We start from the raw sequence: 288,358 nt of genomic DNA, 5'->3' as shown, positions 1-288,358 counted from the left end.
GAATAGGGAAGAATAATGAGACTATGTACTAGCCTTCTACCCTAATGTAGGTCCTCCATACCCTCCTATCTAAGATCATGTCGTCCGTAAGCTGTAACTGCGCCATGTACTGTCTAATCACCTCTCCCCAATACTTCTTCGGCCTACCCCTACCTTTTCTGTAACCATCCATAGCCAACCTCTCACACCTCCATACTGGGGCACCTGTGTATCTCCTCTTCACATGCCCAAACCATCTAAGTCGCATTTCCCGCATCGTGTCTTCCACCAAGGCCACCTTCACCTTATCCCAAATAGCCTCATTTCTAATTATGTCGCTCCTGGTGTGCCCACACATCCATCTCAACATTCTCATCTCAGCAATTTTCATCTTTTGAACGTGAGGGGTCTTAACTGGCCAGCACTTTGCCTCATACAACATATCCGGTCTAACCACCACTTTGTAGAACTTGCCCTTAAGTTATGGTGACACCTTCTTGTCATATAGTACTCCGGAAGAGAGCTTTCATTTCGTCCACCTTGCCCTAATACGATGTGTGACATCATTGTCAATCTCCCCGCTGCCTTGCATGATAGACCCGATATACTTGAAACTACTTCTCTTTTGGATAGCCCGGGCACCAAGCCTAACTTCCATGCCAACCTCCTAAGGTGTCTCACTGAACTTGCACTCTAAGTACTCTATCTTAGTCATATTCCGCTTAAACCCTTTAGACTCCAAGGTATGTCTCCAATCCTCCAGCTTAGTGTTAACACCGTTATGAGTCTCATCGATCAGGACTGTGTCATCCGCAAAAAGCATACATCATGGCACCTCACCTTGAATTTATCGCGTCATTCCATCCATCGCCAAGGCAAATAAAAAAGAACTAAGAGCTGATCTTTGATGCAACCCCATCACAACTGGAAAGTGCTCTAAGTCCCCTCCTACTGTCCTTACCCTAGTTTTTTCACCCCCATATATGTCCTTGATCACCCTAATGTACGCCACATATACACCTTTAGCTTCCAAACATCTCCATAGTATCTCTCTTGGAACTTTATCGTAAGCCTTTTCTAGGTCGATGAATACCATTTGCAAGTCCCTCTTCCTCTCCCTATACTGCTCCACCAATCTCCTCATAAGATGGATGACTTATGTAGTTGAGCGTCCTGATATAAATCTGAAATGGTTCTCTGAAATAGACACGTCTCTCCTCACCCTCATCTCCACCACTCTTTCCCACACTCTCATAGTATGACTTAGAAGCTTGATACCTCTATAGTTGTTGCAGATATTAATTTTAATTTGTTTTAACTTAATTAGATTCTCCTAAAGATAACCAATTCATGTTAATTTACTTTTTAAATGATTTTCTACCTTTACTTAGTCATTTGATAAACTTTTACTTTTTTTATATACATATATACTATTTTCAATGTTTAAGTTTCATCATTTTTTTCTAAAAAAACAATTTTAAAGTCCTCATTTCCTCTTAAATTAAAATTTTTCAAAAGTTAGTCAAATAATTTTTAAATCGTCAGACAACCGCATATTAGCGACTATTTTAAGTGGTAAAACCTTCTTAAAATAGTAATATGAACCTCTTATCTTTTTCTCTAAACTTTTAAGACTTAAATCTGTTAGTCTTTTAAATTAATTTTTCTTAATTTCTTTAAAAAATTAAGTGGCGACTCTTCTTTTACTAAAAATTATTTTTTTCTCTATAAAGTTGAAATTAATTTTTAAACCATCTTTTTCTGACATAACAGGATATCGGGGGTCGAGGTCGAGTGTCGGGGTATCGGGTTGAGGTCGGGTTGGGTTTCAGGTCAAGTCCCAAGGGTCGAATCTCAGATCTCAGGTCGGGAGTCGGGTCTTAGGTTAGGGTCGGGGTCGGGTCTCAGGTTTAGGATCGGGGTCGGAATCGAATCTCGGATCGGGGTAGGTGTAACACCCCAGATTTTTTTCGTCAAGACTCAAACCGTTCTTCTTATGCGTGTAGGATCAAACTCGATGACTTGTAATTATATATATGAGTTAGGATCAATTCCTAAGTATTTTAAGTGTATTATATGTGTTTTAGGATTATAAGGGATCTCTAACACTAAGCCGAGTCCAAAGAATTTCTATCGGCTAAATTTCCGAATGAGTTCGTATAAGTGTCAACTTCAAATGACCGTATCTCTTAGAATATAATTAATTGGGTGGCCCACGACTTATCAAATTAAAGATATTTGAGTCTTCTTTCCAACGCCACCAAGATTGTATTTTTTGGAGTTCGGAGTCAAAAGTTATGATCATTTTACTATAGACTATCACTGCAGAAATTTCAAGCCTGGGGCTCCAGTGGCGCCCGGCGCCACTATAGCGACCGAAACTAGCCTCAGTAGTTTGGCCCTTGACGCGACACGCCACTATTGCACTTACAGGTTTTTGGACGCATTTTGCAGATTTTTTTTGGAGCGAAGGGCATTATGGACCTTTCCCACCCATCCTATATCTAAAACTACCCTAGCTATCATCATTTCCGCCCCCCATATCAATTTCTAAGGGTTTTCTCTCCAAAAACACCCAAGAACTTGAGGGAAAGAATTGGAGAAGAGAAGGAGGGCGAGAAGAGAAGGAGGGCTAGAGTTTAAGTTCTTCAAGTAAGGCCATCAAATCTTTGAGTTGTTCTTCAAGTCAGGTATGTAAGGCTAAACTAAAATATGGATTGAGTTCTTCCATATGCCCCATAGATGTGTTGGATGAAGATTGTGAAAGGCTTGAACCTTTTATGAAGGTTTTCTTGAATTTTTTTTCTAAATTATAGAATACTTTTTTATATACTATTAATTGATTGATGATTTTCATGACTTGAATTACTAAATAGTTTTCTTTCATATTATTGACTACATATGAATTTTTGTATATAAATTCATATATATTGATGGTGTTCTTGAGTGGAGTTTTGTTAAGAGTATGGATTCATGTTTCATTCACATGAAAACCAAGATGAGATTTTCTTTTTGGTCATAATTTGTCCTGAGGTTGAGATGGATAATTATTGTATATATGTATTGATTGGAATGAAAAGAATGAATTGAGATAGTTATGAATGTGAATGGCATAAAAAGGAATGAAATATTGGTAGAGCTAGAATGTCATTTTTATTTCTATAAATAGAATATAGAATTAAATAAGAATTTTTGAGCAAGATGTGTGATGATGCTGTGAATGATGATGTTTGATGATGATGTGAATGGTGGTTATTTAACATGGATAGAATGATTGATGAAGAGGTATGTTGATGATGATGTTTGAGGTAAAATGGATTGGAATCTAATGTGACTACATGATATGTGATTTACATAATTTGACTTGATTGGAGTCATATGAGTATAAATTATTGTTTGAGAATGAGTTTTAAATAAATTATTTGTGAATATTTTTGTATAAACTATTTATATATTATTTTGAGTTTAAAGAATGATTACTTTTATCTTAGATTTAAAAAGAGTTTAAGCATGAGTTGTGTTTGAGAAGTCTCTAAATTATTATTTTTGAACATGAGTATTTTGAGTATAAAAGAGTTGAGCATTTTTATAGTAAAATGTCTATTTTAAGTTTGAGTTGAGAAGTTAAAATTATGTTTTAAACGCATCTAGTATTTTCTGCATTCATTGAGTTGGGATGGTATTAAATTCAAAAAGAAGAGTTTGGTAATTGAGATGAGTTGATTGTGAATGAGGGTCCAATGAGACCAGATTGAATGAGTTTTGAAAAGAGTCCAATGAGACTAAATGAGTTGATTTAAATTAAGTCCTAAGAGACTAAATGATTACTTTGAGTATTTTACTCACTTGATAGATATGAGGATATTGAGTCTTGGGAGGAGTATTGAGCACTGAATTGGGTAAGAGTATAGTCCATACTCGAACCAATAACTACGTCGCCAAACGTATGAGAAGATTGGACCGTTAAAGTCGGATGTTTCCTACATTACTGTCCTGATAGGATTTGATTGGTTATGGATCCATGATTGTTGATTCGTTCTTACCCTTGCAAGCTATGAATGGACGTGGCAACAACATCGACTTGTTGTACTATCACTTGCTCATATGGTGATGGTTGTCGGTTAGAGAAACTCCCAAATTGAGTGGATTGTACATGATATAATTGGTTTGATTGTGATTGTAGATGATTGAGTTGAATGGTAAACATTGTTAAATTCTAATTTGCATGTCTATCGAGTTGAGTCCTTTGACTTGATTGTTGAGTTGATTGTATATGATTGGATTGGATAAGATGATGTGGGATTGGATTGGATTAGATGATATGTGATTGGATTAGATTAGATGATATGTGATTGGATTAGATTAGATGCGATGTGATTGAATTGGATTAGATGATATGTGATTGGATTAGATTAAATGATATGTGATTGGATTAGATTAGATGCTATGTGATTGGATTGGATTAGATGCTATGTGATTGGATTTGATCGTATGGTATATGATTGGATTGAATCGAATTATATATGATTTGATTAAACTATATTGTACATGATTGGATTTGATTGGATGTTATATGATTGGTCTCTGTCTAAACTGTATTGTTACTTTAGATTTATGACACCTTGATTGAGTATCTCTTATCTTTATGACTTGAGATATTTGAACCAGTATTGTTTTGTTCTGTCATATTACATACTCGTACATTCCACGTGCTGACGTCCATTTGGACCTGCATCATTTCATGATGCAGAGACAGGTTTAAGAAATCATCAATAGACGCACCATTGAGGATCGATTTACACTCAGCTTATTGGTGAGTTCCCCCTACATTCGAAGGACACCACTTATGTTATTCTTGCGTTGAGTTTAGTCTTTTTCATTTTGATTTGAGGTAGCCATGAACCTGTCATTGGCACCAATTAGATAGTAGTGATAAAAGCTTCATAGACTAGATAGTGATGAGTCGATTAAGTATTTTAATTCCTTGAATTATTCTTGTCAAATTATTTAATGACTTAGATTGGAGATTGATTTGTTGGACCATGGCCTTTCTTTCTTGAGTTAAGTTATTGATTGGGATTGTCCACCTAATTATTTCTTTATTTTAAACCTTTCGCTGATTCATAGAATGAATGGATGTGTGATTGGATCAAGTGGTTCACTTGGGGATCATCATTGGTCTTCGAGTGTCGGTCACGTCTAGGGTACTCTTCCGGGGTGTGACAGTAGGGTATTGGGTCAAGTGTCGAGAGTTAGGGGTGTTCATGGTTCGATTTGGGTTGGTTATTGATTAAAATCATAACCAAACCAATTTAATCGGTTATTAAATATCTAAAACCATAACCAAACTAAGTAAAATAATAACCACGAGTTTGGTTATTGTCGGTTTGGTTCGGTTTGATTCGGTTATTCGGTTTATGACTTGCCGAGATAATTCAAATATTCTCTCTCTACATTCTTCAAATTCTTATGAAGCTCTTTTTTCCTCACGACCCACAGAGGTTCAAAACAGAAAATGAAACAACTTAAACATTTCGAAAAAAAAAGAAAACAATTTAAAATTAATTTAAAATTTGAAAAACTCCTTACAAACCTTCTCAAAATTTGACAATCTTATACTTGGGGTGGAGGAGTTGAGGTTGCTCTTGAGCCTTCACTGTTAGTCTATGACTCTGAGTTTGTGACTTTGTGAGAAACCAACGTGAGAGGAACAAAAATGTAAAAGGAAAACAGATACTAGGGTTTTAAAGTTTTAACTTTTACTTTATGTTGCTGAAGTGCTTAGTGCTTATTAGAAATTTAGAATTTAGAATTGGGCTTAAGAGTTAGGCTAATGGGCTTGGATTGTTGGACTTTGACCACTGTTTAGTATTTATTAGAATTTATAATTGGGCTTGAGAGTTGGGTTTGGATTGTTGGGCCTTAAAAATAAGTATATTAATATTAAATTAATAATTAAAACATATAAAATATCTTTAATTATTTATGAAAAACTAATATTATACATATAAATAATTATAAATTTTAAGTATATAATTATCGGTTTGGTTCGATTATTTATTCGGTTATTTTTTTCTATAACCATAACCAAACCAAATATTATCGGTTATTCAAATTTAAAACCAAACCAAACTGAATGTCGGTTTTTTTATTCGGTTTGGTTAAATTTTCGGTTTGGTTTTGATTTTAACCAAAACTGTGAACAACCCTATCGAGAGTTAGGAGTCGAATCGGGGTCAAGTCTCAAATCTGGTTGAGGGTCGGGGTCCCGTGTTAGGTTCTCGAGGTTGGGTTCTCGAATTGGAGTCTCAGATTGGGGTGTCGAGTCTAGGGTCAAGGTTGGGGTCAGGGTCGGGTTTTGAGTCATATCTCATGGGTCAGATATCGGGTCTTAGGTCGGGGTCGGGTCTCGGGTCGGGAGTCGGGTCTAGGTTTGGGGTAGGGTGTAACACCCCGTACGGTTCTAGCTTAGATTATTCTGAGAATCAAGAGAAATTTTGCGAAAAGTGAAACTAAGGAGCAGGTACGTGTCGAGGACCTGGCTAGATATTTTCGTTTGGGCAAAATTTTGAGATAGTAAAGGGTAATATATTCGCGTTGCGCAGAAGAAAAAATTTGAAAAAACAAATCTGGGGACCAGGTCAGCATCGTAGACCTAGGTGTTAATTTTTGTTCGTCATCTATTTTAATGAGGGGCATTTTGATTTTTTCCCCACCTTTCCTAAACTTAAGCCACTACATTTTGGAATCAAAATCCGATCCTTATCAGCATCCTAGGGGTATTTCATCTCATTAACAATTAGATTAATTAAGAGCAAAGATTGGAGAGGATAAAAGAATTAAGGTTCAATCGTTCAACTTTCATTCTTCGAGTTCGATTGTTCTTCGATTTCCAGGTATGTAAGGCTACTCATAACATTGGATTGAGTTTGTCCACGTACCCTATATCTTCATTGAGTCGAGTTGAGTTAGAGTTTCGAGTTTCCATGAGTTGAGTTTTTGAGTTATTTATTGAGTATTTGAGCTATACATTCATGTCTTCATTGACATGAACCTTAATTGAGATTTTATTTTTATTTTATATATTGATGAAGTTTTTAAAGCATGATTTGTGAACCTTTTTGAATGAGAATGAGTTAAGTCTGAGTTGAGTCTAAAAGGTTCTTAAACTTCTATTATTTTGAACATTAGTATTTCGAGTGTAAATGATTGTTTGAGATAGAGTTTTGAGGAGATACGAATGAGTTTAAAAGCATATTTTAAATGAAAAAATTGATGATTGAGACGAGGTTGAATTTGATGAGAGTCCAATGAGACTAGACGAGATGATTTGAATAAATTGCTCTGGTTGAGCATATGAGCACATTAAGTCTTTTGGAAATAGTATTGAGCACCGATTTGGGTAAAAATAAATAACAATCCAAAACTCATAAACGACGTAGCCAGCGTAGGATAGAGGCTCGCTTAAGAATATGCGATTCCTCCGGAGTGAAGTTGTTGGGGGCATTTAATTGAATTCAAGACAAGTTATTACAAATACAAGAGCGAGGCTCTGCCTCTATAGTCCCAAAAAGAGTACTTTTATTAATTGTGGATCCAATGAAGTTGATCATTCGTTACTCTGGTAAGGTATTGGACGGCTACGACAATGATAGTGCAAAGCGTTGTATCATCACTAACTCATAATTAATGGTTGTCGGATAGAGAAACTCTCTAAAATTGAATGGTACTGGCTGGAGAATAGAAAAGGGTAAAAGGTAAAAGGTGAAAGGAGAGTTGATGTTGGTTCTTTGGATAGGGACACAAGCTGATAAGGCATTTCAAGAAGCTTTACATCTAGATGCCACAAAAGTGAATGGTGATGGTGTTGCAAATATGAAAACCAGGGTTTATTTATCACCTTGGCTCTGGTATCTCAAAGTTAATGTGATAGAAGCTCAAGAATTGCAGATAGGCAACAAAAATAGGCAGTAGCCCTATTTACGCGAGGATTACACTAGGAAATATGGTTTTAAAGACTAAGAATTCTTTGAGTAAGAATGTTTGCCCATCATGGAATGAAGATTTGATGTTTGTAGTTGCAAAACCTTTTGATGATCAATTGGTTTTGAGTGTGGAAGATAAGGTGGCACCAAATAAGGATGAATTGTTGGAGAAGTGTGTCATCCCTTTACAAGATGTAGAAAAAAAAGAGTTGATTTTACCACTCCAATTAGTAAGTGGTATGGTCTTGAGAAGAAGGTTGTGTCTGAGAGTGGCAACAACAATATTTCCAAACAAAACAGCAAGGTTCATTTGAGGCTATCTTTTGATGGTGGATATTATGTTCTTGATGAATTAACACATTATAGTAGTGATCTCAAGGCAACTTCCAAAGAGTTGTGGAAACCAAGCATTGGGGATTTAGAACTTGGAAGTTTGAATGCTCAAGGTTTATCCCCAATGAAGAACAGAGAAGGCCGCGGAATAAAAGATCCTTATTGTGAGGCGAAATATGGTCAGAGATGGATTAGGAGAAAAACAATTATCAACAGTTTCAATTCCAATTAGAATGAACAGTACACTTAGGAAGTGTTTGATCCTTGCACCGTGATCACGATAAGAGTGTTTGATAATTGTCATTTGCAAGGTAAAGATAAAAACGACAAGGCCAAGGATTCAAAAATTGGGTAGGTTAGGATTAGACTCTCCACACTCGAGACTAATAGAGTTTACACTCATTCATATCCTCTCATAGTGCTGACACCAGCAGAGGTGAAGAAGATGGGTGAAATTCAACTGGCTATGAGATTTTCTTCTTCATCTTTATTCAATATGTTGGTTGTGTACTCTCAACCCCTATTACCAGCTCTTTATTACCTTCACCCACTGACTTATTAACATCCATAATCTAAGATACCAGGCTATACAAATTATTGGCACGAGGCTAAGTCGCAGAACCACCATTGAGAAGAGAGATGGTGGAGTACATGCTTGATTTAGGCTCAAATATGTGGAGCATAAGAAGATGCAAATCCAACTATTCTAGAATGGGTGGGATCCTAACAGGCCTAATTGCAATTTACAAATGGTTCTATTGGATTTGCACATGGAAGAACCCATGCGCGACAGTGCTAGTGCACGCCATATTCTTCTTACTTGTATGCTTCCCGAGGCTGATATTAAGCAGCATGTTCATTGTTGTTTTCTTGGTCGGTACATAAAACTACAGAATGAGGCTAAGAAAGCCACCACATATGGAAATCAAGTTGTCACGAGCTGAAAGAGTACCTTTGGATGAATTGGATGAAGAGTTTGACACTTTCCCAACGTCTCGAAACGTTGATGCTGTGAAAATGAGGTGTGACTGATTAAGGAGCATTGGATCAAGAATGTAAGCTGTGGCAGGGGATTTAGCCAATCAAGGGGAAAAGTTCTATAACTTGTTAAGTTGGAGAGATCCAAGAGCTACTACTCTTTTTCTTATCTTCTGTTTGGTTGCATCAGTAGTGCTATATTTCACTCCTTTTACAGTTTTGGTGAGCGTTATGGGATTCTATACAATGAGGCACCCAAGATTCAGAGAGAAGCTCCCTTCTGTACCCTTAAGTTTTTTCAGGAGGTTGCTTGCAAAAACAGACAGTTTGTTGTGAGGATTTGAATTTGTGGCCATGCTGAATTTGGCGCTGGATAAGGCTACGTACAATAAAAGCTCGTAGTTTGGCCCTTTCGCTAACCCGTGGAAGCTTTAGTGCACCAGGATGAATTTGGAGTTGGACTTTGAAAGCTACTTCCCTTTCATTAATTAGTTTATTTTTGTTGTTTATGTTAAATTATGGGAGTACTTACATTTTGTTCATTAGTTTAGCGATGATCTTCTCTTTACAATAATTTTTTCTATTGTGAATGATACTCATTCATTTCGAAAGAGAATGGCTTGTTTGAAATAATCTCTCTCAAAATTAAACTAATATGAAGTTTCATGCATTTTGTCTAATATGGTGGGATATTTGTTTCTTTTTCTACATTGAAAGTACTTATAGAACAATAGGGACATGCTGGGAGAGCATAGAATTGCTATAGTTTCTTTAATTTAGAGGACTCATTATTTTAAAAGAAATAACTAATAAGCCATCTCAGGAAAAAAAAAAGAATTAAGCAAAAGGGCAATTGTGGTTTCTATTTTTCTGGTTTTTTTGGGGAGGTTATCCTTGATGAAAAAATATCAGTGTAAATCTCAAAAAGAATAAAAATTATATTTGCTATTAATTTGATCGAAAAAATCTTATATATATAGAGAGAAGAGAATCCTAGCGGTGCAACCACAAATAAGAAATTTTATTTTTCTTTTAAAATAATGAAAAATGTTTAATTTTGGCTCCAGAAGCGTAGCAAAGTTTAGTATTTTAATTAGGTTTTCTCTGTTTCTCAATTATGTCTCCCAAAGCGTCCTTTGGTTTACAATCTTTATTAGGTTTCCCATGTTTCTCTTACCCCATAACATAACAAAAAATAAATAAATTGTGCCTTGCTTTACTGCTGCATTGAATAAGATTAAACTTAAACAATTCCACAGCCCAAACCATAACGTTGGTTGGATAATCCCTTTCTGAGTTGTTAACTTACCAAAATTTAAACTCTTAACAACTCAAACAATGGGTGTTCCACTACAACAATTCTCATCAGTAGCCACACACAAAATCATGTCAATTACTTTGTCTTTTCGTTCTTTATGGTCTGCCATCAATGGCTTTATATATAGGGATACAATTGTCAAAATTGCAGCATGCAATTCAATAACGAAGACAGATCTCTCTGCCTGACACTGCTGCTTGAGGCTTCTTTGTTGGCTTCGCCTTAATCCAACCAATTCACAAGGACAATAGAGAAGAAGAAAACCCCACACCAAGTTGAGACAAGTATTTTACCAAACTACAAACTTAAATAAATTTAATCTTTGCTAGAATTGTTATTTTCTTAAATAAGTGCTATAAAGTCTATTTTTGTATGAAATTACTATGGGGAATAAGGATCAGCACTTCGAATCCCAGTTCTTAGACATACTTATTTCAATGATTATTAGAATTCGAAAGAATTGAATAATCCATAGTGAAAGATATTAAAACTCGAAAGAATTTTCTGAATGTAATTGTTGTTTTACTTTGTTCTATACATGTCACTAGAGAGTTACTTGCCTATTGTGATTGATTTTCTCATTTTATATTATTATAGATAAGAAATCATAGGCAGTTCAAACATCCGTGAGTTTGGATATACAATTAATAATGACACATGACTGATCATTTAGCACTCCATGAGTTTTCGTCTATGGAAAAAAGGATATAGAGGTTGTTGCTTCTCATATACGTTACTTAACTCAAGAAATGAATGTTCGGTTGAAAGACATGTTTGATAGCGTACATTAACATTATAGTTGTTTTTGTTCCCAGTGAAAATTACTTTTTTGATTTTAATAGGATACTAACAACATATCAATATATGAGGACCAATCTGTACTGACAACATGTTCATTTTTCAGGTCACACTATAAAGTTTATGCTCATATTTTAACGGCATGTCATTGAATAGCCGAAACACTATCAAATTAGCTCCTGCGCATGTTGACGGCGTCACTTTCAGAAATAGAGATACATGATCTTAAGCAATGATGGACTCATTTTGTCCATATAAAAAGACAGGGATCATACAAGGATCGTTTGGTATGTAGATTAAGGATAATACTCCCAAGATAAAATTTGGAATAATTTTATTCCACATTTGATTTGAGGTGTATTAGCTAATGTCCGAATTAATTTATCCACCAGTTATACTATAAAATACAATGACGGGGTTACCATCCCATATACAAAGTGGGATAAAATAATTTTAAAGGTATGCCAACTCATGATTTTTTTAAAAAAATTCTCCTTCCTTTCCTATTCTTTGTATATTTGTACAATTTATCAAACTAGAATGTTCTTTTGATTCCTCAAAGCTCTCTTTAGTAAAGTAACGTTTATGTTTTAGTTTTAATTTTTTGAAAAAACAATAATTACAGTGCTATCATTTTTTTAATATATATATATATATATATATATATATATATATATATATATATATATATATATATATATATATATATATATATAGCTCTGTTCTTAATCACTTCTCTTTATGATAAAATGGTGGAGTTATTTCATTTAGATTAAGCCAGAAAATGTAAGATTACTTTCACTTTAACTTTGAGGTGCCTAAATCGAAACATAATGTATAGCAACTAACAAAGTGGTGGTGTCGTTTCATTTAGATTAAGGTAGAGAATATTTGTCACACTTTCACTTTTACTTCCAGGTGCTTAAATTGGAACATAATACATTGTGCCTAAATGGTTTTCTTTTAACAAAATTTAAAATACTACTTTTTGAATAGATATATTATCCGAGGATTATATTAAGGCTTGTGGTGAAGAAGCTAGAAAAAAAATGAAGAATTAATAATAAAATGTATTAAGGCTTAGAATTAAATTTTTGTAGGATTAAAAAAAAATTACAATTCGCTTTGGATAAATTATTGACAATTTAGTGTATTCACTTGAAAACAAAGATATTATCAAATAATCACGAGTAAGTTTAAGGTAGTTCACCATCGTGCGAAGCACAAATAATTTATCTAGTTAATCGTATATTAATTAGTCTTAACAACAACATTCATTTGCTCTTATTTTGGGTGAAAAAATATAACTAATTGTCAATATTCAAAAATTCAAATTTGTAGAATAAATTGTCTTTATGGACAATTCTTTATCACCATTATAACTATTAGTACTATTCTTGATTCTTGTTTTTTATTGAGTTGTATATTACTTATTTTTGTTAGTTTGCATGCTTCTAGTTTTTATATATATTAGATTAACTTGTTGAATTCTGCGGATACACCTTTATCGGATTGTGTTGACATACCTCAAGCTACAAGAATTTTTGTGATTTTCAACAATTTTATCACAATATATTACAAAATATTGGCTTTATACATCGATATCCCTTTAAATTCATTAAATTTTATTTAGAAATTGTTTGGTAAATGATATTAAAGAAAATATTTTTTATATACTAAAAGAGAAAAAAAATTATAATTTTAAATTAAAAGTAAAAAGAGATGAAACTTGTGTTATCTAAAAGATCAAAAAAATCGAATATTTATAAGGAGAGAATGTTTGTCTAAAGTTGGCAAAGGAAAGGGGTCGTTTGATATAAGTGAATAATTTTGGGATAAAAAAATAATTTAGGGATAAAAAAATTTATATCTTATTTGGTTGACAAATTTGGAATAACTTATCCGACCATTTATATCATAGTGGTGATGGGATAAGTTATCCCACCATTTATACCATAGTGGTGATGGGATAAGTTATCCTACCATTTATATCATAGTGGTGATGGGATAACTTATCTCATATACATGATGGAATAAGTTGTCCCATCTTATCACGGAATAGCTAATCTCAGATGATTAATTCAGGTATAGCTTGTTCCCACCAAACGACCCCAAAGTTATAACAAGATTTTATTTTTAACAAATTGTAAATTATAAAAAATAAATGCATATAACTTAGAGTCTATTTGGATAGATTTATTTTAAATAACTTATAAATTGAAAACTACTTATAAGTTAAAAAAAGAAGTAAGTGCATCCAACTTTTTTTTGGCTTATAAGCAGTTTTCAACTTAAGCGATTTAAAATAAGTCCATCCAAATAAATTCAATTATTTATTGGAGCTTATTTTAAGCATAAAATAATTTTAAATTGATCAATTAAACACTCAAAAAAATTGAAAATAGGTTATAAATAAGTCATCCTTATTTTTTTCTTCACTCCAATTTGATTGTGAAAATTATAATTTTTTTTGATATGTTGTTTATACAAACAGAAGTTGTTCAAGTAACCAAGAGATGTTGTTTAAACAACCTTAAGTTGTTTAGTTCAAACAACAGAAGTTGTTTAAACAACCAAAAATTATTTAAACAACCAGAAGATATTTAAATAACCCTAAGTTGTTTAGGTTTTTTTTATGATTCTTTAGTTAAAATAATGAGAATATTTTAAATATCAGCTAGTTGTTTGGAGAGATATGAAAATATTTGCTAATTATTTTGGAAATCGAGATATGAAAACATTTGTTAGTTGTTTAGAGAAATATTTAAACATCTGCGAGTTGTTTGGAGGTGATGATGACGTGGAGGAGGGGAGGTTGGGGGAGGATGGGGCTGAGGGGTGAACGAGGGGCAGAAAAAAAAAGAGATATCTTTTATAAATTAAAAAAACTTATGAGTTCTTAAAATATGTGCATTATTACTGATTAAAAAAAAGTCTCTTTTTTACTTCATTTTAAGATTTCGTCCTATTTTTTTTATTTACCATCTCAAAACTCTCTTTTAATTCAATCGTCATTTGTTTCATTCAACTCCAACAAAGACAGCCAAGGAGATGGACGAAGAAAAACCCCAAATTGGAGGAAACAAGGCCATGTCACGGCCGCATTTGGTGGTAGAGAAAGATTACACAGCTCTGAAAGAGCTCTTCAGTCATCATATTGAATCTTTTGATCATATGGTCGATAATGGACTTGAAACCATGCTCTTGAATATCAAGCCCATTGAAATTGTTGATTCCTTTTCCACGCTCAAGCTAAGAAATATCCTTTTTCTTTGAAGGGGTTTTATTCTTGCTTGCGTTACTCCTTTTTTAGTTGCCAATTTTATATAAAACATTGGATTTTTAGTATGTATTATTTTTGACTATTTTGTTGCTGCTATGAGTTGATTTTACTCTGTTTGTGGTCGCGTAGAAACCGAAACGTGAACATTGAACCGGGAAATTTTCTTTTTAAGATTTGGAAGCGTATTGGAGCAGGGATAACATGGTTGCATAGATGTAGAGGCATATCTCTGGTTCTATAGCTAAATTTGTAGTACAGGAAAAGGACGGACACCAAAAGAGATGGTCTTGCTTAATTACTCAAACACGAGTTGAAGAGTGGATTTTTGATGTCTCATTTTCGTTTGCATGGTGTAATTGAAGACCTAGGCGTTGTGCATTGAATCATGTTGAAGTTAGGATATAATTTTATTATCAGCAGTATTTGAAAACCAAGAGACTATTTAATTTGACATATATTTCAGAATTGGAGAAGATGGCACATACTGTGTATCAATTTATAGTAGTGAGTATGACGTGATAAATTCTGAAGAAAGTTTCAGCTAATTTCTGCTGAAAATGTTGCAAGTTAGTAAAAGCAAAATAGACGTGATGGGATAGTTGAAAAAAAGAATCCGATGATGCACCCCTTAATAGTGATTCTGATCACTACATGTGTTTTAAGCCAGCATCTCTAGGTCACAGAGGTTAAAGTAAGCACTCAATCATAGAACCACCAATACTGAATGTGTTGCTTCCTTTTTGCCTTTTTAATGACAGTACTGTTAATGCTTGCATGACCTTTATTTGTTCATTTTTCCTCTTTTAGTCAAAGCTATGTCACTTGAGAGCTGCTGATGACTCCAAAAAGTTAATTTCTCACAAGGAAGAGCCATCAGAAATGGGCGGTGAGAGCTGAAATTCTGATGATCCAATCTCTTTATCCTCACTTTATTCTGCTCCTTTTCTCTGCTAGTTTTGGGAGTCCTGCCTTTTTCCATTAGGAATTATAGAGCTTGTGAAGAATCTGTCATATTTTTGTGACTCAGAAATATTTTTTGGGTGTATTCACAGATATTTCATTCTTAAAGGGCTTGAGAGAGTCATTCGCCTTATAATTTTGCCAAAGCAAAACTATGTGAGTCTTCCTTTCTTATTTATTCTTCGGCTATGACAAAGTGTTAGGAAATTAAGATTTATCTAAGAAACTCCTACTTAATAGATATTTTTATTAGTAACCAAGTTTTTTTATTTAAAACCAAGTACCGGTCAGTTGGCCACAATAAGTGGTGGTTAGTTGGCCACAAAGAGTGGTGGTTAGCTGGCCACATATGTATTCTGTGAGTTTTTTTTTCCTGCTTGTTTTGTGGTTTATAGTCCTCATACACACACTATATATATGTGTGTAGCCTATGAAATGAACATCTTGAAATAAGAAGAATACTTAAAAATATTCCAACTTTCTCTTCTTCTTCCCTGCAGTGTGTAGCAATTTACAGCTACATTTTATTCATTGCTTCAATTTTCTGTTTTCTAATCCTTCTTTCCCTTCTTGTAACATGGTATCAGAGCCCATCTCTTACGGGATCTGAATTTGTTTTTTTTTGTTGATTGGCTCATCTTTTTTTTAAAGCTTTTTTCTTGGATTTGTTTGCTAGAAAACATGGCACCAGAAAATCAACCAACGACGGGTCCTCCGATTTTTTCTGGCGATAATTATCATATTTGGGCCATTAAAATGAAAGCCTATTTGAAGTCTCTCAACTTGTGGATGTCATTGAGAGAGGAGAACCTGTTGTCCAGCCATTGAGAGACAACCCAACTCTCAATGATATAAAAAAGTATGATGAGTTGGTGACAAAATCTCCAAGAGCTCTCACTTGCATACATTCCAGCCTTACGGAAGTGATGTTTACAAGGATTATGGCTTGTGAAACAACCAAAGAAGCCTGGGATAAGCTAAAGGAGGAGTATGAATGAAGCAACAGAGTTAAGTCCATTAAGGTCTTAGCTTTGAAGAGGGAGTTTGAGCTCTTGAAGATGAAAGATTCGGATAGTGTGAAAGAATACTCTTCCAAACTGATGGATATTGTGAACCAAATAAGGATACTTGGTGAAAACTTTCCAGACCAGAAGGTTGTAGAGAAGATCATGGTCAGCCTTCTGGACAAGTTTGAATCAAAAATCTCAGTTATTGAAGAGTCTTGTGACTTGACTACTTTTTCAATAGCTGAGCTGATCTCTAAATTGCAAATCCAAGAGCAACGGGTAACCATGAGAAACGAAGGGACAATTGAAGATGCCTTCCAAGTAAGGCATAAATTCAGGCAACAAAAGGAAGAAAAAAAAGTCTCTTTAGACCACTCTGAAGAAGTGAAATCTGATGGATACCAAGGTGAATCGTCGAGGAGAGGTAAATTTCCACCTTGTGGTATTTGTAAGAAGACAAACCACTTAGAGAAGAATTGTTGGCGGAAGTCCAAGAGGTCCCCTATTCAATGTAGATATTGCAAGAAATATGGGCACATTGAGAAGTATTGCAGGCAAAAGCAAACTCAAAGTGGTCAGCCTTCCCAAAGAGTAAATTTTGCGGAAGATCAACAAGTTAAAAAAACAGAGGAGGAGGTATTTATGGCTTCGCACACATCACATGTTGATCGATGCAATTGGTATGTCGATAGTGCGTGCACAAGGCACATGGCGATTGATGAAAATCTGTTTGTTAGCTTGGACAGGTCTGATAGTACCAAAGTGAAGCTTGGAAATGGTGCACTGGTGCAAGCTCAAGGTAGAGGGTCCATAAAATTTCCCGCGGATGAAGGTATGAAAATCATAAATGATGTTCTTTATGTGCCAAGCTTAACTCAAAACTTGTTGAGTGTTGCTCAGTTACTTCATAATAATTACTCACTTACTTTTAAGGATAAAAAATGTGTCATTTATGATCCTAAAGGTTTGAAGTAGCTAAAATTAGCATGATTGGCAATTCCTTTCCAATTTCATGCTATTCTGCTGAAAGTTGCTCTTTCAATGTTGAAATGAGTGATACTTGGCTTTGGCACAAAAGATTCGGTCATTACAACCTTAGTTCATTGGTATATATGCAATCCAAGGGTATGGTGCTTGATGTACCCAAAATTGACATGTGCCGAGATGGTTGTAAGTCATGTCAATTTGGTAAATTGCATAGACGATCCTTTCCTAAAGGAAGTCTTTGGAGGGCGAAGAAAAAGCTAGAGTTGGTTCATACAGATATATGTGGACCGATGAGGACGTCTTTTTTGAGTAGGAATAAATATTTTATTCTCTTTATAGATGACCTTACTCGAATGACATGGGTCTTTTTTCTAATTAGCAAAGTTCAGGTGTTTTCTGTTTTCAAAGAATTCAAGGCTATGGTAGAAAGGGAGAGTGGCTGCCGGTTGAAGTATATCAGGTCAGATAATGGAACTGAATATACTTCACATCAGTTCAGCAAGTATTGTAAAGACTTAGGTATTCAACAACAATTCACTGTAAGCTACACTCCAGAACAAAACGGGGTTTCTGAGAGGAAGAACAGAACATTGATGGAGATGGCAAGATGCATGCTGGCAGAAAAGAAGATGCCTAAATATTTTTGGGCTGAGGCAGTCAATACTGCAGTCTATTTGCTGAACAGGTTACCAACTAGAGCACTCCAAGACATGACACCATTTGAAGCATGGAGGAGTATAAAGCCGTCTGCTAGACACTTAAAAGTCTTTGGTTCAGTCTGTTATGCACATGTTCCAGATGCTAAAAGAGGCAAATTGGATAACAAGGCAGAACTCTTCTGTTGGGCTATAGCACAGCTGCAAAAAGGTACAAAGTGTATAATGTTCGTACGAAGAAGGTGCTTATCAGTAGAGATCTTGGGGTGGACGAGTCTAGCTACTATGATTGGGATTGAGATATTGTTGTGAAGAACCAAGATGGGAGCACTTTAGTTGCAGATCAAAATCTGCAGACGAATGATATTTCTTCCAGTCTTATTACTAGTAGGACACCTTTCAAATGTTGAATTGACAACTGATTCTCCAGTTTTGAAGACCAGGTCACTAGCTGAAGTTTATGAGCAATGCAGTTTTGCTCTTGTGGAACCATCTTTCTTTGAAGAAGCAGCAAGTCATGAAGCTTGGATTTCCGCAATGGAGGAGGAGCTTGCCATAATTAATAAAAATGATACGTGGGAGCTGGTTGATAGGCCCGAACAAAAGAATATTATTGGTGCTAAATGGGTCTATAGAACGACGTTCAATCCAGATGGATCCATCTTCAAACATAAAGCCAGGCTCGTAGTTAAAGGCTATTCCAGCAACCTGGAGTAGACTTTAGAGATACGTTTGCACCTGTTGCGAGGCATGAGACAGTAAGATTTTTAATTGCTCTTGCAGCATAGTACAAGTGGAAAATCTATCATTTAGATGTCAAATCTGCATTTCTAAATGGATTTCTTGAAGAAGATATTTATGTTGAACAACCTGAAGGTTTTATAGTTGCAGAAGATAAGGTGTATAAGCTTAAAAAGGCTCTCTACGGTCTTAAACAAGCTCCAAGAGCTTGGTACAGTAGGTTGGATACTCATTTGCTGTCTCAAGGCTTCAACCGAAGCCTAAATGAGCCTACTTTATACTTCAAAAGGCAAGCTGATAGAAAGCTAATTGTGATATCCGTTTATGTTGATGATTTGATGATCACAGGTGAAGATTCTCTTGCGGTTCAAGAAGTTAAAAATGCGATGCTAAAAGTTTTTGAAATGTCTGATCTAGGGGAGATGAAGTTCTTCTTGGGAATGGAAATTTCTCAATCTTCTGAAGGAATTTTCTTGTTCCAAAAGAGGTATGCCCTGAATCTCTTAAAAAATTTCAAGCTTGATAAGTGCAAACCTGTTGCAACTCCACTTGTTGTGAATGAAAAGTTAATGAAGGATGATGGAGAAGAACGGGCTGATTCAAAACTTTATAGGAGCCTTATTGGAAGCGTGTTATATCTGACTGCTACCAGGCCAGATGTGATGTTTGCAGCTAGTCTATTGTCCCGATATATGCAATATCCTAGCACCAAGCATCTTGGAGCTGCTAAAAGGGTGTTGAGGTATATTAGAGGGACAACTGATTATGGCATTTGGTATACAAGTGTGGAGAATGGATCTCTTATTGGCTATTCAGATAGCGATTGGGCTGGATGTGTGGATGATTACAAAAGCACATCTGGTTATTCCTTTTCATTTGGTTCAGGCATTTTTTCTTGGAGCACAAAGAAGCAAGATATCGTAGCTCAATCTTCAGCAGAAGCCGAGTATGTGGCCGCTGCATTTGCTACAAATCAAGGAATTTGGTTGAGAAAAATCTTGTTTGAATTGGATCTTTTGCCAAAAGAACCAACAGTATGTAGACAATAAATCAGCCATTGCTATGGCTAAAAATCCAGTGCAACATGGAAGGACGAAGCATATCAACTTCAGATTCCATGCTTTGCGAGATGCCGAGAAAAATGGGGAAGTTAAGCTGGTGCATTGCAGAAGTGAAGAACAACAAGCCGATATTCTAACCAAGGCTCTTCCCATCAATAAGTTTGAGTTTCAAAGGTCGTTGCAGGGAGTTTCAATGAAAAATCTTAAGGAGGAGTGTTAGAAAATTAAGATTTATCTAAGAAACTCCTACTTAGTAGATATTTTTATGTAGTAACCAAGTTTTTTATTTAAAACTAAGTGCTAGTCAGTTGGCCACAATAAGTGGTGGTTAGTTGGCCACAAAGAGTGGTGGTTAGCTGACCACATATGTATTCTGTGAGTGTTTTTTTCTGCTTGTTTTGTGGTTTGTAGTCCTCATACACACACTATATATATGTGTGTAGCCTATGAAATGAACATCTTGAAATAAGAAGAATACTTAAAAATATTCCAACTTTCTCTTCTTCTTCCCTGCAGTGTGTAGCAATTTACAGCTACATTTTATTCATTGCTTCAATTTTCTGTTTTCTAATCCTTCTTTCCCTTCTTGTAACACAAAGTTTTGACACTTGGATAATATACACTGGTTTCTCTACATTATGTTTTACTCCGCGGGGATATTCTTTTCATGTGATTCATTGGTTTCATTTAACATTTTATCACCCAGCCAATGAGTATGGCACGGAATTCATTTCGTGATAGGCGAGAAGGATATTCTGATAAAACTGTTGTTATGAGGTTCTTTCTCCGCACTCTTACTGATGACTAGGTAATTTAACAAGTTGCTTTTGGTTCTGCTTTGGTGCTTGTTTATGAAGAGATTCTATCTTGCTTGTGATAGTTCCTGAAGACTCTGTCTTACATGTCTGCCGTAATATATATGGTCTCTGGAAAAGGGTATTCTCAAGGACATTGTGTACTAGAAGTATTTATTAGAGATTCTTATGCTGACAAATATCTTAAAAAAGAAAGCAAGCAATGTGCTATGACTAACGCCAGTAAGACATCTGAACACAGAATACTTTCTAGCTATTTAAAACATCAAGTACAATAACAGTGAAGGATGAAGTGGTGAGATCCTATTCCGTCATGCTGATAGGATTGGTTGAATTGTTAGTCTTGCCTCTTCTGATAGGGTTCCAATGGTAACTACTTAAGGATTCCATCTACAGTAATTGTTTTGATCTGAGACTGCCTAAAACAATTCATCTAAAGGGAAAATAAGTACGAAACAGTTGCTTTACATTTATTCTGCACCAAGGAAATGTTCCTCTAGGAGTTGTATCATTAATTCAGTACACCTTAAATCTTTTATATATCAGTCAAAATTACAAAAGCTGATTTGAGGTTGCCTGATTGACCATATTGATTTTTCTGGCTCAAGGGGAGGAGAGTTTTGGATAAGTTTGATGCTTTCTTAATACTTCTTTGCTATCTGCTATACAGGAAGAATTTTGGTTATTTAGTCAGCAAAAATAAATTTGGATACAATAAATGTCAAAATGTTTTTCCCGTCTATTATATGATACTTCTTCAGTTCTTCTTTATTTGTGGGCCTCACATGTATTTTGGCACAATACTAATCCGTCTATTTGGACTTCAGATGTGTAAGAGAAGATCAGTCTGCAGTCTCACTTAAATTGTATTATCTAAACAATGGAAGTGCAAGACTTGGATTCTGGTGAGGAACTAAAACTTAGCATGATTGAACTGTCTTCTTGTATGATGTCTGAACATTCTTCTTGCTATCTGATTGCAGGATACAAGGAAGGGAATACTTGCTTCCTGTTGGTATCATATTAAAGGTAAACTGGGATTCTCTTGTCTTATTAGATTTCTCTTTGAGAGAATAGAATGTTTTGCTTTATTGAAATATGTGAAAGTTACAATCAAGTTTTACATAAAAAAAGCCAAGCATTACATTTATAACCATCCTTTCAAGTAATGGAAAAGTAACTAGGAATCATGAATTTTTTTTGTTCATGACAATTTGCCGAGTTTGATCTGACATCCAGGTGATTGTGATGTTCTAATCTGCAACAATTGGAATTGGAATCTTAGTTGTTAACTATTGAATATTCTAGAACATAAGGATTAACATACTGATATTCTAATAATTACTATATTATTAAGTAATGATTGTAATTATTGTTAATATTGCTGTTTATTCATTTTCTTGTTCATTTTTTTCCTGGCATTTTGAAATCCTTTTAATTTACAGTTCTATTTTTGATTCTATGCCATATATATCTGTTATTCTATATTTAATTCTGTTGAGTTGTCCCTCATCAGTTGTGGGATGTGTAATTTGTCTCTTTATATGGTCTTGGGCAATCGTTACTTCATGAGCTATCTTTCGAGGTTGAGTTAGGCCAAAAGTCCATTTCTTTACCATTTCAAGGCCTAATTGTTCTATAGAATGGTTAGTTATAACTAAGAGACATTATACAGGATGTAAAGGACACCTTAGATTTGATCAGTTCTTTGCATGAACTGTACTACTGCAAATACCTACCAGCACTTTATGCTGTTTCTGTTTGTAATAAGTGATCTTCTTTTTTGAAGCTGGGAGCTTTAGTCCATATAAACAGGTATACTACAACTGAAAGTGTAGTTCCCCTTCAAAAGCATTACAACTTACAGAAGAAAACTGTCTTAATCAAAACTGCTGCCTATAAACAATCTGGCACATCAAAGATGTCTTATGTTCTAGTTAATATATCTTGTTTTTACTGAAAATAAAAAAAGATCTAAGCAATTCATTTTGATCTTCTGTAAGTTGTTCTGCACATTCTCAAAACTCCTGTTGTTTCTCTCTTTCCAAATTGTCCACCAAATGCATGCTGGGACAAGTTTCCATCTCCTCTTTTTATCAGAAGCATTGCCATCTCTATTCCAGCTGCTTAGAACTCCTTTAATTCTCCCTGATTTCACCCATCTTATCCCCTTTAGACAGATGAACATTCTCCATAGTTGTTTGTCCATGTACCATGCAAAAATAGATGGTTGATTGTCTTTGCTTGCTCTCCACATAAAGTACATCTAGAGGCCAACTGACAACCTCTTTTGTTTAGGTTTTTATGAGTCAAAACTGCTTCTTTTGTCAACAACCTCATGACGTAGTTTACTTTGTAGGGTACCTTTGGTTTCCAGATCATCTTCCATGGCCAATCCGTCTCCTGTCTTGCAGTCTTGTTGAGGTCCCTGTATATTAAATTTACTGAGAATTGACCTTGTTGTCATTCTGCCAAATCAGCTAGCATTTCTCAGTGAGGTTGCTGAAGAAGGCTACTGAATTTTGGAAATCTGCCACTTTGTCTATCTCCCAGTCATGAAGGTTCCTTCCTAGGAACAAATTCCATCCTTGTCCAGTCCACATTGTAGCCACAATGGCCTGTTGTTGTTGACACAGAGTAAACAATTCAGGATGCAATTGTTTCATGGGGACTGCCCCATTCCATTTGTCCTCCAAAAAGAATGTCTTTAATCCATCTCCCACTTCTACCTTGGTTCTGAAATAAAGCACTGACCATAAATTTTTGATTGCCCTCCAAATAGTGTAGTTATATGGGGTGCTTACCATTTTAGTCATCCACTTATCCTCCATACCATACTTTGGTGTGATGACATCCTTCCAAAGCGTATTTTCTTCATTTGCAAACATCCACAGCCACTTCATCATTAGGCTTTGGTTTTGTTTCCTCAGGTTTCTGATGCCTAGACCTCTTGTATTCTTACTCACGGTCAGTTCCTTTCATTTAACTAGATGGAACTTCTTCTTATCACAGCCTTGCCATATAAAATTCCTTTTTTAGGGAATCAATGCTCTTAGATACACTGGTTGGCATAGGAAAGACATATATCATACATGAGGGTAATGCATCCATCACACTGTTGATTAAGGTTAATCTTCCTCCCAAGGACAAGTACTGGCTCTTCTAGTTGGTGAATCTCTTTTCACATTTCTCCAGGACCTCATTCCATATGCCTTTGGATTTGCTTTTAGCTCCCAAAGGCACGCTTAGGTAAGTAGCTGGAAGCTCCCCAACCATGCCATCTTGTTTTCTGGCCAAGCCCTCTATATCAAGCACGTTGTTGACAGGATAAATAAAGCCTTTCCCCAGTTTATGTGAAGACCATGAAGACCAGAGACAACTACAAAAATGACAAAAATAATCCTCCGTATCAGGATTTGTTCTGCCTTTGCTTCACTAAACACCAATATCATCTGCATATTGTAGATGAGTTATCTCCATATTGCATAATTCTCTTGCTTGGAACCCCTTGATCCACCCCTTTCACATTGCTGTATTAATTAGGTTGCTCATTCCTTCCATTGCTAAGAATAATAAAAAGAGAGAGAGACGGTCCCTGCCTCAGGCCACTCTGAGAAGAAAAGAATCCAGCCTCTCTAAGAAGAGAAGAATTTAGTAGGTGCTCTATTAACAAGTATAGAGAGAAAAAAAACAAGTATAGAGAGCCTAACAGTGCCAATACAATGCTTTATCTATCTGATCCACCTAGCCCCTAACCCATTCTTTCCAGCATGTGGGTGAGAAAGTCCCAGTTCTGAAAGTCATGTACATCCAACTCGCATACAATTCCTGGCTTGTTGCTCCTCTGTTTGGCCTCTTATGCATTCATTGGCTATCAAAACAACATCCATGATCTGCCGTCCCTCGGTAAATGCCATCTGATATCTATCCACTGGGCTATGTATCACCATCTCGAGTCTTTCTGCTAGAAGCTTTGCAATGATCTTGTACACCCCCCGATAAGGCTAATGGGTCTGAAGTCTTTTAATTCCTTGGCACCACCTTCTTTGGAATAAAAGATACAAAGGTTGCATTAAGACTCTTTTCAAAGGAACATCTTTCATGGAAGTTCTGAATTGCTTCAACCACGCTGAGCTGAGGATATCCCAACATTGTTTGAAATATTTCATTGAATAACCATCTGGACCAGAGGCCTTATCCTCAGCACATGCCTTACTTTTTTCTAGAATCTCTTGTGGTTCAAAAGGAGCCTCTGACATGGATCTGTTCTCTGCAATGATCTTGGGGCAGTTCACCATTTCTAATTGGGGTCTCCACACCTTTGTTTCTGCATATAAGTTCTCATAAAAGGCCACTATTTCCTTTTTGATTTCTTCTGGATCCTCTGTCATCACCTCCCCTACTTTCAGCCTGTCTATTGTGTTAGCTCTCCTATGTGCATTTGCAGTTTTGTGGATAAAAAGCATGGTCTTGGAAGCGCGTTTCTTTTGAGGTGGGAATAATTCAGGTTTGCCGAACCAAAGTATTCTCGGGTTAAGAAATATTATTAAATAAAGGATGGAACTTAAGATTGAGGATAAGAAATAAAGTAATAAAAGAAGCATCCACAACATTCCTATACTAATTAAAAACACAGCTAAGGCAACATCAAACGTTATCCCATGCAGGAAGCACTGCCAATCTGTTTTCATTGCGTTTTCTTATCCTCAAATCTTAAGCACAGTTGCAGTTTTATGACCGTATAAAAATAAAAATAATGAGACATAATTTAGATGGTTAAATTGTGGTACAGATGTAAATTTTCAAAATTAACCAGCTATATTATTCTCTGACTCTATCAGAAGCTGGAGTGGTGGCAGAGGATATCTATTAAATCGATTGCATTATTGTTAAGGCAGCACTATGAGGCTCACTTCAACACTTTTGAAATGTAGAAGTAAATAGTTGATGTTGCTGCATTGTATTTAGTTTTAACACAAGTTTTCCCTTTGAACTCTGCATTTGGTTTGCATAGTAGTTTGATCCAGCTATGCTTGTTTATTCTGCTAGATTTCTTACTGCATTTATCTGTCCCCAGGCCCTTGTTGACACCACTGATCACGAGATATATGTCAATTTAACATGTTGCTACAATGAGGAGTGTGACCGCGTAAAGGGATCTGTTGGCACCCAGCTTGTTGGTGAAAGAGCAAAAATTATTCTGGATGAAGTTCAGGCCTTATCTCTTTTTACCCGAGCACAGTGCCTGCGACATATTGGTATTTGTTTTGTTTTCTTTTATGGTTAACTGTGATCTTATCACATGACTGTCAACTGCATATGATCAATCTTCCACTTTTCAGGGGAGCATTTCCAACCTGTTATGACTGGAATGCAAAATGATTGTTACAAAACTGTAAGTGTTATCTTTGTTGTACTTGACATGATTTACTTCTAGTAGTCAGAACAGACATCTTTGTCTAGAGATAATACCCTTACATCACATCCTCCTCTCTATCTCACTTGGCAGGTTGCTGATGCTGTGCTTAGAGACTACATATTTGTCCATCTGGATAACAATCATGATAAATTCAATCTACTTATGTTAGTATTTTTCTCTCTGGCAAATTGTCTTGTGATTTTATGGTAACTTTTCCATCTACAGTTGTATGTTTTGGCTATTGATATATTGATACTCCTGCTTTATTTTGCTTTATGTTGCAGAAGCTTTTCTCTCTGATAGATCAGACTTCTGTCCTAGACAATCCAGACTCTCTGCAAAATCAAGAAGTTCTGCTGCCGGGTCACTTAATTACCATATATCTGAAGGTCCAAACTTTGAAATTACCTTTGTAAGGAATAATTGTCCTGTGACATTGAATGTAATGCTTATATAGTAAGTGCCTCATAGAAATGTGTATTGTCATTCTTCCTTGTGCTAAAAGAATCTTATATCCAGGATCAATTAAGTGGAGAGTTAAGTGATTATTTGATCAATCAACTACACCTCGAACCCAAACTAGTTAGCTATTGCTATATGAATCATCTGTATCAATTATGCTCTATTCAAGCCCATTTCAGTCCAGGACTGTAAGTGGATAGTTAGGCATCATCAAAGTGCTAAAGTTGTCTGTGACTGCTCATGGTTGTAGTACATGATATGGATGACTGTTTTCTTTTGCTTGCACAATGCACTTAAAAAAGAACGGGTGATGTTTTGAAGGACAATTAGCCTCTAGACTGTATTAGGTTTTGTAGTAATCGTTTGAACTTCGGGTGTAACATGGGATTATCAAAGAAATGGATTGGTACACAGTGTACAGTTAGATATCACTTCCTTAGTACTCTTTACCTGACTAAAACAGCACTTTAAAGATCTTCTCTTACATCTGAACTAGCAAGAGTTGTTTGCGAATATTCTATTCCTGTTTGGCACATATTGGGTCATGCCTCTACTTACAAAACTGCATTACTTCATGATCTAGTTTGAAGATCGGAAAGAAGATACAGAATTCTGGATAGTTTTCCTCACCGCCTCATGTGCTTATGTTGTATAAGTAGAGGAATAGGACATAAATTTGAGTGCTCCACTGGTCCTGTTCGGAAGTCTCAATTTTAATGCTTCTTGATCTTAGAAGGTGATCAGAAAATTAGCACAGTTCATGAACTTCTTCAATTTCCACTTGAATATTTTTTCTACTTTTGTTTCTTCTTTTGTTCCACCTTCTTGGTGCTTTTATTTCCATTATTCATTCTCTTATATTAGGAAAACATGAGGATGAGTATTGATTGTTTCATTCACTGGATATTTATGAAATCAGTTGCAGAAACTAATGACTTGAAATGTCTTAACTTGTTCAAGTTCTTTTAACTTTTATATGCTCAAAAATTAATATTATTTAATTATGAATAAGTTAATCTAATTGTATATGTTAATATATATCTATAAAATAGTCTAGAATAGTCGTCACCTGAATCTTTCAATATGTTGTCTTTTGAATTTGAGTTTATAATTTATATGATTTGTGATATATACCATGCTGTGATTGACCAGTTTCAGATTAAGTCTAGGTGAGTTTGTGTTATAATCTATATTGCTCGGACTCTTCAAAAATGTCAACGGGTGCGTGTTGGATTCTCCAAAAGTAGTGTATTTTTGGAGAATCCGATACGGGTGCAGCATCGAAAGTGAAGAATCCGCGCAACTTAGGTTATAATTCATAAAGCCAAGAAGGATGTGCTTATTAAGAGCAGAATCAGACTATGGCGATCTCAAATTTAAGAATACAATATTTTTCAAGACATAGACGGCTTCTTTATCGAGTAGTCCTACATATTGCATGTCCCTGTTCAATGCACCTACCATTGTTATAGGAAAGTTGGAAAGGTTGCAAAGAAGCTTTCTTTGGCATGCAATGGACTGGGCAAAGAAGTTGCACCTTGTTCATTAGGAAACAGCGATAACTCCTAAACGGTGGGGAGAGCTTGGGGTTAAAGACTTGAAGGTTTTTAACAAGGCTTTTAAGGAACTTGTTTTCTTGGAGAAAATGTTTGCCAAACATTTTGACCAACTATGTTTTCAATTTCATATTCACCCTACATATGCTCATGATGGTCTCCAATGATTAGGTGTAACCATGATCTCATTATTGACCCTAAATCCACAGTATTATATTCTTATTTTTCCTACTATTCCTCTCAACTAATGCCAAACAAATCTAACAATATACTTTCACTATTCAACCAATAAATTGAATCAAGTAATATACTAATATGCACTTTGCCTATTCTAGAAAACAATATGCAGAACGAGACTTGATGTTTAGACTTTACCTGAAGCAGTTTCGGTTCCTCTCCACCAGCGGCGCAGGTAAGTTTCTTTTCTTTTCTATTTTATGTATTAAAATTCATGAACCCTATCCTTTTATTTTAATAATTGGTATAGAGTATTAATTAAATTATCAACTTAGCACACTAACTAAATTAGTTATTTAAATTTACCCTCAACTAAATAATCATAGTTATCGAATAGTTCAAAATATCCATTAAAAATTTATGAAATGAGTCTTTTATGAAATAAAAAGCCGTAGTATTCAAAATGACCTAAAGGGTCGTTACACTTAATTTGTTCATAAGTACTACAATTCAATAAGATTTCTAAAGTCAACAAAAATTTCAAGTTCAAAGTTCTAAATTCAAGTTTCAAAATTCAAGTTCTATATTATATTCAAGTATCCTAAAATTCAAGTATCTAAATCCTTATTAGTTCCAAAGTCTAAAGTTCACAATTTATACAAACCAAAAAAATATTCTAAGTTCAAAAATCCTAAAGTCCAAGTTCATAACTTAAATATCTTCCAAACATCAAAAATTATTCAACCCAAAGTTTTTCTAACTAGAATATCTTCCAAACATAAAAAATTATAAATTCTAATTTCTAATTAGTTCATGTTCTAACCGTAATTTTATCTTCAAAAACACTTCAAGTCCAACTAACACAATACTCAATTCACAATCTAATTAAAAAAAAAAACACAATTCAAACTAAGGCCCTAAAATTTTCATTCACATTCTCACTTCAAGAACTAACCAACTTAACATAACATTTGAATATCAACAACACTTAAATTCCAACTCCAAAAAATATGTAATTCACAATTTAATTCAAAAAAAAAATCCCAACTCAAAGAAAAGACCTAAAATCTAATTTCTAACATTCACCAATTCAAAATCACATATACAAATTAACTATGTTAATAACATACATTAAACAAATTAAATAAAATAAATTAACTAACAAATCAACAAATTAATATTTTTTTTCAAAATTAAAACCCTAAAACTAACTAACCTTATTAACAATACGGAGAGAGAGAGGTTGACGGTGGGGAGGAGCGGCGGCAACAACGGCGATGGGGGAGGGATTTTTAGAGAGAAGGGGGAGGGTTTAGAGAGAGAGAGGAGCAGAATGAGAAAAAAGTCGGGCTAGCTGTTTTGAAATATTGCAGATGGAGCGACGGACAGTGTCGCCCTGTCCGTCGCTTTTTTTAAATAGTTGACCGCCTTTTGACCAAATAAGCGACGGACTGAGAGATGTTGTCCGTCGCTTATTTAAAAAAAATGATAAATAAAATATAATAAAATACGATGGACAGAGACGTAATATTTAAATTATATTTAATTATTTTCAATTAAAAGCGACGGACTCCGTCATTATTTTTATTTTATAATTAATTTTTAAATATATTTAAAAAAATCCGTCAAAAATAGCGACGGACATATAGTCCCTGTCCGTCGCTATTTATAAAAAAAAATTAAATTATTTTTTACAAAAAAAAGCGACGGACTGCGTCTCAAATTCCATTGCTTTTTTGAGCGACGCAGTCCGTCGCTATTATTTTCGTCGGTTTTTTACCAGTTTTTTAGTAGTGGGGTTAAAATCTAAACATAACTGCTAACTTAAATGAAGGCAAGTAATTTTTAAAGAAGAAACCTACTAGATCTCTATGTAAACTGTAGCAGACTAATTCTCATCATTTTAAACATTCCATGATCTTGGTTTTCAAGAGGATTAATACTAGCAACCACACAAATGGCGTAAAATGATGAATGCACGTATTCAATGATTTTCTACATATATTGACTTTTTGGCTGTGTAATGACTTCATTTAGTGTTTAATATAATGTTCTCATACTTTAATTAACGACGTCACAAATAAGTCTTACTAGACTGTCATGCTTAGAAACTTATATACATGATTATGAAACTACAATGCAGACATTTTCCACTTATAATTATACTCTTTGTTGCAAGATTTGATCAAAGAAGATGACAAATTATAAGCTCCCTAATGATATCAATGTTCATTTTCAAAAGGAGGCATAACGTACACTAATCAAGTGGATTCAGCTCAAGGCATTATGATGCTACAACAAGTGAATGGAACAAGTACCACAAACATTACTAGACCAAGTTGTATAAGAAAACAACTTGATGACATCCTTTCGAGAAGTCCCTTATTGTAAATGTAGATGATTAAGTAATTTAGTAGCTCACTTAATTAGCTATCTAAACTTTCAACTTGTCGGACATTGATAATGAATCGATTTCTCGCTTTGTAAATCTCCTCTCCTATTTTTCCTTCTTCTAACTTCCATTTTTTCTTTAAAAAAAGGGAAAAGGGCTTAAATATGTCATCGAACTTTGAGAAAAGGCTCATCTATGTCATCCTTTAAAAGTTTGGCTTATTTATGTCATTTCCATCTAAGTAAAGGTTCATTCATGCCATTATTTGTAAACTAAAAATATTTTTTATTTTGCAAAACTATTTTGTACGCGTGGTCAATTATGATTTGACCATGTCATTAACTAAATTATTATTTAAAATGAAAAAATTTAAATATGTCATCAAACTTTGAGAAAAGGCTGATCCATGCCATCCATCAAAAATTTAACTTATATATGTCATTTCCATTCTTTCGACTGAACCCTCAAAAGCAATAATATTGTTCTCATATGATTGACTAAAATAAAATTAATTAAAAGGGGAAAAAATTGACATGATTTAAAATAAAGGAAATTCATTCTTAAATGAAGCATAGAAAAAGTAGGCCCAAAGGCACACAACTTTTAAGAGAAAAAGCATTCCAAAAAAAAAAAAAGTGATAAAGTGAAGGGCCCAATCTCCAAGTTATGACTCAGAATTAATACAAGGCAGTGAAATTTTGTGATCAAAGAAAATGAGTATTTGGAACTTGGAAGGAGTACATAAATGCACATGGGAAGGGGACATAACTCACATGTAAATTAACATGGAGTTTTCTTTTCTTTGCTTCCTAATTTCATAGCATTTCCTGTTTTGGTTTTCTCCTTATCTTATCACTTCATAAGTCAAATTATTAGTAGCACAAAAATAATGAAGGCTTAATTAAACCATATTAAGTAGGAAAATATTGAAATTCAAACTTGTGATATTATGATTTGAGTTCAGTTGTATAAGCTATCTTGGAGAACTAGATGTGACAAATTGAGCTCACAAATACATGATCTATCTAATTTGTTTAGAATTTTATGAATCGTGCTTGAAATATTTTAAAATTGGATAAATAAATTTTAACTCACTCAGACATTATTCATTTTAAAATGATTGTCAGCTTAGCCTAATTTAATTCTCAATTTCGCTTTTTATCTTCGTTAAATTGCACGGTTTGCCCATTTCATCCATTTAGTAGGTTTTACACCCCGAATCCTATGTTTCTGAGTTCCGAATCTGATCTCAAATCTCTTATTTTTTGTCTTTTCTTGCATCGAAAATTAGTCTCTTTTCCTTTTATGAATTACATTAGTATGTCAATATGCGGATTAAATTGAACAAGTTCATGATCAACCTGATTTTAATCTAATCAAGTTCAACTCAATTCAGTTCATTTTAACCTATCCAATTTAAATCAACCTGTACATTTGACCACCCCCTACAATAAATTATTGATCAAGTTATCCATCTGATCAAAACCAAGACCTACTATTCTTCTGAGAAAACGGCAGTAAATTTTGGTATTTTTCATTTTACTTCTTTTTTATGATTATTTTTGGTATTGAATCTATTTAAATTTTATGAGATAAGTATTGAAAACATTTCTGAATTTTGCATAAATTAATAATTTTATTCATGAATTATTGACAATTTGAAAAATATTTTTTTACTTGACTAACTAAACTTAAATATACCCCAATCTGACACATTACATAGCAAGTGGTCTCAAACTCTTATGAAAGGATGAAACTCTTAATAAAAATATGAGAGAAGTGTTGAAAATAATTTTAAACTTGACGAGAATTTAAGAGTATATTTCACTCATGTTATAAAATTGGGATGTATTTAAATTTAATTAGTCAAGCTAAAAAATATTTTTAAGACTATTAATAATTCAAAAATAAAATTGATAATTTGCGTCAAATTTAGGTGTGCGTTTTCTGTATTCTCACTATATTTTAAACATATATTTTACACTATATAATTTATTCAGTCATCCACATGCCTTTGTTACTTTTGATCCATAAGATAGTGATTCTGACATTTTCATAACCGTCAAATCTATTGGCCTGACTTATGAGTTTCATTATTAGTTTTAAATAATACTATAAATTAGACAAAAGATAGATAGTGATGATTATTACTTTTATTATAATCACAAATACTTAAGAGTTACTATAAAATACTTTTGTGGCTTGGGTTACTAGTGTAAAATACTAGCATATTGAGTGTGGTTTTTTTTTTTCTTTCTAAAATGAAATTAGACAGAACTTTAATGTACACTAAATTTCCAACGGTATGGTATCTTCTTCATGACTTGCAGAGAACGTTAGAATTGGTCAGCTGTCATATGGATGGTCTTTACCCAGCATGTGATCAATATTTTTATGGTTTTCTAATTTTTGTTGCAGAAACAATTAAGAGGGTTGGAATTTATTGATTTATCAAAAAAATAAAAAATCAAAGAGTAAGAAGTATTTATCTTTTTTTATATATATAGTTTTCCGTCCAATGTCCGATACTGTATTGAAGCTCGATTATATTTAAATTTGTGTTGCATAAAGCTCCATTAAGGAGAAAGCGCTCTCTACTTAAAAAATATCATATTCAAAATTTGAACTCAAAATTTCTTATTAAAGTAGAAACAGTTCCACCTCATCGTTTTGGTTCTTTTGTTTTTGGAGCTTAATGTTCATTATTGCTACTCCCTCCTTCCCAAATTAACTCAACTTTGTTTTTATATAAATATGAATATAATAATCACAAAGTCTTTCTTATTATTGAATTCCTCTGGTTAAAAATAATTTATGTTTTAACCTATAAAAATTAGTATAATATAATTGACGTTTTAAAAATCAAGAAAGTATTTAATATTTTTTAACTTGCACTTGACACATTCCTAATTCAATATAAAAATTTAATGATAACTATTCCCTCCGTTCATTTTTACTTATCCACTATATTATTTTGATTTATTTAATAATACTTGTCTAATTTATAAAATCAATAAATAATTGTATAATTTGTCACCTCCGAAAAACTTGTCTGTTGAGCTTAAAAAGAAAATAAAAGGTAAAATTGAATGTCAGTTCCACAAATCACGCAAAATAAATTGATATCAATTTATCTCAAAATTTTAGAAACTTCAAACAATTCAAATTTCAAAATTTCTTCTCCCCAATCTATCCCAAATCGTAACAAATTTTCTTCTTCTTCTTCTTCATTCATTCTTTTCTTTCTAGTCACCAGTTATCAATTTTTTTATTTTTTTTTTAGCTTTTTCATCTACAAATTTCCGATACATATGGATGATGCTCTATCTTTTAGTATTGTGATTACCCAATTAGTTGAAGAAGGATGCAAAATCGACTGTGCAAAAAATGTCCAAAAAAAGGAGGTGAAAAGGTGGAGTTATTGGTAGCTCCTGTAAGGACTTTGAAATCGAAACATGGATGACACCATTGTTGAAAGTGAAAAAAATCTACGAGAGTTGATACAAAGCAAAGAAGAAAGTATAGAAGAATTTTGTCATCCAATTTTTTTGCTTTCAACAAATCAGATTGTTGATTTTTTTTCGATTTTTTGTTGTTCATCTTTTTGTGATAAATATAGGTTTAGATTTTTAATGTATCTAGTTGTTTTTCTTTCTTAAATTAATGTATAATTCTTTTATTTCAGTATTATGATACATTATATTTTTATCATGCACAATGTATTGTGTTCAAATATTAATTTTGATACATATCCTTAATTTATTAAAATACAAATTAGTATGTATCATGTTCATAGTTATGTCTTTGATACATAATTATTACAAACTAGAAGGTTATGTATCCATAGACACTATCAAATATAATTGTTGATACATAAACACTAATGTTTTTATAACAATATCAATTTGTATCATATTCACAGTTATGTATATGACACAACATTGATAGAACAATTGGTTGATTTTTTTTTCTTTTGATTTTTTGTTGTTAATCTTTTTCTGATACATATGAGTTCTGGAGATGATACATAAATTGAATTTATAATAAATGTATCTGATACGTAGAGAAAAGATTTGACTTGAAATCATTAATTGGAAAGAGAAAAAAATTGAAATTCAAAAATAGATTAATGATTGTAAATGTGGAGAGATTTGTGGCGTAAAAAAAAGAAGAAAAATCATGGGTATAGTATTTTGAATTGATGTATTCGGAACAGGGAATAATGGGAGAAAAAGAAGCAATTTTTGATATTTTTTAAAACGGTGGAGAAAATAAGAAAATATGATAAAAAAGGTGTGTAGTTAAGTAATTTTTCTTAAATAATTTATCATGATGTATCTATTTTACCGGTGTTAAATATTATTTATTTTTTAATATTTAGATGACTTGTCTTCAATAAGGACAATTTGATAAAATTATTTTTATCATTTACTGCTTTTTAATCTCTCTAATAAGTCAATAGTGAATAACAATTGTTGGCCAGATGAAGTATGTCATAATGCCAACTTAAAAGGGAAAATCATAATTAAAAATATTTTAATCAAAATCCTCTTGATTTTTAGGAGTATTAATTAACTTATCCTATATATGAGTTTCAAGATCCAATGGAACAATTGCTTGCTAGATCAAGTCATCACTATAAAGTACATTGTTCTAACACATATATTGAGTGCTCACAAATACTAATAAGTCTTTAATTTCCTCCTCATTTAAATACACCAATGATTAAAACTTGAAAGGTACTCCGTCTTTGGTTGCTTCTTACTAACTTATTCTTTAAAAAAGTTTTAAAAAAATTGTAATCCATAAGTTTCTATTTGGCCAAAAAAAAAAGAAAAGGAAAAAGACTCATAATCGTCGTATCATCTGAAAAAATTATATTAAAGAATAACTAGTTACTATTTTTGTTGATTAATGGATCATTATAAAATTATATGTATTTAAAAATTTGTAATTACAAACATTTATAAAAATAACATGGAGATATGTGATTTATCAATGTGTCGTTTTGGGATATTCCAATGTCTAATTTATGAACTGTGATTTATTAATTTGGTAAGATTGTATAAGAATTGAGAACATTTTGATAGTTTTCAATTTTCACAACTTGTGGAGTTTTCCTGGTTATGAAAAAAACACAACTTAAAAAAAAATTAAATTACACGTACAAATAAAATTTCAACTTTAAATTAAATCAATCTAATTTCAAATCATAATTCCATATTGTATGTTCAAACGGGCTCTAAGTGTTATTTTTTTTCATTTTCATTTTCCTCATATAATTCTTGTTTATCTGTTTGGATATATGTAACCTACTGAATAACAAGGAGGTGCTCTGTTTAATGCCCTTTAGATTTTTAATATATTCAATCATGCTAAAATTCTACAACTAATTAAATAAAACAAAAAACAGGATATATTGAAGTTAAATCGTGGCAAAAGCCATATAAACGTTTTAGAACGTGTTTGCCTAATGCTGACTTTAAGCCATAAAGTTCTTAAAGTCAGTCAAAAATGAAAAGTTAGGATTCCTAACTTTTTTTTTCCAAAGTGCTTAAAGTCATTTTCTTTGACCATGGAAATTACTTTTATATCTCTTGTATTTTAACTAAATTCCCAAACTACTTTTTTTTATTCTTTTAACACTAAAATTCACATCATAAGCACTTTTATCCAAACACTCAACTGCTTATTTATAAAAATAACTTTCAGCACTTCAAAGTTCTAAAAGCACTTCATACATAAAAGTTATTTTTTTTAAGCCAATCCAAACGGGTTCTTAGTTTTGGCCACATTCAAATTTTTTTTCCTTTTTTTCTCTTTTGGGGGTCTGATTGATAAAATTTATTTGCACTCAATATTTATATTAATTCAGTAGATGCACAATATGTGTTTATATATTAATTTTTAATATTTAATTATAATTAATTAATATATATTTTCATCTTATTAAATTAATTAATTATAATAAATTTACATGATTTGATATAGATCATTTATTTACCGTCCTTGTCCTCGTTCATTTGTTAAATTAAGGTCTAATTTATATCATTTTCTTCTAGAATTCATCATCTTTAATTGTTTGTTTTCTAAGTTGACATTGGGGAAAAAAATTAGAAGGTCATCATCATAAATGTCACTACTTAACAAATTTTTATTTTCTTGCGTTGAATAGAAAGCATACTCTATAAAAGTCCATAAATGAAATCATTTGAAATAGACATTGATCATACAAATACATATTTTTAGTAAATTGATCATACAAATACATATTTTTAGTAAATTGATCATACTAATTATTAGGTAGGGCTTTTAGTAGTAATTATATATAGGATTGATCATACGTAACAAATATAACAACTACATATAACATTTGATTATAACACGCCCTTCTAAATTATTAATTTATAGTACTATCAATTTTATTTATTTATTTATTTTAAAAAAAAGTTGTTAAACTAAGATCTTAGTCTACTCTTGATGTATCTGCTAATATATATATATGGTTGTTGACCTAGTCCATACCAAATCAACTATGTTTGGTAGTTCAGTAATTGTAAATTTAATTTCTTCAGCTAAATCAGAGAAATTATAGGACTTAAATATTAAAATTTCTGTTGTTGAACTCCTAGCAAAATCTATCGACTCACTACTTAATTTTCTTACATATTAAAATTCGAATATTTTGTATAGAACTAATTTTGTATTGGTTTCAATTCGAAAGATTTAACAAGAAAAGTATAAATGATGACTTATTTTAATGACACTGACTTAAATGTTAGGGCAAATTGGCTTCTCTGATTAATATTTTCTAGCTATTATTACTCATTAAGATTTTCAACAATAACTTAATAAAGCCGGGGTAGAAAAATTAAACTATTAAAATTATTATTATTATTATTATTATTATTATATAAATATCATATTTTGAACAAATTTCAAATATAGAAATGAGTATATATCAAATTGGTCTAGAAATCAATAACAAATCATTATTTTTGTAAAATGAGTTTTTTTAAAAAAATATTGTTCTTTTGATAAATTGATCTATTGTATTTGCTTTTTATGATATATGGAACTTATGTTTCAAATTCGAATTTATTTGAAGTAGATTTTAGTTGAATCATGCATCGGATTGTTGAAATTTGAAGAACAAATCAATTTATTGATTAGCCCAAAAACACACACATAACTGAAGTTTTAGCCAGTTTTTAAATGCATTTCCGTCAAAAATATCTGAATTTAGCCTTGACGAGTCAGGTTAAACTTCAATAAAAAAAGTTGGAATATTGGTTTTGTCAAGTTTACAATTTGAGTAAAAAAAGTATTTGAAGTTAGCCTTGATAAATCATTCCAAACTCTATGTAAAAATATCTAACGTTGGACATTCATGAGTCGACCACACTATAAATAAAAATATCTAAAGTCAAATGTGAATTTTTAATTTCAATCGCGTACATCTAAAGTTGATCCAAATAAATAAAATTACCCAAAATAAATTTAAAATGGGCATAAGTTATAAGTCTGCCCCCAAAAGCCAATAATAATTAATTTAATATATTTTAATCCATCCAAATTTAACCCCAAAATGACCATTTGCCAGCCAAGAATTCAAGGAGGTAATTAAGTATGCTATTTGAAAGCAGGGGATAGATAACCATCATAGAAGACAATTGTATGTAATTAAATAAATCCCAAAAAAGAATATCATTTAGTTAATTAAGTAAATTTATCGCTTAATCTTTCATAAATTGCTGGCTTAAAAATATTAATAAGACATATATGTAAAAGTTGGTGTGGTCGTTGGCCAGCAATTTGAAGCATCTACACACCAAACATCCACCTAAGAAAAGAGATTATGCATGAAAGAATTAGGTTTAGGTATCAATTATTTTAATTTGGAGAATATTATTGAACATTAATTTAATTATTATTTGATTAACAACTAAAAGCTACAGATTATTGAAGTGGTTAAGGAGTTGGGTTTGGCTCTAAAGTTCTAGCTTCCACCTCCATAATATTTAATTTTTTTCCCTAAAAACAAGCTTTAAGGCATAATTGGGTTGTACTTTTGTGTGGTTATATTTTTGTTATAAAACGAATGCAATTGTGAAAAAAGGCGTCAATTGTATATGACTGAGTTATTTGCAAAAACAATTATCTATTAAAATAAAAAAGTCTACTCCAAAATGTAACGGGATTCGACTGAACACAAAGATAAAGAAAGAAGAAGAAAGAAAAATTGACTTATGAAATTATGATCTAAGATAATTTTAAAAAATATATATATGGTTATACATCATCTTATTAAGTGTAAAATATGACATTTAAAGTTTTAAAAATTTAAATATTTGAATGTATTATTTTTAATATTAAAAATAAATAATGTCGCATAAACTAAATTGGTGGAAGTATAACATATCAAAAGTATTTTTCATATCGCATGCCTTCGATGTGACACTATTCACAATTTTTCCGCTTCAATTTATTTGACTAATTTTGACTTAACATGAGATTTTAAAGAAAATAAAGAACATTTTTGAATCTCGTCATATTAAACTAAAAATATGTTGAAAATATCAAAATATCTTTTAATCTTGTGATTTTAAATACATTACGTAAAAAATTAAATTAAAAAATTACTAAAAGAAAAAAGAAATACTTTTTAAAAATAGATTTTTTTTTAAAAAAAAAACAAAAAAACATGACAAATAAATTAAGACGAATGGAAATAATTGCTACTGCCAGCTCTAAAATGAATTTTAGTTCGAAATACACTTTTTCAATTTAGTTTATTTCTAAGGGATAATACTGCACGTCCAACGCACCAGTTCACAATAAGAAATGTAGGCCAATAATTATTCTTTTATTTTTTAAAACCTATGAAAAAAAAAGAAAATAGTCGAGAAAATATTTTTCCACAATAATTTTATCTTTTGTTAATTGCAATTTGCATGGACTGAATTAATTACATGCAAGATGTTGCCCACAACTGAGCTACTACTAATCTGTTTAATATCTTTTCTTCTAACTCAACATAAATCTTCTAACTAAAACCAATTGGAGAAAAGAAAAAAAAATTGATTGCTACTTTTATAAGATATTGTAATCTTTCAATCATGGGAATAAAAGGAAATAACTTCTAATGGTGTTATAATAATTTCTACATTTTCTTTCAGTTTAAGCAAATTTTGCAAAAAGAGAAACGTAAAAGTTAAAAAAAAAATAGTCTACTATTTGTATATTTCTCCAATTTCCATGCATTTTGGTCCCAAAAAGGCAGCATAATTTTACAATTTCATTGGAGATTGAGTGCTTCTTTAATGGATCTTCATGATTTTCAGTCATAATTTCTCAAATTTATAAAATTGTTTTTGCTTGAATACAAATCAAAATTATGTTGCAATTGACTTATAGCTAGAAGGGCAATTCACCATGTGGAAAATAATTGTGAGAAAGTAGCAAATCATTTTCCTTGCAACCTAATTCACATAACTAATTATACATTGCTTCTCTAGTGTTCTTTTTTTTAAAAAAAAAATCGTTTTCAAAGAAACATGAAATGAAAAATGGGGTCTCATGATAGTGATCCTTTTTTAAAAAAATATATATTTTAAGTACATTTCTGAAAGTAAACGCAACTGATAAATGGCTAAACTTATTATAGTATACATCTTTTTCCTATCAGTATAAATTTTAATTCCATCTGATTATTATTTATTAAATAGTTTTTTCCAACTATTATTTTTCACTTGGTAAAGCTCATAGGATGAATGATTGGCCATCACCAAGTTCCAAGCTAATTTTTGGTTGGATGAATACAATTTCTTTAACCTTACTCTCACGAGAGGTCTCGAATTTAATTTATTTGTCCTATTTTAATTTAATTTGACATAAAATTTAAGAAAATATAACAATTTTTTGAATTTTGTGATCTTAGTTTAAAAATATGTCAAATGTATTAAAATAATCCTTTTTTTTGTTATCTTAAACATGTAGAGAATATAAAGGATAATAGGACAAACAAATTAAAATGTAGAGAGTTGTCGAGTGTTTCTTCCTTTTATGACGAACGTAACATTAATTCGAATTAGTTGAAAATCAAAAATAAATAACGAACATCGGATTGGATGAAAAAAATAAAAGAATAATTATTGGCCTACATTTCTTATTGGCTTGTAACTGGGCAAGGCCAACACGGGAAATTGGTCAGCATAGGACCTACTGCAGTCCCTGGTGGAGCCTTAAAGCAGACAAAAAAGCTTCTGACTTTCAATAATTAAAATAATGACAGTTTCAATTAAATGAAACATCATTAGAATTCCTACATTAAAATAAAAGCAACTAAAATATAAAAAATATTTCATATTTGAGTTTTTAAGAAGTAAAATGGATTGTGCCTTTTTAGCTTAGTCTAATCAGAATCTTACTTCTAGATTAATCCATAATTATGATAAAGTTTGTTAGTATAAAAGAGATGACGGTTCCCCAAGGATATGTTTTACAACTAATTAAATTTATTCTTGATCCACATAGAAAGAACAATTATTAAAGGGTTTAAGCAATGAAGTTATTATTCGTTAATTATTACCCAGTCTTATGAAAGTAACACAAATGTCCCTACTCTTTTTTCTTCGATTGCAATATTACCATATCGAAAAACAACAAGGTAAAAATAAGATTTGCATGTATCTCATTTATTTTCTATAGTTTATTTGCGTTATTATACTGGACATGTGTTATGGATTTCTTTTATCAATAATTAAAAGAAAAGACACTAGGAATGTCACAATACACAGTGTAGAGTGTCCCTCCTTTGGCCCAAGAAAAAAATGAAAGAAGAAACAAGAGCATATGATAATTAAACACATGTAGAAGGAGACGTACACCTTGTTCTAATTAAACCCTCCCAACCAATTGTGTGACAGCATATTAATAATGTCACAAGACATAAAACTATGTCCCTATATATGATCAATTGAAGACTTTATACATTGTTTTCCACTATAACACTTAATGTTTGCTTCAAGCGCACACTATTCTACTACTAACAATTATTGCTTATAGCTTCTAAAGCTCGTATATATGTGATTTTTATTCATTATAATAGTAAAGTCGTAAAATTATCTTTTGTTATGTTAAAAAAAATTGAATTATGTTCACTATAACTCTATTAACATCAGATTCATAAAATTTACTTTCTGTAGTAGTAAAATCACCCTGATGAATAGTTTTATGTTATTAATATAATGATATCAATCGTGTGGATTTTGATTTACCAATTTGTGAAGCAAAGAAAAATCTTACGTAATTAGTATCAATTGTGTAAGTCGCAAAATAAAGTTTTCCCAAAGCATTGATATGCAACTATGGCCTTAAGGCTATCTCCAATCTATGTCAAATTTTACACCAAATGCTATATTGGGTGTAAAATTTGGTGCAGCAGATTGGAGTTGTTTTATACCAAATTTGATGTAAAATTTGATATTAGGATTGGAGATGCCTAAGAAAGGTTTTAATTAGCGCGGCCATAGAAATGTAAAAATTTGTTTTTATTAGTAATTCCAAGGCGCATACTCTGGGTTCATGGAGACAGATTACTATAGTTCATACACAGCCAACGCTGAAAATAATTAGTTTTGAATTGTGATTTTTGAATAATACAGAGTAATAAGCCCCACTTTTTGAACACTTCTTGTTGGTCTCAAGTGACTAATTTGTCCTACATCAACCAAAAACACTTACTAATAATTTGCAAAATACATTCAAAATTTAAGCCTTTCGCGTATATTTTTATCTGTTCAATATTAACTTGACGTATTTTTTTAAAAATCAATAAAATAATGATTTTATTATATTATTTTTTGAATATAATAAATTCAATACTTTAAAAAATATATTATGAAACTGACTATAATTAATATTAAAAATAAAATAAATAAAATATTTATTTTGTACCTTTTTCTTGAAATTGTAATCCCTAAATTTGCCTCATCTCCTGCCGTGCACCCTAAAACATAGACAAAACTGAATGCGGAAGGGGGCCCATTAAATGCACTGGATTTTTAATTCCAACGTGGCAGGATGTTGAAAGGTCACTGTCGTACACGCTGGCCTAAATGACAGCGTGTAAGATACTGTACTGTCTAGCTGGCATAAAAAAGGTGAAATACTACTATCAAAAGATCGTTTTGATTCGCACGCTAAATTATTTTAAAATTATAATCTTATAATATTTAAAATTAAATTTATAATAATTTTGATTAACAATATAAATTTATTTCAAGTCAATCAAACATATTATAAATTTAAAATTCTAATTTCAGTTCAAAATATCTCATTTTATTCCAATATACTATTGAGAGGTATGGTAGGTTTTGAAGGGTATTGGGCCATCATCGTCTGGGGTTTTTTCCTTTTACCAAAAGAGAAAAACAGGGTGGCAAAGGTGCAAAGGCGGCAGGTCACATGATACTTTTTCCCCATTTGTTTATTTGGCCAGCTGGCCACTTCATTACACGACACCAATTCTTCCTGGAGATAGTCATTATCCCATTTTCTTGGCCTTTGAACAATCATTTTTCAATTTTGAATAGTACTATATTACATTTTCTATATTTTTTTCTGTCTTAATTAATATAAAAAAAAATTGAATTTTGAGATTTAAATAGATTATATTTTTATTGTAAAGTTTTATATGTTATTATTTAAATATTTTAAATTATTACTTATTGTGATTTATAATTTTTTTAATGTAATTTCTTGATATGTAAATTTTAATTCAAAAAATTTAAAGATATCATACCCGAATTTTACAGTCTGTTTGACTTTTGAAATTCGAACTATCCTATATAAATTGAGACAAAAATAAATAAAAATATTTGTCAAATTATAAAATCAAGATAGAATTAATTAATTTTTTTATTTTATTCTTAGAACTACTTTTGAAAGTAAAAATATTGTAAAGTTTCAAAAAAATAAAATAATCCTCCGTTAGTAATTTTGGTATTGATGAATAAGACACGTAAATAAAGTGCATTAAAAAGAGTTAAAGAGTAAATTATTAAAAATACCGTTTTATTTATAATTTTTAAAGGCAGGTAAAGAAGAAAATAGACAAATAATATAAACGGAGAGAGTAATATTTGATGTTACAAAAATAAAAAATAAAATGGAATTGTTCGAAATGAAATATTTCCCTTCTTTGACGGGAGTATATACCTTATCCATATTTTGCTCTGTATGACTTTACGTGAGAGTGTTATTATTTCAAGAGCCAAACGAATATCTTTTAGATGATTATTTTGTTAAATCTTTTTAAAACACTTTTGGAAGATATTATACTAAATTTTATATTCAAAAATTATGTATTTTAACTTTTATATCTTCGTATAAATTGTATATATATATTTATAAATTTGTGGAATATACAACAATAATAGTGTAATTCTATAAAAGTAAAGTTTGAAAAGGGTAGATTATACGTAAACGTTATCCCTATCCTAGAGAGAGAGATTGTTTAATACATTTCTATCATATTATGATTTTAATATAATGTTAATAATTATAAAATATCTAAGAAAAAATATCCTAAATATGTTATAATATCTATATGTCTATAAAAAATTTATTAAGAAAAATTGTTAAATTAAATCTTTTAGAAATTTTATATAGAGAACATTCTTCTAGAATAAATTTTAATTTTCCTTGACTTAAAACTAAATACTCAAAATGCATAAAAAGTCCTGTAAATTGCAGATTTATTCTCTGAAAATGTAAAGAATCAAAATTTCATTTACTTATTAAATGGTACCCGCTAGTTCTATCTTATTTTATATGATTGACATTTTCTCTTTCACATATAACAATAAAAAAAAGAAATTAAATAATACACTATTTTATATTTGAAGATAATTTAGTTTCAAACTTTTTAATTAATTGTTATAATTTTTATAGCCACACATGTATCATGATATATTTATGACTAAAAATTTTGTATTTTTTCCATAAATTTTATACTAAATTATATTACATCACATAAATTAAACGGAAAAGGGCCAACATTACTCCTGAACTTTGAAAAAATAGTTTATTTATGCCATTCGTTCTACTTTAGGGCCAATTATACCCCTACCGTTATACTTTGGGCCAAATATGCCCTTGAGTATAACAGAATGCCACGTGTCAGTTTCTCAGTGGTCAACTTATTTCCCCTTTTAAATGTGTTTTTTTAATTTTTTTAAATCTGTTTTTAAAACCATTTTTTTAAAATATTTTTTTTAAAAAAAATCTATTTCGTTTTTTTATCTATTTTTAAATCTGCTTTTTAATTTATTTTTTTAAAATCTGTTTTTTATGTATTTTTTAAATATGTTTATTTTATTTTATTTTAAATTTGTTTTTAAAATAAATTTGCATTCACAGATTTAAAAAATATATATATTTAAATAGCAGATTTTTAAAAATAGATTAAAAATGGATTTAAAAAACATATAAAAACAGATTTTAAAAACAAATTTAAAATAAAAATTTTTAAATCTGTTTTTTATGTATTTTTTACAATATGTTTATTTTATTTTATTTTAAATTTGTTTTTAAAATAAATTTGCATTCACAGATTTTTAAAAAAAATAATTTAAAAAGCAGATTTAAAAATAGATTAAAAAATGGATTTAAAAAACATATAAAAAACAGATTTTAAAAACAAATTTAAAATAAAATAAAATAAATTGATTTTAAAAAATAGATAAAAAAACAGATTCAAACTCAAGGGCATATTTGGCCCAAAGTATAACGGTAAGGGTATAATTGACCCTAAAATAGAACGAAGGACATAAATAAACTATTTTTCAAAATTCAGAAATAATTTTGACCCTTTTCCGTAAATTAAAATATAGAAAATAATAAAGAAAATGTTGGGCGGTGCTGGAGGGATGGCATGGAAATAGTTATAAATCGGTGATGATTGAATTTTTAGAATATCTTTTGGTTTCCAAATGTGACAATCTAAAACAGTTGAATTTGAAAATCCAAAGTCCAGAACCCAAAAGAAAAAGCTCTAAATTCCCAACATTTATCATGCTGCTTCATGAATGTACATTTAGTTCAACACTTATTTTAGGGTGGAACCATCGGTTATCCTAAAGTTGGCACCAACTTTCACTTAGACATCTTAATTAAGTTTTATTTATTTTAGATACCTTAAATAAGATTCTGATGTGTTATTTTGACACTTTGTGCTGACTCAGTATAGCGTGTGTGCAACACAAATATTAAGCACGTTTGAGAAGATTTTTTATATATATTTTTTTTCTCTTTCTTCTTCTTCCTCACTCTTTCTCTCTGAAGCCTTACACCACCACCCTCCATTCAATTTTTTTCTCTTTCTCTCTGCCATCATAGACCCATCCTTCATCACCACACAAATTTTGAAAAAACTTATAATTTTTTGTTGAGTTTGTACACTAAATTTTTCCTTCTTTCTTTAAAATCAAATTTGATTTTTTTATCCATCATTCACTACTAATATCTTTTGCTGCAATTATAATAACTTCTCGTAAAAATGGAAAGAAAGGATAGAAGATGGAGGAAATGGGTTGGGAGAAAGGGAGATTATATATAGAAAATGGAGAAGAAGAGAAAATAAAATAAAATAACAGGAATGAAATTTCTGAGAAGAAAAAAATAATAATTTCAAAGAACAAAATAAGAAAAAGATGAAAAAGGAAAATTGAGAATGAAATTGCTGGAGATTCTCGTATTTTTGCTGGAGTTTGAGAAGAAGAAGATGAAGAAAGGGGGTGTGGGGCCATGAGATTAGAGATTGGAGGAAAAAAAGAATTAAAAGTGAAGTTTTACTTTTTCTTTTTTTAAAATCCATGTGTCACATACAGAGTGATTTATTTTTTCACCTAGAGGCGTTTGTCAATACGCACTTAAATTTATCTGAGAATATAAAAAAAGTGTCAAAATAACACAATGTGGCCCTATTTCCGCGATCGATAGCTCATTGAGATACATCACCCATAAAGAATTCATTCAAACCCTTTTTCATTGAAATATTACACTATATCTCTTTCTATATAAGGTTATAATTACTTTTCATGAATAATGAATGTTGAATTTATCTGTTTTTTTCATGAGTTTTCTTCACTATTTTAAAAAATAAAAATCATGATCCGACCACTACAAATAGAATGATAGTTTAAATGGATAAAATAAAAATTACAACATGAAACTCGAAAAAAAAAAAATTAAATTCTAAAATTTTGTTCTAAACCTCGGAACATGTGAAAACTCTTAAATAACTCGAGAGATATCGTTATCAAAGCTTTTACAAAATTATTCGTTTTTCACGAGTAATACTAGTCCAGCTCAATTAAAAAAAAGATTTAACAAAAACAATCATAATAAATTCTCTCATGGACTGAGATTTCATATTTTTTATTCTTATTCTACTTTTTGACCAAGAGCAATATCGTCATTTGACACGCCTATAATTATTTTCCAATTTGAAAAATCAAGAAGTTTGGCAAAAACACGTTACTCCCTCTATTCCAATATAATATAATAAATGAACTTCTGTCGCTTTTTTTTTGTTCCAAAATGAATAATTCCCCTAAAATTTAAAAACAAAAATATTGATTTTTTATTGATTTTTTTTTAATTATCTCTATCTTTAATTTTTTTAAAAAAAGAAGCGTAAAATGATAATATTGATAAATTATCTTTTAATCAACTTTCTTAAGGGTATGCCTGGGGTAAATTTATAAGCTAAAATATAACGTAGGTGAATTTATGATCTATTATAAAAATAGATATGTATTATATATGTATATTTACTAAAAATTAATGAGTATATATTATTTGCTGACTCTCATACTACAAGATAGTACACTTAATTGAACATTAAATGTCTGTTTGACTTAACTTATTTTAACTTATAAGTTGCTTTAAATAAGCTAAGTCAGACATATTTAATTATTTTTTTGGATTTATTTTAAAAGCAATTTATAAATCAATCCGAATTCTAAGTTATATATATATATATTTCTCTTTTGTATATTGTAGTAATGCACTCACATTCTAAAAATCTCAATTTCTTCCCGTGTGATATACTTCAAAAATTCATTATTTTGAAAATAACAGAATGATAAATAATTCTCCCCCTCCTCTACCCAACTTGTATAAATACCTTCAGCTCTTAAATTCCTCACTAAGAGAAAATTAAGACCAAAAGAAAAATAAAAATTAGCCATCTGACACTTTCTCTGACTTGTACCATTTTTCATCGAATACCAAACGCGCATTAATCATCGTATTTCGTGATTCCGCGGATCATTTCCACCATATTGTTTTTCCAGAAACTTTCTTAGAAAGTCTCTGAGATAATTTTGTTCTAAATAAACCAAGAATTCACATATATAAAGAAGGAAAAGGAAAAGCTCTGTTTTTGTGTTTCTTGAAGTAAGGGAGCCATTTTTGAAAATGGCAGTGTCAAAGACTAACAAGAAGAAGCAGCAATGTTACATAGCAGTACCATCTCAAATAATAAATTCACTTTCTTCTTCAGGGCTTCAGTCTCTGTTACTGTCACCCAAGAAAAAAAATCCATCTTTTTCTGTAAAGCTCAAACTTTTGCTCAATAATCCAAGATTTTGGGTTTTGTTTCTTTTTGTTTTTGGTTTTGTTGGTATGTTGAAGATGTGGTTAAATTTTGATACTTTAGTTCCTTTTGCTCCAAACCCATGTGGGATTTTTCAAGAAAAGACTTCATTTTCAAATGACCATCAAGTTTCTCAGCTCAGTATTGGAGGAGTAAATGTTGGAAAAGAAGAAAAAGAACAAGGAGATGAAAAGAATGAGTTTTGGAAACAACCTGATGGGTTGGGTTATAGGCCTTGTTTGGATTTCAGTTCAGAGTATAGAAAAACAAGCTTGGATATTGTAAAAGGAAGGACTAGGTACTTAATGGTGGTGGTTTCAGGTGGAATGAATCAGCAGAGAAATCAGATTGTTGATGCTGTGGTGATTGCAAGGATTCTTGGTGCTGCTCTTGTTGTTCCCATTTTGCAAGTTAATGTGATTTGGGGTGATGAAAGGTTTGAAAAATCATTCTTTACTTTCCAGCTCAGAAGTTTTGTTATTCCTGCCTAATTCTATGTATTTAGGCAACTTTTATTGAACTTGACTTCGCTTCTAATATTGAACAGTTAGTTAGTCCCTCTTATGGTTATTTCATCTATTTGGGAACAATAGAAATGTTTCAAGAGTTTGGTGGAAAACTGGTTATTTACATAGTATAACATTGTGTTTGCTTTTGGTGTTTGCTTGCAGTGAGTTCTCTGATATATTTGACTTAGAACACTTTAAGGAAGTATTAGCAAATGATGTAAGAATAGTTTCATCACTTCCATCCACGCATGTGATGACTAGACCTGTGGAGGAGAAAAGGACTCCTCTCCATGCTTCCCCTGAATGGATTCGATCACATTATGCCAGAAAGGTAAAGAAGAATCAATTCAATCAATCTATGAAGTTATTACTTTCCTGGTTTTGGTTCAATAACAAGGACCACAGCTTTAATGTTTGGTCCAGCAGCCTGAGATAATTGAAAGCAAGAAACCAGAAATGGGAAGTGAAAAATGATTAAATGGTTTTATTTACTTTGGTAGTTGAGGTTCAATGTATGATGGATGGTCTTTAGCATGTCCATGCTATTAGAAAAAAATCAAAATAGAAATTTCTATTGTGGTTAGAGAAAATCAAGATTGCTTGTGTATTTGGTTAATAGCAAAGTTGAGTATCTTTCAAGTTGGACAAGTTGGACAAAGTCTTGAAATTGACTATATGGCAGCTGGAATCAATTTCTATATTCTTGGATAGATACCTAAACCAAAAAATGCAAATACCAATTCAGCTCTTAAGACTTATTTATAAGGATATTTACTACGAGTTTTTCAAAAACAACCTTTCTACCCCACAAAGATAAGGCTAAGGGTATGTTGTTGTTGTTGTTAGTTTTATCTAAGAGGAGTGGTTGGTGAATTGAAGTTGAAACAAGTTTTGGGAAATTACAGAGGATCTTATTTTGATTGTTGAATTGTTCTTCTTGCAGCTTAGGAGGGATGGTGTTCTACTTTTGCGAAGCCTTGACTCGAGGCTTTCTAAGGATCTTCCTACTGATCTTCAAAAGCTTCGCTGCAAGGTAAATTTAATCCTCCTTGTTCTGTAAATGAGTTAAATTTACACCTCTCAAAGATACCACAATTCATTATATGGAATAATGGAAACTATCTTTTATAGGACATTTGCTTCGCGAGAAAGTGATACATGAATTGCAATAGACCAAACAATAATAACTAAATTATCTGATTTGTCATTGGATGTTTGTTTTTTGTCGTAGACATGGACATACCATGTAGTGCAATTTAGGATATGTCTCTTTTGATAAGTAGGGAAAAGTTTGTTCGCAATAATAACCTGGTCCTATTTAACTAACTTTGTCTAATGCTTTATTGTTATATGTGATTCTTCAAACATAACAGCTCTTTAAAATTTAGGAACTTTGCCCTTTTTAGTGTTGTATAACTAATTTATTCATACTAAATGCTAATTTTAATTGGAACCCCACCTAATTCCTTCTGTTGGCATTAGCATTCAATTTGACAAAATATTGATTTGTGATCTTTAGGTGGCGTTTCATGCTTTGAGGTTTTCGCCATCAATCTTAGAACTTGGCAACAAACTTACTGAGAGGATGAGGAGCAAGGGACCATATGTTGCTCTTCATTTGAGAATGGAGAAGGATGTGTGGGTGAGAACAGGATGTCTTCCTGGTTTAAGCCATGAGATTGATGAGATGATAAATAATGAGAGGAAGCGAAGGCCTGAGCTCTTAACTTCGCGTTCAAACATGACCTACCATGACAGAAAGCTTGCTGGTCTCTGCCCTTTGAATGCTTTGGAGGTCACAAGGTTAGCATATTAGCCTTCATGTATTTCCTTGTTTTGTTGATGCACTTGAAAATACTTCCCTACTTAACAAATTTACATTCTCTTATTAGGTTGCTCAAAGCTTTGGGAGCACCAAAGAATGCAAGAATCTATTGGGCTGGAGGAATTCCTTTGGGTGGGAAAGAAGCATTGCAACCATTGACAAGTGAATTCCCTCAATTCTTTAACAAAGAGGATCTTGCCTTGCCCGGTGAACTTGAGCCATTTGTCAAGAAAGCATCCCTTATGGCTGCTCTTGACTACATAGTAACTGAGAATAGCAATGTTTTCATGCCATCTCATGGTGGAAACATGGGCCATGCTCTCCAGGTATTGCCTCCCCTTCCACTAAACTTTACTTTCTTTAACAAAATTCTGCTATCTGAACGTATTCTAACTATTGGTTGTATTTTGTTTTGGCAATAGGGACAAAGGGCCTATGCAGGGCACAAAAAGACCATCACTCCCAACAAAAGACAGATGCTTCAACATTTTCTGAACTCATCACTATCTGAGACAGAATTCAACAGAATTATACTGGACTTGCATAGAGATTCCTTAGGACAGCCAGAATTGAGGAAAGCAGGAAGGGATGTGACAAAGTACCCTGTCCCAGAGTGCATGTGCAATGGTACTATGAACCATACGTCGATGTAACTCCGTATCGGTGATAAACATGTGATGAAGCACCCCTGCTGCTAATCATACAGTCTTACAACGTCCTAAGAATTTTGGATTAGACTCACTGTGATTCTGACGAGCAGACGGGGTTGCTTGAGGTGCAATACTATTTTTTCGACTATGTTCAGAGGCGAATCATTGGTGGTTATAACTTATGGTAACATGAGACTGATGCTGCAGAACTGGGAAGGTGAATCTTTAACACAAAAGCAACATTACAAGTCCAATTCCTATTTCTTACTACTATATGTTAATAATGTTTAAATGAACCACAGCTTCATTTTATTCATTTATTCTTTAGAAAATATCAATGTATTCTACCATAGTCAATGTATATGTAATATATATGTATTAATGTATATAATCATACAAATTTTTGAGGTATATATGCCATATTGATTGTACATCTTTCTGAGCTAGTTTATACATACTTTGTAAATCTATTATATTGTCAAACTCGAAAATATTCTTGAAATTGCTGCCAGAAACATAGCTAAACATAGCAGGAATCCCAAATAATAAGTTTGGTTGGTAATATTTGGTACGCAAAGAATTTATTTCTATTTAAGTTTCAGAAATCCTGTTACATTAAACAAGAAAAGAGTAAGAGGAGACAGAATAATTCACTTATTATTACATCCTGTTTAATGTTGTGTATATATTGGACTTCTCTTTCAGTCTAAAATCTAATGGAATTAATTTATTATTATTATTGGTCATCATTGCATATAGGAATTTAAATCATAATCCTTATGGTTCAGATAGACTTCCAGTTGTACATTATCAAGAAAATGGTATTAACAAACCAAAGAGCTTGGGAGCATGTTGCTTGACCTACTCTTGAGTTCCTATCTGAAAGGAAGTGTTGATGTTCAATTATGCTTGCAAAATCAATCTTATAATTGGATTTGAATTTAATTTGGTCTAATTATATTTGTTTGGTCAAGTAATTACTTGGTCAAAATGAAATTGAGTATAATTTAAAAGTATAATAACAATCTCCAATTCTCAAGAGGGGTCATAAAACACTATCAGAGTTGTGTAGAAAAAATATCAGTTAATCGATTATTGATTGTTATCAGATCGGTTATGAATTGGGCCTTAATATACATTGGGCCTTAACAAGTGGTGGGCTGGGCTTTAACATAAAACCCATTTTTTCCTGTATAGAGGAATCAACTGAAACACCTCATAGAAAAGGCAAGTCTTGCTCAAAAAGAGGATAAGAGATACAATAAATGATGGCATCAAACTACAACAGAAATAGGAAACACTAAGAAGACCCATCAACACAATATCCTTCCACCTCATTTCACAAAATTATCAATTATTCGATAGACGTATCGTGCCTCTTGATAAATGTTTAAGGATTAGTATATGCTTAAAGAATCTGCTACTGTCAAAATCTTAGTGTCACTTGTTGGCTCTTGAAAATAGAGCCAGAGTTGCCATGTTATTGGGATGCCATCCTGTTGAGTTCATGTTGGCTGGAGATTCTCCTCCAAATTTTGCCATAGCACCACGAAATGAGATCGCCTTTATTGTACTAGACTTTCACCGTGCAATCTGAAAGAGAATTGATATAGTTGCGCATCATTTAGCATACAGCAGTATCCAGCTTGGCTGCATGAAAGAGATGAGGTTTAGGGATCACAAATGATCATCCTGTTCGGTGAGGCTGGCCTATTGCAATCTGTTAGATGAAGATTTTGTCTCAACCAAGATAGGAGTCTCTTCAGCAGAATGTGGCCATAATGGTGAAAGAGCTACAACCTGCCCAATGATAATCAAGGTTGGTGACTCTAGCTGGTGAGATACGACGTCATCAGCAAGATTCTTCAGTTCAGCAAACACCTGAATAAATTACAAGGAAACTGTAATCAGCGATGCAATCCCATATTCTCCCCATGTTGAATGCTTAATTAGGCAGAAAAGAAACATGCCTCTATATACTAGCAAAGAATACCACACTTCCTTCAGTTGTTTCAGATATTACATCAATAATCAGTATAACTCGTCTAATCCTTGAATGTAAAGGTTGACCATCGTTCCTATCTTACCTCGCAATAAACATCACATGCAGAATTTGCTATTCTCTAAATCACTTTATAGCTTTATTTCTAATCACTCATCCAAGTAAGACATCTAAGAGGTCAACTTTCACTTGTTCTCCATTCCACTTTGTCTAAACAACCTTCCAACATACTTCTAGAATTCATATAAATGCTACTTTCACGACCATGCTGACTATAATAACCAATGAAGTTGGACATGATGTGAGAAAAGAGGTGTTAGTTTTAACACAGAGGTCATGGCTCCAATATTCCTAAAAACCAAGAGTTCTAACACCAATGGGGTGGCACTGAGACAAAGAAGATCATCACGAGCATTTATCCAAAAAAACAATAACATTGTTTGTTTATACCCGCTAAGGTCAAGCTTAACTCCATCTTCAAAGGTTCTATCAAATGGTTCTAATGATGCCAACGTACCCCCCAATGAGGGACCTAGGATCCTTGCACTAGTGTGTTGCAATATCTAGGCAACTTACAAGTGCTTTGTCTCAATGGGAAGGTCAACATCAGAAAACTCTCAAAAACTTGGGGAAAAGTAGAGGTCCTTTCGGCAGAAGGCTCTTTTGTTGTGACATTCATTTCTTCCTAAAACATTTTTGTAACCTTCTATCATCAAATAAATAGATCAAAATGAAGTAGCAATGTAGCATATCTAATTTCTCAGGAAGAGGGGTTGAAATGTTTCATAAAGCAAGAATACTCATTTAAACATCCTCTCCCTAAATGCATGTGTGTGAGTTGCTGTTCCAATTTCTCGCTTGCAGATATCAAATAACTATTGATTTGTTCTCGAAGGTAGCTGACAAAAGAAGCAATAACCTAGGCAAATAATGAAGGAAAAAGTGAAAGAGAAGCAGCTGGGCTCGCTTACCATGCGTTGTTGAGGTGTCGTTCCTCGCTCAATGGCAACAGCTGGTGTATCAGTTGGCAACCCGTGATGTAAGAGCTTTGAGGCCAGAGAAGGAAGAGTTGACAAGCCCATATAAACAACTAATGTAGAGTCGGGGTCAGCTGCATTCTCTGCAACAAAAAGTGGGTCTGTTCCTCCTTTTCTCGAGTGACCAGTGAGAAATCTAACACTATTTGCAACACCACGATGGGTTAATGGAATTCCCAACTCTGCCGATATCCCAGATGCTGCCGTAATACCTGAAATGAAATGACCAGAATGAGGCCTACCTCAAGTCGTGTATGGCAGAAACAGATTTCACTTTGACCAGTATTTCACACTTGTACCATCATGTATTAACTTATACACGACACATAACTAGTCTACTCTCACCTACAAAAAGTATACACTTGAAAATAAAGGTGAAGTTTGATAGAAAACTAAACCCTTTCATCAACAAAAAGGAACTAGCAGCAACCATAATATTGGTAAACATATAACTGGATAAGTGATTTTGAGTGTTGGCAGATATGTCAATAGTTGTCCCAAGGAGAAAACAGATTTTAGTTTACAAATTAGCTCATAATAAGTTAAGATATAGGATTCTCAAGAGAGAATCTATTAATTTCTTTCAGGATAACTAAAGAGGCCAAAATATAAGTTTTGGCATCCAAACTGATCTGAAAATCTAGAAAAGACAGATTATTTACAGGAAAAAGACGTGATTTACTTGAAGCTATAAGCCTATGCTTATTAAAGAGAGACGTGTTATTATGTTCCCTAAACTAATACTGAAGAAAATATACTTTATTTGACCAGTATGTACATACTACTACTCTAAACTGAAACATCTCTTCACAATTAAGAATATTATCAGTGAGATGACGTTTGCAAGCCAGCCAACTGAATGACACTTGGGAAGATTTAAATTCAGCAGTTTTATAGCTCAATCGAGTTCTTTGCGGGATTCACAAACTTATCATACCTGGAATAACTTTAACTAGAATTCCCTTTTGTTGAAGAAAATCCATCTCCTCTCCACCCCGTCCAAATACCTGATAATCCAACAAATGCTCCAAACTATCAACTTTGGAATTGTAAAACTCAACTGCATATAAATGTATAAATAAGCATAAACCAAACATCTAAGCCGGAGACATACCAATGGATCACCGCCTTTTAGTCTCACAACATTTGCCCCAGCTTCAGCAAAACTAAGAAGCAACTCATGAATTTCTTCCTGCGAAATGTAAAATACACAAAGATGTCATAAGCAAATTGCAAGCTGATTTGTTATCATGATGACATGCAGAAGACAAAAGTTCAGCTAAGAAGCTTGTAGCATTTAGATTTTCAACCATCAATACCACCATTAATACACTGACTAAATTATACCATTTGAGCCATGAGACTTCATATCTAGGCTAATTCAGGTATCAGCTAAAGGACAGAACAGCAGAAAGGCTATAGCTTTTCCACATTACTATAGAAGCCAATCTATCAGAATCCTCTGTTCCATTTCAGAACTATATATATATATATATATTCTTATTGAGAAACCCCAGCACTGAAGAACAATGGTTGGAAAGCCCCAATTTCTCAGCTAAAGTTCTTTATATTTTCATTCAAAAAGGAGTTCAGTTTCTAACCATCCCAAGCATTCTCTAAATGATTAAGTTCTCACTATTAGATGCCCAAATGCCACAAGTTTGACAACAAAAGCATCATTCCACTTTAAGGAAATCCATGCATCAAAGCAAGACTTAAGTTGTCTATACAAAATTCAACATCACTCAAATTTATGATGCATTTTCAGCTATAAATCCAGAATTCAGTCCACTTTAAGGAATCTAAAATCCCCAAACCAAACAAACATTTAAAAAACAACAAAGAAATTGCACAAACCTGAGTTCTACTATGGTAACCAGCAGTTTTACCAACATAAAGAAGTCTAGCATCAGGACCAACCAAATCCAAGACTTCATTAGAAACCAATCTATCATACAACAAAAGATCAGCATTCTGAATAACTCTCAAAGCCTTAACAGTCAACAATTCAGGGTCTCCTGGTCCAGTACCCACCAAGAACACATTCCCAGGCCCTTTTCTATCACACCCTCCTTCTCCTTCTCTCTTCTCCCTCAAAACCTGAAGCATTTTCTTCAGCTCAGGCAGCTGCAAAGTTATGTCATAGTCTCTAACATAACTGGGATCAGGCATAATTGGGCAAGAACCAGATTGCTCCAATTCATTCTTGTAAATCCAACTATCCCTTTGGTATCTCTCAATTGAATGCTTCTCGGTAAAAGGGGAAGAAGACGAATGTGATGCATAGTTGATACAGCAAACAGGATTAATACCGAAAGATTTGATTTTTCTCAATTGGGTAGCTCCAGAAGAAGAAGAAATTGTAGGAATTCTACTCACAAGAGCCATACCCTTTTCTTTCAAGAAGATGAAGGACACCCCAGTGGCAGTTTAAAGGTGTAAACTTTTTTTCTCTAAAATGTCGATTTCAGAGGGGAATATATATGTTAAGTGCATGTGTCGAAAAGGGGTATTTGGGTTTGAATCGGGGACCTTTAATTTCTGAGCTTTAAAGGGTCATGAGAAGGCAATTTTCAGTAGCTTTTGATGGTTTGAAAGGGACAAGCAGCCTTTTGGGGGCTTTATTTGATGAAAAACAAATCAAGAATGAGCCAACTTGGGGCGGCCCTTAATAGGTGAAAAATCTCCAAGTAGGATAAAGTCTTGACCTTTGGAAGGAGCTGTGGAGGAAATAGAAAAGGGAAAATGAAAAGCGGCTACATGGGAAGGGGTTGGAGGCGGCGGGGACAGGGGGTAAAGAAGGCAAATGTGTACTTGGTCTGTATGAACGCCTCAATTTCGACCAAATACATTCAATTAAAATTATGAATTATATGTCTAATTTAAGGTACATTTCTTAAATTGGAAAAGAGTAAAAAAAAAAAAAAAAGGAATGTTGTTGAATTATTGGAAATAAATCAAAAGTATCCTTCGTTTGATTTCTTTTGTTTAAGAATATTTCTGGAGTTATTAGAAATAGGAAAAGAATACCTTTATAAATCAGTAAATTGGTTCAATTAATTATGAAAAAATTACATAATTAGGCAAATATGTGATATGTATTTACAACATACGCTATACTTTGAAAAAATTATAATTTGTAGCTATAGTTAGAGTTTTGTGGATATTTTCTCTCTCCTATCTACCCCTCTCTCTGCACTCTCGCTCGACTCTCTCCTCTCCGTGTCCCCTCTCTCTTGTGTCTCTCTACCTCCTCTCTTCCAATGCAAATACAAATGATAACTATCAATTATATAAATACAAATGTTAACAGTTGATATACAAATACAAATGTTAACAGTTGATATACAAATACAAATGTTAACAGTTGATATACAAATATAAATGTTAACAGTTGACAAGAGGGAGTTGCTCGAATGGTAAGCAACCCTCACTTCCAATTCGAAGGTCGTGGGTTCGAGTCATCGGGGGAGCAAAAAGGTGGGAGCTTCTAGGAAGGGGTAAAAAAAATTGTTAACAAATCGTTAATACAATTGTATTCATTGATACATATACATATTTGTTACATATATATAATTATCCAACATATATACATATACAATTTACTTCTTTCCTCTCTCTCTTCCAATCTCGCCCTTCATTCCTTTCTAGCATGTAGCTAGAAATCGTAATTAAGCAAATTATAATTATTCCCCCTTCAATTATTTCTTGTATATTGTATTTTCTCCTACATTGAAAATATGTACCTTTTTTATTCTTGGGCTTTCTTTTCTGTAGAAGGTCCACACATATATGTGGAATCTAATTGTTACTCCTAATAAAGTGTGACAAAAATTCATAGAAAATTCGGATTCAAATTTTAACAGAGAAAAAAAGAGACTTATTTTCATCATGTGTATAACTTTTGAAGAGTCCAATCCAAAACGATACTTTTTAAGCACCATATATCAAAATCTGACTTTTTATAAAAATACAAATCAAAATGGAAATTTCGCCCACAAATGGGAAACTGTCCCTAACAATTTTAACTCCATTTATTCCACTTCAAAATATAACACAAATATTTTGAGGTATTTGGTCATAAATAGGCGTACTACAATTTTTTTGTATTAGCTTTTCATGTAAATGAATATCACTTCTTCAATAATAAATATGTGTTCTTATTCAATTCACAATTTCTGAATCATCTTTTATCTTCTTTTACTAATATTATATTTTAATCTTTGAAAATTGATAGCCATATCAGAACAATTTGAAAGACTTGTATATTTAATTGAACCGAATGTATGTAAATGCAAAGGGTATTGTAGAATAAAAAAATCGAAAACTTCAAGGAATTTCGGTCATAAATTTTGGAGTTGTGTGGATTCAAAGGTAAAAACTTTAAGCTGTTGACTTTAAACCATCTAGATATTCACTTGTTTCCTTGATCTGTATTTTTAGGAAGGATCTCTTTTGATATATCGGATCCAAATAATATTTATTTTGAGGTCGGACTAGTAAAAATAATCGAAAAATGGTTGAGTTACTTTTTTTGTTAGTATGTAAATCTGTTAGTTTATCCTTAGTAGGCACTTGTTCAGCATCCAATATTCCTTGATTAATCCTTTCTCCAAAATTGACAATCTATGTCAAAATATTTTATTCTCTCGTAGAAAACGAATTTTGCTGCAATTTGGATTGGATTGTTTTTTTTTTTTTTTTAATATTTCTCATTCGATGTTCGAAATTCAAAGTTGATTCTAATAAGCCAAGTAATATTTTGTGCACAGACTAAACTCTACATACCTAATATGTATCATAATAGAACAAGAGTTAAAGAAATCATAGAATTATGCATAAATATTAACATAAAGAAGGAGATGTTCATATCAACACATCAAAATGACTTTTGAAATGAAATAACAAATTAAATACATTTCAAGAGATTATATATCTTAATTTAGAGATAATTATGTGATTATAATTAGAATTAAAAGATAAGTGCCAAAAACATGTCAAAAACATATTTGAACTATTCTCATTTTTTAAGTTTCATACCTAAACTATTGGGAGTGTGAGTCTCATACCTAAACTATTACTTATTTGTTTGAAAAACACATTGCTCTCTTTTATTCCACTCTCATCATGGTGTGTACTACTCTCTCTCTCTCATTTTAATTTTTTTTGTCACATCACACTCCACATGGACAAAATATTCCATCTTAACAAAAATTAAATAAATTATTATAATTAGTTAAAATTAAAGATTAAAATATTACTGTCTCCTACCCAAAAAAATTATAAAATAAAATATAAAATATTTTTCTTATCTCACTCCACCATTTTCTCTCACCATACCCCCACCCCCAAATTTTTAGTTTTATTTTTAGTTATTAAATTTTTTTTATAAATTTTTTTAAAAAAATTCTTACTTAATCTCCTCCACCCCCCTCCCTCCCTTTTCAAATAATAATTTAGATATATTTTTATTTTTATTTAGAAAAAAAATTCTAGCGCGTCCCACCTAACCCTTCGCTTTCAATTTTTTTTTTTCGTTTTGTGTTAGATATATACATATGATTTTAGAAAAATATTTTTTTACTTACCGCAATACTTTTCTTAAAATAAAATTTTTATTTATGTTATATTCCGTACGCAAGTAGAAAAAAATATTCCCTTAAAAATATATGTACATATCTAACACAAAACGAGAAAAATATAAAAAAATAAATTATAAATTAAGAGCGGATGGTTAGAACTTAGATGGGGTGCGCATGATTTTATTTTTAAAAAAATAATAAATAATAACATTTTTTAGGATGGAGTAGGGGAGGGGGTGAAGTATGATTTTTTTAAAAATATTTTATAAAAGAAATTTAAAAATAAAAATAAAAATAGAAGGACGAGGATTGGGTTGGGGCGGGGGGGAAGGAGGTGGTGGAGTGCGTAAGCAAAATATTAATTTTTTTTTAAAAAAAGCAATTTCTTTTACAAAAATAATTTCTTTATTTATGGATAGAAATACTTTAGTCTTTAACTTTTAACTAATATTAATAGTTTATTTAATTTTTGTCAAGGTGAAATATTTTAACTATGTGAAATGCCATATGACAATTTTTTTTTCAAAAAATAGAGAAAGTAGAGAGAGTTATTACACACACCATTGAAGTGTGTTTCTCAAACTAATAAATGATAGTTTAGATATGAAACTCACACATTCAGATATGAAATTCAAAAAAATGAATTTGACACTTATCTCTAAAATTAACTATCTAAAGGTAGATATGAATAACGCTAAGACAGATGTTTGGTTCCATTTGCCAATACATTTTATTATTCTTCTATGACGTAGGTGTTTGTGTACAATTTTGCAAGTAATTAGTAGTCAATAAAGTCTTCTTTTTTTATTCCCTTTAAATTTTATATAATTGTGCAAACTTTACATCTACTTACTCACACTTCATTGTTTATGAATTAGTATATTTTGAGGTATATTATTGACTAAAAAGAAAAAAAACTTCATACTTAAATCATATCCCAAGTCATCATCATCCCCTTCCCGTATGGTCCTCTCCCTACTTAATTAACTCTAATCCTCCCTCCTTTATATTGACTTAACTTACTTTTAAGAAGAAAACAAATTTATGCATGTATTTTATTAGACTAATCTTATTATTGATATTTTAAAACATTAAATCTGACTACTATAACAAAATATAATAGAACTCTCTTAATTGTCTAAATTGAACAAGTAAATTGAAATATCTTTTTTTAGTATACTGACCAATTAGTAATATGAAACGGGGTGAGTATTGTCTAAATTATTCAGGGTAAAAAGATTTCTTTTTAAAATAGGTAATCACGTGATACTTGTTAGGACTGAAATAATCAAGTGTCATGCGGAAGCTACCAAAGCAAACCTCGATAGACCATGGATAAAAAGATAAACTAAAAATATACCAAAAGAGATACAAATATTTAACGTGGTTCGATCAATCGGCCTACATCCACAAAAGGAGATGAGCAATCGACTATATAAAATATGAGAGTACACAACATCGAGAAAAATAACCTCACACAATTCACTCGGAATAAAAAGTGGTTCACACAAGTGATAACGTATCACAAATTCCCCCTATACAAAATTCTGAAAAATTCCTAGGACTACGTTGTGAATGTTGTGTGTTAGAAAAAATGAGACTCTAGATATAGATTCATAAAGGACTAGCGAAAATATAGAAATTTTGTGTTTTTCTTTTAAAAAAAAGAAAAACTCAATTACACTAGAAAAGTCAGGACAAACACCCAATAAAATGTAGTTTCTATTCTCTCAGAATAATAAATCTAGTTAAGCTTATATGAGTATTTCATGTATTGAAATTCATCAAATGGTACTCTGTATTTCTTTAATAATTCAATTAAGGAAAAATTACATAATTACACTCTTTTATTTATCATATTTTTTATTACTCCCATCCATTTCAAATAAATTCAAAAATTCCTTCTTTCCATCTGGATACATTAATTCTGATTCATAAATTATACCTGCCGATACATAAAATCATAACTAATGTATCCGAATTACTGAATTAATGTATCCGAATTACCATGTTTTTAAGGAATTTCTGTAAATTGAAAAAGGATAGAAAAAAAATGGTAATTAAACCTCTAGTGATTGCTAAAAAATCTACCTAAATTAATCACTCAAATTTGTCAAACCAAATAATACAACAATATTTGTAAAAGTACAAATTAAATTCCCCTTTCTCTGCACAGCTAGCACTACAATACAGTAAGACAAATGAGAATCATAGATAGACCCTATTTGTTTTCCTTCTCTATAGAAATCCCAATTCAATAAAACCTCAACTAATTCAACTCTCCTGTTGATGAAATTCAATGTAGTAATAAGTTGCTCAAGAGAGCTAAGTATTATTATAAGTCCAAGCAACTTGGATCTACAGATATATGATATATTCTTCGGGAAATTAAACTTGTAAATATTATTTGAGTGACTTGATGATGTAAGAAATTATTAATACTACAAGCGCGAAATATGTGAGTTGATAGGGAAGTAAGAAAGAGGAATGGGAGCACTTGATGATGATTTCTTTTTGGTCTTTGCAGCTGATGATTTTGACTTGTTGGCATCATCACAAACTCTTGAAGGAATGAAGCAACTCAACAAACCTGAAAACAAAGCCATATTATGAGTGTTTTTTGTTTACTAATGATAATATTATAAACCATACAACAACTATTTATAGGGAAATTAAAATTTTAATATATAAAGGGTGGCTTAGCTTGTTTCATAAGCTTGGTGACCAAGTAAATTAAAGAATATAATATATATCACGAGGTCCATGTTTTTTTCATCCCTATGTACTACCTACCTTTCCATCAATTTTGATGATTAATTTGTCTCTCTCATCAATTTTCTACTAACTTACTAATTACATTATAGGTTAATTATAACAAAATTGACTCGGGAAGTGGAAAATTCCTTGAAACTCTTTGGTTATAATTAGTTACATACTCCCCAAATTATTTTTCAATATCTATTACTTAACATTAATTCAGATGGGCATTATAGTAAATATTTGTAGGAATGATTATTTCTTAATAAACGTGCAAGTTTAAAATGAATAAATAAAAATAAAAGGAGGAGTAATTAATTAAACTATCTTGTTTCTAATAATTTGGATATCAATTCACTTTTGTACTAAAGATGCCAATATGTGACACTTTTTGTAGAAGTGATAATTAGTTGGGATGTGCGTGCGTCGTTTGTTCGATTTTATGTATTATCGATTTAATTTATTAATTTTTAATTTTTGAATATGTTAAATTAATAATAAAATTAATAAAATATTATTGATCCTTAATGATTCAATTTTTTGTTTTAGTGACAATAAAAAAATACTCACAAAATAAATATATAATTTTTTCAACAATTACGCGCGATAGGAGAATAATGTAACTTTATATAGTGTTCATAAAATAGAAACAATAATGATTAACATAAAAAGAACTGTACAAGTGCAACACAAATAAAAAAACTAGGACAATAATGTGAATTGAAGGGTAGCCCAACTAAATTTTTTTGGCTTATAAACTGCTTTAAATAAGTTAAGTCAAACAGACCCAATTATTTTTTTGGGCTTATAATAGCCCTTCTTTCTATTCTGTTTTGTGCGTGTCAACTATTGATTCTATGCTCTGAATTTGTAGGACTTTGTGGGATGGGCCCGTGCATGTATGCTTGGGAGCACAAAGTGATTTTAAGTTAGCCAGTCAAACACTCAAAAAAATTAAAAATAACTTATAAGCAACTTATAAACTAATTCATACGGGCTCTATGTCCTTTACAAACTTGACTTATAATAAGCAATTCTATTAAAGTGAAATTTTCGTATTTAGTTATAGGCAAACTCTACCCCAACTTATATTTTTTTAACTTATAAACAGTTTTCAGCTTATAAGCTGCTTAAAATAAGTTAAGTCAAACAAATTTAATTATTTTTTGGACTTATTTTAAGCACAAAATAATTTTAAGTTAATCAGTCAAACACTCAAAAAAAACTAAAAATAACTTATAAACAACTTATAAACTAATCCAAACGGGCTCTAAATCTGGTACAAACTTGACTTATAATAAGCAATTCTATTAAAGTGAAATTTTCTTATTTAATTATAGACAAACTTGAGTTATATTGATTAACATAACGATAGATAACTTATTGTCAAACAATTGAATAATATAATGTTATAAAATTATGATAGTAGGTTGGCACTTTCTTCTCCCCATTAAAAAATAGAAGAATAAAAAAGACCACAATGATTTGCTGGTGAAGGACTTCAGGCATAGGTTGGATGTTAAAATCTGTCTTCTTCTCTATATTTTTTTTTTTTTTTTTGTGAAAGAAGGTTATAATTAGGGAAAAGAGCTTAAATTAATTGCGCTACAATAATTGATCAACTATAAAATCAAATCATAGATTAATACAAGAATATATATATATATATATAAAGTTCAAAGTTTAAATATAATAATCAATCATTACAACCTCAACCTACAAAACTTATCAATAAATGAAATTTAACAGCATATTCCAACTTCTAAGTGCAACTTAGGAGTTTGAATTCAATTCAATCCATCCATTTTCACAGCACTAATTAATCGCGATTAATTCAATCAACACGAGTTGATTATTACTACAATCGCGATAATTGTGAGTTGATAGGGAAGTAAGAAAGAACAATTGGAGCACTTGATGATGATTTCTTTTTGGTCTTTGTTGATGATGATTCTGACTTGTTATTATCATCACAAACTCTTGAAGGAACACTGAAACAGCTCAACAAACCTGAAAAAAATGTCATATTTTATGATTTTATTTTTTTTTGCTAATAAAAGAGATAATTCTTTTTTTTCTACTTAGAGCTAATTGAACCGCCAGAAGAACTATATATAGGGAAATTAATTAAAGATGTACAGTTTATGTGGCTTTGTTTTCCTTGTTGACCAAGTAAACAAATTAAAGAAATTGAGGTCCATTTTTCTTTATCAGTCCATATCATCCCTCTGGTGCTTCCTACTGCCTTCCCTGATTTTTTAATACTTTTTGGATATTTATGTAATGATATTTTTGAATTTGTTTGATTTAAGTTTGATTTGACGTATAAAATTTATGAAAATAAAAATGATTTTTGAATATTGTGGATCCACTTCAATAGCAAATTGATTATCTAGTATAAACTAATACATTATTGAATTTTTTTTCATTTATTCTAGTCTTGATGGATAAGGTTATTTGATATTTATTGTTGGTGAAAGGTGACAAGTATCAGTGGAATTTGTTAAAGTGCATTTAATTTCTCTATTTCAAAAATACTACGGCTATTTTAAAAGGAAAAATCTAGCCAACCATCCTAAAGACGAAAACAAAATTCGATCAGAAAAATTGACTTAAAACATTATTAAATCTATATCTTATTGTTTAGTGTATTTATTTAGCAGAAACATTTATTATTAGAAAACAATTAGCATTACTTAACCTTAATCCTTAATATTGCTAGGGGTTGAATCCCATATGCTGCAAAAGCAAACGTCGTTATTTATCTATTTTTTGTGCGTGACTTTAGGTAATAAAATATGTTGTTTTTTTTGTTTGTTTAATCTCAATAAATGAATCTCAGCCATCACAGTTTTCTTGGACACATGGCAAGTATTTAACAAATAAATAATTGGTACTTGTTAGATAATTAACAACTAAGGAAAGCACAAGGATGGAAAAACCTTGCGTAATTAACTGAAAAAACTTCTTATTTATAAGTATCTTATTTGAAAAAAAAAATCAATCTATATATAACTTTTATTGGGTATTGAGATGTATATTACTGATACATAAAAATATATGATATTAGTAATGTATAGAAATTTAATGCATGTATTAACTGGTAAAGTTGCTGCCATGTGACCAGGAGGTCACGGGTTCAAGCCTTGGAAACAGCCTCTGGCAGAAATGCAAGGTAAGGCTGCGTACAATAGACCCTTGTGGTCAGGCCCTTCCCCGGACCCTGCGCATAGCGGGAGCCTTAGTGCACCGGGCTGCCCTTTATTAATATAATTAAAGACTCAATTGCCCCTCAATATTTTTTACATATTTTCCATCATATTTATAGAAGATGTCTTTATAAATTAAACAAAACATAAGAAAATTATACAATACATACTATTTTTAATATATCAAATTAAAAAATATAAAAAAAAAATACGAGCATAATTAATAAAAATATTATCAATATATTATATTTAGCATTATTCTACTACACCATAACAAATGACATGTCTATTTTCTTGCTTGGCAAGGAGAATTATTACCTTTGTCTTTTTGTTGAATGTTTACGGCCATCTTTGACCAATTGATAAATTTTGTGCTCTAGCCTCCGAGGTTGAAATTAGATTATTTGACTGCTTTTTTTTGTACGCCATTTTCTTCTAATTAAAATAATACTCTATATCTTAATATATTTTTTCATTTTAAAAGAATGATCTAATTTAATTTAAACGAAATTAAAAAAAAACATTTTAATCTTATGTTTCTAAATTTAATTTATGTCGAATATATTAAAACGCTATTCAATTTTATGGCCTTAAAAATATTATATGAAAAGTTAAAAATTAAAATATTATCAAAAAAATAAAATTAAAAAATCCGCTTAAATAAATTAAGAAAAAAAAAAGATCATTCTTTTTGTAGTTTTTTACAATTAGTCTTGCATAGTGGTCTATGGTTATGAGACTTTGAACCAAATTATGCATAAGATATTCTCAGGTGTATCGTTAGATTGTAAGGTTTGGTGATTAATAAGATATCAAATGGACAGATTGAATTAAAATTAGACACGTTAAAATGAATTGAGTTAATAAATAATTAATATTGGCACATTTAAAAGTTATTTGAGATGAAATAGGTTTAAAATGGGTTAATTTAACCCGTTTAGTTTTTACTAAGTTTTAATTTTTTATTTTTTTTCTTATAATTTGTTTGAATAGCTAATAAAAAAATTTCTTATATTATGACTATCTATGAAATCAAATAAAAAATCTCTTTTTAAAAATATCTAGACAATTTCTCATGATGTCGTCTAGGTTGCATATCAGCTTAATTTTTATTAATTGAATTTAAGCGAATCAAAATAAATTGAATTAATAAAATAAGTGAGTCATTAATCCACTCAAATTTATAATTAACATAATTTTGAATAATGCCATCAGTCTGAGAGAAATTTTGATATAGTTTTAAGAAAAATAAACTTCATGCTGTGTGGATGGACATATCACCCAACACGATCACTAGTTACTAATAGCGGATAATCAAACGATATAAAGTGGACGCTTTTAGTCCGATAAGCTCCTTCGCCGGTAGTTTCGAGAGCTAAGCTAATTCCTTTCTTGTTTTGTAGGAGGCCATAACATCAAAAATAAGGAGGTGATAGTAATTGCCAATGAGCAAGTAGGGAGTGGCAACTAAAGAGGTAGCGAGACTATGCACGTGACATTAATTCTAGGAGAATCAACGTTAATATACGAAAAGAACATAAAGAATTTTATAAAATTTAGCACAAATTATATTGTACACACGCTTTTTAATTCGATGATAACTAGAGCTGTCAAAATGGGCTTGGCCCGTGAGGCCAGTTCAATCCAACCCTTGAATTAAATGGGGTTGGCTAAAAATTTTAAGCCCACTTGGGAACGTGTCACGATCCAAAATGGGTCATGAGTGGCACCCACACTTAACCTCCTAGATGGAGAACCAACGATACAACCCCAACTTATATTAGTTGTTCAACTTATGAAATACGATAATAATGCGAAAGCCTAACTTACGGAAGTAAGAAGTAACAATCCACTAGGGTCTATTAGATACGTTTTCTCAAAGCCAGAAAGTCATCACTTCAAGGACATCTAATTCTAAAATACTAAGTCTGAAAATATCAACACCAAAATAAATAAATAAATAATGTGTCTGAAAACTAAGGACATCATGCCATGCCCGAGAGAATCTAACACGAGCTAGAAGGAATAGCTCACCCTGGAACCTGATGTGCCGGACACTAGCTAGAGCTGAGGTCGAGTCGAAGTCAATGGAACACTCGCTGCACTTCACAAAATTAAACAAAAAAAATACAAGTAGGGGTCAGTACAGGACAACATATACTGAGTAGGTATCATCGGCCAACTCAAAATAGAAATCAATATGCATAAAGTAATAGCGGAAAATCAACCATAGCACTTAACAGGTGGCAACCAACGAGATTAAGATCAAGTGACAACACAATGAACAATTACATAACCAGTCAACAATATCAAGATCACACATGAAGACTCAGGCCCCCACATCACGCTCTTTTGGGAAATGAGTTATTGAAGATTGGGTAGCATTAAGTCATTTTAATTTATTTTCCTTCAATATTACCGTGCCGGAACATGACACCCGATCCAAATATACCGTGCTGGAACATGACACCCGATTCAAATACACCATGTCGGAACGTGACACCTGATCCAAATATACCGTGTCAGCTCATGACACCTGATCCAAATATAATTACTTTATCATTCTTTATTATTACATTCTACTTCATTAACAATCTTTCATCAGGCTTTCTTTATTCAAGGCATCACTTTTAATAGGGCAAATTCAAGAATATGGATTTCACGGTCATGGTATTGCAGACCAATCACAACAACATATCAACCATCCAAACCACAATAATTAAATGCATAGTAAACTTCACACATTATTCAATGACACTATCAATCACTATTAAGAGTCTATCTATGATAGAGAATAAACCATAACCTACCTCAACCGAAGAACCGAAGTCAAGCAAGCTAATTCATCAATGCATTTTCTTTCTTCAATGCCTCTGAACGTTTTCAATCTATCAAATATATAATATTCATAAGTAAACGAGTCTGTAGACACCTATATTACTATAACCAATTTCTTAAATCTCAAGTTAGGGTTAAGCCTCAATTCTCCCCAATAACATAAATCTAATGATATTCATATAATATAATACTCTATTATTTAATTACCTATTTCAATATATCAATACTTGAATCATAATGTGATAACTAACAAAATTAAAAATCGAACCCACTGATTTATGAAAGCAGTAACTACACTTCAAACATTGTAACCTTAATCCATTTGCCTAACTATTCCATGCATAATGACATCAAATGCCAATCATTGAATGGCATTAAATGTCTGTCTCCCGAGCTCAAGTAACCCACCAATAGCTAGTGCAGGTAATTCCAACAAATAATATATTGACATTGCTACTTAATTTTCTCTCCATATTATAATAATAATAATAATAATAATAATAATAATAATAATAATAATAATAATAATAATAATAATAATTTAGGTCACTTACCTTTAGGATATCAACTTATACAGAAATTGAAAGCTTTGGATGAGAATTTCTTTACCCGAGCCACAGATTTTCTCTGTTTGACACGTTCTTTTCTTCGTCCGTGGGAAGTTTCTTCACCCTTTTTTTTTCCTTTTTTAAGACTCTTATGTATTAAAAGTGACAAAATCTATTAACTTATTTTAATAAATATAGAATAAGTGGTATAGGGTATTAAATATATTATCACTTTAGCCAATTAATTAAATAAGTTATTTAAATTCACCCCTCAATTAAATAACTATAGTTATCGAATAGTCCAAAATACCCATTAAAAATTTACAAAATGAGTCTTTTATGAAATAAAAAGCTCTAGTACTCAAAATGACCTAATGGGTCGTTACAGAACGAGGTTTTTTTGTCCAGCCTCATTTGGCCCGCCAGCCTCATAGGCTCAATCCACGAGCCTCATAGGTCATCCCGTGGGTCATGAATTTTAAAAATATTTATTATATATATATTAATTTTTTTTAAGTAGTGTCTTATTTTGTCAAATCTTCGGCAACTAGTCAATTGAAGTTATTATAACTATGAATCTTTTATCTCTTTTACTTTTGTGTTTATGCCTAATTTTTCATTTATCCTTTCTTGTCTAGTTTATGAAAATGATCATGTATTGTATGTTGTTCTGATAAATCCTATGAATATTGACTGTTGTATTTTATCTATTTTGTTGTTTTGTAAGTATTCCACTAAAGTATGTGTAATTCATGGACGTGTGAATTTTTGACGTATTGGTGTTGTATTCATCAATATTCGATAGTCTTTTTAAGAGGTCAATATTGTCCATCTTTTGATTGAAGGGTCAACTCATCCCAATCCGTAGCCCGCTTAGGACTGAATTGAACTGCTATTTTATAAGCCTTTTATTTAAAAGGATTGACCCGTTCTAACTTATTTAACTCACTAGTCCTTTAAGATTGAATTGAGTTAAATTAGGTCATTTTATTTTGACAGCTCGAATGATAACTCCAAAACCAACTTTATTATATTTATTGCGTTTAAACGAATGATTCATAGCCCATGATACTGTGCAATTTGACATGTGTGACGGTCTTAAGGACTTAATCACGTGTGATATTATAAGTGCTTGATTTCCTCTTTAAAGACGGCAAGAAAAATCAATGTAGTATTCTTTAGCCCAATTAACTTCTCTTATCACTAATAAGCTCTTTCTTCCCTGGACGTAACGAATACATTATAAAATACTTTTTAATTGGGCCCGTATCCCATGATGACTAGTCCATATTACTAGATCATAATTCAGGACATTCTAGAATAGCCTCTAAAGGCTTTGTATTGTAGAATTTACATGCATTTATAAGTACTGCACCTTATTCCGAAACAAATTGGAATCGATTATTTGAAGTCGTAAATTTATATTTAAGTTCAATTCATATTATGCATATTTGGAGAAATGTATAAACTCATCCTATTCTTAAATATTGTGACTCATGAATTATGTGGACAATTAATCGTACTAGCATAGTTAATTGATTATCTCTGAACTTTTATCTTATTAGTAAAAGATTGATTCTCCTGAATTAGTGGCCAAGACATGAGGTAAGCACTTAAGTCATCCTTAAAAGAAAAATCCAATTTTTTTTGAAACTTCTCCACTAAATTATGAAAGTATTGCTCCCTTTATATATATATAAAGTATTCTTTCCCTAAAATTTCTCCAATTAAAAAAGGTTAAATTTATGAGACAAATATGGGAGAGGTGAAAGTTCATGGAATTTTTGCAGGGCCCTTTAATAAGAGAGTAGAATTAGCCTTAAAACTGAAGGGGGTAAAATATGAATATATTGAAGAAGATAGGTCCAATAAGAGTGTTGAACTTGTGAAATATAATCCAATTTATAAACAAGTTCCAGTACTTGTGCATAATGGGAAGCCAATATGTGAGTCACTAATTATTCTTGAATATATTGATGATACTTGGGAAAGTAATACTGTTCCTCTCTTGCCTAAACATCCATATCAGAGATCCATGGCTCGTTTCTTGGCTAAGCTCATTGATGAAAAGATGCATACATATTTGTTTCCCCACTTGCAAGCAATTTTTTCTTATTGTTATTTAATCAACTAATCTGGATTCGCGACGAGCAGAGGTAAAGGCTATGTGTGATATTTTTTAATTTTATTACGTTTGGTTAGAATATTTTCTCTACTAAAATAAATTTCCTTGCGAATAAAATATCTTCCTTAAGTTAAAAAAAAAAAAAAAAGTTTGACAAGTAACAAATCAAACTCAGTGTCTCTTCCCTACCTTTCAACTCCCACAACCCCGCCACCCCACCCTAGAGTATTTTCTTATATTAATATATAATGTTCATGTGATAATATTATTTTTTTTGCTTGCTAAACAAAAATAAAAAAACCACTTATTAAAAGTTTTAATAGCTCTACTTGTAATCCTTTCCCCTTTTCCTATCCCCAATTTTTTTTAAAAAGAAAACACTTATTTTTAAAGAAATATTTTATGTGGAAAACATTTTTCTTTGTACCAAACACACCCTAAATCCAACTAACTATTACTATACTTTGAAGTTTGAACTTAGAAGAGTTTATTTTTAATTTAAAAAGTGTACAAGTGTTTTGTATTTAACTTAGTTTATTGTCTACTATCAAAAATGTGTCCTCAGTTAATGGGTGCAATGTACAAAGTTTGTTATGGCAAAGGAGAAGAAAAGGAGAAAGGTTGTGATGAAACTTTTGAAGTCCTAAAATATCTTGACAATGAACTTCAAAACAAGAAATTCTTTGGAGGAGACAACATTGGATTCGTCGACATTGTTGCCAGTTACATAGCTCTCTGGTTTGGAGCAATTCAAGAATCAATAGGGCTGGAACTATTGACTGAACAAAAATTTCCCAAGTTAAACAAATGGATTGATGAGTTCTTGAGTTGTAGAATTGTCATGGAAAATCTCCCTACTAGAGAAGTATTACTGCCTTTATACAAAGCTCAATTTGAAGCAGCAACTCAAAAGGCATCCAAGTGAAAGGAAGGTGTGATATATAGAGTTTAAAATCTACTCATACTAATTCTATTCCTTGTAATTTATGTCATTAACAATAAAGAATTTTGAACATTTTGTTATAAATATATAGGCAGAGAGTTTGAGCAGCTCAAAAACACAGTGTTTAGGACCATCTTTGAACAATGATGAACATTTTGCCATTATCATATTCGTCACCACTTCCACCTTGTTCTCTATAACGTAAAAGTACATAATAACTTAGAAAAGAAAATAGCTGCCAAGGTTATACATCTTCATGAGCACTGCATCTCTGTACAATGTTTTAACTGCATTTCAAAGAACAAGATCACATTTAGATTTCGTTAGAAACCCCCTAGAAATATTTGTGCTAAAGACACCAAATTTAGAATATCCAAAAAAGTTTAAGACTTCTGCAATGCTGCAGAGTTATTTAATAGGATTTTACAGAAGGAAAAACACATCCTGATGCGTCAAAACAGCAATTTTCTATAATACATTATGTAAGTTTGTATATTTAGAGGCACAACAAGTCTATTTGAGTCTTGATAGTCAATGAAAGAGTGTTATTGAACGATTTCTTACAACTCTTCCCACTATGGAATGAGTATAAAGAATCAAGCTACAAGTCTCGATATATATGAAAAGCATTGATTTTTTTTTCTTTCAGTTTCATTGGTAACATATCATCTAAGGCTTTGCAATAAATCTACCTCTTAAATTTTTCTGCATTGACAGGTCAAAGACTAAGCTAATAAGAAGACTGACTTTAATTTGTTCAAGCAGTAGAAAGGGTGCAGTCAAAACTAGGACAAATTATACATCTATATGTAGTTCTACACAATGGCTTCAGCTTGAAAATTTCTCCTTCAGTTTGGAAGTCACTTTCAGAGGTATTTCACCATAAGGTTCATGTTGATTCGCACGTACAAGTCCACAGTTCTCCAACACCTGTAATTAATTTCCAGAAGGAAGACAGTAGGGATCTTATGAAATAGCCCCTAAAACGATACAAATTGTACCAAATATGATTGATTAAGCAATAAAGCAACCCATATAGAACTAAACAGAGAAACTTATATATACACCCCTTTTCTTGACTCACTTCAAACACGCACAAAGAGTTCAAAAGACACACTATACTGATATTAGAAGACCTCTAGGCTCCCAATATTTGAAAATTGACTTGCATCCCCAAGAGCAATTAATCATGGAAATATAGAAAGCTTACCAGAGTCTCATGAAACATTCGGGCACATACTCTTCTATTTTTGCCTTCTAAAATTGCATTTAAGCTGATATCTCCAGTCTCTTCTGAGATGGGTGTTACTGGTGACTGCCCTTTCAAATATTGAGCCACGGCTCTGTAATCATAGAGTTAAAAGACTATCCTGCAAAGTAAATCTATATTATGAGAAGAATGTTCATGAAGTATTTACCTTGTTCTAGCAGATAATGTGTCAAACTCTGGCGTTCCCCCTTGCTTACTTGACGAAGGAGTTCCCTGAAGTCCTGTTTAGCATATGGATATACAAGCTTCAGGCATATGTTACATCATTAAAGAAAAAACAGAAATACGATACTGCAACTGAAAGTGTAGTTCCCCTTCAAAAGTATTACAACTTACAGAAGAAAACTGTCTAAATCAAAACTGCTGCCTATAAACAATCTGGCACATCAAAGATGTCTTATGTTCTAGTTAATATATCTTGTTTGTGCTGAAAATAAAAAAAGAGCTAAGCAATTCATTTTGATCTTCTGTAAGTTGTTCTGCACATTCTCAAAACTCCTGTTGTTTCTCTCTTTCCAAATTGTCCACCAAATGCATGCTGGGACAAGTTTCAATCTCCTCTCTTTATCTGAAACATTGCCATCTCTCTTCCAGCTGCTTAGAACTCCTTTAATTCTCCCTGGTTTCACCCATCTTATCCCCTTTAGACAGATGAACATTCTTCATAGTTGTTTGTCCATGTACAATGCAAAAATAGATGGTTGATTGTCTCTGCTTGCTCTCCATATAAAGTACTTCTAGAGGCCAACTGATAGCCTCTTTTGTTTAGGTTTTTATGAGTCAAAACTGCTTCTTTTGTCAACAACCTCTTGACGTAGTTTTCTTTGTAGGGTACCTTTGGTTTCCAGATCATCTTCCATGGACAATCTTTCTCCTGTCCTGCAGTCTTGTTGAGGTCCCTGTATATTAAATTTACTGAGAATTGACCTTATTGTCATTCTGCCAAATCAGCTAGTCCTTCTCAGTGAGGTTGCTGAAGAAGGCTACTGAATTTTGGAAATCTGCCACTTTGTCTATCTCCCAGTCATGAAGGTTCCTTCCTAGGAACAAATTCCATCCTTGTCCAGTCCACATTGTAGCCACAATGGCCTGTTGTTGTTGACACAGAGTAAACAATTCAGGATGCAATTGTTTCATGGGGACTGCCCCATTCCATTTGTCCTCCAAAAAGAATGTCTTTAACCCATCTGCCACTTCTACCTTTGTTAGAAAACCCATAGAAATATTTGTGCTAAAGACAGCAAATTTAGAATATCCAAAAAAGTTGAGACTTCTGCAATGCTGCAGAGTTATTTAATAGGATTTTACAGAAGGAAAAACACATCCTGATGCGTCAACACAGCAATTTTCTATAATACATTATGTAAGTTTGTATATTTAGAGTCACAACAGGTCTATTTGAGTCTTGATAGTCAATGAGAGAGTGTTATTGAACGATTTCTTACAACTCTTCCCACTATGGAATGAGTATAAAGAATCAAGCTACAAGTCTCGATCTACATGAAAAGCATTGATTTTTTTTTCTTTCAGTTTCATTGGTAACATATCATCTAAGGCTTTGCGATAAATCTACCTCTTAAATTTTTCTGCATTGACAGGTCAAAGACTAAGCTAATAAGAAGACTGTCTTTAATTTGTTTAAGCAGTAGAAAGGGTGCAGTCAAAACTAGGACAAATTATACCTCTATATGTAGTTCTACACAATGGCTTCAGCTTGAAAATTTCTCCTTCAGTTTGGAAGTCACTTTCAGAGTTATTTCACCATAAGGTTCATGTTGATTCGCACGTACAAGTCCACAGTTCTCCAACACCTGTAATTAATTTCCAGAAGGAAGACAGCAGGGATCTAATGAAATAGTCCCTAAAACGATACAAATTGTACCAAATATGATTGATTAAGCAATAAAGCAACCCATATAGAACTAAACAGAGAAACTTAAATATACACCCCTTTTCTTGACTCACTTCAAACACGCACAGAGTTCAAAATGAATAAATGATATTAGTACTACACACTATACTGATATTAGAAGACCTCTAGGCTCCCAATATTTGAAAATTGACTTGCATCCCCAAGAGCAATTAAACTATACTGATATTAGAAGACCTCTAGGCTCCCAATATTTGAAAATTGACTTGCATCCCCAAGAGCAATTAATCATGGAAATATAGAAAGCTTACCAGAGTCTCATAAAACATTCGGGCACATACTCTTCTATTTTTGCCTTCTAAAATTGCATTTAAGCTGATATCTCCAGTCTCTTCTGAGATGGGGGTTGCTGGTGACTGCCCTTTCAAATATTGAGCCACGGCTCTGCAATCATAGAGTTAAAAGACTATCCTGCAAAGTAAATCTATAATATGAGAAGAATGTTCATGAAGTATTTACCTTGTTCTAGCAGATAATGTGCCAAACTCTGGCGTTCCCCCTTGCTTACTTGACGAAGGAGTTCCCAGAAGTCCTGTTTAGCATATGGATATACAAGCTTCAGGCATATTTTACATCATTGGAAAAAAAACAGAAATACTATACTGCAGACAGTAGTACATAAAATTGACCAACATTAACCAAATTAATGCAAACCCTTAAAACTAAAAGGAAAAAAAAGAGGTTTTTAGCTTTACCAATAGGAGTGTCGTCATCTTGTTCTAGAAAACTTAGATCCTGCATTGGCATTTAGCGATTTATCAGATGCAGAAAAAGGAAGAACTAAGTTGAATAGTCATATGGGGTGACAATTTGACCATAGCAGTGCACTAGGTAATGAAGCCTTGAATGAGAATAAGCATAAGAACATTCAAATATAAGCGCTTTACAAATCCTAGTCTAAAAACGATTAAAGATGTGTTAAGGGGTTAATGAGACTACTATGGATGATATAAATCTGCTGAAAATGTTATCCAGATAATTACCGAAGTAGATTCACTATTTAATTGGGAAGTGACCATGATCGAACATACCCCGGCAGAATTATCAAACTCAGGAATATCAGATAGAACGGTATCCTCCACATTTAGTCCTTCTCCAAACCATGTTGAAGGGGTCTCCATATCAGAACCAGCATGCCCAGTAGATGCTGCTGGGTCAGGCGTGGGCCGCACCCCACTATCTATGGTTCTTCCTATCTGACCTGATTCTGTCCCAAAAGTTGTAGTAGCAGGACTGAAGTCATCTCTTCTGCTTGGGGAAGGCATGGACATCTGTGGAGAGGAAATAAGCCTATTTGGTGAAGGCAAAATCTCAGACAACAAATCGGTGCTTGCAAGGTTTTGATTATCACGTAGTCTTTCAATTTCCATCGGAAGATCATTCCCAGATGGAGGGTATTGGTTATCGCTGGGTTCTGCATGATTCTCCTGTGAGGAAGCCATCTTGACTTTTGCTGAAATGAAGTCTTCCTTGTAGATATTGCGGAGATCATCGCATAATCCTACAGATTAACAGAAGCTGAATTTTAGGTGAAGAACATTCGACTCATAAGATAATGACTGTGAGACACCCACCGGTTATTAAAGGCTCAAAGAAAATTCCATCTTTTCTTAGTCTCTTGTTTTGTTTCCAGATGTCCAAAGAAGAACAAGGAACCTTCTTCTTTTCCCGCAATTTTATACCGATGCCCTGTAGTCTCTTTTTCATCTCACTGTATAGTTGAACATGATACATTGTCAAAATACGAATGGTTGAAGAAAATATATAGTTAATGATGATAAAAGATTAACATACTGATTTGGCACTACTATGTCCTTATCATAGATGAGTAGCTTTCGCTTTCTTCTTATTTTTAGTGCCTCGGGAGGTGGTGTTGAAAGAAGAGCTAAATCAGGTGACTGATGCCCTGAATATCCATGAAAGAAGAAGCTCCATGTTGGAATATAAACATGACAAATACATAATTTCAGTTTAAGAATAAGAACCCTGCATGCCAGCACCTACCAAATGACATCTGTGGATCAGCAAATTCGTGAGCCTCCACTGAAGTAGCTGACGGTGGTTCTTGTCGTTGTTGAGATGGGATTGAATGTCCTCCGGGGGCCAATATCTCTTCCACAACTGGGCCTGCAGTTTCCTTGTCTCTCATGATCTGTTCCTCCAGAATTCTATCTGGTTCCATCACATCATTCCCTCGGCCTGACCACAACGGAACATTCTCAAAACTATGATCTGGGACAGCATCACGCATGAGTTCAATTTCTGGAATATCTTGAGGAATGTCATCACGAACAGTTCCTTGGTTTAGTCCTTCCTGATTCTTAGGGGGAGAATGTTGGGGTTGAGCAGCAGTTTCGTCTGTCTCCATGGGCATGGCACCTAATCCAGAAACTTCACCTGATTTTGACAAATTCTTCATTGTGTCCTGTAAAAACAAACTCCTTGTCAAACTAGTGTTGCAGCGTAAGTGAATAAATTTAGAGTTCCCTGCTAATTATGAAGCAAAAGATAAACTCACCTCATCAATGAAAATAGCAACATACTGATCTTCATGCGATACAATTTGATCTATACAAAAGAAAATTTCATTACTGAAAGTTCAATTGAAAATGAAACAGAAAAAGATACAAAAGAAGAATTAAAGTAAACACAATACATACCTTCCAAAGTTATCTCTTCATAACTTTTAACATGAGTATCCTTAACCCTGGAATTCCAAATGCACATGTAACTAACTACAGATTATAGATGACAACTAAAAACATACTACAGAAAATTACCTATTCAGGTCAAGATCTTCATCAAAAACTAAGGCATCAAGTTCAAATGTTTCTGGTAGAGTGATAGAGTGGTATGGTGCATGAGTGGCATCTTCTGGCAGATTGACATTTGTGGATGAGAAGACCTTTATAACTCCCATTAGTAATGTTTTGCAGTCCTCGGAAAAGTATTCAACTTGCTTTGAGTATATCCGAACAACTCCAAGTAGAAGGTGGCCAGACGTTCGCAACGCAATAGGTACTTCAGGAGTCATGATGCGCTCTAGAAATAGATTTCAAAAAATAAGCAACAGTATCATGAGCAAAGACCTAAGAAATATCATATGCATATTAAAGCTACTGCTATATATTTGTGTAGAGCAACTTATACTTCCTTTCTGGCTTTTGTGAAATCATGCTTTAGTCAAAACCTAGCAACATCAGTGGGGGAAAAGCTTTGTATTTAATTCAAAAAATATCAACTTTAGCAAGACTTCTTTATGGCAGTGCTGTCTAGGCTAACTTATACGCACCTTGATTGTTCCACGAAGTACCTAAGAAAGCAGCAAAGACTAACTAATTGAAACAAGTACATTTGGCATATACCAGAAAACTTAGCAACATTTGTACCATTAAAAGTTTTTAAGGTTACATATGCACAAGATTTAGTGTCCCACATAAGATAAATCTACAACATTCCTAAACAATGTATGACTTAATAAAAATAAAAATATATATAATTTTGCCCCTAAATTATTCAAAAGGGCATATATTTGCCCTCCATTAGAATTTGGCACAAAAATACCCTTATCGTCAATCAAGTAGCTCAAAAATGTCCTCATAGTAAAGCCAAGTAGCTCAAACATATCCTCCCACTAACTATTTTACCCCAAAACTACATGAAATGGGACATTTTTGTCTTTCTTTCAATATAGTTCAGTCAATATCATCCAAAAAATTGTTGTTATGATTGGTATTGTTATTTGCATTATGTCCAAATTCTAAGATGACATACTTATTTACTTAACTTGTCGATCCCTTTTCCTTTACCCCCTGAAAGCTTACCCTATAAATGCCAACTTATCTTAATTAAATTTCGTTGCTTATAGTGAAATGGAAAGGGGGCAGTTTTTGAGCTATTTGATTAATGATAAAGGCATTTTTGTGCCCAAAGCGAAACAAAGAACACAATTATTACTTTTCAAATAGTTTAGACGCAAATATACTAATTTTATTTTCACAGCTAAAAAACAAACCATCATGTCCTCCTTCCCGTTATTCAATCATGATCATATGCGTGGAGCATGAATTTTACTCTTCATAGACAACTTTACTACTTAAACATCAAGATCAAAATGAAAATTCTCATTTTTGACCTTCTTAAAATGATCAATGAATAACTAACAACACAAGTGACAATACATTGTGCATAAGCACAGACTAATCCAAGTTTTCAACTATCACATTTAGAACGGAAGACAAAGTCTCCACTAAATTACAAATCGATTCAGCTTTGCAAATGACGAAACCTCCATTTCAAACCAAATCCCAATACACAATCAAAAATGCAATCTTTAATGTAAAAGAATAAATCTTTATCTCAAAAAAGGTCCTAATTGATATCAGCAAAACTAGAACTGCATAATAAACTACTTGAAATTAAGAAAAGAGAAAAACCTGCAGTAGGCAAATAAAAACCTATAAATTCTCGAGCAATAAACATAACATTGGATACATATAATTACATTCAATTAATACTCTGCAACAACGTATTGAATTATATACTCAAAAGTACATTTCAATCTAAACCTTCAACTAGCATGACTAAAACAGAGAGAACCTTGAACTACAAGCATTCATCTGTGCAAATAAAAAAATCCAAGCTTAATTAAAAGATTCAATAGATCAAATATTTATCTCATAAAAAGTCCCAATTGATATCAGCAAAACAAGAATCATATATCAACCAAGTGAAATTAGAAAAATCAATTTGTTTTCTTTTTTCAAAAATCTCAAGAAATAAACAAAACAAAACAATAAAGAAGCAGCCCATCAAACCCCATATAAAGAAAAGAGAAATCTTGGCAAATGGGACAAATAAAAAGGGGCAACTTTTTTCAAGAAAAAATAAAGACATTAGAAAACATACCAACAGTGGAGGGAATGTTAGTAGAAGTATAATGGGGTTTCTTCAACTTGTGTTGTAAATGTGCAGCGCACCATACTGTCCCTAATGGACCCTTTCGAGCCAAGAATGTGTGCGAATAAAACATCTCTCCGTCAAAGAATTAACAGCCAAGAATGGCCAACGGCGGCGACCACTTGGCTTCTCCGATGACTCTCTGCGGCGACCACTTGGCTTCTCCGATGACTCTCTTTGGCTCTTCAGTTCCCTCTGTATGAAAGAGGGATTTTGTATAGTTGATTGGGGTTTATCGTTCGAAATTTTTGAGGTTCTGAGGTAGAAACCGCGGGAGAAAGTGGCGCCAATGAGGAAAGATATCACTTTGACGCTTTTTGTTTCCTTAAAAGGACTGTTTGGTTTTGGTTATTTAAGTAATTGCCATTTGTGTTTTATTTGTGTTAATTCCAAATCAACATATTTTTCCCAAATTTAAAGAAAATGACTTTTCATTATAAAAAGTAAGAAAAATATTTTCCAAAATCATTTTAAACATAACACTTTAACTTCCCATTTTAACTTAAGTCACGGATCAGGTTAGGTCTCAAGTCGGAGTGGGATGTGTTGACACAATTTTGACCCTTCACAACGCAAATTAACTATCGAGTTTCTTTGAATTTTGAACATTTTTGAAAGAATTAGTTTTTATAAAAACAAAGATATTTTCATGTTATTCTTAACTTTTTTTTATTTTTTTATAAATTTTAGTATAATATACATATTTCTATATAACTATATCTTTGATTACTATTTATGTAGTTATTCGAAAATCATCTCACAAAAATTTTATTTAAAGTAAATACAATGCTAGTTAGATTAGTTTAATTATAGTTTGCATTTTTAAAATTTTTAGTTTTTTCTAAAAACAACAACAACAACCAATCTCCACATCGAAAATTGTATGAAAATTTAAAGGTTTTGGTTATTTACTCAATTGTCATTTCTGTTTTATTTGTGTTAATTCCAAATCTAACATATTTTTCTCAAATTTGAAAAAATGACTTTCTATAAAAAAAATATTTTTCAAAATTATTTTAAACATAACACTTTAACTTCTCATTTTAACTTAAGTCTCGGGTTAGGTCTGGGTCTTAGGTCGGGGTGTGTTGTCAGGGGTAGAGGTCGAGTGTTAGGGTCTCGAGTCGAGGTTGAGTATCAGGGTTTCGGCTTTACATATTTACAAAGGTGGACTCATTGCGCAGAAGAAAAAATTTGAAAAAATAAATCTGGGACCAGGTCAGTGTCGTAGACCTGGGTGTTAATTTTTGCTCGTCCTCTATTTTAATGAGGAGCATTTCGGTCTTTTTTCCACCTTTTCTAAACTTAACCCACTACATTTTGGAATTAAAATCCGATCTTTATCAGCATCCTAGGGGTATTTCATCTCATCAACAATTAGATTAATTAAGAACAAAGATTGGAGAGGATTAAGGGATTAGGGTTCAAGCGTTCAACTTTCATTCTTTGAGTTCGATTGTTCTTCGATTTTTAGGTATGTAAGGCTACTCATAAAATTGGATTGAGTTCGTCCACGTGCCCTGCGGTTTCATTCAGTCGAGTTGAGTTAGAGTTTCGAGTTTCCATGAATTGAGTTCTTGAGTTATTTATAAATTCTATTGAGTTTTTGCATATAATTACACATGTATTGATGATGTCTGTGAGTTGAGTATTTGAGCCATACATTCATGTCTTCATTCACATGAACCTTAATTGAGATCTTATTTTTATTTTATATATTGATGAAGTTTTTAAAGCACGATTTGTGAACCTTTTTGAATGAGAATGAGTTAAGTCTGCAGGGTTCTTAAACTTCTATTATTTTGAACATGAGTATTTCAAGTGTAAATGATTGTTTGAGATAGAGTTTTGAGGAGATATGAATGAGTTTGAAAGCATATTTTAAATGAAAGAATTGATGATTGAGACGAGGTGGAGTTTGATGAGAGTCCAATGAGACTAGACGAGATGATTTGAATAAATTGCTCTGGTTGAGCATATGAGCACATTGAGTCATTTGGAAGTAGTATTGAGCACCAATTTGGGTAAAAATAAATAACAATCCAAAAACCATAAACTACATAGCCAGCGTAGGATAAAGGATCTGCCTCTCTAATCCCAAAAAGAGGAATTTGATTAATTGTGGATCCAATGAGGTTGATCATCCGTTACTCTGTTAAGGTATTGGACAGCTACGACAAGGACAGTGCAAAGTGTTGTATCATCACTAACTCATAATTGATGATTGTCGGTTAGAAAAACTCTCTAAAATTGAATGGTATTGGTTGGAGAATAGAAAAGGGGAAAAGGTGAAATGCGAAAGGAGAGTTGATGTTGGTTCTTTGGATAGGGACACAAGCTGATAAGGCATTTCAAGAAGCTTTACATCTAGATGCCACAAAAGTGAACGGTGATGGTGTTGCAATTATGAAATCCAGGGTTTATTTATCACCTAGGCTCTGGTATCTCAAAGTTAATGTGATAGAAGCTCAAGAATTGCAGATAGGCAACAAGAATAGGCAGTAGCCGGAGATTTACGCGAGGATTACACTAGGAAATATGGTTTTAAAGACAGAATGTTTGCCCATCATGGAACGAAGATTTGATGTTTGTAGTTGCAGAACTTTTTGATGATCAATTGGTTTTGAGTGTGGAAGATAAGGTGGCACCAAACAAGGATAAATTGTTGGGGAAGTGTGTCATCCCTTTACAAGATGTAGAAAAAAGGTTGATTTTACTACTCCAATTAGTAAGTGGTATGGTCTTGAGAAGGAGGTTGTGTCTGAGAGTGGCAACAACAATATTTCCAAACTAAACAACAAGGTTCATTTGAGGCTATCTTTTGATGGTGGATATCATGTTCTTGATGAATTAACACATAATAGTAGTGATCTCAAGGCAACTTCCAAAGAGTTATGGAAACCAAGCATTGGGGTTTTAGAACTTGGAAGTTTGAATGCTCAAGGTTTATCCCTAATGAAGAACAGAGAAGGCCGCGGAATAACAGATCCTTATTGTGAGGCAAAATATGGTCAGAAATGAATTAAGAGAAGAACAATTATCAACAGTTTCAATTCCAATTGGAATGAACAGTACACTTGGGATATGTTTGATCCTTGCACCGTGATCACGATAAGAGTGTTTGATAATTGTCATTTGCAAGGTGAAGATAAAAATGACAAGGCCAAGGATTCAAAAATTGGGAAGGTTAGGAATAAACTCTCCACACTCGATACTAATAGAGTTTACACTCATTCATATCCTCTCATAGTGTTGACACCAGTAGAGGTGAAGAAGATGGGTGAAATTCAACTGGCTATAAGATTTTCTTCTTCATCTTTATTCAATATGTTGGCTATGTACTCTCAACCCCTATTACCAGCTCTTTATTACCTTTACCCGTTGACTTATTAACAGCTATAATCTAAGATACCAGGCTACACAAATTATTGCCACGAGGCTAAGTCGCGCAGAACCACCATTGAGAAGAGAGGTGGTGGAGTACATGCTTGATGTAGGCTCAAACATGTGGAGCATAAGAAGATGCAAAGCCAACTATTCTAGAATAGATGGGATCCCAACAGACCTAATTGCAATTTGCAAATGGTTCTATTGGATTTGCACATAGAAGAACCCATGCGCGACAGTGCTAGTGCACACCATATTCTTCTTATTTGTATACTTCCCGAGGCTGATATTAAGCAGCATGTTCATTGTTGTTTTCTTGGTCGGTAAATGGAACTACAGAATGAGGCTAAGAAAGCCACCACATATGGACCTCAAGTTGTCATGAGCTGAAAGAATACATTGGGATGAATTGGATGAAGAGTTTGACACTTTCCCAACGTCTCGAAACACTGACGCTGTGAGAATGAGGTATGACAGATTAAGGAGCATTGGATCAAGAATGCAAGTTGTTGCAGGGGATTTAGCTAATCGAGGGGAAAGGTTCTATAACTTGTTAAGTTGGAGAGATCCAAGAGTTACTACTCGTTTTCTTATCTTCTGTTTGGTTGCATCAGTAGTGCTACATGTCACTTCCTTTACAGTTTTGATGAGTCTTATGAGGTTCTATACAATGAGGCACCCAAGATTTAGAGAGAAACTCCCTTCAGTGCCTTTAAGTTTCTTCAGGAGGTTGCCTGCAAAAAACACACAGTTTTTTTTGAGGATTTGAATTTGTAGCCATGTTGAATTTAGCGTTGGATAAGGCTACGTACAATAAATGCTTGTGGTTTGGCCCTTCCGTAGACCCGTGTATGCTTTAGTGCATCAGGCTGAATTTGAATTTGGACTTTGAGAGTTACTTCCCTTTCATTAATTAGTTTATTTTTGTTGTTTATGTTAAATTATGGGAGTACTTACATTTTGTTCATTAGTTTAGCGACGATCTTCTCTTTATAATATTTTTTTCTATTGTGAATGATACTAATTCATTTCGAAAGAGAATGGCCTGTTTGAATCAATCTCTCTCAAAATTAAACTAATATGAAGTTTCATCCATTTTGTGTAATTGGTGGGATATTTGTTTCTATTTCTACATTGAAAGTACTTATAGAACAATAGGGATATGCTGGGAGAGCATAGAATTGCTATAGTTTCTTTAATTTAGAGGTTTCATTATTTTAAATTAAATAGCTAATAAACCATATCAGGAAAAAAAAAAAGAATTAAGCAAAAGGGCAATTGTGGTTTCTATTTTTCCGTTTTTGGGGGGGTTATCCTTGATGAAAAAATATCAGTGTAATCTCAAAAAGAATAAGAATTATATTTGCTATTAATTTGATCGAAAAAATCTTATATATATATAAAAGAGAATCCTCGCTGTGCAATCACAAATAAGAAATTTTGTTTACCTTTTAAAATAATGAAAAATGTTTAATTTTGGCTCCCGAAGCGTAGCAAAGTTTAGTATTTTAATTAGGTTTTCTCTGTTCTCAATTATGGCTCTCAAAGCGTCCTTTGGTTTACTATCTTTATTAGGTTTCCCTTGTTTTTCTTACCCCATAACATAACATAAAAAAATAAAAAAAATGTGCCTTGCTTTTACTGCTGCAGTGAATAACATTAAACTCAAACAATTTTGCACCTCAAATCATAACGTTGGTGGGATAATCCCTTTCTGAGTTGTTAACCTACCAAAATTTAAACTCTTAAAAACTCAAACAATGGGTGTTCCACTACAACAATTCTCATCACCAGCCACACACAAAATCATGTCAATTACTTTGTCTTTTCCTTCTTTATGGTCTGCCATCAATGACTTTATAAATAGGGATACAATTGTCAAAATTGCAGCATGCAATTCAATAACGAAGACAGATCTCTCTGCCTGACACTGCTGCTTGAGGTTTCTTTGTTGGCTTCACCTTAATTTAACCAATTCACAAGGATAATAGAGAAGAAGAAAACTCCACACCAAGTTGAGGTAAGTATTTTACCAAACTACAAACTTAAATAAATTTTATCTTCGCTAGAATTGTTATTCTCTTAAAATGTGTGCTACAGAGACTATTTTTTATGAAATTACTATGGGGAATAAGGATCTGCACTTCGAATCCCAGTTCTTAGACATACTTATTTCATTGATTATTAGAACTCGAAAGAATTGAATAATCCATAGTGAAAGATATTAGAACTCGAAAGAATTTTCTGAATGTAATTGTTGTGTTACTTTGTTCTATACATGTCACTAGAGAATTACTTGCCTATTGTGATTGATTTTCTCACTTTATATTATTATAGATAAGAAATCATAGGTAGTTCAAACATCCGTGAAAAATATCTGACAAAAAGTAAGCTTGAGGAAGGTAATGATACTTTCATGTTTGATTAGTATATTGTGTTGAACTTTTTCTTCTTTATTTGAGGTTGCTCATAGAAATAAAATTTATAATTATTGATTATTTTGTCGTCCACATATAGCCTTATTAATTAAGATTTTTAAGTTGTCACAACGTCTAACCACGAGATTATTTGATCAATCTTCTTGACTTCGTTTAATTTTAAGTTGGTTGTTGCATCAAAAGTATGAACATTTGATGCTTTTTATTTCTCAAAATAATGACACATGACTGATCATTTAGCACTCCATGAGTTTTCGTCTATGGAAAAAAGGATATAGAGGTTGTTGCTTCTCATATACGTTACTGTAACTCAAAAAATGAATGTTCGGTTGAGAGACATGTTTGATAGTGTACATTAACATTATAGTTGTTTTTGTTCCAAGTGAAATTTACTTTTTTGATTTTAATAGGGTACTAACAACATATCAATATACGAGGACCAATCTCTACTGACAACATGTTCATTTTTCAAGTCACATTGTAAAGTTTATGCTTATATTTTAACGGCATGTCATTGGATAGCCGAAACACTATCAAATTAGCTCCTACGCATGTTGACGACATCACTTTGAGAAATAGAGACACATGATCTTAAGCAATGAAGGACTCACTTTGTTCATATAAAAAGTCAGGGTCCATACAAGAATCATTTGGTACGTGAATTAAGGATAATACTCTCAAGATAAAATTTGGAATAACTTTATTCCATGTTTGATTTAAGGTGTATTAGCTAATGTCCGAATTAATTTATCCACCAGTTATACTATAAAATACAATGATGGGTTACCATCCTATATACAAAGTGGGATAAAATAACTTTAAAGGTATGCCAACTCATGTTTTTTTTTAAAAAAATTCCTTCCTTCCATATTTTTTGTATATTTGTACAATTTATCAAACTAGAATGTTCTTTTGATTCCTCAAAGCTCTCATTAGTAAAGTAACGTTATGTTTTAGTTTAAATTTTTTGAAAAATTAATTACTACAGTGTTATCATTTATATATATATATATACACACACATCAGACAAATTTAGCTAAATTGAGTATTTTTCCTTTATTACCTCCTTGTAGTTTAATAGGTTCTTCTAGTGGCATTCTCCGTCCTGCTGGTTTAATATTTTTCTTTTATTTCCGTGGCTTGTATAGCCAGGCTTTTCTTGCCAAATTTCCTGTGCTATATCCAACAGTAGGAGCTGAGCTGGTTCTTTGGAAAGGACTAGCACTATGAGTACTTGTTGCCTCATTCATTAATTTTTTGTAACTTAACAGGGATTCTATGTCCTCATTTCTAGAGGTTTCTTCTAAGCTAAAAAAAACTTAAACTGATATATGTCAAAGATCGATTTACAAGAAACAAAAAGCAAATAGTCATAGGAGACGCAAAGACAATGTATAAATACTTCAAACTTTTTTAGGAGAATCATGTAAAGCAGTATGGAAGTATATAAACAGACTTATCCCCAAGAATTCTAGAGCTTAATAGACTCAGGACCAAATCCATACAATTTCGCTAATAAAATCCATGTGTTGTTAACAGGCGAAAGCCCAAATACTGGATTCGTAGCTATACAAAGAAATGTTGTTATAAAATTAGAACAATTAAGTATTACAAATTGGATGCGTATTAAAGATTTTCTTAAAGACTATTTTTATTATTGCATAGTTAGTGGTAATACTTTTGATGAAAAACTAGGTAAAAAACTTTTCCATATATTACTCGGAGCCTTAGAAAGAGAAATAGAAGAAAGATGGTACAAAAGAGCAGGTGTAGAACAAAATACTACAGTTTTATGGTCGATAGGACAAAAAATACAACATGTAATAAAAATGTACTAATATACAAATACAAAAACAACTTAAACAAAATAAAATGAATTTCTGTAAATCTGTAATATATACTACTCAAAGTTATTATAAAGGACCAAGAAAGCAAAAGAAATATAAAAGACGATCTTCTTATAACCAACAGCCAAACAGACGTAAAAAAAATACTATTTAAAAATATCCTCACCAAAAAATCCATTCTTAAATAAAGATAGACATGTTAAAAAATACAAAAATGATTGAAATTATAAAAACAAATTAGAATGTTACACATGCGGTAGTATAGAACATTTAGCTAATATATGTCATAAAAGAAATAATAGTAAGACTAGAAACTCTTAATTAGTAAAAGAACTACAAGAAACATTACTAAATGTAAACGAATATATGTTAGATACTGAAAGCATATATTCCATAGTAAGTATTGAAATAGTAGATAAAACACAATCTGAATCCTCTGATACTGAAGAAGATAAGCTTATCGATGAAATAGGATTAAAAAGAGGAATGTTAAATTTAGAGAACTTACAATTAAGTACTATGATGAATACAGGGGAAGAATATAGTCTTAATTTTGAAAGACACAAAGACATAGATAGTAATCAATGTAGTATATGTAAATGGTATCCTAGTAAAATAAACAGAGCAAAATGTCAAAAATGTTACATGGAGGCCTGTATCACTTGCATAGAAGTTAAATTAGAAATAAAAATTAGTAAACAACAAAAGCATATGCTAGTAAAAGACTCGGTTACTAGTTTACGATTACTAACTTTAGAGACAAGATTAAACGAGTTCGATCAAAGATTAGTTACCCTTGAAAAAGGAAAACAAAAAGTAGACATAGATGAAACTCAAGGAACAATGCATCTAGCAACAACAACAACAACAACCCAGTGAAATGCATCTAGACGATATAGAAATTGAGCTCATGAATGTTGAAGGTACCAGCCTTATATGTAATGAAGACAACCAATTTAGAACAATAAAAGTATTAGCTAAAATTAAAATTAAAAACATAAAAATAGAAACATTAGCACTAGTAGATACAGGATGTACAAGCTGCCTTATAAACAAAAAAAAATATTACCAACAAAAGTTTTAAAAACTTTTTCAAAACCTATATCAGCAATACAAATGGACGGAACATATAATTTCTATAATCATTATATAGAAAAAGCCCAAATAAGCTTTCTTAATACATATAATGAATTTTACAAACCCACATACAACATGTATAAAATACTGGCAAAAGATTTAGACATCAAAATAGACCTAGTAATAGGATTACATTTCCTTATACAAAATAATGAAAGTTGTTTATTTTCTAGAGATAGAATAATGTTATTTAGGAATACAACTTATACTCCTGTACAAACTATAAATCCTCCTACAAAAGGAAGATCCCAAATAAAGACAACTCCTAAAATCGGTAGAGCAGTTTGTTGTACAGACTGCGGAGATAAAAGTAGTTGTTCTTCACAAAACCTGTTTGAAGAATATGAAGAGTATTTAGAACAACCATACCTAAAAGATATAGAAAAATATTACACTCTAATAAATATAGAAACTGAATTTTATAATTTTCAAAAGGGGCTAAATACAATAGGAACAATAAATAATCCTACGGATTTAGATAACATAATAGCAATACAAGACGAATTGAAAATAATTGGTGAAAAAACTTTAGTACATTGGGATTGTAATAAGATCACGTGTAAATTAGACATAATTAACCCAAAATATACTATAAAAACAACTGCTACTGAATCCAACAACGAAGACACAGAAGAATTTAGTAAACAAATCAAGGAATAATTAAAATTAGAAGTAATAAGAAGATCTACTTCTGAACATAGATATGCTGCATTCATGGTAGGAAACCACAGTGAACAAGTAAGAGGAAAAAAGCTAGAATAGTGATAATTTACAAAATATTAAATAATAATACCCAAACAAATGCTTATAAATTACCAGACAAAAATGAATTAATAAATAGGATACAAGATAAAAAATTATTTAGTAAATTTCACTGTAAATCTGGATATTGACAAGTAAAAATACACCTAGAAAGTGTAGAATGGACAACATTCACTTGTCCAGAAGGACATTTTGAATGACTAGCCATGCCTTTTGATTTAAAGACAGCACCGCCCATATTTCAAAGGAAAATGGACGATATGTTTGGAGACTATAAGACCTTTGTATTAGTCTACGCAGATGATATTCTAGTATTTTTGTAAAAAAATACAAGAACATCTAGGACATCTACAAATTGTTTTTAGATTATTTGTAAAAAATAGAATAATAATTAATAAAAAGAAAATGAAACTCTGCAAAACACACATTAATTTTCTAGGAGTAACATCAGGATATGGCAGAATAAAAGTACAGTCACATATAGCTAAAAAGATATTAGACATGCCAGATAAATTAGATAATACAAAAGAACTGTAAAAATTTTTAGGCCTTGTAAATTATGCTCGAAATTTTATTCAAGACTTAGAAAAAATAGCTGGGCCTTTAAATGCCAAGACAGGAAGTAAAGGACAAAAATATTTTAATGAAGAAGATATTAAATTAATAAAATAAATAAAAGATAATGTTAAAAATATACTAAACTTAAAAATTTCCTTAGAATCCGACTATCTAATAGTCCGAACTGATGGAAGTCAGTTAGGATGAGAGTTGTTTTAAAAATCAGACCTAGTAAATATAGCAGTAAAAACGAAGAAAGAATATGTGCATATCAGAGTGGTAAATATAAAGAAAAAAGAAATATGAGTAGTATAGACGCCGAGGAACTAACAATAATATATGGATTAAATAACTTTAAACTATACATATTAAATAAAGAAAAAATATTAGTAAGAACAGACTGTGAGGCCATAGTTAAATTTCACCAAATAATAAATAGTAAAGCTAGTAGCAAAAGACGATGGTTGAATTTTATGAATGTTATATCTATATATAACAATATAGTCTTTGAATATGTAAAAGGAAAAGACAATGAATTAACTGATAAATTGAGTAGATTACAGCTCAAAACTAACTAAATTAATTATATTTCAGCATGAGACCAATTGACCAATAGTTAGCAGACAAAGATAAGGGCATAGCCCAATCAGACTCATGCGCTCAGACATTACTAGGTAAGATTAACTTTAGACCCCAAGGTACATTAGAAATGATGGAAAGAATTTACTTTGGTAAGTATAATTTAATTTCTTATCCTCAATGTAACTTGTCTTTGATAATAATGTCAGACTGTAATATAGATAAAACACAGAAATGTTTAGTAGACAACTTATGGATAGCATATAATAAGCAAAATACTAAATATTTTATTGCGGCAAACAATGCTTTGTGTCAATATTTCTCAGACAAAAATAGAGAAAATAAATTTAAATATTACGTCGTTATACATGGTAAAACTAATTGTGTTTTTTAAACTTGGACAGAGGTAGTAGACTCAATAAATTGTGTAAAAAAAACCTCTTTTCAAAGGTTTTAATAATTTCACTGAAGCTCTAGACTATGCCAGAGGAATACTTGGCCCAGACTACTACATTTCACCAGCCCTCACACAAAGCCAAACCTCAACACCCCAATACAACATCCAAAAAGATACAGATAAGATAATTTGTTGTGATCATTCTTCAATCGTGATTGGGGCCTTTAAAAGACTAAACACAAAAAATGAGGCTCTCATTCAAGAAAACACGAGACTTGTGAAGCAGCTTGAAACTTTCCAAAGTAAGTTTATTCCTAAGACAAATAATACAGGTACTCAGACTGAAGAAATGAGTTATCCATTGTTATACCCCATTTTAACTCCAAGTCAAATGATATACAACTTACAGATGATTCTTAAAATATTTAACTTAAGGAGTCTCCACCTAATTATTTTTTAAGGTAAATTAGGATACCTAAATAATTAACTAATTTAATGTAAAAAATAAACTCCAATTACTTGTCTACTTAACTTATGTGATTCTAGGTAAGGGTTCTAATTATTCTAAAGGGAAGGGGTTAAGCATCCTTTAAAATTCGTTAAAAACGATTACCGACCAAACTTAGGTTAAATAATTAAAACTAGAAAGATTGCTCCAATATTTTGAAACAAAACAGACTATGAAATATTATACGAATAAAATACACAAAAATATGAGCTTTACGCATGAAATAAGTGCATGTTTTAAAAAAAAAATTACTAGTACTTTGACCTTAAAGAAAATATTGATCTCTTTTATATAAGAAAAAAAATGGAAAGCTACTATTATGATGACCCATTTTAAATAGAGGTTCCCAAACCCAAACTATAACGACCCATTAGGTCGTTTTGAGAACTAGAACTTTTTTTTATTTTATAAAAGACTCATTCCGTAAATTTTTAATGGGTATTTGGACTATTCGATAAGTACGGTTAATTAGTTGAGAGGTAAGTTTAAATAATTAATTTAGTTAATGGGCTAAAGTGATAATTTATTTTAAACCCTATACCATTTATCTCATATTATTAAATTAGGTTAAGGATATTTGACACTTTTAATACATAAGAATTTTAGAAAAGAAAAGAAAAAGGAGAAGAAAACTATTTGGGGTGGACGAAAGGATGGCGGCGAAAAACTCGGGTAAGTTGCTTTCTTCTGTGTTGTAGTACTTTGAGTTGTATTAAAATTGTTGTCAATAATTAGTATAATATTAGTTAAAATGTTAAATAATTGAGGTTGGATAGCAGTAGAAGTCATAGCACCTATATTTTGCATTGGAGAAAGTTAAAAATAAAATTAAAAAATTGATGGCCTAATGGTCAGGGCAATGATGATGTAGGAATTTAATAATAGTGCTCCTGTCTTCAATTGCCAGCAGGTAAGGTACTGCTTTCGTGCTTAACATTCTGCACTTCGTATCCGTATTGAGCACTAGTTCGTAACAGCAGTTTTTCTTTTTAATTTTGTTCTTTTAACTATCACATTATAATTCACGTTTTGATATATTGAGATATGTAATTAAATAATAGGTATATTGTAGTATATGATTCTAATTAGATTTATGTTATTGGAAGAAATTGAGGCTTAACCCTAAGCTTGAGATTGAGAAAATTAATTATAAATTCAAGTGAGTTGTTGGATCTAGGTTAAACATATAAATAATATTGGTGTATACGGACTAGTTTACTTATAAATATTATATATTTGATAGATTGGAAATGGTCTGAGGCATTGAAGAAAGAAAGGACAGTGGCGAATTAGCTTGCTTTACTTCGGATCTTCGATTGATGTAGGTTATGATTTTATTCTATATCATAGATAGACTCTTAATAGCGATTGATAGTCATTGAGTAACGTGTGAAGTTTACTACACATTTAATTGTTGTGGTTTGGATGGTTGATATGTTGTTATGATTGGTCTGAAATTCCGAGGCCATAAAATCCATAATTTTGAACTTGCCCTATCAAAAATGGTGCATTGAATAAAGAATGCTTGATGAAATATTGTTAATGAAATGGAGTGTAATAATAAAGAATGATAAATTAATTATATTTGGATCGGGTGTCATGTTCCGACACGGTATATTTGGATCGGGTGTCACATTCTGACACGGTATATTTGGATCGGGTGTCATGTTCCGACACGGTATATTTGGATCGGGTGTCACGTTCCGACACAGTAATATTAAAGGAAAATAAATTAAAATGACTTAATATTACCCAATCTCCAAAAACTTATTTTTTCAAATGAGTGTGATGTGGAGGTTTGAGTCCTCATGTGTGATATTGATATTATTGACTGGTTATATAATTATTTATTGGTTGTCATATGTTAAGTGTTATGATTGATTTTCCACTATTATTTTATGTATATTGATTTATATTTTGAGTCGGCCGATGATACCTACTCAGTACATGTTGTCCTGTACTGACCCCTACTTGTATCTTTTCTTGTTTTATTTTGTGGAGTGCAGCGAGTGTTCCACAGACTTCGAGTCGACCTCAGCTCTAGTCAATCTCAAGATCATCGGATTTCAGGGTGAGCTATCCTTCTAGCTCGTGATGGATCTCTCGGTTATGGCATGGTGTCTTTAGTTTTTGGACACATTTTGTTATTTGTTTATTCTGGTGTTTGATATTTCCAGACTTAGTTTTAGAATTTAGATGTCTTTCATGTGATGACTTTCAGGTTTTGGAAAAACGTATTTATTTGAGATTCCGCGTTATTGTTATATTTATTAGTTGGGGTTTATATCGTTGATTCTCCACCTAGAAAGTTAAGTGAGGGTGTCACTCATGACCCTTTTGGGTCGTGACAAACACCTATATAATATTAGTCATTGCATGAATGAGAACATATTCAAATCATATAAGCAAGTTTAACATGTAATAGTAATAATAATACTGACAACAATAATAGTAGTAGTAATAATAATAATAACAATAATAATAATAATAACCATAATAATAATAACAATAATGATAATAAATATAATAATAATAATAATAACAATGATAACAGTAATAATAATAATAATAGCAACAATAATAGCTATAATAATAATAACAGTAATAATAATAATAACATAATGATCATAATAAAAATAACAATAATAACGATAATAATAACAACATTAATAAAAAAATATAATAATAATAACGATAAATAATAATAATAATAATAACAGTGACAGTAAATAATAATATTAATAATAATAATAACAATAACGATAATAATAATAATAATAATAATAAACAGTAAATAACTATTACTACTACTACTACTACTACTACTGCTACTACTAATAGTAATAATAATAATAATAACAGTAACTAAAAATACTAATAACGAAAATAATAATAATAATAATAATAAAAATACTAATAATAATAATAATAATAATAATAACAGTAAATAAAAATATTACTACTAATAATAAAAACTGTAATAAAAAAATAAAATAATAATAATAATAATGATAATAATAACAACAATAATAACAATAATGATAATAATAATAACAACAAAATGCTGAAAATATAAGTAGGATTGACTCTGAGTGAGAACGTCTTGTTTTGTTTGTTATTCAAGAAGTCTAAAATATCGGCTCCATGTAAGGGAATGATGATTATATCGAGTTTCAAAGACTCAAATTTTCTTAGAGTCCCAAATCAAGACTCTATTTTTTGCTTCCAAAGTGTTCATGCAAACAAGAAGAGACTGAAGAAATTAGTAATATTATTCAACTTTAAGAGATAAATAAATGAATAAAAATAGATCAAGTGAAGTCATAAGATAATATATAGTTTTTTAAGGACAATATTTCATCATAACAACAATGAAAACAGAGGAACATAGAGTAAATATTACCCGTTGCAGGGCAGTGAACGGGAATGCTTCGATCACGAATCTATCCTTACTCTTTAAGTAAAATCCGATGAAATGGAGAGAAGAACTCAAAAATTCTTTTGAGAAAAATATCCAACTCTGTCTTTTGAAACTCTTTCCCTCTCTCCTTTTTTTGGTCTTTCTCCCTCTCTTCTTTTTCTTTCTTTTTTTGCTTTGGCTCTCTTCCCCTCCTTATATAAGAGTGAAAAGTTGAGAATTTTTTTTGGGGGTGAAAGAGTATAGTGGAGGTTTTTAGGGAAAAGAAAAGAAAAAAGATAGATTTTTAGGAAAAGGGGTTTGCATATTTCAGGGGAAAGATGAAATATGGGGTAGTAGGATAATTTCTTTTATTTATTTTATTTTTCATAACAAATGAAATAATAATAAGAATAGTAACCAATTAAAAAGGAGAGAATTTTTAAGAAAAGGAGTTTGCATATTTTAGGGGAAAGATGAATATGGGGTAACAGGATTGTTTCTTTCATTTATTTTATTTTTGTTATTTTATTTTTCATAACAAAAATAAAATAATAATAATAATAATAACCAATTATTTTATACTAATAAAATATAGAAAAGTTAAATGACTAGTCAAAAAATATTAAAATAACAAACTTATTTATTAAACCTAAATTTAAATAAAACATAAGTATTTTTAAAACTTTCTTTTCTTTTAAAATAATAATAAAAAAATAAAAATAAAACCTATACTAAAATGTGACTCTATTTTTATAATTTTTTCTTTTTTTTTTAATTCTCCTTTTCTTTTTATGGGATAAACTTACTAAAATAAGATAAAAACAAAAAAATATTTAATTTAGATATAAAAGAAATATTTAAGAACTAAAAATTGTGTAAAATCTCAAATTCGGTTAAAAATTACGTATCTACATATATTGAGCCCGTTTGAATGAGCTTAAAAAACATTTTTTATGTATGAAATGCTCTTAGAACTTAGAAGTAATGAAAGTTAATTTTATAAATAATCAGTTGAGTGTTTGGATAAAAGTGCTTATGTTGAAAATAATTGTTTGAATTTTAGGGTTAAAAAAATAAAAGGGGTAGTTTGGGAATTTAGTTAAAATATAAGGGATATAAAAGTAATTTTCATGGTCAAACAAAATGACTTTAAGCATTTAGAAAAAAAAAATAGAAATCCTAACTTTTCATTTTTGGCTAATTTTAAGAATTTTATGGCTTAAAGTTAGCATTAGGCAAACACATTCAAAAGTTAAAAAGTGGCTTTAAGTTGGTTTTGACCAACTTAAAACCCATCCAAACGGGCTCATTATCTTAAAATAATAAAGATGACAAAAATTATTTTTAAATAACTTGAAAATATTTCAAGATTTATAAAAAAACAATTATTTCAATTTATTTAACATTGAAGAGGGCTAAAATTAAAAATAAGATGATTAAACATCAATTAATTGACAAAATATTTAGTTAAAAAAATTAAATAAAATATAATAATAATAATAATAATAATAATAATAAATAAATAAATAAATTTGAGATGATTTGCGTAATAATTATATAAAATAAAAATATATATATTGTTCAAGAAATGTTAAAAAAATGCAAAAATTAGGTAAAAATAATAACAATAATAATAAAATCAAAAAATGTATATATATTTTTTGATTTTTGCAAGCTAATTATTTTAAAATTGTTTAAAATTGAGGAAACTCATTTTTATTTTATTTTTACGTTGTGGAGTGCCAAAATTAGGTGTCAACATCTATCTCAGTCAAAAATGGATGAAAAAGGTGTGCATTCCCCTCTGAATGCTAAGAAATCTTCTGTATCAGATCAAGATACAACTAGTCCAGTTCAAACGGTAGTCGATAAAGACACACCAAATTCGTTAATGGCTGTCACTTGCCAAAAAGTGAGGACGAGTGATATACTCATGAAGAAGATTACCAAAATCATTTCAACAAGACAATTACAGGAAGACTATGGCTCAAAAAAAGAAAAAATGACAAAATAGGAGCTATAATTAAGCAGATTTTAGAACGTTTTTTTACGTATCGCGGACAAGATAAGCACGTTATTAGTGAAGACGGTCCAAATCCAAATAATGACGGAATAAATTCAGACGAAGGTTCCAATACCTGTCCAATAAGAACACCAAGTTCAGACGAAGACTCTAGGAATAATAATTATCAAGATGCCAAGACCCATATGAAGATGATGACTCGGGAATGAACTTTGACTTCATCGCCTTACATAATTTAGATACATAATATAATACAAAGGCAATAATGACAAGAAGATAAATATCGATACTAAAAGAAGACCACGATAAAGACGTTTGTGGTTATTATACAAAAGTAAAAAAGTGTGTCATGTAGAATAAATATAACTAATTGCCAACATTCAAAAATTCAAATTTGTAGAATAAATTGTCTTTATGGACAATTCTTTATCACCATTATAATTATTAGTACTATTCTTGATTCTTGTTTTTTGTTGAGTTGTATATTACTTATTGTTTGTTAGTTTGCATGCTTCTAGTTTTTATATATATATTAGATTAACTTGTTGAATTCTGCAGATACATTTTTATCGGATAGTGTTGGCATGGCTCAAGCTACAAGAATTTTGTGATTTTCAACAATTTTATCATAATATATTACAAAATATTGGCTTTATACATCAATATCCCTTTAAATTCATTAAATTTTATTTAGAAATTGTTTGGTAAATGATATTAAAGAAAATAATTTTTATATACTAAAAGAGAAAAAAAATTTTAATTTTAAATTGAAAGTAAAAAGAGATGAAACCTGTTTATCTAAATGATAAAAAAATTCGAATATTTATAAGGAGAGACTGTTTGTCTAAAGTTGGCAAAGGAAAGGTGTCGTTTGGTGTAAGTGATAAACATAAATAATTTTGGGATAAGAAAATAATCCAAGGATAAAATTTTGATATCTTGTTTGGTTGACAAGTTTGTGATAACTTATCCCACTATTTATATCTTAGTGGTGATGCGATAAGTTATCCCATATATATGGTGGAATAAATTATCCACCTTATCTCGGAATATCTAATCTCAGATGATTAATTTTGGGATAACTTGTTCCCAACCAAACGACCCCAAAGTTATAACAAGATTTTTTTTAACAAATTGTAAATTATAAAAAATAAATGCGTATAACTTAGAGTCTGTTTGGATGAACTTATTTTAAGTAACTTATAAATTGAAAAATGCTTATAAGTAAAAAAAAGAAGTAAGTGCAGCCCATTTTTTTTTGACTTATAAACAGTTTTCAATTTAAGTGACTTAAAATAAATCGATCCAAATAAATCTAATTATTTATTAAAATTTATTTTAAACATAAAATAACTTTAAATTAACCAACCAAACACTCAAAAAAACTGAAAATAGCATATAACACAATACAAACGGGCTCTCGTTGTTGAAACAAAAATACTTTATATATTATGGGTCGCCTCTCTAAGTTTTTTTTTCAGTTTCTTAAACCCTAAACCCTAGCTGTCTGCATTTGTTTCATTCAACTCCAACAAAGACAGCCAAGGAGATGGACGAAGAAAGAAGCAAAATTGCAGGAAACAAGGCCATGTCACGACCGCATTTGGTGGCAGAGAAAGATTACACAGCTCTGAAAGAGCTCTTCAGTCATCATATTGAATCTTTTGATCATATGGTCGATAATGGACTTGAAACCATGCTCTTGAATATCAAGCCCATTGAAATTGTTGATTCCTTTTCCACGCTCAAGCTAAGAAATATCCTTTTTCTTTGAAGGGGTTTTATTCTTGCTTGCGTTACTCCTTTCTTTAGTTGCCATTTTTATATTAAAGATTGGATTTTTAGTATGTATTATTTTTGACTATTTTGTTGCTGCTATGAGTTGATTTTACTCTGTTTGTGGTCGCGTAGAAACCGAAACGTGAACATTGAACCGGGAAATTTTCTTTTTAAGATTTGGAAGCATATTGGAGCAGGGATAACATGGTTGCATAAATGTAGAGGCATATCTCTGGTTCTATAGCTAAATTTGTAGTACAGGAAAAGGACGGACACCAAAAGGGATGGTCTTGCTTAATTACTCAAACACGATACCGAACAGCTTGAAGATATGTGCCTTGTGTTAAAGAGTGGATTTTTGATGTCTCGTTTTCGTTTGCATGGTGTAATTGAAGGCCTAGGCGTTGTGCATTGAATCATGTTGAAGTTAGGATGTAATTTTATTATCAGCAGTATTTGAAAACCAAGAGACTATTTAATTTGACATATATTTCAGAATTGGAGAAGATGGCACATACTGTGTATCAATTTATAGTAGTGAGTATGACGTGATCAATGACGTGATAAATTCTGAAGAAAGGTTTTATCCTCTGAAGTCATTCACTTGTCAAAACGTATTGAAAACGGATTGCCAGTGCTAACGTTGCAAACGTTTGAGGTTGCCTTAGCTGTGTTTTTAATTAGTATAGGAATGCTGTGGATGCTTCTTTTATTATTATTTTTTCTTTCTAATCCTCAATCTTAAGTTCCATCATTTATTTTATAATTTTTCTTAACCTGAGAATACTCTGGCTCGGCAAACCTGAATTATTCCCACCTCAAAAGGAACGCGCTTCCAAGACCATGCATGATGCTTTATATCCTTTTGAGGTACAAATTTATGTTCTGTGTAGTTCTGTTAGTGGATTTACGGACCTGCAGCTAATCTATGGTCTTGTGTGTGTGAAACAGTGTAGACAAGCTAAACTTTCATATATGGGAAAGTTTTTGGTGGATATCTGTTTCCAGTATGGTGATGGAGCTGTAATCCGGGAGAAATTTAATTTTGGACAGTTCCCTATCATGTTGAAGGTGAGTTTTATATTTCCCTAAGTTTCAGCTAATTTCTGCTGAAAATGTTGCAAGTTGAGTAAAAGAAAGATAGACATGATGGGATAGTTGAAAAAAAGAATCCGATGATGCACTCCTTAATAGTGATTCTGATCACTACATGTGTTTTAAGCCAGTATCTATAGGTCACAGAGGTTTAAAGTAAGCACTCAATCATAGAACCACCAATACTAAATGTGTTGCCTCCTTTTTGCCTTTTTAATGACAGTACTGTTGTTAATGCTTGCATGACCTTTATTTGTTCATTTTCCTCTTTTAGTCAAAGCTATGTCACTTGAGAGCTGCTGATGACTCCAAAAAGTTAATTTCTCACAAGGAAGAGCCATCAGAAATGGGCGGGTGAGAGCTGAAATTCTAATGATCATCCAATCTCTTTATCCTCACTCTATTCAGCTCCTTTTCTCTGCTAGTTTTGGGAGTCCTGCCTTTTTCCATTAGGAATTATAGAGCTTGTGAAGAATCTGTCATATTTTTGTGACTCAGAAATATTTTTTGGATGTATTCACAGATATTTCATTCTTAAAGGGCTTGAGAGAGTCATTCGCCTTATAATTTTGCCAAAGCGAAACTATGTGAGTCTTCCTTTCTTATTTATTCTTCGGCTATGACAAAGTTTTGACACTTGGAAAATATAAACTGGTTTCTCTACATTATGTTTTACTCCGCTGGGATATTCTTTTCATGTGATTCATTGGTTTCATTTAACATTTTATCACCCAGCCAATGAGTATGGCACGGAATTCATTTCGTGATAGGCGAGAAGGATATTCTGATAAAGCTGTTGTTATAAGGTTCTTTCTCCACACTCTTACTGATGACTGGTTCATTTAACAAGTTGCTTTTGGTTCTGCTTTGGTGCTTGTTTATTTAGAGATTCTATCTTGCTTGTGATAGTTCCTGAAGACTGTGTCTTACATGTCTGCCGTAATATATATGGTCTCTGGAAAAGGGTATTCTCAAGAACATTGTGTACTAGAAGTATTTATTAGAGATTCTTATGCTGACAAATATCTTAAAAAAGAAAGCAAGCAATGTGCTATGACTAACGCCAGTAAGACATCTGAAAACAGAATACTTTCTAGCTATTTAAAACATCAAGTACAATAACAGTGAAAGATGAAGTGGTGGGAGAATGAAGTGGTGAGATCCTATTCCGTCATGCTGATAGGGTTGGTTGAATTGTTAGTCTTGCCTCTTCTGATAGGGTTCCAATGGTAACTACTTAAGGATTCCATCTACAGTAATTGTTTTGATCTGAGACTGCCTAAAACAATTCATCTAAAGGGAAAATAAGTACGAAACAGTTGCTTTACATTTATTCTGCACCAAGGAAAAGTTCCTCTAGGAGTTGTATCATTAATTCAGTACACCTTAAATCTTTTGTATATCAGTCAAAATTACAAAAGCTGATTTGAGGTTGCCTGATTGACCATATTGATTTTTCTGGCTCAAGGGGAGGAGAATTTTGGATAAGTTTGATGCTTTCTTAATACTTCTTTGCTATCTGCTATACAGGAAGAATTTTGGCTTGTTTAGTCAGCAAAAATAAATTTGGATACAATAAATGTCAAAATGTTTTTCCTGTCTATTATATGATGCTTCTTCAGTTCTTCTTTATTTGTGGGCCTCACATGTATTTTGGCACAATACTAATCCGTCTATTTGGACTTCAGATGTGTAAGAGAAGATCAGTCTGCAGTCTCACTTAAATTGTATTATCTAAACAATGGAAGTGCAAGACTTGGATTCTGGTGAGGAACTAAAACTTAGCATGATTGAACTGTCTTCTTGTATGATGTCTGAACATTCTTCTTGCTATCTGCTTGCAGGATACAAGGAAGGGAATACTTGCTTCCTGTTGGTATCATATTAAAGGTAAACTGGGATTCTCTTGTCTTATTAGATTTCTCTTTGAGAGACTAGAATGTTTTGATTTATTGAAATATGTGAAAGTTACAATCAAGTTTTACATAAAAAAGCTGAGCATTACATTTATAACCATCCTTTCAAGTAATGGAAAAGTAACTAGGAATCATGATTTTTTTTTTGTTCATGACAATTTGCCGAGTTTGATCTGACATCTAGGTGATTGTGATGTTCTAATCTGCAACAATTGGAATTGGAATCTTAGTTGTTAACTGTTGAATATTCTAGAACATAAGGATAAGTAATGATTGTAATTATTGTTAATATTGTTGTTTATTCATTTTCTTGTTCATTTTTTTCCTGGCATTTTGAAATCCTTTTAATTTACAGTTCTATTTTTGATTCGATGTCATATATATCTGTTATTCTATATTTAATTCTGTTGAGTTGTCCCTCATCAGTTGTGGGATGTGTAATTTGTCTCTTTATATGGTCTTGGGCAATCGTTACTTCATGAGCTATCTTTCGAGGTTGAGTTAGGCCAAAAGTCCATTTCTTTACCATTTCAAGGCCTAATTGTTCTATAGAATGGTTAGTTATAACTAAGAGACATTATACAGGATGTAAAGGACACCTTAGATTTGATCAGTTCTTTGCATGAACTGTACTGCTGTAAATACCTACCAGCACTTTATGCTGTTTCTGTTTTAATAAGTGATCTTTTTTGAAGCTAGGAGCTTTAGTCTATATATAAACAGGTATACTACGACTGAAAGTGTAGTTCCCCTTCAAAAGCATTACAACTTACAGAAGAAAACTGTCTTAATCAAAACTGCTGCCTATAAACAATCTGGCACATCAAAGATGTCTTATGTTCTAGTTAATATATCTTGTTTTTGCTGAAAATAAAAAAAGAGCTAAGCAATTCATTTTGATCTTCTGTAAGTTGTTCTGCACATTCTCAAAACTCCTGTTGTTTCTCTCTTTCCAAATTGTCCACCAAATGCATGCTGGGACAAATTTCCATCTGCTCTCTTTATCTGAAGCATTGCCATCTCTATTCCAGCTGCTTAGAACTCCTTTAATTCTCCCTGGTTTCACCCATCTTATCCCCTTTAAACAGATGAACATTCTCCATAGTTGTTTGTCCATGTACAATACAAAAATAGATGGTTGATTGTCTCTGCTTGCTCTCCACATAAAGTACATCTAGAGGCCAACTGATAACCTCTTTTGTTTAGTTTTTTATGAGTCAAAACTGCTTCTTTTGTCAACAACCTCATGACATAGTTTACTTTGTAGGGTACCTTTGGTTTCCAGATCATCTTCCATGGCCAATCTGTCTCCTGTTCTGCAGTCTTTTTGAGGTCCCTGTATATTAAATTTACTGAGAATTGACCTTATTGTCATTCTGCCAAATCAGCTAGTCCTTCTCAGTGAGATTGCTGAAGAAGGCTACTTAATTTTGGAAATCTGCCACTTTGTCTATCTCCCAGTCATGAAGGTTCCTTCCCAGGAACAAATTCCATCCTTGTCCAGTCCACATTGTAGCCACAATGGCCTGTTGATGTTGACACAGAGTAAACAATTCAGGATGCAATTGTTTCATGGGGTCTGCCCCATTCCATTTGTCCTCCAAAAAGAATGTCTTTAACCCATCTCTCACTTCTACCTTAGTTCTGAAATAAAACACTGGCCATAAATTTTTGATTGCCCTCCAAATAGTGTAGTTATATGGGTGCTTACCATTTTAGTCATCCACTTATCCTCCATACCATACTTTGGTGTGATGACATCCTTCCAAAGCATACAACAACAACAACAACGACCCAGTGAAATCCCACAACGTGGGGTCTAGGGAGGGTAAAGTGTACGCAGACCTGACTCCTTCCAAAGCATATTTTCTTCATTTGCAATCTTCCACAACCACTTCATCATTAGGCTTTGGTTTTGTTTTCTCAGGTTTCTGATGCCTAGAACTCTTGTATTCTTACTCACGGTCAGTTCCTTTCATTTAACTAGATGGAACTTCTTCTTATCACAGCCTTGCCATACAAAATTCCTTTTTTAGGGAATCAATGCTCTTAGATACACTGGTTGGCATAGGAAAGACATACATCATACATGAGGGTAATGCATCCATCACACTGTTGATTAAGGTTAATCTTCCTCCCAAGGACAAGTACTGGCTCTTCTAGTTGGTGAGTCTCTTTTCACATTTCTCCAGGACCTCATTCCATATGCCTTTGGATTTGCTTATAGCTCCCAAAGGCATGCTTAGGTAAGTAGCTGGAAGCTCCCCAACCATGCCATCTTGTTTTCTGGCCAAGCCCTCTATATCAAGCACGTTGTTGACAGGATAAATAATGCCTTTCCCCAGTTTATGTGAAGACCATGAAGACCAGAGACAACTACAAAAATGACAAAAATTATCCTCCGTATCAGGATTTGTTCTGCCTTTGCTTCACAAAACACCAATATCATCTGCATATTGTAGATGAGTTATCTCCATATTGCATAATTCTCTTGCTTGGAACCCCTTGATCCACCCCTTCCCCATTGCTGTATTAATTAGGTTGCTCATTCCTTCCATTGCTAAGAATAATAAAAAAAGAGAGAGAGAGGGTCCCTGCCTCAGGCCACTCTGAGAAGAAAAGAATCCAGCCTCTCTAAGAAGAGAAGAATTTAGTAGGTGCTCTATTAACAAGTATAGAGATAAAAAAAACAAGTATAGAGAGCCTAACCGTGCCAATACAATGCTTTATCTATCTGATCCACCTAGCCCCAAACCCATTCTTTCCAGCATTTGGGTGAGAAAGTCCCAGTTCTGAAAGTCATATACATCCAACTCGCATACAATTCCTGGCTTGTTGCTCCTCTGTTTGGCCTCTTATGCATTCATTGGCTATCAAAACAACATCCATGATTTGCCGTCCCTCGGTAAATGCCATCTGATGTCTATCCACTGGGCTATGTATCACCATCTCGAGTCTTTCTGCTAGAAGCTTTGCAATGATCTTGTACACCCCCCGATAAGGCTAATGGGTCTGAAGTCTTTTTATTCCTTGGCACCACCTTCTTTGGAATAAAAGATACAAAGGTTGCATTCAGACTCTTTTCAAAGGAACATCTTTCATGGAAGTTCTGAATTTGCTTCAACCACGCTGAGCTGAGGATATCCCAACATTGTTTGAAATATTTCATTGAATAACCATCTGGACCAGGGGCCTTATCCTCAGCACATGCCTTAATGTTTTCTAGAATCTCGTGGTTCAAAAGGAGCCTCTGACATGGATCTGTTCTCTGCAATGATCTTGGGGCAGTTCACCATTTCTAATTGGGGTCTCCACACCTTTGTTTCTGCATATAAGTTCTCATAAAAGGCCACTATTTCCTTTTTGATCTCTTCTGGATCCTCCTTCATCACCTCCCCTACTTTCAGCCTGTCTATTGTGTTAGCTCTCCTATGTTCATTTGCAGTTTTGTGGATAAAAAGCATCATGCCTGGTCTTGGAAGCGCGTTTCTTTTGAGGTGGGCATAATTCAGGTTTGCCGAACCAAAGTATTCTCAGGTTAAGAAATATTATTAAATAAAGGATGGAACTTAAGATTGAGGATAAGAAATAAAGTAATAAAAGAAGCATCCACAACATTCCTATACTAATTAAAAACACAGCTAAGGCAATATCAAACGATATCCCATGCAGGAAGCACTGCCAATCTGTTTTCATTACGTTTTCTTATCCTCAAATCTTAAGCACAGTTGCAGTTTTATGTCTGTACAAAAATAAAAATAATGAGACATAATTTAGATGGTTAAATTGTGCTACAGATGTAAATTTTCAAAATTAACCAGCTATATTATTCTCTGACTCTATCAGAAGCTGTAGTGGTGGCAGAGGATATCTATTAAATCGATTGCATTATTGTTAAGGCAGCACTATGAGGCTCACCTCAATACTTTTGAAATGTAGAAGTAAATAGTTGATGTTGCTGCATTGTATTTAGTTTTAACACAAGTTTTCCCTTTGAACTCTGCATTTGGTTTGCATAGTAGTTTGATTCAGCTGTGCTTGTTTATTCTGCTAGATTTCTTACTGCATTTATCTGTCCCCAGGCCCTTGTTGACACCACTGATCACGAGATATATGTCAATTTAACATGTTGCTACAATGAGGAGTGTGACCGCGTAAAGGGATCTGTTGGCACCCAGCTTGTTGGTGAAAGAGCAAAAATTATTCTGGATGAAGTTCAGGCCTTATCTCTTTTTACCCGAGCACAGTGCCTGCGACATATTGGTATTTGTTTTGTTTTCTGTCATGGTTAACTGTGATCTTATCACATGACTGTCAACTGCATATGATCAATCTTCCACTTTTCAGGGGAGCATTTCCAACCTGTTATGACTGGAATGCAAAATGATTGTTACAAAACTGTAAGTGTTATCTTGGTTGTACTTGTCATGATTTACTTCTAGTAGTCAGAACAGGCATCTTTGTCTAGAGATAATACCCTTACATCACAACCTCCTCTCTATCTCACTTGGCAGGTTGCTGATGCTGTGCTTAGAGACTACATATTTGTCCATCTGGATAACAATCATGATAAATTCAATCTACTTATGTTAGTATTTTTCTCTCTGGCAAATTGTCTGTGTGATTTTATGGTAACTATTCCATTTACAGTTGTATGTTTTGGCTATTGATATATTGATACTCCTGCTTTATTTAGCTTTATGTTGCAGAAGCTTTTCTCTCTGATAGATCAGACTTCTGTCCTAGACAATCCAGACTCTCTGCAAAATCAAGAAGTTCTGCTGCCGGGTCACTTAATTACCATATATCTGAAGGTCCAAACTTTGAAATTACCTTTGTAAGGAATAATTGTCCTGTGACATTGAATGTAATGCTTATATAGTAAGTGCCTCATAGAAATGTGTATTGTCATTCTTCATTGTGCTAAAAGAATCTTATATCCAGGAACAATTAAGTGGAGAGTTGAGTGATTATTTGATCAATCAACTACACCTCAAACCCAAACTAGTTAGCTATTTCTATATGAATCATCTGTATCAATTATGCTCTATTCAAGCCCATTTCAGTCAAGGACTGAGTAGGTTTTGTAAGTGAATAGTTAGGCATCATCAAAGTGCTAAAGTTGTCTGTGACTACTCATGGTTGCAGTACATGATATGGATGACTGTTTTCTTTTGCTTGCACAATGCACTTTAAAAAGAATGGGTGATGTTTTGAAGGACAATTAGCCACTCTCGACTGTATTAGGTTTTGTAGTAATCGTTTGAACTTTGGGTGTAACATGGGATTATCAAAGAAATGGATGGGTACACAGTGTACAGTTAGACATCACTTCCTTAGTACTCTTTACCTGACTAAAACAGCACTTTAAAGATCTTCTATTACATCTGAACTAGCAAGAGTTGCTTGCGAATATTCTATTCCTGTTTGGCACATATTGGGTCATGCCTCTACTTACAAGACTGTATTACATCATGGTCTAGTTTGAAGATCAGAGAGAAGATACAGAATTCTGGATAGTTTTCCTCACCGCCTCATGTGCTTATGTTGTATAAGTAGAGGAATAGGACATAAATTTGGGTGCTCCACTGGTCCTGTTCGGAAGTTTCAATTTTAATGCTTCTTGTATCTTAGTTATAAAGAAGGGGATCAGAAAATTAGCACAGTTCATGAACTTCTTCAATTTCCACTTGAATATTTTTTAGATCCTTTTACACTTCCTACTTTGATTTCTACTTTTGCTTCTTCTTTTGTTCCACCTTCTTGGTGCTTTTATTTCCATTATTCATTCTCTTATATTAGGAAAACATGAGGATGAGTATTAATTGTTTCATTCACTGGATATTTATGAAATCAGTTGCAGAAACTAATGACTTGAAATGTCTTAACTTGTTCAAGTTCTTTTAACTTTTATATGCTCAAAAATTAATATTATTTAATTATGAATAAGTTAATCTGATTGTATATGTTAATATATATCTATAAAATAGTCTAAAATAGTCGTCACCTGAATCTTTCAATATGTTGTCTTTTGAATTTGAGTTTATAATTTATATGATTCGTGATATATACCATGTTGTGATTGACCAGTTTCAGATTAAGTCTAGGTGATTTTGTGTTATAATCTATGTTGCTCGGACTCTTCAAAAATGTCAACGGGTGCGTGTCGGATTCTCCAAAGTAGTGTATTTTTGGAGAATCCGACACAGGTGCAACATCGAAAATGAAGAGTCCGCACAACTTAGGTTATAATTCATAAAGCAAGGAAGGATGTGCTTATTAAGAGCAGAATCAGACTATGGTGATCTCAAATTTAAGAATACAATATTTTTCAAGAGATAGACGGCCTCTTTATCGAGTAGTCCTACATATTGCATGTCCCTGTTCAATGCACCTACCATTGTTATAGGAAAGTTGGAAAGGTTGCAAAGAAGCTTTCTTTGGCATGCGATGGACTGGGCAAAGAAGTTCCACCTTGTTCATTAGGAAACAGTGATAACTCCTAAACGGTGGGGAGAGCTTGGGGTTAAAGACTTGAAGGTTTTTAACAAGGCTCTTTTGGGTAAATGGTTGTGGAGATTCGGGGTGGATGGGGAAGCCATATAAAGGGGTGATAACAGATAAGTATAGAGTAATGGAGGGGATGGAGAACCAATGTGATTACTATGCCTTTCGGTTGTTGTGTGTAGAGGAATATAATGAAAGGATGAGAAGATTGTAATAGAAACATTGGTTTTAGGGTTGGGGTTGAGGATAGAGTTAGTTTTGGGGGGCAAAAATGGTGCGGAAGTTTGGCACTCAAGGATGAGTTCCTAGTATTGTATAGAGCTTCTTGCCAGAGAGAATTGTCTGTTCATGAGCAATTTGACCGAGATTCAGAGATTTCTTGCTTTACTCCACATACAATGCTTTGAGTTGGGAAATGACGAAGTGTTCTCTGTCAGTCCTTCTATGAGAAGCTTCTAGTTAGGCGAAGGATAGTTTCCTATATGAATCGGTCTGGATACCTAAGATGCTGAGGAAGGTGTGCTTCTTTACGTGGTTGGCGAATAGAGGGGTGATATTGATGGCGAAGAATCTTAGGAAGAGTAAGGCTGTTTGCATAAGCTGGTGTTTCTTATGTAAGGAGGTAGGTGAGGACATGGATCATATACTATTGCACTGCAAAATAGCCACTAGGTTATGGTGGGATATCTTTAGTTGGTTTGGTGTATCTTGGGTTATGCCAAAATCTGTGTAGGAATTAATATTTAGATGGAAGAGTGGAGCTAGGAGGAAAAGGCTCAAGGCTTGAAATGTTACTCTTGCTTTTTTAAGTTTGGATCATTTGGAAAGAGAGAGATATGAGAGCTTTTGAAGGGGTGGAGATGAGCTTTGGTCAATTGAGAAGTAGTCTCTGATATTTTCTTTTGGTGCACCCATATACTTCCTGTTTGTATAGAGGATTGAGTGTCTTTTGGAGAGAACCACATTTTGCAGATCTCTCTTTTTTGGTATACCTCTTGTCTACGGTCATATGACCTTGTTATAGTCAATGAAATCTTTTACTTGGATAAAAAAAATAAAAATATGTCAAGCTACCGTCTAATTCTATCATTATAAGCAACTCATGTCTCTCTCTACTGATATATTCAATTTTATATGTTAACTTTTGTTATCTAGCAGCCTTTACAGCTCCACACCATTAATGAATCAGGAGGTCTTTCTTTTTCCATACGAGATTGTTATTTGCTTGGTGTTTGCAGTGTCGTGTGGGTTGTATTAACTGAAGATCAAACTTTTAGGGAATTTGCACTCTTAATTTTATCTTGGTGTTCTCTAACAAATTTACAGGAAAAGCTACAAGATTGGCTGCTTAAATTACAACGGTCACTTCAGGAAGAAACTGATGGTGAAAAGAAGAAGTTTGAGCTAAGTAGCTGTATGTTCAATCAGCCTATTTTATCTATCTTAGTTTGTATCACTTTCATAGATAGCTGTACGTGGCTATGCTACACCGTTGTATGGTGCAGGTCTATTCACAACATTTTGCTTCACCCTATTTGTGTTAAAAAGCCATAGCTTTGCTTAAGAGAGTCCAAATGACAGCCCCAGAAACTTGATTTCAAGGGTTACAATTTTCATTCAAGATTCATGTCAAAATTTGTTATAGATTGAGAGTTATGCTGGTTGAAGTGGAATTATTTGTTTCGTGATAGAAAATGTTGCTCTGCGCTCTAACTACACATTATTACCCAAGGACTAGACAGAAGACAAGCGTCACTATGCTATCTCGTGCAATTTCTAGTTGATGACCTGAAAGATGTCACTAGCTTCTTGCTATCTAGCATACCTTAGCCTTAGTTTAAGGGAAGCTTTGTCTACTGCACTGCTTTGATCTTCATTACTTGACGTCATTTGACTTTAAAAAATGCCTTATTTTGTGCTAAAGTACTCTTCTTTGCGGAATATTGCTTCCGACAATCATTACCTATGCAAATATGAAAATTAACGTAAATTTTCATGCAAAACACTCAAAAACCATCATATTTTCAAGTTAAAAATATATGGAATGATATATTTTTCGCCTGTCAAGTATATGTATTGCCCTATTGTTATTTTTGTCTGGGTGTGGTCACACTAGTAAGAAGTAATTACTGCTCTGTTCCAAACCAATTCGTTTCTTGTAGCGAGATTTTCAGTAATCCTCTTCAATTTTTAAATTTATGTCCCAAGAAAGCCTTCCTTTGTCCTATATTTTTTATTGACTCCTAGTTTTACAGTCTGTTAAAAATCTTGTTCTGTCTAGTCTGTTTGCTGGTTAGAGTCACAGGGGCATAAGAGATTTGTGTGTTTGGTATGAAGAAAAATGTTTTCCACGGAAATTGATTTCCTAGAAGTAGTTTTCTTGGAAAACAAGTGCTTCTTACTTATTTTCTAGTGTTTGGTAAATAATCAAGAAATATTATTCCAAGAACATTTATATGTTATCTGTCAAAATATTAGGTAGGTGGGATGGGATGTGGAGTGGGGGTTCCATTAGGGAAGTCATTTTCCTACACTTTTAAGGAACTTGTTTTCTTGGAGAAAATGTTTTCCAAACATTTTGACCAACCAAACATAGGAAAATTAGAAAACTTGTTCCAAAAAATGTTTTCCTCCATACCAACACACCCTTAGTGACTAAGAAGCTCCAAGTTTACATGTTTTTCTGTTAGTTTAATGTTGCAAACAGAAGTTCGAAAGTTCAGAAGATTTGGGGGGTCCTTTTCTTATTCTTTTAATCATCTCAGTTTTTACATATATGAAATCTTGGCATAATGGATTCTAGAACTAGGTTAGAATTTTGGATTGACTTCATCTGCTTTTATGGCATATTGCAGTGGCAGACGTCAAGAAGACTATTGATAGAAGTGCTCCCAAACAGACGGGCTTGGCTATTGAGACCATGTTAAAGACTGGGAGATTGGCTACACAATCAGGTCTTGATTTGCAGCAGGTATTTTGTTATGAAGCGTTTGTGTGAAGCACCAATAACTCTTTATCGAAAAACAAATGTGAATCACCAATAACTAGGAAATTTACATTGCAACAGATGTGTCTTCATACCAGCCTTTTTCTTATTCTTTGTATGGCAGATCTCAAACTTCCTTTTCTTCTGAAAGGAAAACTAAGGGTCTGTTTGGAAAGGCGGGCCTGGTAATTGGAATTGGTGTAATTACTAGGGTAATAATTACCAGCCTAGTAATTACATAACTTGGTAATTACAATGACCTATTTGTTTGCCACAATGTAATCACAAGTGTAATCATAAGGTTATATTAAATTTTAAAAATAAAAGTTAATTATCTAAAATTAAAAATTTATATTAGACAAATAAGGACCTTTATAAATGATATTAAATTAAATATTTAAGATATATGTTGTCTTTTGAAAATATGTTAACAATTTTTTTTCTTAACTAATATTATAAAAAACAATTAATTTATATTTTTTAAAATAGTATATTTTAATTAAATTAAAAGTACAAAATTTCTGTGAACATCATGAACTGCATGTTTGACAAAAAGATTAATATTATAAATATAATGTCATAATATTATTAAAACATGTGACAAAAAGATAATCTATCAAGTCTAACTAAAAAAAATAGCTTGCAATGTGAAATATGATTCAATATTTATAGAAAAAATGAAATTGAAAATATAACATAATATCTAAATTCAAAACGAAAAATTTAACAAAATATTCTTATGCCAAATTACAATATAACATACATAAATATGATTTAAAAGAAAAGGAAAATGTAAGTCTATAACATTATTCAACAATGAATTTTACTCCAATTTAATAATTTGAATACTAACAAATTATGCTAATAAACAAATAAACATAAAATAAATAAAATAGATAATACGAAAAATTGCATCTAATCACTTGGAGTAAAGGTTCAGAATGAGAAGCAAGTGAAATATAAATAATATAAAATATAAAAAATATATTTTTAGAAAATATTAGAATAATAAAAAATAAAATAAAAATTAAAATAGTAAAAATAAAAATAAAAATAAATTATACTAAAAAAATAAAAATAAAAATAAAAGGAAGAAATTAAAAAGTAACCAGCTTGTAATTGCACCATGTAATTACCAGCATTTCACAGCCTTACCCTAAGAATTGAAGTGTGTAATTGCCTCCTGCCAATTACAGCCAATCAAGTAAATTAAAAAGTAACCAGTTTGTAATTGCACCATGTAATTACCAGCAATTCACAGCCTCCCCCTAAGAATTGGAGTGTGTAATTGGCCCTTGCCAATTACACCAATTACCTGTAGATCAAGTAATTACAGAGTCAACCAAACATGCCTGATAATGTAATTACACCCAATTACACCAAATCCAATTGCCAGGCTGGCTTTCCAAATAGGCCATAAATTAACATTCTCTATTTCATCTAATAACTACGATAAGATATCATATAAAAGGGTAGGCTTATCAAATAAAATAAAAAAGACAACGTACAAGAATACTAACAGAAATAGTTAATAATAGGAAAAAGGTTCTCAAGGAAGGAAAAGCTAAATACTATTTCTTGTTTCAAAAAAAGAAAAGGAAGGAAAAGCTAACCAAACTATAACAGAAAATGGGAAAAAAATTCAATTGAATTACATCTGAAAATTCTGTTTTGTTCTACCCCAAAGCTAACATACATTCAATGTTGGATGAAAATACTTGACAAAGGAATACTCAGAGTGCGTTAGTGAAGAAGCTGCACCAAGTAGAGTAGAGTACCATTTCCTGCAGGACTTTGGTCAGTGGCACGAGCCCAGTTGATTAGGGGATGAGTTGGAACCATGTCACTAACAAAATCCTGATATTTAAGTGGAGAAGGGTAGAGGGCGGGTTCATTATCCACGGAGTTTCAAACTGTGCACCACTAATACTCCTGGGTTTCTCAGTTATATGAAAATAAGAGGTATATTGGAGTACCATGGTGAGCAAGAAGAACATGAGATTAAAGATATTCAATTTCTAGTGGTTTTCTACGTGTCTTGGTAAATCTTACCTAACAATTTATGAGAATAGGGGGTTATCTTTTATATCGGTGGCAAAATTGTTATTTCCCTTCATGATAAATCAACAGGGTTTATTATTGAGATTGTTTTTTTTTTCACTAAAAAAACAACTGTATTCTAATTGCACCAAATTATAGTTAGTACAAATGTGCAGACAGATCATGCTGTGAATGTGCAATTCAGGGTTAAACAATTTTTTCCAGTATATCAATATCAGTTCGTGATGCAACTTCTGCATGTGGAGCTACACAAGAGGAATCCTTGCACCTCAATTTCTTGTCCATAGCTCGGAGTTAGATTGAGATGAAGGCCCTCTCTGTGAATCTGTTATTCATGTAGTAGTTCAAATGATTAACAACAATGTGTTTGATAGGATTCTCTTCTTTCCTTGAGGGTTATTGGTGTTGGATAGAATAAAAGCAACAACTTGCAGGTACTTGTGAAACATTGAGCAGGTTTTTTTTGGGGTGGGGGGTTTGGGCGGGGGCGGGGAAGTTTAACAGTGAGTACAACAACAACATACTCACTGTAATTCTGCAAGTGGCGCTTGGGGAGGGTAGAGTGTATCCAGACCTTACCCCTACCTCGTGGAGGTAGAGAGAGAGAGAGTGAAAAAGTGAGTGACTACATGAAATACATAGATGGATAGCATCTTTGCTTTGGGTTATCTGATTAATTGTAAAAGAAATTTAACTCCCTTTTTAATTGCTTCTGCAAGTACCTCTAGTTAAGAAGGTTCTTCCCATTTTAGAGGAAATGAATTGTCGTAATTAATGATGGTACATTATTTTGTAGAAAGTGCACCTTTGTAATCATCTTCTCATGAGTATCTTGACTTGGTTGTTTTTTGGTTAGAGAGCTGGTATGACTGTCCAGGCAGAAAAGTTAAATTTCCTCCGTTTCCTTTCACATTTTCGAGCGGTTCATCGAGGTGCCTCATTTGCTGGTCTTCGTACTACAAGTGTGCGGAAGTTGTTACCTGAGTATGTTGTCTCTTTTTCTGTGGGCTAATTGCTTTATTTTCACGAAAAATCACTAAAGTTTCCATTCATATTTCCTGGCACTTCCCACCTTTTTTCAGATCTTGGGGTTTCCTTTGTCCTGTTCACACACCTGATGGGGAGCCATGTGGGTTGCTTAATCATATGACTGCATCTTGCCGTAAGTTCCTTTTTTTTTTCGGTTGGTGGATGTAATCTTGTTTTCTCTCTTATTTTCCTTAACCGTTTTCTGTTATGAAATGTTGCTCTTGCTCCCATTGTCCAAGGAACATTTTTTTTCTCCGCCCAGCTTGAGAAGTGACAGGTTCCTCATGTTCTGTGTCGACAATAAATTTTCTCCCCATCTTATTGATTCTGCTTGAGGTGAAATCCAGTCACCATTTTTTGACAGAGTTCATATTAACTGGTCCTTTCAGGGGTGAAGAAAACCTTTACATCACAAACGTTTTGTTGGAATTTTTCTCCCCTAATTTTACTCTTACTGCAATTTCCTATTATATACTGCTACAAACATTGCTCCAATAGCCCATTATTTGCTGCGCATATGTATAACTCCCTGCATCATATTCACATCACTAATTAAACAACTCATATCACACAGGAAATGTGAGGTCCTGATCTAATTGTGTTATCACATAGTGTCTTTGTTCTTTATTAGTCAAATGTTGAATTTTAGCACTAATGCATTCATATTTATGATTGTAGGTCCTAATCCTATCGCCTTTGATTAGTTTTGTCCACTTTATTTATAATACACAGCACAATATTAGCTCTCTCCTCTTAATACAATCATTCTGTCACCAGGCATAACCTCATACTATGATTCGGAGGGCAATGTTAAAGACTTCTTCAAAATGCGGATATCCATATTGAGTGTGCTGATTGCAATTGGAATGACACCAGCATCACCAAAGCTTGTGCAAGCTGGTCCTCCTGAATTGCTGTCTGTTCTACTGGATGGTCGTATTGCTGGCTATATGCCATCGGATTTAATTGAAAAAGCTGTTACCCACTTGCGGAGATTGAAATTGTCATCAACATCATCGGTTTGTTTCTGATTGACTTTTTTAGCAAAAGATCTTTTGCTTAGTGACTTATTATGCACCTACTGCACAGTAGATTCCAGTTGATTTGGAGGTTGGGTACATCCCTTTGAGCATGAATGGAGCATATCCAGGCCTATATCTGTTCACATCTCCTTCTAGGTTTGTTCGTCCTGTAAGAATTATCTCTGCACCTGCTGAAGAGGGCAATGATCTTGAACTCATTGGACCCTTTGAACAGGTGGGTTCTACATTTCTTGCTTTTCCTTTGCTAAATTTTATCTTTATGTAGCAACAAACATGAACGTGATGAGCTTTATTACTTATGAGAACCTCCAATATAGTGATTGCAAGGTTGTTTATTTGTAATGTGCAGGTGTATATGGAGATAAGCTGCCCGGATGGTGGAGATGGAGGAAGGAAAACCTTATTCCCTGCCACACATCAAGAAATTCATCCAACTAATATTTTGAGTGTTGTTGGCAATCTTACACCTTGGTCTGATCATAATCAGAGTCCACGTAATATGTATCAGTGTCAGGTAGCGAGTTAATTTGAAATGATTTGTGGATAATGTTATAAAGACTGCAGAGGTTCAATACATCATTGTATCTCATGTTTCATCTATTGTGCAGATGGGTAAACAAACAATGGGTTTCTCCTCACAAGCATTAAATTGTCGTGCTGATCAAAAGTTATATCACCTTCAGGTTTGTCCTGGTTATTATTTGCAATTCGATGCGTTCATGAGTTAGTTGTTGCCAGCCCTCAAGTTGAGTACAATGGCATCCTATTTTAACAGAATTCTTGAAATTTGGTGTTGATTTATATTGAGAATTTGGTGCTTGAGTCAACACTTTTGTGTAGTTTTTCTTGTGGAGGGGGGGGGGGGGGGAGGGGAGGGGCGGTTAGAAGCAGAAGGGCAAGAGGTGTATGTGATAAGGGGAAGGGATTGCAACATTCTGTTTCCATACAGCAGTGTACAGGAAATAGAAGAAATAATGGAAGCATGAATGGATTATGGTGTAGTAGCTATGCTCTGTATCATGTTATACTCGAAAGTGATGCTCATGTTCTTGCTGTTTCATCTGGTGACTTGGAGTATGACCAAAACTTCAATTACCTTTACTCAGAAAAAGAGTATGACCAAAACTTCAATTACCTTTACTCAGAAAAAGAGTATGACCAAGTGATGTTTGCTACAGTGAGTTGATTATTTTATGTGTTATGCATCTATGCTATTATTTTTTTTCATCTTGTTAAAGTGCATAGCAAGCAAACATTCAGCTGAAAGATTCTTTGGGATGGTGGGGAAGGTGGATCATTTTTGAATAGGATAGTTTTATGAGACTATCAGTCGATGCATGTTTAACATACTCAATAAAACATTCTTTATGGTGTTGTTTTTGCTGTTGTTGGATTACCTGTGTGAATATCTAGTTTCACATGCTCTGGTTCACAGGTGGTTTTCTCCACTGAATTTATGGGATCAATTTTTTTATTCGATGTCATTTCCTTGTAACAGCTGTAACTGTTAAGACTTGAGATTTTTTTTTTGGAACATTAGAAAAGTTGGGGTCTCCAAAGAGAGAACTCCTCCAAAAATTGGAGTATGCCACTAATTGCAGCATGCACACGGTATTCTTTAGTAAAAGGCAAAAGAATAGTTCGCTTTGTGCTCATTGCGTGCGACTTAAGAACTTATGTTGATAATTTTCTCGCTTTTGAGATATTATATTTTCTGTCTGATCTTTTTTTTGGGGGAAATTGCACTTTACAGACTCCTCAAACTCCAATTGTACGCACAAAAGCTTATGAGAAGTACTGTGTTGATGACTATCCATTAGGAACAAATGCAATTGTGGCAGTTTTGGCTTATTCAGGGTAAGAGTTCTGTACCATGCCTTGTTTTTTCTATCAGCGGAAACATAAAATACATATATGCATGTTCATGTTATGCAGATATGACATGGAGGATGCTATGGTCTTAAATAAATCATCTGTAGATCGTGGTATGTGTCATGGGCATATATACCAGGTATCATTTGACCTTTTAATAAAACCCTTTTTGGACTTTGGTTTGATTCAGATGACTTTTTTTATTCAACTTATTCCTCCCCCCCCTGCCCCCCACCCCCACCACATACAAACACATCAACTGAACTATGATTTTCCTTTTGACACTACATTGGTGGAGTTTTATGTTTTTGAGCACCAATGTTTTATCTATGACAAGTTTCCAGAAGGATGATAAGATATTTGGTCGTTACATAAAATGGGAGGAAAAACTAATGAACTATCGTACAAGGGTAAAACATTAAGTCCGCAAATAACCTTCGTTCTGAGACCACAAAACAACACCATGAAGTTTATGGTCTTTCTGTTTCTCTTCTTTAGTCGGGGGGGGGGGGGGTAGGAGAATGGAAAACAGATCTATGTGTTCTTTTTCCTATTTTGTTTTTTTGAGTTCTTACGTACTTGATCCCTCCCTTGCTAAGCTGCTTATCCTACTACTCTTTGTTGGGGCAAGTTTTCTGATCTTTCACGTGGACATCTTTTATTGACCAATGTGTGATCTTCTGATTTGCAGACAGAAACCATTGACTTGACTGAGCAAAGCGCCAAATCTGATCGTGCTCAGAGATTGTTTAGAAGAAGCAATTTGGATAAGTCGTCTCATCAGCTGATTGATTCTGATGGTCTTCCATATGTGGGGCAGGTAACAGGATGTCTTTCCTTTTTTCTATTTTTTGATGAATCAAGTTGCACCTGAATCAACACGATCATTTGATTGCAGAGGATTAATCCAAATGAGCCATATTGTAGCATTTACAATGAAATAACCAGTCAGACAACTAGCATGAAGTTGAAGGGTTCGGAGCCTGTTGTTGTTGATTATGTTGCTGTCGATGTGAAAAATAAAACAAATCTGCAGAAGGTAAGCAATTCCTAGATATATTTGACTTTGAGAAGATACATCTCTGTTGTTACTTTTCTGGGTTTCTTATCCACTTTGCTATTGTCAGCCTCTTTCTTAGGATATATAAGTTGGTGTGATTCTTTTATCTTTTGCTTTCTATTTCTTTTGAATTTCTATATATGAGTTGGTGTAGTGCTGTTATCTTCTGTTTTCTGTTTCTCTTGAATTTCGATGTATACATTGGCCTATGAGCTTTACTATCTAATGCTTTATTATGACAGTAGTCACACCTCAAAGCTAACCGTTTTTGTAAGTAAGGGTATTGCCAGAAGGTGCTCTTATTATACTAGATGTTCTTGCAAAAGTAAGGGTATTGCCAGAAGGTGCTCCCATTATTCTAGAGGTACTTTGCAAACTGTTTAAGGAAGAGTTCCCCTCTACAGAACTCCATTTGATCATGTGTGGATAGCAAGACGTGTGCACTACCAAAAAAAAACTACAGACAGCAAATTCCTATAGAATTGTAGTTTATTCACAAAATGGGTCCTATGGAACTTTATGATTGAATTTTTTATCCTTAAAAAGTTATAATATAGTTCATTTCACTCCGCATTGCTCACATAATGACGTGTGGAGTGATATCCCAGGTTTTGCGGCTTCTGCTCATTCTGCAGCTTCTTAGTAACTATTTAGAGTTCTAGGCATTGTCTAGCTCTTATACCAAATAGATTCAGCATCAACTGCCACAGTTTATAAGTTACTTTACAGTGGTTGAAGTGTTGAACTGCTATCTTTTTATGTAAGAAACACTGATTAATATGTATACATTTCCTTAGTATCAAATTCAGCAATCAAAATCTCCCTAAGCTTCTTCTAAGACCAGAGAGGTTTGCTTTCTTGTGTGCTTTGTTGTCATACAGCAGAAGCTGAAAAGTCCCTATTCTCTCTGTACATCCCAAAGACGTGCCTGTCATTTTAAAGAGCCTTAATCTAGAGTTTGAGCAAAACACACTCCATGTACCCCGTCGTACATAGACAATATTTTTCCTACTACTTCACATGCAAATTATTTTTGCTATAGTTGCATTCATTTGGCACCTTTGATGTATATGGAATGTTTGGCATGCAAGTTAATAAAAATTTGATCTAGATCCACAAGTTTGGCAATGAATAGAAAGAACGGAAAATGATCATATTTGCCCTTGTAATTATAGAAAAGGGTCATATTTATCCTTCGTCATACTTTTTTGATATATTTGTCCTTACCATCCAACTTTTGACACATATTTGCCCTTGGACAGTTAAGTATCATGCCACCACTTTTATTATCCTACGTGGCGCTTACATGAATATATTTTTATTATCCTACGTGGCGCTTGCATGGCTCCTACATTAATATATTCTATCTGATCCACTTAGTAAAACTCGAGCCACCCAATGTGAAGACCCATCAACCCCAACCCCAATACACCGGTTGATGGGTCTACACATTGGGTGGGTCGGGTTTTATTAAGTGGGTCAGATAGAATATATTCATGTAGGAGCCACGTAGGATAATGAAAATATATTCATGTATGAGCCACGTAGGATAATAAAAGTGGTGACATGATATTAACTGTCTAAGGGCAAATATGTGCACACAGTTGGATGGTAAGGGAAAATATATCAAAAACGTATGACAAAGGGTAAATATGACCCTTTTCTATAAGTACAAGGGCAAATATGACCCTTTTCCGTAGAAAGAAATCCTGATTCATGCCAACCTTTACTAAGCAGGGACCGAAGACAAACTGGATTAAACTAGATCAATATAAAACTTAAAACTCTATTGCAAAGTAAGATATGCTTAGCTCTCATCATGATCTTAGAGTTCTGAAACAGACCCATATGCTGTTAGCTTAAATACATCTTTCTTCCTGGTTGAATTTCTTAGAGTATGCGTTTATGAGCTATCCCCTTCATGTTCTAAAGTTGTTTAAACTGCTGAATTGAAGTGTCTAATGGTTAATTTACTATCTGTCAAGGCGGAAAATAAGGTTTTGTGATATTAGGATAAAGCATTTGGCAGGGGAACATTAACCTTAAATCTTTTGAAAAATGGGTTAGGAGAGTGTAAATGAATAATTTAGTCCATCAACCCTCCATAGGTGGATACCACCCATATTTAATAAAATATGCAGAAACCCTTATCAAGAAGTAGTCCATTCAAGTAGTAGTCCATTCATAATCGTATAATCCTATACTGATATGCTTAAAAAATGAATAACATCTGAATGTATTCCTTATTTGTTTGCAATCATACAGCTTACACTGGCCTTCGACCTATTTAGATGTCAATCTGAATTGCTTCGTCTGGTCAAACAACTTCGCTTATTTCCAACACTTTGCCCTTGGGGCTTCGGCATCATAGCAAAAGGCGCAACGTGTGATGTGTGAGTTAGACGCACATCAATTCTATCCCTGCTTCTGAGATTTCTGATCTAACATTGGTATGTAACTTAATGTTGTCCTCCCCCGCGCCTACCCAACTCAAATTTATACCTTCTCAATCTTTCTATGAATATTTTGCTGGATATCAGCAGCTTATTAAATTGTGTGAACTAGGAGGAGAATCTCCTGATTTTGACCAGGAGTTGCATTTTATAAGTTCTTTTTAAGGCAAAACGGGAACCTACTGGACAAACCTTTTAGTCAATGACATACGTCTGTGCAGGAAACTTCTTGAGCTATGGATAACTTCAATTGTTCCTTGGTCGCTGATGTAGTTTCCCTGGTCGTAGTGGTCCATCCTTCCTTGACAGGGTAAAAAAGAAAACCATAATCTCTAGCCACCAACAATCAAATACTCATGAACTCAATGTCAACTTTAATTTAGCATAGATCACTAGTAACTGAAGTCTCTGTTGTTTGCTATAGGATCTTCGTATTATTGCCTCGTCAATATCTCTCTTTATTTTATTGTATTAAGGTAAGTTGATGTTTTCTTGGGTATTCATGTCTGCCTTGGAAGATTTACAATTTCATGTTCTTCAGGTTTTCTTTGGTACTATTTACAGTCTTTTCTGTCTTCTAAAGTATGGGATGGTTCCTTTGATGCTGCAGTTGAAGGTTTATTCTGCCCGTCATTGTTACTTGTCAGTTTCTTTTTGTTGTTGTAATAACAAAAACTTTGCTAGTTCATGATGGTCAATCCTCTCTCAACTAAAAAATATACTCTGGTGTCATGACTTCAAAAAGGTTCAAATTATTCAACTTATGACAACATTTTTCATTTCTTCTGGGCAGGCGAATATACGTTTTAGGCGCTCCAGGAATCCTGTAATTGGTGATAAATTTAGCAGCCGACATGGGCAAAAGGGTGTTTGCTCTCAATTATGGCCTGATATTGATATGCCCTTCTCAGGAGTTACAGGAATGAGGCCAGATCTTATTATTAATCCTCATGCTTTCCCTTCAAGGATGACGATTGCTATGCTGTTGGAGTCAATTGCTGCTAAGGTCTGTTATCTCTTCCGCCGCTTATGGTGTTATTTCAAGCAAAAGTATGTGGTTACGAGGTTTTTGCTCTCCAGACTATAATATATTCAAGTAGTTTTTGTTGTAGTTTATATTTGTTTATTAGTTGTTGGCTTCATATGCTGAAGATATCTCTCGTTTATGGAATATATTTTTCATCTAGCTTGACATGGATGATCACAAGTTTTTTTTATATATATATGCTATCTCTGAACAGGGAGGTGCTTTACATGGGAAGTTTGTTGATGCAACGCCATTTTCTAACACAATGAAGGAAGCAGAATCAGAATCCAGTTCGCTGGTGGATGAACTTGGTTCCATGTTAACGTCTTGTGGCTTCAATCATCATGGTGTAGAAGTACTATATAGTGGAGTATATGGGACAGAACTGACTTGTGAAATATTTATTGGACCTGTTTATTATCAGCGTCTACGACACATGGTTTCCGATAAATTTCAGGTTAGTATCACCCTGCTATTAGAATGAATAATCCTGTTTATTCTTCTTGCCCCCCTTAGACCCTTTTACGCTGATCTATGTTTTCATCAAGGGTAGCAAACATTGACTCTGTTTGATGAATAACTGTTTACATAACCACCTCCTGTGCTCTACTCTGATGTGAACTGTTAAGTTTGAAAAACCACCTCCTGTGCTCTATTCTGATGTGAACTGTTTAAGTTTGAAAATTAAAAGCTAAAACAAGAAAAGAATGCAGTGTTCATGCTCAACATCGACTTACAAATGAAACCAAGATCACTATATGCTTCTTCTACCTAGTTTTCCTTTCATGCTTGAATAATTCATTTATTACATTATTAAATGTATCTTGTGCACTTTGGGGTTGACAGATTTCATGCTAATGGGTCGGTCTCTTTTGTCCCATTTAAACCCCCCCCACCCCCCCACCCCCCCCAAAAAAAAGAGAAAAAAAAACTGGTTCAGTTTGAAAAGTTGGACTACCAAGTATTCGTACTTTATATATCCTCATTCCTTGTCTGGTTAAATTGGATACTGAAATTGGCTTGTTTTGCTTTACAGGTCCGTTCTACTGGACAAGTAGACCAGATCACTCGGCAGCCTCTCAAGGGGCGAAAGCGTGGTGGAGGTGTCCGCTTTGGTGAAATGGAACGAGATTCACTCCTTGCTCATGGAGCAGCATATTTGCTGCATGATAGACTCCATACCAGTTCAGATCATCACATTGCAGATGTGTGCTCTGAATGTGGAAGTGTCCTAACATCATCATTAATTCAGCCGCCAAAACGAGCAGTGCAAGCGGATTTGAAACTGCCACCTGCTAGAGAACCCAAAAAGGTTACTTGTGTTGCTTGCCGTTCAAGCAAAGGAATGGAGACTGTTGCAATGCCGTACGTGTTTAAATATCTAGCGGCTGAACTGGCAGCCATGAACATTAAGATGACCCTCAAACTAAGTAATGGGGCTGGAGCTTGATACACGTTTCTGTCAGTTGAAATATTATTATGTCTATAAACAAGCAGGGAAGCTTGATTCCTATTTCATCTGTAACTGTACTTTTTCAATGCCCAATATGTCCAAAAAAGGGTTTGCAGCATCAGATAACTGGATTCTGGCAACTGTGGTTTGGTTTAGACGTCAGAAAGTCAGTTTCCTAGTGGGCTACCGAGAAAGAAAGTGCGCTGCAAACAAGACACGGTTCTTTCATCTCATTGTGCAGGAGGGTCAAAATATAGAGATGTCTCATCAGTAAGAATCCCGAGTTGTACAGGTTTGCTGTCTGGCTCGAGAGGTGCAACACCTTCCATTGCGACGATGGCCCTGTAAAGTGTAGAACAAAATATAAAACTGTGTTTTAATACTTTATTTGTTATAGCTTTTTGTACATTGTAGGGCTAATATGGTATCATTTTTGAGGCTCTATTGAAGCCAACGTTTTTGTTTATCACAGTATACTTCTAATTCACTTTCATGAGATCAGTTATTTCGGCCATACAGTAGCTTGTATATGTATTTACATTAAAAGCAATCTTCTTATGTAGTTGCCAAAAGCTAAATCAAGAGTAAATTCATATATTGTCTTGGAATTTTACATAAAACTGCAACTTATAAAAAGGATTAACCATGAAACTATTATTTTGCAAAATAAAAGTAGAGCTTGATTTTGAGCCTCTTGCATCACAGCATGCTATCTGTTCTGGCTGGTAATCTCTTGAAGAAGTTGCTGGGAACAGAAGGCATCTTGCTTCTGAACCTGGGATGCCTCAACATATATAATCCAGCAACTAAAGTCACCACTCTGAAGGGGGTCACATAAAGCATAACTGCAGCAAAAAGACTGAACATAATAAACAAGCTGGTTGCTCTTGGATCTCTCCAGCTTAGCACCCCCTGCAGCCTCTCCCCTTGTGTTGCTATGTCACCGACCACGGTCTGCAATCTCCCAGCCACACTTTTCAGCCTATTGTACCTCATTCGAGCAATGTCATGGGGCCTAGATGTTGGAAACGTGTTGAATTCTTCATCAAGCTCATCTGGTGCACTGTTTCTGCCCATGAAAGCTTAGTGTCCATGTGAGGAGGGTGCCTTGGCCGAAACCGATAGTTCCATAGTCCAATGAGGAACATGTAGAGAAACTGAGTTGGAAGAATCAACTCTGGATACCAGATCAGTACCAAGAAGAGGATGTGAACCAATACTGAGGTGACTGGATTTTTGCAGTGACATATATCACCAAACCATCGATTAACAGAGATTATGCCTGAAAGAAGTGACATGATCCTAAAGATATTAGCCTTGCTTCTTCTCATACTCCACATGTGGGAATCCACATCTAGCATGTACTCTACAACTTCTTTCCTGAGTGGTGGTTCAGCTCTAGCAAGCCTAACAGCAACAAAGCTCATAGCTTGGTATCTCAAGTTCTCTCCTTGGTCGACAGTAAAGGGATGAAGGTAGTTCATTTTGGTTAGCAAAGGGTGGCCATAAGTATATATCATGTTGGCTAAAGAGAGTCTTGTGAATCTTACTGCCAATTGGAGTTCCCCCATTTTCTTAACCCCTGACGGGTGCACAACAAGTAGGGCATAAGAATGAGTGTAAATTCGATGAGATTGCTATGTTGATAATCTTATACGTACCTTACCTATTCGTGAGTCTCGTGTTGCTCCAGTCCTTTGCTTCTCAACTCCCAAGTGGAAGTTATCGAAGACACCCAATGTGATAACTGTGCAAGGATCATAAACTTCCCAAGTGTATTGCTCATTCCATTTGGGGCTGAAAGTGTCGAGAATGGTTCTTGTCCTTACCCATTTTTGACCATATTTAGGCACACAATAGACATCTGTGCTTTCTCTGCTGTCCATCTTCATTGGAAGAAGCCCTTCTGCGCCTAATATGCCAACTTCCAATATTCCCACCGGCGGTATCCACAGCTGTCGTGCTGTTGGCCTTTGATCACTTATGTATATGGTTGATTCATCCAGCACATGATATCCACCTTCAAGGCATACTCTGAGGTGAACTCTGCTTGAAAACTTCAGCTCTTGCCTTCTGTCAACTTCCAAGGAACCAAAACCAAACTTTTCAAGGTTGAACTAGCGCGAATGAACAGGCCGGTGGTCAAGCCTCTTCTCGAATGTGTTGAGTGGGAAACTTATCCTTCCAAGAATCTCATCTTTCATAGGGTGAACACGGTCCTCAATGCTGAGGACTAGCTGCTCCTCGAAAGGCTCAGCAGCTAAAAAACCAAATCCTCATTCGACATTGGATTTGCTGCTGGAGCAGGGCATATATCGGTCTTGAGCACCTGATTTCCCACCTGGGCTTTCACAAAAACTTCAGGGAGGCGGCTCTTGTCATTCGGGATGATGTCTTGAGCTTCAATAACATTTACTCTCATGTACCAAAGTTTTGGAGAGACATAAACTTTGGACCTGAAGCTCATAATCCCCTTTCCATGAACAAATGCAGCATCTGCATGCCAAAGGTCAGCCCGGTGCACTAAAGCTCCCGCTATGCGTAGGGTTCAGGGAAGGGCATCTGAAAATCCTTTATCTGCTGCTTGTGGGGGTTGGGATCAAATTTCGGATTAGGTGTCGGGAGTCGGATCACAGGTTAAAGTCGGGGGTGGGATTGAGTCTCGGGTCGGGTGTCGGGGAACGGGGACGGTTCTCAAGTCAGGGTCGGGGTTGGGGGTCAGAGGTCGGGGTTTGTTCAGAGGTTGGGGGTCAGGGTCAGGTCTTGGAGCAGGGTCCGGGTTGGGGTCGTGTCTCAGGTTAGATTTCATCTCATGTTGGAGTCTTCGGTTGGGGTCGGGGGTCGGGTTGAGGTTGGGGTCAGGTCTTAGGTCGAGTATCGAAAAATATTTTTTATCCATCAACAAAACATGAGAAAATAAGTTAAAAACCAACTTATTTTTTAAGAGAACATTTTCTAGAAAAATCTTTTCCTTCGTACCAAACGCGCCCTAAATTAAAGGCAAATATTAATTAGATTTTCTACTTTCTATGTAGTGGAAAAAAGTGAATGTGTGAACATGAAAGGCATAATAAATATATTAACTTGTGTCTTAAGGCATCTCCAACCCAATCTCTATTTTGCTGACAATCAACTTCAACTAAATTCTCTATTTATTCTCTGTTTTACTCTTTAAAAAAGAATTTTCTCCCCTCTCTTCAATATTATATTATCATTTCTATTTCATTTGTATGTTCTTATTTCATAATATAAATCCTTTCTTCTTTTTCCAAATAATCACCCTATATAATTTCATATAATATAAAATTTATTCTTTTCAAATTCTTTTTTTATTATAAAATTATATTTTAATATAAATTTTCTAAATAACATATATTGCAAACAAATATTATATATTATACATATTACTGGACAATTCAAATAAAAGTGAAATCATTGATGGAATACAATTACATAATAAATATTCCACCATCTTAAAATTTATTTTAAATTATATATAAATACTCAACTTTCAAGATTATTACGCTGCTCCCATAACTTCTCTAGTAATGCATTACGGAGTTTAAAATGAGCATTTATGTATTGTATTTTTCTCTTGTATTTAAATTATTATGTTATATATTGTATTTTTAAATTAACATTTTCATCTTCTATCGAATTATTTTGTGTACTAATTTACTTCTATTATTTCATTTTGAACTATTGCATCAAGTATTTCCATACTCAGTAAAAAAATGTAGTTAAATAATTTATCACTATTACATAAAAATAAATTGTTTGAAATATCATTTAAATTTTGGGCATTCTTCATAGTGAAAAATAATTATAATTTTAAATGACATATTTAAAGTGGCAAAAGTTAAAAAAATTTAGAAAAATTGTTAATTCAGGATGGTAGTATACTTGTCGATAATATATTTTTAGATATTATATTACATTAGAAAATAATTGCAAATATTAAAGACTTAATTAATGGTCTTGTAAAATATAAATAATATTAAAATAATCAAAAAGTGAAATAGAGAGGTGGTTGGAGAGCCAACTCTTTATTTTACCCTCTAAATATAGAGAATATATAGTAAAATAAAATGTGGTTGGAGATGGTTTTACTCTCAAAATTTAAAGAGTAAAATAGGGTATGGTTGGAGATGCTAATGTGACAATTCACGTAAGATATAATTGAAGTGATTTGTGGGATACACGTGTACTTGTTCAACTTTATACGAGTTTACGTGTTTGCGCACACCCAAAATTGGAGGCATAAATGTCAGTTGAGTTCAAGTTAAAAGATACATTTATGTATTATACCTAAATATTTATGACAGAAAGATTATGATACTACAAAATAAGTTATATTGTGATTTTCAATTTTGACCCTCTATTTTAGATCCTCACTTTTATGAGTCAAATCATTTGTGTCTCGAGAGTTCTCTCCTTGACTACACCTCCTTGACGACGTAAGACTAAAAGGATAAATGACTATAGAATTACTTGGCCCACCACACACCTCAAAATCTAACCAAACAATGGGTTTTGGGTCAAAATATATTTGCTAAGTATATTCCTATTTCTCCCATTTTTTTAAAAATAAACATATATCTGAGAAGTGATTCTCTGATTTTAAAATTAAAAAAATATGTCTTATCACTCACTAATCAAATCAGAATTCATACTCAATCAAATATGTAATTAGAGAGGTCTTAATATGATTAGTGATCTAAATTAATTTTTTAATAAAAGGTCTATATATATTTATTTTTCTGTTCAAATTTTTGAATCATATCATAGTAACCTTAAAAAATTATATAAATTCTTTAACTTTACGCAGTATAGTAATATCATTGTTAATATCAATATCGATCATGATGAATTTAAATTAATAAGATGTTAGTCATTTATTTGCAATACAATCAGTCGGATCTTGTATAAATTTTTATTTATTATTATGAATATGTGAGTAGTTTAAATCAATATTCTAAAATAATATCAAATATAAAGAGTATTTTTTTTATTTTATCAAAAATTTATATTATTTAAAACAAAAATAAAATCATAAAACTCACTATTAATTAATTTTTTCGTGGGCCAAAGGCTTGATTAGCCTCCCTTCACTATTAATTCAAATTTTAATACCCAATTATCAGTTACTTCACTAATTCAAACTTTAAAACCCAATTATCAGTTACCAAAATATTAGGAGTCCATCCCTATTTGTATGAACTTCTAACTTTTCAAATGAACTTGATTGTTTACCTTCTTGAAAATAAACGCATAAGTTCAAGCTGTGTTCTTGCTACCATGTCAAACCAAAAGAAAAACCAAAACCACAATCCAAATCAGCACCAGAACAGAAACCAAAACCAATATCAAAATCAAAACCATAATTCATATCCACTAGAAAATGAAGATTTCAATCTAAAGGAGACAAAACCATCTCTTGGTGGTGGAAGAGTTACTGCAAATGACAGACTTGGTACAGCATTTGATCTTGTTGAGCAAATGCATTACTTATATGTAAGGATAGTGAAGGCAAAAGAGCTACCTTTAAAAAAAGATGGCAATAGCAATCATCACCCTTTTGTTGAAGTGCAACTTGGGAACTTAAAGGGTCTAACTTTGCACTTTGAAGATAAGTCTAGTCCTGAGTGGAACCAAGTGTTTGTCGTGTTGAAGGACCGGATTCAATCAAGAACTCTTGAAGTTTGCTTGAAGGATAAATCAAGAATTGGTGATAGTGATGGTGGTTTGATTGGAAAAGTAGTTTTCGAGATCAATGAGGTTCCGAAAAGGGTACCTCCAGATAGCCCTTTGGCACCTCAATGGTACTGGTTGGAGAATAGAAAAGGGGAAAAGTTGAAAGGAGAGTTGATGTTGGCTGTTTGGATAGGGACACAAGCTGATGAGGCATTTCAAGAAGCTTTACATCTAGATGCCACAGCAGTGAATGGGGATGGTGTTGCAAATATAAAATCCAAGGTTTATTTATCACCTAGACTTTGGTATCTGAGAGTTAATGTGATAGAAGCTCGAGAATTGCAGATAGGCAACAAGAATAGGCAGCATCCGGAGATTTACGCGAGGATTACACTGGGAAATGTCGTTTTAAGGACTAAGAATTCTCAGAGTAAGAATGTTTGCCCATCATGGAATGAAGATTTGATGTTTGTAGTTGCAGAACCTTTTCAGGATCAGTTGGTTTTGACCGTGGAAGATAAGGTGGCACCAAACAAAGATGATTTGCTGGGGAAGTGTGTCATCCCTTTACAAGATGTAGAAAAAAGGGTTGATTTTAGTACACCAATTAGTAAGTGGTATAGTCTTGAGAAGGAGGTTGTGTCTGAGGGTGGCTACAACAAAGTTTCCAAACTAAACAGCAAGGTTCATTTGAGGCTATCTTTTGATGGTGGATATCATGTTCTTGATGAATTAACACATTATAGTAGTGATCTCAAGGCAACATCCAAGGAGTTGTGGAAACCAAGCATTGGGGTTTTAGAACTTGGAATCTTGAATGCTCAAGGTTTATCCCCAATGAAGAACAGAGATGGCCGCGGAATAACAGATCCTTATTGTGTGGCGAAATATGGTCAGAAATGGATTAGGACAAGAACAATTATCAACAGTTTCAATCCCAATTGGAATGAACAATACACTTGGGAGGTTTTTGATCCTTGCACCGTGATCACGATAGGAGTGTTTGATAATTGTCATTTGCAAGGTGAAGATAAAAATGACAAAGCCAAGGATTCAGAAATTGGGAAGGTAAGGATTAGACTCTCCACACTTGAGACTAATAGAGTTTACACTCATTCATATCCTCTCATAGTGTTGACACCAGCAGGGGTGAAGAAGATGGGTGAAATTCAACTGGCAGTGAGATTTTCTTGTTCATCTTTATTCAACATGTTGGCTATGTACTCTCAACCCCTATTACCAACTCTTCATTACCTTCACCCGCTGACGTATTACCAGATCGATAATCTAAGGTACCAGGCAACTCACATTGTTGCCACGAGGCTAAGTCGAGCAGAACCACCATTGAGAAGAGAGGTGGTGGAGTACATGCTTGATGTAGGCTCAAACATGTGGAGCATAAGAAGATGCAAAGCCAACTATGTTAGAATAGGTGGGATCCTAACAGGCCTAATTGCAATTTGCAAATGGTTCAATGGGATTTGCACATGGAAGAACCCTTTCGTGACAGTGCTAGTGCACATCATATTCTTCCTATTTGTGTGCTTCCCGAGGCTGATATTAAGTAGCATGTTCATCATTGTTTTCTTGATCGGCACATGGAACTACAGAACGAGGCCAAGAAAGCCACCACATATGGACATCAAGTTGTCACAAGCTGAAAGAGTACCTTGGGATGAATTGGATGAAGAGTTTGACACTTTCCCAACGTCTCGAAACAATGATGCTGTGAGAATGAGGTATGACAGATTAAGGAGCATTGGATCAAGAATGCAAGCTGTCGCAGGGGATTTAGCTAATCAGGGGGAAAGATTCTATAACTTGTTAAGTTGGAGAGATCCAAGAGCTACTACTCTTTTTCTTATCTTCTGTTTGGTTGCATCAGTAGTGCTATATTTCACTCCTTTTACAGTTTTGGTGAGCCTTATGGGATTCTATACAATGAGGCACCCAAGATTCAGAGAGAAACTCCCTTCTGTGCCCTTAAGTTTCTTCAGGAGGTTGCCTGCAAAAACAGACAGTTTGTTGTGAGGATTTGAATTTGTGGCCATGCTGAATTTGGTGCTGGATAAGGCTACGTACAATAAACGCTTGTAGTTTGGCCCTTCCGCTGACCTATGGGAGCTTTAGTGCACCAGGATGAATTTGGAGTTGGACTTTGAAAGCTACTTCCCTTTCATTAATTAGTTTATTTTTGTTGTTTATGTTAAATTATGGGAGCATCTACATTTTGTACATTAGTTTAGTGATGATGTTCTCTTTTCAATAATTTTTTCTATTGTGAATGACCATTTACTCATTCATTTTGAAAGAGAATGGCTAGTTTGAGTCAATCTCTCTCAAAATTAAACTAATATGAAGTTTCATGCAATTTTGTCTAATATGGTTGGATATTTGTTTGTTTTTCTGCATTGAAAGTGCTTATAGAACAATAGGGACAAGCTGGAAGACCATAGAATTGCTATAGTTTCTTTAATTTAGAGGATTCATTATTTTAAAGTAAATGACTAATAAACCATCTGAGAAAATAAAAAAGAACTAAGAAAAAGGGGAGTCGTGGTTTCTATTTTTCTGTTTCTTTGGGTAATCCTTGATGAAAAAATATCAGTGTTATATCTCAAAAAGAATAAGAATTATATTTGCTATTAGTTTGATCAAAAGAATTAATTATATATTAATTAGTCTTAATAGCAGCATTCATTTGCTCTTAATTTTGGTCAAAATATAACTAATTGCCAACATTCAAAAATTCAATTTTGTAGAATAAATTGTCTTTATGGACAATTGTCTTTATCACCATTATAATTATTAGTACTATTCTTGGTTTTTTTTGTTGTGTTGTATATTAGATAATTTTTATTAGTTTGCATGCTTCTAGTTTATATTAGATTAACTTGTTGAATTCTGCGAATACACCTTTTATCGGATAGTATTTTTGACATGCCTTAAACTATTAGAATTTTCGTGACTTCCAACGATCCTATCATAATGTATATTTACAAATTATTGACTTAATAGTGAGTATGGGGTTTGGAGAGTGTAAAGTGTATGCAAACCTTACCCCTACCTCGTGGAGGTAGAGTGTGTAAAAGTGAGTGACTACGTGAAATACATAGATGGATAACATCTTTGCGTTGGGTAATCTGATTAACTGTAAGAGAAATTTAACTCCCTTTTTAATTGCTTCTGCGTGTACCTCTAGTTAAGCAGGTTCTTCCCACTTTAGAGGAAGTGAATTGTCGTAATTAATGATGGCACAAAAGTAGTATGAATAAGATAATTCTTGTTCCAGAAGATAGCACAGTTCTTACGGAATGTAGGTTAATTTTGGCTTCTCTGATATTAAACTTGTGTTCACATTATTTTGTAGAAAGTGCACCTTTGCAATCATCTTCTCATGAGTATCTTGACTTGGTTGTTTTTTGGTTAGAGAGCTGGTATGACTGTCCAGGCAGAAAAGTTAAATTTCCTTTCACATTTTCGAGTGGTTCATCGAGGTGCCTCATTTGCTGGTCTTCGTACTACCAGTGTGCGGAATAGCCCTAATTTTACTCTTACTGCAATTTCCTATTATATACTGCTACATACATTGCTCCAATAGCCCATTATTTGCTGCACATATCTTTAACTCCCTACATCATATTCACATCACTAATTAAACAACTCATATCACACAGGAAATGTGAGGTCCTGATCAAGTTGTGGTACCACATTGTGTCTTTGTTCTTTATTAGTCAAATATTGAATTTTAGCATGTTTTGTTCACTTTATTTATAATACACAGCACAATATTAGCTCTCTCCTCTTAATACAAACATTCTGTCACCAGGCATAACCTCATACTATGATTCGGAGGGCAATGTTAAAGACTTCTTCAAAATGCGGATATCCATATTGAGTGTGCTGATTGCAATTGGAATGACACCAGCATCACCAAAGCTTGTGCAAGCTGGTCCTCCTGAATTGCTGTCTGTTCTACTGGATGGTCGTATTGCTGGCTATATGCCATCGGATTTAATTGAAAAAGCTGTTACCCACTTGCGGAGATTGAAATTGTCATCAACATCATCGGTTTGTTTCTGATTGACTTTTTTAGCAAAAGATCTTTTGCTTAGTGACTTATTATGCACCTACTGCACAGTAGATTCCAGTTGATTTGGAGGTTGGGTACATCCCTTTGAGCATGAATGGAGCATATCCAGGCCTATATCTGTTCACATCTCCTTCTAGGTTTGTTCGTCCTGTAAGAATTATCTCTGCACCTGCTGAAGAGGGCAATGATCTTGAACTCATTGGACCCTTTGAACAGGTGGGTTCTACATTTCTTGATTTTCCTTTGCTAAATTTTATCTTTATGTAGCAACAAACATGAACGTGATGAGCTTTATTACTTATGAGAACCTCCAATATAGTGATTGCAAGGTTGTTTATTTGTAATGTGCAGGTGTATATGGAGATAAGCTGTCCGGATGGTGGAGATGGAGGAAGGTAAACCTTATTCCTGCCACACATCTAGAAATTCATCCAACTAATATTTTGAGTGTTGTTGGCAATCTTACACCTTGGTCTGATCATAATCAGAGTCCATGTAATATGTATGTGTCAGGTAGCGAGTTAATTTGAAATGAATTGTGGATAATGTTATAAAGACTGCAGAGGTTCAATACATCATTGTATCTCATGTTTCATCTATTGTGCAGATGGGTAAACAAACAATGGGTTTCTCCTCACAAGCATTAAATTGTCGTGCTGATCAAAAGTTATATCACCTTCAGGTTTGTCCTGGTTATTATTTGCAATTCGATGCGTTCATGAGTTAGTTGTTGCCAGCCCTCAAGTTGAGTACAATGGCATCCTATTTTAACAGAATTCTTGAAGTGTGTTGTCGATTTATATTGAGAACTTTTGTGTAGTTTTTCTTGTGGAGGAGGGGGGTGGTGGGGGGGGGGGGGATGTAGAGGCAACATTCTGTTTCCATACAGCAGTGTACAGGGAATAGAAGAAATAATGAATGCATGAATGGATTATGGTGTAGTAGCTATGCTCTGTATCATGTTATACTCGAAATTGATGCTCATGTTCTTGGTGTTTCATCTGGTGACTTGGAGTATGACCAAAACTTCAATTACCTTTACCCAGAAAAAGAGTGTGACCAAGTGATATTTGCTACAGAGAGTTGATTATTTTATGTGTTATGCATCTATGCTATTACTTTTTTTCATGTTGTAAAAGTGCATAGAAAGAAACCATTCAGCTGAAAGATTCTTTGGGACGGTGGGGAATGTGGATCATTTTCGAATAGGATAGTTTTATGAGACTATCAGTCGGTGCATGTTTAACATACTCAATAAAACATTCTTTATGGTGTTGTTTTTGCTATTGTTGGATTACCTGTGTGAATACCTAGTTTCACATGCTTCTGGTTCACAGGTGGTTTTCTCTACTGAATTTATGGAATTAATTTTTTTATTCAACTGAGTTATAATTTTTTTATGTCATTTCCTTGTAACGGCTGTAACTGTTAAGAACTTTTTTTTTTTTGAACATTATAAAAGGTGGGGTCTCCAAAGAGAGAACCCCTCCAAAAATTGGGGTATGCCACTAATTGCAGAGCGCACACGGTATTCTTTAGTAAAAGGCGAAAGAAGAGTTGGCTTTGTGCTCACTGCGTGAGACTTTAGAACATATGTTTATAATTTTCTCGCTTTGAAGTTATTATTTTCTCCTCTTTCTGATCTTTTTTTGGGGGCAAATGGCACTTTACAGACTCCTCAAACTCTAATTGTACGCACAAAAGCTTATGAGAAGTACTGTGTTGATGACTATCCATTAGAAACAAATGCAATTGTGGCATTTTTGGTTTATTCAGGGTAAGAGTTCTGTACCGTCCCTTGTAATTTTCTATCAGCGGAAACATAAAATACATATCTGCATGTTCATGTTATGCAGCTATGACATGGAGGATGCTATGGTCTTAAATAAATCATCTGTAGATCATGGTATGTGTCATGGGCATATATACTAGGTATCATTTGACCTTTTAATAAAAACCTTTTTGGACTTTGGTTAGATACAGAAATGACAACCTAATTCCCCCCACCCACGCACCCACCCAAATACAAACACATCAACTGAACTATGATTTTCTTTTTGACACTACATTGGTGAAGTTTTAAGTTTATGAGAACCAATGTTTTATCTATGACAAGTTTTCGGAAGGACTATAAGATATTTGGCCGTTACATAAAATGGAGGGAAAAACTAATGTACTAGACGCACTTGCAAAAGTAAGGGTATTGCCAGAAGGTGCTCCCATTATACTAGAGGTACCTGCAAACTGTATAGGGAAGAGTTCCCCTCTACAGAACTCCATTCGATCATGTGTGGATACTATTCACGGAATAGCAAGACGTGTGTACTACCCAAAAAAAACTACAGACAGCAAATTCCTATAGAATTGTTGTTTATTCACAAAACGGGTCCTGTGGAACTTTATGATTGAATTTTTTATCCTTAAAAAGTTATAATAGAGTTCATTTCACGCTGCATTGTTCACATAATGACGTGTGGAGTGATATCCCAGGTTTTATGGCTTCTACTCATTCCGCAGCTTCTTAGTAACCATTTCAGAGTTTTAGGCATTGTCTAGCTCTTATACCAAATAGATTCAGCATCGACTGCCACAGTGTATAAGTTACTTTACAGTGGTTGAAGTGTTGAACTGCTATCTTTTTATGTAAGAAACACTGATTAATATGTATACATTTTCTTAGTATCAAATTCAGCAATCAAAATCTCTCTAAGCTTCTTTTCAGACCAGAAAGGTTCGCTTTCTTGTGTGCTTTGTTGGCCATACAGCAGAAGCTGGAAAGTCCCTATTCTCCCTGTACATCCCAAAGACGTGCCTGCCATTTTAAAGAGCCTTAATCTAGAGTTTGAGCAAAACACACTCCATGTACCCTGTCGTACATAGACAATATTTTTCCTACTACTTCACATGCAAATTATTTTTGCTATAGTTACATTCATTTGGCACCTTTGATGTATATGGAATGTTTGGCATGCAAGTTAATAAAAATTTGATCTAGATCCACAAGTTTGGCAATGAATAGAAAGAAATCTTGACTAACGCCAACCTTTACCAAGCAGGGACCGAAGACAAACTGGATTTAACTAGATCAATATAAACTTCAAACTATATTGCAAAGTAAGATCTGCTTAGTTCTCATCATGATTTTAGAGTTCTGAAACAGACCCAAATGTTGTTAGCTTAAATACATCTTTCTTCCTGGTTGAATTTTTTAGTGTGTGCGTTTATGAGTTATCCCCTTCATGTTCTAAAGTTGTTTAAACTGCTATGATTGCTGAAATTGAAGTGTCTAATGGTTAATTTATAAACTGTCAAGACGGAAAATAAGGTTTTGTGATATTAGGATAAAGCATTTGGCAGGGAGAACATTAAACCTAAAATCTTTTGAAAAATGGGTTAGGAGAGTGTAAATGAATAATTTAGTCCATCAACCCTCCATAGGTGGATACCACCCATGTTTAATAAAATATGCAGAAACCCTTATCAAGAAGTAGTCCATTCATAATCTTATAATCCTCTGCTGATATGCTTAAAAAGTGAATAACATCTGAATGTATTCCTTATTTGTTTGCCATCATACAGTTTACACTGGCCTTCGACCTCTTTAGATGTCAATCTGAATTGCTTCTTCTGGTCCAACAACTTCGCTTATTCCTTGGTCTTATTTGCAACCACCGGCACAAAAGACTTTCCAACACTTAGCCCTTGGGGCTTCGGCATCATAGCAAAGGGTACAACATGTGAGTTTCAAATCATGCACCACTGGCACTCAGGGATTTATCGGTCTCACAAAAAGAACTCGAATGCTTAAATTATTGTCTTATCTGAGTTCAATAGTAATATCTAGAACTTCAGGAGCTATTGTGTGCTCTGCCACCTCTGCGGCGTATCATCAATAGCCAACAATAGCTGTATTCCCATAATGTTAGCATTTATAGGGCACTCAGATTCTGTATCAAATCGCTTCCTCTTGTCTGGTTCAGATTCTTCCTCAGATGCATTGTTATCCATCTTCTTGAAGACCCTTCCCGGTATCATATTGGATTCTGCTATGCTAGTTCTCATCTAGGATTATCGATGCCTCTTTTCCTCAAGTCCCTTGCTTTTGTCAGGTGAAAGAGATGAATGTTTAGTTTTCATGAACTTAATGGGATTAATCCTCGGTGTACAATTAAATATCTTCAAGTGTATTTTATAGAATCGCACCTGGTTAGGGGATGGGAAAGAGAAAAGTGAGGGATCATGGGAATGGTACTTTTACTTTCCTCTGTCCCTTTGCTTTAAGGTAGTAGTGTTTATTCGCCTTGGCAAGTTGTTAATACCTATGCTTGAGAATGGATTTTGGAGTTGTTAGTCGGAAACAAATGGATGGCTGAACAACATCTTGTTGGTTGTTGGCACAACTTAGCTGACAACTGTTAAGGAGAGCGACCTCAGTGTTTTAATCTGTTTTTCCTGGTTGCTTTCTTTGATAACGTCACGGTTTAGATTGATTTGAGAGCCTATCATGATAGGCGACTCTCTGACTTTGAGGTGGCCCATTGGCTTCAATTCTTTCCCTGCTTCTGAGATTTCTGATCTAACATTGGTACGTAACTTAATGTTGTCCTCCCCCGCGTCTACCCAACTCCTCAAATTTATGCCTTCTCAATCTTTCTATGAATATTTTACTGGATATCAGCAGCTTATTAATTATGAGAACTAGGAGGAGAATCACCTGATTTTGACCAGGAGTTGCATTTTATAAGTTCTTTTTAAGGCAAAACGGGAACCTACAGGACAAACCTTTTAGTCAATGACATACGTCTGTGCATGAAACTTCTTGAGCTATGGATAACCTCAATTGTTTCTTGGTCTCTGATGTAGTTGCACTGGTTGTAATGGTCGGTCCATCCTTGATAGGGTAAAAAAGAAAACCATAATCTCTAGCTACTAGCAGTCCATCTCATGAACTCAATGTCAACTTTTATTTAGCATAGATCACTAGTCAATGAAGTCTCAGTTGTTTGCTATAGGATCTACGTATTATTGCCTTGTCAATATCTCTCTTTATTTTATTGTATTAAGGTAAGTTGATGTTTTCTTGGGTGTTCATGTCTGCCTTGGAAGATTTACAATTTCATGTTCTTCAGGTTTTTTTTGGTACTATTTACCGCCTCTTCTGTTTTCTAAAGTATGGGATGGTTCCTTTGATGCTGCAGTTGAAGGTTTATACTTGTCAGTTTCTTTTTGTTGTTGTTGTAATAGCAATTTCTTTGTTAGTACATGATGGACAATCCTCTCAGCTAAAAAATATACTCTGCTGTCATGACTTCAAAAAGCTTCAAATTATTCAACTTTTGACAACAATTTTCATTTCTTCTTAGCAGTCAAATATACGTTTTAGGCGCTCCAGGAATCCTGTAATTGGTGATAAATTTAGCAGCCGACATGGGCAAAAGGGTTTTTGCTCTCAATTATGGCCTGATATTGATATGCCCTTCTCAGGAGTTACAGGAATGAGACCAGATCTTATTATCAATCCTCATGCTTTCCCTTCAAGGATGACGATTGCTATGCTGTTGGAGTCAATTGCTGCTAAGGTCTGTTTTCTCTTCCGCCTCTTATGGTGTTACTTATTTCAAGCAAAAGTATCTGGTTTCGAGGTTGTTGCTCTCCAGACAGTAATATATTCAAGTAATTTTTGTGGTAGTTTATATTTGTTTATTGGCTGTTGGCTTCATATGCTGAACATATCTCTTGTTTATGGAATATATTTTTCATCTAGCTTGACATGGATGACCACAAGTTTTTTTTATATATATGCTAACTCCGAACAGGGAGGTGCTTTACATGGGAAGTTTGTTGATGCAACGCCATTTTCTAACACAATGAAGGAAGCAGGATCAGAATCCAGTTCGCTGGTGGATGAACTTGGTTCCATGTTAACGGCTTGTGGCTTCAATCTCCATGGTGTGGAAGTACTATATAGTGGAGTATATGGGACAAAACTGACTTGTGAAATATTTATTGGACCTGTTTATTATTAGCGTCTGCGACACATGGTTTCCCATAAATTTCAGGTTAGTATCACCCTGATATTAGAATGAATAATCCTGTTTATTCTTCCTGCCCCCCTAGACCCTTTTACATCGATTTATGTTTTCATCAAGGGTAGCAATCATTGACTCTGTTTGATGAATAACTGTTTACATAACCACCTCCTGTGCTCTACTCTGATGTGAACTGTTAAGTTTGAAAATTGGAAGCTAAAACAAGAAAAGAATGCAGTGTTCGTGCTCATTGACTTACAAATGAAACCAAGATCACTCAATTCTTCCTCTACCTAGTTTTCCTTTCAAGCTTGAATAATTCATTTATTACATTATTAAAAGTATCTTGTGCACTTCGGGATTGACAGATTTCATGCTAATGGGTCGGTCTCTTTTGTCCCATTAACTTTCCTCCCTCCCCCCCCCCCCCCCCCCCAAAAAAAAAAAAGAAAGAAAAACAAAAACTAATTCACTTTCATGAGATCAGTTATTTCGGCCATACAGTAGCTTGTATATGTATTTACATTAAAAGCAATCTTCTTATGTAGTTGCCAAAAGCTAAATCAAGAGTAAATTCATATATTGTCTTGGAATTTTACATAAAACTGCAACTTATAAAAAGGATTAACCATGAAACTATTATTTTGCAAAATAAAAGTAGAGCTTGATTTTGAGCCTCTTGCATCACAGCATGCTATCTGTTCTGGCTGGTAATCTCTTGAAGAAGTTGCTGGGAACAGAAGGCATCTTGCTTCTGAACCTGGGATGCCTCAACATATATAATCCAGCAACTAAAGTCACCACTCTGAAGGGGGTCACATAAAGCATAACTGCAGCAAAAAGACTGAACATAATAAACAAGCTGGTTGCTCTTGGATCTCTCCAGCTTAGCACCCCCTGCAGCCTCTCCCCTTGTGTTGCTATGTCACCGACCACGGTCTGTATCCTCCCAGCCACACTTCTCAGCCTATCGTACCTCATTCGAGCAATGTCGTGGGGCCTAGATGTTGGAAACGTGTCAAATTCTTCATCAAGCTCATCAGGGTGCACTGTTTCTGCCCATGAAAGCTTAGTGTCCATGTGAGGAGGGTGCCTTGGCCGAAACCGATAGTTCCATAGTCCAATAAGGAACATGTAGAGAAACAGAGTTGGAAGAATCAACTCTGGATACCAGATCAGTATCAAGAAGAGGATGTGAACCAATACTGAGGTGACTGGATTTTTCCAGTGACATATATCACCAAACCATCGATTAACAGAGATTATGCCTGAAAGAAGTGACATGATCCTAAAGAAATTAGCCTTGCTTCTTCTCATACTCCACATGTGGGAATCCACATCTAGCATGTACTCTACAACTTCTTTCCTGAGTGGTGGTTCAGCTCTAGCAAGCCTAACAGCAACAATGCTCATAGCTTGGTATCTCAAGTTGTCTACTTGATTGACAGTAAAGGGATGAAGGTAGTGCATTTTGGGAAGCAAGGGGTGGCCATAAGTATGTATCATGTTGGCTAAAGAGAGGCTTGTGAATCTTACTGCCAATTGGAGTTCCCCCATTTTCTTAACCCCTGATGGGTGCAGAACAAGAAGGGGATAAGAATGAGTGTAAATTCGATGAGATTCTAACGTTGATAATCTTATACGCACCTTCCCTATTCGTGAGTCTCGTGCTGCTCCAGTCCCTTGCTTCTCAACTCCCAAGTGGCAGTTATCGAAGACACCCAATGTGATAACTGTGCAAGGATCATAAACTTCCCAAGTGTATTGCTCATTCCATTTGGGGCCGAAAGTGTCAAGAATGGTTCTTGTCCTTACCCATTTCTGACCATATTTAGCCACACAATAGGCATCTGTGCTTCCTCTGCTGTCCTTCATCTTCATTGGAAGAAGCCCTTCTGCACCTAATATGCCAACTTCCAATATTCCCACCGGCGGTTTCCACAGCTGTCGTGCTGTTGGCCTTTGATCACTTATGTACATGGTTGATTCATCCAGCACATGATATCCACCTTCAAGGCATACTCTGAGGTGAACTCTGCTTGAAAACTTAAGCTCTTGCCTTCTGTCAACTTCCAAGGAACCAAAACCGAACTTTTCAAGGTTGAACCAGCGCGAATGAACAGGCCGGTGGTCAAGCCTCTTCTCAAACGTGTTGAGTGGGAAACTTATCCTTCCAAGAATCTCATCTTTCATAGGGTGAACACGGTCCTCAATGCTGAGGACTAGCTGTTCCTCGAAAGGCTCAGCAGCTACAAAAACCAAATCCTCATTCCACATTGGATTTGCTGTTCGAGCAGGGCATATATCGGTCTTGAGCACCTGATTTCCCACCTGGGCTTTCACAAAAACTTCAGGGAGGCGGCTCTGGTTATTCGGGATGATGTCTTGAGCTTCAATAACATTTACTCTCAGGTACCAAAGTTTTGGAGAGACATAAACTTTGGACCTGACGCTCATAACCCCCTCTCCATGAACAAATGCAGCATCTGCATGCCAGGCATCTGAAAATGCTTCATCTGCTTGTGTTCCCATCCAAACAGCAAGCATGATCTCTCCTCTTACTTTCCCTTCTCCTCGTCGATCCTCCAGTCTGTACCATTGAGGAGCCAGAGGACTATCAGGAGGAACCCTTGTTGGGACCTCATTCAAGTCAAAAACCACCTTTCCAAGATTATCATCTCTTCCCATCATATCTTTATCCTTCACATAAACTTCAAGAACTGAAGATTGAATTCGATCTTTAGAGAAAGCAAATACCTGGTTCCACTCGGGATTCATTTTCTTGTCAAAATGCTTTGTCCTTCCTTTGTAATTCCCCATCTTCACCTCCACATATGGGTCACAGCTACCGGTGAGGACATTTGGTTGAAGATCTTTGGACTTAACAACACGAACATAAAGATAAAACATCTGCTCCACAAGGTCGTATGTGCTTGCATATCTATCACTTTTCATCCATCCTCTTCCTCCATAGACTCCACCACGTGGCCATTGCTCACCAAGCTGAGGATTTGTGTCCTTCAGCTCATACTCATCGTTAGGGTGGTTATGCATAGTTCGGGGTTGGTCTACTTGATGCTGCATTGGCGGCTGGACACCTGGCTGGCTATGAATAGCTCGGGGGTGGTCTACTTGATGCTGCATTGGCAGTTGGACACCTGGGTGGTTATGAATAGCTCGGGGGTGGTCTACTTGATGTTGCATAGTCGTTTGGAAACCTGGTCTCTTCCTTATTGATATGACTGGCTGCTGCATAGCTTGATGTTTGAAAATAAATTGAGATCTTTCTTCAATGTGCTGAACTGATTCCGTGGCCTGCTCACTTGGAGTAAGATTACCAGGTTTTTCTACTACAGCAAAGCTTGAAGACTGATCAGCAGCAGAAATTGCAGTGTTTTCAGTTTTTAGTACTTCTGAACTGTCACTAGATTTAGGAGTATCAAGACTAGAAACTTCAGAGGCAAGAAGTGAAGATGGTGGATTATCTAAATGTTCTGGATTTTCGATGGACGGGATATTTGAAGGACTAGAAGATTTTGGGCTTGGCTGGATAGAAGATATTTGAGGATATAAATTTGGATCAGATTGTGTTGAAATGTATATTTTGAGGCCAATCTCTCCTTTAACAAATGAGGAAAACCATTTCTTTTCAAGCTGGAATCTTTGATAAACTTCTTCCCCTTTCTTGACTATGTTTGAGCAAGGAATTCTCACCCTTCCAAGAAAGTTTCTCCCTGGAATAGGCCTTCTCTCATGATACACAGAAACATCAATGTATTTGTATCGGTGATTTTTAATATCGTCAAGATGGAAGATGAGTTTATGGTTCCAAGTGGGGTTGAGATTTTTTGGGACTGTTCTGGTTTTGCTAAGTTGGTTTTCAAAATCAACTTCTACAAATGGACTTGCTGATCCTTCACCATCTTTGGGCATAAGATCATAAGCATCTATTACTTCTACTATGAGCTTCATATCTCCCTCCCTTTTTGTTCTTGTTTTTGCCACCAAGAAATAACTCTTTTCAAGATATCTCAAGACTCAAGTCTCAAGCAACCAGATTCTAATATTTAACAAAGATAGTAGTAAGTTAAGGGAAGGAAGTAAACAACTTTGTGTTTGTTGTTTTTAGTGTAGTATCAAGGTGCATTCTACAAGAAAAGAATGATTTGACGAAGAAGCTAGCTCAATAGTTCTAGAAAAATATTCTATGCAACAGAAATGGAGTGAAAGGAATAATTTTTTTTGGCAAAGTAGAAAACAACTAATAGTACAATGTGATATGCAGAGAAAAGAAGAAGAGGAAGAAAATAAAATTTGAAAAATGTAGATGAAGAATGAATTTGTTTATGTCTGCTTGAACATGAAGACTAGAGTCTCATGTGAAAAAACCAAAAGCAGTACTCTTCCATGTAAGTTTAGGTCCAAATAAGAGTTTAACTTATATGCACTGATATGTACATCATCATGTTAAAGTGACCTAAAACAACACATAATTGTCTTTATAAGCGTACTATATTGCACGGATCGTGTAAAAATTCTTTATATTGTTCAAACCAACCTAGGAAATCTTGGCTAAAAGTGACTGCTGATACTCTTCTAATGCTTTCAAACATACATTTTTGGATTAAGATATAATCTGCTGCTGGTTAATTTAGTCCACACTTCATTCTCTTTTGGCTTTTATTTGGTACTTTAAGCTAGAAACTGAGAACATTCTAGATGTAGATCCAATGATTATTCTTTTCTTGCTTTTAAGTTTTAAAAAATTTATAGTAATGCCTATCGTCTCTCGAGAGCTATGATAACCCCGCTTTTAGGCAAAAGTTATTTATCTGACTCCAAAAATTTAACTATCAGATCGTCTAAAATATAATTAATCGTCCATAATAAGTGAAATGAGTAACTTGGAAACATATTAAAATGCATTGATAGTACGGAATTCTTTTAGATTGACAGTGTATATTGATTAGATCCAACGTAAACATAGAGAAAAAGAAATAAAAAAAGTAAAAGAGGGGAGAGAATTTAAAAAGGGAAAAGGAGAGAATAAAATGAAAATGCCTTACTTTGATCTTGCGATCTTTTAAGGCATTCCATTCTTCTTAGTAGAGCATGAAGAGAAGCATGTGAGGATCCAAAGATGTCACACACACAACTGAAGCCAAAAAAAAGAAGGCTAAAGGACATATTTAAATTCCCAAAGATGCCTTTTAATGCTTTATTCTTTTCTTAATCACTTCCATAATTACTTCCCTTCCTCTAGACTAGAAAAAAGTTGCATTTACTTTAAAGAATTATTTCAATATTCACCTAGGTTATCTCGGATGGTTATATTGTTAGTTTAAATATAATATTTTTTTTGACTGTTACTTAAATTTTATTATATCGTATCGTTTAAATTCATATGTAATGATGAAAAGTCCCAATTTGTGTAACGATCATTTTGGTATGATCACGTCGTTATCGTAATATTTTCTTCTTATTGTCTTTACTTATTATTTAATAATCTTATTTTTATCCTTTACCCTAACTTTTCATAGTAGCTCTACCATATGTCCTACTTTTATCGTAGGTTTATCATTCGAATTGTTAATTAATGTGTGACATTATGTAACGACGGGGAATAATACAATCTATCCAAATATTATATTCATTAAAATAGAGTACGATACAATACATACAATACAATATGATACTTCAAAACATAGTGTTAGTAATTATATAGAGTATTATAAATTGATGTGTTAAATATTTTAATTTGTGATAATAATGTATGCTAGCATGTGTGATTTGATCGAAATTCTGGTTTTACAGACTCAAAAGGAGAAAATGTCATGCCAATCAGTCCAATTGGGATGCCCACATGTCACTTGGAAAGAGTAACATGAAGCTCAGAACTGGGATGCAGTCAACACTCCCAAATAAAAGGGGAATTGATCTATGGTCGATTTCGTAACAAATTAAATAAAGAGGAATTTTTATTTGTAACTCGTAAAAAAACTTTTTATTTTGTGAAATGAATTGTTTCTCTTCTTTTCGTGGAAAGAAATTATGTTCAAGTAAACAAATATGTCATAATTCCAAGAGTCTATCTATCTCGTATAGACTCTAAGGGCATGGCAGCCTAACCATCGAGGTGAAATCGATATCTAAACGATCGAATGAAAATGACCGTTCGATCATAATTCCTTTCTCAAAATAGCCTAATTATCATTTATTATCTTAATTGGCTTCGGCACTTTAATTTGTAGCCAATATACCACTGCCTGTATTTTAAGGAGCCAATATTTTCTTCTATATTAATTTATGATCACCTTTGAAACTCATTAGTTATAGAATAGGCTATATTTTTGCTTTGCCATTGAAATCTGCCATCAAAGAGTTTCAAGCTCAAATTTTAAAATTCGATATATTGTAAATGTGAATTGTTTCGAATAAATAATATATAAAAAAAATTGAAATATTGAAAGTAGCTCATGTCTAAAATTTGAGAGTGTTTAAAAGAGGTATGAGCTAGTCAGGATTGGAAAAACAATTCAATTATGTATAAAAATTGTATAACAGTGTATATAAATGTATATATATTTTTGATACATAGATATACATTATATATACACGATTATACACTATTTATATAATATCGATACATTATATATTATCATTTTTTGTTGAAATTCCTTTTTGTCGGCAGTACATTTACGTTAGAAGCTGTATAAGTAAACCTAAATTAATCGAGTGCCACTTTTGTTTATCCTTACCATTGAAGTTATGCAAAGTGTTAAGAACAGATAGATTGAATTGGCCTTTATGACGGAATAATAATGCGATGTAAGCAATAATTGAATGATAATAATCATAAATGCAATGATAAAATAAATGAATTGGGAAATGATATAACTTGGTATCTTATGAAATCGTGTATATAATGCTTAATGAGAAATTGTGAAACTCCTAATACAATGGTTAAATGACTACTCCCTCCGTTCCTATTTACTTGTCAAATATTTTCTAATTCGATTTCTCTTTTTATTTGTTATTTTTGACAAATCAAGAAAGGACAATTTTTTTCTTTCTATTATACCCTCAATTTATTAAAATTGAATTGATGTCTTTGAAAAATATAGTGATTAAATATGTTTAAAACTCTATCAATTAATAGGGGTAAAATAGTAAACTCACTATATCAACTATTGTTTTCTTAATAGGTGTGTCAAAATCAAAATTTGACAAGTAATTAGAAATGGAAGGAGTATTTATTGAGAAACCCTAAGGAGTAGGCTCCATGGAATCCGTCACTCTCAAGTCCTCTTCTTAGCCATGAACACTATAATTGCACATCAATCAACGAGAATATTAATATCTTTGTGATATGCGGATTGACAAAGTCTATATCTCATTCTTATCTTGTTTGGTTGTGGTTTTGTATTCGAATTTTATCTTGTGTCTCCGAAGTTTGACAGGTCTTACAATGATCCGACAGTATTAAATTCAGATCCTATGTCTCCAGAGCTTGACAGGCCTTACATTGATCTTATGGTATCAAATTCAGAACCTTCTCAAACTGAGTTACATGTATTGATCACATTCCGAAGATGTTATTCAATGCTTATTATCAGACTATTATAATCGATTATTCTTGCCATATATTGCCGCATCATTTGTCCACCTACTCGAGACCGTTTTCTCCTCATACAACTTTATCCACAATTTTATTATTAGTTGTCATCCTATAGGGTATTGTTATTACAAATGTACAAGTTAAATAATGTAAGTGTGATTTTAAAGGGTGCGTGGAAGGTTAAATTATATGTCTAAACTTCTAGAGACATAAAGCATTGACATTATTCCTAAATCCAAATGTATACTGTATGAAAAAAGAAGGAAAGAAGAAAGAAAGACTCGAAAAAGCCACCAGGCACCAGCTTTGACTTTTCCTTGGTCAAATTATATCTACTCCTCTTTTCTGGCTGCTTCCCTCTTCGAACCTTTTGACTTTTAAGCTTCCAATATCATTGTAAAAATCCTTTATTCTTTCTGCACATAATTTAAATCTGCAGTCCCAAGAAAGACCAATTTTTAACTATACGCATATATTTTAGACCATAATTCGGTGTTTTATCAACACATGCAATTGTTAGTACTCTTTCACTGTGAACAATCTTTGAGGCAGGGGCGAAGCTACATGATTTAAAGATGGTTCAATTGAAATTATGCTGTGCAATTAGAGGCTTCTAGTATAGTGACAAACGTGTTGGCTCAAAAATTGATTTAGGTTGCAGGTATAAATCTCAAGTGTAACATTCTTGCATTTTTTTTATTTTTTTGTGAGACCCTTAATAGAATTCCTGACTCCGTTAGTGTGGACTTTTTCCATCCATGGGGGATTGGATAACTGGAGCCTTAATCAATTTGTTGGGAAGCATTTTCATCAACTTTGGAACCAACCTCCTTAAATTAGCTCATGATGAGAGAAATTTAAGGGCTAGAATGAAGCCCATTATATACTTCCAAGCATGGAGAATTGGTATTCTCTTCTTTACAATTGGAAATTGTCTCAATTTCATTTCATTTGGCTATGCTGCTCAATCACTTCTAGCAGCTTTAGGATCTATACAGTTCATCTCAAACATCGGTTTCGCGTACTTCATATTGAACAAAACAGTGACAATCAAATTACTGTTAGCCACAGCTTTTGTTGTTGTTGGAAACATTTTCCTTGTAGCCTTTGGTAACCATCAGTCCCCTGTTTACACAACAGAGCAATTGAGTGAAAATTACACCAACGTTATATTTCTGGTGTACTGTCTCAGTTTGGTCTTAGTTGTTGTTTTACATCATTCAATTTACAAAAGAGGAAAAGGGCAAATGCTGGTTCCATTTTCATATGCAGTTGTTTCTGGTGCAATCGGATCGTGTTCAGTATTGTTCGCCAAGTCTCTTTCAAACATGTTAAGATTGTCAATGTCATCGAGTGGTGGTGGTGATTATTCAACTTTGCACAGCGGGTTTACGTATTCAATGCTGTTGATGTTTCTAAGTACAGGTGGATTTTGGATGGCAAGGTTAAACGAAGGGCTTTCGCGATTTGATGCAATACTTATTGTCCCTATGTTTCAAATAGCTTGGACGTTTTTCTCTATTTGTACTGGATTTGTCTACTTTGAGGAATACAAGGTGTTTGATGCTTTAAGAACAATAATGTTCGTTCTTGGAATGATTTCTGTTTTTATTGGCATTTATTTGCTAGCACCGGATGATGAAGTATTGAAGGATGGTTCTTTGGCAGTATCAAAAACTTCGAATTTGTCCCAGGATGTGGAGAGACTGTTCATGCCATCTGATCAAATTAAGGATATAGATATCATTTGGACGAGATATGCTGATGAAAATTGCTGATGTGCTGCATTATGGTATCAACTTGGACTACGAGAGGACTAGTGACATTGGGTTGTGGTGATGGACATGACAATGGCACGGGCAATTATCTCTCGTCGAAAATTTATATCATGTACATAAAAGATATTTTTTTTTGTGTGTATATATATATTGGTAAATTCCTTTTGACAGAAGTGAAGCTTCTACTGTATTGGCACAAAAGTAGCTTGAAATTTTGTTTTAGGTTGCTAATTAAACTCCAACTCATGAGGTACTGCTGCACCTTTGCATTTTTGGAATTTCCTCTGGTAGTGCTTAACAATATTGTTATTTCTTCCTCTTTATGGAAAATAATCAACAACAAGCCATTACTTTCCCATCGAATGTTTGGTAGTTGTATTGGGCCTGATTAAATCTGAATTCGCGCAAAATAGAGCCTATTTCAGGGGTTCGATGCTTGTATCAAAAAAAAATTTCCGTTCTCAGATACTAGAACTCGAGATTTCTAATTAAAAATGAAGGAATCTCAATCAGCAACCATCCTACCACAATCCATGTTAACGAGCAATGGTTAGAGTGTTCTTTTCAGGCATATCACAAAAAATATCAAAAGATATAATATTTTGGATTTTTAATGTTACAAATAATGAATAACAAGAGTAGTAAAGTAATCAAGTAGATAAAACGATTTTCTTTAGATATTAAGTGGTCTAGGATAATGATCCCAATTGTCGAAATAGACTCTTAACGTGTTAATTATAATTTCCCCTAACTATTCGCAATTAATCGTTAATATTTTTTTTATCATAAATATCTTTCGATCAAAAGTAGTAATTTTCTAGAGTTATTCTCTCAAACTAAACGATCAAGAGTAGTAATTTTTTAGAGTTATTCTCTCAAACTAACTCTAGCTAATAATTTACCATGTTAATAGGATCATGGTAAGTTTCATCATTTCTAAACATGTTTTTATATCTAATAAAGTAGTCAATCTCTCAATAATTTAGAAGTGACGTCGTTCAACTAATTAAAACTCACTCACAATCTTCCGAAAGTAATAAAAGATATAGTGTGTAGTTAACCAAGAGCCCGCCAATTAACAACAAAAAACATGTATTGAACAAAAAGAGAACAAGAAGAACTTAATTTTAATCCAACACAATCACAATCAGAAATTTATCCAACAAATGATTTCATCAAATCCTAGAGAAGAAATCTAGCTACTCATAATATTGTTTAAGAACGTAGCATAGAATTCCATAATGAATAAGTAAAAGAATGAAAGAAATTGAATCTCTAAATCGAATTTATCACTTCTATTTTTTTTTGGCATGTTATTGCTACTAAAAATAGTATGTAGGCCTTCAAAAAGCGCTCCTTGGGGCTTACATATGACCTAGCATGTGTAGGAGGTCGATCAATACAATTCTGAACTTGTATTGATCCAAATCACTTTAACACATAATTATAAATATGTGACATTTAAAGAATCGAAGAAATAAACAAATCATTCTTAACGTTGTGTCAAGGAAGAAACTATTGAAATTGTATTAATAAAAGCATAACTTGACTCAATTCCTTGAATGATCACTCAATTTAGAAATATTCATCAAAGTCACTTTTATCTTTTTTTTTAGGACAATAAAGTCACTCAACCTATGGTATATTCTATCAAAGTCATTATTGTTCTTTTTGGAACAACAAAATCACACAACCATTGACTTTTGACTCAGAAAATATAAGACACATATTTACCATACAATATCATATTAAATTTTCATTTTTTTCTCCTAATAATATAAATCATTTAACCCATGACACTACGCATCTAATTTTTTTATTTTTTTGGCTACGCATCTAATTCACTCAATAGAAAAATGGTTAACTTTAAAAGTTTCTTAGCATATTGCCCTTGATGTAGTCCCCTTGACATCAACTTCTATTATGATGTCACTGATCATGACAAATTGTAGGTGTTCTTTTTCAAGACATAATAAGTTTGTTGAAGAGCAAAACAAACATTGAAATTAAATGATATAATGATTCACAAAATCTAATTTTATGGTATAACTTATATATTTTTTTTCTACTATTTAATTGTTATTTATCACTATTTGAAATTAATATTTTGAGCGGAGTGGAGTATGAAGATCAATTTAAGACTTTCACTTTCAGTTATTAGTGCTTTGTCTTGAATAAAATAAATGAATCAACAACTCAAAATGATACTATATTTATTTATTATTCGTTTTGAGCAGAGAATAATTATCTTCATTATGAGATTACTAATAAGTTTCAGATTGACAAAATGACTTGGTCAACTTTAGTCCACTTTTAATTAGTAACTGAAAGCATTTATCTTTTAAATTGATAGTTATTTTATTTTGCGATAAAGAATAAATAAGTGCTACAAAGGAGATTTCAAGGTCTAGACAAGGTGTTTTAAAAAACAATTGTAAGTTAAATAAGTTTTATTATTAAAAAAATAAGATTTCAATATGATATGATATATTAAATTGTATCTTCTTTTTTTGAATCAAAATTATAATAATTGGATGGCTTTGTTGTCATGAAAAAATGACTGTAGCAGGATATCTCATAAGTTAAGTGACTTTAGTGTTTTAGAAAAACAAAAATGATCTTAATAAAATATTTTCGTAAGTTTAGTGGTCATTCAAGAAATTAACTCAACATAACTGACCTAAATTATTATAATTCTTCTAACTTCTCTTGAACCTCTTAAATCTTAATATTTTGGGTTTGGAAAATACTAACCCTTCACATTTTGAATGAAATGATAAATTTTCTTTGATCTTAAATCAATCGCTAAAAATAAATTAAATTATTACATATATTTTTAAAATGTCAAATAATAACTAAGTACGTATAAAAAATGAAATCCGAAGTTTATTTTTATTGAATGAAATAATAAAGTCCTAAAAATAAAATTGTGCTACTAAAAATTGGAAGATGGATTGAAAGTGAAATCATCATATATACTTATAAATTTATCCAATTCTGAACCAAATATATTACGGGAATTACTAATGTTCTTCTTTCGGAATTTTTTAATGTTTTATTTCTGGGAGAAAAAGAACGTCTAATTTTTGTTTCCACATTGTTCTCAACATTTGCGTATGCCCTAGATTCACTTTAGCAGACAAAAGGTCTATAAATTTGTCAAATAAGCCCCTATATTTCAGGCTAATACCACATTAGGCCCTGTGAAAGGGCTTCCACAAAAGGAGGAGCCCCCTGATACTTCTTCCGCCATTAAACTAGAACCTTCCACTGCAAAGCTCGAAAAGAAGCTTGCGGCTTGTGGGTGTCATATATTCTCTATCAAAACCCCATCAATTGAAAAAAAAAATCTATCTTTTTTCACTTGACCAACTAGGGTTTTTCTAGGGTTTATAATCGACAACCCTTTTACTTTCTTTCTTTCTTCAACTTTTTTCAGTGTACTAAAATGGTCAGCTCCAATGGTCTTCGTCTTGCTCATCGGCTTGCTCGCTGCACCTTTTCTTCTGTATTGTCCGCTCTCCCTCTCCCTCTCTCTCTCTCTTTCCATTTCTTCTTTGCAGTTGTATATTGATGTGTGAACAATGTTAAATTTGTAGGCTACTGGATATTTGTTAAAGAGCGGCTGTAGGGAATATAACACGGCAGTGTGCAATCAATCAAGGGGCTTGTTTTATTTCAATTCAAAGAATGGTATGTGTAATTTGGCTTTCTATTTTGTTCTGTTTTATTTGCTTTAAAAAATTGAATTTGATTTTTGCTATTGTGTACTCATAGGGGGCAGCGAAAGGGATTGGTCAAGACTTGGGCAATTCAAATCTAATTTTGGTGCCACAAGATCAATTCATGGAACAGGTACCATTTAATCGCTCCCTTGCAAATAGTGAGCTTCCATCTTCTCACCTCCGTATATGGCCTGTCGTAGATTTATAGCTCTCTATCAGTTGGCCCATTTAATGATCGTGATGAACTATCTGTTTTCTGTTAGTCAGTTTGTCTACTGCTTTACTTGAATGTCGTAATGGACTCTATATTGGAGTTCTTGTGTGAAACAGCTGAATGATGGGTAAATTATTTCGGTATATTTTTTCCCATTGGGCTAATCAGACCAGATAAAATACCTTTCTTTTCCAGCACGTTCCTTTTTGCCAATTGATGCCATAGATTGTGTCAATCTAGCTATAATTTCTTCTGGATGTGTTTAATGTTATTTCTAGGGGTTAGTTTCATTTAGCTGAATTGGTTGTTAACTTGCTGTCCTTCAACTTTTTTTCCAAGTTAATTGAAAAACATTTGGCCTCTAAAATCTGACAAGTACTCATTATGCATCTTCCTAGAGACCGGTAAGACAGAGGTAGTAATTGCCACACTTCCGTGGCATTTCTCGGTGTCTTTTGTGGATTGCAAGTCTGCAACTTTTTCCAATAAGAGGAAAAAATGCAGTAGAGAAGCTCTAGCTAGCAGGCAGTCTTATTTATGCGTCCTACAGAGAATGATGGTAGACAGATAGATAGGCCTCTGTGTGTGTGTGTGTGTGTGTGTGTGTATATATATATAGAGAGAGAAGCTTGTGTATAGTTGGAAGAGGTAAGCTGATAGCAGAGGTAGTCTGAATTTATTTTTCTTATGCCCAATGGTGCATTCTGAGTTTCTCCCAGATAGTGGAGGTGAGGTGAAGTTCAATCACATCTACTGGTTTCTTCCTTTAAATCAGTAGATTCTCTTTTTCAATTGCTCTCTATTTTCCTCTTCAAAAAGCGATGGGGGCAGCCAGTGTTGAATGAGATCTGTTATTATGCATACTAGTAGGTGAATTATCCTTTCTAAAGAAATTAGCAAGTAAATTGTTGAAATAACAACTTGATGCAAAACTTTCCATCTCACAAAAAAGTAAAAATTGTGCCCCCAGGGGTATGGTCTAGTGGTAAGCGCGTAGCGTGTGATGTGTGGGTTAAGCGCACGTCATGAGTTCGAACCCTACTCTGGACATAAGTCTGGTATTTAAGTGAAGAAGGGTAGAGGGACGGGGCCATTGTCTAATTTATATAAACGTTATCAAAAAAAAAATTGTTGAAGTAACAAAATCCTGGTTGAAGATGTTTCATATATGGCATGCTTTCATTATCTTGGTTTCCAGGATGTGCTTAATGGTTACATCTTACTCTGTTAATAACATATATGTGACTCATATACCCATCTGAACGGCATATCTATGTATCTGGAAGCAGATAAGATTTGTATAGTAAAACATTATTATCCACTGTGAAATGCTTTGCATATGATGTTTCATCTTGGAAATTTTGGTGGTAATCTTTCAAAATGGTAATGGAGGTATTTGTTAGAATTAGCCTTTTATTCTCTGGTATGTATTTTCATTTTAGATTGCTTATGAATTTTGACTAACATAACCTCTTCCCTGTTCAATGTTTGGTTAGGCATGAATATGAAAGATTTTTATGAGGTTCTTGGCGTCAATCGAAATGCAACTGCCTCTGAAATAAAAAAGGCTTATTATGGGGTATGTTTGTATAATCCCCTTCTGGATTAGTTGATATTTTCCTTTAAGGTTTGCAATTATAAGGTTGACTAAGTTCTACTCAAGTAGGACTTTGTAATGACTAAACTAGCATCTTTGAATTAAAAGTTTTTGGAGTTGGTATCACCTTATCTTTGTTACTGATTATACATTGTGTTATGCTTAGCTTGCAAAGCGACTGCATCCAGATATGAACAAAGATGATCCAGATGCTGAAAAAAAGTTTCAAGAAGTTTCAAAGGCTTATGAGGTACTGGCCACTTTGAAGAAGTTTTTTGCTCTATAAAAAAGTTATTGCTGAAGTCATTACTGTATTTGGATGACACATTGTTTGTTCATCTATGTGGCAATTGCAGGTTCTGAAGGATGATAATACACGTGAACAATATGATCAGGTTTGACATGCATTATGGGTTACTTTGCACTTAAACCTGGCAGACATATACTTCTATATTTTATTCTATTTTGCATATTAGGGTTATTTTGCCTATAAACATTCATGACTTTGATTATATTTTCTCTTGAATGAGAGGCATTCTGATGCATTGTTGAATATGCAGCTTGGGCATGATGCATTTAATAGTATGAACAATGGTGGAGGTGGAGGTCCTGGATTTGATCCGTTTGGTGGCTTCAAAAGTCCATTTGAAGACATTTTTAAAAATGCTGATGTAAGGACCAGATTTTGGTTTAGTTCTGATAATTCATTTATATTTGTCAAGGAGAGACGTGTTCTCCCCTTTCCATAAATTTTAGCCCCTTTTTAGAAAGCTATTTGACTCTTATGACATTTGAGGGAATTTGTAGAAGGATAGAATCTATAAAGACCATGTTTGTGAAGAGGTACTTGTTCGGCAGCGGATTAAGTATTACTCCCTCTATACCAATTTATGTGGCACCGTTTGACTGGAGATTGAGTTTAAGAAAGAATTGAAGATTTTTGAAACATGTAGTCTAATACAAGCCTTAGACATTTGTGTGGCTTTAAATAATCTCATTAAGGGTAGAATGAGAATTTAAAGTTAAATTGATAATTTATTTGGGACATACTAAAAAGGAAAGTGTGCCACATAAATTGGGATATAAAGTAATTAATACCAATATTGGAAATTAAAGAGTAAAAAAATAGTTGATGCCATTGTTACCTGTTGAGATGTTTGTGAGGTACTGTGAAAACAGATGCTTTGATAGCTCTCTTTAATCTCTTAAGCATCTACTTTTATCGGCTTTTCAGATGCATCATGACTCTAAAAGCTTTAAGTCATTTTATGCTAAATATGACACAAAATTAGGTTAACCTGCTACAGGTTACTTTTTTATGTCCATTTCTTTTGCATCCTTACTTTCTGCTTGAGTTCTAACCCTTCTCCGGTTTCCTTTGGCATTTATTGGAGATTAGATTTTTGGCAACATCTTTAACAGAGACATGGGTGGAGAGGATGTTAAGGTTTTCTCCTTTTCTGTCTCCTTCATTTGTTGTTGTGGCTGTTTTTATCTATGCACTTCCGCCATTTATTTTTTAACTATTTTTGTCCCTTATGATGCAGGTTCCAATTGAACTATCCTTCATGGAAGCTGTTCAGGGGTGCACTAAAACTATAACATTCCAAACAGATTTGCCTTGCACTGCTTGTGGTATATGCACTTCCAGTGATTTGTTTAGTTTTCTTTTCCTTTTGGTGGGGGAATGGAGGGGGGGGGGGAGGGGATCTGAATAGGAGATCGATATGTCTTAAGTACTGTTGTGTGATACATGAGCATTGAAGTGCCTATGAGTTAATCAAAGTCTGTTAAATAACAAGATAAAGTCTGGTTAATATCAAGATTTTATAAGTTTTTTTCCTGATAAGGAACAAGATCAACATAAGTTACAACTGGGTTTTGAGTGAGAGCTGGTACAGGAGATATCTTGCAAATTCGCTTGTAAATGTTTGTCTAGCCCCTTTCAACCTATAAAATTCAGTCAAAGTAGTCCACACCTGCTAGCTCATGTTAGCGAGGTGAACTCCACTATACTGGGTACTTACTGTAGTCCCTTTTTACTCCTTCCCTTGTTTCTCTTTTAGGTGGAACTGGTGTACCCCCTGGCACTAAACCTGAAACTTGTAGGCGCTGCAAAGGTTCTGGCGTGGTGAGTACCTATTTGCTTGTTTCATTCTTTACTTCCGGCGTCATGTGTGTTTCTTTGTGTATAATGGTGGCTCCTTTTATCTTATATTTTCAATAATATTTTGCAGTCAATCTCGCAAACTGGTCCTTTCACACTTCAGACGACTTGTGCTTCATGCAAAGGAACAGGGAAAATCGTATCGGTATGACTTCCTGTCTACAAAAAACAGAGCTGTTAGTTATGCATGCATATAACTGTTGTTCTTTTCCTTCTTTTTTTAATGGGAAATGGTCATCGTGCTTGGCTTGCTATATAAATAGGTATAGTTATTATCCTTGACTTAAAAGATGTCATGAACATCACAGGAGGAATCTTTAATTTCTCTAACTTCATCCCAGTAGGGCAAGAGTATATCCATTTTAAATTGGGATAATGCATAAGTACCCCTTGAACTATGACCGAATTCTCAGCGACACACCTTAACTTTACTAGGGTCCTATTACCCCCCTGAACTATTTTAAAATGGAATAAATACACTGTAAAAGTTGACGTGGCACAGAGAGTGTGCGCTCTCTTGAAGGCAAGTGATGAGTGAAAAAAATTGGACACATGTCATTTTTTAATTGGTAACTTTATAATTAGTTAGTACACATAATTATTGATATTAAAACTTACATATATATTTAATTATTATCATTTCTTTTTATGTAAAATATTTATTTTAATTTCTCATCTTTTCACTTTTAATTAACTTTTAAAAGGTTTAAATACCAGATTTTTTTTACGTGTATTAACTTAATTTAAATACAAGATAAAGAAAATAAGAAGATTTAAAGAGAATTAAAAATTTTAAAAAATATTTACTGACGTGGTGGCGCGTGTGTACAAACACCACCAACTTACTTGTTTGAAGGTGCCACGTCAGCACAAAAGGTGCACGAAAATGTAAAAAAATTAGTTCGGGGGGAGGGGGGGATAGGACCCTAGTTAAATTAAGGTGTGTCGCTGGGATTTCGGTCATGGTTCAAGGTACTTATACATTATCCCTTTTAAATTTTTAGAAGTTTATTTTCTGTTGTCTCTCTCTTCTTCATGACTGCTGGTGAATTATTCTGTACTCGGATAAGATAAGGTTCCTTAATGTACATCCTCTACAGAGTTTTTTCAGTTGGGTGATATTTGGAAGAATATTACTCTAGTTTTTTTTAACAGGAAGAATACTACTCTTGTTTACGAAGGAAGTATCTATTCTCTAGTGTTCTATATCCTGTAAGATGATTGAAGTCTTCCTCTTGATACAATGAACTGTGGAAAATCATTCTTCTCTACTCTTCAGCTGGCACTTTTAGTCGTATATTTATGTAATGTGTACATTCATTGGGAGGAGTGCAACATGACCTTTGGGCTCTTAACCACTGCCAGTTGCTGTGTTAACTAGAATTTCAACCTTTACTTTATTGAATTGGCTTTGGTTTGATGCATAGTGGTGTTTGAGGTAGAAGAATTGACAGAAATATTCTTGGCCTACAGAGTTTCTGCAAGTCTTGCAAGGGAAACCGTGTTCTACGAGGACCAAAGACAGTGAAAGTGGATATCATGCCTGGTATGCTGTAACCACATATTACATCTATACATGACTGCCACAGCAAGTATTTACGGTGTGAAATATACCTGATTTGTCACCATAGCCTATCTTGATGCATTTTTTTAATCTGCTGGTATGAAATCCATTTATTAGAGTCCGTTCATTATTGATTTAACAACTTAAGTAGATGTAACCATGTTATAGAACTATAGCATAGTTGGGACTTGTGCACCACAATTACCCTTTTTGCCTTTTTTCGGAAATATGCAAAAGAAACCAAAATGGGGAAAGCATCGTATTGTTAAAATATGCATGTGGGTTGGTGCAAATTTACTTTCACTAAAACCTTTTTCTTTCACCAATGGATGCTCATACAGTCCTTTTAGCATTGGAAATTCTATATAGCACAAGGAAAACATGTGTTGGACAATTTTTGCCTCCACTGGTTTTCTCTATTGCTATTACGTGATGTTTAATGGTTCTTTGCCTCTCCTGAAAAACCAAAGAAACCGATGAAACCTTTCATCTACTTGATACAAATACAAACCATAAAAACACGCATGTACAAGTATTCTTGTCTACGTAAAGATCAATTCAAGAAGGGGAAGCCCATATATGCTGCAGCAGGGAACAATAATATGTTGTGGCTCGTGCCTGTGCATGCCTCTAGATTTTTTGTATCGCTCATTATTTTTCATCAACAGGAGTAGACACCGATGAGAAACTCAAGGTGTACGGAAGTGGTGGAGCAGATCCTGAAGGCAATCGACCTGGAGATCTTTACGTTGTTATTAAGGTTCAGTTGAAAGCTTCCATGGTCATTTTATTTGTCAGATTTCTTCTGTTCTCAAATTTGATTCATTTTATTCATAGAGGCCTCTGGTGTTCTTTTTTCAGGTCAGAGAAGACCCCGTTTTCCGGAGAGAAGGCTCTGATATTCATGTAGATGCTGTTTTGAGTATCACCCAGGTACTATTGTCATAACCAACTATAAGCTCTGCCGATCTAACCAATGTATCGCTCAAGTATATTAAGGAATATAGAGTAAATACAGTCAAACTATTCCCTCGCAAATCTCGAGTAGATTTTTGCTTACTGTTCAAGTGTTGTTTTTGGTATCTAAATTATCATCCTCATTTTACTGTTTCCTAGCTTTTTTGTCTCAAATCTTACTCTTTTGATAATAATAACCTTTTAAACCTTTCAAATTCCCATTTACCTCTAAACAAAAAGATTATGATGTTACCTAAGTTCTTGAAGTAGATTGATGTGATCTAAAGAAGCCTACCCTGGTCACTTGAGTTTTAGGTTATTAGTGGCTTTGTGTTCCATGACACAGAAGCATCAGGTAACACTGATTGGAAACTATATGTACTTAGTGGATAGAGGATACCAGCTGAACATTGTGCATTAATATTCTACACGTCGAGCTAATTGACAAAATTTATCACATTAACATCTGCTGGGAACTCTGGACCAAAAAGTATTTTTTGCATCATATATGGACATCTGGTAGCCATATAACAGTTGTCAACCTGAGGCGACATACTTCTGCCATTTTGTTGTTTCTTTTCATTCGCTGGGTAATATGGTTAGATTCTGATGAATACTTAAACTGCAGGCAATCTTGGGAGGAACAATCCAAGTCCCAACTCTGACAGGAGATGTTGTTGTTAAGGTACTAAAATCATGGTTAATCTTTGTCCTTTATTTTCCTTCTTAGAATGTTTAATAGTTTGATGCTTATGCACTTTGATTGTTCCTACAACTTGGTAAAAGTGAGATGCTTCTCTGAGCAGACTTTGAGAGTTGAGAAAACACATTGGAAATGGAGAGAAAATGTGGTTCCACGTGATAAATATTCCCATTAGCATATTTTAGCCTGTCTAGTTCTCATTGTAAAAGCATTCAAATAACACTAAAAGGGTAGAAATATGTTTGGCAGTTTAGGTGATACTGGTTTTATGATGCTTGGGCGTAGGGTGATTACACTACAAAAATGGCAGGAAGAGATGAACAGTACGGGGCTGCTCAAGAGCTACTTGGAGGCAATGTTGAAAATTTAATGTGTCAAAAGAACTCTGGGATTAGGCATAGATCCTCTAGACGTATCCATCAAAAATAAATTAGCAGAGAGCTTGGATATTTTTTGCATTGCCGAGAATTCTATGAATTAAAAAGTGAGAGCAGCATGATATTATCAGGAAATACAAATGCTAAGGCACATCCTTATTCCTTCAAAGGACAAACTGATAGGAAATGAACTGCCATATATACCACTTGGCTAGAAAGTTCTCAGAGTTAGAAATTTTAAGGAAAAGAAGTAGATTAAATATTCTGCAGTGAGACTAGGTAAATTAGGCAGCCTCCATACTTGTTTGATCCGCATCCAGATAGTTATTAATTCCTTTTTTATTTGGGTCAAGAATCTTCTGTACATACAACTGTAATTGCCACATACATACTACTTGGCCAGAAAGTTTCTAAACATAAAAGTTTAGGGCATAAAGTACATTCTATTTTCTGCACTATGACTAGGTTAATTTAGCAATTATTGTACTTGTTCAATCTGCATTGAGGTAGTACGTTATCAGTTTTTGAGTCTTCAAATCATTCTTACCCTGCATTATATGAGTTCTGGGCCAATTTACTTTTTTGATGTACGAAACATAGGAGTAGTTTGGTCCTTTGATCATGGATCTCGATGTGCCCAAATTTTGACATCCTGTTGTTTGTTGTAGGTTCGCGCTGGCACTCAACCTGGCCAAAAGGTTGTCCTCAAAAAGAAAGGTAACAACTTTAAATTACTTTGTTTAATACGGGATGTTTTCTTCCTGATTAGTTCTTTTGATGAATGCTCAAATATACTTGAATATCAGTTGATTTGGATAATTACCATTATCATCAAGTCACAGTGAGGCGTAGTTGGAGTTATATCAATTTATAGTCTGATGTGTGTAATAAACAAATAGCTACATAGTTCACAAGGCCTCCCAGCTTCTCAAACCATTTTTTTTAATGTGCACAGAGTCAATTTACCTTGCTCAACTCTTGAGACATTATAAACTTTTTCGTTCAAGCTTTTAACATTTCTGTGTGCTCGTGCAGGAATAAAAGGACGGAGTTCCTTCTCATTTGGGGATCAGTTTGTCCACTTCAATGTCTGCATTCCCACGTAGGTGCCCTTGTGTAAAACATGGAAATGACTGTTTACTACTGCACTTTTTACTACCCTCGACTACTTTCTAAGCATAATCTTAAGAAAATTTGGTGGCCTCTAAATTAATTCTTATTACATAGGTACACTCCTGAAGCTATCCTGTATTCTGCAATCTAATGATTAAATTTGCAATTTGGGTGCAGAAATTTGACACCAAGACAGCGCCAATTGATTGAAGAGTTTGCCAAGGAGGAGCAAGGAGAGTACGATAAAGGGGCTGCAGCAGGAGCATCGAGGTGAGGTCAAGGCACAATGCTTACAAGGTAGGTTAGGGGATATAGGTGCGAGTCAAAATTGTGTACTATCACGTATTCATTCTCATGAGCTGGGAAACTTGGCCAGAGCAATTTTGGGGTTTGGTCATCACCATTTTATCGGTTCCCTTTACATTTGAGCGAGGATTTATTGTTTGATGGAGGGGACAGGTTGGTTATAGTATTATTATTGTGACGTTAAGATAATGTAGCATTTAATTTGCAACTTTTTGTTGTATATAAATATGATGAAACAAATAAATGTTTCTGAAGGGGAGTCAGATACTACCATGATATTGATCCTCTTTTTCTGCACTTTATTGAATAGGATAATCGCTAAGAACTATTCGACTAAGTAGTTGACTCGGTTAAGTCAACTTTTCAAAAAGTCTAAAGCCCTTAGGTGTAAAGCATTGGTGAACTAATGATGAACATACAATTCTATTTATGGCATAAGAGGGAGTTCTTAGAATCAGTAGATATTAGCATACCGTCAACTGTTTTTTTACAAATATACAATTCATCCCTAGATGTGAGAAACACATTTTTATTAGACCAAAGTAAAACGGCCTTCCTCTAAACTTTACATCAGTAATTTATACTAGTAATATATTTTCAGAACGTCCCTGTTTCTCATGAGGCCAGGGTTCCTTTATAAGATTCAAAAACACTAATGAAGTTTTTCTCATAAAATATTTTAGTTTCTTCAATCGTTATTTGCTATAATAGCGCAATACCACCCCACTGACCAGAAGACCATTAACAGATACTTGTAAGGAGCTTGTAAATCATTAACCAAAATATTGAGATATAGGGATGTGAAGCACAACTTGCAGCAAAATACAAGTTCACTAAACTTCATTTTGATTAACGGTAAAATTTGTAAAAAGGGAATTTAAGGCAAGTGAGTTAAGATGGATCAAGTGGACTGAAAGACCAAAGTGGTGGATAAATACATTAATTAAATATAATCTGTTAAAAGCAAAAAGAGAATACTAGTGAGGGGAAGATTTAGAGCCTCCCCCCATGAAAATCCTAAGGAATATTCAACAAGATATAAAGACTCAGTACATTCTCTTCAGGGATTTTCTCATCATCTACTCTTCTAAGATTCTACTTTTATAGGCCACAAAAGCAGGATCGTTGGTTCAATGTGAAATGACAACACACTTAATCTAATAGCACACAACACGTGCCTATATCTTTTTTTTTCCGAACAGTCTCAACGACTACCCGATGCTTGCAGGTCTGACTGGTGCCTTCTCTCCAACAGCTGCTTCAATCAATGTTAAGTCTGACTACGCCCTCGTTGAGAGTCGCACTGCGAGACGAAGCTTTGCTCGAAGCTGATTGGAAAGCATGTTGGCACAAGGCTCGAGGTTGATTATTGATCACCCCGAGGATAATGAGGGTGTCCAGTTGTAAGGTGGTCTCTACGTCAGTGTAAGGATGTTCAAAATTTTGGAACATGGGACAATGAATGCGAACATTGGAGGACATTAGATAGAATAAAGTAAAGTAGCAAGAATAAAAATTAAATGAAGGCTGAAATAGTGTCTACCTTTTTCATCCAACAACTGAACAAAGTATCTTGCAAATTAAAGCAGAGAAAGCACATCCATAAAAATGGAGTTTTGTCCCCAAAAAATCATGGGTGTATGCCATTTGTTATTTGTTCTCTTTTGTGAAAGAAAGTGAAGAAGAAGAGTTTCGTAACGTCATACAAACATTATTTTATTTCCTACTCTTCTTTCGTGTCTGCTAATAGTCCAAATCTTATTCTTTGTAATAGTTGTGTCGACTTCGTTTTTTTTTTTTTGGTTTTATCTATTTAAATTACTTAAATAAGAAGGTAAAATGCAAACTTCTAAGAAAATAAATAAATACAAATGTTGATGCCACTTTGATGCAGTCATCGATTCTCTCAAGAGGTCAATTTCATTATTATTTTTTACGCACTTTAAAAATTAAGAAATCGATCAAGTTTAACTCAGACGTAGTTCCCTTCTTTTTGGGGGGTGTGAAGCAGTGTCAAACCAAAGATAGAGAGTTGATGAGGAGGCTTTTCTAAGAAAAAAGGCATGATTCTTTCAATTCCACATTCGGAGAAAGCAGTCTATTAGAAAGTCGAATTAGCAACTTTGACACGAATTTTCAAGTGGATCACCAGACATATATTCCTGGTAAATACAACTCTTATCAGAGATTCGATTTTTTAGTCTATTATGTCATGTTTAGTCCCATGCCCCTTTTCATAGAAGATCATTAAAACGAATCTATAAATAAAACTCAAGATATCTTTATAGATCATTTTCGTGTATTTAAATTGTCGGCACAGGAGACAATTTCCCCTATTATTCTAAGAAATTTTCGTCTTAGGGGCCACGAATTCACATAGAAAATATATACAGAAAGAGTAGGAATTATTCCACTCAAACTTCTCTTCATTTGATCCTTTTAGTTCTTAAACTCAGTATTAGGCCATAACGAGTATCATAAGATTTTGATGACAGCATATGTAAAGCGCAGGGCAGATTTTACTGTAAAATGGGGCTCACTAGACACAACCAAACACCTTAAATTTGTATCCAATGTGAAAGGATCTAACATATGACTTATGAGACCTACATAAGATTTTGAAGACAGAATATGTAAAGCGCAAGGTCTATATGTAAAGCGTGCACATTTTAGTGTAACATGAGGTTCTAACTTGCTCATTCAAATATCAGCAGTAATGTATCTCACTTGACCTGGAAATTACGTCGGAGCTGATGATCAGCATTAAGAAATGAGCACAACAAAAATGGGATTTCTAGAAAGTGTCGGAACTGAAGATTAACTACACAACCACAGAAAAACATTACACCAATCTTAGAAAGCCACCTCAATACAGAAAAACGCTTTCATTCCAACAATAAATAAGTAACAAATAGGAAGTCTAGTTCAACCAGAAACGAAAAATAGTCCAAGAAAGAGCACCTTCCAACTGCAACGGGTGGGCAGCTTCACTCACTAGATCATTACATGCCCAGACATAAGAGAAAGAGAATGAATAAAGTAGGTCAAAAATTTTAGGACGACATCAACACCCAAACAGATGATGGACCTCCCAGCTTAACATTATTCAAAACACCAAAACAATACATACTAAACCTATCTTCTCAAACTAGGCCTACAAGTTATGTCATCTCAGCAATAATCAAGATGAGAGGAACTACAGCTCGAATACTTAAATCTCCATGAGACTTATTGTAAGAATGGAATACAAGTATAAGCATTCACCCGTGCAGTGAGTACCTGAAGCATGAGGTGGTTGCAAAGCTAAAATCCATGATATGCTCGAACTGGCCATTGCCATGTTTGTTAGTACATTCAGCAATAAATGCTTCAAGATGCAGCTTTCACTTTTGATTTTTGTTTCTTAGCATCCAACGCCGCCAAACCTGACCCTAAACCAACAGGAGTTTGATCTTGTTCCCCTGCTTTGGATTGATCTGCTTGGGCATCTCCAGGTCCATTAGAAGAATTACGGTTTGCTTCTTTCTTTTCTTCATTAGTTCCATTAGGATTTGCAGCATCCGGTGTTGTGCCAGAATTTATTACATTGAGTAGCTGGGTAAGAGGAGGTAAAGTTGATGCAGGAACACCACTAGGACGTACAAGAAGACCCCTTGCTGCAGCTTTTTTCCGTACTTCAGCAGCAGCTCGCGCAGCTCTTTCATCAACTCCTCTTCCCCGAGGGAGCCCATCACCAAGTACTGCAGAACTTAATGATTGGTTCATTCCACCAATACCAGTACCTCCAGCAGCAGCTTGAAATGCGTGTAACAAGCTAGGATGAGCCTGCAACAGTCAACTCAATACTGTGAACATCAATTTCTCATTGACATAAACAAATCCAAGGCAACCAGAATCACAACCCTAGAATGAAAAATCCACCCCAAATTGGCCATCAAATAAGGAAAAGGAATAGCCAAGATCCTATGCATTATATTGTAATTGTTGATCCAAGGATTCTAAGGAGGATTAAACATGCACTAGTGCGAGAGACATAGCGATGAAGAAGTGATGAAAATTAGAAAAGGAAGTCTTAATCCCCCATACCAAGCCTTCCATTTCTGCCTCAAGGTGAAGGTTTAAGGTAAAGCAAATACGTCAAGAGATTATTTACTGATCCCACAAGGATCATAACAGGTACTAAACTGTAAGGAAAAAGTACCTTCAAAATATCATAAGCCTTCTGTGCAGAAGCCACATTCAGAGATTGACCTTTCTGCTTTTGTGCATTCATCTGTTAAGGATTTCCATATTGCAAAAGCACATAAGGGAATGATAAGCTTGTTACAAGGAATTAGAGGTCATCAGGCTTGAGTAACTTATACCTGCAGCTCACGCATCTTAAATGTTTTCATCCAGTTCTGAGAATCACGTGTCCTTGAATCCTCCTCTCCAAGCTGTTTGGCTAGTATATCATAAGTTTTCTTTTCATGCTGTTGATAAAAATTAATTAAAATGGTTAAAACAGTAACTATCATTTTCTTAGCACCAGTAAACTATCTGGTTCAAATGCATGCCTGGTGTGAGAGCTTGAAAGCACCCATACAGTTGAACGCAATTGCCAGAGCATGATAACAAACAGCAGTCTGAATATGTTCCTCCCCAAGCAACCGTTCATTCTTTTTCAATGCTTCTTGGAGATAACGAAGTGCTGTATCCATCTTTCCGATATCTTGGTACATCATCGCAACATTTATAAATGTTGCAGCAACATCCGGATGATCAGGGCCTGATGACAAGCCAAGCAGAAGCAAGGCCCGTGACATGTGCCTCAATGCAAGTTCTGTTTGGTTAAGACCGTGATAAAAAAGAGCCATGTTTCCATAACTGCAGCAAGATTACCAAAGTCAAGTTACTAGACATATAATGATCCCGAAATACAGGTTTTCGGCTTCAAAACAACACCAGTAACACAATAGGCAACACATACCAAAAGAAAGAAAAAGAATTCAAAGACAAAAGTTAATTGCCTGTGCGCAGTGTCAGGGTGGTCCAGTCCAAGGCATCTTTCATTTATGATAAGTTCCTTGTGCTGTTGCATTATAGCACCAGCCATATCTCCAGCATGATATAGAACCATAGCAAGGTAGCTGAAGAGAATAAAAATATAGAAAAGAACAAAGAGAACAAGTAAGACAGAAAAGCCAATGAAAAAAAGACAGAAACAGAATAACCAAAGACTGCAATGCACAAGCATTCTCTCACAAAAAGAGTGAAGTGGTAGAGCACAAGACGACTTACCGACAACAATTGGCAACTTCCCGGTGCATTGGACCCGTCACCTGCATTTTTTTAAAATTATTGCAATCAGAACAAAATAATATAAGACATCATAGGATCGCAGAGCAAAAATAATCAGTAATATACCTGCTGAAGTATTGTGAATGCTTCAGAAAATAAAGTGTAGGCCTCACTAAGCAAACCCTGAAATGTATGAGGCTGTTATTCCACCTAGGTAAGCTCCAAACTAAACAGTACAACAAAAGGCAAAAAAGATTGACAGCTAGCCTCTCAAAATATCCATGACTAACATGAGAATCTCCATTTCTTTCACCAATTGAAACAGTTAATACCTCAGCTAATTGAGCCTTCCCCGTTTCAACAAGGTCCTTAGCTTCTGAACTAACTGGGATAGAATGCTTCACCACTGGTTGGAGATTCATAATATCTGATGCTTGAAAGGGTGCAGCAGAGTCAAGGTCATATTTACGAGCTGCAACGGTTACACCTACCTGTTAAAAGAAAAGTTCTAGGAATTACTTGAACATATTAATGTAGAATTCCAACTCTAACGTGGGGCAATAGATTAACCTGCTATACAAGAAAAGCACAACCAACGGATTTCAAAGGGAAGACTCTCTATCAAATTGAGCTCATATTACTTATAGCTATCTAAAATAGGATGAAAAGATGCTTTACTAATCTTTAGCTCGAATACTAAGGGGGGAAATTTATCTGAAAAAAATTTCATCAACCACAATATCCCAGCAAAGACAAGTTAATAACGTCCAGTCATCCTCTACCTCCAAGGTATAGTGATCTATATCTAACAGCTTATATTCGAACAAAATTTCTAATGCAATTTTTATTTTTGATGACAAGGGAAACCCACAATTGCTACTCTTTGGGTGTGCACAAGCTAAAAACCCTGCTTCCATGCAATAGCTCGCAAACCACAGAGGAGAGGTAACCGCACAAATTTCTAATGCAATTTAAACATAAAGACAACAATGTAATGGCTGTGTCAAATAACAGCACAAATTTTACACTGTGCCTCACCACCCATATCAAGATTTGTATATCTTGAAGGAAATTTTACTGCTTGAATTTGGTGGTCTTGAGAAGTTGAACACTAAAGGAACAGAGACAACTTTTTCCCAACGTCACTTGCACCAAGAGAACTAATGCCAAAGGCAGTCAACGCCACAACAACTAAATAAAATGCTGGCTGTCTCTAAAGCAGGAAAATAGAGGGTAAAAGACTTCCAGCAGACTACCTCTGGATGGTCCAGAAAGAATCTCAACTCTCAAAATATAATGAAACAGTCGTGCTACAAAAGCTAACACCAAACAAGTTTTGGTTTTCACTTTGCAGGAAAGTTTCGAGTCAGTAGTCACAGTAAAATAAATAAGATGAGTGTTTTTCACCATATGAACCCTAGCGACCTCAATTTATGAATTATGACATGGCACTAGAGTGACAAAATCAAACACAACCCGCCCAACACATTCAAGTTTGGGTGGGTTATTGACCTGCCCATTTATTAGCTCAACTCATTTCAGCCCATTAAAAGTTGGGTTGTTATGTCAACCAAATTGACTCATGAGAAATTTTGTCAAAAAAAATTCGAAAATGACATCTTTTCAATATGTTATATAGTCATAATAAAGAAAAAAAACTATTAGGTACTAAAAATTTATAAAAGAAAAAATAAAGCAATTAAAATTTAGTAAGAATTGGGTGGGTTAGGTTATGACCCACATTTTAGCTCATTTCAGGCCAACCCGTCCATTTGACACCTCTACCTGGCACCATAGCCAATTCGAAATGATGATAATGATTGACCAGTATAAGATAATACCGGGGAAAATAGCATTAGTAAGAAATGCATAATCACAACAAAAACTAAGAATTCTCGGATGAAATACCTTCTGACAAAGATTGCGTACAACTGGAATTTTCTTTACCAGCACTTTTGCATCCTCAGGCAACTCAAACTGAAGAGAGAGAGAGAAAAAAAAATCAACCTTAACTGAAAACTTAAAACATCTGGGCAAGCAACTGGAAAGGTTCTTAGAAGAAAATGATACCTGATACTTGAGTTTGGCAAATTCTTGGATGTCAGACCACAAACTGTCAGAGGTGATGCTCAAATAGGAGGACTGCTTCTTCTTGGCAGATACTACATTTTTTCGCTTTCCTTGTCCCTTGGATGACTTTTGCTGGTTGCCGATGTGGTCCTATGAAATGTGGTTCATAGAAGTAGTTTTATTAAAATCATTTACCATATACTCTTCTTTGAGAAACAATGTAGAATATATCAGCCCAGCAAGCTTAAATGATTATGAAAATGTTTGCTCTATATAGGTAACATAAATTTTCAGACAATTAAAACTAATAATCTCCATATGCTTCTTCAAGTATCAGTATACAAATGAATAATATTGACTAAGCATGGGAATGCTACACAACTGTGAAAAGAAGAGGGAAAAGAGTGTCCCACCCTGATAGCTCAAGCTTTTACATGAAGTGGTACGCATAACTCAACATGGTATTAGAGCTGCTAGATATCTTATACTCAAGCCTCTATCACTCATCAACAATATATTCTCAGTGATGGCCGAAGAAAAAGAATTGAGGGGCGTGTTGTAAATATAAAATAAATAAATAAAACTGTCCCCTAATTTTTAACATCTTAAACTTTTAGATGAGGTGGTATACTCAATTCAACAGAACTTCCTCATGATATCTTATTATAGGAAGTAGCAACAAATAGCAGTAAGTTATGACAATAAATTCTCTCTCTACCTTCTTTTGGTTTCTAGAACTGTTGGAGCCACCTTTAATAGATACTGTTTGAATATTTCCAAACAAACAGTTGTAAAAATGTGAGATTGTGTTTGCAAGATCATGGTCCTCAGCATCCCTCAGCAAATCCTGCATGTCCCATCAGATCAGATTGTAAGTAATTCCAAAATCCACAAACATATGAATTAAAATTCAATTTCTTTAGTTCTTTGCATCAAGATAACCAGAGTAAGATATCACATGTGCTCCAGCTTACACACCAAGTGGTTAAGTGTAAATGACTATTTTGAAACCACCAGAGCCTAAAAAAGCCCGTTTTGTTGATTAAAGAGAGCTTTTGCCCAGAACAATTAAGAAATAAAGGCAGGTGAAAAGAATATTTTCCACTTCACTATTCTACTGGTAATGCTAAGCAAAAAAGTTGAGACATGACATGAGAAACAAAATAATTGATCTTTTGAGTGCACTACAAAAATGTTGTTCAATACCAAATGGGGAAGAATGTTCTCAAGTGGGACCACACTTGTCAAAGCATAAGATAAAGGGCGTTCACAATTCAATATTATTAAGGCTTTTAAAGTAGCAACAAAAAACTTATTTTTTATCAATAGCGTTCAAAAACTTGTTACAATCTGAAGAACATGATCAATCACCTTGAGGATGTGCTTTGCACATCTGACAACAATCTCGTTGGAACAAAGGTCCCATAAATGAGGCAAGTTCCTGGTCCCCTCAGCCACCTGGAAAATAAAGTACCAAGACAAAGCCAAGCTTACTACTTTAACTGTTATTAAACTTTCGTTCTTGCTAAAAAAATACTTATATTTGATGGAAAAGCCTAAGCAATATAACAATTGGATGAGCTTGTTTAGAGATCCTTACTATTCCTAGATAACGCAAATTAATTCCATGTGCATGGAGTGCCTCAGTTAAAGTTTGCCCATCCATGGGTGAAACTTCAAGTGTGCAGAGATCTTGGACAAACTTCGGAAGCACAGTGTCTTTCAGATACAAACTCACTTTCTTCACAAGTTCTTGGTCAGCAACTATCTCCTGGTCAAGTTGCAGAAAAGAATCATATAAATAAAGAACACCTTACAAAAACAAGCAAGGAATAATAATCAAAAGCAAAAAAAATCACCTCTTCACTCCCAGCCAACTTAAAATCTGTAAAGACGTTAGGATTGAAAAGTATATCATCAATATCTTTTCTTGCTGAGTGAATACAGCAGTTGTTGCCAGCATCCTTCACATTTTTCTCTCCCTAAATAAAAGGCAAAAGAGGTTAACTGTATTATATTACAAGCAGGAAACCCCGAACTTGAAAGTTACAAAAATACCCTTTTCATTAACTTAAATGTCTATTCATAGAACATTTAGAAAAAAATGAATGCCTGCATAACTTAAATACCCTTTTCACAACAGTCACAGCCATTTGGATGCCACATAACCCATTTTCTATGCGTGTTGTTTCTGTTTTTGCAAGGGTACTACACCAAGATTTGTCGTTATACCATTCATGGAGAAATTCATGCCAATTTTTTAATTTATTCTCTGAAATTACTAGCGTTCAATGTCTTCATTCATCTATTGAAGGTTTCTTTAACTTTTTTGAACATTGGTAAAGTTGTATTTTTCAGCATTGAAGGTTTCTTTATCTTCATCTTTCTTTGATTTACTATGCCCAAAAAGGAAAAACCAATTGAAGGGAGAGAAACAATCAGCACATAATTAAAAGATATATGACTGCTCTGATAGTACCTCCTCTTTTTAACTTCGGCTGGTGGTGATACCACTTCAAGGCTTTCAAGGGTGATTTTGAGTTTTTGAGTTTCTCTTTGTTATATTTTGTGATTAAGTTTTGAGTTTTGATTGCTTAAGTATATATGTTCATATTATGCACCACATATCCAGATTCTAATGCTACTTATAAGTAAGATAAAACAGTACATCAACACATAAGAAATTATTGTTGTATTGTGCAACTTCTCTAGGGACCCAAACTATACCTCTTTAGACATTCTTAATTGGGGATTAGCATGCTCTATTTTGTACGACTTCTTGCAGTGGTTTTCCGGTAGTGTGTACTGTGCACATTCGCCTTTTATGTGAATTTCCTTTTCAATTTATATTTCTGCTTAGCGTAACGTGCTGCTTGAATATACATAAAAGTGTTGAACATGTTTTAGGAAGAACCGCATGAAGGTCAAATACATAAAATGTAAGGGAAACATATACAATCAAGTTGTCACCCAGTAAAAGCCACAACAATAACATTGCTAAACAAAGGAAAAGGAGAGTTACAAGTTGAAGGAATCAATTACAAGCCTATAATTTCTTGTGTTAAAAAGGAATGTGTCAGGGTAACGCTGGAGGAGGTAGAGGTATTTGATTATTAACAGATGCTGTAAAAGTTTCACAGAGAAAATTTGTAAGGTAAATTTAAAGTTGTTCGGATAATGAAAGGACCTGTAGAAATTACACAGAATGATAAAAATGTCACACAATTGTTTGGTGTGATAAAATGAACTTCACTAGGCGAAAATTTCATATTTGTACTTCTTTGGAAGACTTATAACTAGCTTTTATTATTGGTATCTAACTTTTCTATTTGAATTAAGTAAAGAAATGGGCAGGTGACTCCTTTATTTATATGTTTATTGTGTATAAAAGTACTTTAAGTGCCTTCCTGCTTATAACAATCAATACTTGCTTCTAATGATGGATGTACAGAATTATTAGGTAGATGTGAATGTTAGTATCTCGCGTAAAATTTATTTATAGACTATATTATTAGTGTATGTTCCACTCTAACGATTCAATTGCTTTGTCATGACTCACACTCTATTTACAATCTTTTCCTATAATTCAATTGTTGGTTTCTTATTTATTTTCTAGTGTTTGGTAAGTACGCAAAAAAAGTTATCTCAAGAGCATTCATAAGTAATCTAGCAAAAAACTATAGGAGTGGGAGGGGGTGGGGAGGGATAATCAAGGGGTAGGGGTTGGGGGTATTGGGTGGGTGGGAGAATACAATAAATATAAAATGGCACTCATAGAACTTGTTTTCCCTACTTCCATTAAGGAAGTCATTTTCCTCATTTTTGAGGAACTTGTTTTCCTAGAGAAAATGTTTTCCAAAAATTTTGTCCAACCAAACATGGGAAACTAAGAAAATATTTCCCTACATAGCAAACGCACACATAAAATCAGGAAGAGTGGAAAGCAATTACAAATAGGAGAAGATGTCATTGACAATTAAACGTGAGATCATAAACTAGAACCTTCAGATCTAGTCAAACAAATTATTAAAGAAAAATCTTTTGAGAAGTGTCTTGTTAAAAATTATTTAAAAGTATTTATCCAACACAAATACGGTCAAGTAAAATAGGTAACTTATATCCAACAGTAGCACAACTTCAGTACTCCCTCCATCCCTTTTTGTGTGGCACTCTTTCCTTTTTAGTCCGTCCAAAAAAGAATGTCACATTACTATAATTAGAAAAAATTTAACTACAAAATTCCTCTTTTAACCTTAATGAAATGATTTGCAATCACACAAATATCTCAGGATTGTTTTAGACCACAAGTTTTAAAAGACCTCTTTTTTTCTTAAACACTGTGTCAAGTCAAACAGTGCCACATAAAATGGTACGCATGGAATAATTATTACCATAAGGAATAGGCTTTCAAAAATGCATTCCCTATCATTAGAACTAGACACGGAAAAGTACTTCAGCAGAAGGAGAGACTTCACTTAAGCAGGAGAATCGCTACCTCATTGCTGTTGACTTCAGTCGGGGCAGCGACATCGTTTGTTGGTAATTCTTCAGTATTATTTACACTTGTACAATCAGAGGCCACTGGTACCTCCCCTTCTAGCTCACACTTGGATTTTGACCTCTCAGCAACTTCAGCCTTAGGGAAAGAGGACGAAGAACCAACATAAAATTTGAAAATATAAAATGTCAGAAATCAGATCCCAAGAATAAAAGCAAGCACCGAACCCCCAAAATACCAGGTTCGGAGATCCGGAATAAATATAGGAAACAAAATAAATTGAAAATCGAATACAAATGAAAATATGAAAGCAAACTTGTCATAGTACAAGCAGGACTAACTTGGCAAAATGCAGTTATCAACTCAGGTCGCAAAATACAAAATCTGGAACCTGGACCAGTATAATTTGCATCACGAGGAGTGACCCTCATCAAGTCCAACAGATAATGCCTGAAAACCACAACCTCAATAAAATGATAAAAGTGCTCCCACTAAAATTGCCTAAAAGTCAAAGACAAATCATATTATTGGGGAAAAGAGGAGTCACATAGTAACGAAAAAATACACACATGCATTAAACTGCAACTAATGGAGTCCAGTATAAAATAAACGTTCCCACATTTTCCCATCTCCAAGTTATATACCTAAACAATATGAATTTATTAAGCTTGGAGGGGTGTGTTATGAGCATATTTAGCAGGACTTCAATCATATGAATCCTATGGGAAAACAGAACATTACATCACCAATGAACCAAAATTAGCTTTAATCATAAGAAAAGGAGTCCCCACTCCCCACTCCTAGAGCAGCAACGCGTCAAATAGTAATCACCTGTCATCACTACCAACAATGCCCTTGCATTCCACTGGTGCAGCTAATTTGAATTCGTTTCCAGATCCATCAAGGACAGTATGTTCCTTCAAGTTTAGACATTTTGCAGCTTCAAGCACCTAAGACAAATTTCAAATACATGAGAGAAACAGATATGAAGATCAAATGATTAACAAGATAAATCAAGAATGATAAAAAGGAAAAATAACATCACTGATCATTCCAATTCACATTGAAATAGCATACCCCTGTGGTCCCGATCAACAGAAATCGTTCTTTACCATCTAAATTATCAGAAATTAAGGCAGCTCCCCCCACACACCAAAAAAAGGAATTAAAATGACCACTCACAATAACCAAAGGCACAGAAGGAAAAAGACAAACAATCCAGCAAGACATGTTGATCTCCACAACAATCATGTCCACTTGAGTAGAACCTAGAAGCTCAGATTCTTCAAATGAAGTCATTATGACAATACATAGAACCAAATCCATAGTTAAAGAATCATGACAAACCCAGCGAATAATCCTAATAGACCTTATACTTTCTACAACTATGGCAACACCAGAGAGGCATACACATCCTAAATTGATGTGAAAACCATACAAGGGAAAAAAGAAGGTGACCCAAAAGTTCATGGTCTGCTCCTACCTTGGAATGAAACTCGTCACTCCAACAGATTTTCTTGCCATTATCAACAGAACCATACAATAGGGAATCTGATTTGTCACCTTGAAGGATACCAGGTAAAACACTCTACAAAGAAAAACAGAAAAAAGGTTATAAAGTTTCAATAAATAAGCAGAATTATGCATCTATAACAGTAAGCCTTACATCTAAAAGTAAAATTAGAAGATTAAATTAAATATAAATATCAAGAAGAGTGCCTACCAAAAAGATCCATATAAGCTTGTTATTATTAATCAGAAATGCAACAATAGTATGTCTAAACCCTGTTTATGTCACAATTAATTATTACAGGTACGGTTCACTTATAAATCTCCAAATGATTAAATTTTGTGACCTAATTGTGTTATATTCTGAGCCACTTCAATACACTTCCCTTTTTAGTATATCCCAGAAAGAATGACACCTCATTTTGAAAAACTATTTGACCTTTTGACATGACATATTGGGAGCTGAGACCCACTTGATAGCTCATTCTTTTATAAAAAGAGAGAAATAGCAAAGACATGAGGAACTCTCATCACTCATTGAAAGGATAAGTTGGGTACTTCGTATGTTGGCCTACATGTCAAAAGTCTTCTTTAATTTCTTAAGGTTTACTGCCCAGTCAAATGCCTTCACACTAAATGGGACTGAGTGAGTATAATATTTCATCCAGGACAAATGTCAAGACAGAGTGAAGCCACTACTCATATAGCAGTCCCAACTTCAAAGTCAGATGCATGAAAAATTGAAAATCAGAAAATACATGAAGATGGTTTTCAGAGGAAAACCCATGTTCATTGTCACTCTGACATTCATGTCTGAACTTGTCTATTAAACTACAACATATAACTAAATATAGATCACTGCAAGTTCAATAAGCACCTGGGCCACCACTCTATGTCCTCTATAATCAATTATCGCCATAGCAAGGTTGTATAGTCCAGGGACATCAGCTTCCTGATATGCTTTTGTGCCTTTCAAGTCATTATTTGCGCTTGCGTAAGTGGCTTGCTCACTTTCAGCCAATTGAGTTTCACCAGACACTTCAGGAGGACAATCCAAGTTGATGTTTGCAGCTTCTACAACTGAGCCGCCATGCTCATCTCCATTGGAAACTTCGGAGACTCCCTGTGATAAATTATTGGTGGTCTTCTCTGAAAAATTATGTAATAAGCCTGTGCCCTCAACTTTAGAATCAGCTACCTGTTTCCTGGACAGTTGCTCGAGATCCGCATCAACAGCAAAGCTGAAGAATATATTATTGTGAACGTACCTAGATCCATACAGAATAAGTATCAGGCAAAAGTGGCAATAAATAACAGAAAGAACTTTATAGTAGTCTAAACAACATTCGGCCAGCAAGGATAATGGAGAAACAGAGTGTAAATCCTTAACATGTTCCAGAAAAGGAAGTATACAATATACATGTCTCTTCCTCAAGGATATTCTCCATAGGGGGCAGCTTGTGAATGATGGATCAGGCACATTGCCAGCTTAGAGAAACAGAGAAGGATAATAACCTCTTGTCCGTCTCCAAGCCCTGCACCTGCCGTCTCACCATGATTATCTTCCAATGTACTTGTGACCGTTTCTCCTCCCGGTAGCTAAGCTAATGGGTTAAGAGCATATGAGACTACAGGTTTCAACTTAAGCTGGAAATCAACTCAACCGTCCATATTTCAGGGTCTTGGGTGATTAATATGTTAATTGATAGGTCAAAACAGACCATAAAAAATATTGGACCAGTTTGTGATAACATTAGCCCAAATTTATCAGAGGGGATGATGGGAATGATTATGCAATTAATGTACTAAGGGAACCAAAAAAAGGGTCACATGCAAAATGGGATTAAGGCAACCATTTTGCTGCCTGTTGGCTCTAAAATAACGTATTTTCTTTTTTTTACGTGTATGTATTACTACAACCACCCTTTGTTCCTATTACCTAGCTTGCTCCCCTTTATTTTGTTTTCCACTTTCAGTGAAGAACTAATTTCAAGGAACTATAAAGCAAATTTGATACTCTGACCAGTGAACTTGTATAATACATAATAACGACTATCAAGTGCAAGAATTATGATGAACATATTTAAACCAGGCTAGTTGCCTGAAGCCCTTGAGCTGGCTGTTTAGTAATGATCTATTATTTAACACGCTTCTTCTACTCATCCCGTTTCAACCTGCCATTTAACAACCTTATGGGGAATTAAGGAATATTGGTTGAAACCTAATTTATATGTTCATCCCCACTCCCTTATTTTGTTTACTAAATTTCAACTTCTAATGCACTATATTTTCAATGATAAAGGTCAAATTATACTATATATGAAGTTATCTCCATCAACAAAGTTAATTTTAAGGGAACATACAATAGTCGCCAGGAAATTACTTGTGCTGATCTCCAGCCGAATACTTACATATGAAAGCACTCTGGATCAGTTGGATTAATTGGGGGAATACACCTGTTGATAACTCCAATAGCGCCACTAATTGCAGCATCTACAAAGTCCGAACTGACTTTGTACAAGGCCCTGTCTCGCAGTATCCTGTGATAAAAGGAGCAAGACGTATGAACGGAGGCAACCAGCCTTCATAGACAGACTTGGGAAGAGTATTGCATACATAAGTAGAATCTATTATGAACTCAATTAATTCAATCTAGAATGCTGTACAAGCTGATTTAGATCTGTCGAGATGCACCTTTCCTGGGGGTTTGCATGGGGGAATTCCCGACAAGATTGCAACTCTTCATTCCAATCCCTTTGCATGCCAATCAACTCACTTCCAAAAGAAAGTGTAAGTGCATTCTCTGCCCGTGCTGCATCACGTTTGTGATCTAACACCAGAAAATCCACAAGGAACTAAAACTAATGAGGCAATTAATAATAAAAAACAAGGTAATTGTAAGAGTGTAGTGTAGCAGTTTCTAAGATATCAGGTGTTACTATAAAATTGTTTACATATACATGTTCCTCATTGTAACAGAGGAACTGAGATATAGTGCTCCCTCCACCCCATCTTATATGATGCCTTGACATGACACGGTTTGAAATGTCAATTTAACTTATGGATTGAATTAGTGGTACAGGATATGGTATGTGTTTAATGAAAGAAAGCATTCACCACTCATGTTACTTCAAGAATTGTTGTGCCAACTATCATTTCCAATTTTTTCTCAAGGAAATGTACTTAAGTTCCTAAAATCCAGTTTCATATTTTCCAATACGGCATTCTCATCACCTCAGCCATACCATTAACCAGAAAAAGAAAAATCAAAAACAATTATCTCATTTGCCATCTATATTCAGTATTGCTCTTGCAACAATTTCCCTCTAATATACACAGTGGCACACCCTATATATGTATGTATGTATGTATGAATTGCTGTCCTAAATTTCTATGTCTCTTATTACAGAGTTTCATTGTCATCCAGGTAAGTAGCACAGATTAATACAGCACACACTATTCACAGGAAATTGAAGAACTTTCTAGGAGGACAAAGCAAATACAAGAGTTAGAAATTTTACTACAGCTCTACAAGTTCCTTTTTTTTAATTTCATGTGCTTTAATTCTATATATCTTGAAAGAGTAAAGGAATATGTTGGAACATAACATATCTTCACAAGGAATATAATTAAAACATGATCAACTACCTGTAAGACAAATTTTCCATCATGTCCAACAGAAAGAAATGTTGCAAATTGTTGTGCCTCACAATTTTCAACTATATGGTCCACTTAGTAAATGTTATTCCAGATTGTAACAGACTTCCCAGGAAGTCTACACCACAAAATATGCCTCATTTTTTGCATCTATGTGACCCAGCATCCAGCAGACTAATGTAAGTACACAACAGACACCAACATGAAATAGAGATAGCCAGAGGTTAAGAGTGCAAACAAAACAACTTACCAGGGATAGGATATGACCCAAGCCAAGAATTTGGTGGTAGCATAGATTGAACATTTTCAAAAGGATGTGCAGAAGCCTTCCGCTCCAATATTTCACGAAAAGCTTCATTCGAAGATAAAATCCTTTATTATAAAAAGACAAGATGATTGACAATTGGACTCCAAATGAAGTGCTAGCTAGATTTTCTTCTTCTTTTTTTGGGAGGAGCGGGGAGGGAGATAGAAGTCATTTTCTACCATGCTACTACCTTTCTTAAATCTGGAGCTGATCTTTTGCAAGAGCCCAATAAGAGTAGTTGCTTCAGAACCAGTTTTGTTTGGCCTCGGATCAAGAACAGTCGCAGTGCTGGAATTGACATAAAAAGTTTTGGTTGTTCCAGTAATACAATATTTATTTCCTTCTAGTGTGACTACATCCAAATAAATCAAGTCCCCAGAGAGCCTGGATTCAAGAGAAATAATAGTCAGAATGAACCTTCGTGAGAGAAAAATTATTAGGATTATAATTAGTAAATAATGATTAGAAACCTTCTGTTGCTAGGAGGAGGATTAAATGAAGAGAACACAATGCTCTCAACACATTTAATTTCCTTTGAAGGTGCAGACAGCAAACTAGAGACAGAACCAGAAACATCCTCCACAAAACCCAAGTTTTCAAGTTCTGGTACATCAGCCTTCACAGGCTCTAAAACACAAAAAAGGCAGAATTTTTTGTTATGCCAATCCAATTGAAATGGCTGTCAAATTAGTAAACAACACAAACATCAGCAAGGAGGCTAAGAAAACACATGAACAGCAAACCTCCAGATTTCGCAACATTACTTCCGATTTCATGCTGCAGTGCAAGTGACGTTGATAGCGAGGAGTGCAATGTGGAAAGAGAGAGCAATTCTCGAGTGCGGTGAACATGAGCCCTTATGGATCGATCATCATACAATGCTGCACAATCAGGTTTAAGTTAGAGGAAACATGCAATAAGCTCATTGACAACTGCTTTAATAACTTGTGGTCCACTTAAATAAGCCACACCTGGCACCATCTCCAGGAAGCAATCTCCTGTGGTGATATCAGCTACTTCAGAGATTTCGTTATAATCTTCTAGATGATGAACAGATCCATCCTTTATATGCAAGGATAGATCATAGCATGTAATGAAGCATGTCTCTGGAGCATCAAGAAGAAACTGCCGCACATCCATAACAGAATCCCCAGGACTCAACTGCAAACACGTATCCATCAGAAACTCCAAATTAGACAAACTAACTCACTAGCATCACAAAAAATTTAGTATAAGTTGGTCCTGAATGCCTAAAGGTAAACATCTACACATAAGAAAGGCAGGGTAACAAATGACAAGTTCAGAAAGTCAAAAACAAAGAGAAAGAGCAGTTTTCCAATGATTGACAATCCAGATATAAAATATAAAACAAAGAGAAACAACGGTTTTTCAATGATTGACAATCCAGATCTAAAATATATGAAGTAAGTGTTTGAGCGATTCCACATACTAATAAGACTTCACATGTATGCAACAGGGAGAATTTCAGCCACTCTCTTAATCTGAAGGATGAGAGCATCCCCAAAGGAGAATGATAAAGAAAAAACAAGTCCTCCAACAGAAGCCAAGAAAAATAGTAAACACATCTTACTTGTAGTTCTAGCTTATCCCCTCCTTGGGTTTTGACAGAAACAGGATAAAGATGGATGTCACCTGCAAAATAGATTAGAGAAGAAAAGACTCTTCATTTCCTCCAATTTTTGAAGTTAGAAAGAAATTTAGACTAGTCATACAAGAATGTAAGACAGTTATCTTAAAGTAATATGAGCAAGTGAAACTAGAAGAGCACCTAGAATCAATAAGTATGAGTTTGATACATGTGACATCTACATGACCAACAAATACAAAGGCAGAAAGATAGAGAATCGAGAAGAATAATATACACGTGAAAAAGTGTTGTAATGAGGCTAGCATTGTACATTGCTCTAAATTCAAAAAGAAACATATGACAGAGATCTAGAATAAAACAACAAACATTTCATGGAGCATGACAGGAGGAGGTACATCAAGTATGCAATACACTAGCACTCTAATAAGTAATATCTTCTATTTTCAAGGATCATCTAACTGAAATATGTGGTGACATAAGTGGTACTGTCTGCCGCATATGCTTTATCAGATTATAGAATGGGATATAGAAACCTATCCAGCAAGAATATAGTGAAACAATGTAGCAAACAGATTGCATTCACATATTGCACAATAAACCTTGTGACCCATCTACAGCTTGATCTATGCAAGATCAAAAAAATCGAGTTTTTTCTTTCTTTTTTGGATAAGTTGAAAGCTGAAACAACAGATGAGGGCTTGTCTTCCATTTCTAGTAAGCTTTTGGTGCATCCATGAGGTCCCGGTCAGTATAGATGACTGTGTCCCCTTTTGTATACAAATTAATAACGGGAAGTTCCAACCACATGAATAGCTGAAACGGAAAAATGCGGATACTGATTCCAATAGCAGCACAGATCCAAACAAGTAAGCCACAAATTTGTAAAACCAGCAGTTGTCTCTTTCGCAAAATAGAGGAGACAGAGCAGAAATTCAAGGGAGAATATCTAGACTCTAAACTCAACTGGGAGCAAAGATTTAGGGAAAATGGTTAATGTTCTAAATCCAAATGCACTGGGTAGGTATCACCTAGCTTTTTATTGTCTCTACTGGAAGTTGAATCGTGGTCTCCAAGACCCACTTCATTGACCACTATGTAACGCCCTAGGTTGAGATGAGTTATTAACATTTCAAATAAAAATTTGATATTGCCAAGGTTCACCTTGCTTTGCCTCCTGTACGGGGGCCTCATTTCCAGACTCCTTTGCCTCGTTCTTTATATCAATTGGTGCAGTCACAGCTGTGGTTCCATTAGCCTCAGCATGTGTTGCAGTATCAGTCACATTCGCATCAGATGGAGCTGCTTGCTCTGAAGAACTGGTAGCATTTTGAACTGCCTTCCGATTCTTCCCTTTGTTTGATTTCCCGGCCATCTTTATCCCCTGAAATATACATAATCAGTAGTCTACGCTAAGAATCAACCGAAAGTTTCTTTCTCAAGCACTTTGAGACCTGATAAAATGATTATAATTTACATTTAGGATTTAAAAAACTACAAACTCTGAAAGACTAAATACAAACAACCCAATATACAAAATAATCACATATACTCTAAGGAATACTCTTTTGGTAAATAGTCGAAAAGAGCAACACTTGAAAGTAACTCATTCTACATAATATCACAAGTCAAGACGAATATATTCAAAAAGATTACTAACTCGATACACATAACGAGCTCATAACATGATTTTTTAACTAGCAGTATAAAAATCAAAACTTGTGCGATAGTCAAAAATCACAAGCACCAATTCACTAAAAAATGTGTTTTTAACGTTAAACAATTGCAAAAATTTACCCTTTTTCGCTGAATTAGAGATACGTGACAAGCAAATATAAAATAGAAACATACAAATTGACTTCGTCGGAGAGAGAAAAACGTCGAGAGGTTCTGCAGAGAAGATACAAAGGAAGACAACGTTAGGGTATAGGAAACGGTTCTTGTATTCAGCCCAATGCAAAAGGAATTGGGCTTGAAAATGAGATGGGTTGCCCTGCCCTTTTTTCCTTTTTTTTGATACTTTGTCCATATTTAGCCATTGTTTGAAAAACAATTATTTTTTAACATGAAAATTTTATTTAAAATTAAAAAGAATTTCAGTATAATATGTTGGGTTTCGAAACTAGCGTAACCGTTTGTGTAGTGATACTACTTTTGCTCTGCCTTTTTGTTGAGTACAAGGCATATTCAGCCGACTGCGAAGAGACCTCGGTTGGAAAATTAGAAGTTTGTTCAAAGTTCAAGTGTGAGCTATTCTGTCATACTGCCGTGGACTTTTCCATTAATCTCAATCCTTCTTTCAGGACTCAGATGTTTATACACTGTTTTATTATTGTGTTTTCTTATGGGAGTGTTTTCCTTCCTTTTCAGACATTGTTAGAGTTCTGGTGCGGACGACTTTCAGTTATTAGGATGTTTTGACTTCCGCATTTTCGTAATTAATGCTTCTACAATGTTTTTAATATTTATTTTTTAAGTTGATAAGTTGGGTTGTAGAAGTAGTTCTCACACGGAAATAAGTATTGTGGGTGTCAATCACGGCAGGTCGGGATCGTGACAGAATTAATGAAGGAAATTTCAAGGTCTGATTTTTCATCTCATGTCGATAAATATTCAGTGTGACTTAACCGTAAACACTACGGCATCATTCAAAAATTTACCCATTAATTCAACATTCGACAAAAAAGAAAAGAAAAGAAAATCCATTTTCGATTAAGTAAATAACCTATGTGATCCAATGAACAAAGATGGTGGGGTACTCCTTAGCGTAAAATATGTTATGGCTTAGGGGTCGTTTGGGACGTAGAATGAAATAAGCAAGTATATTTTAAAGGTTGAGGTATGTCATAAGAGCGATAAATTTATACTACATTCTATATGAGACAATAGTTCTACCATTTTAGTACAAATAGTGGAATAAAATAATCTCAAAATTAGCTAATATCTCAAATCAAACTCGTAATAAAATTAATCTCAAATTTTATTTTGAGATTATTATCTTTATTTCAAACTTAATCAAACTAAAACGAAGGAGTATTCTCAGCTTAAGTCATGTTAGTATGTAGAATGAAAAGAACAAGGTTATCTTGTGGAATTATTTTATTCACTTTCTATATGGGATAATAGTCCATTGTTTTAGTATAAATAGTTGAACAAAATAATATCGCAATTAGCTAATACATCAAATCAAATATGAAATAAAATTCATTTTAAATTTTATCTTAATTTTTTTCCAGATCCAATTAAAATAAGACGATGAAATACTTTCATCTCAAATCGATTACCCATCTTACATTTAGTTAATATGATCACAATGAGAAGACATAAGAAGAAGAAGTACAAGTTGAAGGATAATAAGAGAACACGAGCATGAAGAAAGATAATATAGGGGGTGGCGGTAAATTAAAAATATTTGTTAACAATATTTTCGACTCAAACAAGGCTTTTTTTATATTTAATTTTATTTAGACGTCAATTTTGGGATGATGTTAATTACACTTTCAATAAGAATATGTGTGTAATAGATTATATAAATAAGATGTGATATATAAATAAGATGAAAAGAGGCATAAATTCACCTCTGAATTTGTTCCAAAAAATCAGTTATACGCTTAACTATTATGGTGAACTATTACTATTTAAAAGTGAATTTATTTACTCCTTAAAACTGATGTGATATTTTTTTAAAATATATATATAAAAAAAAAAATCCTCTTTGCACCACCATACCCCCTACCACTCTCACCAGCCCACGCCTCATTTTCTTCATCACACCCTACCCGCTTCTTCTTCTTTATTTTATTTTTATCTTTCATCATCTTTCATATCCGATTTCTATCCACCCAACCTTACCCTCTTCTGAGATCCACCAAAATCCTCTCCCTCCCATTGTATCTTATTTTAATTTTTATATAATTACACCATCTTCATTATACCCAATTTTCTCTTTGATCTTGTTGGTAATTGATAAAATTAATGATTATATTTAAAAAAATATAGTGATGGATTTATTGGTGATGGATGATGGGTGACAAAGAAGAGGAAATTGAAAGTGTCGAAGAAGAAGAAAACGATATTGATAATGGTGGTGGTGATATTTGGTGGTGGATTTGTACCTTTTGATGGTGATGATGTGATTTTAGTAATGTGTTTGATTATGGGTGTTGAATTTTATAATGGATCTTTTCAATTTTTATGGTGTTGAACCCCTAAATTTATCAAAATACCTCTAGAGGATAGTGCACTCGTATAACATATCATTCCTAATATTTTTGATCAGTTGGAGGTCAAAATATTGATCAAGGGGGGAAATTATGTGGGAAAGTGATCTCGATTGAATTTTAGGCTAATCGGGTCAAAAGATAATTTTTTGGAGCAAAATTGCATTTTCTAAAAGGTGCACGACTAGTCCGCATCGCGAACTTTCTCCCCAAAGTGCAATTTTTTCCTAAAACCTGACCAAAAACCAAATTGGTCATAAATCACACTTCATAGATGCGATTTAGCTTTTTCTTCATAAAATGCATTCGTAGAATCCGATTTATGTGTATTTTTTCATACGTTTTTCAGTTTTAGTGAGGGGCATTCCGATTTTTTCCCCACATCTCCTATACTTAACCCATGACTAATATAGGCCATTTTCGGCCTTATAAGGTCTTCTAAGCACATTTCTTAGACTTTTTACGCATTTAACCAAAAGAAACTAGGGCTAAGGAGAGGATAAAGGACTAAGGTTTAAGGATTTCAGCCAGAATCTCGCCAGTTTGATTGTTTGTCTTCATCTCAGATATGTCAGGCTAAACTAAAGCATGAAACTTGTTCATCCACGGGCTCCATGATTGTGATAGGTTGATTTATGAATGAATTGAGTCCCCGTGATTGTGTTTCTTAAAATTTTTTAAAATTTTTACATGTTTTACATAATATTGCGTAATTGATGTTTTTCTATGAACTTGTTTCTCGAACAAATGATTTAAATTGCTTATATCATAAACCCTAATAGTATTTTGACTAGTATTGAATGTATATATCTAAGAATTGAGTCTAGAGCCTTGAGCTTGTGGATCTATGTTTGTGATTGGGATGAGAGCTTGGTGAGTCTTAATGAAACTCAATAGTCCCTTGTATCTTCATAATTGAATCCAAGTGAATGGTCTCAACTGAATATTGTCATAAATGATTGCCCAAACTATTCTTAAATAAATGATTGAGAATGATTGGATAATTTATTGGTTGAAATGATTGATTGAATAAAATTGAATAGCTGATAATATTCCATATGAGACTTATTGATTAGTTTAATTGGGATTGATTGTCTTATAAGCATTGAGTCTTGGAAGGAGTATTGAGCACCGAATTGGGTAATAGTAAGTAACAATTCGAACTCAATAAATACGTAGCCAGCGTAGAAGAGGATTGAACCGTTAAGTCGGATGTTTCCCTATTTTATTGTTCTGACATGATAGGACTTGATTGATTATTGTATCTGTGATTGATTGGTTTTTTTTTTATCTTGACAAAATATTGGACGGACGTGGCAACAATGTCGGATTGTTGTACTATCACTGACTCATAAGTGATGGTTATCGGATAAGAGAAACTCACATATAAGTCCTAATAGTACTCTTATTAGATTGGATTGGATTTATATGATTGGTTGTTGTCTAAACCTTATGCTTGCTTTAGACTTATGACATCGTGATTGAGTTCTTGTCTTTTGAGTTGAGTTTTCTTTGAGTTGATTGTGGAGATTGAGGTACGTGTTGTTGATTATTTCCCATTTCTATCATTTTACATACTTGTACATTTCATGTACCGATGTCTTTTGACCTGCATCGTTTCACGATGTTGATACAGGTGGTAGAGATCACCAACATGTACTCCATTGATGATCTATCTTTCTTTCCTTACAGCGATGAGACCTCATTGCCTTAAGAGGGATCTTGATTATTTTGTTTTCTTTTCATTTTGATTTAAGGTAGCCATGAACATGTCATTGGCATCACTTAGATAGTTGATAGATGCTTCATAAACTAGATTCTTTATGTGTTGATTGAATATTGTCTTTTTGCTAGTTTCATTTATACTAGTTTTGTCGATTGAATTGGATAGATTGCTGGCGTTTGACCTTATTCTATAAGTTATCGATTTGATTATCATGTTGAGCTATTTTCTTGATATTCCGTTAATAAAATATCGATTGAATGAATGTGTGAACATGCCAAGTGGCTCGCTTGGGGACTAGTAATAGCCTCTAAGTATCGGTCATGTATAGGGTACCCTCTCAGGGCGTGATATATGAAGATGATAGTGATGGTGTAATTGTGATGGTGAATTTTGATCGTAGTTGGTGAAATTTGTAGCGGCTATTTTTGATTTTTGATGGTGAAATATATGAAGTTGGTACTTATATGGTGGAAATGATAATAATTTTGTAGTGGTCTTCATTGAAGAAGGGCAATTGAATGACACGAAGAATTTATTTTTTTGAAATTTGACGTGACATCTGATGTGGCAGTGAAATGACATTAATGTGATACGAGTGTAATACACATTCCATTGTAAGAGTGGTTTTATACGTCTCAAGAGGTAAATAAATTCACTTTTAAATGGTAAATGTGTGTAATAAATTGCCATAATATTTTAAGCGTGTAACGATAAATTCAATAAAAAATTTATGTCTTCTTTATTAAATAAGACTAGGAGCTCGTTTGGATGGGCTTAAAAAGTAACTTTTATGTATGAAGTGCTTTTAGAACTTTGAAGTGATGAAAGTTATTTTTATAAATAAGCAGTTGAGTGTTTGGATAAAAGTGCTTATGTTTAAAATAAGTGTTTGAATTTTAGGGTTAAAAGAATAAAAAGGGTAGCTTGGAAATTTAGTTAAAATATAAGGGATATAAAAGTAATTTCTATGGTCAAACAAAATGACTTTAAGCACTTAGAAAAAAAAAGTTAGAAATCCTATCTTTTCTTTTTTGACTGACTTTAAGAACTTTATGACTTAAAGTTAGCATTAGATAAACACTTTCAAAAGCTAAAAAGGGGCTTTGTCCAACTTAAAGCCCATCCAAACAGGCCTAGATAATATATGGCTTGAATCCAATCACTTTTCAGCAAATTTTAAGAAGGAAACACAAACCGGTCCAATGCCATATGGGCCTACCATCTGTAGCCTCTCCCCGAAAAGGAAAGGCAAAAATGAAAATCCACGTGGTAAATATCGATTTGTTAATAAAGTAGCACACGGATTGGTATCCTAGCAAACATTTGGTTGTGAGATCTCTACCGTTAGCACCAAATCTGTATAATCCAACGGATGTAGTTCACTTCGAATCGCACAGCCCAAAATTTCAACTCCCCCAAATTTCCTATGATTCCCGCGTACTTCACTTCTATATAACCTCTCTCAAATTCTCCATTTTAGCACAATCAAAGCTTTTCTCAATCTACCAATTTGTTTCTTTATTTTACCATATAGTCAAAATGGCTCGTACCAAGCAAACTGCCCGCAAATCCACTGGTGGAAAGGCTCCAAGGAAGCAGCTAGCCACCAAGGCTGCCAGAAAGTCAGCTCCGGCCACCGGAGGAGTGAAGAAGCCTCACCGTTTCAGGCCAGGAACTGTGGCTCTGAGAGAAATCAGGAAGTACCAGAAGTCTACCGAGTTGTTGATCAGGAAGCTTCCATTTCAGAGGCTCGTGAGGGAAATAGCTCAGGATTTCAAGACAGATCTGAGGTTCCAGAGCAGTGCTGTGGCTGCTTTACAAGAGGCTGCCGAGGCCTACCTCGTTGGGCTCTTTGAAGATACCAATCTTTGTGCAATCCATGCAAAGAGGGTTACCATCATGCCCAAGGATATTCAGCTAGCTAGGAGGATTCGTGGAGAAAGGGCTTAGGAACCCTTTTATGCTTATGATTAATTTGTCTTCTGTCCCAGGGCTTTATTTTGATCTTTCGTTGAATGTTAGTGTAAATCAAATGAGTTGTTTCAATCAAAGTTATGTAAACTTCTGGTTTAGTATGATTCTGAGATTTGATTAATGAAATCTGTGGTTCATTTTATTTCAATTAAGGGTGCTGCTCGTACTATGATTTGTACTATATTTTGCTTTCGCCTTTTGGTGGTGTAGATTGTATGGTTTTCATTAATTGTTCTATTTTGCACAAAGTTTCATTTGTTAATATTTTGAATAATTGTTATCTTGTATGCTGCAATTGAGGGAAGAAATATAAGCATTATATGGAAAAGTATATCAGAAAGGGTGTTTCATGTAGGTACTTCGAATTCAACAATGACTTAATAGTCCTCATTTATAAGCATTATCATTGAAGAAACTCTGCAGATCCTTTATGCCTTTTTTTTGGGTAAAATTGAAATTGATTTGTTTTGTTAATCAAATTTGGTTGTTTATAGATACTATTTGTTGTAGGGGTTGGGTGGATGTTTTTTTTCTTCCTAAACCTATCAGAGGTTGAAGTGGTAGCTGTTTTGAAGAAATTTGCGTTTGATTTATGATTATCAAATTGAAGAGCTTGAACTTTGTTTGGGCAAATGTGCTTTGATGTTAGCTTGTTAACATTGAGGAGTGCAGCTCATCAACACAGTTTTTAAGTGACATCCCATTAAATTTTTAATGGTGTTCAGCCATGAATACTGGTATTAGCAGAACAACTAAAGCATTCTAATTTCTTGCAGATCTGGAAACAAACCATACTATAGGAAATTGAGCCTCAGGTGCTCTGCTTCTCCTAAGACTCTCTACTCTTAATTCAACATTGACAGTAATAATCGTTGCTATGTTGAATGAGAAGTGTCCAGCCTCTGCTGCATTTACTTATATTTCAGAAGGTAATTTTAGTTTTGTTGTCTGGAAAAATAAGCCTCGTTTATTTCTCTCTCATTTCTAACTTGAGATGAACCAATCTGCTTTCAGATATTTTGTGTCCTGCAAGTCTTTCTAAATTGAATTTAAACTTAGAGCTGATTGAGTTTGTGAATGTATGACTATAATAAGGGATGTGTTGGTTACTAGTTACAGTCTTAACATCAGGAAGTCCCTTTACTTTCTAATTGTTTGTTGCTTAAATATGTGATCGGTTTACTGCAGAGATAGAAAGAGTGCAACCTACAAAATTGTTTGACTTTGTTGAATGACATTGATATTATGCCAAAACAAAAAAAGTGATGGAACCAGTCAACTTAGTCTATTGGGATAAGTAGTGTTGCAGTCATATACTTGCTACAAATCTTCAAAATTCACCTTACCTGAACTTCTATATATTGATATCAGTATCTTCTGAATAGCCGGTATGCATGAAAAGATTTGTAAAGTGAGTAGCTTTCTGTATATCCAAGATGGAACTTTTAGACGCAGGCAGCTTATCAGATGGTGAGACTAGAGACTCAAAAACCATCCTGATTGCATAAGTACCGGTGTAAGGGAGAGAGTGATTAAACCATGAGTTCAGCTAACTAAATTCTGAATCATCAAAAAGATTCAAGACTCGGATTAAAAGATAAAGAAGATAAGTTTAAACATGAAGCAAGCGTAACAAATCGTAGCCTTAACTAGTAACTGCATGGTTTGAGCAGGTAACTAATAACTGTTGTATTTTAAAGATGTGAATGAGTAATAAAAAATTATGACCTTTACAAAAGGTTGTGCCTTTTCTAAAGGGTTGTGACCGTTCTGAAAGGTTGTGATTTTCCAAAAGGTTGTGATTTTTTCAAAAAGATGTGACCGTTTCGAAAGGTTGTGACTTTCCGAAAGATTGTTACTTTTTCAAAAGGTTGTGACCGTTCTGATAAGTCACAATAAGCACCTGTTCGCACTACCCTTTCTTGTCTATAAATAGATGATTTTTCTCTCATTTTTTATCATTGACCCTTGTGGTAAGGCTGCGTACAATAGACCCTTGTGGTCAGGCTCTTCCCCGGACCCCGCGCATAGCAGGAGCTTTAGTGCACCGGACTGTCCTTTTTTTTATCATTGAATTTCTCCCTCTTCTTCATATATTTTCTTACAAACAACGTTGAGTCTTTGTGTGATTTTGTTGCTAGCTTTTGAGTTCGTTGAAATTCTTAAAGTTTGAGGTACCGCCACTTCTTTAATAGTTTATCCGTTTTATCTTGGGAGGAAATAATCCATAACCTCGGGTACAGTGAGAGGATTAAATTTTTAAGGACATACAGTGAATTCTGTGGACTCGATTATTTTTTTTTTTCTTTATTATTTCTGGTCTGCTAACTTTGATACATGGATAACAAACTTAAGGAATTTATTATAAAATTGGTCATTATTCTATCTATGTTTGGCTTATAATTTGTTTGCAGAGATTTTTAGATTGAGACACGACAAATCATAAAAGCCATTGTCATGATATTTATATGATTTTGCTATGTCTAAATAAGTACATTATGAAGAAATCTTAGACTTGATACGAAAAAATAGTATTTTTTTCTCCTTACCATAACCTTGGTCAATTAAAGATGATTAAGTTAAATATATGTTATTGACTTAATAGTTTTCACAAACTCTTTTCAAATGTTTATTATCTGTTGTGATAAAATTAGGTAAAGAAATATTTTTGTGTGTATTACATTCAATATTGGAGACATCTTTCAAGGATCTTAATCCAAGAACGTAGATGACAAGACACTTTGTTCAGAAAAAAAGAAAAAAAAGTTTAATATTTGATTCGAAGAATATAAAAACTTCATCGAATATTAAATTTGTTCCAGAAAAGAAAACATTATTTGGTCTGACTACGTGGAAGCTCTATAGAATTTAACATTCATAGATTTGAAGTCAGACTAACAAATTTGGTAATGATGGAAAACTTTTTGAAAAGAAAATTATATCCTTGTGATTTTCTAATTCTGTTTTGGAGATTAAAACTTGTGTATTTTTCTCTCCGTGTGAAATTCGATTGTGTATGATATTTGAACTTTGCCGAATAAATCAAACTGTGCATTTGATTTGAAGAATATAAAAACTTCACCAATTTAGTAAACACTCTGTTTGAATGAATATTCCGACTTGAAGAGTATAAAATCTTCATCAAGAATATAAAGGGTAAACGATTTAAAGAATAAAAAAACTGCATCGTTAATTAAAAACAAGTTATACAAAGATGCAGTCTTTAGTATTAGTATTTATACTAAATAGTCTGTCTAATTGTGACAAAAGGAATAAAAAGACCAATGACATAAAATTAATGATTTTATGTCTAAAATGTATGCCTCTATGAATTAAACTTTGACAATATGTAAAGATTATCAAAGAAAATGATGATACTTTAAAAGGCAAAGTGAAGCATTGATTCAAACGAAAGAGGGCAATAGACCCCTTTGGAGCCCAAATACCAATGAGGAACCACATCAAAGCCACAAAAAAACAATATATATAATAGTGGGAATGAATACTGGATTGATCCTTCGAGCTATTTTATAAATGTAACTTTTCTATTTCAGATCATTCACACATACAAAGGGCATCCCCCCACCCCCCCACTAAATTAAAAAATGAAGTGAATGCTTATACTCACCAAAATTACAAGACAAAAAGTAAGATCAGAGATTCTGGTGTGAAATTTACAACAACTCCAATCATCATAATCTCAAAACCTCTTCCTATCCCAACAGCGCGTGGGAGCATGAGGGTCATTAGCAGGTTTAGGCATTTGATGAAAGTCCACCATTACAATCCTTCTCTTGGCTTCCCTTTGCTCTGCTAACCTTTCCTCAAATTTCCTCTTGCTTGATTCAAATTTCTTCTTATCACTGCAGTTGTTGCTCTGTTTCTGTGGTGAATCAGAAAGAAGTTGATTTTGATGAGCAACGTCTACAGGCTTAGTAGCCACATTCATCTTCATCAACGGCTGAGGCGGCGACATGCTTTTGGTATTAACACTCCAGCGTTGGGTAGGGGTCTGTTGTGATCCTTCTACTCTCTTCTTTTTTGTATTAACACTCTGTTTCTGGAGTTGCTTCTTGAAAGAACAAAGTTGTTTTTCACGAGGACCAACTTTGACACGTTTGGTGGACATGTTCATCGACATCCTCTTTATTGATCCCATAGTAGTAGTATTATGGGACTGTGGTTTTCCTTCTTTATCAGCAACATCCAATTGTTGTTGAACCAAGTCAGTCTCCGACGTTTTCTTCAACTCCGTGACGCTTTCCATTGTTGCTGTAATTGCATTGCAATTGTTCTTTTTCTTCAAAGAAGCAACCTGTGCCGTCTTCTTGATTGCCACTTCAAGATTCTTCATCAAGGGTTTCTTGCTTTGGGCATGAATCTGTTTTTCTTTATCCGACTCCTCTTTTTCTTCAACGTTGGTCACTTCTTCTTCTTCATCATCACCAAGAATGAAATCGTCCGATGTTACTGAGGGATCCATTAGGAACTTTATTATTCTGTTTTTGCGCTTTTGGAACAGTACGGGATACTTGGATGCGCCAACTTGAAGAGCAGCTTCGATCAAGGTGAATATATCATCAGGCTTCTTCTCAATGGAGAAACAACTCATGAACACTGTTTCGATTTCCATTCTTCTTACACTAGTCAAACAACAGATGGACAATTTATCAAAGTTTAGAAACAAGAACAGTGTGTGTGATGAAGGTTATGTTATATAAGAAATTTAGAAACTCTCTATATTTTCTTACATGGAGACTTTCTCCTTTTCCAACACTTTTTCACCGCATGTTTTCGGACACGGTAATAGTCAACACACAAATTTAGTAACTTACTGATTTCTTCAAGCACAAGTAATGATAAAATTTACAAATCTTAACTTCTTTATATAATATAATAATATCTAAAAGGATAATAATCTTTTCTTTTTCATTTACAAAAAATTAACATTTCTCATGTTGGAAAAAATTATATAAGGTAAAACGTAATTGATAAAATTAATTTTTAAAATTATAAATACTAATATTTAGGATTTTAAAATAAATTCAAAAATTTCACTTTAACTTTCCTACAATACTCACCTTAACTATAAGCTTGTACCCAATTACTTTCTTTATTTACTTTTACTTCTCATGTTATTATTAATTAGGGGAAATTTCTTACTTCTCATGTTATTAATTAGGGGAAATTTCAGAAATGACAAGCATATTAAGCTTCATAATTCTCTATGATATAGTTTTCCTAATTATTCTCCATAGTTATATTTATGTTTGTTATGGTCATTAACGTTTGTATATCTCGCTGCATTATACAAATAAAGCTTTTTCATTTGTACATCTCGCTGCATTACACAAATTGAATTTTCAAAGAGATTTGTATATTCGCTTCCAAATTTAGTTTAGAGATTTGTATATTCGCTTTCAAATTTGTATATGAGCCTCCAGATTTGTATAATGACAAATTTCATTAAAATATAATTAATTTATGTAATTAATTGAAACTATACCATTATCTCATAATTATATTAGTAATGTTTGGCAATCCCCATCATTTTCCCTATTGATTACCCATTTCTCTTGTCAGTAAAGAAGAATACAATATATTCAACCCATATATTACTTCCAATTGATTAAAAATCTACACTGAATTAAGATATATTTTCCCTCATGAAAAATAATAATTAAGAAAAAAATAGCGATAAGTAAAAATAATTTATTTCAATAATTTATGTTGGGTTATAATTTTTATAAAATTTTATTAAAAAAATATAATATTTTGATTCTTCTCACGATTATTAAATCAAGAGCTTTGCTCTATTTTTTTTCGTGAAGAAGTCTTAGTAAGGCCCATCGCTAATATTAAAGTAAACTTTACCTAAATCCCATAATGGAAAAGTCTAATTACTATACATCCCTCATTGTATCAAAATTACCCGATATCCCCTTTTTTTTCAACTTTTCTGATACATTAGTGATGTATCTGATACATCAATTATCTAATGAGTAATTAATGAAGATCATCTATTTATGGATAGTATCTTAATATAAGGGATGATTGGTTCTTTAAATCAATTACTGATCTAATTAATGAGATTAATTTGGTTAAAAAAATAACGGTTGTGTACTTGAAGATTCAAGCCAAAAAATAGAGCATAAATTCAAACCAACTACGATTTCAATTTTTTTTCCAGTTTTGGTGATACATAAGTTATGTATCTGATACATCAATTGTTAAAAAAAGCAATTGTTATGTCCATGAAGATTCAAGCCAAAAAATAGTGCGTCGTCTCGAATGGAAAAAACAGAGCATCAATTCATACCGAAGTTGATTTCAATTATTTTTTTACTTTTGCTGATACATAAGTTATGTATCTGATACATAACTTTAGCTATAGAATAGGTAATGCACATCAGCTATTTATGGATAGAAGATTGAGATAAGGTATGATTGGCTCTTTATATCAATTACTGATCTAATTAATGAGATTAATTGGTTAAAGAAGGCGACAGTTATGTACATGAATTTTGAAGCCAAAAGTCAGAGCATCGACTCCAAGGAAAACAACAGAGCATCAATTTAAAGCAAACTTCGCGTTTCATCAATTAATCGATATGAATATCCTGATACTACTGAGACATTCTGGAGTTTGGCAATCCGATATTACTTATGAACAATACAAAAGTGATGGAATCGTTATCGGTGACAATGTATCTTACTCAAATCTAAAAGCAGCAATCGCTGCTGAATTGAATATGGATGAATCAGAGAAAAATATTGAAATCCGATACATAGTTGAAGGTAACTCGTCGCCAATATATATTCGTAATGATATGGGTGTTAATCTTTACATAGAGTTGAAGAAGAAAGAGCCTGGTTTCGTAAATTATCCCCTGTGCATATCAAGCTCTGATATAAAAAGATGTGAGATAAAATCATTCGACAATACATCTGGAGCAATCGTTTGTGCCGAATCAAACGCGAATGAGTTCCACATTTTTGGTTTAGAAGAATCTGATAATGTCGCAAATTGTTATATAGCAGAATTGGATTTGACAAACTACATAACTGATACAAATGGTGCGAAAGTGAAGGAGAATCAATTCTATAAGGATAAAGCAACTCTAGTTGATGTAATGGCCAAATACAAAATCAATAATGAATTTAATTTCAAGGTTAAAAGATTCGACAGTAAAAGGTATGCGCATATTCTGCATTTGGAAATTTTGATATTGGATATTATCCAACAGTATGAATCAGATACATATGAATGTGTGTATCTGATACATTCTTAAATAAAATTATTTTTTCCTGTCATGATACATCAAAACTCTATTTCTGTAACTCAGTTAAAAAATGATAATAATGCTGTCAGTATGTATCAGATTCATATGACTCTATGTATCAGATGCTTTTTTTTCATAATACATACAAAGAAGCATGTATCAAGTACATGCGTTGACACACTTCCTATCAGTATGTCACTTTATTTGTTGATATTATATATGAAAAAAATTTGGTAGGATACATGTCATTTTTTTATACAAATGCAGTTATGTGTTAGTATGCCTTTCAGACGGCTGTTGTTGGAGAATGAAAGCTTCATGTTGGAAAAAATCCGATATATTCAAAGTTAGATATTTCAATAGTGAACATTCATGTGCACTGAGAGATAGGATTTTCAACAAAGTTCATGCTACAAAGGCTTTTGTTAGTGCATTCACAGCACCTAAATTGGTTAATCATAAGAGAATTCTCACCCCTAATGATATACGAGAGGATATTAAATCAGCGTATGAAATTGATATTACCTATCAACAGGCATGGCGTTCAAAAGAGCATGCTTTGGAGATGTTAAGGGGAAAATCTGCTGATGGATATAGACAGCTGCCTGTATACATACATATTCTAAAAACCGTATATCTAAATTCGTACATAAGTATGCACAAGTCATCAACTGATGAGTTCATGTATTTGTTCATAGCGTTAAGGCCCTTGATGAGGGGGTTTCAGTTTTGTCGACCAGTAGTTGTTGTTGACGGTGCGCATCTTGATGGACCTTATAAAGGGACGTTTGTATCAGCTAGCACACTTGATGGGGCAGGTATTACTTTCTTATACTGTTTCTTATTGAGTAACAGTGTGTCATCTCATTTTTCACGTTTGTTGTGATTCTAATGAATTCTAATAACTATTGTAACGCTATTATTGATTTATTAGGTTGTATATTGCCGTTGGCGTATGGTATTGTTGATACGGAAAATGATGCATCATGGACGTGGTTTTTTCAGAATTTCAGGAATGCATTTGGTGAGAGGGACAATATGTGTGTTGTATCAGATAGGAACGAAAGCATAATCAAGAGTGTAAGCATGGTATTTCCCAATGTTCCTCATTTTGCATGCATATGGCATATATGGAAAAATATGTGTACTAAATACAGAAGGAGCAAAGCTGTACTAAGTGACATCTTCTATTCAATGGCCAAGGCATACCGAAAAGATGAAGTCGATAAATTAATGGCCAAAGTTGAAAGAATCGATCAACGGGTGGCACAATATTTAAAAAATGCAGGATACGAAAAGTGATCAAGGGTTCATGCCACTGTCAACAGGGGTAGAATGATGACTTCTAACATCGCAGAATGTATCAATGGATGTCTTGTTGAAGCACGAGAGCTGCCTATAATTGACTTTTTGGAGCAAACGAGAATGTTATTTGGTTCTTGGAATTGCAAAAATAGGGAAATAGCATCTTATACAAAACATACTTTGGGTAGAAAATTCGAAGATATCCTAGTTTCAAACACGATCAAGTGTTCGAGAATGAAGGTACACGATACATACTTTCTGATACATATATACTGATACATAAGTTCTGGTACACGATACATACTTTCTGATACATATATACTGATACATCAGTTTTGATACATCATTTCTGTAATTGATACATACTTTCTGATACATATATGTGAAATTTATTTCTTGGTGGCTGCTGATTCATCAGTTATGTATAACATGTGCTAATTAAATAATGAAACATCAATTATGATACATAAGTTCTACATTTGATACATAAGTTCTGATACATATATGTAAAGATTATTTTCCTTCAGGCTGTTGATTAATCAGATATGCATAACATGTTCTAAATATATACTGATACATCAATGTAGATACATTGGTTGTGTAGATGATACATAAGTACTAATAGATATATGTGAAGTTTATTTATATCAGTTTGTTGCTAAGTTATTTAGGTATATCCTGTGCTCATTATACACTGATATATCAATTCGGATACATCAAATATGTAGTTGATACATAAGTACTGAAACATATAAACATAACATGTTCTAAATATATACTGATACATCAGTTTTGATACATCATTTTTGTAATTGATACATACTTTCTGATACATATATGTGAAATTTATTTCTTGGTGGCTGATGATTCATCAGTTATGTATAACATGTGCTAATTAAATAATGAAACATCAATTATGATACATAAGTTCTACATTTGATACATAAGTTCTGATACATATATGTAAAGATTATTTTCCTTCAGGCTGTTGATTAATCAGTTATGCATAACATGTTCTAAATATATACTGATACATCAATGTAGATACATTAGTTGTGTAGATGATACATAAGTACTAATAAATATATGTGAAGTTTATTTATATCAGTTTGTTGCTTCGTCATTCAGGTATAGCCTGTGCTCATTATACACTGATATATCAATTCGGATACATCAAATGTGTAGTTGATACATAAGTACTGACACATATAAACATAACATGTTTTAAATATATACTGATACATCATTTCTGATACATCATTTTTGTAATTGATACATACTTTCTGATACATATATGTGAAATTTATTTCTTGCTGGCTGTTGATTCATCTGTTATGTATATCCTGTGATAATTATTACCCTTTTACATCAGTTCTGATACATAGTTGTGTATGTGAGGAAGGAGTACTGATACATATATTTGAAATATAATTCCTGTAGGTTGTTGCTTCATCAGACTATCTTTATTCTGTTTACGAATTAGGTATAAGATACATTGTGTGTCTAGAGAGAAAAACATGCACTTGTGGTAGATTTCAACTAGACGAGATACCATGTCCACATGCAATTGCAGTGTTGAAGAGCAAGAACATTACTGACCTGCACCCATACTGTTCTGATTACTACAAACTAGAGGCGTTGGCAAATACTTATGAATTACCAATGGTTCCAATGCCAGATAAGAAAGACTGGATTGCTCCGAAGGAAATTTTAGAAGAATTTGTCTTGCCGCCAATATACAAAAGGATGCGAGGAAGACCAAAGAAAGGGAGAAAAAAGTTTGCTAGTGAGAAGATAACAAGTAGCACAAATTCTTGTGGACATTGTGACCACGAAGGCCACAACAGAAAGACTTGTAATTTCATTCCTAAATAGATATGATGTTTGTGGTATCTCGGTATACATTCTATTTGAATCATATAATAACATCTATTTTTATATTTTATATTTGAGTTTGACACGTGACATAAATATAAAAATCTTTTTTCAGTTGATATGTATCAAGATTAGTACATTTTATTGCTACAATTTTTTTAAAAATAAAATACAGGACGTCCATCGGTTCTCCTTGACTTGGATTAATGAAATCTCACATGATTTATTTTTTGGATCGTTATTTTCCCAAACATAAACATTCTTGTCTTTTCGACAACCATAATTACACAAGAGTTGTGGATGATACATAAGATCTTATTTGATATAGGTTGTAGATTATCATATGAAGTAAATCTTGATAAATGCGAATCTGATACATAAGCAAGATGTATCATAAACGTTAAATCTTGAGACATGGAATTCTTATGCAAAAAAATAATGTATCGGAATCATTAAATGTTGAGAAATGAGAATCTGATACATGTGCATGATGTATCATAATAAATAAATCTTGATTCATGAAAATCTCATACACATATAATATGTATCAGAATTCACAAAATGTGATACTTATGAATATTATACTCGATACAAGTTTGATACAGTAGAATATAAAACATAAACTTTGATTTTATATTCGTGTTTGACATCAGAGAAAAATATACTAAATCTGATATATGGAAATATTAAAACATACTAAATCTGATACATTACAGTTTATGTATCAGATACATTAAAAGTAGCAGAAACACTTAAAATGTTTACTATAAAAAAAAAACTATTGAACATCAATCAGTTCTCCTTGGCTTGGAGAGATGTCTCTCCTAGGTTTTTTTGGATCGTCGTTATCGCTAACATAACCATCCATGGCCTTCTGACAACCATATCTCCATAAGAGTGCGGCATATCTTGAACGGAAGAATTCAGCGTTTAGTCCTGTATTTGGAATAGAAATTCCATCACTAAGATATTCAGCAAAAATGGTCAGGAAAACTCCACAATCCCTGCAAAGAAAGGAATACACAAGTTTTAAAAAAGTAAAATTGACATATGAATGATTTAGGTATATATTAGGGCTGAACACGAAAAATTAAAAAACCGAACCAAACCGATAACCAAATCAAACCGGAAAAAAAACCGACATTTATTTGGTTTGATTTGGTTTGGTTTTTAAATTTAAAAACCGACTATATTTGGTTTGGTTTTGGTTTCAAGTCTAAAAAAAACCGAAAAAACCGAACCAAACCGACTTTATATATACATATTTTAAAAATTAAATTTGTATATATATGTGTGTGTATTTTAATTTTTTTATGAAAAAAATATAATTTATATTGATTTTTTATATTTTTGATCTTGGGCCATTCTTTTGAATTATACTAAATAAAGTATAAATAAATAAAATATAGATTTCATACACAGAAAAGCTACTCACAATTACAAATAGTAAAACTTTAGGTGAGTCATTCTCTATTATTAAACATGTATGCGTCAATCTTGGCTAGTAGCTACAGGCTACAATGAAATTTATAATAAGAAAATACTTTTGAAATTTATTTTCTGTTTATTCAAATAGTGACTACAAGGTATTTTAAAAACCGACAAAAACCGAAAAAACCGATAAAAACCGACAAAAACCGAATAGTAAAAACCGATATCGTTTGGTTTGGTTTGATTTGACAATTTGAAAAACCGACTCAATTGGTTTGGTTATTTTTTAATTAAAAACCGATCCAAACCGAACCGTGAGCACCCCTAGTATATATAATTGTTAATACTCACAAGCTGTCACTTCTCTGTTGCGCAATTCCTTCAACATACTCAACTGCAAATGGGTGATGTGGTTCAAGCATGTTACCGGTTGATTTGTCTTTGTATGAATCAAGAGACGACCAATCAGTACGTTCGTTGTTGTCAAAGAAACCACTGTCTTGCAGGTATGTTGGTAGCATTGCTGCTATCTTTTGGATCTCTAGGGAAGGGTTGCTACTTCTTCGTCTAGGTGATGAATCATACACACGTATCAACCTCTCTTTCAACACAACTACCGCAAGAACCCAATGAAAATCCTTATCGCAGTTTACTGGAATGTATACCTCATCTACCAAATGCCAGGGCAAACCGACTGGTATTGAGAAACCTCTTATTATGTTCTTCACGGATCTCTCGTGATGAGCTGTAACAGTGGCCCTTGCCATATTTTCTTGTGTAGAAATGTTAGGTGGAAGGTGATAGTAGCGTGTGTGTGCATATTCGATGTAAATTTTGAAAATGCAATTTGTCGTTGTGTATCGATACTGATTGCTCAACTGCATCTTTGATTTCTTCCGAAGATAGTAAAATATTACATCGATGTGCTGCACATTTTAAGAAAGTATTAGTTATATAACAACTAGCGTCATGTATCAGATTATGTATGTATCAGATACATTAATCTATGTATGTATCAGATACATTAATATGTATGTATCAGGTAGTAAGTATGAGTTGTATCATATTATTTATGATGAAATTTTTACCTCATCGTTTCAGCATCTGTTCGGCTGTGACATTAGGTAGAACCAGTTCTTATCTTTAGGAAATGCCACTACAAAGTCCATTTTTTCAAAGCCGAATGAAGAGCACTTAGATCTGTAATGATCCTCCTTCGAATTCCTGAATGGAAGCTTGTAGTTTAATAACATAACAAATATAATACACAACTTGTATGGGTATAAGTTGAATATATCATACTTACTTTATTTGCCATGTGATTTTAGTAGTCCTTTATCTATCTATTGAGAGTAGTCTGTGACAAGCTCGGATGGGGGATGATAGCATATACCAAAACCTTCAAAAGGGTGTGTCTGATGCATAACAGCTGATAAATTTTCCTTTCCCTTTTTCACTCTACCCAAAGTTTGAAAGATACGGCGACTGTAAGATCTTCGAAGGAATCCTGCTTCTTCGAAATGGTGTCTTCGCATCGTCAGACAATACATTGGCTTTTGATGGAAGAGTGGTTGGTAGCTGGCTATCGCGTAATAGACATTCATCCTGAACTTGCTCATGACTAACACCTGTCAATGGCATGGCTGGTAATGGAAGTCCGTATATTAGAGCATCTATCACATCCAGAGTTTCGATCGAAAATGGTGCTGAAGTTTTGAATTCCGATGTGCTTGGTTTGATTTTTTCTTTTTCAATCTCTTCAACTTGCTCTTCTACTTTGTCAGTTTTATCATCGGCTACTCTTTCATCTTTCTTTCCAGTGTTCTACACGTAATGTATAACGTCATTAAAAAACTTAATAATGTTGACTTTATCTCAGAAATGTATCTGATACATTACCTGTAATGTATTAGAATCAACAATAAGCTGATCAGTATCTGCTCTTTGTGGTTCCATTTGGTGTGCTGATACATCCTTCAATTATGGTGTAAAAATTAATATTTTCGGTTCCTACAAATGTTAAAAAAACAATTACTTAATAAAAAACTGCGGATATCATACATTATCTTAAAAAACCAATTACTTAATAAAAAATCTGCAGATATCATACATCATTTGCTATAATGTTATGTTGTGATACATCATCCACCTTTTGTATCTTGACGGATGGTTCATCTTCCTGGAAACATAATAACATTGACTTATGATATATATGTACTAAATGTCTATATATATATATATATATATATATATATATATATATATATATTTAAAGAGGTTGAGCTTATACAATATATATATATATATATAGCATCAAATTGTTCATCAATTTGTTTCTGATACATTACCTTTAATGTATCAGAATAAACCTGCTGATCAAATAATTCTAGAACATCTGCTGAAATGTTTTATTCTGATAGATGTATCAGAATCATTAAAACTTGAAATAACAGATACTGAGACTTAAAGATGATGTATCAGAAATAGTAATTCTCAAAAAATTGCATTTGAAACAGACATTATGTATCTGATACATAAATGTAGATGTATCAGAATCATTAAAACTTGAAATAACAGAAACTGAGACTTAAACATAATGTATCAAAAATAGTAAATCTCCAAAAAATTGCATTTGAAAAAGACATTATGTATCTAATACATAAATGATATGTATCAGCTTCATTAAAACTTGAAACAACATAAAATGACACTTAAACATGATGTATCAGAAATAGTAAATCTCCAAAAAATTGCATTTGAAAAAGACATTATGTATCTGATACATAAATGTATATGTATCAGAATCATTAAAAATTAAAACAATAGAAACTGACACTTAAACATGATGTATCAGAAATAGTAAATCTCCAAAAAAAATTCCTTTTAAAAAGACATTATGTATCTGATACATAAATGATATGTATCAGAATCATTAAAACCTTCACAAAATTTTCAGTCTAAAACAAAAAACTTAATTGAACACATACCTTTGGGAGATTAGGGCGTGTTGTAACCCCTTCAATCTTGTTGTCTATTTCTTTGGGTGCATGTTTAACTGTAGCTTTCGACTTCAATTTCTCACGTAGCTTATTCATCACTGCTGGATCGTTATGATGTTTGGATCTAACTTCGTCGTAACCTTTCCAAGACGAATCAGAACCAGGAGAAACAAGAATTCCTTGATTTTTATTGGACTGTTTGAGACCATGAACGGATTCCATATGTATCATTGAAGGTATGGGAAACAAAAATAGAAAGATTTATAGAAGAAAGCAAATGATAAAAATTTAGAAGATTTTCAGAAGAAATCAAAATATACAAATTTTAGGAGAAATCAGATTGAATGAGGATGAAGTGAAATTCCATATAAGGAAAGATTAAAATATACCTTAGTTGGAACCTTGAAATTGATTAACGGTTGAAGAGTATCAAATTAACTAGAGCAAATTAGGGCAAGGATGAAGGAAGAGGCGGATGTATCAGTGAGGTATAGAGAGAGAAAGGAAAAAGAGGGAATTTGGAAATTTTTTGGTGTAGATGGGAATAAAAGTAAATATAGCATCATATTATGTGTAAAAGAGTAATTTTCCCTAAAAATTGCCTAATATTATAATATTAATTAATAAATAATTTATTAATATAAATATTAATAAATAAGATGAATAAATAAATTCTTTTTGATTTTACATCCTAACGTGACTTAATAGGAGAGAAAAATTCAGCTTCTAAGGAATGAATAAAACTATTTTTCTTTTTAGATTTATTTGATTTTGAATCGAGGGGATACTTGTTCGAATTCACTACGAATATGGAGCCAAGCTTTGATCACAATTGTGGAAGTATGATAATTTGCGGCTCACCACTTGGAGACGAATACTTCTTGATTTGTGAAAAACTTGCAGATCACTATTGAGAGTTGAGTTTCTCTGTGTATTTTTTTCCTTTGGTTTTATATAGAGTCTTTTATATAGGCACGAGCTATGACTTGAGGTTGTTTTGGTCTCTAAGTAATTCTAGCGGATCTTGGGCTTAGAGAGCTTGAGTTGGCTCATTTTGTCAACTTAACAAATTGTCGAAAATGTAATTGAACTTCATTAAAGTCATATAATTTTGGGCAACCAACACAAGTCCCATGTCACGCCCCGGGAGGGTACCATAGGCGTGGCCGGCACTCAGAGACTATTGCTAGTCCCAAGCGAATCACTTGGCCAGTTCATATAATCATTCAATCAACTCTCTATCAGCGGATGACTTAACTCATCAAGATGATCAAATAACTACTTATAGAATAAGGCCAAAGGCAACAATCTGTCTAATCCAATCAACAAGACTAGTACGAATGAAACTAGCCAAAAGACAATCTCGAATCAACAAGTCAACAATCTAGTCTATGAAGCCTCTATCACTACTATCTAAATGATGCTAATGACAGGTTCATGTCTACCTCAATTCAAATGAAGAAAACTAAACTCAAAAGCTAGAAAGACAAATGTAGCATACTCCTGGAGCAGGAAGGACTCACCAATCAGCTGAATACGAATAGATCCTCAACGATGCGTATGTTGATGACCTCTAGTACCTGTCTCTGCATCATGAAATGATGCAAGCCCAAATGGACGTCAGTACGTGGAATGTACAATATGTAATATGACAGAATGAAACATGCATAAGATAGAATACTATCAACTCAGATAACTCAAATCAAGAAGTAAGAAGCTCGATCAAGATATCAAAAATCTAAAACAGGAGTAAGGCCTAGACAGAGACCAATCATATACAATCCAATCCAATCAGAGTACTATCAAGAACTATATGTGAGTTTATCTTATCTGACAACAATCCCTTATGAGCTAGTGATCGTACAACAAGCCCATTGCTGTTGCCACTATCGTCTAATACCTTGCTAGGGTAAAGGACAAATCTACCAATCTGGATCCAACAATCAATCAATTCCTATATTTTCAAGATAATAAAATGGGAAAACATCCGACTTTAACGGTTCAATCCTCTCTTACGTTTGGTGATGTAATTATTGAGTTCAAGTTATTACTTACTCTTACCCAATTCGGTGCTCGATACTCCTCCCATGACTCAATGCTCATAAGAAAATCAATCCCAATCAACCAATGAAGAAGCCTCATATGGACTTTTATCAATTCATCAGTTCTATCAAATCAGTCCTTTTGGACAATCAATCTTCCAATCAACAAGTCTCATATGGACTTTTATCAATTCATTGTATCTATCCAATCAATCCTTTCGGATAATCAATCTTCCAATCATTTCCAAATCATTCATTTATGATTAGTTGGGGCAATCATTTATGACAACATTTAGTTGAGACCATTCAATTTAGTCAATAATGAAGATGCAAAGACTATCAAGTTTTATCAAGACCATCATCATGCGCACATCTCAATCACAATCATACATTCACAAGTCCAGGGCTCTAAACTCAATCCTTAATCATATTCATCCAATGTTAGTCAAAATATCATGAGGGTTTATGAAGTAAATAGTCAAAAATCATTTGTTCAAGAACAAATTCATAGAAATCATCAATTATGCAATATTATGTAAAAATATGTTAAGTTTAAAGAAAATTCAAAAGAAACACAATCATGGGGACTCAATTCATTCACAATTCAACCTATCACAATCGTGGGGACTCAATTCATTCACAAATCAACCTATCACAATTATGGGGCACATGGAAGAACAAAGTTTATGCTTTAGTTTAGCCTTACATACCTTAAAAGCTCCACAAATCTTGATGAAAAATCTTAACTTGAAGAAGAACAATCAAGATACCCTTTCTTAAAATTCTTGGATTTATTTTCTTGGAAACTCTATGGTTAGGATTTAAGATTTCTCTTAGCGATTAATGTATGTATGAAGAAATTTTTGTTGGTAATCTTGAAATCTATAAAGAAGAACGTACCTTGATGAAGAACCTTGAAAGAGAACCCTAACTTTATATTTTTTCTTGAAAATTCTTGAGCATTAAAGTTTAGGAGTGAATGAGAGGGTTTTTAATGAGTAAAAAATGATTTTTACACGTTTAGGGACATTAAAATAACTCTCAAAGGGTTATAGGATAAAAATACCCTTAAAAACATTAAAGGGTCGTCGTTTGGCTTAGGCAGTGGAGTCCGCATCTTCTCCGCGTTGCGGAGCCATCGCGGACTTCTACCAGGATGGAGCGCCTCTAGTAAAACGGTCATAACTTTTTTTTCAAACTCCAAATGAGGCAAACTTGGTGGCGTTGGAAAAAGGACACGTAAATATTTAATATGATAGGTCATAGGCCACCTAAATCTTAATATTATGATAGATATGATCTTTTAAAGTTGACCCTTATAAGATCTTATATGAAAACTTAATCGATAAAATACGCATATGAAGAATGATTCGAGTCTTGGTGAAAAATTTTGGGGTATTACGCCCCATTAGTTTAGGGCCTTATAACATGTCTTCTCATGAGTTTTCAAAATTATCATTTGTACTAGATTTCGATCCCTAGATACATGGGGTCAAAATTAAGTAATTTATTTTAGATACATTGTATCTAAGAGTATTCGCATGTATCTGGGATCTATTGACTTTCTCGCTCGCCTCTTTCTTATTTCGCTCGCGTCTCTCCCCATATATCCATATTTCTGAATATGTCTAGAATATATTTGGTCCCAAATATATGTATCTAATGTGATTTGCATGTATGTGAGATATACTAACTCTCTCGCTCGCCTCCCTCCTATCTCGCTCTCCTCTCTCCTCTCTCGCTCATCTCTCTCCCTCTCTCGCTAGCCTCTCTCCCTATGTAACTATTTTTCAGAGTGTATCTGGTAGTAAAAACACATGTATCTAGATGTATTTGACTTAAAATCTGGTTTAGAATTATTAATTAGTGAGACAGTATGTTATTATTTTCAAACTATAAAGAAAATTAGTAAATATGGTAGAAATGTTTGTGTAATTACATAGTTTTCTCTATAATTATAACTTAAACACTAATCAAACTTTATCGACCAATAATTTGAACTGATCGGCATATCATGAATTTGAAATTTGTTCCAATTGTCTTCAATAATAAGTGTCGGGGGTAAAGCATAATTAATATAAAAAGTGATATTTTTTTTAAATAGGTTAAAAAGAAAAGTAAGACAAATAAATTGAGACAAAGTGAGTATTTAATTAGTTGATTTGAAAAATTAATCAAACTTATAGTCCTATTTTATCAAACTTTCAAAATTTATTTATTTTCTTAAAATATTTTGGGAGAGTAGCCGTTTGTGTCTAATGAATTAAAAATATTTTATCAATATTAGAACAATCTTTTGTACTTGATTAACATTCCCAAAGTGCTCTCGAGAAAATTACCTTATTTGCTATTTCTCAAAATTTCTTCATCCATTCTCTTTTATTTATCACGTTTCACTTTACGATAATCAATTTAACTAATCTTCGAGGTTAAATTAAATTGGAATAATCCAATATTTTACTTATAAAATTCAGACGTTCAAAAATCATATAAAAAAAATACTATAAACAACAACTCGTTTGATTATAAAGACTAGATTTTTTTAGAAGTTCAGCCCATTGTTATCATTCCTCATCTTCCGCATAATAACCTTATAGCATCTCAGGTTAAAAGTTTCCTTAGAGTTATTAATGATTTCGAATGTCGAACACGTCTAGGGTATAGACTCGAATTGTGACACCAACATTCTTAAAAAAGCACCAAGTTCTTTCAAAAATTAAAATGGAGGGCGTAGAGGTACAAACAATAAAAAAGGAGAAGTCTTATTATAATTTTTTTCTTTCGGAATTTTGATTGCTCTCCAAAAGAATTAATGTCCAAATCAAATGTTACGTTCTTTTCCTCTTTGTGATATATTTTTTTCTATTTGGTGTTCAATGCCTATATTGGAGTTCAATTAAATTCAAAACAGTCCCATCATGTTGGTTGTAATATATCCTTCTTATTTCGTCTCTCTTCGATATATCTAATTATTTTAAAAATCATTTTTGTCAGTTGTATATTTTATTGCTAAATGTTCCCTTGCTTGAAAGATTTTATTGATAAATAGATTTTTCTTCCAGAATATCAGTGAGATATAAACCTAGAATAAGTAACAAATATACAACTGACAAAAAGATTATTATTATTAGGTCAGAAATAAATACAAGGATTGAGACACAAAATCTAAAAGTAAGAGTTTGTTTGCATAGTAGTCTAAAATTTGAACCCAAATTGAAAAAGACACTTTCAGTTTGTCAAGTTTAGAAATACAAATAAATTAGGCGGAATCCGAATTTAAAGTTTATGGGTTTGAAATTTTAGTCCGTTTAAGTTACTGGTTTTAAATTAATAAATCTTCTATCCCATATTAGATGAGCATCTTAACAATAATAATTGTCCCATATTACTTGATCACTTACTAATAATAATTGTCCCATATTGCTTGATCACTTACTAAATAAGGATAAAGTTAATTAATTTTTTTTTCCAGTTTACCCCTACATTTAACATGGTCTTTTGAATGTGAACAATTCACATACTAGCTATTCCAATACTCTATATATATTTTTTCTAACTTATTTTTATGTGCATTGATGAACAAAGGGAAAAATTGTAAAGTTGATCAATCTATAAATGATTTCTTAATCACCTTATAAAATAGAAAGTGTTCATTTAATATGGGACAGAAGGAGTAGTTTATACATATTAATTACATTTCTAAAACAAATATAAAATTTGAACCAAAGTTGCTAAATTGGACGAAACTGTTAACTCCTGCTCTATCTCAACCCCTGCAAATAATACCACTAAAAATCAGAAATGTTATTAAGAGTGAAAAATGAATTGGCTCCAATTGAGGATACAAACCAAAGCTGCAAATTTCATCCAAACCACTTTTGACTTAGTTGTGCATGAGTTTAAGGGCACGTTTGGTTGGGTAACAAGTTATTCCGAAATTAATTAACGTGGGATTAGTTATTTCAAGATGTTATTACACTCTCAATGTGAGATAAAAATAATACTACATTTCCGGATGAAGGAGATTAGACGGGTCTGTAAACATTAGAATTATATTGGATTTAAATCCATAAATTAATTTAGACTATATTAAATTCAAGAAAATAGTTCAAATGATGTGGCAATCCAAATTAAATTAAATGAGCTACTAAAATCACACCACGTATCAAATTTATATGGCAATCCAAGTCAAATTAAATGAGCCATTAGAATCATGCCATGTGCCAAAATTATGTGGTAATCCAATTCAAATTAAATAAGCCACTAAAATCATGCCACGTGTCGAAGTTATGTGGCAATCTAAGTCAAATTAAATAAGCCACTAAAATCATGCCACATGTCGAAGTTATGTGGCAATCTAAGTCAAATTAAATGACCCACTAGGATAATGCCACATGTATATGTGACATGTTCTGACCAATCAAATTAAAATTCTTCACCAAAGAAATCTGATTGGTCAGTTCAAACCAACCAATCAAATCACACCCTCATACCACTCCCTACAACTATAAATAGGGGTCCTCATTATTCTGAGAGGGGAGGTTTTTCAAGAACAAGAAGCAAGAAGAGAGCTCGTGGATCAAAGACCGCAAATTCTCTACAAAGCTACAAAGTTCAAGTAATCAAATTCAAGTTCAAGTTCAAGATCAAAAACGAAGAAGAATATCAAGATCAAGTTACTTGTTCATATTTACTGTTCGTCATAACCATACAAGTGTTCGTGACGAATAATTCAAATCCAAATTTGAAGACGAAGATTCAAGATCAAGCTATTCAAGCCCTTGACTTTAAATCAAATTCAAGTTCAACGTGTTTCATATTATTTGAAGAATCAGAGGATTATCATAGAGATTGTAACCCGCACTACATTTTGAAATCAAATATTACACTTTGTTACTCCAATTTTCCGGTCTTGATTATTTATTTTTCTCGGCTCGAAAATTTGTTGTTTACAGGGTCATACCGACGTGGGTCAACCGGATCCATGAGAGATTAAATATATAATTATGTATTATATATATTAACAAATATTAAGGGAAACAAAACATCTATTTGAATGGAAAAGACACAACTATTTGAATAGTTGCATCCCTTTAGGCTTATAAAAGGTTTCTGTTGGAAAGAAACAAGATATCTTTTCCTCACTAATATCAGAAAGAAAAAGTTCTTTCTTCCTTCTTCTACAATTCCTGTAAAGTTCCAAGTGAAGATTTCTTCTACAAAAAGCGTTGGTGTAGTTTGTGTCTATATACATGTGATTACACTATTAGACTAGTAAAACAAATTCTAATCTAACGGATGTCGGGGAGAAGTCCTATTTGCTGAAAGAAATTGATATTGATATTTTTTCTGGCATCGTTTAATTTTTTTCATATGAGAAAGCATTTCTGGGGACTCTTATTGATCAAACCGATTCGTGGTGTTGTTGCCATTTTAACTAGATACGTTGGTCATATTTTTTTGTGGAATCTTAGCAAAGTTTTTTTTGGATAAATTCGTTGTTTTTCTATAATGAAAAGTGCAAAAGTTTGCCTTTGTTAAGTGGAGTGTCCACATATAAGTGGAATGCCCACCACATATTATATTAAAGTGGGGCCCACTAAAAGTGGGCATCCCACTAAATTAACTCCTATATATACATTGCCATGAATTGGCAATAGACAGTCGTGAAGAACAAATACTCTGCTTTGCTTCTTTTTCTGTTCTCCTATTTACTTTCTCTTTCATTATTAAATTGTTAATTTAGTCTCATTTTACAACACGTTATCAGCACGAGGCTCCGGCTAATTTTCAAGAAAATATGGAAATGCCTCAAATCTTGTTTGGATCAATGATAAATCACGAGGATATTTGTGTAATTGATAGTGGAACAACCCATGCTATATTTAAAGACGAGAAATATTTTTCCAATTTACTTAGAAGAAAAGCTAATGTTACTACAATTTCTGGTAATTCAAAAATGATAGAAGGCTCCGGAAGAGCTACTATAATTCTACCTAAGGGGACAAAAATTGTTATAGAAGATGCACTATTTTCTTCTAAATCCCCAAGAAACTTGTTAAGTTTTAAAGATATCCGCAGAAATGGATATCATGTTGAGACATTAAATAAAATGAATATTGAATATCTTGGTATAACCAAGAGTGTCTCAGGCCAGAAATATATTTTGGAAAAATTACCAACTCTGTCATCTGGCCTATATTATGCAAAAATTAGTGCAATTGAAGCAAATATGATCTTAAACCAGAAGTTTACTGATCCAAATATATTTGTGCTATGGCATGATCGAATAGGTCATCCTGGATCAATAATGATGAGACGAATTCTTGAAAATTCAACTGGACATCCTTTAAAGAACCAGAAGATTCTTACAAATGATGAATTTTCATGTGCTGCTTGTTATCAAGGCAAATTAATTGTCAGGCCATCTACCCTGAAGGTTGGCATCGAATCTCCTGGATTTTTAGAGCGTATACATGGAGATATATGTGGACCTATTCATCCACCAAGTGGATTGTTTAGATATTTTATGGTCCTAATAGATGCATCATCTAGATGGTCTCATGTGTGCCTGTTATCATCTCGCAACCTGGCGTTTGCGAAGTTGTTAGCACAAATAATAAGATTGAGAGCGCAATTCCCAGATTATCCAATTAAGACCATTCGCCTTGATAATGCTGGAGAATTTACATCCCAAGCATTTAATGATTATTGCTTATCAATTGGGATAAAAATTGAACATCATGTTGCTCATGTTCATACTCAAAATGGCCTTGCAGAGTCATTTATAAAGCGCCTACAATTGATAGCAAGACCTCTACTAATGAAATACACCGCACAACGTACAAAAATGGGCCCTCAACGAAGGTTGAGCATATATGTTGGGTTTGACTCACCCTCCATAATTCGATACCTTGAACCGTTGACTGGAGATTTATTCACTGCTCGATTTGCAGATTGTCGATTTGATGAAACAATTTTCCCGCCATTAGGGGGAGAGAAAAAGAAACCCGAAAAAGAAAAAGAAATTGCGTGGAAAGTTTCATCACTATCACATTTTGATCCACGTACCCGCACATGTGAACAGGAGGTCCAGAAGATCATCCACTTGCAGAAAATAGCAAATCAAATGCCAGATGCATTTACTGATTTGAAACGGATAACTAAGTCACATATCCCTGCAGTGAATGTACCTATCCGGATTGATGTCCCAAAAGGACCATCTACAAGTATCATAGCTTCTGAATCCCAAACACGCCAGAAGCGTGGTAGACCGTTGGGTTCAAAGGATAAAAATCCTAGAAAAAGAAGCGTGAGAAATAATAAAGATGATACTACAATAGAACCTCCTAAAGAAGGCCAAGATTTGAGTAATCTTGATATTCCTGAAGAAATCAGTGAACCCGAGACTCAAGTGAATGAAGAAATTTCAATAAGTTCTTTCGGTGATGAGATAAAGTTAGATCGATCTAAAATCACGGTTGATAATGTTTTTGCATATAATGTTGCAATTAACCTTATGCAAGATAGTGAAAGTCTTGAACCTAAATCCGTCGAAGATTGTCGACGTAGATGTGATTGGCCAGAATGGCAAAAAGCAATTCAATCAGAATTAGACTCACTTGCTAAACGTGAGGTTTTTGGACCTGTAGTCCAAACCCCTGAAGGTGTAAAACCAGTTGGCTATAAATGGGTTTTTGTTAGAAAACGAAATGAGAGAAATGAAATTGTAAGATATAAGGCACGCCTTGTTGCACAAGGATTCTCTCAAAGACCCGGAGTCAACTATGAAGAAACATATTCACCGGTTATGGATGGAATAACATTTTGATATCTCATCAGTTTAGCTGTACATAAAAATCTTGAAATACACCTAATGGATGTGGTTGCAGCTTACCTTTATGGTTCACTTGATAATGAAATTTACATGAAAATCCCAGAAGGATTAAAATTGCCTGAAACATGCAAAAAGTCTCGGGAAGTATACTCAATAAAACTCCAAAGATCATTATATGGTCTAAAACAATCAGGGCGTATGTGGTATAATCACCTCAGTGAGTACTTGATAAATGAGGCTATATAAATGATGTCATTTGTCCATGTGTTTTTATTAAGAAAATGGAATTAGAGTTTGTTATACTCGCCGTTTATGTTGATGACATAAATCTCATTGGAACCCCTGAAGAGGTCCAAAAGGCAATTGAATATCTAAAGAAAGAATTTGAAATGAAAGACCTTGGAAAGACAAAACTTTGTCTAGGTCTGCAAATTGAACATTTAGCAGACGGAGTTTTTGTCCATCAATCTGCCTACACTGAGAAAATCTTAAAAAGATTTTACATGGACAAAGCACATCCATTAAGTACTCCAATGATTGTTCGATCACTTGAAGTGGAAAAAGATCAATTTCGACCTCCAGAAAAGGATGAAGAAATTCTTGGTCCTGAAGTACCATATCTCAGTGCTATTGGTGCACTTATGTATCTTGCTAATGCAACTAGACCTGACATAACATTTTCTGTTAATTTGCTAGCAAGGTATAGTTCATCCCCAACGCGAAGGCATTGGAACGGTATCAAACATATTTTGCGATACCTGAAGGGTACTATTGATATGCGTTTGTTTTATACTAACAAAGGTTACGCAGACCTTATTGGTTATGCAGATGCAGGTTATTTATCAGACCCACATAAAGCTCGATCTCAGACAGGTTATCTGTTTACACACGGAGGGACTGCTATATCATGGCGATCTACAAAACAGTCCATTGTTGCTACTTCTTCAAATCATGCTGAAATAATAGCAATTCATGAAGCAAGTAGAGAATGTGTGTGGTTGAGATCGATGATACAGTTCATCAAAGAAAGATGTGGTCTGGAAAATAATGTTAAAGTACCCACAATTATATTCGAAGACAATGCCGCGTGCATAGCTCAATTGAAAGGTGGCTTCATAAAAGGAGACAGAACGAAACATATTTCACCAAAATTATTCTTCACACATGATCTTCAGAAGAATGGTGATATTGATGTACAACAAGTTCGTTCAAGTGATAATCTTGCAGATTTATTCACAAAGGCATTACCTACATCAACTTTTGAGAAATTAAGATATAAAGTTGGAATGCGCCGTCTCCAAAATATCAAATGAAGCTTTCATCAGGGGGAGTAAAATATGCGCTGCACTCTTTTTTCCTTAACCAAGGTTTTGTCCCACTGGGTTTTCCTGGTAAGGTTTTTAATGAGGCAGCATTCAAGGCGTATTACCATATGTGTGTATTTTTTTTTCCCACTGGGTTTTTCCTAGGAAGGTTTTTAACGAGACACAATAACTATGTATTTTATTTCTTGTAATTTTTTTTTATAGAGGCACATTACACGTGGACATCCAAGGGGGAGTGTTAAGTGGAGTGTCCACATATAAGTGGAATGCCCACCACATATTATATTAAAGTGGGGCCCACTAAAAGTGGGCATCCCACTAAATTAACTCCTATATATACATTGCCATGAATTGGCAATAGACAGTCGTGAAGAACAAATACTCTGCTTTGCTTCTTCTTTTGTTCTCCTATTTACTCTCTCTTTCATTATTAAATTGTTAATTTAGTCTCATTTTACAACAGCCTTTGTTTAAAGGCTGCTGGCAACCCTTTATTAAAAAGAAAAAGTTGTTGCACTACCGTACACTGGTTTTGTTATAAGAAAAAATTGATCCGCCGTCTTTCTCTCTAACCCAATGCTAATACTGTTAAAGTATTAAGTGATAAATGGGATTGGATTCAGTGAATTTCCATAGATAATGGGGCAAGTTGATGTTTTTAAAATATTTTAGTTTGCTTCTGTATTTTTTAAGTCTTATTTGTTGAGATTATTAAAAGTAACTTTTCAATTGGGATATCAACCCTTGTGGAAATATTTGTGATAAGAAAGTGGGTTTGTGTTAATTCCATAATTTTTTTGACAAGATAATTCTTTTTTAGTTGTCATATTAATAGTAAAAAAAATGTTTTGACTTGTTGGTGCTTTGATTATATGTGCTACTATTTCGTGAGTAATAATACTCACAGTGTCTCTCCTTTGTGGAGTACTTTGACGCGGAATGGCTGCACATGCTTGTCCCAAATTACCTTATTGCTAAATATGTTTAGAATTTATAGGCATCCAATTACCATAAATTTTAAAAGTAGATCGTAATTAATTTTTTTTTGTTAAACTCCATATAATCTTGTTGATACATGGTTAGTCCTACTCATTTTCTGTATGTGTGACAAGAAAATTATGGTAATAATGACACCCAGACGAGTTTCCACAAAGTAACAAAAGGATAAGGTGAAAACTTTGATTGACAATTTGGTTAATCTTTCACCAGAATTCAATGTTCAAGATGATATCTTACAAGTTTTGTGAAACACATAACGAGAATTAACGAGTTAATGTAAGAAGTTGTGGAGAAAAAATATATGGCTTTACGATCTGCACTGCCTAATGATTTTCAAAAGAAATTACTTGACAAATCTTGACATAAGTTACATCTCAAAAAGTCGAGATCTTACAAGTCATTGGTTCAACATTTTATGAATAAATACATTGAATTGATAGTTAAGAAGACTGTGTGTCATTCTTATTGGCTGCCTATAAGATATAAATTGCTTATGGACTTACGTATATATTTTATTTTATCTATTCCTGTTCATAAAGAAATATTACAGTGATAATGTGTATATTATTTGTATGTATTTGTAGTTGTATGACTTTACATTTATATCATTTATGCAATTACATTCTTAATTGAATTTTTCTATATTTATTATATAATTATGCATATTTATTCTTGAATTATGTGATTTAAGATAAGTGATTCTTAGATGATTGAGTGTGTTAGATTTATGACATATTAAAATTCGGATGATGATTGAAAATTTGGTGAACTTTCGAATCTGAACCTAATATTAAATGAATATTGACATAGTTAATTATCGTAAGAATAATTATGTATATGAATTTAGGCTATAATTTGTACATAGTTATCTTACGTTACTTTGTACTTGTTTAATCAGTATGTCAATTGCTGCAAAAAATATTATTACCAAGCTTAACAAAGGTGATAAGCTTAACAGTGATAACTGTGAAATATTAAACATGAAAATTAATTATGTACTTAAAGAGCATGAAACTCCTGAAGCTCTAAATGTGTCTATGACACTTCCTGAAAATGATAATATGCTCCAACATGTCAAAGTATCAAATAACCCTACAATTAATCAACAAGGAGAGAAAAATGCTCCTGCTCTAAAGATTTATAGGAATATGATTAAGCTTAAGTGCTATAATTGTAAAAAACAAGGGACACTTTGCTCATGATTGTGCTGAGCCTAAAAAGGTTCATGCTGTTATGAACAATTTACATAGTGATGTAAATATTTCTTGTTCTACTTTTTTAATTGAGTCACTTCCTATGTGGATTTTAGACTCGAGAGCTACTGAACATATAGCAATAGAAATAGATGCTTTCGTAGATTATCGACGAATTCCACGAGGATCCAAATGGGTGTATGTAGAAAATAACTACAAAGAAGGTTAAAAGGATTGGTACCTGCAAACTTGAAATGCGTGGTGGCCGAACTCTGCTCCTACATGATGTGCTATTTGTCCCATCAATTCGTCGTAATCTAGTCTCTGTCCGAATGTTGATTAAGTTAGAATTTAATTTATTTTTTCATGAACATGGTATGGATATGTATTTGGACAAGACAAAATATGAAACTGGTTATTTTTATGATCGGTTCTCTGTATTGGACGTTTGTCAAAGTCCCAATAATAATGATATTAGTTTTTCCTTATTTACATCTTCTAATTCTGAGAATGATGTAAATACATGGCATGCTAGGCTTGACCCTATTGGTCAGCAAAGAATGAATCCCTTAGATAAGGAAGGTTTGCTTGGCACAATAGAGAAAGTAGAATTGACTATTTGTGAATCTTGCCTAGCCGGAAAAACTACAAGAAAACCATTTGGAAAAGGCACAAAAACTGACACTCCATTGCAATTACTTCATTTTGACATTTGTGGTCCAATGAATATAAGAGAATGACATGGTGCTATTACTTCATCACTTTTATTGATAATTTTACTCGATTTGGTTATGTATACCTGATTTCTCATAAATATGAAGTTTTAAGTTGCTTCATTGAGTTTATGAACTTAGTTGAGAATCAATTAGATAGAAAAATAAAAGCTTTAAGAACCGATCGAGGAAAAGAGTATTTGTCTGATGAGTTCAAATGATTGTTTGAAGAAAAGAAAATTCAAAGACAATTAACAACTCCTTATACTCCACAACAAAATGATGTTGCGGAACGATGAAATAGAACCTTGTTAGAAATGGTTAGGTCGATGATGGCACAAGTAAAATTATCAATCACCTATTGGGGTTATACTTTGCTCACTGCTGCATTTGTACTTAATTGTGTCCCTTTAAAATCAGTTACAACTATGCTATATGCGTTATGGACTAAACGAAAGCCCGATTTGAGCATTTTGAAGCCTTGGGATTATGTTGCTTTCATTCATAATCTTTCTTCTCAATATGGAAAATTAGGTCCAAGAAAAAGAAAATATATCATTATAAGATACTCTGAACACTCTAAGGGTTATGTGTTCATAGGCGAATAAAATAGTGACACTATAATTGAAATTAAGTCATGTGATGTTACATTCATAGATAATGATTTTTCTAAACAAGGTGAGATAGGTCAAGACTTATCTCTTTATGAAACTATGAACTTGACCGTTTTCGCTGCCGAAATTCAAATGAATTTGAATGGGAGTCATTTTAATGATGATGGATCAGTTCTTATTTGCACAGATACACCGTATGAATCAAATCCTATTGATATTGCTTGTCTGAGTGAAAGTAACTTATCAATTGATAAGTCAATTTTTCAATCTTAACATCGACGAATAAGTCGTCCAAGAAATATAAAGGAGGAAGATCGAAGGGGAAGCTTTTATAGTTACTCCGGATGATGAAGAGCCAAGAAAAATAAAGGAGGATCTTACATGCCCTGCTAAAACAATGGTTAAAAGTAATGGATGAAGAGATGGAGTCAATGAAATCTAACCAGTTGATCTACCTATAGGCCAAAAAGCTATTGAAAATAAATGGATTCTCAAAATCAAGCATAAGGAAGATGGTAGTGTCGAAAGATTCAAAGCTCGCCTAGTATCTAAGGGGTACACACAACAGAAATGAGTTGATTATGAAGAGACTTTTTTACTTGTTGTACGCTTTACTTCAATAAAATTAATTTTGTCAATAGCGACTAAGTTGGATCTTGAATTGCATAAAATGAATGTGAAAACTGCATTTCTCAATGGAGAACTGGAAGAAGAAATCTATATGGAACAACCTATAGGTTTCGTGAAAAAGACGAAAAAAATAAAGTATGTCGACTTTAAAGGTATATTTATGGCCTTAAACAATATTCTAGACGATGGTACTTACGTTTCCATAATTCGATCATATTGTATGATTTTGTTATGATTTATGAAGACCATTGTGTGTACATCAAAAGATTCAAAGATAAGTTTGTGATCTTATCATTGTATGTAGACGACATAATAAGAGTTGCAAGTGACATTGATTTTATAAAAGAAACAAAAGAGTGATTATCTTCTACTTTTGAGATGAAAGATATGGGTAAAGCAGCATACATTTCTTGGAGTTAAGATTTCAAGAGATTGTTCGAAGAGATTGTTATCTTTTTCACAAGAACCTTACATTAAGAAAGTTCTTGAACGCTTTAATATACAAGACTGCAAACCCATAAACTCTCTAGTTTCTTAAAGTGAAGCTTTGAACCGAATGATGTGCCCTCAGACTTCACATAAGAAGGAATAAATGAGAAAAGTTCCTTATCCCAATGCAGTCGGAAGTCTTATGTATGTTATAATATGTATAAGGCTGGATATTTATTATGCCGTTGGATTAGTTAGCAGATATCAATCTGATGCAGGACCACAATATTGAAAAGCAGTTAAAAGGATATTGAGGTATCTCGAAGGTACAATCAATTATTCCTTATGTTATCAAGAAAATGATTTGTAACTCAAAGGCTACACTGATGCTAATAGGGGAGGAGATTTAGATGGAAAAAAATCCACCTCTAGATATGCATTCTTGCTTAACAATGGCTCCATATCATGGAGTAGCAAGAAGCAGTCATACATAGCCTTGCCTACTATGGAAGCTGAATTCGTATCACTTTCATCTGTTGCGCAAAAAGTTGTGTGGCTTAAGCCTTTTCTGGTTCACTTGGGTGTGTATAACAATTTTGTTGAGCCTGTCATAATCAGTTGTGATAGTCAGGCTGAAATAGCCTACACAAAAGATCCAAAGTACCATGAAAAGACGAAACATATTGACATAAAGTATAATTTTGTAAAAGACATGATAGCACAAAAAAAAGTGAACATGAAATACATATCTACACATCAAATGATAGCAGATCCCTTAACGTCTATATGATTCTTATGAGAGACATATGAAGTCATTGGGTTTACGTAGATGCTAATGTATTTATATTTGTCTTTTCTAAACATGTTCATGTTAATTCACATTATTGAACTTAATATTGATTTATGCATAATTTTTATTTTTATTGGTTCATATACATATATCATTTTTTTATGTAGTGTACATAAAATTCAGAGTATAAAAAAGTATGTCAAACAGATAAAAAGGTTGGCCTATTCGCACGGACAATCGCCTCTATTGTCTAAGTGACAAGTAGAGATGGGACAATTATAAATTAGTTATTATCAGAAGTGATGATAATAGAGAGCTGAAAGTTTATAATAAGAATGTCATTTTTTAGATTGTATTTAATCATATGTGATTAAAATGAGTTAATCTGTTTCTAATGCCAGATGTGAGTTCTGAAGAATAAAATGATGAGTATATTTGTGAACTCAAAATTAGACATGAGTTGTCTGAACTATCATCTACACAATATTTATTAATGAAAGACATATGCTCCATGAAAAAAAAGTTAGTACTGTGATACATGTTTCATACCATGGATGCATATAGTGATTCATAAAGGCGATAAAGTTTAGTCTCTACTTGATATCGTGTGAAGCGCTGAAAATTATAAATATTTTTCACATTGTACCCTCATGAATTTAATCAGTTTCTTGAGATTCAATTTGGTGTTTGCTATCTTAGTATGTTTCCAAGAGATCATGTTTGATCCGATCTGGTGGGACATTTCTAGAAAAACATACCACGTTGGATTAAGAGATTCATGAGATGAGGAAGATCATCGGATGTTATCACATCAATTATGTTCATTGACGTCCTTTATATTTGTCTATGAGACAAGTACATAATGATGAACTCAAAATTAAGAAAAAGAGATGATGAGAAATATGAATATGACAAATGATCTAGGGTACTGCATACTATAATCTACTCTAAATTCATTGATCGAGATGTTGTATATTCCTAGCAGATGTATAACAATGAAGCTCTTAAAGTATGCACTGGTCACATGGTCTAGTTGTAATGTATGAAAGTTATAGAATAGGAATGAGAGCTGACCTACTATGTGTAAGTGGGAGATGAAGGAGATTGGACGGGTCACACCCACGTGGGTCAACCGGACCCATGAGAGATTAAATATATAATTATGTATTATATATATTAACAAATATTAAGGAAAAAAACACATCTATTTGAATGGAAAGACACAACTATTTGAATAGTTGCATCCCTTTAGGCTTATAAAATGTTTCTATTGAAAAGAAACAAGACATCTTTTCCTCACTAATATTAGAAAGAAAAAGTTCTTTCTTCCTTCTTCTTCTCCAATTCCTGTAAAGTTTCACGTGAAGATTTTTGTGGAGATTTCTTCTACGAAAAGCGTTGGAACTATTCTGTGACAAGGTACGATTCATAGACTGTGATTCTTTGGTATAGTTCGTGTCTATAAATATGTGATTACACTACTAGACTAGTGAAACAAATTAAATGATCCAAACTGTGTGTTTGAATTAGATTCTTCACCGGATAACTTATCTCATGATTTTATCCCAAACAAACACCGATATATTCATCCTTAAATTAATTCCAGAATTAGTTATCCCTTATCTATCCCTCATACCAAATGAGCCCTAAAAGATACTTATCCGAACAGATGTTTTGAAACTATTGTTACCTCAAGGTTTAGGTATACTGATGTCTATTTGAAAATAAAGAGACTACTATTCGTTTGATCTAACTATGCATAGACAAAAAATGCAACTCTGAGAATCCACATAACTCTTCTTAACAAATAATTGAAAGTTGCACTTAACAGTAAGTTCACTTTTGCTATGTAAAGAGTACATAACAAATTTATTGAGGATGGTCCGTACAACCTCCTCCACTTCTCTTCAACTGTCCTTAACTTTCTCCACTCCTATTCAACTGCTCCCAACTTTTGCTAACTTTCCACTAATGAAAACTGTCGGTAACTGTTCTTGATGGTAGAACAATTATAAATAGGACATGTATGGTTATATATAGGTCCCAAACATAATCTACTCTAAACTTTCATACCATCTAAAGTGAAGTTGAGTGCTTAGAAGACTTATCGGAATTGAAAGACGAAAACTGACAATTCCGACTACAAACTTAACGTTGGCTGAGGTATATATGATACCTCTTATTTCCGCTATGCTATTGCTCTACAAGTGCAACGACCTAGCCCGTCGTTACTAAAAATATCTGCGGTAAAGATATATGAATCTCATTCATTATAAGGTTAGGATCAATACCTTGATATGTGAGTGCATTAGTGTCATGCCCCGAGAGGATACCCTAGGCGTGGCCGACACTCAGAAACCATTTCTGGCTTCCGAGAGAACCACTTGGTCTCATTTCTTATTTATTCATCAGCGGAAGACTTAAGAATACTAATGTGGGCTAGTCATAATCAAAGGAAAAATAGATAATTTTTATAAGAAGTAGTTTCTAAGGAGAACTACTCCGATTACATCATCAGACTCTGTCTATGAAGCCTCTAATACTTTTAGATGGTGCCAATGACATGTCCATGGATACCTCAAAAGAAACATCACACTCAACAATAATAAAAGGATAAGGAGTTCCTTCGAATACAAGAAGGACTCACCAAATAGCTGAAAAGAAATGATCTTCAACGATGCGCCTATTGAGGATCTCTAACACCTATATCTGCATCATAAAACGATGCAGGTCGAATGACGTCAGTACGTGGAATGTACGAGTATGTAAAATGGCAGGAAGGTAAGGACAGATATCAAGAAACTCCTCTCAAGAAAACTCAGCTCAGAACTCAACATCATCTCAACATGAATATGTAATGCAAGTTTAAAATATAATAATAAAAATAATAGTAATAAGCAATGCTTACTCAGTTGGGAGTTTCTCTAACCGACAACCATCACTTATGAGCTAGCGATGATACAACGAAGCGATGTCGTTGCCACATTCATCCAATACTTTGCCAGGGTAAAGGACATCACCATCTTGGATCCATTCATCAAAGTCCTCTTTTTGGGACTTAAGAGGCATAGCCTCCATCCTACGCTGGCTACGTAGTTCTGGGGTTTGAGTCAATTAAACTCTTACCCAACTCGGTGCTCAATACTACTCCCAAAATATGTGCTCATATTAAACTCATCATCTAGTCTCATTGGACTTTAATTTAAATCATCAAACTCATCTCATTTCATGTTCATCAATCATTATACTTCCAAAAACATCATTTACATCTCATCAAAACATCTTGCTCAAAATATCATTTTCTCAAATTCATTCAAATTCAACTCTTTTGCTCTTTCAAAACTCAATAAAATACATATATAGTATTAATTCATATAACTCTCTTTTTATCAATAAAAATAATAAAAAGCCAACATCTTTACTCAAAACATATGTAAAAATATTCATGAACATCAAATCAATTAGAATTCATGGGAAAGTAGCCATGAACAATAATTCCAATAATATGAGAGATAACAATAATAATAATATTAATGCATAAATATATCTAACTCAATAGAAGAAGAATTAATTCATTTAGAATTCAAGATTTGGATAAAACTCAACTATAACTCAATTATAATGAATTTAAATATTGAGCGCATGGACGAACTCAATCCGATGCTATGAAAGCCTTACATACCTTAAATCCGAAGGTTTACTCCGAATTGGAACACTCTTGGACCCCTAGCCTTTTCTTCTCGCCGGAGCGTTTTGTGTACTACCTGGAGTATAAGAATCACCGGAGTAGTATTTTTATACTACTAAAACTAAAACTATATTTGAAAAGAAGTATATAGAGAGAAGAAATGCTTAAGAAAGCTTGATTAATAAAATGAGGAAATAAGGTGGGTATTTATAGGTGGGAAAGAGGGACCTAACAATAAATAAAATAATTATAAAGAAAAATCTGAAAATTTAATGGAATATATTGATGTCATGGATGATGTTAAATGGAGGACAATTTATGTCATGCATGATGTCAAATGCATCTAGATATTTCCATGGTAGGTAAGATGAGTTCTTTTTAACAGAATACTCGTTTTCGAAGCTGCGTTTGAATAAGATAAATTCCTTATTAGGATTTGGTGTCTTCATAAGAATTGTAGATATGGAAGTCTAGTTTCATATAGTTCAAGAATCAACCAATTTGGAGTAACCTACAGTGAGATATGAAATTTCTTCTATCAACACTCAATTCCGTCACAGCACTATATCTTGCAAAGATTAATTTATTTGACCTACTTATACTCCGAATTTGTAGTTATGTTATTCATGAAAGTTGTAGGTAAGGATGTTGTGATTACCCAGAAATTTGAATCACCTAATTTGGACTAACCTATGAAAAGTTATGCCCAAAATACAGAGGCTGTATTATTTTCGTCGAGAATTGAAATACCGACATACAACATTTTAGGGGTTGTTACAATTAGTTGTGAATTTCATTTGTGCAATCCAAGGAACATGAACATGGGTTGATATGTGAGTTTATGTCTTCAATAAACTAAAATATTTTGTAACTGCAATTCAGAATTCTACCCAACATATTCTCTTCTTCTTCTTTATAAAAAAACTTTTTGTTGTTTGCAAATTAAATTCAATGTAGCTTTATATTTTCTGATAATACATGTCTTATGATTTACTTACTGTGAAAAAATTGTTGCAATTATTTATGCTTATGTTGGTTTCATGTCTTTTTAGTAATTTTAAAAATTATTTTATTTTGCAGGAACAATCTCAACATGTATATTGATGAGGATAATGGAAGAAATGCTAGTTTTTGTTATGATGATATATTGAGGGAATACGATGATAGTTATATATTGAGAGTTGAGGGAATACCGTCAACAGTTTGTAAATGTTTCAACTTAATCATTTACTGGCCTAATTCCTTTGATCAACTAACATATTATTCAATGATTCCTCTTTGACTTGGTGTTTTGGAAGATATAATCATTTACCGACAAAATTTAACATTTTCCTTTGATTTATGGGATAAGGTGTAACGATCTAGCCCGTCATTATTAAAAATATCTGTGGTAAGGTATACAAATTTCATATGCCATAAGGCTAGGATCAATTCCTTGAAATGCTTGTGTATTAGTTGTGAATTAAGGTCGTATAATGCCCCTAACACAAAGTTAAATTGAAAGTGTCTTTGAGATTTAGTTTCGTACTTGAGTTTAAACTAGGATCAACTTCAAACAACCATAACTCTCAGTATTTAATGAATTAGGTGGCCTATAATCTACCAAATTAAAGGCCTATGAGTATTCTTTCCAACGCCATCAAATTTGTCTCATTTAGAGTTTAGAGTAAAAAGTTAAGCCCATTTTATTGAGAACTGTCCGTACTGGGCCGCTGAGGTGGGATTTTAGGCCGCCAGTGCGGAATTCGACTGAACAGAGTCAAAAAGTGCATATTTTTATTAATTCCCTCTTTTTTGAAGTGCCAAAATAGATGAGAGTTATCCTAGAAACTCCCCAAAAGATATTGTAGGCTTGGAGAGAAGGGAAGAAGAGATTCTTAGCGCAAGGAAGGCTACAACCAACAAATTTTAGGCCCGTATCCATAGTTTCTCCCTTCAGAAGTCAAAAATCATGCTATAATCCTTCTAAAATTTCTTGGCGCCCAGGAGGCTAGGTTTCTCAATTGAGTAGTTATAAATTTATTTCCATTGCTTAATATAATGTAGATTGACGGGAGATTTCATGCCTAGACCTTGGAGCATGGAGTCTGGATGGTTAAATAATTATCAAATGTTGGTTAGAGTGGGAATGTATGTTGTGGGTCATGATTATTATGTGATTAGTGATAAAGACCCAATCTTTGAATGTTAATCTTGGTAAAACTATTAGAAGACCAATGATTCTTGTGAGATTAAGTATAGACAATAGCTGGGTCATAACGGAATCTTGAGACTTGAGGATTATGGGCTATTGATGCATATAGGGATAGGCTTATACAATAATTGTATGTGTTTATACTGATTATTCCTTGTGAATTACTTGAGCAATGCGAGTAGTGAAATAAAGGGTAAATGTGAATGACTTAGTGTTGATAGATCTCATGCCATGGACCCATTTAATTGCCTGTGTCTATAAGTGATGGTTTAGACTATATCATAGAGAGACTCTTAATTTTGATTGAGTAATAATGTGATGTTTACCATGCATTTAATTATTATGGTTGGGTGAATGGTATGTTGTTGTGATTGGTCATGAAATCCATAATCTTGAACTTGTTATACCAAAAGTGATGTCTTGAATAAAGAAGACTTAATGAGATATTGTTAATTAAGAAAAGATAGAATGGAACCAATGAAATGACTATTTGTGAATAATTGTATCCAATGAACCTGTTACTTGATTGTACAAGTATGTGAACTATTCATTGTGGATTATGATTGTATTTGTGATTGTGATATTAGATCAGATGTCACGTTTTGACACATATATTGAATTGGTTATCATGTTCTGACACATATATAGGATCTGGTGTCATGTTCCGACACATATATAGAATCGGGTATCACGTTCTGACATAAGTTTGGGTATGAGTTTCATGAGAGAACCATTGCGTGACTATTCTATGTGAATTGATCTTGACTATATACATAATGATAGAGAAACTGATCTGATTATAATTGAACATGCCCATCCTATGTAACAATCGATATGAAAGGACCGAAGGTCCAAGTGTTACCATGTTGACTATTGTATTTGAGATTTATCCTGTGAAATTACATACTGCTCTTGAAATGGTAAATTAATAATGTGTTCCTATATATGCCTATTCGGATTATATTATGGGTGCTAAATGTGTCTGCATCATAGGTATGAGGTCATGGATAAACAAGTCAAAAGCATTTGATATGTGATTTAGTAAGATCAGTGACTTAGAGTCAGATATTGATGGTGTCCTGTTAGTACATGTGTTGAATGGGGGAATTGGAAAGAATTCAGAGATTCTGTCTCTAGTTAGGCCAACCTGGGGGAGGAATCCCGCTGTAGCGAGGCCTCCAGAGCGGGATAGGTCCCGCCATGGCGGGCAGTATGCTTATGAGAAAAGCCTTAGTCCACCAAATGTGTTCCTCTTTCAAGTGAGATGTTAATTATCCTAGGGCCATATGTTGGTGTGATAACTGAAGATAGTAGATGGGTTAGATAGAGTTAGTAATAGCCCGTAGTTTGGAAACTCCTTTATGTGATAGAAGGATTAGGCCTTGATCTATATTAGAGTTGGCAGCAGACCAACTAGAAGGGTTGAAAGTTAGGCTTGAACGACTTTAATGAGATTAATGAGAATGATAAGAGTTTGTGCATAAAGGTTTGACGAGTATATTTTTTTACGAGCGGGTCTTCTTCTTGTTAATTTCTTTATATTATGCGGTGGGTATCTGTCACAATCCCAACCCGGCGTGACTAGTACCCACTCTAACTCTCAGGTAGAAGAATCATTCTAACAGCTCAACAATAAAAATCAAAATAGGTACACAAGCTTAGATATGCAGAAACAAGATATATACTAATAATGACTAAGTCCCTAAAAACTCAGCAAAAAAGATCAAATATCAAGAAGTGCGAAAACACCCTAGGAAACTAAAAATTGTCCATACCAAAACTCTAACAATGTCTGAAAAGAAAAGGAAAATACTCCCACAAGAAAACATAATAATAGAACAGTGTCTAAAGTCTTAGTCCTGGAAAAGGGACTAGAACATGGAGGAGTCCATGGCAGCTTGAAACAAACAGCTCACCCTTGAACTCGAACAAGCTTAATCTTCTAACCGAGGTCTCTCCGTAGTCGGCTGAATATGCTTTGTACTCAACAGAAAGATGCAAGAAGACTGAGGAGGCGCTGGAGTGAAGTGATTCCAGGGCTACACAAAAACAACAATGTACTAGTAGGATCACGTGGTTAGCCAGTAAGAGGATTATAGACAAGTAAATTCAACATAATAGGCATATATATATACAGAATAAGTCAACAACATCTCAATATCACAACTCAATGTCTTCTTTCACATGCTCTAATTTCACACAAGGGTCCTCTCAAGAGACATACAAATAATCAATTTTGTGTCGGAACTTGACACCCGATCCAAGTATGTATCGGAAAGTGACACCTGATCTAAATACGTGTCGAAATGTGACATCCGATCCAAATTATGTGTCAGAACGTGACACTCGATCCCAAGATATAACAATCATAAGAACATTTAATGTTTACAACATTTATACCACCAAGAATAGGTTCATCACAATAACAAGCCTGCAAGTGATCATTTCCCACATAATCTAGCATGTTTTTCAATTTATATACACACATGCATATCATGAAGCAATTTAACAAGTATATGAAGCACATACGGGAAACTAGACCATACCTCAAATTCAAGCTTTCACAACCTTACAATGCAAGAGCCTTCCCTTTTCGGGTTTGTTCTTCTCGTTCTTGGTTTAGAAAACATTAAATACATATCAAGAATCAATGCAATGGCCTAACTATTAGGAAATATAACACAATTTCACTCCCTAGGCCAAACTCATGATCTTAACCTTATCCTAGGGCTATTTTCCACCATAGATTTTCAGTTCAAACCCCTCTCCAATGATTATCACCCATACTTCTAGTTTATAGAAATCAAAGTATGAATCTAGGGAGTAAAAACCTTATCTTAAGCATGAAAATCCGTGGAAAATCAATGGAAAATCGCCCTAGATCACCTCTTGGGGTTTTAGAAACTGATTGTTGTAGAAAAGACCGTTTCTTATCTTTTTCACGACTTAAGTCGTGACTGTCCCGCTCTGGCGGGATATGCAAAAACAGTGAGCTCGGAGTTTGTGCTCCAAGCCCCCATTTCTCAACACACCCCTTCCAAAGATGCATTTAAATTATACCCTTCATGCCAAATTTGATTCCGTGAAACCGTAAATGTTTTGTATCGTCTTGGCTATCAGCCTGTCCAATCAAATTATAGCTTTGACCTCCGATTATTCACGTGATCACCCTATACTTTACCTGACTCAGAATTCGTCTAAGTCTGGTCTGGGTTCAAATTTTCTGAAGTTACTACCCGAAGTTTTCTGGCCCGAAATTCTTCCCCATTGGTCTATTCCTAACAACGGGAATAAATCGTTACATTATCAGATTGACCGATGATACCTATCCTTACGTGTTGTTTGTACTGATACTACTCTTGTTATGCCACTTGTCATTGTTTGGTTGCAGGGTCAGTGATTTTTTTAGGTGAAGATGAAGATGATTCTCCAACAGCTTCTATTACTTCTTCCTTATTGATGGATAGGGCTGGGCGTTCGGTATTCGGTTCGGTATTTTTAAAATTTGGGTTCGATAATTCGGTAATCGGTAATTCAAAGTATATAACAAATACCGAACTTTCAAACTTCGGTTCGGTAATTTGGTAATCGGTAAATTAAAATTCGGTTCGGTACGGTATTCGGTAATACCATATTGAAGTCGAAGTCCACACGGAATATGTTAGTACATCATATTCACATTAGCAACAATAAAGATGTGAAGATTTTTAATAACAAACTAAACAATGCTGCTGCTGATGCATCATCCAAGCATAGATAGTCACAACTCACAATTGCAGCAAAAACAACAGCAGCAAACAACACTACAAGAGCACTCAACAACATACAACATCCTAGAGTTCACACTTCAGAGTTCAGACCTGCAGCAGTGCAGCACCACTCAATTCTTTTTCTTCAGTAACAGAGACTTTCATCCCTGCCAAATAGAAGCATCGGATGAATTTAAGCAAAAATCAAACACAAAATGTCTTACTTTAAACCATCATTATCAAGATATAAAATCAGAAATCTATTGCATCCAAGTTTGACATACTCCACAAGTCAGAAAGCATATGGGAAGGCGAAAGAAGATAAAGTGTCAAAGATAACATGATCAGGTATACCAATTAAAAGCATGAGAAAACTGTAGGAAAGATTGGCTTGTCAAATGCACCAACTTTTAGCTACTGGAAACATACAACTTACTTTTACAAAAACTCAATCACACGATGTCCACTGTAGTTGATGTATGGGAAGGAATACATTAAGTTTCATGGTGTTTTTGTTATGGTTGTCCTAGAAATTTTTCTAAAATCTGCAGATGAGTAAACAAAGAAATTGAAAAGGAAACAATAAAATAGTAAGTAAGAGAATAGAAGGAGGCTTGAACATCCTTTGTGTGTCCGACGAAACGACGAGCAGTGGTACCAGCTTGAAGATCCCATAAACGGAGCTCACCGTCCAATGAACCGGAAAGGCCGAAGACTAGAGGAGATGAAAGTGCAGAGGAAAGCTAGGGTTTTATGCGGATGTATTTATATGGGGAAAATACTTTAGGGCTTTTTAGAGTGCTGTGAATGGTAGGCAGGCAAATGGGTCTGGGTACTGAATTTTGGGTTGTTAACGCATAAATATTGGGCTGGACTTACAGTGGGCCTATATCCCTTTAGGTTTAAAATGAGTCTTTTAGTTTTAGGAGGCCCATCCAACAGAAATAATTTCGGTATTCGATATTTCCCGAATACCGAACGGTATAAACATAAATACCGAATACCGAACCCGAATACCGAAAATATGATTTTTGGTACCAAATACCGAATTGAATTACCGAATTACCGAATACCGAAATACCGAAATAGCCGGTTCGGTTCGGTAATTCGGTTTTCGGTATTTTATGCCCACCCCTATTGATGGAGGTGTTAGATTGTTCCTTGTAATAAACCATTTTAAAGTTGATATAAAGTGATTTCATAACTCTTTTGACCTATTATTGGTATTTTGTTAAACTTTCATATGTTCTTTTGTTTAAGGGGTTGAGGGTTCTCCAACCTAGATGTTAGAGTAGGTGCCCGCACAGCCCGAATCGTTACATAAGGCCTATTTTGTCATGTTTTTGTTGAATGTTTAATATTAAATGACTTTTTAAGAAATTGAGTTTTTGGAGAAGTATTTCAGATGAACAGTAGTTTGTGTTTGATAATAGTTTTGGTACAAAATTATTTCTGTTTTATTTATCTTGCTTTATTTCAAGTCATATTATGAGAAGAGACATTATATAAGTTATTAATTTATTATTGTTTTACCCCAAATAAATAAATAATTTTATATATCCATTAAGAAAATTCTGATAAATTTTATCACTTCGGTATATTCTAATTTTTGAAAATCATGACCAAACATATTAAAAGAGACTAATGAAACTTACTATTGGTCGTGGTGCAATTATGATGAGTACTAAAATGCAATGACCATGCATAAATTGCCTATTTTTTTATATTAAAGTAATATTGAATTAGGTAGTATGTAGATGAAGTCAGATAAATTAAAAAAGTGATATTTTGCTTTAATTTTTTTTTACGAATAAAAAGACATGATAAATTTCTATCTATCATATTCAATGCTTGGGGTGGTATAAAATGAAAAAACATGAAGAATTCTACTAATATACTTATATTTTGTAATTTTATTTATATATAATTAATTTTTCATGCACGAATATATTTAGAGAAAACATTTATCCTATAACAAGAAAATTTTTGAGTTTTGAAACAATCCGTGCATCGCGCGTGCAGGAATACTAGTATTTTGTAAAAAAAAATAAAAATTTAAAGGTATTTTAGTAATTTTACAAATAAAAATAACTTATCAACTTTTTTTACCAATCACATAATATGTTTATACACAAATATAAATATTTATTTATAAAAATAATCTTAACACAACACATAAAATTTATTAATTATTTATAATAAATTAATCCAAACGAGCTCTTTAATTAATTTTGATAACAATCAAAATTTTAAACATAAAGTGGGATAAGGATAAAGTATTAATGAGGACTTTACGATGATTAAGCTACGATTCTCTTTTTCTTTTTCTTCTTTTCATTTTTAGTAGCATAAAATATTATTTTTTAAATACAAAATTGGTACCTTCATATGATTGCCTAATTTGTAGCGCCTGCTCTTCCTTATCCTCTCATTTCTCTCCCACTTCATGTAATCTTTGTTAATCAATTAATTTGTAAATCTCTATTTTGGAGGAAGTTATCATATGTTTAATGTGAAATATTTTAACTATATATTTATAAATCTTCTTTATTTATAGGAAAATAAATGCAAATAATAATAATAATAATAATAATAATAATAATAATAATAATAATAATAATAATAATAATAATAATAATAATAATAATCTTCTATTGATATAATAATAAGTGAGACAACAATTGTCACGTATCATCACAACAAAAAGATCAGTATTTATTAATTAAAAATCTATATTTAAAATTAATCTAGACATTATCTGCTCCTACTAAACTCCATATTAAAAAAAATCATATTATTTTCATTTTTTTTTCTATTTTATCTTTTATTTTTGAAGTTTTATTTTTTAAAAAAAGTCAATGCAATGATAATAATATTTATAATATTTCATGTTATTTAAGAACAAATTTTACTTCAAATTCTAACCCTTACATATTTAGGATGTTGATAAAGATAAAAATTGAAAAGAAATTTTCTTTTGAATTATTAAGGATAAAGTTGAGAAGTTAAAGTGATACTTATTTTGAGATGAATGAAGGATTAATTAATAAAAAATGGTAACTTTTTGTTTTTCTTAATTAATTAGTTGTTTGTTGTACTGTTGACTCCGTTTCAATTTTTGTGATATAATTTGAGTACTTGATACAGAGTTATGGTCTAAAATAAGCATACATGTTTGTATAGCTATAAATCATTTCATTAATGATTCAATGAAAATTTTTAAGTTACATTATTACTAAATATAGAAATATGTCATTCTATTGAGATTAACTAAAAAGAAATATGAATCATATAAATTGGGACCAGAAGGAGTTTACATGAAATTTACATACTTTTTTTAGTATAAATAAACGGATATTTTGTTTTGATTGTTATATTTTGTATACTTCTAAAATTGTAACTTTTCTTCTCTAAGATGGACTAATATATATTTGCATTCCACTCCATGGAAGAAAAGAAAAAAATCAAAAAGGTAGTAAAAATTCATCTTATTAAGTGGAAATATATGTGATAAGAGGCTCAAGGAAAAAGGTTAATTATATATCTCGCAAGGTACCGTAGTCCTAAAACATATAGGAAAAGGAAAAAACTAATTTTCTAAATTTGTGGGCAGTCCTAATTATAAACAATATAGGAGAAGGGGAAAAAGTTTCTAAAAATTCTACAATTAAGGTGTATATAAGTGAGGGATGTGATCTCCTTAAACTCCCAAACGAATTGCTCTTTTCATAATTGTTTCTTCTTGTTCCAGTAAAGTAAGACGAGAATGGAGATCGAACGCATGTTCTTGAATTCTTTCTCCATAGAGAAAAAGCCTGCTGATATATGCGAGTTGATTGAAGCTGCTATATATGTTGGTGCATTAAAACATCCTCCTGAGTTTCAGAAGCGGAAAAATAGGATAATCAAGATGCTAATGCACCCAGAAGACCACGATCTTGATGATGATGATGATGACGACATTAGTACTCTTGATGATGATGATGAAGAGGAGATGACCAGCGTTGAAGAGCCTGAGAAAGAAGAAGAAGATGGGTTAGGAACAACACAACAAATTACTGCCGAAAGCAAGAAACCGTTGTTGAAGATTAAAGTGATCATCAATAAGACGGTACTACCGGAGTTGAAGAAAAGATCGGAGACTGACTTGCTTCAACAATTGGATGCTGCTGATACACCACAGTCCCATACTACTATGGCATCAAGAAAGAGGATGTCGCTCATGAACGAATCCACCAAACTAGTACAAGTTGCTCCTCCTAGTGTAAGACTTATTTCTGATTTATCTTTCCAGAAGCAGCTTGACGGAGACAAGCAACTCCAGAAACAGAGCCACAAAGGTTTCAAGAAGATGGAGAGTGATCATGACACAGAAAAGAAGAAAGAAGGAGGAGCACAGCAGACCCCTACCCAACGCAGGAGAAAAGAGTGCACCACTGGTTTAACGAAGATGAATGTGGCCACCAAGCCTGTACAAGTTGCTCATCATCAAAGAAAACTACTTCCTGATGGTTCACCACAGAAACAGAGCAACTGCAGTTCAATTAGAAGACCAATGCAAAAAGAAACACAAAATTCTGAAGTTGCGAGACAGATGCAAAAAGAAACACAAAGCATCAGTGATATGAAGAAGAAGTTTGAATCAAGCAAGAGGAAATTTGAGGAAAGGTTAGCAGAGCAAAGGGAAGCCAAGAGAAGGATTGTAATGGTGGACTTTCATGATATGCCTAAACCTGCTAATGACTCTCGCGCTCCCAAAAGACACTGCTGGGGTAGGAAGAGGTTTTGATGTTCTCATGATTCAATCTATTGTAAATTTCACACCTGAATCCTTATATTTTATTTGGTCCTGGGATTCCTATATGTGAATTATCTTAATCATTGAAATAATACAGTTGCAATTTCCCAAATGGTGTTGTATGTCATGATTTAAACTTCGGTAATATATAACTCAGAATTTCAATATTGTCTTTTATCTTCTTAATCCAACTCTTGGTTTACTCATACTTCCCTTACACTAATGTATGCAATCAGGATGATATCTAGATCCTGAATAGGGGCCACAATGTTACTCTGTTTGCTAATCGTTTTAGGCATAACCAACTATTCAGAAGATCACTTGCAATTTCAGGTCAATTGAAAGCCTGTAAGATTTTTAAGTAAGAAATACGATTGTAGCACTGTTTTATCCTGATAGGCAACTAGGAAATATTACTTCAAGAACATGAATCCACAAGATTGACATGGTTAGTGCACAACAGATGAAACACAACAAACAAACTCTTGGTTTGGAGCAAGTATAAGACTGTAACACTGCTAATCCCATTAGATTGAGTTGAATGGTTACGACACTTTGATGACACATTCAGATGCAGCAGTAATCACCTTTCTGGAAGCCAAAACAAAATTTACCTTCAGTTGTTAAAAGTATTAATATTGAGAAAAGGAGACTGCTAATGAAATCATTCCAAGCAGCTTATTCAAAACCTCAAAAAATAGAGAAGAGGCAACTCCAAATAGATGAAATCATTTACATTTCAACTTGTATGAAACCATTTACAAAAACGTTGAGCACTAGAAACCTTAATTTCCAGTAGACTAATCAATATATTAACATAGAAGATTTCTCCCCCTTACAGGCAAAGAAAAAAAAAGGCAAGAAAAGGAATCAAGAAAAAGTTAGCCACAAGAACAGCTGCCAACCTTTAGTAAAATCAAACAGAAATCTGACTAGGTAAATTGAGACCCCACTAATGACGTATTGCTTTTCAATTAGTACCATATTTCATTGATGATACAAGATCACAGGGACACAAACACTTAACTAAGTTTGTATAGACAACTCACAGCTTAGAGTGTTCGGTGTTTTAACGCTTTGACTTTTCTAGTATAATTATTTTTTGTTTTTCTTAAAAGGAAAACACAATATTTTCATATTTGGCTAGTTATTTTTTTATAAGAAAAAGTTTATGACTCTATAAATAGAGGTTTATTCCTTCTATCTTGGTAGCATTCACAATGTAGTCCTAGAGGTTTTTGAGAGTATTGTGTAGGAGAGGAATTTATGAGATATTACTAGTGTGAACCTCTTTTTATTCCGAGTGAATTGTGTGAGGTTATCTCTCGATATTTTATACTTTTATATTTATAGTGAATTGCTCATCTCCTCTTGTTGGTGTAGGTCGGTTGACCGAACCACATTAAATGTTTGTGTCTCTTTTGTTATATTTCTCGTTTGTCTTCTTACTCATGGTCTTTCGAGGTTTGCGTTGCTAGCTTCCATATAACACCTAATTATTTTCCGTCCTAACAAGTGGTATCAGAGCCTTGATTGTCTATCAAGAATTTTTTTATGGAGGGGAATATGAGTAAGATGGTGTGTTTAAATGGAAGTAACTACAACATATGAAAGAGCAAGATGAAAGATTTACTGTTCATGAAAAAGATGTATTTTTTCGTTTTCGCTGCTCATATGTTATACCCCGCACTTTTGGTACATGAAAACATTTATTTAGCTTCACTAAAGCTACCATATGATATGTCATTCATGACACTATCAAATAATTCTAAGGAAAGGAGGATGAGGCCGCCCCAAATTTTGCATAAACTAGCTCTATTTGAGTAGTGACGATGGAAAATAGGTTTGGAAGGATGTGAAAGGAGTTGGAGGCCAAGTAGTGAGTCGTGGTAATCGACCTACTTGCGTAAGTTACCGACTTGGATGTTTTACACAATTAAGCTACTTGAGTACATGTCGGGCTTAAGTAGCGAGAATTACATAGGTTCTTAAAGTAAGACGAGATTACAACCTTACGAAAATGGGCAAGTAGGTGATGAACCTACTTGAAGTAGATGATATACCTACTTGGAGTAAGTAGGTGACGCACCTACTAGGGTGGACCCCACCCCGCCATGTGGCAGCACCTGAGTGGGTGCATGGGGTGAGGTGGACACCTAAGGGCTGGGCACATGTCACCCTTAGGGGCTGACACGTGTCACTCTCTAAGGAAGGGTATATATACCTAGTTAATGACTAAGGAATTCATTCTTGTCTTCTACACTTAGAAAAATAGAGAGAAAACTAGAGAGAAAGAGAGAAGAAGGCTACGGCAATGGCTGCCTCAAGGAGGAGCTTTGATTTTTACTCCGTAAATTAATTATCTAAGGTATTCTTCAATTAAGTAACGGTGTTTAACAACGTAAATTAATAGTTGGTGCAGCAAGGAGGTTCAACGTGAACCTACAACTTTCGGTAAGTTTCGGAAGCTCATTTGTTAAGGTATAGCTTGTCCCTTTTATATGTTTGAGTAAGGATTTAGATATGTTATGGATGTGTAAATATGGACTGAAACTATGAAATTATACATGTTACTGTTGAAGGGTGTTGGAAATTATGTAGGGGTTATTTTGAAGCTATTCTAGTAAATTAAAGTTTGGGTAGTGTTGTCGTTATTATGGTGTTGTGTTTGAAGGTGATTTGTACATGTTGAAGGGCTGAAAATATAGCTATGGACGAGTAAAGGTGATGCTGGTCGCAACCACGCTATGTTTCTTTCCGTGTGGTTGTGATTTTATGAAATAAAAATTGAAAACCGTATTTTGGGGTCGTGGTTTTGAGCGGGTTGTTTGGAACTTGTATTGGCTAATATTGAAGTAGTTTAATTGTATATGGATGGTGGTTATTGTTGTTGGTATGGCTGCGTTAATCGAAGGTTAATTGGAAGTTCGGATAGGAAGAGTTATAGGGGAAATGCTGCCCGATTTTTGATAACATCTTAACTAATCGACATACTAGTCGAGAAGTATGAACAAGGGAGTAATTCCTATGGATAATTGGTTGTAGATTTAGAAGCTGGAAAGTCGAAGGTTATTAATAATAATTGTACCTTCGTGTTAAATAGGTTAAAGAAATAACGAAGCAAGCTTGGTTGCGGTTGATCTATAACAGGTATGTAAAGCCTATCTCTTTTTTCTTTGGCATGTCTTAGATATAAGTTACGAATGATATGTATATGAAATTTGGGGTAATCCTATTCATAAGTTTCGAGCAATACACGTGATTCTTATTCACTTCTTGAAGTAAAACTCTTAAAAGTAGTTGAGCTACTACCCTCGAGTCTTTTATATGTTAAATAATAATTGGAGGTATAAGCTCCTATTTCTATGGACTCTACAATGACAAATGTCTTTGACCCCATAAGCTATTTAGCGCATCTTGATACACGTCTATGATTCCTGAGGCTCCCTTTTATATAGTCCCTAGTGACATCTAGAGGGTACTTGAGATGATTCCTACCCTGATCTTCAAGTGATGGTTCACTTGATTACTTCACTGAGTCTCAAATGATGATTTAAATTGTGTATGGTTACTCACTACTCTGCTCGTGTATACTGTAATACATCTTTCACCGAGTCCCGGGCCGGATATGTTATCGTGCTCAGTTTTATTGTATTATTCACAAAGTACCTCGCTAGAGGTTCGGGTATGATATATGTATATATGAATTAGGCCGTACGTTCCTCGATATTATTTTACTATATAAGGATTGGGTCGTACGTTCCTCGGCATTAGTATATGTATATAGGGATCGAGTTGTACATTCCTCGGCATATATATATATATGATGATATGATGACATGATGATGTGATGATGGCGTCGGGCCCTAAGATGGGTCTTATATGTTTTACTGAGTCCATAATGGGCCAAAAATGATATATGATATGAGTATGCATGATTTTACTTCATAAAGCACAGGTACAGTGATTTCTTGAGTATCATACTTATATCCTGAACCTCTATTTCAGATGTGATCCCATTTATAATATGTTATGCTTTATATACTCAGTACATATGTCGTACTGACTTCTTCTCTTCGAGGGGCTGCATTTTATGCTCGCAGGTACAGACACGTGATTTGGGGATCCGCCAGCTTAGGATTTCCACTCAACGATTTTAGAAGTGCTCTATTGTACCAAAGCCTAAACTATTGGTATTATTATTTTGATGTATATGTTCGTGTATTCAAGAGTACGGCGGGACCCTGTACCGTCATATGATATCGTGATACTCTTAGAGGTCTGTAGACATATGTATGTGGGTTATATGTAAGTTTTGTTTGGCTATGTCTATATGATGGGTTGTAAATGTTAATATGTTATGGCAGTCTTATCGGGTTGCGTGCCCTTTCATGATATGATTAATGTAACTCCTCAAGAGGCAAATGAAAGAGGCTATATGTATATGAAAATATATGACCCATTAGGGTTCTTATGTATAGTACCACATTGTTCATAGTTCGACTTGACTACAACTGATAGATATGTATACGAGGGTCCAGGTCGGACCCTTGTCACGGCCTATGAGGTGGGTGACATCATAAACTCGAGAATGTGATAGATGAAAATTGGAATTTTGAGCACCAATAAGTATGTTGATATATAAGGCAATGGGTTGAATTTAATATTTGCAACCATATTGTGAATGAGACACATGCTAGAACATTGTGGGAAAAGTTGGAGACGTTTTACGCTTCAAAAACTGGTAATAACAAGTTGTTTTTACTAAAGCAATTGATGACCTTTAAAAATAAGGAGGGCATTCCTATTCTTGATCACATAAATGATTTTCAATGTGTTCTTAATCAACTGTCAAGAATGAGTGTCAATTTTGATGATGAAATACAAGGACTTTGGCTTCTTAATACTCTACCAGATTCTTGAGAAACTCTTCGAGTTTCTTTAACAAATTTTGCTTTCGATGGTAAGGTTACTATTGAATATGCAAAAAGTGATGTATTGAATGAAGAAGTCAGAAGAAGATCTCAAGGCACATTCTTACATTCAGACGTTCTCTTTACAGAAGATCAAGGAAGAAATAAAACAAGAGGTTCAAGAAGTAGAGTTAAAAGTAGAAGCAAGTCAAGATCCAGGGATCAAAATGTTTCATGTCATCATTGTGGAAAGAAAGGACATATTAGAAGATTTTTCAATAAGTTTAAGCAAGACCTTAGAGAAGAAAAGAAAAAAGAAAATAATGGAGACAATGTTATTGTTGTTGTCTGAGATGACCTTCTCTTTGCTTGTGATAAAAACTCCATCAATTTTGTATCTCAAGATACAAGTTGGATAGTAGATTCTGGAGATACATCGTATGTCACATCGAGAAAAGACTTATTTTCATGTTATACTCCTATTAATTCCGGAGTGTCAAAAATAGGTAATGCTGGTGAGGTTAAGGTGCTTGGTGTTGGCACGGTTTGTTTGAAGATCAATCTCGGTACAACGTTAGTCTTTCAGAATGTCAAGCACGCTCCAGACATTTCTTTGAATTTGATCTTTGTAGGATAACTAGATGATGATGGCTACATAATGACTTGTTCAATGACCAATGGTAGCTCACCAAAAGTCTCATTAATTGTAGCTCGAGGAAGAAAGCATTCAAATTTATACATAACACAAGGATCAATTCTTGGGGACTCTATAAATTTGGTAGAATGTGAGACTTTGTCAGAATTGTGGCACAAAAGACTCAGTCACATGAGCGAGTGGGGGATCACATGTTTGGCTAGAAGAATTTTCTTGCTGGTGTGTAACAAGCAAAGGTGAAAAGATGTGTTCATTGCTTAGCTGAGAAATAAAAAAGAATTTTTTTTCACAGTTATCCTCCTTCAAGAAAGTCTGAACTACTGGAGCTAGTACACTCTGATTTGTGTGGTCATTTTAATGTAAAGTCAAAAGGTGGTGCACTTTACTTTGCAACTTTCATTGATGATCATTCTCGCAAGTTGTGGGTATATTCTTTAAAATCCAAAGATCAAGTACTTGATGTGTTTAAGGAGTTTCAAGCCTTATCTGAGAAATAAACTAGAAAGAAATTAAAATGTATTCACACTGACAATGATGGTGAGTATATTTGTCCCTTTGATAACTACTGCAAAGCACAGGAATTCGTCATCTGAAGACTCCTCCCAAGATGCCTCAATTGAATGGCTTGGCAGAAATGATGAATAAAACTCTTGTTGAGAGAGTTAGATGCGTACTTTCAGAGGCTAAACTTCCAAATTCCTTTTAGGGGGAAGCACTTAACACTGTTGCTTATGTATCAATTTGTCTCCTACTATTGCTTTGGATGGTGATATTCCAAACAGAGTTTGATTTGCAAAGGATGTCTCCTATGATCACTTGAAAGTCTTTTAGTGTAAAGCTTGTGTGCATGTTCCAAAAGATGAGAGATCAAAATTGGATGTTAAAACTAAGCAGTGCATCTTCATTGGTTATGGTCAAGATGAGTTTGGATATCGCTTTTATGATCCAATTGCTAAGAAGCTTATCAGAAGTCGTGATGTGTTCTTTGAAGACCAGACAATTAAAGATATTAACAAGACTGAGAAAACAGATTCTCAGATTGATGAGAGCTTGGTTGATGTTGATCTAATTCCTAGTATTGACACATCTTTTGCACATGAAGGAATCCAAGATACTAATATCGATAGGGGTCAAGATCAGAATGATCATCAGAGTATAGAACTTGAAGATGCATCTAGTAATGATGTTATAGTTGATCATCCACCAACTCATGTTCAAATGACTACTCCAGATACTCCAAAAACCTCTTGTAGAAGATCTACTAGGGAGAATCTAAAGTCAACACATTATTCTGAGTATATATTTTTGACTGACATGGGAGAACCTGAAGATTATGATGAAGTCATGCTAGATACTCATAGAGATAAGTGGATAGAAGCCATGAAAGATGAGATGAAGTCACTTCATGAGAATGACATATATGAGTTAGTAGAGTTACTAAAAGGTAAGACAGTTTTGACAAATAAATGGATATTCAGAGTAAAGCAAGAGCAACATACATCTGCACCTAGATATAAAGCGAGGTTAAAAAGGGTGCTTTATCTTGTCGGGTTCAGTTCTAGCTGCAATCTTTTTGACAGTAATGAAGATTTTTATTGGAGAAATATTTTGGAGATGTTCTCTGTGTCGAGACATAGATTTTGCAGAGGAGATTTTGAAGATGGAGATGCAACCTGTTGAAGATTATGTGAAGAAGATGGAACAAATTTATTTTGTCAGAAATGCAGGCTAAGGGGGAGAATTGTTGGGTGTTTGCCCTGACTTTCCTAGTATGATTAGGTTTTTCTTTTTCTAAAAGAAAAATCACAATGTTTTCATATTTGGCTAGTCATTTTTCTTATAGAAAAAAGTTTATGACTCTATAAATAGAGGTTTATTCCTTCTAACTTGGTAGCGTTCACAATGTAGTTCTAGCAGGTTTTGGGAGTATTGTGTAGGGGGGATTTATGAGATATCATTTGTGTCAACCTCTTTTTATTCCGAGTGAATTGTGTGAGGTTATTTCTCTCGATATTTTATACTTTCATATTTATAGTGAATTGCTTATCTTCTCTTGTTGGTGTAGGTCGGTTGACCGAACCACATTAAATGTTTGTGTCTCTTTTGGTATATTTCTCATTTGTCTTCTTACTCATTGTCTTTCGAGGTTTGCGTTGCTAGCTTCCGCATAGCATCTAATTATTTTTCTGGTTGTCTATCAAGATTAAAAAAATCTCACAAGCTTTCAATTAACCTAAAAATGCTAGTGATCTGGTATACCTAAAATGACTAGTAAGTAGAGTAACTTTGTGCCTATTTAGGATTAGCAAATGGTGAGACATTAGTGTAAGGAAAATATGAGTAAATCAAGAGTTGGATTAAGATGTAAAAGACAATAATGAAATTATGAGTTGTATATAACAGAACTTTAAAGCATGAATACAACATCATTTAGGAAACTGCAACTATATTATTTTATTGATTGAGATAATAGACATATAGGAAATCCAAAATCAAATTAAAAATAGTAATCATTTGAATGCTACTATTGTCCATAATTTATTGGTCAAAAAGAAAGATTCTGCTGTAAAATTTACAACAGATTGAATCATGAGATAATTAAAATTTCTTTCTATCCCAGTAGTGTTTTTTGGGAGCACGAGAGTCATCAGCAGGTTTTGGCATATCATTAAAGTCCACCATTACAGTCCTCCTCTTGGCTTTCCTTTGCTCTGCCAATCTTTCCTCAAACTTTCTCTTGCTTAATTCAAACTTCATCTCCATGTCTTCGATTCTTTGTGTTTCTTTTTGCATTATTGGGCTCACAACTGCAGTACTTTGTGTCGTTCTCTGCATCGATTTTGTAATTGAAACGCAGTTGCTCGTTTTTTGTGGTGAACAATCAGAAATAAGTTTACTTTGATTAGGAGCAAGTTGTACAGGTTTCTTGATAGGCAATTTAATCCTCATTGTTGATTTCTGGTTTATAGGCAGACGAATCTTATGTGTTCCTAACCCACTCTGTTTTGCTTCCTCAGGTTCTTCTTTCTTGGTCACTTCATCTTCATCAAAAATCAAGTTATTGTGGTCTCGGGAGTGCATTATCACGTTGAATAACTTGTTTGTTTGCTTCTCGAATTGCACAAGATAAATTACAATTTTTATTTTTTCTGAATTATGAGACTTATTTATAGTTGTAGGCTGAAAGAGTTGTGATAACGACAAAATTTTGGTCAATTATATTAAAGTGAAAATCATATTCTATGGAAAACTATTTAATTAGACAAATATTTCTACTATATTTACTAAATCCCTACCATGTATCTATGCACGGATATACTGATAAATGTATCTGTGCATATTTTAATATTAGATACATGTATTTTTTATATCATATACATATACCTATGCGCGAACATACTAAATATTTGATACAAGATACACTGATGAGTGTATCTGTGCATATTTTAATAGTAGATACATGTATTTTTTATACCATATACATATAGAGATAGAGGATATTGGGTCATGCGGGCACCCACTCTATGACCTAAGTAGGACAACCCTTAACCCCTTATATGAAATAAGCATTGCGAAAGTTATAGAAAATTTTACAATAAGCCAAGAAGTTCTATTAAGCCAGTAATAATTCAAAAACTCAAGTTTTATACAAGAAATTGTCTACAACCCCCAAGGATATTAGTTTAAAACAGGATCAAGAGCTCTAAAGAACAAGACATAAGATAAATCATAAGACATTGCTCCAACCACAAAGGAGGAAAAGTAGGAGCTGCCGCATGATCATCTTCGCCTTCACCTAGGGGACTCCATTGACCCTCAACCAGACTATGTCAAGTTGCATAGCAAGAATAGTATCAGTACAAACAATACGTACTGGTAGGCATCATTGGTAAATCTGGCACCCACCGCATAATATATATACAAGAAAATAAGAGCGATCATAACTATTAAACTTTATATGCCTGTCCACCCTAACTTACCAATAACTCCTTACTCTCACCTTTATAGCTCTTTACCCATCTACTAACCACGAGTTCACTACCAACTTTGATTTATGAGATTGAGAACTATAGTTTATGAGCCCACCATGCCTTCAAAGAACACCTTAACATTGAGCCAGCCAAAGACCTTACCCCCTCACGGGCAAATCAACTACCACTAGCCTCAACTCGTTTTACCTTACCAGACATGACTTAGTCATCTCATAACTACACCTCTTAACTAACTATGGTTCTTACATAACAAGTACAACGACCACTACCATCTGATCGAAGTTCCAATGAAAACAACTCCTTGCAAACAAGCAACCCACCCCCTCCCTACTAAGCCTAAGGGTATAGAATATTACACATATCACAATGTGGCCTCACGAGTTTCCACATCTTACCCACGAATGAGCCTATATTGACTCGCAGTCCTCAACTATTAACACCACAGCATCGACGGGGACTTTTTCATAATAATCTTACTCTTTTCTCCATTAACAGCTATACTCACTATTTCACAACTAACATATATCATCGAGTCCTCTCATGGGACCGACCATCCATATACAGTTGACACTCTCATGGGATTCAAACTCAACCATATATATGTTGGAACATGACACCCGATCCTAAATTCTGTCGGAACGTGACATCCAATCCAGTAATGTGTTAGAACGTAATATCCAATCGAAGAACGTATCGAAATGTGATACCCGATACTCACAACCATAATTATCCATATTTATAATCACAATAGGCAAACAGAAACAATGCATACATAACCACTCAGACTCTTGCACTCGATTAATAAAGTTCCTAACTCCTAGGGTTTATCATAATCCTTCTTATTTTTCCTACCAATATGTATACAATTATGGCATTTACAAACACACGAGTCTAAATGTGATAATACTACTACTAATTTCCTAGAATTCATTATACAACTTTCTTATCCAGATCACCTCAATTTAGGCTACTGACAACACCCCAGCCTAACTATGAAACCTCTCATTAAATCCATTATACTATAAATGAGGTATAGATTTAATTACTCAAAAGAGAGAAAACCTAGCCTACCTAGGCACAAAGCAGTTGTAGAGGCTTAGCGTAGCTCTAACCCCTGGTTCCAGATGTCTGATGGGAAAGATAAGTCTGAAACCTCTCATTAAATCCATTATACTATAAATGAGGTATATATTTAATTACTCAAAAGAGAGAAAGCATGGCCTACCTAGGCGCAAAGCAGCTGTGGAGGCTTAGCGTAGCTCTAACCCCTGGTTTCAGATGTCTGATGGAAAAGATAAGTCTGAATTCTCTTGGTTGGAACTCTTCCCATGTTGAGATTTCTTCCCCCTCTCTTCCCAAATCAGAAGCAGCCTTTGGAGGGTTTTTGCAGTAACCCTCGCCCTTAGCTTATCCTTTGGAATAAATGGGAAAATAAGAAAATTACGACTTAAGTTCTGTTCCACGATTTTTTGCTCTGGCAATAGAAATCCCGCTGGAGCTACACCGCTGTGGTGGGACTACCTCGCTTTGGCGGGATTGTGGAGCCCAATTGACTTATTGTTCTTGCGATTTCTCCTGCTCTTAATTAACGACGGTTCGGATCGTTACAATAGATATCAATTTACCCTTTGTTCATCCCCGAATGATACATGGAAAAAAGGCATGAACTTATCGAGGTGCGTTTGAAAAAATGACTATTGACCAAGGCATTACGAGATTACGAGAAAATTTTGACCCAGACTAACTCGTGCCACTGTCCGTACCATCCTGCTCTGGCAGAATCCTTCTCGTTGGAGCGGCGCCGCAGGGGCGGGATACCTGCCGCTCTGGCGGGATGTTGTGGACAGTAAAGGTGGGGAGAATAATGTTTTTCCCCCATTCTTCTTACACTCACCCTCTAATATCCCAAAACGTTCTCAAACTCCCTCACTCCGAACGTCTACTCTACGGTAAGAATTTAACTCAAACTTTAATTTACATCACTGTTTACATTCTAACGATTGCATGTTGAGAATCAATAGAGTAGAAAGGGCCTGTGGTAGTTTTTCAACTTTTTGAAATAACTTGTTTGCATTAGTAGATTAACGTAACATGGACCCTTCCCTTACATTCATAACATCTTCACGATGTCTTGGGCGTAAGATTGGCAACGGATTTCACCCAAATTGATTCCGAAAAAGGGGGGGTGAAAGTTGAAAAGTTCTCTTGGCCAAAACTTCGATTAGTCCATTTATTTGGAGTTTTCAAACAAAACTCTTTGTATAAAAGGGTATGATTATCAGGGTACTTAGGAGCATTGATCTGTAAAAATTTTGAAGAAAATATGTGATTTGAGTGGAAAGCCACCATGAACGCGCCTGGGTGTTCGATCCAATCATTTATATATTCAAAAATATTGCAATGGCAACCTTGTGAACTAATGAAGGAAATTTTTAGATTCAATTTTTCATCTAAGTCGGTAAACATCTAATGTGACTTAACTATAAATACAATGAGTTTGTTCACAAATTTATCCATAAATCCAACATTCGAAGAAAAATAATTAAAAATTAATTTTCAGTCAAGTAAATAACAAATATGATCTAATTAAACTGAGATTGTGGAGTGCTTCTTAGCGTAAGGTGTGTAATGGACTAGGGGTCATTTGGGATAGAGAATGAAATAATCAAAGGATATTTTATGAGAAAGATAAGTTTTTTCCATCCTTTTTATGGAATAATAGTCCCATCATCTTATTATAAATAGTTGGATAAAATAATATCAGAATTAGCTAATACATCAATTGAAACATGTAATAAAATTAATTTCAAATTTTATGTCAGAGATTATTATCCTTATTTCAAACCCAATTAAATTAGAACACTGAAGTACTTCTTATATTAAGTCGTTTTGGTGCGTAGCACAAGGATATTCTATGAGATTATTTTATCCACTAATTGAATGGGATAATAATCCCGTCAATTAGTATAAATAGTTAAATAAAATAATATTGAAATTAGCTAATACACCAAATCAAATATAAAATAAAATAATTAAACATCAACACGATCGCAACCCTCTCTAACATCTCTCTAAAGAACAAAGCTCTCTACTAAGGCACTATTGTCATCAAGACGAATATGGGGTGGGACCCACCTCCGGATCTCGAAAAATTTCGTTCAAAAGATAGAAACGAAGATAACGACGACACGAATGCAACGCAAGTCGTAGCATCGGAAAATTCCACCCGTAGCCCCTCCAAAGTGCAAAATCAGTCGGCGATCACTGTAGCACTGTCGGAGGAGCAAATTGCCTGGGTTCATCGCATCAATGATTTGGAGAAAGCTGGGCTGATTCGAATCGAACAAAAAATTGGGGAATCATCAGCATTGCAAGAACTACACAATATGCAAAAATCAGATCATTTGAACCATCCAATGTCGAGATATTCACTGGCGGCTGATGGAGGAGTCGCGACTGGTCCGCCGCCGGTGCGAGCAAGTTCCGGCGACATTCGAAGGGCGCTCAACCCAGGGGTTTGTTCCCCACATCCAAGAGCCTCTCCTCACTAAGTATCAGACCAAATGGCGGGAGAAATAGTGAAGGAGCAAGTCGCCGGAAAAGCTGCCGGAGCTCCGGCAACTTTTTCAGTCGAAAACCAATGCCAACATGGGCGCTCCAATGCACTGATCAATCCTCACCAGGTAAGAACTCTCGAATCTTCACACACCAATTCGAATTTCCAAAAAGCTGCTATTGGTTCAAAAAATGAAGAACAATTGGAAAACCAAATTCGACCTTCCAATTCAGGTAATTCAATCAGTTTTGGTTTATTTGATATGCAAAATATGATTCCTCATCCCCCAAACACTATAGAAGAAATTCAATGCCCTTCGATTAGCACAAATATGCATAGGCAGCAGAGCTACTATCCAAGTGGGCTCGCCGGAGCTCCGGCGACCCAATCAGTGCAAAACCAACGCCAAAATCTTCCCAAGAGTGTTGTGCAGACATCCAGTAAAGGTACATACTTCGAATCATCACCTACAAGTCAAAATTCAAAAAGTCGTCAAGACGCTCCTCAAGGTGATGTGCCCAGTTCTGCTGCAATTTAAGCTGAAATGAATACACTGTCTCTTAATCGATGTTTGCAACCTGAGCAAATCAATCAACCAAATGATGATATGCACCTAATTGATAATGCAAAGTTGATGAATCAATGTTCCAAGATTGATAGAAATACTTCAGGAGCTCCACAACAATGTAACAGTATGAATCCTGCAGAACCACAAGGTAAGTTTTCTGAACCCTTAAACCAATCTTCATTACCTCATACTAATTATGCTAACCTTGATGATCAAATACATGCTAAGACAGCTGAATCACTTCTTGTTAATCTTAATGGTAAAAATGTTGAAACTGGTAATGTCCATGGCATGCTGAAATCCATTGGAACTCACTTGCAATCCAATGCAAATGAGAACCATGGTGCTGTGATAAAACCTTCAATGCAGGGGATGGAATGTCATCCTGGAAATGGTGCTGGCAATATCCTTAATGCAACTAAGCAAAAAGAACCTGTTGTAGCTAATGTTATGCAGAACAAAGGTACCAACATTCCCAAAACAAATACCAACCTGACAACAGCCCCTACAAAGAACTCTCTAAACCAGCAAAATTTCCCCAAAATATCTAGTAATTTTGATAGGACTAATCAAAATCACCAAGCTCCTAAGTTAGTGTACAACCAACCCCAACCAAAGGAACACAACCTAGCTGCCAACCATCAACAAACAGGTGGTCACACCAACCAAAATGCTCAGAAGCCTCAGTTCCCTAGCAGAAAAGAACAGGTACCTCAGCCTGCCCCTTATACTGTAACTCAAACCTTTGCTGCTAAATTGAGAATCAATCAAGCAAGAACTGAGACCCCTGTAGAATTATCTACACCTATATATACCACTAGACAAGGTCTTCCTGCAGTGCTATATGACAACAATGATTTTATGGTCAAATTAGCTGAAAAATGTAAATTTACTCTAGTGGGTAAATTCTCCAATACTATGCCTAAAATAGAGCTTATCAGGAAAAGCTTCATCCTCCAAACTCAACTTGTAGGAGGAGTTAAGATTGCCCACTTTAATGCTAGGCATGTGTACATAGACCTGGATAATGAAATGGACTACACCACAGTGTGGACCAAACAGAGAATGCTAATTGAAGGACAAAGTATGAGAATACAGATCTGGACACCAACATTCAGGCCTGAGGAAGAGACTCCTATTGTGCCAATTTGGGTGGCCCTTCCTGAGCTCCCCTGGCATTGCTACACTAAGGAGTTTGTGACTACTTTGCTTGCTCCTGTTGGCAAAGTATTATTCATGGATGCAGCATCCATTCAGAAGACTAGAGGGAGCACTGCCAAGGTGAGAGTTCAGGTTGACCTCACTAAGGAGAGACCCTCTCATGTGTGGCTTGGCCATGATAAAAAGGATCCCAACATAGGAAGATGGCAAATTCTCCAATATGAGAATGTCCCAGAATACTGTATGTACTGTAAACACCAGGGACATAGGCAGCATGCTTGTAATATTAAGAGGAGGGATGATGAACAACAGAGAAGAAAGGATGAAGAAGCTACTAAAAAGAGCAAGACCAGGGAGAACAGAAATGGAAATGACCAAGAGGACCCACAAACTTCTGGTGTGCAGAAAAGGAACTACACCTCACCAACTGAAGTTCCAACCCAAACACAGACCATGAATGATAATACAAATGAGAATGAATGGCAAATTCAGAAGAAGAAACAACACAAGGGACAAAGCCATCATCAATAAAACAATGTGAATAGGCCTATTCCACCACAGAACTACAGCAACAAAGATCAATTACAGCAGAAAAACACAAGTGCAGGTAAGTCTCCTAATCCTATTTCCAATTCCAATATTTATGTTGATCTTGTTACACAAGATCACACCACTAACCAAGATGCAGGGGAACCAGTAAACACAAGGAACTCCAAGAAAAGGAGTTTACCAACATGGCAAGAAAAAACCAAAGAACAAAGACATGAGATTACCTCAGTGTCCCCACAGACCCCAATTCCTCATGTAGACTGCACAGGTACTGCCTCACCAGGTGATAATTATGTAAACACACAAACAAGAAGTGCAGGTATTGACTTGATACTCCCAATACCCCAGAATCCCCCAAAATATAATAATACTACTGCTGCTGACATAGTAGTTGCTGGAGGAATGGCTGGAGGAGTATAGGAGAACCTCACTAACTTGCAGGAAGGGGCAACCAAAGGGGGTGGGAGACTGTCTCATGTTTTGCATGAGAACCCAAGCACTGACTCTAGGTGTGACTATAGAGCTCCTGCTACCCCAGTACAACAATCTCAGCACAGCAGTCCTCCTCTCACAAACACTCAAACAGATGATCAGAATGCTAACAAGGATCACATTGGTACTGATGCAATCCAATTGCCAACACTCAAAGGCTTTATGGCCAAAGATATGGGTGCAGTAGCAAGTACAAGTATCACAGGTTTTGATGGAAAAAAGCATAACATGAGCAAGAAGAGAAGGGATGCAATTAAAAAAAGAACTGTTGAAAAAGACTCTTTTGTCAAGGAACAAATATCCCATTGTATCCTCACAACTACCCCCTATTCAGTAAGGCCTATTCCTGAGACAACTACTGAACATCTTCAGCCCAACTTCAACACTGAGGTTGATGAATATGCAGTGTGTGTATCTGAGAATGAAGAGGACAGTGACTATCAACCAATGACTGACTCTGACTCTGAGGATGCTGTGAGTGAACAATTGATTAAGGCTTTCAGCCCATCCAGGGACAAGGTGTATGAGGATGAGGTCCAACTGGTTGCTAAGTCCCAGGGATCATCTGATGAACATAGGGTCACTCATTCTGAAGATATGGAAGACCATGACCATGGGGAAAAGGCACAAAAAGAAGATCACCTGGAGGCATTCAGATCTACAATGACAGCTGTATTGCAGAAGGAAAGTCAGCAAGACAAGGAAAAGAAGGAGCCACCCTCTAAAAGTAAGCAGACAAAGAAGAAGACTAAACAAAGTATCATCAGCAGTTTTGCTAATGTTGTTGTCAACAGCAACATCAACACTAGGTCCAAAACTCAAAAACCCTGATGATTAGTACAATCTGCTGGAATGCAAGGAGTATTGATACTCAGGGGACCCTTGATAGGTTACAAAGGTTGAAAGACTTTCATAAGCTGTCTATCATAGCAGTGCTGGAACCTTTTTCCAACAAATCTCAAATTCAGTTCCACAGAATTCAGCTAGGTATGGATAATGTTATGTCCAACTCCAATAGCAAAATCTGGTTATTCTGGAACAAAGACATTGCCTGCAACATTTTGGACCAGGATGAGCAGCAGATTACTTGTGAGATCAATCATGTGGCTTGTCCTAATAGCTACCTCATTACCTTTGTCTATGCAAAGTGCAAGGATTACATGAGAAGAGACTTATGGGACAAGATGTTGCAGTTCTCCAGTAAGGAGAAGCCTTGGTGCACCATTGGAGACTTCAATGTTATTACAGATGTTGAAGAAAAGATGGGGGGCCAGCCATATAATATGAACAAGAGCTTTGAGTTTATTAGTGTGATAGAAGCATGTGGACTCACTGATCTGGGGTTCTGTGGGCAGAAGTTCACCTGGTGCAACAATAGGGACAAAGATGCTAGAATTTGGAAAAGACTTGACAGGGCCATGGTTAATGACTCTTGGTTAGAAGTCATGCCTGTAACAACTGTCAGTCACTTAACCTCCACAGGATCTGACCATTGCCCTCTATTGATGGAAAGCAGGGCAAAACAAGGTAATGTTATCAAGTATTTCAAATTTCTAAACTGCTGGACAGACAATGACAATTTCCTTAGCACTGTAAAAGCATGTTGGGATAATCCTGTGGAAGGAAATCCAATGAGAACCTTCCAACAAAAGCTGAAAAGAGTTTCTAATACTCTTAGTAAGTGGTCAAGAAATGAGTTTGGGGACATCTTTGCTTCAGTAAAAGAATATGAAGAGCAGGTGAGACAAGCTGAAGAAAAAATAATCAGTGACAATACTGAAGAGAACAGGTCCAAGCTACATCAGATCAATGCTCAGTACATCAGATATCTGAAGATGGAGAAGGCTATCTTAAAGCAGAAAAGTCAACTTCATTGGTTCAAAGATGGAGATGCCAATACCAGCTATTTTCATGCTATTATCAGAGGAAGAAGAAGAAGGTTATTCATCCATCAGATTAGTGATGAACAAGGCAATACTATTCAAGGTGAAGACAATATTGCAAGAGCTGCCACAGCACACTTTGAAAAAATATTCACTGGAGAAGAGAGACTGATCAGGGAAGATGTTCTTAAGTGTATTCCAAGGATGGTTATAGAGGAGCAGAATGAGAGCCTGCAAGCCTTACCTACTATGGATGAGCTGAAGAAAGTTGTATTTTCTATGAGCCCTACATCAGCTGCTGGACCAGATGGAATGAATGGGAAATTCTTTCATTCATGCTGGGATATCATCTGTGAAGACCTACTGAGATTAGTCCAGTATTTCTTCAATGGACATGGTATTCCCAAGTTTATTTCTCATGCATGCTTAGCTCTACTTCCTAAGAATGAGCATCCCAACAGCCTATCAGAATACAGGCCTATTTCTCTCAGCAACTTCACTAACAAGATCATTTCTAAGTTGATAAGCATCAGAATTGCTCCTATATTGCCTCAGCTAATCTCAGATAACCAATCTGGATTTGTTAAAGGTAGGAGTATTGCTGTGAACATAATGTTAGCTCAAGAAATCATCCACAATATTAAGAGACCAAAGGCTGGGGATAATGTGGTGATAAAGCTGGATATGGCCAAGGCCTATGATAGGGTCTCTTGGTCATTCATTTGTATGGTCATGAGGAAAATGGGGTTTGGAGAAGTGTTGATTGATATGGTTTGGAGGATTATGTCAAACAATTGGTACTCAGTCATCATTAATGGTGCAAGGCATGGCTTCTTCCCCTCTACAAGAGGACTCAAGCAAGGAGACCCCCTATCCCCTACCTTATTCATCATTGGAGCTGAAGTTCTGTCTAGGCTTCTCAACAATCTTCATCACCATCATTTATACACAGGATTCCAGATGGAAAGAAGAGGTCCTCAAGTAAATCACTTGAGCTATGCAGATGATGTGATCATTTTCACATCTACCAGCAACTTCTCACTTACACTGATTACCAAAACTCTTAAACTGTATGAAGCTATTTCAGGACAACTTATCAATAAAGATAAGAGTCAAACCATGATGCCACTGAATACTCCCTCTGGTGTGGTGGATAGGGTCAGCATGATCACAGGATACAAATGCACTCATGGCCCAATCACTTACCTAGGCTGCCCCCTATATATAGGAAGACAAAGGATCATATACTTCTCTAGTATGGTTTCTAAGGTTCTAAGCAGGATTAGGGGATGGCAGACTAAAATGTTAAGCTATGGAGGAAGAGTCACCTTGGTGAAATCAGTGCTGCAATCCATTCCTATACACCTGCTGTCAGCTATCAGTCCTACCAAGACCACCATGAATCAGATCAGAAGACTAATTGCTGACTTCTTTTGGGGATGGGATACTGAAAGAAGAAAATATCACTGGGCCTCTTGGGATACTCTCAGTTATCCTTATGAGGAGGGTGGTATAGGAGTTAAAAAATTAGAGGATGTGTGCTTATCCTTCCAATACAAACAGTGGTGGACTTTCAGATCAAAGAAGACACTATGGGGGGAATTCCTTAAAGCAAAATACTGCCAAAGGGCTCATCCAGTCATTAAAAAGTGGAACACAGGACAGTCCCTAATGTGGAAGCATATGATGAGCAACAAAAAGGATATAGAACCTCATATACAGTGGTGGATTAAGTCTGGAACAAGCAGCTTTTGGTGGGATGATTGGCTAGGGGTAGGTCCCTTAGCTTACCACAATGAAAGTCTCCCCAGATTGAATAACTCTATTATATCAGAATTTATGGAAAATGGAGGATGGAATGAAGAGAAAGTAAGAAAACATGCACCCCCTCAGCTGGTGCACAGAATTCTCAGCACTCCCATCAGCTACAATCCAAATATGCAGGATCAAGCTTACTGGAAGCCTAACTCTCATGGTAATTTCACTTGTTCATCAGCCTGGGAGTTGGTAAGGTAGAAAAAGACAAGATCAACCACTAACAGCAACATATGGCACAATAGTATTCCTTTCAAGGCCTCTTTTCTGCTTTGGAGAGCTTTCAGACTTAAACTCCCCACAAATGACAGAATAGTAGCATTTGGACAGGATCCTGCAGCATGCTCCTGTTGTTATAGAGCAGGTCTTGATGATATAGAGCATATCTTTGTATCAGGTTACTTTGCACAACACATATGGAAGCACTTCTCAGGGTACTGGGGTCTGCAACACAGCAACATTCCTCTAAAAAACCTATTGATGAGGTGGTGGCTAATCAAAACTAACAATGAGCTACATAAGTTAGTAATGCAGGCCACCCCCATTTTTGTGTGTTGGAATCTATGGAAGAATAGATGTGCATGCAAGTATGGAGGCAAGAAGTCTAATGCAACTAGAGTAATATTCTCAATATCCAAAGATCTATATATGCTTATCTCCACTGTGTATCCATATATTGATTTGCCAAGTAATTGGGCAGATTTGGTTACCATGGTTGAAAAAAGCCAACATGAGTTGAGAATAACCAAAGTATGCTGGACTAAACCACAGCCTACAATGATCAAGCTCAACACAGATGGGAGTGCCCTTAACAATCCAGAGAAGATAGGGGCAGGGGGCATTCTAAGGGACCATAATGGAGTGTTAATATATGCTTTTGCATCTCCACTAGGCTGTGGTTCTAATAACCAAGCTGAAGTGCAGGCAGCAATTATTGGTATTCAGTGGTGCCTACAACATGGATACAACAGGGTAGCCCTTGAAGTTGATTCTGAACTTCTAATCAAGTGGCTCAAACAAGAGGCTAAACCTCCATGGAACATTATTGCTTATACTACTGAACTGCAGGTATTGGTTAGCAAACTGGAGAATTTCCAGTTCAGGCATATCTTTAGGGAAGCTAATTACACTGCAGATTCACTCTCAAAGGAAAGCCACATGAAAAGCTATACACAACACTACTACAGCTTTCAGCAGCTTCCAAGAGAGACCAAGGGACACTACAAAATGGACAAAGCTGGCATGGCTAGCTTCAGGAGAACTAAGATGAAGAAGATCAATCAACTACATTGAAGGAACTTCTTCATACCTTGAAATTTTGGCTGATTTTAATAATGATAATCAGGACCATTGAAAAAGGGAGAGTCTCCCTAATTTACTGCTTTTATAGGATAATCTCCTTACCATTAGATTTAGGATTTAGAGTACCTATCTCCTCCTTTCTTTTCCACTTGCATATGCAGGTAGTTGCAGGTCTGGAAAATTTCAAGGTGAGCAGCAGTAGCAGGATGCAACAAACTACAAGTGGAAGTTTGCCTAAACCAACTGTTGCAACTCCTCTGGGGATGGTTGCTAAAGGATGCAATAACACAGGATCATGCATTGGGAGCCCTTTGTACTGCAACTTCAGCTTGCCTCTTACCTTTCTCAACAACAACATCCTTCAGCAACAAATTCACATACCTGCAACTCTCAGGGAACACATACAAGACAATAGTAGTAGCTATTATAACCTGCAGAATTACTTGCCTGTGTGTTTTTCTGTTTGTTGGTGCAGGGTGATTTGTACCAAGTGGACATGTCCAAACACCTCCAAACTTTGCAAGATTGCAGAAACTACTATTTTGACAAGGCCCAAGAAGTTTCAGCTCAAAAGGATAATTGGAGACACTAGGCGAGCGACCTTGAAACAACCAGCTGTCTTAAGCCTAAAGAGAGAGAAACTTGCTAGTTGGAATCTCCAGCTTGGGAGTCAGGCCTTCAAAATTTGCAGGGATAAAGAAAAGGACATATATGCAAACCTCATGAAGTTTCAGGTCAAACGGATAAGTGGAAACGTTAGTCGAGCGACTTGGAAAAAGATAGTAGCTTCCAAAGCTATTACTGAGGTCCACTCTTTATTGCTAGTCTGTGTATATTATGTTTTGCCTTGGTTGGTTTGCTGTATTATTGCAGGTGTCTAGAGTAATATATCAGCATCCTTCAACAACAAATACATAGACAAGAGCACAAAAACAACTTCCAAACACCCTGCAACCTCTAAGCCTCAGCAGGGCAGCAGGTGCAGGGTAAGGAGTAACTTGTGGACCTGTCCAAAGGCTCCCAAACTTTGCAGGAATGCAACATATATTAATTTGATAAGGCCCAAGAAATTTCAGCCCAAACGGATAATTGGAGACGTTAGGCGAGCGAGCTTGAAACAATCAGCTGTCTTAACCTTAAAAAGGAAGAATTTTGCTAAATGGAAGCTCCAACTTGGGAAACAAGCCGTCAAACTTTGCATGGCTAAAGGAAAGGATATATATGCAAACTCCAGAAAGTTTCAGCTCAAACGGATAAGTGGAGACGTTAGTCGAGCGACATGGAAAATGCTAACAGGCTCCAAATTTCTCTTTGAGATCCATTCTTTTATATTAACCTGTACAGGTCTTTGCTTGTCCTTGGTTATTTGCTGTGTATTTGCAGGTTGTTGGAGATATACACCAACATGCTTTAACAACAAATACATAGAGGACAACACCTGCAGCAGCTCAACACCTGCAGCAACTCAACACCTGCAACACCTGCAGCAGCTCAGCACCTGCTTGCTTTGTTGCTTGTCTTTGGTTGACAGTTTTTGTTTAGAACCTCATTGGCACTGCTATGAGGGCTGCAGTAACCTGAGGCTTCTATGGAGAAGCACACTCAGCTTGCCAACCACACTCTCTATTATCATCACACCCCAGCAACAACTCCACCAACCTGCAGCACACAAGAAACATGGTTACAGCAACTTGCAGATTTCTTTGGCTGTATGGTTTGTTGGTTTTGTTTGTCTGTGCAGGTACTCCAAGAATTTGAACCACTTCAAAACAAAGACCAACAAGCAGCCTTATTACAATGGCAGCAACAAGGAGCTGCATACAAACCTGCACCAGCCTATTCAACTACCACAATTGCTTGCCTTCTTGTTAGTTACTAATGCAGCACAGCAGCAGCAGTATGCAGCATATGCAGCACACAATGAGCATCTACAAGTCACTAGTACCTGGTACAGCAGCATCCAGAAGTGTCTGCTTGTGAATTTTTTTGGTTTTGTTTACCTGTGTAGGTATCCCAAGGAATTGACCACCATCCAAAAGAACCTGCAGGAGCCTGTGCATCTATCCTCCTTGTTTGTCTTCTTGTCACTTGTCTTTACAGGTTCAACTTACTTCAACAAAAGAGAAACAACAACCTGGCATGCTAGGACTTCACCAAATAGTCAGACTCTCATTCATGCCAACACCCTCCCTGTAACATCTGTAACTAAGCTGCAGCAGCCCCATTGCATTTGTTATGTGCAGGCACATAAAATACCTTCAAAGGAGCTGCTCATCTCTCCATTGAAGGCAACAAGAAGCTGCCTACAGGTGGCAACTTTAAGTTCATTAAGTATATGATTAATGATGAGCTTTGGTACACCAAATGAGCTCCAACAATCTGCAGTACATAAGGAGCACTTACAAGTCCAAAATGCAAGCTCCAGCAACCTGCAGATTGGCAGGTTTGTCTGCTTTCATTTTAGTTGCTTGTACAGGTATACTAAAGAACTCCTACACATGGAAGCTGCTGAACTGACATACTGCAACAACCAACAACATCAAATAACATATGGGAGACTCTCAATATTGCAAATACAGAATTTAAGGAAGCCAGCTGCAACAGAGGATTGGCACCACAGTCAGAACTGTTGGACCTGCTCTTGGAATTGTGTGTTTGCTTGTTTGTTTGCTTGTTTATTTGTGCAGGTTGTTGGAGATACAGGCAACAGTGGAACTAAGATGGAACTCCAACAACCTCAGAGACAACATCCAAGAACCAACAACACTATCATGAGTAGCTGTAACATGTTACATCTCCATCAACTTCATATACATACTGTGGGAACACAACACCAAACAACTGCTCAACCACACACCAAACAACAATTCAACCACAGAGCTGAAGCTGAAGGTGCAGACTTGAAAGATGAAGTTCAACAGCATCAGCAACAATAGATTCTCCACAAAAACTCCAAGGCTGTTGGCTACTATAGTTCCATATACTTCCTCTCATTTCAGCCTCCTTAGCTGGTAATCATGATACAAAGGCACACTTCACCTGGACCTACTTGGTACGACAAGACTAAAAAGAGCAAAGATGAAAAGAATTTCCCAGCCCATGCGAGATAGAAGTTTCGTATACTTGTTCTTCTTCAATGAAGCTATGTCTGGTATGTAGCATAGTTGGAATAGGACTAGTGTAGGTTACTTTCCGTTTTCTCATGGAAGGGGAGAGTCTCCCTCATTTATGCTTTCATAGTTGAATTGTACCGGGAGGAGTCCTCTCACAGGTTTACTGCTTTCTAGTTATAGTTAGTCTCTTTTTGTATCGGGGATGAGTTAGCCGACCTTAATAGGTTAGCCGACTTATGAACCACCATAGGATCGGAGGTAAGGTTTATGTCCCCCTCCTTGTATTTTTATTTTGATTATTTATGTTAAGGCTTGGGGGTGTTGCTTAACCCCTGACTGTGCACGAGAGGTGGGAGCCTCGTGTAGGGTCTGTTCCCAAAAAAAAAAAAAAATTAAACTCAAATGTTATCTTGAAATTATTAATTTTTTTCTCAAGCCCAATTAAATTAAGACAGTGAAATACTTCCATCTCAAATTGATTATCCATATTTCATTTAATTAACATGATCATATTGAGAAGGGATAGAAAGTTTTTTTAAAAAATAAACAAATAAAACAAATTTACGCAAAATAATTTCAATTTTATAACTTGTCTTTATGTTAGAGAGAAATGGATTACGTGCTAATGTTTAATTCAAAAAAAATAAAATGAATCTCATAGAACTTATTGTGGTGCTTACAAATAGATTACAAAACTTTCAACTTAAACTAATTTCTACATGTATTAATTATATGAATTTTTAAATTGCAAATCAAATATCGTATTACTCCTAATTAACTATTAAAATGATAGTTTTAATTATTTAATACTTGCATAACTCACCTTCAAATCAACTACCAAACATTCGGTGGCAAAGGAGATAAGAAGTATTTTACCACAAATATTTTTTTTACTTTATTGCAAGGTTTAAAATTTGATAGTCAAAAATGTGAATTTAATAGTTGACAAATTTCAACAATCAAAATATCATATTTTTTGTCAAATCAAATCTCATCAATAAACATGCCAAAATTTAAAATATTTGTAATTTCATGATGTCACCGATGACATCATAGGGGAAAATATTTTCTATAAATAGAGCCTCATTTCTAAGAACACACCAAGATAGAGAGAAAAAATATTAGAGAGAAAATAGTATGTGAAGAAAAATAGAGAATGAACGATATTTTAGTAAGGTGGAAATCAAAAGAGTGTTATTCCTTTTGAGTGTGTTGTGGTCACTTTGAATATTGTACTCGTGACTACCCAGTGTAAAAAATTTTACTATAGTGATATCAGTTGCTCCTGTTGGTTCGTGATTTTTTCCTTATTTAAGAGGATTTACACGTAAAATTCTTGGTGTCATTTTTTAATTATTATTTTGACCATATATATTTTTTTGTTAGTCCGCATTTTTCCGAGCACATGTACCTCAGGTTTAGGCATGAAAGCAGTGGCAAAGGTAAATACATCTGCTGTTGGGATGCTAGAGTTGGTGGTGTAAATCTAGTAACAGATTTCAGTTTAAAAAATGAAGTAAATGTTGATATTCTCCAAAATTACAAGACAGATTCTAGTGAGAAATTTACAACAATTTCTATTCCAACAGCGCTTGGGAGCATGAGGGTCATTAGCAGATTTACGCATATGATGAAAGTCCATTACACTAAATCAATAATCAAATTTGTGTTGCATTTTTTTTATTTTTCTTATTCTAATTTTATGAATATCGTGTATATATTATTATATGACTATTTTCTTATTGTTTAGTCGAAAATCAATAATATATTGATTTAGCGTATTTAAAAATTGAAATCGATAATACGTATAAACGGAATGAAACGACCGATGCACACACATAGTGTCATGTACAACTTTGTGATATAATTTAAATTGAATAAGTTATATATTTATCAGGTCGGCCAAAAACATTATATTTGCTAGCTCAATATATGATTTGTTTAGACAGTGAAAGGTTATGAGGGACTTTAAGGGATCGTTTGGTGTGAAACATAACAATAAATAGTTTTGAGATTAAATTATAGTGTCATTTAATTTGTCTTTTGGTTGATAAGTTCGGAATAATTTATTCCGGGATTAATAATTACTATCGGGATAAGTTATTTCTTTTCTTAGGTGGTATAGTAATTCCAGGATAAAATAGAGAAAATGACAAAAAATATTCCTTTATACCATTTTTATACATCACTTTTCATATTTATGTATATTCACATTATTTTTAATATCATATATAATAACATATACAATTTTCACTACTCCTTATTTTTATATTAATTCTATAATTTTTTAATAAAAAATTAGACTATACAAATATAATTTTTATTTACTAATTTATTTGACTAATTCTTATGTTTATTTATTTTTTGATTTCTCTAATACTAAATTACATATTTTTAATTATATATTTTTTTAGTCACTTTAAAGCTTGTATTTTACATATTGACTAAAATGAAAACTTTAGTATTTTACAATTTAAGAGTGATAGGTGCTTAAATGAAGTGATATAAATAATAAATTTTCTTTTACTTTAACAAATTTAAGATGAAAATTTTATTTTTAAGCTAAATAAGATGTATATTTTATTTTTAAATACATATGGCACCATCATTGGAAAGCACACACAAAAATAATTAAGCTAAATATGATGGAAATTTTATTTTTAAGAATGAATAACGAAAGCTTGCAAAGAAAATATAAAAAAGTAAATAAAGTGGAAGGTATTTTTGTAAACAGACAACTTGTTCTTAAAATTTATGGAATGAATATTATTTTGAATACAACAAACCAAACAATCGATAAGAAATAATCACAGCATAACTAATCCTATGGTAACTAATTCCATCATAATTTGTATTCAAGTCAAACAACCCCTAAGCACATAAGTCATCACATTGAAAGAATTTTTTTTTTTCTTTTTTCAATATATTTTAAGGATAATTTCAGAAATCTCCCTAGATTTGTCTTTATAACACCATTGATATATTACATTGATCTCTCTTATTCTCTGTTTTTTTGTAACTAAACTAATTTAAGTGATTAAATTTACATAATCTTCCAAAATTACCCCTTTGTGATCTTAACTATCAAATACAAAGCTTCTGAGGATTGTCTTTATACTGTACAATTATTTTAAATAATATCTAGCTATTTCTTTAAATAAGATGAATAGTTTAGAATGAATAAACACATCTTTTCTATATTTGGGTTAGTGCAAATCTCGTGACATTATTGATAGTTAATTTAGAATGAATAAACACATCTTTTCTATATTTGGGTTAGTGCAAATCTCGTGACATTATTGATAGTTATGATCGTAAACATTAAAATTATATTGGATTTAAATCTGTAAATTAATTTGGATTATATTAAATTTAAAAAAATAGTTCAAATGATGTGTCAATTCAAGTCAAATAAATGATCCACTAAAAGCACACCATGTGTCAAAGTTATGTGGCAATCCAAGTCAAATTAAATGAGCCACTAAAATCACACTACGTGTCAAAATTATATGGCAATCCAAGTCAAATTAAATGGGCCATTAGAATCACGTCATGTGCCAAAATTGTGTGGCAATTCAAATCAAATTAAATAAGCCACTAAAATCATGCCACATGTCGAAGTTATGTGGCAATCTAAGTCAAATTAAATGAGCCACTAGAATAATGTCACGTGTATATGTGACATGTTCTGACCAATCAAATTAAAGCTCTTCACCAAAGAAATCTGATTGGTCAGTTCAAACCAACCAATCAAATCATACCCTCATACCACTCCTTACAACTATAAATAGGGGTCCTCATTATTCTCAGAGAGAGAGTTGAAAAAGAACAAGAAGTAAGAAGAGAGCTCGTGGATCAAAGGCCGCAAATTCTCTACAAAGCTACAAAGTTCAAGTTCAAGATCAAGAACGAAGGAAAATATCAAGAAGTTTAAGATCAAGTTATTTGTTCATACTTATTATTCGTCATAACCGTACAAGTGTTCGTGACGAATAATTCAAATTCAAATTTAAAGACGAAGATTCAAGATCAAGCTATTCAAGCCCTTGACTCTAAATCAAATTCAAATTCAACATATTCCATATTATTTGAAGAATCAGATGATTATCATGGAGATTGTAACACGCACTATATTTTAAAATCAAATATTACACTTTGTTACTCCAATTTTTCGGTTTTGATTATTTATTTTTCTTGGCTCGAAAATTTATTGTTTACAATGGTAACGAAAAAAATATTGATGCTTGAGATTTTATAAATTAATATTATTGTTAAACTCTAGTATACACAAAAAATAATAATTCATTATTTAATATTCTATTTGTTTCAACCATTTAGATTTAAGTTAGTTTTGTACTTTTTGTTTATAAAAAAAATAGTTTTGCTGATTTGAAATCTTAAATTTTATGGATACAAAATCCCATAAATCATTATCCAATGTTGGCTGTCATTATGCAGTAGCCTTAGTTATTAGTTATTTAATGACTAATATTAGATGCAATGAAGTACAACCAAGCACTTTTTATATACTATTATTAATTTATTTCATATATTATTAAAAATATAAAATTTCAGTCTGATGTAGCACTTAAAGAAACACATAATATATATTTAGATTAATGGGTAAATAAAAATAAAATGAATACACTTCCTCATCAAAGGATAGTTATCAACAAATTTCTTGTAATTATCCACTAATTAGGTTAAAATGATCCAAATTTCATAATCGTATCTAAATAAAGTTACTAACCAAAAGTAATTATCAGTTGTGTGAGTCTTTGAGATACTCTATCTTTTAGGCTTGACCAAAAAGTCTTGCGTCTTCCGAGTCGCATGACGTTTTAACCGAAAGAGTTTCTGGCGCAATTCATGCCTTTTTGTTTTTATGACCAGAAATTCTTTCTTTATTTTCATAAAAAATTGTTCTCTGGACTTTTTATCAACATGAGGTGATTGTAACACAGTATTTAAGACTCGTGATTCAAGCAATCCAATCTTTCGTGTGTAAGGCGGAAGCCCCCAAAAATGAATTTTCAAAAGTGGGTGATCAAAAGATCGAATTACTATGCCTATCTTGGTGGTCGTTACTTTTGGTGGTCTTTTTTTTTTTGGCTGACTCGTCTAAGTGCTCTCCTTTGTCTCATTGTTTATCTCGTAATCATTCGATTTCGTCCCTAAAGCTAGCTCCTACTCCTCCTCTTCTCCTTTAGGATAGGATCCTCTTTGGTCCTTTCTACATAACACTTTCGGCCGCCCAAAAGGACTGACTTTCGAAATCCACTCCTGAAGTCACATCTTTCAGTACTGGGACTGAAGTAAAGTATTTGAGAGGTTCTCTTTGCCCAAAGCCCTCCTTCCGACTTAGTTAGAAATACCAACTCTAAATAGCTTTAGCATTTCTTGAGTTGAAAAGGTATTTATAGATTTTAGAGCTCAGGGGAAGGTTTGTTACTCTAGCAGTAAAATGGAATCAGGTTACCAGGCTGACTTCCATGCCAACACAAATCCCTTGCTTTTGGCTAAGGTCTTTATTTAACTTTTTTCATTCCCACCCCCCCCCCCTCTAAAAATTAAAAATTCACAAACACTACTAGAACGACACCCGATAATAATACCATAACATATATACTTACCGACTTGAGAATTTGATAAACTTTTGAAAGGGGGTTTATATTAAAGAGCCTAGAGTTTAATTGATAAAAGGAGCCACATAAGGATAGTTTTGAAATATTAGAGAAACTTTATCACTTAAATAGTTTAATTCAAAAAATATTAAAATAAGGAAGGTGGGCGTAATATATCAAACCACAAGGAAAGTTAGTGTTAAAAAGGCAAATTTGAAGGAAGGTTTTTGAAATTAGCCCTATATTTTTATACTGTATAAAAAATGGGATAATACACAAGTACCCCATCAACTATAACCGAAATCACTAAGACACACTTTAACTATATACGGGTCCTATTACCCATTGAATTATTTTAAAATATAATAAACACACCCTAAAACCTATATAATCACTCACATGAAAGGAGGTGTTTTACACTCACCTCCACACCATCCTTACGTCAATTCCACGTCACTAAATTGTCAAATCTAAAAATTATTTCTTTTTAAAAAAGAAATTTAATTTAAATTGTGCTCGCCATGTATTGCCTAAACATGAAAGGAGGTGTTTTACACTCACCTCCACATCATCCTTACGTCAACTCCACGTCACTAAATTGTCAAATCTAAAAATTATTTTTTTTTAAAAAAAGAAATTTAATTTAAATTGTGCTCGCCATGTATTGCCTAAACATGAAAGGAGGTGTTTTACACTCACCTCCACATCATCCTTACGTCAACTCCACGTCACTAAATTGTCAAATCTAAAAATTATTTTTTTTAAAAAAAGAAATTTAATTTAAATTGTGCTCGCCATGTATTGCCTAAACTAAATCTCTAATATGCAATTTTTTTTCGAATTTCATGTTAAGTGTTTGAGTAAAAAAAAATTCTTTCGATATTATACAAGTTGATGAAATATCTGGAAAAAGATCACCGGCAATTTAAGTATGTTGTGAAAAAAATATATATTTCTAAAAATGATAAAATTGGGCTCTATTTCATAATGAAAAAAAAATTAATTAAAAGATATCAACTTAAGTTTTAATGTTAACTACTATGTGTATTAATTAATAATAAAAATGTCCAATTGAAAATAGACATGTGTCCAAATTAATCAGATTTGAATACTTCTTTTTCGTCTCTCATATGCCTCCAAGAAAGTGAACACACTCTCTGTGCCATCTCTGAAGGGTATTTTATTACACTTTAAAATAATTCAGAGGATAATAGGACCTACGTATAATTAAGGTGTGTCATAGCGATCTCGATTATAGTTGAGGGGGTACTTGTGTACTATCCTTAAAAAAAATATTTTTTTCTCTATGTATCTAGTTCAAATTAAAAAAAGTTTGATATTGTGAATATTGTTTCAATATTTTAAATTAATACATATCAATATTGTTTTGAGAAAGAAATTATCCAATCTATTATATAATATAACAAACGGAAAAGGACATGATATATATCTCAGCTTTGCGATTTAGACTTGATATATTCTTCGTTATAAAAGTGGTTCATATAAAAAAAGGGCCCAGATAGACCCTTTTGGTCTCATGGAAGTGAAAAATATAATTTTAAATTTATTCAATTTTTTAAAAAAATCATATAGGAGTATATTTGATCCTTTTCACACGTGAATTTTTTTGACTTATTTGATTCAACAACTAATTTGAATTTATTATTTAAATGGTCAAACTTATTTTTTCCATCATTTTCTTGTAAAATTTATCATAGATGTCCCAATTTTTTTAAAGAAATACAAAAAGAAAATTACAATATAGTCGCAAAAAAAATAGTTTTAAACTTTTTTCTCTTTTTTCATTCACACTTTTTTTTTTATTTCTCATATATTTTACACTAAAGAATGAAAGAAAAAAATAAAATAAAAATAAAAAACTCAAATAATAATAATAAATGCATCTATAAGGGAGATATATAAAATTCAAATTAGTTGTAGAAGTCACAGAAATAAAAATAAAAATATGTGTATATCAAATATATCCTTGACTTTGCTAGAAAAACCATTATACCCCCTACAAAGATTTTTTTAAAAAATAATAAAAAAATAAATTTAAAATTGTTCTTTTCACTTCCATCAGATGAAAAGGGTACATGTGAGCTACTTTTATAACGATAAAAATATATGTGAGTCATTTTTATAATGATAATGGTATATGTGAACTATTTTTATTATGAGGGATTTATTAACTCTAAATCGCAAACTTAAAAGATATATTAGACCATTTTCTTTATAATAAAATGTGAACATTTACTATACTTAGAGGTCATTTGGTCGTGGGTAAGAGTTGTATAATTATTAGTAATATAAGGATTAGTTATGAGTGAATTCATGCATCATTTTATGCATACATATATTAGTTATGTTGTATTGTTAAATTATCGATCAAATATCATATTAATTTTATACATAAATAATTTATTTCATATCTACTTATTAAATATTATATAAATTATATAAAAATTAATACATAAATAATTTATTTCTTTTTGGGCTACCATACGATCCCTTACTGCTTTGTGTTCAAGAGGATTATAGGAAGAAGTCAAGTTATTTCTAAAGTCAATTTTTGGTCAAAATCAAAAAACATCATAAAAATTTCCAAATCCCTAAGGCGGATTCCAAACATCCCAATAAACTAAATTCCATAGACCTATTTCACGTCCGGTTTCCCCCTATGCTGATACGCCTTTCGGTGATTCTCCTTCTCATCTTCGCCTTCAATTCTATCATAATCACACAATTCCCATTCGTTTTCCTTTGTTTCGTAAATCCTAACCCTCAAAAATTCCCAGAAAACCCACTCGTATTTTGGTTTTGCTTAATTTTCTAACACAATTCGTTGTTTTCTGGGGGATTTAGTATTATTGTTCATGTCGGGTTTTCAAAGCACCCTTTAAGCCTTGATTTGTTTTTTCTTCATCTGGGGGTTGTTTCACTTTGCAAGCTGGCTATGGACTACGAACCGTACGACAGCAGTGGTTAGTGTTTTCAAGATTGCATCTATTTTTCTTTAGTTTTGTGATGCTTGTAGCTTAATTAGGGTTCAAGGTTAGTGAGATTAGCCTCTACATTGTGAAAGTTGGGATCTTTTTGGCTCCTGTTTTTGTTAACTTGGAATTTTGAGCTGTTGTGGTACTGGGTATGTTTTGTTTGAGGGAGTATTTGTTTGTACTTTTTTTTTGCCTTTTTCTTTGGATTATGGTGGTTAAATTTTACATGATTCTGGGTGTTGTTGATATGTGTTCAATTTCTTGGTCTTTTGGGGTCTGCTTGAGCCATTTTGCAGTGAGAAGTTTAAACTTAAGTTATTGGATTTATTATGAAATAGTGAAACTTGCTTGAAGAAACTGTTAGATTTTTTATAAAAGCAAAATGTAAAGTAGAGTTGGCAGTTAATTATTATCTTGTATGCAACTTTGGGATAGTCTTCAAATGCTTGTAGTCTTCCACAAGATCTTGATACTGAATAGAAGTTTAAATCTCATTTTAGACCTATAAAAATTGTCAATCAGCTGCAGTTTAGCTTTAGTTTTCTACTCAAAATGGAAAATGGAGAATTCTTTTGTTGGATTGAAATCCAAACTGCCCCTTGGTCCTTACTTCGTGGTGACAGTTCAAGTAATGTATTTTTTCTCATATGTTTTTATGCCTTTGTTAATCATACAGCGCTGATATGGATAATTTTCATACATTGTGTTGTATTATACATACTCCTGGTGCTCGTTGTACTTTCATTTTCTCACAACTTGTTGGGTGATTGCAGGAACAGATGATGATCTTCCCCCATCACATCAAAATAGGATTCCAAGAGGTGGTGGCCGCATGAATGGAAATGGGAGATCTGCTGTCATGGCTTCTGTAACCTACCAAAGGATGTATGGTGAAACTGATATGGAGGCCCAAATTCACCAGCTTGAGCAAGAAGCATACAGTTCGGTTCTAAGAGCCTTTAAAGCTCAAGCTGATGCCATTTCTTGGGTACCTTTTATCATACCATGAAATCTAATTTGTTCATTTGTTTGATCAGGTTTAAATGACTGCTCAATGAATATATTTTATTCAGGAGAAAGAAAGTTTGATAACGGAGTTAAGAAAAGAGTTAAGATTGTCCAATGAAGAACATAGAGAACTTCTTGGTAGAGTTAATGCTGATGATGTCATCCGAAGAATAAGGTTAGCTCTTGTCGCTGTCCATCTTGAGTTTATTAAGCAAATCTCCGGTGTTCTAGAGTTCGTCAAAGTTCTAAAGGATAGCTTTTTATTATTGGTTATAGGGAGTGGAGGCAATCAGGGGCTCATCAGCCTGGTATGCATGGCACTGGTCAAGCTATTCACGACCCATTACCCAGTCCTTCTGTCTCAGCTTCACGGAAGAAACAGAAGATAGCTCCACCTTTACCGTCACAGTCCTTTGCTGGACCATCTCCTACTTTTCACCCACCTGCTCTGGCTGCTGGAAACCAGCCATCTTCATCTGCTGCCAAGAGAGGGCCTATGATGGGGCCTAAGGGCAAAAAAAGTAAATCTGTATGTCTGATGTTTTATGCTTTATTCTGTGCAGTCCACCAGTGTAAGGTTTAACTATTCTCTTATTCTGAATATTTTCCCATCGCACATCTATTCATAGGGCCAGATGATGCCTGGTGCACCTTCTATGAAAATGCAGTACCCGTCTTCTGGTCCATTTGGAAGAGGCCAATTCGATAATCGGGTTTCTGAACCTGCTAAAGCGGCATCAGTTGATTCATTGATTGGAAGGAAAGTAAGGACTAGATGGCCTGATGACAATAATTTTTATGAGGCAGTCATTACTGACTATAACAAAGCCGAGGTACACCTGATTTTATTGCTTGAAGCTTTTCTTTTTCTTTTCGTGGTTGAATGCATAAATCTTGTGATGCACATTTTCAGGGTAGACATGCTCTTGTTTATGACATGAGTACTGCAAATGAGACGTGGGAATGGGTTAATCTTTCAGAGGTAATGGATGCTATGTTCTGATAGCATACAGCTTTTGATTGCCTCTTTTGCTGTCCTGCTGGAAAATTCTTTTTCTTATTGGTTTATGAGGGTGGTTGTACCAAGAAAAATAGCTTTTATACCGTTCTGAACGCTGCATGCTTTGTATTCCTTGACTTCTGATGTGGCCAAGCATTCTCTAAAGTATTCATTAGAAGTCTGCATTTATTGCGCAACCAAGTTACAAATAAATTCAAGGTAATTCGGGATTGAAGTTCAGGATAATTCTGAATTTCCAATCTGAACCTTTTCCCTTGGAAAGAGGGCAAAAACCTGTATAAAGATGACTTCCCCATATTTTTTTTGAAGGTATAACTTCCCTGTTTTTTGATGGGCAACTATATGTGTTTTACATGGAACCTCTTTTCCATAAATGTTATATAGCTATAACTTTTTGATGCATACCAAGTCCAATATTTTATTGCATGTGCCTTTAAAGTTGCATTATAAATGAAGTTCACACCTTGTATTTTGGGAGATTGCTGGTCCATTATCAAGTCTTCTGGAGTATGCACTGACAGAAAAATTCCTCCATATAGCAGAATGGGAGCTAAAGGGTCTAATATATCTATGAAGAAGTAGCGAAACCAAGACATTTTGCTTATGTCTAATATTTGACTTCTGTATGAGACTATGAATGATCTGATGTATACTATGTGGTGTATTTTATCTGGCAGTTCAAGTCCTTATATTAAATTTCTCTCTCAGGTGTGTCCTTGTGAAATTTCCTTTTCATCATCCATATTTATCAGTTCAAGTCCTTATATTTGCTGCTGCTTCAATAAATAATTGTCGGAGTTACTCTAATTGAGTAGGAAAACTTTAATAAGGTGTAGATGTTTGCTGAATAACTTGCTCTGTTCATTACCAGAACCTTCTCAAACTCATCATACAGTCTGTTATTAGCATGATATCCATCTCATGTTTAGAAAAGCCATAAAATTGCCTCTTTGGCACATGCACAGTCCAATGTGAACTGTCGCCTGAATAACCTACTCTATATCTAGCTCATTATTCATTTTTTCTTTTATTAATTTTGGTTATCAGTTGTCTTCTTTTAGTTTTCTTGGAAGGGTCAGATTTACATATCTTTTCTCTGACAGATTTCTCCAGAAGATATTCAGTGGGAGGGTGAAGATCCAGGAATTTCTCGTCATGGAAATTATGATGGATCAGGCCGTGGTGTGAATAGGCCTGTAGGGCGTGATAGTGGTCCAGGTGCAGGGAGGGGGAGGGGGTTGGCTAAACCTCAGTCCAGAAAAGGCTTTCCACCGTCACAGAATGGAGGAAAGAAAGGTTCTGATGATATCCAGTTACTTCACACAGACACACTGATTAAAGAGGTTAGCAGCAGTATTTTAATATCTATTGCACATTTAGATGTTCCACTTTCTATATTTGTTCATAGACTGGCAAATGTCGTCAGGTGGAGAGGGTCTTTGGCGCCAGTCGTCCAGATCCCTTGGAAGTCGAGAAGGCAAAGAAAGTGCTAAAGGTTAGAGGCATACTCACCTGTCCAGTTATGCTTACTTCTAGCTCATTTGTGCCAAAGGAAATTAAGTATATCACTATGCAGGAGCATGAGCAAGCACTTCTGGAGGCAATCTCAAGGCTCGGGGAGATCTCTGATGGAGAGAGTGGTATGACTATGCCAAAACATTCCTGCATTTTCTTCTCATTTTATCATCATGATTGGTGCATTTCAATTAGAGAATTTAACTCGATGATCCTTCTCAACTTATCAAAAAAAAAAACTCCGTTATTTTTTTCAAAGTCTGAATTCCTATCAAGTTGTAAAAGTTTACTTGTTTGGCTTAGGCTTATTTCTATTTGAGGTCAAGTTCAATTTTTCTGCGGAAGCAAAATGTTTATCTCCCATGATTTAAATCCAAGGTGGTTTTGAAAAAATTATCTTTCCAAGACAGAAAATGAAAAAGAAATATAATAGCTTGGTAGACCTTCCCCAATGCTTCTTCATTCTACTTCCTTTTACTTTATGTAGATTTTGGAATGATTCTTTTCTTGATACCTTTAATACCATAATTTGAGCTGGACTTTTTACGTTGTTCGGATAAGTCCAAAATTCAATACAAGGCCTTATGATTCCAAACAAGCATAACTCGAAGGACTTAAGACAAGATCATTGTTTGGGAATATCAGTGTACTTCCAAAATTAGAGACATTGCCATTCCTTTTTTTTCTGAGAAAAGGTATCATAGATTAATACTAGCACAAAGGTTGTGTTGAAGCCATATTTACAAGTCAAAATAAATGTGTCTCCTCGTTCTATCTTACAAGGAGTCTAGATTGTCAAGTATAGGCTTACAGCCTCGCACATTTTTCATTTTGTTGTGACTAAAATGGATTATTTCTTGCCTATGTTCTTGTATCCTTAGCCCTCAATACCTCTGACTTGCTGTACAGTTTCCCATTTGAATGATGTGGGACAAGTTCCCTTGCTGACAGGAATGTTATAATTTTTATCAAAGTACTCCTATGCTTCTAAATTGTGTTCTTGGAGTGAATGAAAGTTGAAGTACCCTGCAAGACATAATTGTGCATTTTCTCTCTATGGTACTTGATAGTTTCTTGTCAAATTTGTTTCTTTAGAAAAATAAGTTTCACGTCAAGTTGTTTTTAATCATCATAGGAAGCTTAGTATGATATCTACCGTCATGTTATTTCGTTTCACTTCTCTAATTAGAGAACATACCGAGCTACATATTTTAAGAACAAATACGTATTTGACCATCTGGTAAATTTTTATTTCATATAGAAGTAGAAATCACTAAGTTCAAGTTACCGATGCTTTAATGTTACATATTGACATAGAAACATTAATTTTTTTGGATTAACGTGGTGTCCAGGCCAGCTTGCTTGCACCTCGACTAATTTCACAGGATACATGCTACTTCCTACTAGCACAACAATTGGATAACTCTATCCACTAAGGCTTGGACAGATAGGAAGAAATCACCTAGTGTTGTTGCCTCCGCTAGAATTTAAATCTAAGACCTCATGGTTCTCAACCCACTTCATTGACCTACACCCTTGGAGGCTCGAAACATATTAATTGTAATGAAATAAATGACATGGAAAAGAACATCTACACATAAGTACATAAAAGCAAGATACTACTTATCATGTATGATGAAACAAGAATCATATAAATGTGAAACAGTTAAAGTTGAAGCTCAATGTGTTAGATGGTATTATAGTTGTGTTGAATACGATAGAATTAGGTTCCGGTTGACAGTATTTATTACATAAATGGTTTTTTGGAAACTGAGAAGTGTAAGATGAAAGAGTAGGGAGTAAAAGGTTATTTCTGTATCATGTGGAATGCATCTATGAGGATTCTCCAACCTTCATGTTTCCGTTGACATTTCTTAGTGAAGCATGAAAACTTGCGATTGTTGTGTGTTTCCACCAAGGTTACATGGAAAATAGTCTGTAATTACTAGTAAAGTGGATCCTGGAGTCCATCTGGTGTTGGAACACCTCTTACATAACAATAGCGGTGCTATTCTGATTGCAACTGATCAGGTCTTAAAATGTATACTTATAATTGAACTTTTTTGTAGTACACTTATAATTAATGTTCTAACAACAATCATCGTGTATTGGGAAAAAAGTATGAAGACTAATGCGCTTTTATCTTATAGCATCTACTTTTTATTAACTTCAATGCACTAGGAGTCGCCTCCTACGGATTGGATTCCCATACTTGCGTTCCCTATTGATCTGTGTTCCTGCTGCAGATGAACATTTCATGCAAGCAATGACCCAGGAATGACAGGGATACCATGATGGTAACTGAGTGGTATATAGAAGCTGTGGCATGAACCTTTGAAATAACAGCTAAATGGAGGAGCAAAGGGAGGGCATGCGTGTATTCTAGATGGGTTCGCCATATGTTGTGAAACACAGTGATTTTAGGTCAGCTGTATAATGCCATGTTCAAGGAAAGCTTTTGCTAACATTATATTATTGTATTCTAGTTTTTGTCTGCATAGGCCTATTTGTAGTTGGATTATTGTTTCATCTAGTGGCAATTTAGTGCTCTTGTAAAATTAAACTGTAGCAAATTTAACGTGTGATCTTGTAAAAATGAAGGTGGTTCTGATGATGGCGCTGGTAGAAATTGAACAGCTTAATTATTCTTTAGTCGTTCATTTGTTGCTGATTTAGGTTTAAGTTGCCAACTTTGTAATAGTGTGTTTGCATTTTCAAAGATGTTTCGTGTTAAAATAGAAATGCCTTGTATTTGAATAGTCTAAGACTAAACTATAGAGGAACTTTTAAAGCTGTGAAAGGACAGTAGCCTTCTTTAGTCACTAAGATTTTGAGAAATGGTCGTGTATTAACAAAAATAGTGCATGTATTAACTTTGTGTATTAGTAATATTTTGTTTGGTATTTTTTTTATGCTATGTATTAATTATACACTTTATTGAGTAGTAAGATGTGTATTACTAATACCATGGATTTTTAGGTATTAGTAATGCAAGGGAATATAATACATGCAATAACATGATTAAAGATCCAATTACCTTCAAAATTGTTTTTATATCTTTTCCACCATGATTGTGGAGGATATCTTTGCAAATAAATATTTTTATGCGATGTACACTATCTTTAATATACCAAATCAAATAATCTATGAATAATTAATATACTCTATTTAAACATTATTTTTATACGCCCTACCAAACGACGTTAGTGTAATCCATAAGTGAGGTTTATCTATTTTTGTGGGGAAAGATTTTGAGAAAATGTATATGAAAAAAAAAGGATGCTTGATGCAGTACCAAAAAACAATACTCCTTCGATTTCATATTAAGTGAATTGCTGAGCCTTTTTTTAATGTTCAAAATTAGTGAATTGTTCAAAGTTCAAGAGAGTTGTTAAAAATTTCTTCCATTTTCTCTCCTCATTTATATTTTCTAAGTGATAATTTCAAGAGAGTTAATTGCTCGTATTTATGATTTTGCTTTGAATTATTTATATGTTCAAAAGTAGTTTGAGAATAACTAAAAATGCAAAGTGAAAAGTGGTCTTTAATTTATATCTTAAATTTTCTTAATAAGTATGTATTGCCTTATAAATTTAATTAATATGAAATAGAGAGAGTACAACTTTATTTGTAGTTTTGAGAGGACTTGGATTTTTGTGGAAAACGTTTTTAGTACTTGTGTTGTATTTTGGAAAAAGAACCACCCGTAGGCGGCGTGTTTGGTATGACAGAAAATATTTTTAGGAAAAAGTTAATCATTTTGTGTTTTTTCTTAAACCAAATAAGAGTATATGACTTCTCTCACTTAAGGAGAGAAGTCATTTTCCTTCACTATTTTTCCAACTATTAACTTTATGTCACTCTTCCAATTGACAAGTATACATTATTATGAATTTTTTGAGTGATACTATAATCATTTTTTAAGATTAATTAGTATTTTAATCCACATTAAAATCTTGACCCTTCAACTTGGTAAAATTCCTAAATACATGGAGAGGTGAAGGGAGAAAATGAATTCTTTGAGAACCAGTGCTAATGTTAAGTATTCAGCTAATGTAATACATAGTGACATATATATATATAATAAAATTATTGCACCAAAGGATCACCATACCAAAGAAATATGTTCAATGTACTATAAGGACACATATTCTTATGTTTATGTACCTTTTGTTTTTGTTTTGCGGTGGGGGTGGGTGGATGGTTAAGAGCCTGTTTGGTAGTTTATCTAAAACAATTTATAAGCTAAAAATAGCTTATAAATCAAAAAAATAAGTTGGGGTAATCCAATAAATTTTTTTTTGATTTATAAGTTGTTTTAGATAAATTAAGTCAAACATGCCCAATTATATTTTTGGGTTTATTTTAAACACAAAATGATTTTAAGTTGACCAGTCAAATATTCAAAAAACTAAAAACAGCTTGCTTATAAGCTGTTTTCATCAACTTATATGTTAATTCAAACGGATTCTAAGTTGTATTCACTAACAGGGTAGATAGTTTACACAACTTGGATATTTATGTGATAAGCGTTAGTTAATAACCCGACAAAAGTAAAAATTACTAACATGTTATTATATTTTATGCTATTGACATACCGTTACATCGATAAATTATCAATTTTTTACACCATCAAATTAAGTTTACATGCGATAAAAAATAACTTTAAAATATCATGCAATAACATGTTAAATCACATTGATTGTATAATGTCACGATCCAAAATGGGCCATGAGTGGCACCCACACTTAACCTCCTAGGTGGGAGAACCAACGATGTGAACCCCAACTTATAAAGTATAATAATAACGCGGAAGCTCAAACTTATAAAGTAAGAAATAACAATCGACAAGAGTTTACTACATAACGTTCCCTAAAATCTGAAAGTCATCACATCAAGGACATATAATTCTAAAATACTAAGTCTAGAATGTCAAACACTAAAATAAAATAAGTGACATAGTTCGTGTCCGAACACTAAGGACATCATGTCATGACTAAAGAATCCATCACGAGCTAGAAGGATTGCTCACCCTTAAATCCAATGAACTTGAGACGGACTAGAGCTGAGGTCGAGTCGAAGTCTGTGGAACACTCGCTGCACTCCACAAAATAAAACAAGAAAAGATATAAGTAGGGGGTCAGTACAGGACAACATGTACTGAGTAGGTATCATCGGCGACTCAAAATAGAAATTAATATACATAAAATAATAGTGGAAAATCAACAACAACACTTAACAGGTGGCAACCAATGAACAATTACATAAACAGTCAATAATATCAAGATCACACATAAGGACTCAAGCCTCCACATCACACTCTTTTGAAATATGAGTTTTTGGAGATTGGGTAATATTAAGTAATATTAATTTATTTCCCTTTAATATTACCGTGCCGGAATGTGACACCCGATCCAAATATACCGTGTCGGAACGTGACACTCGATCCAAATATACCTTGTCGGAACGTGACACCCGATCCAAATATAATTAATTTATCATTCCTTATGATTACATTCCACTTCATTAACAATATTTCACCAAACCTTCTTTATTCAAGGCACCATTTTTGATAGGGCAAGTTCAAGATTATGGATTTCATTGCCTCAGAATTTTAGACCAATCACAACAACATATCAATCATCCAAACCACAACAATTAAATGCGTAGTAAACTTCACACATATTACTCAATGAATATCAATCACTATTAAGAGTCTATCTATGATATAGAATAAAAACATAACCTACCTCAATCGAAGAATCGAATCCAAGCAAGCTAATTCACGAATGTCTTTCCTTCCTTCAAAGCCTCACGTTTCCAATCTATCAATTATACAATATTTATAAGTAACTAGTCCGTAGACACCAATATTATTTACATGTTTAACCTAGACCCAACAACTCACCCAATTCTATAATCAATTTCTTAAAATCTCAAGCCTAGGGTTAAGTCTTAATTCCTCCAAATAACACAAATTTAATGGTATTCATATAATACAATACACCTACTATTTAATTACCTACCTCAATATATTAAAACTTGAATTAAATTATGGTAATTATGAAAATATCCGAAACCAAACCCAAATTACACAAAGAAATTAACTACAAAATGCAGTACCTAACTAAGAATTTAATATATATCATCACCCTAAATATTAGCCTATAATCATTATTCAATTGACCAAAATCTTGTAGAAAATTTTCAACAGTACGCATGCTAACTTCCAAGTTCTTTTTACAATTCAAATTTAATATTATAATATAATGTCCTCTACCCATTTACACCCTTACAGAAATTAAGGTTTGAATTTAGGGATAATGAATCTTACCTAAAGCAATTCAGGTTTGTGTCCTGTTGCGCCGAAGTCACTGGCGAGAACTCTCTTTTGTTTTTCTTCTAAATTTTGACCCAAAAGTGTAACCCTACTAACTTATTTTAATAAATAAAATGGTATAGGGTATTAAATAAATTATTAACTTAGCCCTCTAATTAAATTAGTTATTTAAATTTACCCCTCAACTAAATAACCTTAGTTATCAATTAGTCCAAAGTACCCATTAAAAATTTATGGGGTGAGTCTTTTATGAAATAAAAAGCCCTAGTATTCAAAACGACCATTAAGGGTCGTTACATATAAAAAAACCTACATTGCAATAAGTGTTTTTCTTCCTAAAAATGCTACTTGTCAAACGTGAGTCAAAATGATAAAAAAGAATGTTTCTTGGGTCACTATTTTTGGAACATCTAAAGTGTGTCTGTCTCTGTCTGCTTTTGTGTATTAGGATTAAAGAAAGTACCCAAAAAAAAAACTAAGTAAAAATGAAGTATCTTGACAATTAAGCAAATTCTTGAATGGTTTGTTTGATATCTATGCTTCAAGATGCCATTAATTCACCTTTTTAGAAGGAGTTTTTTTATTAAAAAAAAATAGAAGAAAGTTGTAGTCTAATACAAATTGCAACAAAAATGAAAACTAGAAATATTAAATGTTATACTCACTATTTTCACCTGATAAGTAAATTAGAATTAACTTGGGAGGGTGATTAGACAAGGCATGGCATAATTTTAATCGATTGAGGATATGATTTAGATAAAAAGGTATGGAGGTGGAGAATTAAGATAGAAGGTTAGTACAAAGTCAAGTGTTATCGTTTTTTTAGTAGTATGATTTAGATATCACGTAATTTCTTTTTCTTCAATGTGAATTAATATTTGTTCTTATAGCCTACATTTGTTTTGTACAACGCTATTTTAATTTATTATATCTTTTTTTTCTTACTTTCCTACTTCGATATATTTTTTTTGAGTCGAAGATCTATCGAAAATAGTCTCTCTTCCTCGCAACGATAATGGTAAGATTTGCGTAAATCCTACCCTCCCTATACCTCCATTTATAAGATTACATTGAGTATCATTTTTTCTAAAACAATTTTTTTTCACTAACAATTCAATAAAACAGACAGTAACCAAAATTATATTAAACAAAACCTGCAAGTAAAGTTCTCTCATGTTATGATTAGACCAATCGTTGATCTCTTAAATCACACCAATAAAAAATTATGCTGTATGCAAAAGTTACATAAAATTTTCAAAAAAATAGAATACTCTCCGTTTTATTTATTTATCCTAGTATATTCGATATCGATATATTGTTAATCTATATATATAATAAAGGAGAGTAGTTTGCAATGTGGTTAAATCAAGTGGCAAGCTATTGAAAAGTCACTTGGCAATTTAAAAATAATAATAATAGTAATAGTAATAATTATAATATTTGTAATAATAATAACAACAATAATATTATGAAATGATCTTTATCTTATTTTTCTATCTAAATGATCTTTATCTTATTTTTTCTATCTAGTTTCTTCGCTAGATTGAATGATTATTATTGTTATCACTAAATTATAAGCTTAAGAATGACACGATTTTTTACTTTGTCTCTTCATGTGCTAACAGATTTATAAATATCATTAACGTGCACTTCCAAATGGAAAAGGCATGGGGAGAGACATCAATTCACTGATTTCTTTTAATATATACATATAATCAAGTCGTAGCTATCGCAGATGATAGTATAAAGGATCGACAATACCAATTGCGAGAATTCATGGGCAAGACATTTATTTATCTTTAAATTCAAATATAAAATATAACAACTTCGATGTCATGATCGTCATGGAGTCTGCTTTTCTATTTTAAAACCTTTTTCTTTAAACAATTATAATCAATAGCCTAACTATTTGGAGAAAATGATTATCTCCACACCTAAGTTCATGATTATCTGTAATTAATATAAGCCTAATTTTCAAATACTAAGATTGGAATACAATGCTCCGAGAAAAAAAAACAAAAAAAATCTGAACTAAATTTAAAATATAAATGTCTTTTGAAATTCAAATAAGGATATACATAACTCACGGCTGAAAAAATGAGTTTCAAATGGACTCATTGTTTAAAATAAAAATAAAAGTAGTCTATCTTATTAGATTACTTATCTTTAAATATATTTGAAATTTCAATAAATATTTAGACGAATATAATGTACTGCCTATATGTTATTTTTGAAGTTGCAACTTATTTCTTGTATAAAATATCTTAAAGCAAAGATTATCCGTGTTAAAAGGTGATTAGGAGGTACGGAAAGTTATATTCGGAATAAGCATATAAGGATTATTATTTTTTTCCTTTTGTTTGGGAGTAACAATTTTCTCTCTCTTTATTTTTTTAAAAATTAACTTAATCTTCAATTTATGTTGCTTCGTCTTATTTATTAAGATTTATAATTATTGTATTATAGTTAATGTAAAATTATGTATTTAGCAAGATCTGACACATCTTCACATATTTTTCATAGCCTTTAAATTGAGTAGTCACCAAAGTAGAGTAGATTAGTATAATTGAAGCTTTTTTAAAAAAATATATAAAATAAAATAAACTAGAATTAGAAAGTGTTGAAATAAGCACAACTTTATACTCTATATGTTTTATATGAATTAATTTATTATTCGCTTATGATTTTTGCAGAAGCTCAGGCAAGTATTGTAAAACTAAAAGACAATGGTCTGATTGATTGGTAGCCATGCATCCTCTAAAATTGCTTAGTGTATGGTTCATGCTTCTACAATTCTATATATCTGATTTTATAATTTCAACTATGAAAATCTAATGCGTTTTTTGAACAGATTTGAGAGTAGATAAATTTTCAGAATTATAGAAAATTAATTTTCAAAGTAAATCTACTCACACAACTTGAATCTTTCATGTGGATGATAAATAGATATTCGTTAACTGAATATGTCATAACGCGTTCAAGAAAATAGAATTACAATCTAAATTAATTTCAAAATATCCGCGCATCAAGCGGGTATTTATACTAATTTAAAAAAAGAAAAGAAAATTGTGATGTGCTATAATAAATTATTTGGTTAAGATACATTTTAAAATTACGAATTAAATTTCATTATATTATATTTAATAAAAGTGGTTTCAAAGGGATTCGACAAAAATAAATTTTATAAAGATTGTAAACATTTGGGATCAAAGTGGTGGGTCTTGACCGATCTTTTTGACATCGAACGAGCATTAAAGGATGCGAAAAATAAGTAGGCGTTCGATTATAAATTTTAAATATTTTTTTATTTTATTTAAAAAATATGATGTTGAAATTAAAGATGAAATTGTATTTGAAACACTTTTTTAAATTTAAAATTCAACTCCAGATTAAATTTTAAAAATTTATAACCAAATACTACTAATTTTATTTAAAATAAGTTTCTCTTTGAGGAAGTCAAACATAATTCTAAGGTTCCAAGAAAAAAAATCATCCACTGATACTAACAATGTCACTTTCCAACACTATCTACACATATCTTTCTTTTATGAGCTTTGCTACTATTGAGAAATCATTATTTACAAGTTAAAGTTCAATATTATTATCATAAAGTATACATCATTTGGTTCTTTTTCTTTTTCACCTAAAACTGAATATACTGAAGTTGAACTTCAAGTGAGAATAAGATCATAGTAGAAAATGTCTACTCTATTATGAAAAATATAACAAGTATATATATTGAAATAAAATGACAGAACGCACATTATTTCCTTATATAACGAAAAATATACAAAGAGAGCCTACTTCCACCTTTTTTTCATCTATTGCTGCCATATACTCCCCCCTTCACAAAGTGGCGAAAATAAAGATATTAAGATGAATGTATGAATATAGTAGAAAAAATAAAAGTAGAAATGAAGATATTAGGATAAGGCGTAGGAGTGGGCTTTGACAGAGAGTCAAAATGCAGGAAACGAAATTGAGATGGTTCGATAATATGAAGAGAAAAAAATACACAAATTTCTTAGTGCAGAGGTGTGAGATTTTGGCTATGAATGGTTTCAGGAGATGTAGAAATAGGTCGAAGAAATATTGTTAAAAGGTGATTACAGAGGACATAATACAACTTCAACTTACTAAGAATATGACCTTAGAAAAGAGATTATGATAAGGTCAGCATTACACTACACGCTCCAGACCTCAGTTATGAAATATACTGATTTATTATATTATAATAAAACCTCACTAAATTAATACTTGGTAAATTAAAAATCCCTCTAAGATAATATTTTCCTCCGATTCCGACTTGGGGCAATGAAAAAAATCACTCATTTCGATAAGATATTAAGATAATATATTTTCATAAAACCCCTATATAAAAATATGGTCCCATTAATATTATAAATTAATAATTATTTAAAAGTATAAATATATATAAGACAATTTAGTGAAATTTGATTCTATTGTGTTTTTCTTTTTTGTTAAAATTTAAATCTAGTTGAAGCTCATCTTTTAACTTTTCTTATTGCATCCAGAAGTTTGGGCGTTGTCTTTTGGAACTGCACCATAAAATTATGAAGAGTTCTAGATCTGATAAATATTTTCTTAAGTATAACTGGTTCCAAAGGTATTATATCATCTTCAACTTCATCATCAATATTTTTTTTCCGATGGTATCCATAATTTGTTCTAAGCTTTGAACGTATGAACATGTATCATTTTTACCTGAATAATTTAACAGGTTATTGACGTCCATTTTATTGTGATAACCGAGATCATTAATTATAACTTCACGTTCATGAATGACATTTTACAAGTGGGTTTAATTTTAAAAAATGACGTTTTTTCTTATTAATTTCAATTTCTTCTCCATATCTTGTATATAAAAATTAACCTTCACTGGAATTCAAAACATTCTTTAAATTAATAAATATCAATTTATCAATTAGTTAATACCTCTATAAAATAATAATATTTCATGATCCACCTATATTAATAGTAAGGTTTTACTACACTTTGAATTTTGAGTTTAACTTTTATATGCTTAGTTTTATTTGCTTCTTTTTTTTGTAACCACTAATAAGGCAACAGCTCCATACAACATGTAAAATTAAATCCTTTTTCTCTTTTCTTTTCTTTTTTCCTTCTCTTTCTCTTACATCTTTAAATCAATCTTTAGTTAAAAACAATGAGCAATGACATGGGACGATTAGCATAAACTAATTGAGAAAAGAAAATTCACTGTAACAAGGAAGAGGTACAAACACCAATAACATGTTACAGAAGCAAAAGATGTAAACTAATCCTAACATGTAATATTCCCAAAATCAAAACCTAACACTAAAAATACAAGATGTGAAATATACACTGCAAAATGAGACTAAACTAACATCAGTACTTTTAACTTGATTCATCATAATTTTACCTCCTTGACCGTTTCTTTGGCCGTTTTGAAGAATCATCCTTTTCACTATTTTCCCTTACACGTTTTTCTTGCACAACTACTTCTCTACCACCTCTCTTTGGTGGTCGACCTACGCTCCTCTTTGACGGACTACCTTCCTCCTTGCCTGCACTACTGCCTCCACCACTTCGCCTCACCGGAGCTTCTCTCCGTTCATCAACTTTTTTCTTTTGCTGCTCTCTTTTGTTACCTTTAACGACAACATCCTCCGGAGGATTATTCTTCAGCGCCTCCACTAACGTTCCTTTCGTAGGAGAATTCTTCTTTATCCTCTTCAAGAAGTCTGCGGCAGCTCCTCGTTTTTTACTTTCTTCTTTCTTCTTCTCTGGTTTCGCCTCTTCTTTTTTGTCCGTGCTGCTATTGGTTTGCTTAGCATTCGTGTTTTGATTGCTGTTGGATTGTGAAGCATTATTATTCGAACGGCTTTTGCTGCTCCTCCTCATACTTCTTACCCCAGTCACTGGCTTTTCTTTCACCCCAAGCTTGATTGAACTCTCTTCTTCATTCGAAGATGACTTTATGGCGGGTGGCTTTGGGTTCAGAGGAGGTTTACTATCAGCTGGTTTTTCTGGCTTGTTATTACCAGAAGAAGCTGCTGCTTTTGCTGAAATGGAGCTCCTCTTGCGACAGACTACTATAGGAACGGTAGACTTGTGTTTTGCAAGCAAAGAATCGGATCTCTCCAATTCGGGCTTAGGTTGGATCCTTAATGGTCCGGGTGATTGATCCTTTGACTGGGTTCTGGTCTTTTTTAATTCTTCCATGACAACGCCACGGAGTTCGTTAGCTGCAGTTGACTCTGGGGATGACTTAGGGAAGTAGACTATGGCATTGTTGAAGATGAGTAGCAGGTCCAAGTAGAATTTGGAAGGGCAAGAGCAATAGGATCCGTCGTCAATCCGGACTTGAACCGTTTCAAGATCCATATGTTGTCGGATCATACTCTTGTACTTGTCCGTTTTCTGCATGAAAAGTCAAAATGATCAACTACAACTTTAATTTATTTATTTTTAAAAAGGAAAAAAAAAAGAGTTGGAATTAATAAAAGATGATAGCTCGGGTGCGTAGTTGTGGCGTAAATTCCATTCGTTGGAGAGAAAGAAATGGAAAATACATTGAAGTTGGCAAACCAACGATTTAAAGTACGTGTTTTTTTTTTCTGTATACTTCCTAACGCTACGCCAAAGGAAGTAGGGTAGGGTTGACCTAAATAACGCTCGTTAGTAAGTAGCATTTCATCTCTTGGGAGAAATAGGATAAGACCAAAACAATGTCTTTCACCCTCCTAACGCACGCCGTGTTCAATATTTGATTTGCCACGTCTTTAAAAAGTAAAAAAATAGAATGACTTTTACTGTATCACCATTTAAATATAATAAAATTTAACATTTTGGAAAACACATTAAAAAATAGATGAACTAGAAATTATATAATTAATTATCTCTTGATTTTTTTAAAAATAGACATTTATTTTTAATATATTCGACAAATTAAACATGGACATAGATAATATTATCAACTTCTTGCCTAATTCCAAAGAACTTTCTGAAATCTAAGGATAACATTATTAATTGACTTGTTTCGCGATATTTTGTTTACTAGAAGTCGTAAATTTTTTCAAGTGAAAATGGTTTGACATGTTTAATTCCAATTTTTCATGAACATGTAAAACTGTTAAACTTGAACTATGTAATCTCAATATTGCAATTAAACATAAAATTTTTAAGACATCAAAGTTATACAATAGAAAATATATAGATCTGAAAAAAGAACATTAATCCGTTGTAACACTTAAAAGCAACATATTTAATATGGAAAATAGGTAATTAGGCAAAACGTGAAACCACAAATAATGAAAAGAATAGAGAATATGTTTTATAATATATTACAATATTATTTTTAGGTATATGATTCTTTTAAAATTTAAGGTAGAAGTTTTTTCACAATATTTTTTTTTCTATTCAAAACACAAGTAGTTAGAATATCATTTCCGAGGGAACAGAAGGAAGTGTATGCATTGGGCTTTAAAGGCCCCCTTATAATATTTTTTTTCATGGGCTGACCCACGGTATTCACCTGATCCATAAAGTAGTTTTTTTCTTATTTTTTAAAGTGATCCTAAGATTAAATTCTAGTGGCTCCAACGCACTGCGGCAAAGACGCAAACAAGGCATTCTCGTTGGTGGGACCCATTCTCCATACAAATTCATCAATTTCCCTGATTTGTTCGGGGACCTATCACGCTACCTTATAGTAATTTTATACTTAATTTACACCAAATAAAATCTATAAATTATAATCACATAAATATTATAATATATTTAAAAATTAAAAAATTTATAATCACAAATATTATGACATAAATTTAGTAGGTATTAAATTGAGAAATTTTATTTTGCGTGATGAATGAGGCTTATTTTTGTTAGGCTGTAAAATAATATTTCCTCTTTTGCATGGGAGAAGTTAGATCAATTACAGAAACTCCTATTCTTTTATGAGAAGGAATAATCAACAATTTTCCCCGACTGTCACATGTAGACAACATATGAGTGTCGAGTCCAATTATTGATTTTTTTCTATGCATGTAAAGAAATATAAATCTAAACATGAAATATAGAAAAAAAGAAATTTTAGGCAACAAACATGTGAAGACCACGTCCACGTCATATATTGAAGCCACTAATCGTTTTGTTTTATCCACTTTTCCCTTTTACTACTACGAATACTTTCTATATATCTGTTTTTTCATTTTTATTTTCATCAATTTTTGCATGTAATTTTTTTTTAAACGAATCTCACCCGTTGATATTTGTTGGTAAATAAATTACCTTTTTTGTTAATCGATTTTCTTAATTATTTTGAAGTGGTCCAGACGACCAAAAATTGATCACCAAGTAGTTGTAGGCCAACCAATTTGAAAATGCGATGTAGAGAAGCATTACCTGGCTGTCTAGCCGGCGCTTGAATACAGAGCCGCGCTTATGCGACCTGATAATGTCTAAAATCTCAATTAACGGCTCTGATTTCGCCGAACCCTCCCCTTTAATTCTAACGGCTGGAGAGCCCGTCTCAGCCGCATCTCCGCCGCTTCTACCACCATCGCCACCGCGCTGCCGTTTTCTCTTCGTTAAAGTCGCCGTGCTCTGCACGTCACTGTTTTCCTTAGTCTCTTCCTTAGACCCGCTTACTGTATCGCGTAAATCGCCCGAGTCGCGACGGGCTTTCATTTCCTCCTGTCTATCTGAACTGCTATCATTATACGAGTCCTCTTCACTAACCGGTTTAACATCCTGAACCGGTTTATCTTCACCGATCTCGACCGGCTCCGGTTCGTTTTTAACACCGGTTTCTCTGTTCTCCGTCGAATTAGACTCGTTAAACGACCGGTTTTCGCGGTCTGACTCCTCGCTGGACACGGCCTTTCCGGTGGAATCCTCCGGTTTAGCATCGGCACCGCTGTTTTTGTCGTTTTGCGAACTCTCTTCCTTCACATCCTCCAGATCTGGTTTCTGGCCATCATCTAAACTCTGCTCCTTCAAACTCTGTTCTCTCTCTTCCTCCATCTTTTTCACTTTCATCTCCAACGACCTGTTCATATCATATCACAGATCAAAATCTCTCAGATCCAAATACTGAATTTGTTTTCCACGTATAATAAAAAAATTCACATACTCCCGAAAAAAAAATTAAAATTCAAAAAAAAAAAGAAGGTAACAGAGAGATTTTACTGGATCGAAAGATCGTATTGTTGAACCTCTTGTTTAAGCTCAGCAACCCGGAGTTGTCTCAACTCCTCAATCCAAGGAATCGTTACATCTCCATTCCCATCTACATCCTGTTCTATGATTTTTTCATCATAACTGTTGTTATAGCTATTCATGAAGCGGCGGCGTAGGTCCCTGTATTTCTCCTTACAAATTTGAGCGGTCAATAGGGCGGGTAAAGAGCTACGGTTTTGGAGTTCCATGGCTACAGATTCCCAGTCCTTTAGACCATGCCTTTTCACAGCAAACGCTAACAAAAGTTCTTCCCATGTACTCCATGTCGTCTTCTTCGTCGTTGTAGCTGCTACTGAGTCCTTTTCCATTCTATGTTCCTTTACACATAGACACACACACATATATATAACATAACATATGAAGAAAAAAAAATGGTTATAAATTATAATCCACTTTAGCCTAGGGTTTGATTAGGTATTTTATGCTTTTTTTGTTTGGGGGTTTAGTTTTCGTCTTCTTCGTTATATATATAGCCCGTCTTTAATTTTTATCTTTTTGGTACTCCGTTTTATAGTATGTCTTTGAGTTTTTTGTGTTATGGGTTTTTGAATGGGTAGACGAAATTGAGGAATTTGGGCATTTATAGGTGTAGTAAGCCATGGGCCTGATCTGAAGCAAGCAATTCATCTTACGCATTGACTCTTTTGCCCTTACATTTTACTCGAATTCCTTACTTGACCTTCCTTCAAATTGTATTAATAAGCGGGTAGCACGTGCGAGTTCCCGAATTGATTTTACTACTTTCGCGCTTTAATTATCGTGTGGATAAATTTTAATAAAATAATTCTTAAAATTCTTTTCTTTTCTTTTTATTCAAAAAATATATATATTTTTAATTTTTTTGGTTTGTTTTAAAAAATGTCTCATTTCCTTTTTAATAAATCTTTAATTCCATTTTTTTCTTCTTACATGTTTAACACTACAAGATTCAAAAAAAAAAAATAGAATGGAGCTTAAGTGTGTGATGAATGCTCAATTACAAATTTTTTCATATCAATATGATAAAAAAAATATATCTTAAAATGTTAATCAAAATTCATATAATTTGACTCTCAAAAAGAAAATCATGACTACTAAAATGAGAAGGAGGGAGTACCCAATTGATTAGGTCGAAGTCGAACTTCAAGGACTGGCATATATAACTCTTCTTCAATTGATTCGACAATTCAAACAAGTTAGCAATTATAGTTCTCAATAAACAATAATATATAAAATTGGAGATTTAGCTAACAACTACAATTTATCACTATTAAGTATTGAAAATTTAACAACAATTTTATAAATTATTAAAATAAAATATATAAACAAATAAAAATGGAAAGAGTATTAGTTCTGCTTTAATTGCACTAGATACTTCCCCAATTTTAAACACTATTGTCACGGACTTAGACTTCAACTAAAACCTCCGTGCGGAACTTGACAACTTACTCACGATCTTGCAAGCTCAAATAAGCCTGTAAGACTATATCGCTAAGGGAACGCTAGGTTTGTTAGAAAGACAAGATAGCTTTTATGAAGAAAGCTTTGTATTACTTGGAAGAATGCTTGATTTCTGGATGGTTTGTTACAAATGAATGTCCTCTCTATTTATGTTACTCCTAAAAGGCTTAAGTGTAAATAAAAATTGTTATACAAGTCCTTTCATATTTATAAAGAAGTTCCTCTCTATAAATCTCTACACACTCTAGAGAAATCTAGGTCTTCCAAGACTAATCTACAAGGTTCTAGATTTCTCTAAGTATTTTCAAGAATTCTCTTGGACATTCTAGAGCCTTCTATTAACCTCTTCAAGATTCTACATCTTTCCCCTGTCTTCATGATCAAGTGGCGGGTCATGACTCGGCGCACTGCTACTATAAAAGC

General features: G+C 33.7%; 16 protein-coding genes, 2 long non-coding RNA genes, 2 other non-coding genes and 3 pseudogenes across 28 annotated transcripts; 13 read left to right on the top strand and 10 right to left on the bottom strand.

Moving 5' to 3' along the window:
• Window positions 1-7,578: 7,578 nt before the first annotated feature.
• Window positions 7,579-9,611, top strand: LOC129884099 (FT-interacting protein 4-like; annotated as a pseudogene).
• A 38,505-nt stretch (window positions 9,612-48,116) lies between these two features.
• Window positions 48,117-51,967, top strand: LOC129886928 (O-fucosyltransferase 20-like). Its single transcript, XM_055961832.1, has 6 exons — window positions 48,117-49,008; window positions 49,244-49,412; window positions 50,025-50,114; window positions 50,601-50,884; window positions 50,974-51,232; window positions 51,329-51,967. Exons 1-6 carry the CDS (start codon window positions 48,395-48,397, stop codon window positions 51,557-51,559), a joined length of 1,647 nt encoding a protein of 548 aa, XP_055817807.1. The 5' UTR covers window positions 48,117-48,394; the 3' UTR covers window positions 51,560-51,967.
• Window positions 51,968-52,729: 762 nt separating this feature from the next.
• Window positions 52,730-57,404, bottom strand: LOC129886924 (S-adenosyl-L-methionine-dependent uroporphyrinogen III methyltransferase, chloroplastic). The gene is made up of 5 exons (XM_055961830.1): window positions 56,453-57,404; window positions 55,710-55,787; window positions 55,533-55,602; window positions 54,530-54,807; window positions 52,730-53,437 (listed from the first exon to the last, which is right to left on the bottom strand). The coding sequence occupies exons 1-5, from the start codon at window positions 56,981-56,983 to the stop codon at window positions 53,267-53,269; spliced, it is 1,128 nt and encodes a 375-aa protein (XP_055817805.1). The 5' UTR covers window positions 56,984-57,404; the 3' UTR covers window positions 52,730-53,266.
• A 13,871-nt stretch (window positions 57,405-71,275) lies between these two features.
• Window positions 71,276-72,618, top strand: LOC129886925 (probable glutathione S-transferase). The gene is made up of 2 exons (XM_055961831.1): window positions 71,276-71,598; window positions 72,218-72,618. Exons 1-2 carry the CDS (start codon window positions 71,286-71,288, stop codon window positions 72,577-72,579), a joined length of 675 nt encoding a protein of 224 aa, XP_055817806.1. The 5' UTR covers window positions 71,276-71,285; the 3' UTR covers window positions 72,580-72,618.
• A 42-nt stretch (window positions 72,619-72,660) lies between these two features.
• Window positions 72,661-81,067, bottom strand: LOC129886923 (sister chromatid cohesion 1 protein 3-like). 5 transcript variants are annotated; one of them, XR_008766269.1, is made up of 14 exons: window positions 80,706-81,067; window positions 78,578-78,839; window positions 78,458-78,504; window positions 78,316-78,365; window positions 77,802-78,222; window positions 77,592-77,703; window positions 77,372-77,508; window positions 76,829-77,298; window positions 76,493-76,532; window positions 76,257-76,329; window positions 76,049-76,181; window positions 75,550-75,678; window positions 74,016-74,088; window positions 73,926-73,940 (listed from the first exon to the last, which is right to left on the bottom strand). XR_008766269.1 is itself a non-coding variant. In XM_055961828.1 (13 exons), the coding sequence occupies exons 1-12, from the start codon at window positions 80,827-80,829 to the stop codon at window positions 73,426-73,428; spliced, it is 1,971 nt and encodes a 656-aa protein (XP_055817803.1). In that variant the 5' UTR covers window positions 80,830-81,067; the 3' UTR covers window positions 72,831-72,884; window positions 73,399-73,425. The 5 variants fall into 5 exon arrangements, 2 of the variants coding, with proteins under 2 accessions (XP_055817804.1, XP_055817803.1); XR_008766271.1 differs by lacking the exon at window positions 73,926-73,940 and adding an exon at window positions 74,204-75,054; XR_008766272.1 differs by lacking the exon at window positions 73,926-73,940 and adding an exon at window positions 74,204-74,956.
• LOC129884098 (FT-interacting protein 4-like) lies at window positions 80,858-84,912 on the top strand (annotated as a pseudogene).
• Window positions 84,913-93,210: 8,298 nt separating this feature from the next.
• Window positions 93,211-94,633, top strand: LOC129886927 (uncharacterized). The gene is made up of 2 exons (XR_008766273.1): window positions 93,211-93,279; window positions 94,376-94,633. It is a non-coding gene; the product is annotated as an uncharacterized LOC129886927 (long non-coding RNA).
• Window positions 94,634-99,265: 4,632 nt separating this feature from the next.
• LOC129886922 (DNA-directed RNA polymerase I subunit 2) lies at window positions 99,266-124,589 on the top strand. Of its 2 annotated transcripts, XM_055961826.1 has the most exons (27): window positions 99,267-99,549; window positions 100,359-100,441; window positions 100,523-100,642; window positions 100,941-101,020; window positions 101,190-101,253; window positions 101,402-101,472; window positions 102,355-102,432; window positions 102,511-102,556; window positions 106,665-106,845; window positions 106,930-106,982; window positions 107,097-107,170; window positions 107,279-107,396; window positions 110,416-110,503; window positions 111,945-112,060; window positions 114,993-115,120; window positions 115,219-115,298; window positions 115,943-116,184; window positions 116,258-116,422; window positions 116,558-116,722; window positions 116,817-116,891; window positions 117,962-118,065; window positions 118,144-118,219; window positions 118,772-118,900; window positions 118,979-119,119; window positions 122,387-122,599; window positions 122,835-123,077; window positions 123,657-124,589. In XM_055961826.1, the coding sequence occupies exons 1-27, from the start codon at window positions 99,342-99,344 to the stop codon at window positions 124,068-124,070; spliced, it is 3,555 nt and encodes a 1,184-aa protein (XP_055817801.1). In that variant the 5' UTR covers window positions 99,267-99,341; the 3' UTR covers window positions 124,071-124,589. The 2 variants fall into 2 exon arrangements, with proteins under 2 accessions (XP_055817802.1, XP_055817801.1); XM_055961827.1 differs by lacking the exon at window positions 118,979-119,119 and having other exon boundaries at window positions 99,266-99,549.
• LOC129888114 (U5 spliceosomal RNA) lies at window positions 117,757-117,873 on the bottom strand. The gene has a single exon (XR_008766542.1). It is a non-coding gene; the product is annotated as a U5 spliceosomal RNA (small nuclear RNA).
• Window positions 124,590-124,764: 175 nt separating the features above from the next.
• LOC129884097 (FT-interacting protein 1-like) lies at window positions 124,765-129,373 on the bottom strand (annotated as a pseudogene).
• Window positions 129,372-132,076, top strand: LOC129884096 (FT-interacting protein 4-like). The gene has a single exon (XM_055958460.1). It carries the CDS (start codon window positions 129,372-129,374, stop codon window positions 131,796-131,798), a length of 2,427 nt encoding a protein of 808 aa, XP_055814435.1. The 3' UTR covers window positions 131,799-132,076.
• A 1,013-nt stretch (window positions 132,077-133,089) lies between these two features.
• On the top strand, window positions 133,090-135,623 carry LOC129886919 (DNA-directed RNA polymerase I subunit 2-like). The gene is made up of 6 exons (XM_055961824.1): window positions 133,090-133,296; window positions 133,597-133,838; window positions 133,912-134,076; window positions 134,212-134,255; window positions 134,468-134,542; window positions 135,534-135,623. The coding sequence occupies exons 2-5, from the start codon at window positions 133,647-133,649 to the stop codon at window positions 134,505-134,507; spliced, it is 441 nt and encodes a 146-aa protein (XP_055817799.1). The 5' UTR covers window positions 133,090-133,296; window positions 133,597-133,646; the 3' UTR covers window positions 134,508-134,542; window positions 135,534-135,623.
• On the bottom strand, window positions 135,326-135,442 carry LOC129888121 (U5 spliceosomal RNA). The gene has a single exon (XR_008766549.1). It is a non-coding gene; the product is annotated as a U5 spliceosomal RNA (small nuclear RNA).
• Window positions 135,624-139,248: 3,625 nt separating the features above from the next.
• Window positions 139,249-146,098, top strand: LOC129886920 (DNA-directed RNA polymerase I subunit 2-like). Its single transcript, XM_055961825.1, has 3 exons — window positions 139,249-139,439; window positions 139,677-139,919; window positions 145,704-146,098. The coding sequence occupies exons 1-2, from the start codon at window positions 139,332-139,334 to the stop codon at window positions 139,884-139,886; spliced, it is 318 nt and encodes a 105-aa protein (XP_055817800.1). The 5' UTR covers window positions 139,249-139,331; the 3' UTR covers window positions 139,887-139,919; window positions 145,704-146,098.
• On the bottom strand, window positions 140,555-144,149 carry LOC129886917 (FT-interacting protein 1). The gene has a single exon (XM_055961822.1). It carries the CDS (start codon window positions 143,859-143,861, stop codon window positions 140,574-140,576), a length of 3,288 nt encoding a protein of 1,095 aa, XP_055817797.1. The 5' UTR covers window positions 143,862-144,149; the 3' UTR covers window positions 140,555-140,573.
• Window positions 146,099-147,902: 1,804 nt separating the features above from the next.
• On the top strand, window positions 147,903-149,663 carry LOC129886918 (probable magnesium transporter NIPA8). The gene has a single exon (XM_055961823.1). It carries the CDS (start codon window positions 148,266-148,268, stop codon window positions 149,283-149,285), a length of 1,020 nt encoding a protein of 339 aa, XP_055817798.1. The 5' UTR covers window positions 147,903-148,265; the 3' UTR covers window positions 149,286-149,663.
• A 2,815-nt stretch (window positions 149,664-152,478) lies between these two features.
• Window positions 152,479-162,284, top strand: LOC129886916 (chaperone protein dnaJ GFA2, mitochondrial). The gene is made up of 18 exons (XM_055961821.1): window positions 152,479-152,793; window positions 152,885-152,978; window positions 153,063-153,140; window positions 154,721-154,803; window positions 154,988-155,071; window positions 155,178-155,216; window positions 155,382-155,492; window positions 156,221-156,268; window positions 156,369-156,456; window positions 156,888-156,952; window positions 157,059-157,133; window positions 158,462-158,534; window positions 159,221-159,312; window positions 159,414-159,485; window positions 160,138-160,194; window positions 161,258-161,306; window positions 161,625-161,691; window positions 161,880-162,284. The coding sequence occupies exons 1-18, from the start codon at window positions 152,734-152,736 to the stop codon at window positions 161,974-161,976; spliced, it is 1,332 nt and encodes a 443-aa protein (XP_055817796.1). The 5' UTR covers window positions 152,479-152,733; the 3' UTR covers window positions 161,977-162,284.
• Window positions 162,285-164,878: 2,594 nt separating this feature from the next.
• On the bottom strand, window positions 164,879-182,888 carry LOC129886915 (clustered mitochondria protein). Of its 3 annotated transcripts, XM_055961820.1 has the most exons (30): window positions 182,787-182,888; window positions 182,100-182,319; window positions 180,921-180,982; window positions 180,301-180,490; window positions 180,073-180,210; window positions 179,800-179,956; window positions 179,520-179,713; window positions 179,273-179,374; window positions 178,060-178,195; window positions 177,777-177,905; window positions 176,564-176,633; window positions 176,243-176,488; window positions 175,340-175,444; window positions 174,688-174,806; window positions 174,198-174,306; window positions 173,854-173,994; window positions 171,218-171,340; window positions 170,959-171,129; window positions 170,730-170,816; window positions 170,077-170,205; window positions 169,359-169,508; window positions 169,197-169,265; window positions 167,621-167,779; window positions 167,415-167,471; window positions 167,289-167,329; window positions 167,018-167,137; window positions 166,565-166,874; window positions 166,373-166,480; window positions 166,210-166,281; window positions 164,879-165,833 (listed from the first exon to the last, which is right to left on the bottom strand). In XM_055961820.1, exons 2-30 carry the CDS (start codon window positions 182,308-182,310, stop codon window positions 165,378-165,380), a joined length of 4,161 nt encoding a protein of 1,386 aa, XP_055817795.1. In that variant the 5' UTR covers window positions 182,311-182,319; window positions 182,787-182,888; the 3' UTR covers window positions 164,879-165,377. The 3 variants fall into 3 exon arrangements, with proteins under 3 accessions (XP_055817795.1, XP_055817793.1, XP_055817794.1); XM_055961818.1 differs by having other exon boundaries at window positions 176,243-176,633; XM_055961819.1 differs by having other exon boundaries at window positions 176,243-176,633; window positions 182,733-182,832.
• A 5,469-nt stretch (window positions 182,889-188,357) lies between these two features.
• LOC129884846 (histone H3.2) lies at window positions 188,358-189,003 on the top strand. The gene has a single exon (XM_055959123.1). It carries the CDS (start codon window positions 188,421-188,423, stop codon window positions 188,829-188,831), a length of 411 nt encoding a protein of 136 aa, XP_055815098.1. The 5' UTR covers window positions 188,358-188,420; the 3' UTR covers window positions 188,832-189,003.
• Window positions 189,004-200,096: 11,093 nt separating this feature from the next.
• LOC129884094 (uncharacterized) lies at window positions 200,097-201,516 on the bottom strand. The gene is made up of 2 exons (XM_055958459.1): window positions 201,101-201,516; window positions 200,097-200,322 (listed from the first exon to the last, which is right to left on the bottom strand). The coding sequence occupies exons 1-2, from the start codon at window positions 201,514-201,516 to the stop codon at window positions 200,097-200,099; spliced, it is 642 nt and encodes a 213-aa protein (XP_055814434.1).
• A 65,461-nt stretch (window positions 201,517-266,977) lies between these two features.
• On the top strand, window positions 266,978-273,526 carry LOC129886914 (protein EMSY-LIKE 3-like). Of its 2 annotated transcripts, XM_055961815.1 has the most exons (10): window positions 266,978-267,356; window positions 268,142-268,356; window positions 268,442-268,551; window positions 268,653-268,905; window positions 269,006-269,209; window positions 269,290-269,358; window positions 270,501-270,740; window positions 270,824-270,892; window positions 270,974-271,037; window positions 273,159-273,526. In XM_055961815.1, exons 1-10 carry the CDS (start codon window positions 267,329-267,331, stop codon window positions 273,191-273,193), a joined length of 1,287 nt encoding a protein of 428 aa, XP_055817790.1. In that variant the 5' UTR covers window positions 266,978-267,328; the 3' UTR covers window positions 273,194-273,526. The 2 variants fall into 2 exon arrangements, with proteins under 2 accessions (XP_055817790.1, XP_055817791.1); XM_055961816.1 differs by lacking the exon at window positions 269,290-269,358.
• A 2,154-nt stretch (window positions 273,527-275,680) lies between these two features.
• Window positions 275,681-277,309, bottom strand: LOC129884845 (uncharacterized). Its single transcript, XR_008765989.1, has 3 exons — window positions 277,247-277,309; window positions 276,663-276,737; window positions 275,681-276,009 (listed from the first exon to the last, which is right to left on the bottom strand). It is a non-coding gene; the product is annotated as an uncharacterized LOC129884845 (long non-coding RNA).
• Window positions 277,310-282,475: 5,166 nt separating this feature from the next.
• LOC129886913 (uncharacterized) lies at window positions 282,476-287,032 on the bottom strand. The gene is made up of 3 exons (XM_055961814.1): window positions 286,445-287,032; window positions 285,659-286,304; window positions 282,476-283,678 (listed from the first exon to the last, which is right to left on the bottom strand). Exons 1-3 carry the CDS (start codon window positions 286,834-286,836, stop codon window positions 282,674-282,676), a joined length of 2,043 nt encoding a protein of 680 aa, XP_055817789.1. The 5' UTR covers window positions 286,837-287,032; the 3' UTR covers window positions 282,476-282,673.
• Window positions 287,033-288,358: the final 1,326 nt, after the last annotated feature.

Source organism: Solanum dulcamara, chromosome 4 (assembly GCF_947179165.1).
Source record: "Solanum dulcamara chromosome 4, daSolDulc1.2, whole genome shotgun sequence".
In the NCBI taxonomy this organism is placed as follows: Eukaryota; Viridiplantae; Streptophyta; class Magnoliopsida; order Solanales; family Solanaceae; genus Solanum; species Solanum dulcamara.
The sequence above is the reverse complement of the archived record's forward strand: the minus strand, read 5'-3'. Positions and strand labels throughout refer to the sequence as shown.

Bases quoted from the DNA above. Each gene is read 5' to 3' on its own strand.
- LOC129886928 (XM_055961832.1), top strand. From the start codon at position 48,395: ATGGCAGTGTCAAAGACTAACAAGAAGAAGCAGCAATGTTACATAGCA. The intron at 50,115-50,600 runs GTAAATTTAATC...TGTGATCTTTAG, and splicing joins TTCAAAAGCTTCGCTGCAAG to GTGGCGTTTCATGCTTTGAG. The intron at 50,885-50,973 runs GTTAGCATATTA...TTCTCTTATTAG, and splicing joins AATGCTTTGGAGGTCACAAG to GTTGCTCAAAGCTTTGGGAG.
- LOC129886924 (XM_055961830.1), bottom strand. From the start codon at position 56,983: ATGGCTCTTGTGAGTAGAATTCCTACAATTTCTTCTTCTTCTGGAGCT. The intron at 55,788-56,452 runs GTTTGTGCAATT...TACATTTCGCAG, and splicing joins GTTACCATAGTAGAACTCAG to GAAGAAATTCATGAGTTGCT. The intron at 54,808-55,532 runs GTATGATAAGTT...ATTTCATTTCAG, and splicing joins TCTAGTTAAAGTTATTCCAG to GTATTACGGCAGCATCTGGG.
- LOC129886925 (XM_055961831.1), top strand. From the start codon at position 71,286: ATGGGAGAGGTGAAAGTTCATGGAATTTTTGCAGGGCCCTTTAATAAG. The intron at 71,599-72,217 runs AGATGCATACAT...AAATGTGTCCTC, and splicing joins GGCTAAGCTCATTGATGAAA to AGTTAATGGGTGCAATGTAC.
- LOC129886923 (XM_055961828.1), bottom strand. From the start codon at position 80,829: ATGTTTTATTCGCACACATTCTTGGCTCGAAAGGGTCCATTAGGGACA. The intron at 78,223-78,315 runs GTGAGTTTATCT...TTGTTTTTACAG, and splicing joins TTGCTATTTTCATTGATGAG to GACACAATGAAGAATTTGTC. The intron at 73,941-74,015 runs GTAAATACTTCA...CTATGATTACAG, and splicing joins ACATTATCTGCTAGAACAAG to AGCCGTGGCTCAATATTTGA.
- LOC129886922 (XM_055961826.1), top strand. From the start codon at position 99,342: ATGGACGAAGAAAGAAGCAAAATTGCAGGAAACAAGGCCATGTCACGA. The intron at 107,397-110,415 runs GTCCAAACTTTG...ACAAATTTACAG, and splicing joins TAATTACCATATATCTGAAG to GAAAAGCTACAAGATTGGCT. The intron at 122,600-122,834 runs GTCTGTTATCTC...ATCTCTGAACAG, and splicing joins TGGAGTCAATTGCTGCTAAG to GGAGGTGCTTTACATGGGAA.
- LOC129884096 (XM_055958460.1), top strand. From the start codon at position 129,372: ATGTCAAACCAAAAGAAAAACCAAAACCACAATCCAAATCAGCACCAG.
- LOC129886919 (XM_055961824.1), top strand. From the start codon at position 133,647: ATGCGGATATCCATATTGAGTGTGCTGATTGCAATTGGAATGACACCA. The intron at 134,077-134,211 runs GTGGGTTCTACA...TGTAATGTGCAG, and splicing joins TCATTGGACCCTTTGAACAG to GTGTATATGGAGATAAGCTG. The intron at 134,256-134,467 runs GTAAACCTTATT...TCTATTGTGCAG, and splicing joins GATGGTGGAGATGGAGGAAG to ATGGGTAAACAAACAATGGG.
- LOC129886920 (XM_055961825.1), top strand. From the start codon at position 139,332: ATGCCCTTCTCAGGAGTTACAGGAATGAGACCAGATCTTATTATCAAT. The intron at 139,440-139,676 runs GTCTGTTTTCTC...AACTCCGAACAG, and splicing joins TGGAGTCAATTGCTGCTAAG to GGAGGTGCTTTACATGGGAA.
- LOC129886917 (XM_055961822.1), bottom strand. From the start codon at position 143,861: ATGAAGCTCATAGTAGAAGTAATAGATGCTTATGATCTTATGCCCAAA.
- LOC129886918 (XM_055961823.1), top strand. From the start codon at position 148,266: ATGGGGGATTGGATAACTGGAGCCTTAATCAATTTGTTGGGAAGCATT.
- LOC129886916 (XM_055961821.1), top strand. From the start codon at position 152,734: ATGGTCAGCTCCAATGGTCTTCGTCTTGCTCATCGGCTTGCTCGCTGC. The intron at 154,804-154,987 runs GTATGTTTGTAT...TGTTATGCTTAG, and splicing joins TAAAAAAGGCTTATTATGGG to CTTGCAAAGCGACTGCATCC. The intron at 160,195-161,257 runs GTACTAAAATCA...TGTTTGTTGTAG, and splicing joins CAGGAGATGTTGTTGTTAAG to GTTCGCGCTGGCACTCAACC.
- LOC129886915 (XM_055961818.1), bottom strand. From the start codon at position 182,310: ATGGCCGGGAAATCAAACAAAGGGAAGAATCGGAAGGCAGTTCAAAAT. The intron at 180,983-182,099 runs GTGAACCTTGGC...TCTATTTTGCAG, and splicing joins CGTACAGGAGGCAAAGCAAG to GTGACATCCATCTTTATCCT. The intron at 167,330-167,414 runs GTATATTACTGA...AAAAAAATGCAG, and splicing joins CATTCACAATACTTCAGCAG to GTGACGGGTCCAATGCACCG.
- LOC129884846 (XM_055959123.1), top strand. From the start codon at position 188,421: ATGGCTCGTACCAAGCAAACTGCCCGCAAATCCACTGGTGGAAAGGCT.
- LOC129884094 (XM_055958459.1), bottom strand. From the start codon at position 201,516: ATGGCAAGGGCCACTGTTACAGCTCATCACGAGAGATCCGTGAAGAAC. The intron at 200,323-201,100 runs GTGAGTATTAAC...CTTTCTTTGCAG, and splicing joins CAACAGAGAAGTGACAGCTT to GGATTGTGGAGTTTTCCTGA.
- LOC129886914 (XM_055961815.1), top strand. From the start codon at position 267,329: ATGGACTACGAACCGTACGACAGCAGTG. The intron at 268,357-268,441 runs GTACCTTTTATC...TATTTTATTCAG, and splicing joins AAGCTGATGCCATTTCTTGG to GAGAAAGAAAGTTTGATAAC. The intron at 270,741-270,823 runs GTTAGCAGCAGT...AAATGTCGTCAG, and splicing joins CAGACACACTGATTAAAGAG to GTGGAGAGGGTCTTTGGCGC.
- LOC129886913 (XM_055961814.1), bottom strand. From the start codon at position 286,836: ATGTGTGTGTGTCTATGTGTAAAGGAACATAGAATGGAAAAGGACTCA. The intron at 286,305-286,444 runs GTAAAATCTCTC...TGATATGAACAG, and splicing joins CAATACGATCTTTCGATCCA to GTCGTTGGAGATGAAAGTGA. The intron at 283,679-285,658 runs GTAATGCTTCTC...CTTTTCATGCAG, and splicing joins AGCGCCGGCTAGACAGCCAG to AAAACGGACAAGTACAAGAG.